The sequence below is a fragment of the Ambystoma mexicanum genome, chromosome 11 (genome assembly GCF_040938575.1).
Source record: "Ambystoma mexicanum isolate Mex_15411 chromosome 11, UKY_AmexF1_1, whole genome shotgun sequence".
Taxonomy (NCBI): domain Eukaryota; kingdom Metazoa; phylum Chordata; class Amphibia; order Caudata; family Ambystomatidae; genus Ambystoma; species Ambystoma mexicanum.
The window spans coordinates 37,083,589-37,371,946 of record NC_090934.1 but is presented as its reverse complement, the minus strand read 5'-3'; the positions used below and the strand labels follow the sequence as shown (position 1 = coordinate 37,371,946).

At 47.3% G+C, this 288,358-nt stretch overlaps 2 protein-coding genes across 5 annotated transcripts; both read left to right on the top strand.

Moving 5' to 3' along the window:
- The first annotated feature begins 78,910 nt into the window (after positions 1-78,910).
- CCDC28B (coiled-coil domain containing 28B) lies at positions 78,911-158,990 on the top strand. Of its 2 annotated transcripts, XR_011279567.1 has the most exons (7): positions 78,911-78,987; positions 87,527-87,748; positions 114,605-114,768; positions 132,911-133,065; positions 133,375-133,397; positions 150,709-158,772; positions 158,824-158,990. XR_011279567.1 is itself a non-coding variant. In XM_069622488.1 (6 exons), the coding sequence occupies exons 2-6, from the start codon at positions 87,588-87,590 to the stop codon at positions 150,761-150,763; spliced, it is 558 nt and encodes a 185-aa protein (XP_069478589.1). In that variant the 5' UTR covers positions 78,911-78,987; positions 87,527-87,587; the 3' UTR covers positions 150,764-158,990. The 2 variants fall into 2 exon arrangements, 1 of the variants encoding a protein (XP_069478589.1); XM_069622488.1 differs by having other exon boundaries at positions 150,709-158,990.
- Positions 158,991-169,042: 10,052 nt separating this feature from the next.
- IQCC (IQ motif containing C) lies at positions 169,043-283,124 on the top strand. 3 transcript variants are annotated; one of them, XM_069622485.1, is made up of 5 exons: positions 169,043-169,186; positions 225,735-225,878; positions 235,643-235,982; positions 278,564-278,685; positions 280,374-283,124. In XM_069622485.1, the coding sequence occupies exons 1-5, from the start codon at positions 169,145-169,147 to the stop codon at positions 280,413-280,415; spliced, it is 690 nt and encodes a 229-aa protein (XP_069478586.1). In that variant the 5' UTR covers positions 169,043-169,144; the 3' UTR covers positions 280,416-283,124. The 3 variants fall into 3 exon arrangements, with proteins under 3 accessions (XP_069478586.1, XP_069478587.1, XP_069478588.1); XM_069622486.1 differs by lacking the exon at positions 278,564-278,685; XM_069622487.1 differs by lacking the exon at positions 225,735-225,878 and having other exon boundaries at positions 169,078-169,186.
- Positions 283,125-288,358: the final 5,234 nt, after the last annotated feature.

Here is a 288,358-nt window from a genome sequence, read left to right as displayed (position 1 = left end):
TAGGGGGTGAAAATGAGAAGGGTATGAAGTAGTTAGAACATCTTAAAAAGTGGGGACTCAGTAGTGGCACGTACAGACGTGAACACAGTAACCTTAGTAGGGAAACAGGGACAGCTGGCTAGGGAGGAAAGGGAGGAAAAAGACAAAAGTGTGAGTGGGAAGTATTGTGAAGGGTGCGCGCACCGTACGAGTGTTAGAGACGAACAGGTGGCCGTGAGGTGGTGCCAAAGAGTGTGGACATAACCAGTACTAGATCGATTGCCAGTGAGATCACATAAGTGTGCCTGAGAATGAGAAAGAGATGAGATATGGTGAGTGAGAAGAGATTTGTGCACTGAATTACAGTGGGTGACAATTTTGAGAGGTCCGCTCTTGTCTGTGCCATAAAGGTATACGTACGCATATTTACACCTATTTAAAAGTTACGAAGGCGAACGCGGTAGCGCTGACGATTTAGAGGATGGGGGCTGAAACTCCCTTGTCACACATTTGTAAGAGCTTGCCGGGATATGCTGAACGCATAAATAAATATCATGATCAATGGTTAACAGAATTGAAAGGGGAGGGGTTGCCCCAGATTTGGCCAGAAGGAGGGTCTTTTGACAAAAGCGTTCTCGATATGGTATGTACCTGTATTCGCCTCAAGTATAAGGGGAAAAAATGGCAGACTAGGAAGGAGATATTAGATCTCTGGAGATTGTTTGAGGAAGTACCCCCACCCAAAGCCCCAGCACCAAATATTGATTTACCCTCCACCACAGACAATCCACTAATGATTCCACGAGAGGAAAAGGAACAGGTAAGCATAGAACAACCTGCGGAGGTGGTTATGTTGTACCCAATGCTACCCAAACCAGCCCCTGCAACAGGATATAGCGACCCTATTTATGTGCCTCCCCCGTCGACCAGCACACCACAGAGGCCAACTGCACCCCCACCATACGAAAACACCAGAGAGCGCGCCCAGGGAGGCCCACAGAGAGTGGATATAGAGAAGTTAACGAGTGACTTAGAGTCGAGGCTTACAGTGGCAAGAGATGAACTCTCAAGAATAAAAGACATATGTGAACGCACAGCATGCGCCCCTACACAATCTGGACGCACGTCTAGAGCGTCAAGCGAAACTAGACAAATTGAGGAGGGATGGAAAAAGGGGGAAATACTGTTCAGAATTGAGGAAGAACCGACAAGAATAATAGAAGTGGGGACAGCAGAAGGAAGCATTGGAGATGTATCACGAGAAAGAGGGATCAGAGAGGAGTTGTTATGTGATGTCAGAGGAGGGGTGGATGAGAGCGATAGATTGAGCATGGCAATAGGAGGAGAAGGCGAGGAGCTAGATGGTGCCTGTTCACTGGAAACTATAGAAGATGAATGGATGGGACGACTAAGAAATAGAGTGGGGAAGATGGCGTCATTAGAGTCAGCAGTGACTAAGGAAAAGGAAGCTGCAACGGCAAAAGGGAAATTACAACTCCCATTACTGCACAGAGGAGGTGGGAGGCCAAACTATATACCGTGGGCTCAGATGGACAAGGCTAATTTAATGAAATTACTACCACAGCTGTCGGGAGGGGCAAGCAAGTGGATATATGCATTTGAGAAACATACCGCTGGTATACCGCTGGCAGTAGGTGATGTGAAAAGCCTACTAGTGTCCGCAGTAGGGGATCAGGCAGACAGAGTATGGGCTAAGGCGGGTTTTCCAGCTGTAACTTTAGAGTGTGATCGCCATGATGGGGCTTCTTTTAACACTGTGCGAGCAAGGGTGTGGGACGCACTACGGGAAACCTTCCCGGATACCCCTGATTTGCAGTCAGTAATGCAATGTACCATGAATGACGGGGAGGACGCTATGGATTACATTCTCCGGGTGCAGGAGATGTGGAGAGCGGAAACGGGTACGCCCTGGCACCAATCCACATCTCTATTCTATTTCATCATTAAGAGAGGGCTCCCAAAGGAAGTGCAAAAGGCACTAGATAAAATAGCAGGCGTTGAGGCAAAAGGCTGGCCAGAGATCCAAGGCATAATAGTACACCATTGTAAACGGATCAAAGAAAGAGAGAGGGAAGTAGCACAGAAAAGGTTGGCGGACGAGGCGAAGTTGGTGCAATCAAAATTGGTGAAGGTCGCAGCCGCGGTAGCGGGACTCCCACTCACACGGGAGGGAGAGGAAGGAGAGGAGGGGCAAATAGCAATACAAGGAAGAATAGCAGCGAATTGGGCAGGACAAGGGCAACGACAGTGGACAGAGCAGGAGCAGAACGGAGGTCCAACGTGGCAAGAGTGGGCCCCAAGAGGAGGAAGAGGTGGGTACAGGGGTCGAAGAGGAGGACAAGGGTATGGAGGTATGGGAGGAAATGGGTGGCAGGGTCCCAGAGGTCCACAGGGGAGCTGTTGGAATTGTGGGAGATGGGGGCATTACTCAAGAGAATGTAGGAGTAGACAAAACAACGGGTTCCAAGAGATAGAACAATACGGACACCCCCACCCGGGAAGCCCCTACGGCCTCCCCATGGGACAATACCAGCAACCAGAAAATGTAGCACAAAGGAGTAACGCACAACTGCATGGACATCAGTACCGAACACAAACCAGCCCACAGAATAATGACAATGTGCACTACACGCCTGGTAACACTTTCGCAACAGTAGCTAATGGAGCACCCGCCCCCGCACCTTACAGTGGAGTGTCAGTGGTTTCGGGGAACATTTTCGATCAAGGGGGGGCAATGAGACACCCCGCATAGGACAGCCCACAGAGAGCACTTGCGTGTCCAGTACTGTCTACGACCCACAATGCATCAGAGGAACCATTGATAGGAGCGCAGATAGGAGACAAGCAATTCATTTTCATGGTGGATTCGGGAGCGGAGAAATCATGCATTAGAGAGGGCCGGTTCCCGTTATCTAATAGAACGTTAGAGACGCAGGGGTTCTCTGGGGCTGTAATTGAAGTTCCTTACACAGAGGTATTGGATGTGACAGTGGGGGGTAAAACAGTGAAAGCACCCTTACTGTACTATGAAAACTCTCCCATCAACTTACTGGGGAGAGATCTCTTGAGCAAACTAAACATGACAATATCATTCACAGGGAGCGGTATCGTATGCTCAACGCCAGGCATATGCCCCCTCCGCATATTAGCAGTAATACACGGCCACACAATCATGAAAGAGATCAGAGGGGTACCAAGAAATGAGGAGATGTTTGTCGAAGGCATGAGAACATTGGCTCTCATAGTACCAGAACTAAAAAGGGTGGAGTGGAGGATCCCAGCAGAATTCCTTTTTCGCCCCATAGCAAGCCCCGACACTGCTCTCGGGTCAGTGATATCGTTGGATTTGCATGCAATACATGTATCAACAAACAGAATATGTGTGATTGGTATGGACATGGAAGGGTGTGAGTGGCGGACAGTATTGTGTACAAATGCAAATATCCCGCTGAGAGAGCTCTCTGACGAGGAGCTATTTTCTGACACTGAGGGAGATGGTGAAATAGTGATGGAACTGGCAATGCCCTGCGACATTGTAGTTACAGCCAGACAAACTAAGGTTGAACTAATGGCGGTAATAGGAGCACCGCACACATTTTTTGATGAGGACATGAGTTCAGTACCCACTGACTTATGGACTAATGGCCCCCACGATGTAGGGTTGCTGCATGAAGTTCAGCCTGTGGTGATAAAAGTAAAACAGGGAGCAATACTACCCCGGGTGAAACAATATCCACTGTCGCGAGAAGCAGAAGAAGGGATCAGAGAGACAATAGAAGCACTGCTAGCACAGGGTATAATCGTGCCCTCAAACTCCCCATGCAACACATGCATTTACCCAATCAAAAAAGCAAAGGGGGGTTCATGGAGGATGATACAAGATTTACGCCCACTGAACGATGTGGTAATGAAGGAGTTCCCTCTAGTCCCGAACCCGGCGACAATACTGTGCAACATTCCAAAAGTAGCATCACACTTCACAGTAATTGACTTAAAAAATGCATTTTTCTCGATTCCCTTAGCAGAAGAGAGCAGGTACTTGACAGCATTCACATTGGGAGGAAGGAGGTTCGAACATTGCAGATTACCACAAGGATATTGCGAGAGCCCAAGCATATTTAACAGGGTACTACATGAAGATCTGGGGAATTTGTCTGTAGAAAGCACAGTGATTCAGTACGTTGATGATTTATTGGTTTGTGCACAGGCTGAGGAAGAGTGCAGAAAGGACTCAATAACACTCCTGACATTATTGGCCAACAAGGGGTACAAGGTGGACAAAGGGAAGTTACAGTACTGTCTGACAGAGGTCCTATACTTGGGTCAGTTGATATCAAAGGATGGCAAGCGAATTATACCAGACAGGGCACAGGCGATTAGAACAATTGGAGAGCCCAAAACAGTAAAAGAGATGCAGAAATTTCTGGGTATGTGTAACTATTGCCGAGCATGGATCTTGGACTATGCGGCGTACACAAGGCCCTTGTTACAGGCACTGAAAGAAGCACAACAAGAACACAAACACATAGAATGGACAGAGGAGATGAACACAGCATTTAACTCACTAAAAGAGCTGATATCAAGCGCTCCAGTACTAGCAAATCCAGATTATGGGCGCGAATTTTTCTTATTTTCACATTGCAAAGGAACACTGATGACAGCAGTATTGACGCAGAAAACATCTTTAGGGCACAAACCACTCGCTTACTATAGCGGCACCCTAGATGCAGTAATGCAAGGTCACTTCGCGTGCGAGCAATCCCTAGCTGCAGCCGCGTTCGCAATTGAAAAAAGTGCCACGATAGTGATGGGCTGCCCGGTGACACTGTTTGTGGAACACTCACTTTTTGCAATATTAGAGCGAACAAAGAGCACATTGACAACACAACGCGCCACAGCATATGAGATAATACTGTCCAGCGCTAACATCCATATAGTGAGATGTAAAACAGTGAACCCAGCCACATTCATCACAGAGGCATGCACTGTAGAGGACATGCAAAACCATAACTGCGCCACGTACACAGGTGACGAAGGTAAGGATGCAGTGATTTTTGAAAATGCCCTGACCGAGGGTGAGGTGTATTTTGTGGACGGGTCAGCATCAATAGACATGGAGACAGGAGAAAAGCATGTGGGTATGGCAGTGGTACGATTAGAGGAAGATGAATATGAGATACTAGTACAACACCGCCTCCCATCACACTATTCAGCGCAAGCAGCAGAACTAATAGCGCTAATAGAAGCATTGCATGCCGCCAAGGGATGCGCAGTGACCATATACACAGACTCAGCATACATGACAACAACAGTTCACGGTGGGTTGGCCCGGTGGGGGCGGAGAGGGTTCCGACGAGCAGACGGAACACCAGTCCAGCATGCAGAACTATTGAAAGAACTGATTGAGGCCCTGCAAGACCCCACGGCAGTGGCCATCGTAAAATGTCAAGCTCATACCACCAATACAGATCTTGTATCTTTGGGGAACGCGGCAGCAGACGCCGCTGCCAAAGCAGCTTCATATCTACAAAAAGGTGAAATAGGAGAGTACATGTTGCACCACACAGCAAGCCAAGAGGTCCCCACAGGATACAACATGATGTCCACACAGGAGATAATAGAGCTGCAAGAGGGAGCTAGTGCAGAGGAAAAATTGCGGTGGACTAAGAGAGGTTGCAGCAAATCATCGACTGATTTATTGTGGCGACAAGAGAGTTCAGGAAAAGTGGTAATGCCAATTACGCTGTTAGAAATAGCATTTCAACAACTACACTTTCCCGCACACAACACGAAGAAACACATAATGGCAGAGATACAAGAAGATTGGTTTGCACCTTGCCTCCAGGAACACGTCACAAGGTTAGCCCTAGAATGCACGACCTGTCAAATTTACAACTCAGGTATGACCTTGCGTACACTAAGGGGTACGATACCAAAACCAAATGGCCCATTCAGAGAGCTCCACATTGATTATGTAGACATGGGGGAAAGGTGTAATGGGGCTCGGTACATGATTGTGGTTGTATGTCCATTTTCGAGGTGGGTGGAGGCAGGCCCATGTGCCCGCCCTGACGCGAAGGGCGCCGCGAAGTTCCTAGTGCGGGAAGTGTTTCCGCGCTGGGGAATTTGCGACATTATTCGCTCAGATAACGGGACGCATTTTGTTAATGAATTATTTAAAGAAGTGACTACATTATTGGGAATAAAGCACAAATTATGTTCGATTTATCATCCTCAAAGTAATGGCGTAGTGGAAAAGATAAATGGCCTGTTAAAAAGCAGATTATCAAAACTTTGTTTTTCCCTCAAAAAGACTTGGATGTACTGCCTGCCTTTGGCCTTGTTTGAACTGCGAAACCAGCCAAGTAAGGATCACCATTTGTCCCCGCACGAGATCGTCACGGGAAGAAGAATGCATACAGCGCATTCGCCTCTCCGTGAGCGTTCTGATGCACACAGAAGCGCAGCTATATTGGGGGAGGAGTTCACAGAATATCTGCGAAAATTGACACGGGCAGCGCGCGTAATTGCAAAACAACTAGCCCCCCCCTCGACAAGAGAGGAGGGGAACGCAACTGAACCAGACAAATTGCCTGAAAAACCGCTACAACTCATGCCTGGTGACCTTATATATGTCAGAAGCTTTGTGCGGAGGTGGAATGCACCACGTTTCCATGGCCCTTATGAGGTAGTGTTTTGCACACCTACAGCAGTAAAGGTGAAGGGCCTGCGATATTGGGTGCATTTGACAGACGTACGTAAAGCTTACAGCGCTGCGGAAAGTGAGGTGCAAGACGAGGCACAGGCAACAGCGGACGATGAAGTTGTGCGGAACGAATGATTGGAATTTTTGTGCTTTATGAGATGAACGGTGAGCACAATTAGCGCGCGACAAATGTCCTGGACTAAAACATGTACATATGTATGTGTAAAATTTCTTTTTATTACAGTTTTTGAAAATTTTGCGTGGGGTTCTTTTTTTTTTTTTCCCCCACGGTGCTCTCTAAGATGTTTTTATTATTTTTGTTCTTACAATGACATGTTTCTTATTATTTATATATATATATATAAAGGTACGAATAATGATGATTGAAAAGCTACCTTGTCTGTCAACACACCCCCTCCCTCACCCAACCCTATATTTTATCATCGAAACGTTACAACGTGGAAATGCTTACATGTTTGTATTTAATGAACCTTTGTGTCTCAAACAGGATTTATCATGGCATCGAATGGGCAGCCTGCAACTAATAGATATGTTAGATTTAGAGAAATGTTAGTGGCTAAATTAACGTATTCATTTGAATGTGGTTTGTCAATGTGTGCTATCGTGGTCTTCATCTCAATGTTTTGTCTGGTATTACACTGGATTATAGCGTTCATCTCTACCGAGATGAACGAGGGGGGAGGGGGGAGCAACACCACCCTTGCCCCTGGAACGAAAACAAGTCCGACTGTAGGTATCAAAGAAGGTGATTTCTTGATCTGGGATGGATCACACTTTGTGTGGGGATACTATACTACACCACCCACTGCTGTCCTCTCACAATTGAGAACCAAAAATGTAAATAATGACACAATGTCCCAACCTGGAACATACAACAACCACACAATCCCTCCCGCCCCAATTTCAAACAACGATCTCTTGTTTATCAAGGAGGATGGAAAAGTGATTATGATGACAGAACACAAGTCCCTATATGAAGAATTAGAAAAGGGGGGTGGGGGGGAGGAAGAGGGGCCTGGTTCTTCACCTACTATAACGAGAAGGTACAGAAGAAGGGAGAAAAGTAGGCGGAAAAGAGAGACTGGTGGAAAAGGGTATGATGAGTATTATGGACTAGGGCTAGACAAAATGGAAGACCCACGACACCCACACCAAGCAAATAAATGGTATGCAGATATGAGCACAACAGCCAAACAAACAACCAATGAGAGCTGTTATGTCTGCTCACTTATCCCCCATGCATCAGGCACACCTAAAGTATTGTTGCCACGAGAATTGCCCATTGTGGATGCCCAATGTCTCCTTCATCTCACGCTGTGTAGAATAAAGAACACTTTCCAAGCACACGATGTCTCTTTCAGAATGCTACAGAACAACAAAACGTGCTATTCGCAGGCGTCTGGAGTGATCTGTCTTAAAGAACCTTTCTTTGCAATACAAGGGACACTGTTTTCCGAAAACAAATGGAAAGACGAAGAAGTGCTGTGCAAGGCAGAAGCGCTGAAAGGTGTCCAACCGGACAAGTTGCGGTGGATGGAAAGAACGTGCTTGCCAATATGGAAAGAACACATCCCTAAACTAACATGGGTAACAGCGATGGAGAAACCCTTCAAGCTACAAAGTGAAATACAAAACGAACTATGTTTCAAGGGAGAAGGAAAAATGGCAATGGGAACGAACACGAACTGTAACAAAACTCTCACCATCCCAGATATGAAAAAAGGGACAGCAGCATTAATGGACACCTACTGGGTATGCGGAAACCAGGCGTACCTGCACCTTCCCCAATCATGGAGTGGTAGCTGCTCAATGGCCACCTTGCACTCGACACTAATGGTGATTCCAGAAAGCCATATTGACAGAAGTAACATGATGAAAGGAGGCTTGAACCAGAATGCAGCTTCTCCAACTACACAAGCGCACCTTTATGTCCTGTCCTCCGGGGGGAAGGAAGAAGAGCTCTCAAGAAACAAGCGAGTCTCGAACTACATATCACAAGCATCATCTGACTTATTGGCACAGATTCCAGACAAGTATCGCCTGTTCAGCTCCGTGGAAACATTCTTTGCTTCGCTAGTGTCCAGTGTCCAAGCAAGAGCAAATGCAAAATGGCTCCAGATCACACGGTGGGAACTGATCCAGTTGGCCAATGACACTGAAGAAGGGTTCAACATAATAAAGGTGGAACTACGAGCTCTGCGACTAATGACCATGCAGAACAGGTATGTTCTAGACCTGTTAACAGCTATCGATGGAGGTGTTTGCCGAAAAATAGGAAGTGCGTGCTGCACGTTCGTACCTTCTGAAGACGCAGAAAATGGGTCCCTGTCCCACGTTATTGAAGCAGTACATAACCTGGGCGAGAAGATGAAAATGGAAGGTGGAGCTGAAGATAGCTCGTGGTTCGACAATATCTTCTCGTGGGTTCCCTCATGGCTTGGAGTGACAATAAAGTTCCTGATACCAATAGTGGTGATCATCCTTGTGATATTTTGCCTGTGCCAGGTGGGCCTCCGATGTTGTGCTAATGCAGTTCCTAACGGTGCAATGATGATGGTGACAATGGGCAACTCTGGTGGTACAATTAAAACAACACAAGAAGTACATGTGCAGACAGGAGCAGACAACACCCCCAAGTACCAGTTAGTGCCTATGTGCCGTGATAAGTACATAGTAGATAAACTATGGCACACCACTATCAAAGAACCACGAGACGTAGAACTGGAATGGTATGAGGAGGTCTGGGTAGATCTGGAAGAAACTGGCGACTGTATATATTTAACATGTACACCAGATGAGTATGCTAGGAGAGGTGAGAGTTTAAGGGGGGTGTGCAGAGCATGGATGCCTATAAAAGGAACCCCTGCATGGGATGGTGCAGTGTTAGAGGAACAAGAATGTAGGAGATTGGAAGAGCTAAAGAAATTCGTTACTTTAAGTAACGAAAGGGGGGAAATGTAGGGGAGGACTGGCCGCGAGGCCCTCCTCACCTACAGCTTCCTCCCCAGGTGAGGACCATGACTCGGTGGACGCCCCCTCATGCCACCCGGGCCCAGGTGGAGGAGGATTCGCCCGCCGACGACATTGCCCACACGCACCTCGTCTTTGCATTTACCAAAAATCGAGTCAGGCCTAGATGCCATCTTGTCTAGCAAACACGGCGTGAGTTTAGCACACTGTAACGAGGCCCCCACCTTTGGAGGGCCTTTCATGCATCTCTGTCGCCTCAGCAGCACTGGCAGATCCGCTGCGAGCGCGTTCCCATGAGAAAGTCGGAGATGAGCTAAACCCGAGATGCCAACACGGCAACATTATATTAGTAACAATGTGATATTGCACCCCGTATGACCCGGACCGCAAGGCCGGGGTAGCGAGGAAAAAAACTGAAGCATCACTATCTGAAGAAGGTAGAAAACAATTCAAGTATTGGTACTAATGAACTACCTCTGTTTTAAAATGTGAATAAGCCATAAAAATGTAACGTTATATGATATCCCTCCAGGTCTGGACTAATGCTGCTATAACCACGGAGAAAGATGTTGACCAAACGTATAACCTCTATCTGTAAAAGTGTTTTTTCCATAGTATGTAGAAACTGGAACTCATATATGTTTACTGAACCACCCAAAGTGGCAAGCATCAATCTCTGTAGGCCATAACCTAGATATCCCTCGTATAACGTCTAAATGTACATACAATACGCACACAATGTAATGAATGTAATGTTAGGCAATGAAAAGGTACTGGAATCGACTGTCTTAAAGAAATGTGTAATGAAATTGAAATATATATGTGTGTCTAAATAACGTCAAAATAAGGCAGAACAGTATAAAACTTCTGCATTTACTGATCAGCAACGCACGAGGAAAATACCTTTGTGGATATGCAAGGCCATTCCCTCTCCCACCCTACCAAGCCTGCAAGATAAAAAAGCTAAGACTTGTGCCGCGCTCCCTCACCTCCCCCAACCAAGCTGGCGTTACTTCAGAGGCCCCGGCGCCGCAACCAAGGCCATAGCCTGCCACCTGTGTTATTTACAGCACGGTAATAAACCCACAGATGAACCCACTGATCTACCAGCACCCTTTCATAAATCCCACGAACCCCCCAAGAATCCTGACCCCGTGTAAGGACGACCCCCATCATTGAGACAAGACACAGAGACCCATCTATATAATAACTTCTAACGCAGCAGACAGACATGTATCATTCGGCCCAGGCCCCAGAGCCCCGTCCTACGACCTAAAGTACCGGTCAATAGGACACAGGTAAATCTCACCCCAACCGATAACCACCAGACCTCTCACGAGGTGCATTCCTCATGTGTTGCGTTTATTTTATAAGATAAGCTACGGAACAATTTATTAGTGAACGTAAATGTCATTTTCTGAATAACTGCAGTGTGCATGGCCTAGGGCAACTAAGACAGGAAAGGTATTCATCATTGTCACAGGCTGCCCCAGCGCACCAACACCGCACGGATGACCTCAAGCCGGCCTGCCAGGCCCAACCCAACCCACGAGGCTGACCAGTGACGTCGTCTTGCCAAGACCAACCATGCTGCAGCAACACCTATAGTTAGTCGACGATACCCAATCCCAATTAACTTGTGCCCCCTATAGTGTTTAGGTGTTGATGACGTTTTCTGTATTAGAAATACGCCTGTCTTTGCTATTGTCAGACAGAGCGCTCTCGTAGGTTGCAGAGTTCTTTGCATGCCTTATCCTTGGATAAACTCCCACTTACGCTCACCCGCACTCTGTATTGGTCTTATTCCCACTACGGGAGAGTCCCTTATTGTCTCTCATTGCGGGGAGGATCGTGCTGAATTGGGGGCGCTTCCCTTCAGTACCTGGGCCCAAAAGACAGAGAGTGGCCAGGTGCACGGTGCCAAGAGAGAACAGATCAGCAGGGGAGAGGGGGAGCGAAGGCAGAAGAAAAGAGGAAGGTCTTGAGGTGCTTCCGGAACAGGAGATGGTTCTCCTCAAGTTTTAGAGTGGCAGGGAGGCTGTTCCAGAGGGAGGCCCCAGCCGAAGACAGAGATCTACCCCCAGCTTGTTTCTTAGAAAAATGACTGACCCTGAGTGAGTTGGAGGTAGAGAAGCGAAGAGTTCGAGAGGGGAGGTATTTGCGGAGGGATAGCTGAAGGTATTTTGGACCCAGGCCCCAGAAAGCCTTGTGGACAATGCAGAGGGTTTTGAATTTATCCTTGCATCCACTGGGAGCCACTGGAGAGATTTCAGAGCTGGAGAGATACAATCCCAGGACTTGAGGCCAAGGACAAGTTGTGGAAATCGAAATAATATTGTACCTCCTATCGCATTGTTTGAATGTATGTTGGCCCACGCCAAGTTGTCTAAAAACATCATGTACATAGATTCCGCGGCAAGGTCTTGACCTTAATGTATTGTGTAAATCGCCATCTTGGATTTAGCCGCCATTTTAGGTTCTCTTGTAGTGTGGAAGTCACCCTGAACAACAAAATGGAGGCCGAATGACATTTCGAGTGGGATTCTGGCCATTGTGACCTCCGCACACATGAATAAATAATATGCCCGCAGGCCACTTGTTAGGGTCGCGAACTGAGACCTTGTCCTATCCCTGACCTATGTGTAAATGAACAACTGTATCAGCGGAACTGATCAAAATGCATACATTATGGGATTGACCTGGCAATGAACCCTAGGTTTGGTTCTGAGAATGGTTAACTTGCGAGGGGGTTGGCCAGAGCTGGATGAAAAGTATAAAAACCCGAGTATCCCAATGTTCGGTCTCTCACACTAACACGGCGAACTACCGTTGATGGTTCGTCCTGTTACTCTGAGGGCCGAATAGCTATCCGTATGTCAATTGCCTTTTGGTAATTGTTGTATCTTTGAATAAAGCGCTTTGTATGTCCTTTGTAACCTGTGTTGGTGTGTTTCCTTTGGGCTTCCCGGCCTCATATCAATTTTTCTGTTTCCACAGTTGGCGCCCGAACAGGGACCCTCAAGATTGATGCCGGATCATTGAAGGTTGACGCAGACTATCGAACCGGGATCGGACGGTGTGATTCTGCGGGCCAGACCGATCGAGACGCGATACCTCGGCAGCGCTGCACGATCCGATCCTTGGACGATAGTCGTGTGGTCTGACACGGCATCTTGGCGAGGGTCCAATTTTGAGGCGGGCAGATTTGTCGAAACCACCAAACACAAGGTAAAATTCATTAGGTGAGTTCTTTGGTAAACCGTACGGTCCTCCTTAGGTTTGGTCAGGTGCAGTCGTGACCCGGCTCTTAATTTAACCCTGACAATTTGAATTTGGCATATTGTATCTGCAGACACAATTATTGACCAGGTAACACCAATTTTTTGTGAAATGCCTGGGAAATTGTCTAGCTGCTTTAGGGCTCTGTTCCGCAGCGATCGACAATCTTTGGAATTTAGCCGCCCGGCACCACAAGAGGGGTCGCCGGCATGTACTATGTACTGTAAGTATGGCATTGGAAGTATAGTATTTAATGATATTTGGCACAGACAAACCAGACATGCCTCCGAATTTCAGTGGCCAATCAATGGTAGTTTTGAGATCCCCCGTATTGAATACCTAGAATCGGTCTTGCTAAAAAAGAAGGCCAGACCTGCAGCATTTGATGTTTTGCAGAATTGGAAAAAAGAAGCGTTGCAGCAGCTTAAAAGTAGGGATAAACATGCACGCCGTCATAAAACAAATGCCGAAAAGGCGTTGTTATATGATAAAGAAAGACATTCGGAGTCAGTTAGAAATATGGATAGGGCTTTCTCACTAGGTATCCAGAAAATGTATCCCTCTAAAGATTTCCATGTTTCTGAAGAATTTATTGAAAAATTATTAAACGAACGCAGGCCTGGTGCCTCTGCGCCAACTCCGTATGAACCTCTCCCGGGTGCTCTGCCCATTCCTGCTGTTATTCCTGTTCCCCCTGTGCAACCTATCGTTCCTATTCCTCTGGTTGTTGTTCCTCCAACTATCCCGCCACCCCTTCCTCTTGTGCCGATAGTTGCACCCTCATTGAATTTGCCCACACCTCCGCTCCCGAGTGGTTCTGTATTGACTGAAGTTGATCAGGGTGCGGGGTCAAAGATTGTCACTCGAAATACTGTTTCTGCAGACAAGAAACGGGAATTATTTGCATGGGCTAAGCACTGTATGGAGAAAGGTGATCAAGTTAACGTTTTTTCCACATTATCAAGTATGGGCAATTTTCCCGAGAAAAATGTTTTTATCGAAGGTTTGGGGACTCATTTATGTGTAATGTGGGGTAAATTACATAATACGGATCTCCCACAAGGAGTGAGGGATCTAAATACTTTAGCACTTTCGAGGGACACAGAGGAGAAAGTACATGGTCATGTTGAGAGATTGTTTGAGTATAGGAGGGACTTTGAAAAATTACGAGGTGAGGATGATGAAGACGACAGTATGTATGTACAGAAACGGTTCCTTCCGTGTCGTACATCGGCACCTGAGGAAGTACGAATTTGTACCAAATACGCGATTCGATGGATCTCGGATTCATCGATACCGCCAGATGAAGTATATGACACGTATAGTCAGTATACAGTAGAAATGCAAAGAAAGGTAATTCAGGTGATGGTACAGCACCTGCAAGAAGAATGTGTAAGGAAGAGGGTTAGTTGCCCCATAGAATTATTGGGGATTTGTAAAAGGGCTTTTTCGCCCGACACTTCTACAGCTGCCTTAGCGCTCGACCTGGCTCTATTGCTTAGTAAGCGGCCGGAGTTACCTATATCTCAGTTGCCTATGAGAGAGGTTCCTCCGACCTTTGTCCCAAAAGTTGAGATCCCCGCCAACGCTGGGGCTGGTGCCCCCGCTGTGGATATCCCTGCACATTATGTATCGCAATTTGTTCACGTCCCGTTTTCACGACAGGAAGTGAACACAATTAGACAATCAGTTCCCGATATTAGGAAAAACCCGACGGGGTTTTACAAAGAAATATAGTCCGTTTTACAGTCCTCTATGTTCACCTTGAGTGACATTTGGCCTCATTACGACCCAGGCGGTAAGTTACCGCCTGGGTCGTACCTTTACCACCATGGCGTAAACTACGTTTAAGCCATGGTGGTTGGCGGACTTACCGCCCCATTCCGAGGTTGGCGGGGCGGTAAGTCCCCATTAACCCATTTACCCTTCCCCATTCCCATTTTTGCCCCATAGGGCATAATGGGAGTGGGGAAGGCGTTAATTACGCCACCGTAAATTACGGTGGCGTAATTAACAACAAGGTCCCTTAGCGCCATGGATTTTAACACCTGCTAAAAGCAGGTGTTAAATCCTCCATGGCGCTAAGGGACCTCGGAATCAGGCGGTAAGGGTCGGCGCTGTTTACGCCGCCGTAAACCCCTTACCGCCTGGGTCCTAATGAGGCCCATTGACTTGTTATTCCCTGTACTCCTACCCATTGATGTATGGAAACAGGTTTGGACAATAGATGATGTGCCGGGGTTGGGAGATACGTGGGCAAATATGATTAGAATTGATGGAGAAAGACCAGCTGGTGAGAAACCGCCACAGGTAATACTTACTTTACCTGATAGGATTGTCGCTAAACTAAAAACTATAATTCCAGAGAAAAGGATTATTTGGGACAAGTTTACGGCCTGTGTCCAAGGGAAAACTGAAGGCGCCACCAAATTTTTTAATAGATTCGAGCAGGTATTTTCTGACTTCAGTGGACAGGATTTAGGTACAGAGTCGGGAAAGAGGTTGTTTGTGGACAAATTTGTACGTGGATTGTTACCTGACATCCAGTCACAAATTATGTCCTCAGAGAGCGCTTGGCAGGCAAAATCTCAATCTGAGGTTTTGCACATGGCTCAGTATTATGAGAACCGTGTTAATAATGAAAAGGAGAAAATGGAAAAGAGAAAGGGTGATTTGAAAATCAAAGTATTGTTGCAGCAAATTGTTAGAAACCCCAGAGGAGGTACGACACAGACTAGAGGTCAGTATGTTCCAAAAGGAAATGCTCCTCTGAGTACTGTGAATGTTAATCAATGTGCTTATTGCCGCCAGGAAGGTCATTGGCGAGCACAGTGCCATGTCCTTCGCCAGAGGTCAAACAGTGCGTTTGGAGGTATGGGTAGACGACCTAGGGGCCGCCCTGGAGCAGGGGGCCCCGACATAGGTCAACTTTTACAAGATTCTCAGCAACCTTTTTCACTGGAAAATCAGTCCTCGAGTATGGACTCGAGAAACATATTTGATCACCCTTCTGCTGCCTACCTTTCTGAAGAGCTTCCTTCTGACGAGGCTCCGTATTATTAGGATTGCCCGAAGCAGGGTTTGGAAAATTTGCCTATTCCCGTTAATCAAAAAGGCCCCTACGTTGAATTATTAGTGGGGAATAGGAAACACCAGTTTTTGATTGACACTGGAGCACAGAAATGCTCCATTGATCATTCTCGGGTTCCAAACATCCCACTGTCAGGGCAAACAAATGTTTCCGTAGGGTTATCTGGTGTACCAACTGTTTGTCCGGTTTCTGCGCCGGTACCTGTTTCTTTGGGACCCTTTACGGACCATTGTCCCTTTCTTCTCACTTCGAACTGTGGAGAGAATTTGCTGGGGTTGAATTTGTTAAAGAAATTGAACGCAGTAATTCATTGTTCTTCGGATGGAGTACGGCTAACGGTTTCACCACAGCAACTTCCTAATTCTCAGTTCTTGATTCGACCTTTACCTCCCGAGTTTAGCATTGTCCCGGAATGTTTGTGGGCGGTGGACGACAATGATGTCGGAGTGTTGCATATTGAGCCTGTTAAAATAGTCCTGAAACATGGGGTGAAACTGCCACGCATCCCGCAGTATAAAATATCAGCTGAAGGCGAACGTGCTTTGAAATGCATTGTCTCCGATTTTGTACATCGTGGGGTGATCGAAGAAATTACAGGTAGTTTGTGTAACAGTCCGATCTTACCCGTATATAAGAAAGGCGACAATGCAATTCCATACCGGTTTATAATTGATCTCCGTGCTATTAACCGAGTGGTCGCCCCACAATTTCCAATTGTGCCTGATGTGACAACGATATTAACAATGATCCCGCTACGGCTACGCACTTTAGTGTTGTGGATTTGAAAAACGCCTTCTTTAGTATCCCTATACATAAAGAAAGCAGATATCTGTTTGCGTTCACCTTGGGGGGACGCTCATTTACATTTACAAGGGCACCTCAAGGGTATACTGAAAGTCCTAGTACTTATAGTAGAGCCTTGAAAGAGCAGCTCGACACCCTTGAATTGCCACCTACTTGCACGCTGCTTCAATATGTTGACGATTTGCTTTTGGCTGCAGATTCTGAGAATGCCTGTAAAGAAGGCACTATACTGTTGCTTGTTCATCTAGCTAAAAATGGTCATAAAGCTTCGCTTAAAAAAATTCAATATTGTTGTCAGGAGGTTATCTAGGCTACCTCCTGTCAAAGGAGGGGAGAAGATTGACACCTGAAAGAATAAAACACATTTCTGGCATGTCTGTTCCAAATACACAGAAGGAAGTCAGAGCCCTGATAGGGATGGCGTCCTACTGTAGGTTGTGGATCCCGAATTTCGCACTAGTGGTAAAACCGATGTTGGCTTTGACGAAGAAGGGCATTTCTCTGCCACTGCCATGGGAATCGGAACATCAACGATCATTTGAGCTTCTCAAAACCGCGCTATGGGTACTCCAAATTATGACAAGGCCTTTGTGTTGTTTGTGCATGAATGTGTTGGATGTGCTTTGGCTGTGTTAACGCAGGAACACGGAGGGAAGAATAAGCCGTGCGGCTACTACTCCTCCGCCCTTGATCCTGTCGCATGCGCTTTGCCAAGATGTTGGCGCGCTGTTGCTGCTGCTGCCGCGTCTGTAAAACAGAGTGAGGGAATGGTCCTAGGCCATGATTTGATTTTGAGGGTACCTCACTCTGTTGATATTTTATTGAACAAAACCCAAACGCAACACCTCACCTCACCACGGTTAACAAGGTATGAACTAATTCTGTTTGCCCCTCATATTCAAATTAAGAGGTGTTGTGTTCTCAATCCGGCTGAACTTTTACCTTTCCCGCAAAACACTGTTTGCGGTGACGAAGAATCACATGACTGCCTGTATACCACCGAACAAGAAACGAAGGGCAGGATAGATCTCATAGATACTCCTTTGGATAATGCAGAAGGGGAGCTGTTTTGCGATAGCTCCTGCTTCAAACTTTCAAATGGTACATCTACAGCTGCTTACGCAGTTACTACATTGAGCAAAGTTGTCGAAACTAAGAGAATTTCGCATAACTCCGTGCAGGCCGCAGAGATTATAGCGTTGACCCGAGCTTGTGAACTTTCCCAAGGGAGAAGAGTAAATATAGCCAGTACGCATTTGGGGTGGCTCACAACTTCGGAAAGCTTTGGTCAGAAAGAGGGTTCCTGACCTCACATGGGACCAAGATTCAGCATGGCCCCTTGATAGTGCAATTACTTTCGGCACTCTCACTCCCTAAACGGTTAGCGATCATGAAATGTGCAGCACATCGCAAGGTCATAGATGATGTAGGCAAAGGGAACACTTTTGCGGATTTGATAGCCAGACAAACGGTCACAGACCTTAGCACGGATATGTATGCTTCGAGGGAAATGAGAGATGCTTGTATAATGGATGAAGGTATTGGGTCTGTGCGAGATATTCAGACTGATGCCACGATGGAAGAATCTAGAAAGTGGGCTGAAGGAATGGGGAAACTGGATGACGAAGGGTGTTGGGTGGATACATCCGAAGGGAAATGGTTGCTTCCTGATTCTTATGTATTGGCAATGGTTACGATGGCACACGGTCCTACGCATGTGTGTGCCCAGCAGATCACGAAAATGTTAGAACAGGTTTGGGTAAATGACAAGATTCTGGAAACTGCAAAGAGGCACGTCCAGAACTGTATATCTGCCTACAGCACAATGTGGGTAAGGGGACAGTGACTCCAAGAGGAAGTTTTGGGCCCCCTTCTGTCCCCTTTGAGGTTATACATTTTGATTTTATTGAAATGGAGCGATGTAATAATTTAAAATATGCTCTTGTAATCATTTGTGCCTTCAGTAAATGGGTCGAGGCTTTCCCCGTCAAAGATGCTACCGCCATGACCACTGCAAAGATTATGGTAGAAGAATTCTTTCCTCGATTTGGGCTCCCGAGGATAATCTGGTCGGACAATGGTCCTCACTTTATCGCAGCAGTAATTTTGCAAATATGTGCAGCCCTAGGTATTGAGAAACGATTTCATTCAGCTAGGCATCCTCAAAGTGCTGGGTTGGTAGAAAGACACAACGGTATTTTAAAGAATAAACTTGCAAAAACATGCGCTGATACCAAACTAAAATGGCCAGATGCTTTGCCTATTGTGTTATTAGCTATGCGTACCACACCTCAGACTAGAACTGGGCTTTCTCCATTTGAAGTAGTAATGGGGAGACCTGCTAACATTTGGGGTCTCCCGAAACCTAAAGCTCTGAGGGAGGTGGAGAATGTATTGCTTGTAGACTACTGTAACCAGTTAACTAAAAATCTGTATTTCATTTACCACCAGGTGAATTCTGCTTTACCTGCACGGTTCACGGGCCCAGGACACGATATACAGCCTGGAAGTTGGGTCCTCGTGAAGGCCTACGAGAGGTCTTCCTGTCTCGCGCCTCGCTAGCAGGGACCCCATCAGGTATTATTGGTCACCAGGACAGCAGTGCGGGTGGCTGGAAAGAAGAACTGGATCCACGCGACGCACGTCAAGAAACTTCCTCACCCGGCGCCACACGTTACAGAAGAAGCAGAACCCCTCGCTGATGCTACAGTCTCTGATCTTGGAGTAGCAAACAGCACCGTGAGTGCGTCGGAGAAGTTCTCTGAGCCTGAGGAACTTGGGGAACAGTCCATTTCGTCTCCGCACTCTCTTGAAAAATCACTTCCGGAAAACACTGTTTCGAGCTCTGCGACTTCCGTCGCCACCGACACGTCGCTTCCCTCAGGAAGTGACGATACTTTGCTTCTGGACCAGACAATTTCGGGTACCATCAGGTACAACCTTCGACCACGGAAATAGAACTATGGCACGAGTGTCGTGCATCTGGAAGTGATTGGAAAATTGTCTTGTTATGAGAACATTTTGTTGAACAAAAAGGGATTCTGCTGGCTAGGGTTGGGAAGGACTAAGAAATCACGCGACCGTAGTGTCGCCAGCAACGAACATTGGGGCCGTCGATTGAGAAACTACGATGCCTGCCACCTTCACCACTGCTCCCCGTACCGAACTTGTAAATAAGGGGGTGACCAAATCAAACAATGAACAATGTGCCTGGGCCCCGAAAACGTACTGTTGTGTTTTGATTTTGATTATTGTTATTTTTGCAACTGCTGCTGTAGGACTTTGGTATTTCGAAGAAGTCTATCCTTTGAAACCTTTATTACCGACCAAGATCGTACCAACTGTTTTGACTCCCTCTGTACACCTTCACACTCTGTCCCCTAGAGACTCCCAACATAGACAGAAGTATCATAATAACACTCTGATGATAGTAATGAATGCTACTCATGCCATTTTTAATAAGAGTAATTGTTGGATTTGTACTCATTTACCGCAACATGGGAACAAGGCACTGGGATGGTATATACATCCTCTACCTTTAACGACTTCTTGTTATGCCTCTCTTAGAGCACTATTCTTTGGCCGATGGAATGATAGCATCTCAGGGAACTTTGATGGAACTAATTTAAATGATTTTGAGAAACGTGAATTGACTCCCCTGGGACGCTCGCTTTTCGCAAATAGAAGTAAACCTAACGTCGCTTCTATTAGGCCGTCTGACAAACTATCTCTTCCTTTTCAAACTCTGATTTCCTTTAAAATGGCTCCGATAGGCAATAAGGACGCTGTACCTCCTTCTTATTCTGTAAATCATAGTCCTGACTCGGTTCCCTTCTGTGTACAGAGAAATGGCATTAGGCCAATGGGAGATTTTGAAGCTTGTAAAAATATTGTAAATTTGACTGGGGAAAACAGGCCTCTGTATGTAGGGGGGCCTGTTTATTTTGTTTGTGGTAGTTTAGCATTTCCCTGGTTGCCCAAGGATTGGCAGGGAACCTGCTATTTAGGAATATTGTTACCCAGGGTATTTGTAGCAAGTACGTTAGAGATTTCTAAGGCTCGCCCGCGGCGAGACGACAACGGAGATACCCCTGGGCAAGTATTGGGGGACATAGCGAAATCAGTTGTGCCCTTTTGGTGACAAATAGCAAACTCGGAGAACATTAGGGGACTAGCAAGGGTACTGGAGAGAACGATCAACCGGACCACGGACATACTCTACAATATGACCTTAGAGCAAAAGGCAATAAGATTGGTAGCACTTCAAAATCTAATGGCATTAGATGTCATTTTGGCAGAACGAGGTGGAGTATGCAAATTAGTGGGGTCCGCTTGTTGTGTTTTCGTACCAGACTCCTCGCCAACAATTTTTAAAGCAATTCAGAACTTACATACTCTCAGTTCTGAAGTCCATATCCCTGTAGGAGACTGGAACCTTAGTACTTGGTTTTGGGATTCTTTGCGATCTTGGGGTTGAAAGGTGCTTTCCGTTATTCTGGTTATTTTAGGGATTCTGTTATTTCTTTGTTGTTGTTTTCAATGCCTCCCAAGTATATGTGGAATGTTAGGGGGGTGTTGTGTTCAAGCAGTGAGCGCAATAGGGCATAAAATATATACCCCGGGTACAGCATCTAAAGAATTCATGGTACAAGAGGCTTTTATGAACGACCTTATGGCTATAGACATTACAGACAATGATGCAGAATCTATGGATGATAATACATGGAGTTATTTTCGAAAGTATTAGGGATGATGTTTAGCACTTGGCATAGGCCAAAAGGAGGGTCTGTGGAAATCGAAATAATATTGTACCTCCTATCGCATTGTTTGAATGTATGTTGGCCTACGCCAAGTTGTCTAAAAACATCGTGTACATAGATTCCGCGGCAAGGTCTTGACCTTAATGTATTGTGCAAATCGCCATCTTGGATTTAGCCGCCATTTTAGGTTCTCTTGTAGTGTGGAAGTCACCCTGAACAACAAAATGGAGGCCGAATGACATTTCGAGTGGGATTCTGGCCATTGTGACCTCCGCACACATGAATAAATAATATGCCCGCAGGCCACTTGTTAGGGTCGCGAACTGAGACCTTGTCCTATCCCTGACCTATGTGTAAATGAACAACTGTATCAGCGGAACTGATCAAAGTGCCTACATTATGGGATTGACCTGGCAACGAACCGTAGGTTTGGTTCTGAGAATGGTTAACTTGCGAGGGGGTTGGCCAGAGCTGGATGAAAAGTATAAAAACCTGAGTATCCCAATGTTCGGTCTCTCACACTAACACGGCGAACTACTGTTGATGGTTCGTCCTGTTACTCTGAGGGCCAAATAGCTATTCGTATGTCAATTGACTATTGGTAATTGTTGTATCTTTGAATAAAGCGCTTTGTATGTCCTTTGTAACCTGTGTTGGTGTGTTTCCTTTGGGCTTCCCGGCCTCATATCAATTTTTCTGTTTCCACAAAGTCTCACAGTCCTGTTCTGGGTTAGTTCAGAGGGCGGAGAGTGGCAGGTAGATTTAGAAAGAGGCTGTTACAATAGTCCAAGCTAGAGAGAACCAGAGCTTGAGATACCATGAGCTTCTGGGGGAAGGAGAGGAAAGGCAGAGTACCTCTGAGGAGGTGCAGTTGGAAATTTGACTTTTTAGAGACCTCAGAGATGTGGGCGGAGAAGAAAAGGGTGGAGTCAAAGATGACCCCGAGGTTCTTAGCCTCGCAGGTGGGGGTAGGAGGAGGGCCAAGGGAGGCCGGCCAGAGAGTGAGGGGAAAGGGTGGTGAAGGTCGGCCGATGAGGAGGATCTCCGTCTTGCTGGCATTCAGACAAAGATCATTGGCGGCACACCAATCTTGAATGGCAGTTAGGCAATCAGAGATGAGAGAGGGAGAAGAGGTGGCAGAGGGCAGCCTGAAAATGAGTTGAGTATCGTCAGCGTAGCACTGGAAATTTGAGCAGAAAATGGCAATGCAGTGGGCGAGAGTTGCCAGGTATTGGTTGAAAAGTCAGGGCGAGAGGTTAGACCCCTGGGGAACACCACAGGTAGAGAGGAAGATAGATGAAAGGAAGGACCCAAGTTGGACCTGGGAGGGTCGATCTGAGAGGAAAGAGTTCGGCCAGGCCAGAGCCTGATCAGTGATACCCAGGTTTTCACAGAGACGGTTGAGCAGGATGGTATGGTTGACCGTGTTGAAGGCAGAAGAGAGATCGAGGAGGATGAGGACAGAGGGAATGTTAGAGTCAAGGTTGGTGAGCAGATCTTCACGAATTTTTAGGAGAGCAGTTTCCATGTTTCTGGCAGCTCTGAAGCTAGACTGGTGGTCATGGAGACAGCCAACAGAATTGGAATGAAAGTTAAGCTGAGAGATGGCCAACTTTTCCAGGAGTTTGCCAAGAAAGGGAATAATGGAAATTGGGCGATAGTTAGCTGGACAAGAAGGATCGGCTGTGGGTTTCTTGAGAAGAGGATGCAAAAAGGAGTGCTTCAGAGGGGAGGGGAAGGATCCAGAGGCAAAGGAGCAAGGGCCGGAGCGAGGGTGTCAATGTGGTCCTTGATGGTTTTAGAGGAACAGGGATGAACCTGTTTTGAAGAGGCTTTCATAGATCGGACTTGTCTAGCAACCTCGTTAGGGGTGAAAAGAGGAAAGGACGAGAAGGATGGTGGGAGGGTGGCTAAAGGAGGGTCAGCAAGCACAGATGGAGAGGAAAGAGGAGGAGTGTGGGTGGAGAGGGTGGACAGGATGTCCTGGGTTTTTGAAATGAAGTGAGAGGCAAGGGTATTGCAAAGAGCCTGGGAGGCAACAGGAGGGGTAGAGACTGCAGCAGGGTTAGCCAGCTCCTTGCAGATTTTAAAGAGTTCAGCCGAGTTGTTAGATGCCGCAGAGACACAAGCTTGAATGTGGACTCTCTTCTTGGTGAGGACAGAGAGTCAGTATTGCCTTTGTAGCAGGCGACAGGCCAGTTTGTCAGAGGATGAACAGGAAGTCCTCCATTTCCTCTCAGCTGCCCTACACTTACGTTTAAGTGTAGCTAGGTCAGAGTCATACCAGGAATTGCACTTGGCTTTGGACTTCAAACGGATCCTCATGACAGGGGCAAGAACATCAAGCTTATCAGAAATTGAAGAGTAGAGCAGAGACAGGGCTGTATCAGAATGAGAGACAGCCAAAGGTGGAGGGGGGGAGAGAAAGTGGCGGCAAAAGCCTCAACTGACACACGCTTCATGGGCCGGATGTCCGAGAAGGTAGGTGGCAGTGTTGGGGTAGGCTTGGCATGGGGGGAAGAGAGGGAGAGATGAGATGAGAGGAGGGAGTGATCGCTCCAGGAGAGAGGAGTGGTCAGAGGGATGGAGAGGGGGAGGTCAGAGGAGATCAAGACATCGAGTGTGTGCCCTGCAGAGAGAGTCGGGCCAGAGGGGAGGATGGACAGGGAGAGGGAGTCGCAGAGGTCACGGAAGAGTACAGAGGAGGAGCAAGGAGAGTCTAAATGTATATTTAGGTCACCAAGGAGGAGGAGTTGAGTGGTAGAGGCCAGGAGGGAGGAGGAGAGGTCTGCCCACTCAGAGAGAAATGAGGTGATTTGACCAGGAGGCCGGTAGATGGTAGCCACAGTAAGAGAATGGGTAGGCGAGAGAGAAAGCCTACAGACAAGGCATAAGAGAAGTAGGTCTGAGTTGGAATGATAGAGGCAGGAATCCACTCAGGAAAGATCAGGGCTAAAACCCCACCGGACCGGGAGGATCTGGGTGCTGAGAGGATCTTGTAGCCATCAGGGTGGAGAGTGTCATGGGGGCAAGAACCGAGAGAGGCGCTAAGGAATACAGTTTTTCTCTTGGCTTTGTCAAAGAACTGGGCCGGGAGTGGTGAGAAGTTCAGATTTGAAGATCTTACGTCGGCTTGAGATTGAGGACTGGTGTACTCAGGAAAATAGAGGTTTGGTAGGATGTGGGGCCAGCAACCTGCCACTTTTTCTTAGTATTTGTAAAAACTTGCCTAAGGGTTCCTCGAACTAAAGCCTTATAGTGCACTAGGTTAAGGCCTTAAATCTCTGTTCCGAATGATTAGTATCATGACTAATTGGAACTCTGCTGTTATTCCTTTTTGTTGTGTTGTGCTTATGATTTACTTCATGTTGTAAGTTGTAAGTTGTTATTTTGTTATAGTGCTTCAATGCCTGGGGCTTTCCATGCTCTGTAAATAAATACATAAATAAATAAATATCAGTTTAAGGTCATGCCCTTTGGATTGAAAAATGCACCTGCCACATTCCAGAGAATGGTTTATCATGTTCTGAATGGTATACTTGGATGACATAGCAATGTTCAGCCGTACCTGGGAAGACCATCTTGACCACCTGGGACATGTGTTGCAGGCCCTTCAACAGGCTAATCTGACCATGAAACACAGTAAGTGCCAAGTTGGTCAGAGTAAAGTGGTCTACCTTGGACATGAGGTAGGAGGATGGGAGATCAAGCCCTTACCCAACAAAGTACAGACTGTACAAGACTGGGCCACTCCAACTACTCACACTCAAGTAAGAGCCTTCTTAGGATTTACTGGTTACTGTAGGAACTTCATTGAGAACTATGGGACCATAGCTTCCCCTCTGAATACTGTATCCTCTCCCAAGTACCCTAAAAAGGTCAGGTGGAATGAGGACTGTGACAGAGCCTTCCAGGGGCTGAAGGATGCCCTCTGCAAAGCTCCAGTGCTGAGTGCTCCAGATTATACCCTAGCCTTCTAGGTCAAGACTGATGCTTCCAACACAGGGATAGGAGCAGTCTTGGGTCAATTTGATAGCAAATGCCGGGAGCACCCCATCTACTTTATTAGTAGAACCATTAAAAGATAGGGAAACCAGGTGGGCAACTATTGAATGTGAATGTTTTTCTATTGTATGGGCCTTAAAGAAGTTTAGGCCATACCTGTATGGAACTATGTTCAGGTTTCAAACTGGCCACCAACCCTTGAGGTGGTTGAGGCAGATGAAAGGAGAAACCCCAAAGCTGTTCAGGTGGTCCAGAAGCCTCCAAGCCTTTGACTTCATTAGTGACTACAGGTCAGGTACCCAACATAAGAATGCTGATGGTCTCTCCAGAAAGTATGATAGACTGGAACGAGAGATTCATCCAGGAGCGCATGACATCCTCCTGTCCCTTAGTCTGGGAGGGACGGGTGTTAGGGAGATGTATTATTGTTATGCTTCAGCCCTCCTCCTAGTGAGACCCCCCCAGCACTTTTTGAAAGACTTCTGGGTGTTTTCCGTTCTATCTGGAATAAGGGGAGCCTTTATTCCCCCTCATTCATTCTTATCTGCTCTGACTTTTGGAACTTTGCGCTCTGTGTTTTATCTTTACTATGGAGTCTACTTTCCTCCATATCTCTTTAAAGGCATCTGTGTTTAGCGTGTGCAGCACACAGCACCTTATGGGCAGTGTTGCTGGAAACACTTTGGGTTCTACTTTGAGATTCTTATCTTGTCCTTACTAACTACAGTGCTTAAGGATAAAAGGATACTTTGTATCCTTCCTAAAACGTTATATTATTAGAGATTAGCACACACTGCCTAATGTGGATTGCTAATGGGATTCCTAGAATTGCCCTGTCTCTTTGCTCCTGTGACTTTTTAGTCACAGTGACAACCCTACAGTTATGGCTGGTGGCAGTGGACGTGTTCTACCAACTATTCTGCTATTTTCAACCGCAGACTGTATTCACAGTCCCGGTTATGCAGAATAGGATCACCTACGTTCTGACAGGGTGTCTCCTTTCTTTTTTTTTGTAATTTCTATCATGGTTGGTCTTTGTTAGCCCTTCTTCTGCCATTCTGGGAAGGGGAGGTCTGTGTGTGTGTTTTGCCTTTGGCGGGAACATTTGGGTGTCCCTGCCTAGGCTCCAGTGTGTCTGGGCAGGTAGGAAGTGGGGGAGGAGTTGTTCACTGCCCTGCCCGTTGTCTGCCTAAGGGCCTGAATGGAATACTTTCCCACTGGGGGGCTGGCTGTCTTGATTGGACAGCCACCCACCACTTTCTCTAAAATGCTGAGAGAGTTTGCAGAGGAATGTGTGGGAAAACTGAATAAATGGTGAGGTTCCTGAAGTGAAAGGCAAATCGACCACCGGAACAGAAGAATCAAAGCTGAAGACGACCAGAGACGCCTGCAGACCCTTCCAATCACTGTGAAGCGACCACTGCTGTTTTCTAATCGGTAGAGGAGCTCCGAAGAGGACGACTCCTTCCCTTTGGCTGGTGGGACCAACCAGCCCTGAGACGAACTACAAACCGAGCCATCTCCCGAAGTACTGTGCCTTTCCAGGGCTGCAGACCACAAATACCAGGAGACCTCTGACCAATTTGCAGTGCAACTTCTTTCCAAGGCTGAACCTGCCCAGAACTTTGGTGAGCTCCAGTTGGACCTTCACAGACACGATCTAACTCTTCTAAGTGCCCTTACCATAGTGCAGGACTTGCAGAGTGACGTTCTGTGATGTTAAGCACAGCAGTTTAATCCCAGGCTGTGCTTTAATGCACTATATTGCATTGTAAAGTGATGTGCTGTAATTTTAAGCACTGCTGTTTACTTACATGCTGAACCTTAAAGCTCTATATTGCATTGTAAAGTGACGTTCTGTAATGTTAAGCACAGCTGTTTAATTCCAGGCTGTGCTTTAATGCACTATATTGCATTGTAAAGTGACATTCTGTAATGTTAAGCACTACTGTTTACTTCCATGCTGTGCTTTAAGCACTATATTGCACTGTAAAATGACGTTCTTTAATGTTACGCACTGCTGTTACATCCGCAGGTACCCAGAAACACATTTCTCTGTGTCGACAGAGTCAAGGACAAATAATAACAACTATTGAGGATTTATGAATTGTCAATATCACACTTGTACTAACCCCACAACACTGTTTAAAAATGATGTTTGCAGTTGTTGTCTTCCCGGTTAGAAAAAACGCTGATTCTCAAAATATGTTTTTATGTTTTGTGTAAACGAAATGCATTGTTGTTTTTTTAACATGTCGAGTTTTCTTATGTACTAATTAAAATATGTTTATCTCTATCCCTTTTTCCTGTTTGGATCTATAGACCAACATGATTTGTTAACACTTGGTGCAACTAGTCACACCTAGCATGTGTGTAGGCGGGTAGCTGTATTTAGTGGCATTCCTGTTTATACACGCACTGCTGTTACATCCATGCTGTGCTTTCATGCATTATATTACATTGTAAAGTGCCACTCTGTAATGTTAAGCACTGCTGTTTACTTCCATGCTGTACTTTAAAGCACTATATTGCATTGTAAAATTACTTTTTTTATGTTAAGCACTGCTGTTTGCATCCATGCTGTGCTTTAATGCACTATATTGCATTGAAAGCGACATTCAGTAATGCTAAGCACTGCTGTTTACCTCCATGCTGTGCTTTAAAGCCCTATAGTGCATTGTAAAATCACGTTCTTTAATGTAAAGCACTGCTTTTTATTTCCATGCTGTGCTCTAATGCACTATATTGCACTGTACAATTGTGCAATCTAACATTAACCACTTATGTTTGGCTCCAGGCTGTGTTTTAATTCACTGTAGTGCACTGTAAAGTGACATTCAATAGTGCTAAGCAATGCAGTTTACTTCCATGCTGGGCTTTAATGCACTATATTACATTGTAAAGCGGCATTCTGTAATGCTAAGCACTGCTTTTTAATTCCATGCTGTGCTTTAATGCACTATATTGCATTGTAAAGTGGCGTTCTGTAACGTTAAGCACTGCTGTGCACTTCCATGCTTTGCTTCAAAGCACTATATTGCATTGTAAAGTGACATTTAGTAATGCTAAGCATGGCCGGTTCATTCCATTCTGTGCTTTAACACACTATATTGCATTGTAAAGTGATATTCTGTAACGTTAAACACCCCTGTTTACTTACATTCTGTGCTTTAATGCACTATATTGCATTTTAAAGTGGCACTCTTTAATGTTAAGCACTGCTGTTTACTTCCATGTTGTGCTTTAATGCACTATTTTGCTTTGTAAAGTGACATTCAGTAATGCTAAGCATTGCTGTTTGGGTCCATGCATTGCTTTAATGCACTATATTGCATTGTAAAGTGACATTCAGTAATGCTGAGCACTGCTGTTTGGTTCTATACTGTGCTTTAAGTGATATTCTGTAACATTAAGCTCTGCTGTTTACTTCCATGCTGTGCTAATGCACTATATTGCATTGTAAAGTGGCGTTCTGTAACACTAAGCACTGTTGTTTGGTTCTATGCTGTGCTTTAATGCACTATATTGCATTGGAAAGTGATGTTCAGTAATGCTAAGCACTGCTGTTTATTTCCATTATGTGCTTTAAAGCCCTAAATCACATTGTAAAATGATGTTATTTAATGTTAAGCACTACTGTTTAATTCCATGCTGTGCTTTAATGCATTATATTGCATTGTAAAATGGTGTTCTGTAATGTTAAGCACTGCTGTTGACTTCCATACTGTGCTTTAAAGCACTATATTGCACTGTAAAATGATGTTCTTTAATGTTAAGCACTGCTGTTTACTTCCATGCTGTGCTTTAATGCACTATATTGCATTGTAAGGCCGTGTTCTGTAATGCTAAGCACTGCTGTTTACTTCCATGTTGTGCTTTAAAGCACTATATTGCATTGTAAAATGACGTTCTTTAATGTTAAGCACTACTGTTTACTTCCATGATGTGCTTTAATGCACTATATTGCATTGTAAAGTGGCATTCTGTAATGTTAAGCACTGCTGTTTACTTCCATGCTGTGCTTTAAAGCACTATACTGCACTGCAAAATGACGTTCTTTAAAGGAATGGTTCGTCCCAAAAATGTTATTGCAAAAAAAGATGGGCAATAATAAAAAAAATCGATTGCCACTTTTTCTTTTAAGTCCCTATGTAAAATTTTGAGAAAATGAAGCTCAAAGGGAAGCACATGGGGGCATCCTTTTTGTGAAATGGATGCCCGCCGCTGTGTTTGCTTTGGCTTTTGCAGCACTAATGAAGGAAAAGCCAGCCAGCTGTAGTAAACAAAAGCTACCACTGGGTGGCTTTTCCTTCATTGGTGCCGGGACTCGGAGGACGGAGACCGGAGACTACAGGCAGAAAAGCTGCAGCTGCATCTTGGTAAGTGCTATTTTTTAAATAAAAATAAACACTAGCTGCGTTTTTTTTTTCTAGGTTTTCCAGCTGGAGGAGCCCGGAAACCTTAGAAATAAAACCGCCGCTTTAAAATTATGTTTGCGGTAGCTTTTTTAAGCTACCGCAAACATAAATACAACGTTATTGGGTTTGAAAACGCTGCGTTTTTTCTTTCCAAGTTTCTCAGGCTCCTCCGGCTCAGATGAGCCTGAGAAACTTGGAAAGAAAAACCGCAGCGTTTTTGAAACACAACCGCGTTGTGTTTCTGCTGCCGTGGCTATCACTTTGGGTGTCCGGTGCGAGCACCGGAGACCCAAAGTGAAAGCCAAGGCAGCAGAAACACAGCGCGGTTGTGTTTCCATGCCGCAGTGTTTCTGCCTAAAGCTGTTTTCCCATTTGGGGCTCTCGGGCTCCCCACGGGGAGCCCGAAAGCACCAAATGGGAAAGCAGCCTTAGGCAGAAACACAACGTGGTTGTGTTTGAAAACGCTGCGGTTTTTCTTTCCAGGTTTCTCAGGTTCCTCCGAGCGACATTCAGTAATTCTAAGCATTGCTGTTTGGGTCCATGAGTTGCTTTAATGCACTATATTGCATTGTAAAGTGACATTCAGTAATGCTGAGCACTGCTGTTTGGTTCCATGCTATGCTTTAATGCACTATATTGCATTGTGAAGTGATATTCTGTAACGTTTAGTTCTGCTGTTTACTTCCATGCTTTGCTTTAATGCACTATATTGCATTGTAAAGTGGTGTTTGGTAATGCGAAGCACTGCTGTTTGGTTCTATGCTGTGCTTTAATGCACTATATTGCATTGTAAAGTGATGTTTAGTAATGCAAAGTACTGCTGTTTACTTCCATGATGTGCTTTAAAGCCCTAAATCGCATTTTAAAGTGACGTTCTTTAATGTTAAGCACTACTGTTTACTTCCATGATGCGCTTTAATGCACTATATTGCATTGTAAAGTGGCATTTTGTAATGTTAAGTACTACTGTTTACTTTCATGATGTGCTTTAAAGCACTATATTGCACTGTAAAATGACATTCTTTAATGTTAAGCAGTGCTGTTTACTTCCGTGGTGTGCTTTAATGCACTATATTGCATTGTAAGGCCGCCTTCTGTAATGTTAAGCACTGCTGTTTACTTCCATGCTGTGCTTTAAAGCAATATATTGCATTGTAAAATGACATTCATTAATGTTAAGCACTGCTGTTTACTTCCATGTTGTGCTATAATGCACTATATTTGTCAAATTCGTTAAAGGGATGAAAGGGCATTGACCCCCCTCTCCCGAACCACAGAAGCCGAATAGATCGACCCTCCCACTGTGGTTGGCACAGGTGCCTGAATACTGATACACAGTTAACCATGTGGCAGCCAATGGGGAAAAGACGGAGTTAGCGAAAGGGGGTTGAATGACAAAGGAAAGATGGGGAAGAGAAACATGCACAGATATCTATACCTGTCTACAAACCATATACCATACCCTCACCTCCTGTCTGCAACCTGTAACTTATAAACCTGACCTCCTAAACCATGTAAGACTAGTTACCCAGTATACCAGGCATTACTTCTGTCCTGGGAACTAAACCTGTCCCCGGCATAGCACAAAGCCTACACATAAATGCACACACAACAGATGGGTTTGCTACTATCACATAGATGAAGCAGGCACAACCCCAAACTTATGGAGTCATGTACATGAACGGGTCCAGCATAAGCAGTATGGCACAAACAAAGGGGAATACCCTTTATTGACAGAACACAAGACACATGGCCCTCTGGGCAAGCATATGCAACAAACAAACACTTTGCACAATTACAAATCCGGTGTGTTCCCAATAATAGGTCTAAAGAAATGAATGGTTGAAACAAATCATGTCTAAAGCATAAAGTTTTCTAATGTCTCTTAGTTTCATGACTGTTATGTTTTGAATTTTCAAGTCTTATGCGTGATAGCATGCTTTATGACCCTTCACACGCTTCCATTGTTTTATGCCACGTTCAAAAAAGCATACCATAAGTGCGCGAACAAAACTTCTCAAGGTAATTAAATCAGAACACTTAACTGTGTGTCCAGATGCCTCGCAAGGACGCCCGGACCCTGAAGGATGACGCAAAAGTCTGCCCCGCTGCCTGTATTCACTGCTGCAGCCCGGGCTCCAGGAAATCATGGACATGGCAGTCGCTCGTCGTCAGCGGCTTCTCTTGCCCTTTTCTACCACGTATTTTTGCTGTGCAGCATGCGGCGAGCTCCGCCTGGGCACTGCAGCCGCTTGTGAAAGGATTCGGCTGCCTTCCTTCAGCATGCGTCCCACGCACAATCAGGAACCACCACCGCCACCCCTGCCGTTCTTCATTAATTATCCGCACCAGAGCACAGGCGGTTATGTAGACACCTGATTGACTCAGCTGGTCTACCACGCGAACATGCTGAACTACCAAATGTCCCACAGCCTGCCAGGAATGGTAGTTCAGAGAAGAATCTATCTGTGCACACCTCGCCTTTTGCCCAAACCCCTATTTCTGACAGTACCTCCTCTCCTAGGGCTCTTCCCAGGACCTACTTTCGCTGGATAGCGTAAATGAAATTGTCTTATCAAACGAGGTGCATTAACCGAACTGGCTGGTTCCCAAGAACAATCTTCCAGATCATACCCAGCCTTTTGGATCAGATACCCTAATCCTTGCTGTCTTCACCTTGAATCCAGTATTCTCTTCACCTTATATTCCGTCTGATCTTTCTTGCAAATTGCTGGTGGTCTCTGCACACACGTACCAGGACCTGCGGATTTAAGCAAATGATGGAATACTGGATGTATCTTTAGCTTTTGAGGCAATCGTAATTTGACAGCCACCTCAGACACACATTTCACAATTTCATATGGTCCAATAAACTTAGGGGCAAATTAAGAGGGCCTACCAAAGGCAAATTGTGTGTGGACAACCATACTTTGTCTCCCACCTTATACTGAGGGGCCTCCCGTCTCTTTTTGTCAGCATTTAGCCCGTACTAAATTGGTTCAAGCCTTCTGTCTGATGGTTAGAAGCAATTGTTTCCGTTCTTGCAGCACCGGAATGTCCTCCACCTCAGGTAAATGCTCTGCCAACCTATTTTGCACCTGTCCATATAAGCATTCATTAGGCGCCATACCCAGTGAGGCATGCTCTTTATTATTGTACGTGAATTCTGATAACCATAAGGCTTGAACCCATGAATCCATGCCATCACTCAAATAACAGCGCAAGTATTGTTCCAGAGTCTGATTGACCCTTTCTGTTTGGCCATCTGTCTGAGGATGGTAACTTGTGGACAAGACACAATTGATTCCCAACATCTGACATAAGGTACGCCAAAATTTAGAAGTAAACTGAGGACCTCTATAGGACACAATACTTTGAGGCAATCTGTGTAACCTAACAACAAGTTGCAAAAATAATTCTGCCAAATTCCCAGCTCCCGGAATGCCTCTACAGGGCACAACATGAGCTTGTTTAGACAAATATTTCACCACCACCCAGAAGGTATCATACTACTCATCCGGAGGGAAATCCGTAATAAAGTCCATAGATATGTGGGTCCAGACTTTCTCAGGAGTGGGTAATGGTTTCAGCAACACTGCTTTCTTAGTATGGTCTGCTTTACTGCGTACACATGTCTCACATCTCTGAACATACTTGATAACATCTTGTCTCAGAGCTGGCCACCAAAAATATCTCTTTAACATGTCTTGTGTCTTTTTACAACCCGAATGACCCGCCAAGGGTGAATTATGGCACTAATGCATCGGTTTCTTTTGTAACTCCTGAGTAGGCAAATATAATCTTCCCGCATAATAAGGAAGACCATCACGAAAAGTTTCTAAGGGATCTGTAACCCCTCAGTGCAACCTCTTCTGTTTTCTCATTTCCTGCTTTACTTGTTTTAACAACTTAGTCACGACAGCTCCGACCACCTTTTCTGCAGGAATAATTGTCTTTACCTCGGTCACAATATTCTCTAAATTTTGCTGTCTAGACAAAGCCTCTGCTTTCCCATTGCTTTTCCCCAGTCTGAATGTCACCAGGAAGTCGAACTAATTAAAGTACTGTGACCAACGCAATTGCCTGGGACTCAAAGGGTGCGCTGTTTTAAAGTACTGCAGATTCTTATGATCAGTAACTACCAGCACCTGATGTTTGGCCCCCAATAGATAATGGGGGTCATTACGAGATTGGAGGTAATGGAAAAACGATGCCGGTAAGGGATTACCGGCACCACATACCGCTCCGGGCTATTCCGACTCAACAAGCCGGTATTAGTGCCACCGCTGATAGCGTGCTCCCCCGTACCGGTATGCGTGCAGGCACGCGGCCCTTGGGCACGGCAGTAGCGGGATGGCGCTAACAGGAAGACATCACAAGTCAGGCGGACATGCAAATACCAGCATCATGAAGGCAGTAATGAGCCGTACCAGGATGCCGGCAATACCGGCATTGCGAACCACCCGCAAACAGCAATGTGCAGTGTTCCCAACTGCCACAGGTGCACACAATCAGCACAGGTGGTGGCATTGGAGTCTGGGCCAGCACAAAAGGAGCACACCGACACACCACACCCCTCATCACACCAACATGATGCCACTTGTAGTAGCAATATTGGGGCTGAAGATCATGCTTGCATTGCTACACCAGAAACAACATCAGGCACCACAGAGGAGACGCAAGAGGAGAAGGAGGGTGAGACAGGCCCAGCAAGCCCCACCCGTGAAGCCACTGGTACCATGCAGGAAGCCCCCATTGGGTTTTACTCCCGAAGAGGCCAATGCTATTCTTAGTTCTATAAAAGATACTGGAGGAAGTTCTAGTACAATAGATCCTAATACAAGAATCAAAACACTAGAATGCCTTATACGTAAAGAAATAAATAGGAAACAGACTGAGGATAAAAGCAAAGCAAATCCTGAACCTAACTGCGGTTTTTCAATCACAAACCAAAGACAATCAGGAAACACCAAACTACACTGCTTTATTGCCGTATACTAACACAACAAAAAAAAGGCAACACCATCAAGAACATGATCATCTACACATCTGGAGTAATACTGTGAAAAAGGAAAAGATGAAATTAAGAAAAGACCTACGAGAGCTGAGGTCTGGAAGCAATACAAATACAGTTACCATGATAAAACATAGGAAACAAGTTTATCGCAATTGGTCAAAGACCTTCAACATGCAGCGCGATCAAGAACGAGGGGAGGCAATGCTAGCTCTGATTAAAACAAACAACACCAGAGACATATGGAACATCTTGAACCAAGGCAGTATAAAACACGCAAGTACTATGGCCAATGGTGTATCGGAAGCCAACTGGGTGAGGCATTTTAAACAACTACTTGCGTCACAACCAACCGAGCTGGAAGAAAAAAACAAGATATGTTCCACTCCCTGGGACATAATCGAATCCGAAGAGGACATAGCAAGTGTAATATCCAAACTGAAAAACTCAAGAGCAGCCGGTCCTGATTGCATCACCAATGTGATGCTAAACGAACATAAACACGAATGGTCAGCGTTCATCTCGGAGCTGTTCAAGGAGATTGCCAAAACAAGGAAAATCCCAGCATCATGGTTGGAAGCTATAATTGTCCCAATATAAAAGAAAGGCAACAGAGAAGATCCTGTCAATTGCTGCCCAATCGCTTTATTAGATACTATTGGGAAGGTATTTGCAATGTTCTTACAAAAAAAAATAACAGCATGGGCACGGAGATCTAAAATAGATGACAACAGACAAACAGGCTTCACGAAAGGAGTGGGCACAGAAAACAACCTCGTTATAGTGAACATCCTGAAGCTTGAAGCCATTCGGAAGAGGGAAAACCTGTACTTCGCCTTTATTGATATGCAACAAGCATTCGACACCGTAAACAGAGAGATGCTTTGGGCAAAATTAAAGAAATGGAAATGCCCGCTCTCTCTGTTAAACCCAATACAAGCCTTACATGAATCCACCACAATAAGAATAAGGCTTAATGAAAATGGGGATCTCTCAGAAGCGATCGCAACAAATAAAGGAGTGAAACAAGGCTGCCCCTTAGCTGCGGTCTTATTTAAGTTATACATTGCTGATGTCTCGGAAATCTTAGCCAGCACACATTCATTTCCGCCTAAAATAAATGGTCATCAAATACGTTGCTTGATCTATGCGGATGACTTGGTGCTAGCCGATAGAACACAAATCGGCCTACAGCGTCTATTAAGTGCCCTGGAAGGATACATGGAAGCAAATGACCTTAAGATCAACGTGGGAAAAACGAAGATCATGAAATTTAGTCACACAGAGGGAGCAAGAAACAAGAACTTCAAGTGGCATATTAATAAGGTTCCAATAGACGAAGTCAATGTGATCCGTTACTTGGGAATCTCAATAAGCACCTCAATCAGAGAACAAAGCTGGGTTAATGAACTTGACAAGCGAACGCGAACCCTGGCACTACAAGGAGCAAGAATCCACATGCTATATGGAAAATTTACGCTTGCCCCAGTCCGCACTTTCTATCTCCAAAAAGTCATTCCAGCTATCACATTTGGCGCAGAGGCAGGCTGGAACATTGACCTAAAAATCTGGACAAAACTTGAAGGTATTTTTTGGTGACGTGTGTTACATCTACCAAAATACCTATCAATGACAATAATTCGGCATGAACTTGCTATGGAGCCTTTGTACGGCACAGTTATTTGGAAATCGATGGCGATGCTAAGAAAGATGGAGCTCAACAATGTAGAACCTGCATACAAAATCTTTGCTCCGCATGGGGAAACAAATCAAGCAAACTTACTGAAAGAATGGTCTCAAAGAACAAAAATCTATATGCAATCTTCAAACATCACAATGGAGATGCTATTGAAGTGGCCACAAACTGCAAAGAAAAAACTGAGGCAGTGGCTATGGATACAAAATTTAGACAAACACTACGAGCTGGCAACTGCAATGGACTTGGGACCGACAATTAACAAATTAGACAACCCACCAAAATATCTTTGTCAATTTCCATCTCGACTCCATAGAGACCGCTTTTTCCGTCTACGAACTAATATCTACAAGACACGTAACATGCTGCTTGTAAGACATATGGAAAACATCAAAGACGATGCATGTAGGCTCTGAAACAGTAAAGCACTTATTAACAGAATGTCAATCTCTAAAAGAAAGTAGATCCCTACTTATGGGCCAATTTGCACCATTGACCGGAAACCCAGAAGACCTATGGATGCGAATCCTAAGTGGGAACTCAGTTCATTTAATTTGTGCGACTATAAACCTGTTGGACAGTGTTATATCTACAACAGAGAAGCCGATTAGTGAATAGAATGGAGGCTGCTCTGTTATGCTTTTCTTCTTTTAAATCTTCTTGTTTTCCACTCTTCTTGCATGTTTAATCATGTAAATTCCTTTGTCATCTCTTTTTGATGTGATGCTGTTGGACCTCTGATGACAAAGATGAACTCAACAAGGAGACGTGATTCTTTTGAGGATTTTGTAATAAAGGTTTGTAAAACAAAACTGTAAATTACAAATAAAAAAAATAAAAAAAAATTACATGCGGTCACACTTACCAAGTACTACAGAGCACAAAGAATCCCGAGAGGCTTGAGGATTCCTCTGAGACCTACCCTATGTAAGGAGAGTCATGAATTTGTAAATAAATGGGAACAAATTTTGAACAGATGCTCTTTGGATCTAATATTATTAACTGTGCAAGAGCTTTCTAAGGAACCTGACAAACTGGCATCAGAAATTCAAGAAATACAAACAGAATTCATTGAAGCATTAAGTGCCACTGATCTAGACAAGATTTTAGAAGATATTAACAACAATCTTGCTGAATATCGAACAGAACTAGAAACTAAGAAATTGCGAAAATATCGTAGAGATACGTACGACTATTTGAATGATGAGGTTTATACTTGGAGGAATACATTTAATCAGAGATCAACTCCAAGAAATTCCACAAGTTCCTCAGATCCAGACATAAGTGGACCAGAGTCGTCGAGTGCTGAGCGACAAGACGCAGGTGAAGGTACAAGTACGGGCGACAAACGCCCAACAGGAAGAGGCATTAACTCTAGAGGTACTTTTTTAGACAGAGGCCAACGCGGAAGAGGACAAGGAGGGGACGCAGACAGAAATCAACAGCGCCCACATACACGATTGAACCCCAGGAAAACCTAGTAGTTAATCTGTCTAAATATCATTTGTCTAAAGAAGAAAACGCTCTGCTACAGAAAGGACTTAATTTTGTCCCAACATACCATTCCACTCTTTTTGAAAAGAACGTAGAACTCTTTCAATTTTCAAGAAAGCTTAGATTAAAAGCATTTTTTGCAACAATCGAAGCAGACAATACGGAGCAGACAATACCAGAAATTGAGTACAAAGAGTTTAAACCTAAGAGTACTTTCATACCTCCTATTAATTATCCCATAATCGATCTGTTCCAAAGAATGGTTACCACTGATTTGAAGAAGCTTCCATATAAGCCACCACGACATGGTAACTTCAGTAAACAAGATCTGAGTACTATTCGCAGATTTTTCTCAAACAAAAACATAACATTTAAACCTGCTGATAAAGGTGGAGCGATGGTAATCCAAGATACGGAAGATTATCATCAAGAATGCATGCAACAACTTATGGATAGGTCAGTATATCAACCTATAGATAAAGATCCCATTGATGAGATTCAACAGAATTTGGAATACATATTAGATCTAGCGGAGAGTAACAAATGGATTACAGAAAAGACTAGACGTTTCTTAACCATCACGAGTCCAAGAACACCAGTGTTTTACACTATTCCGAAGATTCATAAAACATTAATAAAACCACCAGGTAGACCCATCGTATCAGCTACCAACAGTATTTTACAACCTCTAGGAACATACTTAGATTATTTCTTGTAACCAATAATACAAAATACCAATACTTACATCAAGGACACCACTCATTTTTTGAATATTCTTACCAACATATCCACGAACGATAATATCATCCTATTTACTGCAGATGTACGCAGTTTATATACCTCAATTCCACATAACCAAGGACAGGAAGCAGTGGAATGGCTCTTATTAAACACCAGAGGGGTAGAAGCATCAAAAGAATTTTTAATGATTCTTCTGGATTTCATCTCACAAAATTCATACTTCAGATACCGTGATCAATATTATCTGCAGACAAGTGGCACCTCCATGGGAGCCACAATGGCGCCAAGTTATGCTAACAGCTTCATGCATAAATTCGAAACAGAACATATATTAAATCATGATACCTGGAAACAACATCTTCAATACTGGGGAAGATACATCGACGATGTATTCGGAAATTGGCAGGGAAGTGAAGAACAGTTCATACAATTTACAGGCTTTCTTAACACCATTGACACACATATACAATTTACGATAACTCATAGTACAAAAGAAGTGAGTTTTTTGGACGTTACTGTGTCAAATCAAGATTCTAAGCTTGTCACGACTTTGTATCGTAAATCCAGTGATCGCAACAACTTGCTACATCGTTTAAGTTTTCACCCTCAGAACACTCTTACCAGTCTCCCTTACAGTCAAATGTTAAGGGTTAAGAAGATAGTGCAAAATGAAGTGGAATGTGGAAAACAAATTAAAGAGATGGCAATGAGGTTTTCACAAAGAGGGTATTCAACACAAGAGATCAACAAATCCATTTCTAAAGTGACCACAATGAACAGACAAGAGATCCTTGCAAAAACACCAGTAACTAAAGTAACTCCGCTTATCTATGTTACTAAATACTCTTTAGAAAGTAACAAAGTCAAGAAAACTGTTTTGAAACATTGGCATTTCTTATCAGAAGACAGGACATTGGGATATCTTTATACTACTCCACCAATGTTTGCTAATTTCAGAAGTAAGAATATTAAGGATATGCTTATACGCAGTGAAGCTCAAGAACAAAGACAAAGAACAAAAAAGAAGGGAACTTATCCATGTTTAAACTGTTCAAATTGCAACATGGTTCAGAAGGGGGATGTTGTGTTTCATCCAAAAACAGGTCGCAAAATCTACTTAAAAAAATTTGCAATATGTGATACTATGAACGTCATATACAGTATTAAGTGCCCATGCGGCACATTTTACGTGGGACAGACTGCTCGCAAAGCGAAAATCAGATGGAATGAACATCGTTCAAACATTTGCACGGGCAACATTAAATCTCCAGTAGTGAGACATTTCAAAGAAGCTCAGCACCAGATAGCGCAATTGAAATTCCAAATTTTGGATGTACTTGAAGTTTCCCAAGAACAGAGAGTGGACATTAATAGACTTTTAAACGAAACCTTCTGGATTGAAAAACTTAACTCCATGCAGCCGGATGGTCTCAATGAGGAATGTAATTTTGCATGTTTTCTCTAAAGTAAATTTAAAATTATTAAGTTGAAATTATACTTTGCATTCTAGAACTTAAGTATGCTGTTAACTATTAAATGTCCAACAATATGTGTAGAAGGCTGAATCATATGGCAATAGAGTTTAGATAAGTATGCAATTTATTTGTATTACTAGCAGTTTATATTGAAGAACACTAAATGTACATTGTTGTGCTTTAATGACTTAGAAAATACGTGTATCACTTTAAGTGGAGTAACAACAGTCTACACAATCACTAGACCATATCTTTAATTTGCGTTTATTTTCATATTGATCTGTTAAACATGTTAATTTTTAGGTGGTTTCCTTGGAGTTTAGCAATGAGAAGTTTTTTATTTGAAGAGTTTAACACACGTGTAGACAATACATGAGCATAAGTACTTACAATGATCCAACAACGATTTTTGACCAATCCAAAATGGCCGCCTGCGCGCGATGACGTCATCACGTTGATGACGTCACCGCGTTGCGTGCCGGCGCCATTTTTTCAATATAAAAGCAAGCGGGACAACCAGCAACGCGTTTTCACGCGAGCAAGGTGCCCAGATGCCACTACTTTGACTTACAGAACAGGTAAGACTCCCCCTGTGGGGAGGTTGAACTTTAGCCGATAGAACAATTTGCACATAATATTTGTTAGAATTTGAACATACATTGGTTATTGTTTATATCACCAGGAAGTTAAAGAAGTGATATTAAGGACATGCAACAGCTAACACAAACAAGCATGCTTGAGTGAAGAGAAATTGGATAAATTACCAATAAGGAAGCACAGTAAATCAGGCCAAAGATTTAAAGCAATGTTTTACACAGGTACCCTTTTTGTAATATGTATAGTAGAACTGACTTTAAGCATAATTCAAAATATATGATTATTTCTTTTGTTAATGTAAAGTTACACAAATACCTTAGTTAATTTTTCTTTTTTCTTTTTTTCTTTATTATTAACAGTTCCTGATGAAGGTCTATCATTGACCGAAATGCATTGAACAGTGTAATGTTTGCCAAAGGCCTCAGAAAAATGTAAATGGTTGAATAAAAATATTTTTACCATAAATTCATCGGAATTATCAACACTTTCTCAAGAATTATTGAAGAAATTAAATACTCTTTAAAAAGAAATTTAGTGGGATACCCACACGAGTCCTTCCAGCAGACTGGTGGTAATTAACGAGTCAACATTACATTAGCACATGCATGGCATATCACAACCCTTATTTTCTCGCATGCTGAACCAAGTGCTGGATGCCCTTCTGAAGCACACAAGGGACTACATATCCCTACCACGGACTGCCAGGAGATCTTTGACACGAAAGCTGGCTTCCATGCACTGGCAGGCATGCCACATTGTATTGGTGCACTTGACAGCACCTATGTGGAATTGGTGGTCCCGCATGTAACAGAGGTGGTGTACCGCAATCGTAAGCTATATCACTCAATCAATGTACAGATGGTATGTGACTCCAGCATGATCATCACACATTGTTGTGCCCGATTACTCGGCTCAACTCATGACTCAATGGTCCTGCGGAACTCCACGCTTCCACGCTACATGGAGCGACATGCAGGATGACATGCCTGGCTGCTTGGTAAGTTGCATGACAGGCACATGGCAGTGAAATGGGGGGAGAGATGCACACACCACCATGGTGTCATTGTTGTGGTGACTGCACGATATCCACATCCCAAAACACTGTGCCCCAAAGCATCCCAAACTGAACATGACAACCAATTCCCATAGGAACGAAGTAAGCTGCACACCTATCACAACATGCGAAACTTCAAACCACCCCACAACCCACAACACGTACACCACCCATCATCGGACCTCACCCTCCATAACACAATCCAGCAACATGCTGTGAGTATTCACAATGTAAATGCCTGCAGCAAATCAGTACACAGGACAAGCATCCATGAGAGTGCACAAAACAATACCATCAAGGGAATCCACTGCTTGTCACAGGGCCACCACCACAGAAGTGCAGCACGTCACCATGGGAATAATCAGCCTGAATGCAAAATATTGCAGAGACTACTGCCCACGCTGCCAGTAAGAAAATCATACAGAACACTACACATCACATATATATCACAAACACAGCGGTATGCCTCCACAATGCATGAGCAACATCAAGGCAGTGTACACCGTGTATCATCACCGTGTATCATCTTGAAGATGCAATCCGCACCATAAGACATAAGGCACACATTGAGGCAAGGAAAATGTGTGCATACAACCAGGGACATGTGCATGTGACCAACAAATATCTGCAGGCATGTGTGATAAGTACAGCTGTCCATCATGAATACACTAACACATACCTTATTTTGCTCCCATGCAGGTGATAGTGGCTATCCCTTGAAGCCGTAGCTCCTCACCCCTGTCCGAAACCCACAGAACAGGCACGAGGAGGACTACAATTGTTCCCATACCCGTACCCGTGTGGTCATCGAACAGACCTTTGGCCTGTTGAAGGCACGTTTTCGCTGCCTTAGCCGGTCGGGTGGGGCACTCCTCTACAGGCATGAGAAGGTGGTCAAGATCACCATGGCATGTGTCATGCTGCACAACATGTGTATCCGACAGAATGTGCCTCTGCCCCCTGACATTGAACTGCAACCACCTGGTGATGATGAAGGGGATGAAGAAGATGTGGGCGCACATCATTGCGGTGCCGATGCACAGGAGGGATGTGCTGTGTGCCAGTCTGTGATTGGACAATATTTTTAATACACATGGGTGCAGAGGGTGCCATGAAAGTGGCAGTCTATGATTACACAATATTTCTAATACACATGGGTGCAGAGGGTGCCATGAAAGTGTACACTATGCTCTGTAGACCAATAAATGACACATATGCAATAAGGAATGTCCACTCAAGTATTTTTTCTGCTACACAACTGGTGTATTAAACTGTTAAATAGTACAAAGTGCACATAGCCTCTCCCCTCTCCCCCCACAACTCCCCCACACATCCTCTTCCCCATCCCCCACAACTCCCCCACACACCCTTTCTCCCTCCACCTCCCCCCGCAACTCCCCCACACACCCTCTCCTCCTTCCCCCTTCCGCCACAACTCCCCCACGCATGGTGTCCAACCGAATGCTGCAGGTTTCTGTGCCAATCGCCTTTATCAGGCTGCCCCATCTACTTTTGTCCACTTCCCGCATCTGGTGGCGGCATGTCCAATCGCCGCAAAGTGCACGCAGACCTGCGAAGGGGGCTGGTCTGAGTGGAGCTCGATGATGATGCCGTGTCCGCTTGCTCCAGTCTCAGGGCAGGACGCTCTGCCTCCATGCCATCCGCTATGTGGCAAAGAACCTGCCTCAGAGCAGACACCTCCTCGCAGATACGTGTAGTGCTGGCCTCAATGTCCTGTCTCAGGGACACAGTGTTCTCCCACCCCTCCTGCCTTGCCTGGGCACCGTCAGAAACTAACTGCCTGACTAGGGCTGTCAGCTCCTCCTGGCGCTGCAGCGTATGTTCCATTTGCTGCACCCCATCCTGGACACCAGTGGAGGTGGATGCTGGATGTGTTAAATTTCCTAATTCGTGCGGCTCCTCTGTGGGGCTCATACTCCCTTGACCTGGCTCCCCTCCAGAGTGCTCCTGTGTGCTGTCATTGGTGGAGTACAATGGTGTGACCTGGGGTGATGGTGGGGGACTGGGTGTGGCAGGTAAGTCCGATGGGTCATCCTCCAAAGGGACACACACCTGGCCTTGGCTCTGCACATCATCGTCCATCTGGGGTGCCGTGGCTGCCGCCTCCCCAACAGAGCTGTTTGCAGCTGAAAGGGCCCCATCAGCCACTTTCTCCTGTGCAGGGGACACAGATGTTGTGGGAACTGTAGCTGTAGCAGTGGCCCTTAGTGTCACCAGTGACGTGGCATACTGTGTTGCCTTCCCCTTCTGTGCCAGTCGTGGCTTGCCTGGCCCTTTTGATGTTGAAGGCCTGTTGCCTTCTTCCCTGCCCCTGGCCCTCTTTCGGGGAGTTGTTGCCTGTGCCGCTGAGTCCCGGGCCTCGCTGTCAGGATCTGAGCCTGTGGGGGACCGAGAGAGGGACAGCATCAGTGATGGTTCTACAAGCATCATGCATACATTGGTATTAATGCTGTTCTACACATTAGAGGGCATTAGGTATTGGAGTTTTGACAATCAGGTTGCTTGCTATATGGGTGGAGCATGCAGGCATCTGTCAGGGTCACACATGTTTGAGGTGGTGTATGCTGTGTGACATGCATTTCTGTTGTGGACTGCCTGTAGTGTGACTAATGCCGTTTCCATGTTTGTGTGGTGTGTCTCATGTATGGCATTGGCATGCTGCATGCATGTGGATGTGTCAGTGCTGAGGACGGCATCTAGGGCCATGGGCCATGCATTGTCTAATGGCACGGTCAAAATGTTTTCTTACGACAGTCACCGCCATCTGCAGATGAGATGGCGCCACGCTCCATCTCGTCCACACCTTCAATTGCCTCAATACCAATAGTGCTGGCGCAGATTTCCTTCCAGCAGCTTAGTTTGATTGGGGAGCAAGTGCCACCACCAGTAGCCAGGCCCTGGCTCCGGTTGGCCGACACAATGTTTCGGACTCTCAGGCGCAGGTCGTCCCATCGTTTGCACACGTCCTTGACTGTCCGGGGGGTGTTCCCAACTGCACTGACTTTTGGGGCAACAAGTTGCCAGATCTCCTTTTTCTTGATCTGAACTTATCTCTTGAGGTTATTGGCAAAGGCAACCTCAGCATTTTCTGCCAGCGTCTCTGCGAGCATTGTGAGTTCGTCCTCCGTGAAGCACTCTTTGCGCTGCCAGGATGCGCCTTTTTTAACTGCCTTTGGCATGATGCTGGTGTGATGATTTCTTTCTGCTATCGGAATGAGGCTCCAGGTCCTGTGTACTGAGGATAGCAATGGATAGTGCTTATCAAGATGGCCGCCGTGCCCTTTCCCATTCCGGCGCAATGACGCTACTTCTGGTTCCACTTATTAGCGGCCACCGCTAGTAGCGGTGGCCGCTAATGCCGTATCTATTGATGCCGGCCACGTTATTTAGGGGTGGACGGCGGCGGTAGTGCCCTCTCCGTTTTCCATGATGCTGCTAAGGGGCTTTTTTGGGACTTTAGCGGCATGCCAGTACTGTCGATACCAGCATGCCGCTACGCTTGTGCATGCGTACTCGTAATAGCCCACTGTTAGGGCCCTCTTTCCTACACGGACACGGTATTTGCTCCATGCCGGTAAACACTGTTTTTTACCTCCAACCTCGTAATGACCCCCAATGTCTCCATTCCAAAAACGCTCTTTATCTGTAATAGAATAATTTTATTCACAACTAGTGAGTTTCTGAGAGTAGAAAGCCACAGAGTGCCAAACCCCCTCCTCATCCTTTTGAGACAACACTGCCCCCACTGCCACATTTGACGCATCTGCTTGCACTTGAAACACTTTCTCAGGGTCTGGGTGTCTCAATATTGGGGCTGAAGTGAATGCCTTCTTCAATTCTTGAAAAACCCTTTCCACTTCCTGATTCCAACTGAAGCTAGTTGCTTTCCTCAACAATTTAGTTATGGGTGTCACACTTTGTGAAAAATTGGAAATAAATCTCCTATAAAAGTTAGCAAAACCCACAAAAGACTGGATATCCTTGACACATTGGCGTACTGGCCAATCAGTGACTGCCTGTACCTTCTTTTTGTCCGTTACTATTCCTGTAGGGGTCAAAATGAATCCAAGAAATTCCACCTGACTAGTATGAAAGGCACATTTTTCCATCTTTACATACAAAGATCCAAAGTCCTGTAATTTCTGCAGCACTGCCATAACATGTCCTACATGTTGATCTTCTGAAGCTGAGTAAATCAAAATGTCGTCAATATATACAATAACAAAAAGGTCAAAAAATTCACTCAACACTTCCTGCATAAAATACTGAAATGCTGCAGGTGCATTACACAAACCAAAAGGCATAACCAAATACTCAAACAATCCGAACTTAGTCCTAAATGCTGTCTTCCACTCATCCCCCTCTTTTACTGGAATCAAATGGTATGCTCCTCTTAAATCTAATTTGGTATATATCACGTCTGTCTTTACCTGATCCAACAAAACTGAAATTAAAGGCAAAATATACCTATTTTTCACTTTCACCTTATTTAAGGTGCGATAGTCAATACAAGTTCAGAGCATTCCTTCCTTCTTTGGAACAAAGAATAAAGGGGATGAGACTGGAGAAGTAGAATATCTAATAAAGCCTTTTTTCAACATGTCATCTAGATACTCGCGTAAATGTTGATTTTCTGTTTCCGTCAAAGCATATATCCTGCTACAAGGCAATTTGGCCCATATTGTAACTCAATCACACAATCATACGATCTGTGAGTAGGCAACCTCTCTGGACCTCCTTTATCAAAAACACTAGCAAAATCTTGATACTGGTCTGGAACCCTTAATCCCGTAGCTCCCACCACTTGGGTGTCTTGTGTCCGATCTGCCAAAAACAATGCAGGGCCCAGCTCCTCCTCCATATGGCCCACACACTCCTGCCCTTCAAACAAGACCTCCTGATTCACCCAATCAATTCTAGGGTTATGCTGTGTTAACCAAGGCATACCTAAAATGAGTCCAAACTGAGGCGCTGCTATGAGATCCAGCACAATTTCTTCCACATGCCCTGACCCACACCTCATCCTTATGGGTTGAATCTGTTGACAAATGGGCCCTGAAATTAAGGGTGACCCATCTACCGACTGCACCCCTTCCACCTGAGTTTTCTCCCTCAATGGTAAACACAATCGTTTGGCCAAACTAATATCAATGACATTTCCTGTGGCCCCTGAGTCAACCTTAGCCGACACTATCTGCTTGGTACAAGCAAAGAACAATGTCACCAAAATGTACAAATGGGAATTTCCCTTTATAGCCGTATTTGCCACCCAATTGGGGAACCTACCTTCCACTGGGTCCGACACCTGAGTTCCCCCTAAGGCCGGCCCTTTCCCTTTCCCACCTCCCCCTTGCTTCTGTCCCCAACTGCTACCTTCTTCGGAGTGTTTGGGCAGGTCTGAATATAATTTCCTGGTTGCCCACAGTACAAGCATAGGTTATTAGCCTTACGTTGCTCCTTCTCCCCTGCGGATAAAGGACCTCTCACACCTCCAATCTGCATAGGCTCTCCTTCCACTCCTGCCTCCTTTGCCCCTATCCATTTGTGCAAATGGCACCAACTCTGGTCTCCTCTTGTTTCCCTTGCGTTCATTCATGCAATGGTCCAGTCTTAAAGCTAAATCAATCATGGCCGTACAAGTATTAGGTTGTGGTTCTACTTGGGCCATGGCATCTTTTAATTCTTCTCTTAACCCTTGATAAAACAATACTGTCTGTTTATTTTCCGGCCAATCTGTTTCAATGACCAGTCTATTAAAGTGGGTCACATATGAAACCAAATCTCGTGTACCTTGCTTTAATGCCAGCAATTCTTTATCTTGAGCTAAAGAGATTTCCATGCGATCAAACAATCTTCCAAATTCCGCCAGAAAGTTATCCCAATCATATGACACAGGGTCATCCTTCTGTACCAAAGGCATTGCCCAAGCCGCAGCATCCCCTGTTTAGTATGAAATTACAAATGCGGTCCTAGCCTGTACAGTCCCAAACACTGTGGATTTGCACAAAAAATGTAGTCTACACTGAGTCAAAAACATCATATATTTCTTAGGATCACCTGAAAATCTTTCCAGTGTCGCCAACGACACATTACTTGGGGGCTGAAAAATCACAGTGGAAGGCCTACCTGCTGCATCCCTGTGGATGACCCTGCACCCTCCAAAGATGTACCCTGTGCTACCAAGCCCTGTACCTGAGCCTTAAGAGTACCCGATTCCTGTCTGGCATGTACCAATTCCACTTGAATCTCCTGTAAAGCCTTTAGCACATCTGCTAAAGAGGGAGGATTCACGTCCATTTGGCCTGGGTGGTCCAATTACCCCGCAATCAGAGGAGGATAATTCTGTCAAATTTGTTAAAGCAATGAAAGGGTATCAATCCCCTCTCCTGAGCCACAGAAGCCAAATAGATCGACCCGCCCACCGTGGTTGGCACGGACACCTGAATATCGATACACAGGTAACCATGTGGCAGCCAATGGGGGGAAGACGGAGTTAGGGAAAGGGGGTGGAATGACAAAGGAAAGATGGGGAAGAGAAACATGCACAGATATCTATACCTGTCTACAAACCATATACCATACCCTGACCTCCTGTCTGCAACCTGTAACCTATAAACCTGACCTCCTAAATCATGTAAGACTAGTTACCCAGTATACCTGGCACTACTTCTATCCTGGGAACTTAACCTGTCCCCAGCATAGCACAAAGCCTACACATATTTATGTGTAGGCTTTGTGCTATGCATTTGCACACACACAACAGATGGGTTAGCTACTATCACATAGATGAAGCAGGCACAACCCCAAACTTATGGAGTCATGTACATGAACGGGTTCAGCATAAGCAGTATAGCACAAACAAAGGGGAATACCCTTTCATGACAGAACACAAGACACATGGCCCTCTGGGCAAGCATATGCAACAAACAAACACTTTGCACAATTCTAAATATGCTTTGCTCCCATTAATAGGTATAAAGAAATGAATGGTTGAAACAAATCATGTCTAAAGCATAAAGTTTCCTAATGTCTCTTAGTTGCATGACTTTTATGCTTTGAATTTATAAGTCATATGCGTGATAGCGTGCTTTATGACCCTTCACACGCTTCCTTTGTTTTATGCAACGTTCAAAAAAGCGTAGCCTAAGGTACACAAACAAAACGTCTCAAGGAAATGAAATCAGAACACTTAACTGTGTGTCCAGATGCCTCGCAAGGACGCCCGGACCCTGAAGGATGACGCGTAAGTCTGCCGGGGCCGCCTGTATTCACCGCCGCAGCCTGAGCTCCAGGAAATCATGGACACGGCAGCCGCTCGTCGTCAGCAGCGTCTCCTGCCCTTTTCTGCCACGTATTTTCACTGTGCAGCATGCTGCGAGCTCCGCCTGGGCACTGCAGCCGCCTGTAAAAGGATTGGGCTGCCTTCCTTCAACATGCATCCCACGCGCAATCAGGAACCACTGCTGCCGCCCGTGCCGTTCTTCATTAATTATCTGCACCAGTGCATGGGCAGTTGGCGGTTATGTAGACACCTGATTGACTCAGCTGGTCTACCGCGCAAACATGCTGAACTACCAAATGTCCCATAGTCTGCCAGGAATGATAGTTCAGAGCAGAATCTACATGTGCACCCCTCACCTTTTGCCAAACCCCTATTTCTGACAATATTGCATTGTAAAGTGGCGTTCTGTAATGTTAAGCACTGCTGTTTACTTCCATGTTATGCTTTAAAGAACTATATTGTATTGTAAAGTGTTGTTCTGTAATGTTAAGTACTGCTGTTTACTTCCATGCTGTGCTTTAAAGCACTATATTTCATTGTAAAATGGTGTTCTTTAATGTGCTTTAATAAAGTAAACTACTGTTTACTTCTATGCTGTGCTTTAATGCACTATGTTGCTTTGTAAAGTGATATTCAGTAATGCTAAGCATTGCTGTTTGGGTCCATACATTGCTTTAATGCACTATATTGCATTGTAAAGTGACATCCAGTAATGCTGAGCACTGCTTTCTGGTTCCATACTGTGCTTTAATGCACTATATTGCATTGTCTAGTGATAATCTGTAACGTTAAACTGTGATGTTTACTTCCATGCTGTGCTTTAATGCACTATATTGCATTGTAAAGTGGCGTTCTGTAACACTAAGCACTGCTGTTTACTTCCATGTTGCGCTTTAAAGCACTATATTACATTGTAAAATGACGTTCTTTAATGTTAAGCACTACTGTTTACTTCCATGCTGTGCTTTAAACCACTAGATTGCATTGTAAAGTGGTGTTTAGTAATGTTAAGCACTGCTGTTACTTCCATGTTGTGCTTTAAAACACTATATTGCACTGTAATATGACGTTATTTAATGTTAAGCACTGCTGTTTACTTCCATGCTGTGCTTTAATGCACTATATTGCACTGTAAGGTCATGTTCTGTAATGTTAAGCACTGTTGTTTACTCCCATGATGTGCTTTAAAGCACTATATTACAATGTAAGGTTGTGTTCTGTAATGTTAAGCACTGCTGTTTACTCCCATGATGTGCTTTAAATCACTATATTACAATGTAAAGTGTTGTTCTGTAATGTTAAGCACTGCTGTTTACTTCCATGCTGTGCTTTAATGCACTATATTGCACTGTAAGGTTGTGTTCTGTAATGTTAAGCACTGCTGTTTACTCCCATGATGTGCTTTAAAGCACTATATTACAATGTAAAGTGTTGTTCTGTAATGTTAAGCACTGCTGTTTACTTCCATGCTATGCTTTAATGCACTATATTGCACTGTAAGGTCGTGTTCTGTAATGTTAAGCACTGCTGTTTACTTCCATGCTGTGCTTTAAAGCACTATATTGCACTGTAAAATGATGTTCTTTATTGTTAAGCACTGCTGATTACTTCCATGCTGTGCTTTAAAGCACTATATTGCACTGTAAAATGCCGTTCTTTAATGTTAAGGACTGCTGTTTACGTCCATGCTGTGCTTTAAAGCACAATTTTACTGTGTAAAATTGTGTGATCTAATGTTAACCAGGCTGTGGTTGTAAAGTGACATTAAGTAATGCTAAGCACTACTGTTTACTTCAGTGCTGTAGTTCTATGCAGTGCTTTAATTAAATATATTTCAAGGTAAAGTGATATTCTATAATTTTAAGCACTGCTGTTTATTTCCATGCTGTACTTTAAAGCACTATATTGCATTGTAAACTTATGTTCTGTAATGTTAAGCACTGCTGTTTACTTCCATGATGTGCTTTAATGCTCTATATTGCATTGTAAAGTGTTATTGTGTGACGTTCAGCACTGCTGTTTATTTTCATGCTGTACTTTAATTAAGTATATTGCATTGTAAAGTGACCTTATGTAATGCTAAGCACTGCTGTTTACTTCCATGCTATGCTTTAATGCTCTATATTGCATTGTACAGTGACGTTCTGTAACGTTAAGCGCTGCTGTTTAATTCCATGTTGTGCTTTAATGTGCTAAATTGCAATGTAAAGTGGCATTCTGTAACGTTAGGCACTGCTGTTTGGTTCCATGCTGTGCTTTAATGCACTATATTGTATTGTAAAGTGATATTCTGTAACGTTAAGCACTGTTGTTTACTTCCATGTTGTGCTTTAAAGCACTATATTGCACTGTAAAGTGGTGTTCTGTAATGTTAAGCAATGCTGTTTACTTCTATGCTGTGCTTTAAAGCACTATATTGCATTGTAAAGTGACGTTCTGTAATTTTAAGCACTGCTCTTTACTTCCATGATGTGCTTTAAAGCACTATATTACAATGTAAAGTGTTGTTCTGTAATGTTAAGCACTGCTGTTTACTTCCATGCTGTGCTTTAATGCACTATATTGCACTGTAAGGGCGTGTTCTGTAATGTTAAGGACTGCTGTTTACTCCCATGATGTGCTTTAAAGCACCATATTACAATGTAAAGTGTTGTTCTGTAATGTTAAGCACTGCTGTTTACTTCCATGCTGTGCTTTAATACACTACATTGCACTGTAAGGTCGTGTTCTGTAATGTTAAGCACTGCTGTTTACTTCCATGCTGTGCTTTAAAGCACTATATTGCACTGTAAAATTATGTTCTTTATTGTTATGCACTGCTGATTACTTCCATGCTGTGCTTTAAAGCACTATATTGCACTGTAAAATACCGTTCTTTAATGTTAAGGACTGCTGTTTACGTCCATGCTGTGCTTTAATGCACGATTTTGCTGTGTAAAATTGTGTGATCTAATGTTAACCAGGCTGTGGTTTAATGCACTGTAGTACATTGTAAAGTGACATTAAGTAATGCTAAGCACTACTGTTTATTTCCGTGCTGTAGTTCTATGCAGTGCTTTAATTAAATATATTTCAAGGTAAAGTGATATTCTGTAATGTTAAGCACTGCTGTTTACTTCCATGATGTGCTTTACAGCACTATATTGCATTGTAAATCGGTGCTCTGTAACGTTAAGCACTGCTGTTTACCTCTTTGCTGTGCTTTTAAGCACACTATTGCATTGTAAAGTAATGTTCTGTAATGTTAAGCACAGCTGTTTATTTCCATGCTGTAGTTCCATGTTTTGCTTTAATTAAGTAGATTGCATTGTAAAGTGTTATTCTGTAACGTTCAGCACTGCTGTTTATTTCCATGCTGTGCTTTAAGTATATTGCATTGTAAAGTGATCTTCTGTGTTGCTAAGCACTGCTGTTTACATCATTGCTGTGCTTGAATGCACTATATTGCATTGTCAAGTGGCATTCTGTAATGTTATAACACTGCTGTTTACTTCCATGCTGTGCTTTAATGCACTGTATTGGACTGTAAAATTGAGCGATGTAACCTTAACCACTGCTGTTTAGTTCCAGGATGTGTTTTAATGCACTGGAGTGCATTGTAAAGTAACATTTAGTAATGCTAAGCACTGCGGTTTACTCCCATGCTGTGCTTTAATGCTCTATATTGCATTGTAAAGTGACGTTGTGTAACGTTAAGCGCTGCTTATTAATTCCATGCTGTGCTTTAAAGTGCTATATTGCATTGTAAAGTGTTATTGTGTGACGTTCAGCACTGCTGTTTATTTTCATGCTGTGCTTTAATTAAGTATATTGCATTGTAAAGTGACCTTATGTATTGCTAAGCACTGCTGTTTACATTCTTGCTGTGCTTGAATGCACTATGTTGCATTGTAAAGTGACATTCTGTAATGTTTAAGCACTGCTGTTTACTTCCATGCTGTGCTTTAATGCTCTATATTGCATTGTAAATTGACGTTCTGTAACGTTAAGCGCTGCTGTTTAATTCCATGTTGTGCTTTAATGTGCTAAATTGCAATGTAAAGTGGCATTCTGTAACGTTAGGCACTGCTGTTTGGTTCCATGCTGTGCTTTAATGCACTATATTGTATTGTAAAGTGATATTCTGTAACGTTAAGCGCTGTTGTTTACTTCCATGTTGTGCTTTAAAGCACTATATTGCATTGTAAAGTGGTGTTCTGTAATGTTAAGCAATGCTGTTTACTTCTATGCTGTGCTTTAAAGCACTATATTGCATTGTAAAGTGATGTTCTGTAACTTTAAGCACTGCTGTTTACTTCCATATTGTAGTCCCATGCTGTGCTTTAAATAGGTATATTGCATTGCAAAGTGGTGTTCTGTAATGTTAAGCAATACTGTTTGATTCTATGCTCTGCTTTAATGCACTATATTGCATTGTAACGTGACATTCTGTACTGCTAGGTACTGCTGTTTACATCCATGCTGTCCTTTGATGCATTATATTGCATTGTAAAGTGAGGTTCTGTAATGTTTAGGAACTGCTGTTTATTTCCATGCTGTGCTTTAATGCACTATATTGCACTGTACAATTGTGTGACATAACCTTAACCACTGATGTTTAGTTCCTGGCTGTGCTTTAATGCACTGTAGTGCACTGTAAAGTGACGTTCTGTAACGTTAAGTGCTGTTGTTTACTTCCATGTTGTGCTTTAAAGCACTCTATTGCATTGTAAAGTGGTGTTATGTAATGTTAAGCAATGCTGGTTACTTCTATGCTGTGCTTTAAAGCACTATATTGCATTGCAAAGTGACGTTCTGTAATTTTAAGCACTGCAGTTTACGTCCATCCTGTGTTTTAATGCACTATATTGAATTGTAAAGTGGCGCTCTGTGACATTAAGCACTGCTGTTTACTTCCATGCTGTGCTTTAAAGCACTATATATTGCATTGTAGAGTAGTGTTCTGTAACGTTAGGCACTGCTGTTAACTTCCATGCTGTAGTCCCATGCTGTGCTTTAAATAAGTATATTGCATTGTAAAGTGATGTTCTGTAATGTTTAAGCACTGCTGTTTACATCCATGCTGTGCTTTAATGCACTATATTGCATTTATACAATTGTGTGATGTAACCTTAACCACTAATGTTTATTTCCATACTGTGCTTTAATGCACTATATTGCATTGCAAAGTCACATTCTGTAATGTTAAGCACTGCTGTTTGGTTCCATGCTGTGCTTTAATGCCCTGTTCTTTAAGATTGTTGTTTTGTTCTCCCCTGTTCCCCTTCCCTTGCCTTGTCACACTCTGAAACACTTGTGTATGAGCTCAATAGAAATAAAATATCATATCATATATCACTATATTGCATTGTAAAGTGTGTTCTTTAATGTTAAGCACTGGTGTTTACTTACATGCTGTACTTTAATGCACTATATTGCATTGTAAAGTGACATTCAGCAATGTTAATCACTTCTCTTTGGTTCCATGCTTTTCTTCAATGCACTATATTGCATTGTAAAGTGTTATTCTGTAAAGTTAAGCACTGCTGTTTAGTTCCAGTCTGTGTTTTACTGCACTGTAGTGCATTGTAAAGTGACATTTAGTAATGCTAAGCACTGCTGTTTGGTTCCATCATGTGCTTTAATGCACCATATTGCATTGCAAAGTGGAGTACTGTAATGTTAAGCACTGCTGTTTAATTCCATGATCTGATTTAATGCACTATATTGCATTGTAAAGTGACATTCAGTAATACTAAGCACTTCTGTTTGGTTCCATGATGTGCTTTAATGTACTATATTGCATTGTAAAGTGATATTCTGTAATGTTAAGCACTGCTGTTTACGTCCATCCTGTGCTTTAATGCACTATATTGAATTGTAAAGTGGCGTTCTGTGACATTAAGCACTGCTGTTTACTTCCATGCTGTGCTTTAATGCACTATATTGAATTTTAAAGTGGCGTTCTGTGACATTAAGCACTGCTGTTTACTTCCATGCTGTGCTTTAAAGCACTATATATTGCATTGTAGAGTAGTGTTCTGTAACGTTAAGCACTGCTGTTTACTTCCATGCTGTAGTCCCATGCTGTGCTTTAAATAAGTATATTGCATTGTAAAGTGATGTTCTGTAATGTTTAAGTACTGCTGTTTACTTCCATTTTGTGCTTTAATGCACTGTATTGCACTGTACAATTGCGTGACGTAACGTTAACCACTGCTGTTTACTTCCATGCTGTGCTTTAACACACTATATTACATTGTAAAGTGGCGTTCTGCAATGTTAAGCACTGCTGTTTACTTCCATGCTGTGCTTCAAAGCGCTATTTTGCATTGTAAAGTGGCATTCTGTAACGTTAAGCACTGTTGTTTTAAAGTTAAGCACTGCTGTTTACGTCCATGCTGTGCTTTAACACACTATATTACATTGTAAAGTGGCGTTCTGCAATGTTAAGCACTGCTGTTTACTTCCATGCTGTGCTTCAAAGCGCTATTTTGCATTGTAAAGTGGCATTCTGTAACGTTAAGCACTGTTGTTTTAAAGTTAAGCACTGCTGTTTACGTCCATGCTGTGCTTTAATGCTGTGTGTCCAATGGTTCTTAATAGTATTGAGCAACAGGCGAGCTGGAAAAGAAAGACCAATAGGTCTATAATTATCTCTTCCTTCATTGTTATGAGACTTCACGTGTCTTCTTAATCATTTCTCTATTTACCTTTCATTTTCTCCATAAGGCGTAGTGTAGGTACTAGTTTCGTTTTGCTTCTATTCGGTAGAATAGGAATTCAATCTCGTCTGGCTGTTATGCTACAGTCTCTTCCAGCTCGGGTGTCGATCTGGCTGATAGAAAGAGTAAGTATATCGGGTTGTAATTCGTTATCATTTTGTGATAAGTTCAGAAGGTAGTATTTTTCATGTTGCGCTTGAGCTCGTCTCGATATTTATTTAGGGCTAACAGGGCGCTCCAAGGCTTGGAGAGAGAGAGGTCTTACCTTGTAAATTGCGATGAATGCTTGTCTTAGTACGTCCGTGCTCCTCTCATGAAGCTAGTGGTAACAAAGGCCGTTTTTACTTCCAGTCTCGCGGTCTGGGCACCATATTAGGCGTCTAGATATCTTCTCTGAGTCCTTTCTCTATTATTAGTGCCATCTCAAAGTGATTATAAACAGATACACAGAGGTTGTATGAAAGTATGTAGTAAGTGTCTATGTAACCTCTCTGAGTTATTTCTTTATTATTAATGTTGTCTAGCAATGATTACCGCAAAGATACGTGGAAGCAGTGCTAGCTCAGACAAATCTTGTCTATTAATAGATTTAGTATTTCTATTACTAATAGATTATAGGAGCAGGATCTGACTCTGCATATTTATTAGAGAAGATACTAAGAGTTTGAACGCTCCTGGAGTGGGAAAATGTGTATATGTTAAATGAATTTACCATGGAACGTAAGGACTTCTAGTGTCTACCCATTTGTTTAGCTACGTCTAGCTCATCAATGCTGTATATATTATAGTCAAGCTGTCTATTTGAGCACTATCTGACTCTACATATTTATTAGAGAAGATGCAAACAGTTAGGACACTCTTGGAGTGGGTTAAATGGATCTACCACGGGAAATAGGGACTTCTAGTATCTACCTGTTAGATTAACTAGGTCTAGCTCATCAGTGTTGTATATATTATAGTCAACATGATCAGAGAATGGTTACGCCTACTATTCATCATTCTTTTCAATCTCGATGTATTCGAATATATTCATATTTACATCTATCTGTAATTAGAGGAAGAGCCACTATTTAAGGGGTCGCTGTTATATTTTATTCCATTTCATCGCTTCGTTGAGCCCTTCTCTGTTGCTCTTTGTTAGGAAGATGAGTATTTGTTTCTTTTTCTAATAGGGCTTTCTTCTTTTTGTAAATATCTTGTCCGTCTATGGTTAATAATACAGTCCATTGTATGTCTTTGCCTGTGTGGTTTGCTTCCATGTACTGCTTCACCATTGGTGCTTTCACTACCTTGTGCTTCAGGCAACTTCGATGCTCGATTATACAAGTTTTAATTTTCCTGTTGGTTTTTCCTATATATCTTAGTCCGCATGGACATGTGATCATGTAGATCACAAACTCTGTATTACAATTTGAAAAATGTATTTGTTGCTATTTAGTACTCAGGCCAATCTCAATTTCTTTTGATTTAGTAGTGTATTTACATACTCTGCAATGACCGCAAGGATAGTGTCCTGTCACAGGGCTTCGACCCCAGCTTTGAGTGACTGTCTCTACTTGGGGTTGTCTACTTTTCAATTTACTGCTGCTAACGTGGTTCCCAATCGTGTTAGATTTACTGTAGGCAAATAGTGGGCATTCAAGTTTGGTGGCAGAGTTCTCAAAGATTTTCCACTGTTTACGAACAATGTCAGTGATGGTTAAGCTTAAATTAGTAAATGTATTCACACTAACTATACGGTCATCTTTTGGTTTTTGAACTTTGTCTTCCAGGAGCCTTTGTCTTCTAGATGCCTTTTGTATCAGTTTTTTCGGGTATTGTCTTTCTTTGAGTTTATTAGATAATGCCTTAGCTTTATGTTCGTATGCTTCTGTCTTGCTACCATTCCTTTTGAGCCGTAAGAATTGACCATACGGCAAATAAACTTTAAGATGTTGTCATGGCTTGTTGGCGCCGCCGCTCTCTTTGGCAACGATGGAGGTTGCGAGCATTGTCTATTTTTCCTTCTTCCAACATGGCTCCTCTTACTCGGGGTAGCAGTGCAGCGTTTCCGCGTTTGGAAGTCAGACGTCCTCTGACGTCATCATGTTGTTCCGGGGATTCCGGATATGGCCCAGCGGATCCAAAGCTCAGCGCGTCGCTTCTCTCCCCAGACGCTAAGTGAGTTCGCAGCTAGGGTGCATATTACGTACATCCTTGCTTCTACTTACCTTTTCCTTCTATTCCTTTCCACAGCCTTGTGTCTTTATCCTGCCATTTACTCCCGTCATCCAAGACCCTTCAAGAACCTTCGTTAGGCTCTTCCTCCCGACACATTGGGTACTTCTCCACCCCTTTTTCATCTGATTTAACTACGTGTCTGTCCCTCAGCTCATATCCTGTTTGTTTGTTTAGAGTCCAGACGTTTTCGGGATCCCGCGGCTAGAACCTGTGAGTTCCTTCCCGTCTTGAAGAGCGGCATACAAGGGACGAATTGATCCATTCAGCTACACATCTGTTCCAGCAGGGTTTTATTCCCCAGGAGGGTTTCCCTGGGATCCCTCGCACCACCCCTTCTTTCCCTTTTAAGGGGAAGGGAGGTGTCAGGGTCCTCAGGGGACTCCCCAAGTGCCTTGTTGATTGCTGCACAAAACAGGTTAGTTTTGAAATATTACAGCAAGCGACGCCCATAAGTGTATTACAACATGACAACGCTGCAAGCAGCGTTAGATCAGGTGCAGCAATTAACGACAGCAGTACAAGGATTGTCCCATGAAGTACAAGCATTGAAGCATGAAAATGCATATCTAAAACAGCAAATGTTAATCAAGCCCCTAACAAGTTCAGAGATTCCTCCAGGACCGTTACCAGGTGGGAAATAGGATGGAAATCCTCAATCGTTAAGGGAATTCCTGGATGCATGCACAGTGCAATTTGCATTTAAAATGTCCTTTTTTCCCTCAGATAGGGGCAGAGTGGGTTACATGATTACCCATCTAACAGGACCTGCACTTGCTTGGGCCACGCCTCTAGTCACTTCTAATAATGCCGTACTCGATTCTGTGCCTGCTTTTATGGCAAGCCTGAAAGCAATGTTTTCAAGAAAGGAGTACAATGTTTCCACCCAAGAGAAACTCTTAGATTTCAAGCAAGGGTCTCTAGGTATTTTAGAGTTTATCACTCGATTCAAACAAATGGTCTTAGGTACATCATGGGCCGATGATGCTCTTATAACTTTGTTTAGAAGAGGGCTTCATGATGATTTGAAAGATGAACTCGCACGGGTTCCTAGGCCCACCACACTTGCAGATTTAATCTCCCTAACCATGCAACTGGACTATCGGCTACAAGAGAGACAAGCTGAAAGGAAAAAAGGGAGAAGTCATCGCTCTGGGCCTGAATTCGTATCCTCTCCCAAAACTTCTACTCCGGATGAACCCATGCAGGTGGAAATCATTTGGGGTCCTCTTACTCCAGAGGAACGAGCCCGCAGGAAAAATCAGGGGCTATGCATGTATTGCGGCTCTTCCGCTCATGCGGTACACGAATGCCCGATAGCTCCTCTCAGAAGGCCATTTCGTTCGGGAAATGCCAGACTTCAGCCGTAAAGGGAACTACGGTCGGGGCAACAGGTACTGGTTCCCACTCTCCTACATTATTACCTCTATCACTGGACATGGTAGTCCTGCGGGTTACCCTTTCTCTGCCAGACAAGACTATTGTAACAGTACCCGCATTGGTAGACTGTGGGGCAGCGGGTCTGTTCATAGACGATCTATGGGGGAAATCACAGAATTTACCTCGCTCTTCCAAAGCAATAGCGATACCTCTAGAAGGTGTGGATGGAACACCTCTAGTTTCGGGACCCATTCGAGAACAGACGTTCATCTTAAAAATGTCCATCGGTTCTGACAGGGAAGAAATTGTATTCGATATTATAAAAGCCGCTCACTATCCCGTCATCTTAGGCCTTCCATGGTTAAGGCTACATAACCCTTTCATAAATTGGGCAGCCGGTTCTATCTTTTTAGGATCGGAACATTGTGTTCTTGCCGACAGTTCAGTAGGATTCTGTACTCCTCCTTTGAATCCTGATAACTCCCGAAAGATAGTGGACCAGATCAGCCTTCTGCCTCCAGAGTATGAAGAATTCCAGGACATTTTCTTCTCTTCTCAGTTCTCTGAGCTGCCGCCTCATCGAAGAGACGATTGTTCCATTTGTCTCGAGTCTTCACAGCCAATTCCCTTTGGGAAGATGTACATCCTTTCAGAGAAAGAAAAATTAGCCTTACGACAGTATCTAGATACCAACCTTAGAAATGGGCTGATAACTGAATCAACCTCTCCTGCAGGAGCTTCGTTATTCTTCATAGCAAAGAAGGACTCAGATGAATTAAGGCCCTGCATCGATTATCGGGGTCTTAATAAAATCACCATTCCCGATCGTTATCCGATGCCACTAATCCGTGATATCCTGGAGGCAGTTAAGGGGGCAACAGTCTACACGAAACTGGATCTCAGAGGAGCTTATCACCTCATCAGGATTAAAGAGGGGGATGAGTGGGAAACTGCATTTCGTACCCACTTTGGGCATTTCGAATACCGGGTATGCCCTTCGGTCTCTCGAATGCTCCTGCAGTTTTCCAGAGATTTATTGACCACATTTTTTCAGATCTCCTTCTCCATACTATAGTGGTCTATCTTGATGACATCTTAGTGTATTCTAAAGATCCTGAAGAACATCACCAACATGTATGTCAGGTATTACACCGATTACGGAGCAACCACCTGTACTGTAATCCAGAGAAATGCAAATTCTATCAGACAACTGTTACTTACTTGGGGTTCGTCCTGTCCCCTACCGGAATCACCATGGATCCATACAAAGTCACTGCGATCCTGGAATGGTCTCCTCCTCGTACCATCAGAGAACTCCAAAGCTTTCTGGGGTTTTCAAACTTTTACAGGAAGTTTATAGCAGGGTTTTCCTCCATTGTTCTGCCACTAACAGGATTACTCAGAAAGGGAAAGACCTTTGAATGGACAGCAGAAGCCCAATCAGCCTTTGAAACTTTTAAAGCCCTTTTTACTTCGGCTCCACTCTTGCGGACCCCAGACCAGAGTCTGCCCTTTATAGTAGAGACGGATGCCTCTCACTTTGCTTTGGGAGCCGTGCTGAAACAAGCTCTTGCACAGGGACCAAAGCAGCCGGTGGCTTATCTTTCTAAGACCTTTTCTCCCTCCGAAATCAACTACACAGTCCTAGAAAAAGAACTATTGGCTATAAAACCAGCATTTCAAGAGTGGAGGCATCTCCTTTTGGGTTCCCAACACCCCATCGAGGCCCACACACATCATCAAAACCTCAAGAGTCTGCAATACGCCGAAACACGCAACAGCCGGCAAGCTAGACGGCACATTTTTTCTCTCCCTACAGCATCACTTTCACCATTATTCCTGGTAAAACTAATCTACAAGCTGACGCTTTATCACGAAGAGATCCGACTTGCAAGCCTGGTTTTCTGACCGAAAGACTGTTTCCTCATGCTACTTTTATAGCAGTGGTTCAGGACTTCCTTCACTCAATTGCAGTCCAAACGTGTGTCTTAAAGGACTCTATCAGACTTCAAGCGGATAAGTTGGGTCTATCTTTCGAAGATGGATGCTTCTACCAAGATCATCGGGTATACATCCCTACTCTCCGGCTCCGTACAGAAGTGATGCATATGTGTCATGATTCCGTCACGGCCAGACATCACGGGATAGCTAGCACTCAGGAGCTCATATTGAGACACTTCTGGTGGGAAACCCTAAAAAAAGACGTGACTGATTATGTCTCATCATGCATGGTATGTCTCCAAACCAAGACTCTTCGCAGCAAACCATTGGGGAAGTTGGCTCTAGTTCAAATACCTACCCGTCCTTGGCAACTGATTTCCACAGATTTCATTGTCGACTTACCAGTGTCTAAAGAACATACCACCATCATGGTAACTGTCGATTATTTCACCAAATTGGCCCATTTCCTGGCACTACCCTCGATACCGACAGCTCCACAGATGGCAAGACATTTTATAAATTCCATTTTCTCCCAGCACTGCCTTCCGGACAGCATAGTGTCAGATCGGGGTTCTCAATACGTTTCCCGATATTGGAAGCAGGTCTGCTCCGCTTTAGGCATTAAAAGGGCCTTAAGTTCGGGATATCATCCTCAGACGAACGGGCAGACCGAACGCTTAAATCAAACTTTGGAAACATATCTGCGTTGCTTTGTGTCTGCTGCACAGGATAACTGGAAGAAGCTGTTACCCTTGGCAGAGTTTGCATATAACAATGCTCCTCATATATCTATTAAGACTAGTCCATTTCATTGTACTTATGGGCATGATCCCTCCTGTTGTCCTTCTTCACTTCTCAAGTCTTCAGCATTTCCAGATGCCGACGCCCTTATGGGCAACATTCGACAGGGACATCTTTTGGCCAGGACTGCATTGCTGGAAGCTCAAGAACGTTCTAAACGCTTTGCAGATCAGCATTGCTCCCCTTCTCCCGTGATTGCTCTGGGGGATTTGGTATGGCTCTCTGCAAGATTTCTTCCCAGACTCTTGGTTCCATCTAAATTGTCTCCAAAGTTTTTTGGGCCTTTCACAGTATTGGGAACAAAGGGTCCTTTGGCCTTTGAGTTGCAGCTTTCGCGTCATGGTCCAGAATTCACCCGGTATTCCATGTATCCCAACTCAAACTTCATGTTCCAGATCGGTTTGGTCGTTCTAAAGCCTGCCCTCCGCCAGTGTCTACGATTGATGGTCCGAATTCAAAGTCTCTGGTATTTGTGATTCCCGATATAATCACGGTCGGCTTCAGTACTTGATCCATTGGAAGGGATACACGGTGGCTGATCGTTCGTGGGAACCGGCCTCCAACGTCCACACACCTTTGCTTGTTCGCCTTTTTCACAGGTGTCACCTGAACAAGCCAGGTGGTGTTGCCCTCAGGGGGGGGGCATACTGTCATGGCTCGTTGGCGCCGCCGCTCTCTTTGGCAACGCTGGAGGTTGCGAGCATTGTCTATTTTTCCTTCTTCCAACATGGCTCCTCTTACTCGGGTAGCGGTGCAGCGTTTCCGCGTTTGGACGTCAGACGTCCTCTGACGTCATCACGTTGTTCCGAGGATTCCGGATATGGCCCAGCGGATCCAAAGCTCAGCGCGTCACTTCTCTCCCCAGATGCTACGTGAGTTCGCAGCTAGGGTGCATGTTACGTACATCCTTGCTTCTACTTACCTTTTCCTTCTATTCCTTCCCACAGCCTTGTGTCTTTATCCTGCCATTTACTCCCGTCATCCAACACCCTTCAAGAACCTTCGTTAGGCTCTTCCTCCCGACACATTGGGTACTTCTCCACCCCTTTTTCATCTGATTTAACTACGTGTCTGTCCCTCGGCTCATATCCTGTTTGTTTGTTTAGAGTCCAGACGTTTTCAGGATCCCGCGGCTAGAACCTGTGAGTTCCTTCCCGTCTTGAAGAGCGGCATACAAGGGACGAATTGATCCATTCAGCTACACATCCGTTCCAGCAGGGTTTTATTCCCCAGGAGGGTTTCCCTGGGATCCCTCGCACCACCCCTTCTTTCCCTTTTAAGGGGAAGGGAGGTGTCAGGGTCCTCAGGGGACTCCCCAAGTGCCTCGTTGATTGCTGCACAAAACAGGTTAGTTTTGAAATATTACAGATGTTTCACATGGTGACTTTGGTAATGTAGCAATGAGTTTTTATCAGTACTTTTGTGATAGGGTTTTACTAGTAGCTGTCCACCCTGGTGGAAGATAGTAAGAGCTAAAAAGTTAATACTATCTTTTTGGATGGTCATGGTAAACTATAGATGTCGATTACATTGATTAAGCCACCGGAGGAATTCTTGTGCTTCCAGTTTAGTCCCTTTCCAGATCACAATGATGTTATCTATATATCGGGCCCTCGGGGATAGATTCAATAAATAGGGATGAGTGGTATAGATAAATCTTTTTTCAAAGTATTCCACATAAAGATTGGCCACCCGTGGGCCATAGTGGCACCCATCGCGGTACCCTCTATTTGTTGATAAAAACGTCCTTGAAATTCAAAGAAATGTTTTGCCTGTTTGCTCAATACTATTAAGAACCATTGGACACACAGTTGTTCGAGCCAGCAAAACTAGCGATTCAAAAGCTTGTATACAGATCTACTACTAAGCCTGGCAGACTCTTAAACATCAGTTGATACAGGTATTTCAATTACCTTTTCTAAATGGTTTAAAGTGTCCTCATAACGGTATTCTAGCACTACGGATTCGAGGGAGTTGAACAAATGTAAATATTTTTACAGGTCGAGAATTATGTATGTACGCGTAACCCAGACCTGTGATGCAATCTCCTGCTTGATTCAGGACTAAGTCATACTCTAGGTCCTTCCATGCACCAGACCAGGTAATATTAACACCTTGGCCTGATTCAAGATTTAAATAAATCCTAGAGATCAAATGAACCAATAATAGCTTACTTTTCTCTTTCTGTTTGTATTTATCATCAGTTACATCGCAAAAAGTGAAGCCTTTTTTCACTGTCAACAAGAGTTGGAAGCTTTTTCAACTGATACGATTTATGTATGCCTTGTATTATTGTAAACATCAAAAATTGACAATACTCCTGAACAAAGTTCCTCAAAACTAGATGAGAACTGAAACATGTTGAGTTTACTAATGTGGTCAAATAAAAAAAACATATAAAGTAATCCTAACTGAAGGACCGAAACTACACTGAAACGTTTAAGAAATTCTCGGTAGTAGATCACATTTCGAGTCACTTGGACAACTACCTATGTCACCCTAGAATAGTATTTTTATACAGTGCTTTTTAACAAATGTCAATTGATTTACTCACATTTTATGCTTTGTAAAATAAATATTTTTGTATATTGAGTAACAGTACTGATTTATTGTTTGTAACTGTTGATAAGAGCTATCTACCTCTAGTTTAGATAACTTATTTATACCCATTAAAGGGTAGAGCTACCACTACGGTGGACCATATGGGATTCCCCTTCCTAAGTTTAGTGTGCTAAAGTGGCGGATAGTCACTGGAAATTCACTACTGGAGCCCTAGAATTTGCGAGTGCTGGGTACTTGTTTGTTGAACGACACTGACCATAAATATAACTACTAAAGGAGCATACTACTAAAGGTGATGTAAGTGATACTAAATAGCCACTTCCAAGATGGCTGAAGACAAATCATTGGGCTATAGTGATGATTATGCCACAGCCTTAATGAACACGATTTCTATTATTAACAACAATGAGTTACAACTAGATCAAGACCAAAATAATGATTGGGGCAAAATTTTACAATTTAGGAAAAGACTAATAAGAACGGAACTTCATTGAGCAATCATGCTCGATGTACCTAAAAAATAAGGCACTCCCTCAACGTCTTACAGTCCCCAACGAACCACGTCTTTTACTGGATAATGCAGAATTCAAGCTCCAATGGAGCTACATAGCCAATCGATGTGGCCGAGACTGGCTTATCCTGATTATAGACACTGCAAAGGAAGTAGCCCAGAAAATTGAAATAGATTTTAAAAACTAGAGGAAGATATTAAGAAACTGATCTCACTAGACAATGTGAAAAAAAGACTAGAGGAAATAGAAAAAGAGATGAATGATTTCAAATTGAACAACACTGCAGAATGCATTCAACACCTGAAAAAGGATTTGGCAAAATATAATCATGAGAAAGCATATCCATATATCCAAAGATGGATATAAAACAAGAGGTAATCAATTAAACAGTGGCGAGAATCAAAACCGCAGGGTTCACTTTCGGCCAACTTCATTTAGTTCTAGCAACAGCAGCTGTGACCCAGATAACACAGCAACAGGGAACAGCCAACCACCTAGAGGACGAGGCAACCTGAGAAGAGGAGCAAACAATCGAGGCATAGATGGAGGAATTTTTTACATCGAGGCTGGAATCGGGGTCAATGGAACAGCGACAACGCCAATTGAGGAGCGGGAATCGTGAACATATCTCAATACAAACCCACACCTCTAGAAGAACAAGCCCTGAACAAAGGGTTGGGATATGTCATCTCTAAAAAAACACGACCCGTTCCTTTATCAAAATGATTTTCATAAACTCACGTGGAAAATTCACTTGAAACCATTTTTCTCAGATCAACCTCAGGAAGGAGAGTCAGTATAAAATACTAACCATACTGGCCTAAAATATCCCTCTCAATTCTGTCCAACTAGCTATACATTTTCTCCAGATTCTTTGATTTTTGAAAAAAACAGTATTAGCAGAAATAGAAAAACTGGAAAAGAAGAACAATCAATGTTTCCACATTCTCAGTCTTAAGGAAGTGTAAGCACTAACTTTGTTATCTAAAAATGACAAGATTATAATAAAAAGAGCAGATAAAGGAGGAGGCATAGTTATACAAGATAAAAATAATTATGTTAAAGAACGTTTAAACCAACTTAACAACACCATGTACTATAAAAAACTACCAGAAAACCCTAGTAAAGAACTGCTCCACAATATTGAATCGAAGGTGACAAAAGCAAGAGAACGAGACTGGATAAGCAAACAAGAGAGCGAATTTCTGGTGAATAAAGACGCAACTACCCCTACCTTTTACTGCCTCCCTAACATTCATAAAAACTTGGTGAACCCCCCAGTTAGACCAATAGTAGCGGGTATTAACTCTATACCTGAGCCATTGTCAAAATTTGTGGATCATTATTTAAAAGACTATGGGGGTCATTCATAGAATTCGGCGCACAAGTGGCGCACGCCGCTGGTGCACACAGTGCGTGTGCGGCAGTCTGCACCAGACGTGTGCGCCAAAATCCATTCAGGCGCACAGCGTATTCATGGATTAATACATCCATAAGCAGCCGTTGGGCAGAGTGGCGCAGCGACCCTGCAGCAGCGCCAGTTACGCCGCCCAATCCCGCCCTGTGCGCCAAAAACATTGCACAAATTCAGTACATGGCGCAAAGGCCAGTGGACCAGCATACAGCCCCCCAACCACGAAAATGCGTGTAAAATCCCAGCTCACGCCCCAGAATACACGTACCCCGCTCGTGCCAGGCCCATTGCGTGCAAAACTCCTGTGCACCCCTCGGAATACACGTACCCCGCTCGCGCCATGTAAATTGCATGGGAAAAGTCCCCCCTGTGGTGTGGGCTGCCTGTGGGCCTGTGGGGCATGGCCAGGGTGGATGGGCTGCCTGTGGGGCATGGGAAGGGTGGATGGGCAGCCTGTGTGAATTTCAGGGGTGTGCAGGAAGTTTCACACACGATAGGCACTGTGTGAGCGGGGTACGTGTATTCCGAGGGGTGCATGGGGAGTTTTACACGCGATGGGCCTGGCGCGAGCGGGGTACGTGTACTCTGGGGTGTGCGTGGGGAGTTTTACACACAATAGGCCCTTTGCGAGTGGGGTACGTGTATTTGGGGAGTAAGCGGGGAGTTTCACATGCGATAGGCCCTGTGCGATCGGGGTACGTGTATTCCGAGGGGTGCGCAGGGAGTTTTACACGCGATGGGCCTGGTGCAAGCGGGGTACATGTATTTGGGGGATACGCAGGGAGTTTTACACGTGATAGGACTGGTGCGAGCGGGGTATATGTATTCCGAGGGGTGCGCGGGGAATTGTACACGCAATGGGCCTGGCGCAAGTGGGGTATGTGTATTTGGGTGGTACGCAGGGAGTTTCACACGCGATAGGCCCTGTGCGAGCGGGGTACATGTATTTGGGGGGTACACAGGGAGTTTCACACGCGATAGGCCCTGTGCGAGCGGGTACGTGTATGTATTTGGGGGTACGCTGGGAGTTTCACATGCGATAGTCCCTGTGCGAGCGGGGTACGTGTATTTGGGGTGTACGCGGGGAGTTTCACATGCTATTTGGCATTGTGGGCCCTCCCGGGTGTGCAGTTTCCATATCCCCATGCCCTGCAGGCAGCCCACACCACAGGGGACTACCCTACAACCCCCACCATGCTCTGCAGGCAGCCCACATGGCACCATGCACTTGTGAGCACACTTGTGATCCCCGACTCATGTCCCCCACCCATCCACCCACCCACCATTGATGGGCACCTGCCAGCAGGCCCGACTCATGTCCCCCCACCCACTCACCCACCCACCATTGACTGGCACCTGCCAGCAGGCCCTGACTCATGTCTCCCTGCACCCCCACCCACCCAGCAGTGACGGGCACCTGCCAGCAGGCCCCGACTCATGTCCCCCATTGACGGGCACCTGCCAGCAGGCCCCGACTCATGTCCCCCCACCCGACACGTCAGCACACTCCAGACCCATAGGCCTTATGGCCACCCAAATCCCACCCCAGGCCACCCCAGTCCAAACACCCAACATTGAATTCCCAAAGTCATGATAGAAAATACATAACCAACATGCCCATGAATACATGTCCCTCAGACCCACACAATGGTGACGCATGACTGTGAAAAACAACATTGTGACATGCACAAAACAAATGATAAAGACCACACAAGGAAAGTAAAGAAAAAAAGTGTATTGAAGAATCAACGAAATGAACAAAACGAAATCACACAATAATGAAAAGAAATAATCCAAGTCCGGAACTCCAAATTGATCCAAAAAAATAAATGCTGCAACCAATAAAATCCAAAGTAAAATGGCTCCTATGGGTCTGTCCATAAAAAAATCACAGTTCAAAAAAAGCAAAGTATTCCACCATAGGTCCAAGAAAATGAAATCCACATCGAAAACTATTTACAAAAGAACATCCAAGGGTCTATGAGCCCAACAATCCAAAGGAAAACTACAAAAAACCCTACCTAATAAATAACTATATACAAAAAGGTGGGGCATAGTCCATGCGCCCCAAATGAAAGAAAAATAGAAAGGACACCTAACACTAATGAACTATATACAATGGCGGCGGGCAAGTCCTATGGCTCACTTGTTGATTTCCCGGTCCAGGGCATCATCGAACTCCTGTTCAACGTCCTGGAGGCGGGCCTGTTCCCTGGCCCCGAGGTCTCGCGGGGATAAAGCCATGTCCACCTCCAGCTCTCTGCAAATTTCCTTGAGGCACTCAGCCTGCCTCAACGCCCTGCGCATGGAGTTCTCCGCCCTGACCATAGTGAGCTGTGCCTCATCCGCACGCCGCCACTCTGCATCTATTTTCTGGCCCAACCTCTGCCACACGGAAGACACTCCCAATCCAGGGTCCTCCTGCCCTCCGGCCGATTCCTGCCCCTCTGATGTTGATGGCCCCGAGCCATCATCGCTCCCACCTTGAGCCTGCTGCTGCCGTGCATGTGCCCTGCCTGTTGATGCCTGTACGTCCTCCTCCTGCTGGGGTCCAGTTGTTGGGGTGGCCACCCCTGCTGGACCTCCGACTCCTGACTGTGGCAAGGATGTGTCCTCCACCAGCCTGGCCGCTGGGTCAGGGGCAGCTCCACAGGGTGGCCAGGTGATGCATGGCCAGGAAGATGGCACGCAGAACGACTGACACATAGGGGGTTCAGTTGAGCAGGGGGTCAGTAGAAGGTCCAGCACACGGGGGAACCCAGCACTAGTGACACATCCTAGTAGGTCGACGTGGTCAATGAGGCATCCGAAATAACATGCAGAGTCCTCACGAGAGCCCTGCACGTCATCCCGGATGCCACGTTGACGCAACGCCACCCCAGCCAGGACAGGCTCAACACGGTCCCGGTTTGCCACGTCCGCAGGGAGAGGAAGGCCAGTTGTTGTTAGCAGATCCCCTCCCTGAAAACGGGTCTGGACAAAGGCATCCCTGCTGGTGCGGGATGATGCAGTCACAGGATCGGGGACAGGATTACACACAGGCACCCCCTCGGCCGTCTGTGCTGCCTCATGTCCCTGCCCCTGGACTGCACCACTAGCACCAGTGGAATCCCCTCCTCCAGACCCCGTGTGTGGCCCTTCCACGGCCTCCTCCTCAACCAAACCCCCCACCGACCTGGATGACTCTGCCATCTTCCTCCATAGGCATCTGTGGGGTCTCAGCTGTCCCTTCTGCTGCCGAGGAGTCCACCCCCGGCCTCTGCCTTTTGGACCTACCCTCGGCAGCTGCAGCCACGGACATGGCACCAGACTCCTCACTTGCCAAAGAGATGACAACCCGGGAGGGGAGCTGGGCCTTGCGTCGCCAGCTGGCGGTGGGATCCCTGCCGCTGTGCCCCAAAGCACCGTCTCCGCCCTCTTCATCAGTTGACGCTGCAGACAGGGAGAGACAGAACACAGGCATCAGGGCACTGTACAATGGTCTAATACACACATGACAGTTGTGCATGAGTGGCAGTGTCAAACTTCACACATGGCATCACACTCCCCAACACACATATCATTTGAACCCACACACATGCGCAAATTAACAGGAATGTTGCAGCAGGCAGCACCATCCATACACATACAACAGCATGAGCATCCGAAGGTTAGCCTGACGTCACATGCAACATGGGGAGTGTCAAACACATGCACACACGCCACCAGACATACATGCATCTGTACATCTCCACCACCTGTCGCAGTTAAATCATCGGCATCCATGTCACATCTACCCATCAGCCTCCTACATGTCGGTGTCACATGCATCCATGGTGTATCACAGTGGCACGCATGTCAAATACACACACACACACACATGTACATTGTGCATATACATGAAGGTGGAACCAGCATCCATGTGTCACACCACAACCATGCCACAGTACATACACAGAAATTTAGACATGTGTGCACCGACACATGCATTTGGGCACCATGCATTTGAACACATACACCATTGATGTGTCTCACACATGCCTGGACTCACATGCGGCAGGCTCATGTCCCTGTACATACACATCCATACATGGGCCTTCCAAGACATATGTGCAACCTGCACACTGCTGCCACACCTCAACATGCACAGGGTCCAATCAGTACGCATGGACACTTACCGCTCGACTCTGGACGGGTCTGCCTCTGAAGGATCTGGAGGTGGAGCGCTGGGTGTATGCATTCCAGGACCATCATCTGGATGTTGGTAAGGCAGACCCGGCACCCCTCTGCATGCTTTGCCTTCAAGAGACGCCGGGCCTTGCTGAGGGACCTGGACCTGGACCTGAGGTCCTCCCAGTGCTTCCTGTTGTGTTGCATGTCACGGGCTGCCACCCCCTACACATTGATGGCAGCCACAATGTCCTTCCAGATCCTCTTCCATCCTTCATTGTCAGCGTGTGAACTTCCAAAGAGGACATCATAATGCCCCAGGGCTTGCTCCACCAGGATGCCAACTTCATTGGCACTGAAGCTGGCAGCCCTCTGTCTCTCTGCTGGGGGATTGCCACTGGTGCCAGATGGTGTTGTGTCGGACATGGCAACCCCCGAGGAAGGTGTGGGTGGGCAACTAGGTCCTGGGGCTGGGCTGTGGAGCGATGGAATACCAGTCAGGAGTCTTCTGTTTTAGCAGGGGTGGTCACAGCAACTGGACCCCTGCAGATGGCTGACGTGCAGACACCAAATAGCAGCGCACGTGGCCAGCAGGCAGGCAGGCAGCAGCAGATGGCAGGTGGGAGCGTGCTGGGGCCTCTGGGGGGCAGGAAAATGGCCTTTGGCCAGCTTGATACGGAGTGATTCGGCACGTGAAAAAACAGCATGTCAGCGTGTAATTCGAGTGAAGGCCCTTAGCGCATAAGCGTGTATGTGACGTGACACGTGCAGGCGTTCCCCTGGCACCGGTTGAAGGTCCCACGTGGGTTTCCATCGCTATGTACGTGCTTTTCGTGAGAAGCGGTGCGTGTGTTTTCCAGGTGTTGGGGTTCCCATGCGATTACTTCACAGCGGGTGGGTGTTGGCTCCGCATTCTTCTTCTACACGCAAGGCAGACCGTGAGTTGCACATGCTATGTTTCCAACTGCGGGTGTCCATGTTTGTCGTGTACCCCTTTTTTTACGGGCATACTAGCCTGCGTGTTGATAGCATACGTATTTTTTGGGCTCCTGGCTGCCACAGCGTACTGCGTGTGTTTTTTTACATGCACATGGGCAACAGAGGTTGCTTATCTCTTTTTCTTGCTTTTCTGGGATACCTGTGCGTTGCGTGACACGTCATTTCTCCTAGGGGACCACAGAATGGGACATTCATCGTAGCTATATATATATGTGTTTTTTGTTTGCACTACCGCCTGCCTTCGTGTGGCGGACGTGTTTAGGCCTGTGCGTGTGCATTTTGGCAGTGTGCGGGTTTCCCCTATTCAATTCCAATACGTGTGGTTCGCGTGGATGTGGGCATTCCGTGTACTTCCCTGCAGTACATCCCCAGTTATGCCCTTATTTTCACACGTTGTTCCCCATTCTGCGTGTTACACCCCGTGTTCCGCCCCCTTTTTGGTGTGTGCGCTGACGTTGTGCGCTTTCGCTGTGCACCTCGCGCACCGTGTTTTGGATGTTGCAATGACGTGTGTGCCCGTGTGCGCCACGCACGGATTTGGCACACTTCCCGGGGGAAACACGCGCAGGGCCTTCCATGAATCGCATGCGTGCGCTTGCTTTTTCACGCTTGCGCCGGCTTGCGCCATGATTTTCGGCGCCCATTTGTTCCATGTATCGGCCCCATAGTATCACAAATGAAATCCTACCTAAAAGACACTAAAGATGTGATCAAAAAGGTTTGAATACTTACCTTACGATGTCACCACTCAGTTCCTAATAACTTTTGATATAGTTTCACTCTACACTAACATACCCCAAAGGGCAACCCTAGACACAATTGAAGAAATTCTCTTAACTCGCTTCAACAAAGATCCGGTGCCAACTTCATTTATACTATGGAGCCTAGAACTGGCATTGACAAAAAATTTCTTTGACTTTCAAGGTAGTTTTTATCGACAAATAGAGGGTACCGCGATGGGTGCCACTATGGCCCCAAGCGTGGCCAATCTTTATGTGGATTACTTTGAAAAAAGATATCTATACCACTCCTCCCTATGTATTGAATATATCCTCGTGGGCCCAATACATAGATGACATCATTGTGATCTGGAAACGGACTAAACTGGAAGCAGAAGAATTCCTCCGGTGGCTTAATCAATGTAATCGACATCTACAGTTTACCATGACCATCCAAAAAGATAGTATTAACTTTTTAGATCTTACTATCTTCCACCAGGATGGACAGCTACTAGTAAAACCCTATCACAAAAGTACTGATAAAAACTCATTGCTACATTACCAAAGTCACCATGTGAAACATCTTAAAGATAATTTGCCATATGGTCAATTCTTATGGCTCAAAAGGAATGGTAGCAAGACAGAAGCATACGAACATAAAGCTAAGGCATTATCTAATAAACTCAAAGAAAGACAATACCCGAAAAATCTGAAACGAAAGGCCTCGAAAAGAGTGTGTAATAAAAACCGACAATCATTCCTCGAAGACGAAGTTCAAAAACCAAAAGATTACCATATAGTTAGTGTGAATACATTTACTAATTTAAGCCTAACCATCACTGACATTGTTCGTAAACAGTGGAAAATCTTTGAGAACTCTGCCACCAAACTTGAATGCCCGCTATTTGCCTACAGAAAATCTACCACAATTGGGAACCACGTTAGCAGCATTAAATTGAAAAGTAGACAACCCCATGTAGAGACAGTCACTCAAAGCTGGGGTCTAAGCCCTGTGACAGGACACTATCCTTGCGGTCATTGCACAGTTTGTAAATACACTACTAAATCAAATGAAATTGAGATTGGCCTGAGTACTAAATGGCAACAAATACATTTTTCAAATTGTAATACAGAGTTTGTGATCTTGTCGGAATTGAAACAATATTATGCCTCCTATCGCAGCAATTGTATGTATATTGGCCTACGCCAAGTTGTCTAAAACATCATATGCGAACAAACTCCGCGGCAAGGTTTTGACCTTAGAGAAAGTAATGTAAGTCGCCATCTTGGATTAAGCCGCCATTTTAGGTTCTCTTGTAATATGGAAAGTCACCCTGAACATCAAAATGGAGGCCGAATGACATTCTGAGTAAGATTCTGGCCATTGTGACCTCCGTACACACGAATAATTAATATGCCTGCAGGCCACTTGTCGGGGTCGCAAACTGAGACCTTGTCCTATTGTTGACCTATGTGTAAATGTACAACTATATCAGCGAAACTAATCAAAATGCATATATTATAGGATTGACCTGGCTAGGAACCCATAGGCCCGATCCCTAGAATGGTTAACCCGCGAGTCGGTTGGCCAAGGGCTGGATAAAGAGTATAAAAAGCCCAAGTATTCCAATGTACGGTCTCTCTCACTAATGCATCGAACCTTCGTTGAAGTTTGTTGCGTTACTCTGAGAGCCGAATAGCTATCCGTTTGTCAATTGACTTTGGTAACTGTTGTAGCTTTTAAATAAAGCACTTGTATGTTCTTTGTAACCTGTGTTGGTGTGTTTCTTTTGGGATTCCCGGCCTCATATTATTTTTCTGTTTCCACAATCTATATGATCACATGTCCATGCGGACTAAGATATATAGGAAAAACCAACAGGAAAATTAAAGCTTGTATAATAGAGCATCGAAGTTGCCAGAAGCACAAGGTAGTGACAGCACCAATGGTGAAGCACTACATGGAAGCAAACCACACAGGCAAAGACATACAATGGACTGTATTGTTAACCATAGACGGACAAGATATTTACAAAAAGAAGAAAGCCTTATTAGAAAAAGAACAAACACTCATCTTCCTAACAAAGAGCGACAGAGAAGGGCTCAACGAAGTGATTGAATGCAATAAAATATAACAGTGACCCCGTAAATAGTGGCTCTTCCTCTAATTACAGATAGATGTAAATATGAATATATTTGAATACATCTGGATTGAAAATAATGATGAATAGTAGGCGTCACCGTTCTCTGATCATGTTGACTATAATATATACAACACTGATGAGCTAGACCTAGTTAATCTAACAGGTAGATTCTAGAAGTCCCTATTTCCCGTGGTAGATCCATTTAACATCTAAGGGTTTGCCCACTCCAGGAGTGTCCTAACTCTTTGCATCTTCTCTAATAAAAATGTAGAGTCAGATCCTGCTCCTATAGACAGCTTTGATGAGGTAGACCTAGCTAATCAAACGGGTAGACATTAGAAGTCCATATGTTCCGTGTTACATTCATTTAACATCTACACGTTTTCCCACTCCAGGAGCGTTCAAACTCCTTGTATCTTCTCTAATAAATATGCAGAGACAAATCCTGCTCCTGTAGTCTATTAGTAATAGAAATACTAAATCTAATAATAGACAAGATTTGTCTGACCTAGCACTGCTTCCGCGTATCTTTGCGGTATTCGCTACTAGACAACACTAATAATAAAGAAATAAATCAGAGAGGTTACATAGACACTTACTACATACTTTGTACAACCTCTGTGTATCTCTGTTTATAATCACTTTGAGATGGCACTAATAATAGAGAAAGGACTCAGTGAAGATATCTAGACGCCTAATATGGTGACCAGACAGCGAGACCGGAAGTAAAAACGGCGTTTGTTACCACTAGCTTCATGAGAGGAGCACGGACGTACTAAGACAAGCATTCATTGCAATTTTCAAGGTAAGACCTCTCTCTCCAAGCCTTGGAGCGCCCTGTTAGCCCTAAATAAATATCGAGACGAGCTCAAGCGCAACATGAAAAATACTACCTTCTGAACTTATCACAAAATTATAGCGAATTACAACCCGATATACTTACTCTTTCTATCAGCCAGATCGAGCTGGAAGAGACTATAGCATAACAGCCAGACGAGATTGAATTCCTATTCTACCGAATAGAAGCAAAACGAAACTAGTACCTACACTACGCCTTATGGAGAAAAAGAAAGGTAAATAGAGAAATGATTAAGAAGGCATGTGAAGTCTCATAACAATGAAGGAAGAGATAATTATAGACCTGTTGGTCTTTCTTTTCCAGCTCGCCTGTTTGCTCAATACTATTAAGAACCATTGGACACACAGCTGTTCGAGCCACCAAAACTAGCGATTCAAATGCTCGTAAACAGATCTACTACTAAGCCTGGCAGACTCTTAAATATCAGTCGATACAGGCATTTCAATTTCCTTTTCTAAATGGTTTAAAGTGTCCTCATAACGGTATTCTAGCACTACGAATTCGAGGGAGTTGAACAAATGTAAATATTTTTACAGGTCGAAAATTATGTATGTACATGTAACCCAGGCCTGAGATGCAATCTCCTGCTTGATTCAGGGCTACATCATACTCTAGTTCCTTCCACGAACCAGACCAGGTAATATTAACACCTTGGCCTGATTCAAGATTTAAATAAATCATAGAGATCAAATGAAGCAATAATAGCTCACTTTTCTCTTTCTGTTTGTTTTTGTCAAGTTACATTGCAAAAAGCAAAGGCTTTTTTCACTATCAACAAGAGTTGGAAGATTTTTCAAGTGATACGATTTATGTATGTCTTGCATTATTGTAAACAGCAAAAAGTGACAATACTCCTGAAGAAAGTTCCTAAAAACTAGATGAGAACTGAAACATGTCCGGTTTACTAATGTGGTCAAATAAGAAAACCATATAAAGTAATCCTAACTGAAGGACCGAAACTACACTGAAACGTTTAAGAAATTCCTGATAGTAGATGACAATTCGAGTCACTTAGACAACTACCTATGTAATAAGGTCTCCTCATTGTCACCCCAGAATTGTATTTTTATATATATAGTGATTTTTAACAAATGTCACATGATTTACTTAAATGTTATGCTTTGTAAAATAAATATTTTTGTATAATAATAATAAATAATAATTAGGCTTTTATATAGCGCTACAAACCCTCAGGTATCTGAGCGCTGCTTATTATTACCCACGGTGTGTGGTGCTCATTTATCGACCTCGGAAGGATGAAAGGCTGAGTTTGGCCCCGCCGGGATTCGAACCTGCGTTAACAGGCTCTGCACGGGTGTCAAAGCGGGCGCTCTACTCGCTGTGCCACTTGACCGGCATACATATTGAGTAACAGTACTGATTTATTGTTTGTAACTGTTGATAAGAGCTACCTACCTCTAGTTTAGATAACTTATTAATACCCATTAAAAGGTAGAGCTACCACTACGGTGGACCATATGGGATTCCCCTTCCTAAGTTTAGTGTTCTTTAATGTTAAGCACTGCTGTTTACTTCCATGCTGTGCTTTAATGCAATCTATTGCATTGTAAAGTGGTGTTCTGTAATGTTAAGCACTGCTGTGGCATTCTGTAACACCAAGCACTGCTGTTTAGTTCCAGGCTGTGCTTTAATTGCACTATAATGCATTGTAGTTCTGTAAAGATAAGCACTGCTGCTTACTTAGATGTTGTGATTTAATTTAAACTATTGAATTAGGGCATTAGGTGTCACAAGAGGGTACCCTCGAAATAGGGACAGTCTCTTTTTTGCATTTGGAGTGTTTTATCACAACACTGTTTTTTTATGTAAGGCAGAAGTAATTGGTTTCTGTATTATATGTGGTTGCAGTATAGGATTTTATACATGTTTTTTAGAAGTGAAAAATTAATTAGTATTGATTGATTGCACAATTTGTTAAAATGGAAAACAAAATAAATTGTGTGTTTTTACTAGATCAATGCTATGCACCGAGTTTTATGAAATGATGATTTAATAAAGTATTAAAAATGTATGAATTCAATGTTTGCGTATTAGTTTGGCTTGTAGAGTGGTGACCATTATCCCTAGGGAGGAACAACATAGTAGTTACGAGATTCTGGAGTTTTGAAACTGTCGTGAGCCGTGCTAAGGGGGTGAATCTCGGGGCTAGTTAAATGTTCCCCAGTGTCTTTTCTATGTTAATTGTTGTGATTTAATGCACCATATTGAATGGCTCCATTGTGTACCCCATATCACCCCAGTGCCCTGTATCTTCCCATGCTGTGCTTTAATGCACCCCATTGCATAGCTCCATTGTGTACCCTATATAACCCCAGTGCCCTTTATCGTTCCATGCTGTGCTTTAATGCACCACATTGCATAGCCCCATTGTGTACCCCATATCACCAGTGCCCTGTATCTTCCCATGCTGTGCTTGAATGCACCATATTGCATAGTTTCAATGTGTACCCTATATCACCCCAGTGCCCTGTATCGTCCCATGCTGTGCTTTAATGTACCACATTGCATAGCCCCATTGTGCACCCCATATCACCAGTGCCCTGTATCTTTCCATGCTGTGCTTGAATGCACCATATTGCATAGTTTCAATGTGTACCCTGTATCACCCCAGTGCCCTGTATCGTCCCATGCTGTGCTTTAATGCACCACATTGCATAGCCCCATTGTGTAGCCTATATCACCAGTGCCCTGTATCTTTCCATGCTGTGCTTGAATGCACCACATTGCATAGCCCCATTGTGCACCCCATATCACCAGTGCCCTGTATCTTTCCATGCTGTGCTTGAATGCACCATATTGCATAGTTTCAATGTGTACCCTGTATCACCCCAGTGCCCTGTATCGTCCCATGCTGTGCTTTAATGCACCGCATTGCATAGCCTCATTGTGTAGCCTATATCACCATGGTGCACTGTTTCCTTCCATGCACCATATTGCAAAGTACTGGGCCGTTCTTTGCTGTCTAGCTCTGCGTGACAGGGAGGGGCGGGGATAGGTTGCGGGGGAGGAGACTGGGGGAGGGAGGGATGAGAGGGGGTGGGGTGGGGTGGGGTGGGGTGAGGAGGGAGAGGGAGGGCGCCGCCTTCTCATAATATTGCAAGGATCGCTTTCATCGCAGAGGTCCTGTCTCGGCCCCGGTCAGTATTTGCAGGGGGGCGGAGGAGGACGTCTGGGGGTCTGGGAGGGGGAGATATTGCTCTTGGGCCTGGGATGAGCGGTGTTGGGAATCGCCCCCCCCCCCCCCAAAACCACCTTCAGAGGTTCAGCTGCTGTTTGCGGGGGGGGGGGGGGGGCTATAACAGCCGACGACTAACTGGGGGCAACAAAAGAAGGGGGCGGTAATGAGTGGGGGTAATATCGGAAATGCGGGGAGAACAAGGGGGTAGAAAGAGGTGGGATAACGGGGCCACCAGGAGGATTGGGGGAGGGGAGAGAGAGTCTGGAGAAGGCGAGGTGGCTGCGGATGATGGAGAGATGCCAGACTGAGTGCCGGGGTGGAAGGGGGGCGGGGGTCTGGAGAGGGCCAGACCAGAGGTGTGGGGGAGCAGAGAGCTCGGGGGAGAGAGTGCTATGCTGCGGGGCATGAGGGCGAGTAGCGGGAGTCACTGGGACAGACACTGCTGCGGAGAGTGCGAGGGGTGGGGGAGGATGATGGGGTGCACGAGGGGGCCTAGAGAGAGCCAGAGGTGTGGGGGAGCAGAGAGCTCGGGGAAGAGTGCTATGCTGCGGGTCATGAGGGCGAGTAGCGGGAGTGATTGGGACAGACACTTCTGGGGAGAGTGCGAGGGGTGGGGGTGAGTGATGGGGTCCTCCTGGCAGACATGAGAGGGCAGAGCAACCGGTGGGGTCAGGTGTAGCGAGAGATAGGATGTTGCAAGAATGTGAGTGGGGTGGGGGGTACTGTGAAGTGTTAGGGGTAATGACAGGCATGAACTGGGCCACAAGGATCAGAGAGGCTCGGACCACTTAGCTGGAAGGGCTGAGGCACCCCCCAGATCCCTAGAAAGGGCCACGTTGTGTCTTGAACCCCGATATCCTTTCCTGTCTCCTCACTGTCCCCCTCCCCCAGGCCCTGCCTCTTCTCCACCTGTGGCAATCATTTGGTGCAGGTCGATAATTAATACTCACCGCTTCAATTTCCACGTCTCCTGAGAAGCACCACACTCATTTCAGAGGTTGGGAAGAGGAGTTGTGCTGTGGTTTCTAGGGGGAATCTCGCCCTACTTAAGGTGACTTTCCTGTGTGCATGAGCGGTCGCCTCTAGGAGGGTCTCCATCTCCCTGAGACCGACCTCCCTGACTGTGAACCGAGTGGCTGTGAGGAAGGTTCCCTGCTTCCCTCAGAGTGATCTCCCTGTGTGCTCTGAGCCGTGGGGTCTCTAGGAGGTTCCTCGCCACCTTAGAGTCATCTCCCTGTGTGCTCTGAACCGCGTTCTCTAGGAGGCTCCTCGTCCCCTCAGAGTGATCTCCCTATGTGCTCTGAGCTGCGGTTTCTAGGAGGTTCCTCGCCACCTTAGAGTCATCTCCCTGTGTGCTCTGAGCCGTGCGTTCTCTAGGAGGTTCCTCGTCCCCTCAGAGGGATCTCCCTGTGTGCTCTGAGCTGCGGTCTCTAGGAGGTTCCTCGCCCCCTCAGAGTCATCTCCCTGTGTGCTCTGAGCTGCGGTTTCTAGGAGGTTCCTCGCCACCTTAGGGTCATCTCCCTGTGTGCTCTGAGCTGCGGTCTCTAGGAGGTTCCTCGCCACATTAGAGTCATCTCCCTGTGTGATCTGAGCTGCGGTATCTAGGAGGTTCCTCACCACCTTAGAGTCACCTCCCTGTGTGCTCTGAGCCGTGCGTTCTCTAGGAGGTTCCTAGTCCCTTCAGAGTGATCTCCCTGTGTGCTCTGAGCCGTGCGGTCTCTAGGAGGTTCCTCGCCCCCTCAGAGTCATCTCCGTATGTGCTCTGAGCCGTGCGGTCTCTAGGATGTTCCTTGCCACCTTAGCGTCATCTCCCTGTGCGCTCTGAGCCGTGCGGTCTCTAGGAGGTTCCTAGCCACCTTAGAGTCATATCCCTGTGTGCTCTGAGCCGTGCGGTCTCTAGGAGGTTCCTCGCCACCTTAGCGTCATCTCCCTGTGTGCTCTGAGCCGTGCGGTCTCTAGGAGGTTCCTCGCCACCTTAGCGTCATCTCCCTGTGTGCTCTGAGTCATGCAGTCTCTAGGAGGTTCCTCGCCACCTTAAAGTCATCTCCCTGTGTGCTCTGAGCTACGGTCTCTAGGAGGTTCCTCACCACCTTAGAGTCATCTCCCTGTGTGCTCTCAGCCGCGTTCTCTAGGAGGTTCCTCACCACCTTAGAGTTATCTCCCTGTGTGCTCTGAGCCGTGTTCTCTAGGAGGTTCCTCGTCACCTTGATCTCCCTGTGTGCTCTGAGCCGTGCGGTCTGTAGGAGGTTCCTCGCCACCTTAGAGTCATCTCCCTGTGTGCTCTGAGCTGCGGTCTCTAGGAGGTTCCTCGCCACCTTAGTCATCTCCCTGTGTGCTCTGAGCCGTGCATTCTCTAGGAGGTTCCTCACCACCTAGTCATCTCCCTGTGTGCTCTGAGCTGCTGTTTCTAGGAGGTTCCTCGCCACCTTAGTCATCTCCCTGTGTGCTCTGAGCTGCGGTTTCTAGGAGGTTCCTCGCCACCTTAGGGTCATCTCCCTGTGTGCTCTGAGCTGCGGTCTCTAGGAGGTTCCTCGCCACCTTAGAGTCATCTCCCTGGGTGCTCTGAGCTGCGGTTTCTAGGATGTTCCTCGCCACCTTAGAGTCCTCTTCCTCTGTGCTCTGAGCCGCGTTCTCTAGGAGGTTCCTATACACCTTAGAGTCATCTCCCTGTGTGCTCTGAGCTACGGTCTCTAGGAGGTTCCTTGCCACATTAGAGTCATCCCCCTGTGTGTTCTGAGCTGCGGTCTCTAGGAGGTTCCTCGCCACCTTAGGGTCATCTCCCTGTGTGCTCTGAGCCAGGCGTTCTTTAGGAGGTTCCTCATCACCTTAGGGTCATCTCCCTGTGTGCTCTGAGCCGTGCGGTCTCTAGGAGGTTCCTCGCCACATTAGAGTGACCTCCGTGTGTGCTCTGACCTGCAGTCTCTAGGAGGTTCTTTGTCCCCCTTAGGGTGACCTCTTTCATGTGCTCTGACCTGCGGTCTCTAGGAGGTTCATCACCCCCTTAGAGTGACCTCCCTGTGTGCTCTGACCTGCGGTCTCTAGGAGGTTCTGCGTCCCCCTTAGGGTGACCTCTTTCATGTGCTCTGACCTGCAGTCTCTAGGAGGTTCCTTGCCCCACTCACAGTGACACCCACCCTGTGTGCCCTGAGCAGCTGTGAGGGAGGTTCCTTTCCCCTTTAGAGTTACCTCCTCCATAAACTCGGAGCTGTGGTTTCTAGTAGGTTCCTCATTCCCCCTTAAAGGGACCGTCCTGTGTGCTCTGAGCTGCTGTGGGTGTGGAGGTTACTCGCCGCCGGGCTCTAGGAGGTTTAATGACCTCCTTTTGGTGTGACCTCCCTGCATGTTCTGAGCTGCCGTCTTTAGGAAGTTCCTGGTCCGCTTTGAGCGACCTTCTCCATGTATTCTGCGTCACTGAATAACATATCTCCTGAGACTACACAAAAGGCACGAATTTGAAACTGAGTCCAAGATTTTCATGAGAAGGCCCTCATTGCACCAGGCCATTGATGCCACTGTCCTTTTCTGATAACATCCCCCTTGGCAGGTATCATTAACCTTCGAGCAGGCCATAAACACCAGTTGTGATGCCATCTGTAGGTGCCAGGCCTCTGACCAAAGCTTGGAGGCTGGGCCTCAAAGCAACGCCTAGCCTTAAAACCTTGAAGCAAATCCTTGGCATCTATTCTTGAAGTCAAGCTTTGGATCTAGGCCTTGGAACCAGCCCTTGATGAGAAAGCTTGCCTCCAAACCTTGTATCCGACTCTTCAAGCCAGGCATTGTACAATGGCCCATCACCAGGCTTTAAATCCAGTCCTTGAACAAAGGTCTTGTAACCAGCCCATGACACCAGGTCTTGGTACTGGGCCTTGAAGTGGAACCTTAATGCCAGCCCTGAAACACGTTTTTTGTAACCAGGCCTTTGCACCAGGCCCTGAAGTTAAACCTTAAAGCCAGGACTTTGAGAAGAGCATAGGAGTCAGGCCTTGACAGCACACCTTTGCACTGGGCCTTGTAGTCAAGCCTAAAGTCAGGCTCTGGCAGCAGGTCTTGAAAGAGCCAGTCCTTGGACACAGGCACTGGTGCCAGGCTATGGTGCCAGGCCTTAGCACTGTACCCAGAATGCAAACCTTAAAGCTAGGCTTTGAACAAGGACATCCGAGTCAGGCCTTCACACCAGACCTTTGCATCGTGACTTGAAGTTGATCCTTAAAGCCAGTCCTTGGAAAAGGGAACCAGGATATGATGCCAGGCTTTGGCACCGTGCCTAGAAGGTGATCCTTAAAGCCAGTCCTTGGAAAAGGGAACCAGGATATGATGCCAGGCTTTTGGCACCGTGCCTAGAAGTTGATCCTTAAAGCCAGTCTTTGGAAAAGGGAGCCAGGATATGATGCCAGGCTTTGGCACCGTGCCTAGAAGTTGATCCTTAAAGCCAGTCCTTGGAAAAGGGAGCCAGGATATGATGCCAGGCTTTGGCACCGTGCCTAGAAGTTGATCCTTAAAGCCAGTCCTTGGAAAAGGGAGCCAGGATATGATGCCAGGCTTTGGCACCGTGCCTAGAAGTTGATCCTTAAAGCCAGTCCTTGGCAAAGGGAGCCAGGATATGATGCCAGGCTTTGGCACCGTGCTTAGAAGTTGGTCCTGAAAGCCAGTCCTTGGAAAAGGGAGCCAGGATATGATGCCAGGCTTTGGCACCGTGCCTAGAAGTTGATCTTTAAAGCCAGTCCTTGGAAATGGGAACCAGGGTATGATGCCAGGCTTTGGCACCGTGCCTAGAAGTTGATCCTTAAAGCCAGTCCTTGGAAAAGGGAACCAGGGTATGATGCCAGGCTTTGACACCGTGCCTAGAAGTTGATCCTTAAAGCCAGTCCTTGGAAAAGGGAACCAGGATACGATGCCAGGCTCTGGCACCGTGCCTAGAAGTTGATCCTTAAAGCCAGTCCTTGGAAAAGGGAACCAGGATACGATGCCAGGCTTTGACACCGTGCCTAGAAGTTGATCCTTAAAGCCAGTCATTGGAAAAGGGAACCAGGATATGATGCCAGGCTTTGGCACCGTGCCTAGAAGTTGATCCTTAAAGCCAGTCCTTGGAAAGGGGAGCCAGGATATGATGCCAGGCTTTGGCACCGTGCCTAGAAGTTGGGTTTTAAAGTCATGCCTTAAGCAATTGTACATTGGACGCATTGACTATTTCCAGTGATGGGCTTGATTTGTTGGTTTGCCTCTGCGGCACGTTCTGTCCCGGGCCTGCCGACGGCAGGATTATATTAATGACGCCCCCCCTGATCCACACGGGGTGCACAGGAGATTATTTATTTTTCTGTGCTCATGGACTTTGAGTCAGTTGCACCGCCTGGGCTTACTGTCCCTTTTCAATCGCTTATCGTAGGCACCACCGGACTTGCTTGACCCGCCTACATCAAGCATACTGACTGAGAGCTGCTTCTCATATTCGAGAACGGGTAAGCTCCAGACTTATGCTTTTGCCATCTAGTGATTTTCTTGCTATGCGGCCATAACATTTACAGTCATGCATTTTTTTCCATCTGGACTCAGCTCTTCTGCGAGTCCCCCCCACACATGGGATTACGCCGGAACACTGGGAACAAATAACCTCCGGACTGGGCCAGTTCCTCTTAAGGTAGGACGTGGCGCCATTATCAGGGTTTTTACTTTCTTTACCTTTTAGTTACATCACAAGTACATCACAAGTACACAGGCTTGAGATTGCATTTCTCTTGTATGCAGCCCGCCTGCAAGAACATCCATACATGGGACTACGTTTAAACACGAGGACGAATTCCTCCCGGTGATTTTTGTTGGGCGCCGCTCCATATGCTGGCTTACTAATATTCCAGACGCATACAGTCATTCTTTTTGAATTCACATGTCACCCCCTCCCCCCTTTTTTAAAAAAAAGTTTTATATATTTTCTCTTTTAGACACAATACACTTTACTTGTGTACTCTAGCAAATGTATTCCGTCCTGATGAAGGCCGCATAATTGTGACACCGCAGTTGGTTGAAGAGGTGGCCGAAACACACTGTGTCGACTTTAGATACAGCAACCACCAAGACTGCAATAGATAGGTCACATTAAATACAAAGAAAAAAAGAACTTTAGAAATGATCTCGGAGAGCACCAGGGTATCGAAACAGTGATAAGAGGGATCTATGGTCATAGATCTTAATTGTAAACATTGGTTCTATTTGTGTCTGTAAAAGATTTCATGGTGTAAACACTGTATTGAAGCACCCTTGTTGGCTGATGAGTACAAATGAGTTGTTTTTAAAGAAAAATATTTTATCCTAGTACGAAATAAAAAACAGATGTTTTTTATAAGAAATAGGAAACTCTACAGTACTGATTTGAAAAATTACATGTGTGGGTTGTGACATAACGGCCTTGGCGAGTATTGTTTTTGTTCACGCCTTAAACAATGGCATTGGAGTCAGGCTACGATCACAGGCCTTGCTTCAAATCAGAAAACCAGGCATGGAACAGGGGATTTGGATCCAAGCCATGATGCCAGTTCTTGGCCCTGTGCCTTGAAGTTGGACCTTAGAGTGAGGTTTTGAAAAGGGCCGTGGGGCTAGGTCTTGAAGCTAAGCTTTGTTTTCAGTCTTAAACTTGTGCAGAGTCTTAAAGCTTTGCTTTGATGCCCAAACCTTCAAATCCTATAATGACCAGGGCATTGAAAACGGGAATTCTCTGAAGTTTAGGATTTTATTTTATTTTAATGCTTATAGCACAAACAGGGGCTTGTCATTTTATACAGTAATGCAGTACTGTTGGTGAAAAGAGATGGGGTTTTGTATTGTTGGAAGAGCCACATTTTTGTATTCTGTGGAATAGTGGGGGCATTTTGAGCCTCTACCCAAATTGAGTTCCAGATGGTCGGGCATAGCAGGAGAAGGACTGCTTGCTAGCCTTCACTTTACAGGATAGCTTACACTCCAACCTTCCATGATTGAGTTCCAGATGGTCGGACGTGGTAGGAGAGGGACTGCTTGCTAGCCTTCTCTTTATGAGAAAGTATAGACTCCAACCTTCCATGAATGAGTTCCAGATGGTCGGGCCATGGCAGGAGAAGGACTGCTTGCTAGCCTTCTCTTTACAGGATAGCTTAGACTCCAACCTTCCATGATTGAGTTCCAGATGGTCGGGGCATGGCAGGAGAAGGACGTCTTGCTAGCCTTCTCTTTACAGGCTAGCTTGGACTCCAACCTTCCATGATTGAGTTCCAGATGGTCGGGGCATGGCAGGAGAAGGACGTCTTGCTAGCCTTCTCTTTACAGGCTAGCTTGGACTCCAACCTTCCATGATTGAGCTCCAGATGGCCGGGGCATGGCAGGAGAAGGACGTCTTGCTAGCCTTCTCTTTATAGGCTAGCTTAGACTCCAACCTTCCATGAATGAGTTCCAGATGGTCGGGCCATGGCAGGAGAAGGACTGCTTGCTAGCCTTCTCTTTACAGGATAGCTTAGACTCCAACCTTCCATGATTGAGTTCCAGATGGTCGGGGCATGGCAGGAGAAGGACGTCTTGCTAGCCTTCTCTTTACAGGCTAGCTTGGACTCCAACCTTCCATGATTGAGCTCAAGATGGCCGGGGCATGGCAGGAGAAGGACTGTTTGCTAGCCTTCTCTTTGTGAGCAAGTTTAGATTCCAACATTTTGATAGTTTTGCTACACGAGGCGGGATATCATCCAGAGGTGTGAGTTTAGCTGACAAGCATGTTGGCGTTCAGTTTGTGACTGCTTTGTAGGTGATACATGCAGTTTTCACATAATCCTCGTGGGGTAGTGAGTGACTTTTGTATAAAGCTCTGGGGAAGGTACCCCACACTGGAATTCTTTTGAAGGGGTTCAGTGGGGTAACTAAGATGGGTGATATGGGCACTTTAGGCACAGGGGCATAAACGTACATAGGCATGTAGGAACAGCAGGTAAAGGGTGCAGAACGGATGAGTGTAGCTGCGGACCTGTCGGCAATATCATCAGTGGTGGCCGCACGGTGGGGTGCATTTGGGGGAATGTGTGATGGGTGCTGGGCAAGCTTTTTTCCCATGGTAGCTGGATTCATGAGTATAGAAGGGATGGCCTACAAGGAAATTCTCTGGAATACCCGACACACTGGTACCTTTAAAATACGGTGGGACTGCCCTTATTGGGGGTCATCTAGTGTATAGCCGGGAATATGCCCCCCACATGCCACTGGGACCTTCTCTGATGTCTTCTTTCTGCAACCCCCAGGCCTGAGGATGGGGGAGGTTGTGCATGACTCTCCTGATGGCTTGGGGTTCCAGTCCCAGCCCTGCTGTCATCTTCTCTCTGGATGTTTTTGAGGAATTCATTCTAACCACTCTCTCTGCTCTCACTGTTTGACCTTTCCCTCGTTCATTCCCTTTACCACCGCACTGTCTCACCACCTCACTCCTAGTGTCCTATTCTGTCCTTCCTGTCCCTCTCTTTTCTTGACATTCTTATCCTTGTCTACAGGGGGCACCACCCACAGCAAAACCCTTGTCACGGTTTGGGTGGGTGAATCAGGGGTGCCTGCATGGAGGACAAACGAAAGAAGAGGAGCCCCAAGGTGTGCCTGGCCCAACCTGGACCAGCAGGCGTCTTACGCAAGCTGCCTGTCCCTGTCAGCAAAAGCGCTACTTTCACCCTTGGTCTGCCGCACCCCCCGTCGCCAAAGCAAAGGAGCAAGCTGAAGAGGTCAGTTCCCGGCAATGGGTGGGTGGGGAAAGGATTAGAAAGGGCCTTTGTGAATATTACGTCTTCGCTGTACCCAAGATGGCTGCCGTCGGGGTGGCCACCTTGTGCACAGCCATGAATATGTTCCTAGGTGCTGTACGTTGGGTGGATGCTCTAGCGGGGTGTCATAGTCAGCCGTAAGGAGAAAGCAGGAGGCAAATATACAGGACTGACTTAATGGAACACAACACAAAGACATCCTCATTAGAAATGACCATTTGTAGTGTAGCCCGGAGTCTCACACTTACAGGCCCCTTGATCTTGATATTCCCTGAGCCTACAGTCCTCTCTCGAGTCCACACCATTGGCCCTTTTCAGACTGGCCAGCTTGGGCTCCTTCCTATCACCTGGGCTATCGCCATAGATTGTGCCACATCCCTGTAGCATGGCTGTGTTGTATCCTAGAAGGGCACTAGTAGGAACGAGAGAAGTGTCCCTGGCTGGAACCTATAGGGGAGCCATAGGAAGGGGCCTCGAGGCACTCGTCGAAGCTGTGAGAAGAGAGAGTATAAGAAGGGATGTGGGGACAGCAGACAGTACACGGGATGAGCAGAAATGGGGAAGATAGACACATGCCGCCCATGGTGCAACATTGAATATGGACTAAAAGTCACAAGCAGTGGTTTCATCCTGAACGTGTATCCCATTCATCTACGATGCAACAGTTGGCACCAGGGGAACATAGAGCCCATGCAATTACTCTAAAGTCCATTACGCCTTATGCAGGATGACATGATCCTCCACAGCTAGAGTCATGAACACCCACGGGAGGCACCCCTCAAGTCGTTCAAGAACATCGGATCAGCTACCCCGCGTCAGTGGTGGCAGCAGCATCTGCAAGATTCGGAGCAGTGTGGACAAGCGATAGCAACACATGCTACCTAAGTGCTCAGCCCACCTTTGCCCCGCTCTTACCCTGGACAGCATTTTCAAAATAAGAACTGTTCAAATCTTTACACAAACACTACGTCCACGCAGTCTCTGTAAACGGGACAGAATACCATGGAGAGAGGGGACGCCTTCATCCTGCGCTAACGCGGGGCCACAACTTGTTGCACTTCCCGATGGAAAGAGGGGACTAGCAATGCCCCTGACAACGCAACAGACCAAAGACCACAACACTGCAGGAGAAGGCCCCCTCCTTTAACTCGGCTCCCAATACACCACTTGGCCACAGCCCGACATTTCTAAGGAATAAAATGGAATGAATCAAGAAGAAAGCTAATCCATGGTATTGCAATGTGCCACATTCTTAAGAAGTCCAAACTCATTCAAGCTGTCCCCAGCTCATGGCAGAAGTTTCAGGTGGGCCGAGTGCAGAAGGAATTGCCAACCTGAAATCCTGATACCCTAAATTGTTTCAGAGACTTGGTAAACTAAAGAACATACAAGTGAAACTTCACATAAAAGACACATTCAGACCAGTCCCCCAACACCCAATCAGGGTAGGAATACACCTCCAGCAGAAGATACAAGACAATCTCCAAAGCCTGTTAAGAGAAGATATTGAATAATGCCTCTGATGTGTCTTAGGTTCCTGTTCAACTACTTTATCATCTGCGCCCAGATGCAGATCCTGCATGGTTCCAGTTGATATGTGCTATATAAGTTTAAAAATCAATCAAATCATATAATAGATGTGGTGGTGGGGCTGACACCTTGTGTATCTTCAGTGGTTGTAGTCCCCAAACAGAAAGAACAGATCAGCCTGTGTGTCGATATGAGACTTCCCATCACAGCGATTGAGAGTGAGAGACACCCAGGTGGATTGAGTATATAATTGTGAAGCTCAACAAGGACATTTGTTTTTCCAAACTTGACCTTAATAAAGGGTACTTCAGAGCTCCCAGTGCATACCGTTCTTCATTCATTCTTTACAGGATACACAAGACAGAACTTTAAGATCTCTTTTGCGGTTGACATTTTTCAGGTGATAATCTGCAGAGTCCTACTCTTGCATAGCAATGCAGTAAATTACAGTAATGGCAGTCTCACGTTGGGTACACTCAGGAAGAACATGACAAAGCTCTCAACCAAGTTTAATCAGCACTCTATGAAACGGGGCTCACACTAAACTCAGAGAAATGTGTGGTCGATGAAAGGCACCTCATGTTTTATGGACGCATGTGTTTGGAGGAGGCCATAAAACCAGATCCAGACAAAGTTGATAAAGTCAATAAACTGAAACGGCCCTCGACTGCAGGTGACATAAAGCTGCTCCTGGGAATGGTAGGTTATTGTGCGTGATACATTGAGAACTATACTTCCATAACCATTCCCTTAAGGACACTAACGACAAAGGATGTCATCTTCACCTTAATGTCAAAGGGTGTTGGACACTATCAAAGGAGAGTTCTCTGAAGCCTCACATCTGGAAAATGTTGACCCTCATCCTGAGACAGAGGTTACGGACGATGCTAGCCTGGCCAGGTTATCAGCAATACTGACCCAGAGATTGAATAGACATGCCAATGCACTTGCAGTTCTAGCGTACGCCAGAAGAGCCCTGTCCCACATAAACGCTGCTTGCAGCCAGAGAAAAAGCCCTGCAACTGTATGGGTTTGTGAGTATTTCTTAATTTACTGTTCTGGAAAAACATTTACCCCGATAACTGATCACCGAGCCCTATTGTCCATCTTCGGCAACCCAACATCGAAGATGCCACTAAGAATTGAGCCCTGGGGAATCCGGTTGCAGGAATATAACTATGAGATCATGCACAAACTGGGAAAGGAACCATGGTGTAATACCAAATATGAAATACAAGTCACAAACCTGTAACTAAATTGGACTCCTTATATTGACATCAGAGGTTAACAAGACTGAGTTGGGTCCTTCTGGTTGGCGATGAAACCTGTAACCTCTATGCTTATAGGCAGGTTCTACACTCACCAGAATATCACCTGTCCATGTGTGAGGGATCTGCCATTTTAGACTTTCTTCTTTTTTGGGGGAGTGCAAAGGTGGTAGGGTTCAACATGTTATTTAGGTTTATTGATTCAGCATAATCAAGTCTACAGATATACACGTAAAACAGGTTAAACAAGATAAATGGGGAACAAAGGAGATAGGAGCATTTGCTACTTAGAATGAAGTCTAGGGGAAGATTAGAGTTGCTCATCATAATATCTATGTTTGTAGAAACTCACACTCAAAGTAACACTTTCTCCTACCCTTGACAGAGGACTATAAACTGAGGTTCTGTCACTGGGGTCAGTAATATCCTCGTTTTCAAAAGAAGAGTCAGATTCACCACCCTCCCCAAGCTCCTCACCTTCGTCCTTCTTCTTGGTACCCCTCTTACCTTTTCTTATGGGTCTCTCCTTTTTTGTGGAGATAGGGACGTCCATGGAAGGATGCCACCATGCCACCTACAAGGGGGACAAAGGGCAATCCTCTGGGAACGTCGAGAAGGGGAAAAAGCCAACGGCACAAAAAACCCCTGAGAGATCTCTATAGTTGTCTGGAGTAGGCCGGTAGACGAGATGGTATGCGAAGCAGATAGCAGAGTCAAGGCGGCGAGGCAATCCAAAAGGTGAGCTGAGGTCTGGTACACAGGCGGACAGGAGAGTACAGAGGAGTACAAGGGAAGAGAGTACAGCGGGGGAGGGAGAGAAATCCACAGGAAACAGAGAAGATAATAAGGAAGAAAGCGGGAGAGGGAGCAGGAGGAAAACAAATAAACAAGAGAGCAAGAGTAGCTGGAGGGAGAAGGGAGGAACAGCCTCTATTCCGCAAACAACAGGAAAGGAACGCAGGAAGAGCGTTTGGCAACAAACAGGTGGGTAACCAGGAAGCGTTGCAACGCGTCCATAAACCGGAAGTGGTTGTAGAAATACCTCTGGCCACGTACGCGCACAACAACTAGACCAGTTATACAACCCAAAGAACAAACGTGACGGAACTGACTATGGCGGACCATAGCGCCAGCGGTTCCAAATCCGCCACCGTCGCCGAGGCATGACAGTATGCCCCCTCCTAAGGAGTCCTCCCCCAGGCTTACCCGGATGAAAGTAATGAAACTTGCGTACCAGAAAAGGGGCTGTAATATGAGAGGTAGGTTCCCATGAATTTTCAGACCAGGGATAACCTTTCCACCGTACAAGATACTCCAATCTACCTCTGCGATATCTAGAATCGCAGATTTGGGCAACTTCATACTCGCCCTGGGTAGAATCTGGGGGTAAAGTAGTTCTCTTGGGTTGGCAAGACCAGGTATCCTCCTGGAAAGGTTTCAATTGCGAAGCATGAAAGACAGGGTGTACCCTACGAAGGCCTAGGGGAAGCTTTAACCGAAAGGCCACAGGATTGATTTTCTGTATGATCTTGTATGGTCCTAAGAACTTAGGGGACAGCTTGGAGGGATGAGTCCATCAAGGTAAATATCTTGTGGACAGCATAACCCGAGATCCTACTTCCCACCCAGGGACAGGCTGGTGGTGCTTGTCGGCTTGTGTCTTGTAACACTTCTGTGCTTCACTGAGGCTTTCCCTACTTTTCTTGTGGCTTTCTCTGAGAAGGGAAAGTGAAGAATCAACAGCGGGAAAGTTGGTAGGTAGGTCAGAAAGTGGTATAATAGAACGGGGGTGATAGCCATAAGTGCAGAAAAAAGGACTGATACCAAGAGCAGAGTGTACAGAGTTATTATAAGAAAGCTCAGCTAGGGGTAATAGTGAGTACCAATTGTCCTGTTGGAGATTTATGAAACATCGCAGGTATTGTTCGAGTGTACCATTTAGGCGTTCAGTCTGTCCGATAGATTGTGGGTGGAATCCAGGTGTCAATGCTCTCTCCACTCCTAGCCTATCACAGAAGACTCTCCAAAACCGGGAAGTATATTCCCCGATCTGAGATTATTTTAGTGGGTATACCATGGAGACGGAAGATGTCTTTAAGGAACACCTCTGCCATTTCGGCTGCAGATGGAACACCAGGCAAGGGGGAAAAATTAGCTAGTTTGGTAAAAGAATCTACCACCACCATTATACACGTACATCCTTGAGACTGGGGCAACTCAACGATGAAATTGGGCTTTTGATGTGAGGCTTTGTTACGAAGACAGACTGCACAGGATCGTACATAGTGATCAACATCTTTCTCATCCCTTGCCAGTATAAATGTCTTTGTAGGTACTCTAAGGTGCCTCTGCAGCCTCTATGACCAGCTATCTTGGAATCATGACACCAAGTCAATGCCATCTTCCGAAAAGTTGGTGTGGGTAAATAAAGTTTACCTCTTACAAGATAGAGACCGTCTCTGATGTCATATACAATGTTCTTAGAGTGTTTGTCCACTTTGAATTGTCCTCCAGAAGTATCTTTCACTTGCCTCAAGAATGTGGAAAGCACTCCGATCCGCTTGGCTAGAGGAAACATCCGTTCTCAAGAGGTTTCTGCTTCTGGCAGGTAGTCACTTCGGCAAGAAAGGGAATCTGCCACCACATTCTGATTTCCTGGTATGTACGTAATGACAAAATCAAATTGGGCGAAGAAGTGAGCCCATAGGGCTAAATGTGTATTGTAGCATTCAAATTGCCTCAGGACCTGAAGGTTCTTGTGATCGGTCTGAATGGTAAACAGGTGCTCGCCTCCCTGAAGGAAATGGCGCCTCTCCAGACAAGCTGATTTCATGGCCAACAATTTGCGTTCTATTACAGAATAATTCCTCTGGCTGGCATTGAGGATCTTAGAAAAATATGAAATGGGGTGCTCCATGCTCTGATGTTCCTGTAATAAGACTGCTCCAATGGCGGCAGCCGACGCATCTGTCTCTAAGATAAAGGGTCAACTTTGATCTGGCTGAAGAAGAATGGGAGCCAAACAAAAGGCTTCTTTGAGACTGCAATAACTGTCTTCTGCTTCAGTAGTCCATCTGAACGGGACCCAAGACTTCATAAGTAGGGTCGTAATGGGTACGATCATCTGGGAAAAATTTGATATGAACGTTCGATAAAAGTTCACCAGACCCAGAAATCTTTGGCTCTCCTTGATGGAATTTGACGAGGGCCACTCCAGGATAGAGGCCACCTTGCGGGGATCCATGGCAATACCTTGACTAGAAAGGATAAATCCTAAATACGAAATTGATGTGGCTGAGAATACGCATTTGTTGAGTTTGACTGAGAGGTGGTTGTCTCTTAGTCTTTGGAAGACTTCCTTGACGTGACTTTCGTGTTCTTCTAAGTTGTTGGACAATACCAGAATGTCATCAAGATATACTACGGTAGTATGGCACAGTAGATCTGAAAATAGTCAGTCCATAAAGCGTTGGTAGATGGATGGGGCATTAACTAACCCAAAGGGCATCACTTGATACTCGAAGAGCCCAAACGCAGTCCTGAAGGCCGTTTTCCACCCGTCTCCTGTCTGTACTCGGAGCAGATGGTAACCATTCCTTAGATCGAGTTTGGTGAATACGGTGGCTCCATGGACTGCTTGAATAATCTCCGTTATCAAGGGCATCGGGTATCAGTCCTTTATGGTCACTTTGTTCAAGCCCCGATAATCGATGCATGGTCTCAATTCCTGCGACTCTTTTTTTGGGATAAAGAACAAGGAGGCCCCGGTTGGAGACTTCGAAGGCCTGATGAGTCCATTAGCTAGGTTATTGTCCAGATACTCTCTGAGAAAGCGTTTTTCCTCCAGAGATAGAGGGAACATCCTACAGAAGGGCACCAGGGCACCAGGAGTGAGGTCTATACAACAATCTTCCGGTCGGTGTGGAGGTAGTTCGATGGGAATCTTCTCGGTGACAACCTCAGTAAATTCCTTTAGATGGTGTGGCAGGCAATGAACGGCTCTGGTCTTGCAGCTGTTTGCAGTCTTAACCGTTTCAAATTTGGGTTCCTGCAAGCATTCCGTCTTACAGAACGTTGAATGAAAGCTCAGTAAATTCTTAGTCCAATCAATGTTGTGGTTGTGCTTTCGTAACCAGCATATCCCCAAGATTTGGGGAAAGTGGGCCACACGGATTATGTCTAAGACAATCTTTTCCGAATGCTGTTGTATGGACAGGGTGAGTTCTTCAGTGGTGTGGGTAATCATGCCAGAACTCAACGGTTCGCCATCAACACCTTCCACCTTCTGGTCTTCTTGTTTGGCAACCCGGTTGATACCCTTCTGTTCGGCCCAATGGGTATCAATAAAGTTACCAGCTGCCCCACAATTGAGTAAATCCAGGGAAGATACCTCGGTGTCCCCTAGTTTGAGGGTTACTGTGAGAACCATGAGGCGAAAGTCTTCGGGTGTCTCTGATGAGGATACCGAAAGGGTTGCCTAATGACTTGGAATGGCCCCTCGGAAGTGAGTCCTAACATTCACTGAGGGCGATCGTTTACCGATCGTCTGGGAGGAACTTCAGGACAATCCCTCAACAGATGTGAGGATGCCCCACACTACATACACAAATAGCCATCCCTACGTCTCTTACGTTCCTTCGGGGTGAGCGGAGCTCGAGTTGTGCCGATTTGCATAGGTTCTTCTTTGCTATGGCGTGAGGAAGGCACCGATGTAGACGAGTGAGCTTCCAAGGGAGGGGGCCCATAGAATCTGAAGTCTATTCGGAAGGTAGCATTGAGGAGATCGGCAAAAGATGTAGGCCGAGCAATATGGGCCAGCTCATCCTTGAGGTCTTCTCTTAGCCCATGCCGGAAGATGGCATACTGTGCCTGCTCCTGCCAACCTGATTCTGCTGATACTTGTTTAAAGGCAGTTATGTACGTTAGTAGGTCGGAGTTCCCTTGACAGATGTCCAGAAGATCTTCAGATGCCAGAAATGTACTTTCTGTACGCAAAAAAGTCTGCTACATGAGGGTTTTAAATGCGCTATAATCTTGCAGAACAGGATCAGGCTGATTTACTAGAGGGGTGGCCGATGCCAGGGTGTTACCCATCATATGGGTAATCATAAACCCCATTTTGGCATGATCTGAGGCAAAGGTTTGGGGACGGAAAGAGAAGTGAAGGTTACAGGCATCCAAAAATTCTTTGACTTTCTTTGGAGAGCCATCAAACTTGCCCGACACTAAAGGGAGCGAAGGTAGATCTGCAGAAGGCTGTTCACTCTCCGCCATACGTTGCTGCAAAGCGGTATTAGCTGCCTTGAGATTTTGTACTTCTAAGTTCAAGTTATGAACTGCAGCTACAAGTTTCTGAACCTGTTGTGGTGTTGCCATCTTGATTTCTTTGTGGCATTGCAAACTGTCACTGGGGTCAGTAATATCCTCGTTTTCAAAAGAAGAGTCTGATTCACCACCCTCCCCAAGCTCCTCACCTTCGTCCTTCTTCTTGGTACCCCTCTTATCTTTTCTTCTGGGTCTCTCCTTTTTTTGTGGAGATAGGGACGTCCACGGAAGGATGCCACCGTGCCACCTACAAGGGTGACAAAGGGCAATCCTCCGGGAACATCGAGAAGGGGAAAAAGCCAACGGCACAAAAAACCCCTGAGAGACCTCTATAGTTGTCTGGAGTAGGCCGGTAGATGAGATGGTATGTGAAGCAGATAGCGGAGTCAAGGCAGCGAGGCAATCCAAAAGGTGAGCTAAGGTCTGGTACACAGGCGGGCTGGAGAGTGCACAACGTGAGGAAGAGGCAATCCAAAGGCGGGCTGAGGTCTGGTACACAGGCGGACTGGAGAGTGCAAAAACGTGAGGCAGAGGCAATCCAAAGGCAGGCTGAGGTCTGGTACACAGGCAGACAGGAGAGTACAGAGGAGTACAAGGGAAGAGAGTACAGCGGAGGAGGGAGAGAAATACACAGGAAACAGAGAAGATAATAAGGAAGAAAGCGGGAGAGGGAGCAGGAGGAAAACAAATAAACAAGAGAGCAAGAGTAGCTGGAGGGAGAAGAGAGGAACGCACTCTAGTCCACAAACAACGGGAAAGGAACGCAGGAGGAGCGTTTGGCACCAAACAGGTGGTTAACCAGGAAGCGTTGCAACGCGTCCGTAAACCGGAAGTGGTTGTAGAAATACCTCCGGCCACATACGCGCGCAACAACTAGACCAGTAATACAACCAGTAATGCAACCCAAAGAACAAACGCCGAGGCATGACAGGTTCTGAGCTAGTCTTTCTGTGTTGCTGCCCACAGAACTCCATGGTTTCTCTCTCTAGTTCTTCTTAGTTGTTTTGGTCATTCTATTTTCCACCTTTGGTTCACTTTCTTTTTCATTTTCTCTTTCCCTCCTTTATCATTGCATTCATTTTCCTTTTTGCACTTTCTTTCCTTTAGTTAAATGTTCTCTCAATGTATTTTCTTTTGCTTTCCTTTCCTCCTTTTTGCCCTTCTTTGTTCTTTGCTGCTTTTGTTCTTTCGTTCCTTTCTCATTTTCAGCACTTTTCTTTCTTTCCATTTCTCTTCCTTCTCTTTTACTTCGGTTTGGTAACTTGCTTTGCTCTTTTCCTTTTTCCTATGGTTTTGTAAACCCTGAGTGTTTATTGGTAATATTTCATATGACATATTCCTTTCAAATGGTTTCATTCATCAAAATAGTAGTTTGTCAGAAATGTATTGGTCATGTTAATATTTTTCATATTAAGGAAATTCCAATAGGAAATGAGTGACCTTTTTTCAAGAAATCTCTGTGTAGTGTCCCATGATGGGTGGTAATCTTTGTGTAGTGGCCCATTGTGTAGTGGGCCATGGTGGGTGGTAAGCTTTGTGTAGTGGCCCATTGTATAGTGGGCCATGGTGGGTGGACATCTTTGTGTAGTGCCCCCCTGGTGGGTGTAAATCTTTGTGTAGTGACTAATGGTGGGTGGAAATCTTTGTGTAGTGGCCCATGGAGGGGGGAAATCTCTGTGTAGGGGCCCATGGTGGGGGGAAATCTCTGTGTAGTGGCCCATGGTGGGTGGAAATCTGCGTAGTGGCCCATGGTGGAGGGAAGTCTTTGTGTAGTGGCCCATGGTGGGGGGAAATCTTTGTGTAGTGGCCCATTGTGTAGTGGGCCATGGTGGGTGGTAATCTTTGTGTAGTGGCCCATTGTGTAGTGGGCCATGGTGGGTGGTAAGCTTTGTGTAGTGGCCCATGATGGGTGGTAATCTTTGTGTAGTGGCCCATTGTGTAGTGGGCCATGGTGGGTGGTAAACTGTGTGTAGTGGCCCATTGTGTAGTGGGCCATGGTGGGTGGTAAGCTTTGTGTAGTGGCCCATGATGGGTGGTAATCTTTGTGTAGTGGCCCATTGTGTAGTGGGCCATGGTGGGTGGTAATCTTTGTGTAGTGGCCCATTGTGTAGTGGGCCATGGTGGGTGGTAAGCTTTGTGTAGTGGCCCATTGTATAGTGGGCCATGGTGGGTGGAAATCTTTGTGTAGTGGCCCCCTGGTGGGTGTAAATCTTTGTGTAGTGACTAATGGTGGGTGGAAATCTTTGTGTAGTGGTCCATGGTGGGGGGAAATCTCTGTGTAGTGGCCCATGGTGGGGGGAAATCTCTGTGTAGTGGCCCATGGTGGGTGGAAATCTGCGTAGTGGCCCATGGTGGAGGGAAGTCTTTGTGTAGTGGCCCATGGTGGGTGGAAATCTTTCTGTAGTGGCCCATGGTGGGTGGAAATCTTTCTGTAGTGGCCCATGGTGGGTGGAAATCTTTCTGTAGTGGCCCATGGCGGGTGGAAATCTCTGTGTAGTGGCCCATTGTGGATGGGAATCTCTGTGTAGTGGGCCATTTTGTAGTGGGCAATGGTGGGTGGAAATCTTTGTGTAGTGGCCCATGGCGGGTGGAAATCTCTGTGTAGTGGCCCATTTTGTAGTGGGCCATGGTGGGTGGTAATCTTTGTGTAGTGGGCCATGGTGGGTTGAAATTTCTGTGTAGTGGCCGATGGTGGGTGGAAATCTCTGTGTAGTGGCCCATGGCGGGTGGAAATCTGTGTAGTGGCCCATGGTGGGTGGAAATCTCTGTGTAGTGGCCCATGGTGGGTGGACATCTTTGTAGTGGCCCATGGTGCGTGGAAATGTTTGTGTAGTGGCCCATGGTGGGTGGAAATGTTTGTGTAGTGGCCCATGGTGGGTGGACATATTTGTAGTGGCCCATGGTGGGTGGAAATGTTTGTGTAGTGGCCCATGGTGGGTGCAAATGTTTGTGTGGTGGCCCATGGTGGGTGGAAATGTTTGTGTAGTAGCCCATGGTGGGTGGACATCTTTGTAGTGGCCCATGGTGGGTGGAAATCTTTGTGTACTGGCCCATGGTGGGTGTAAATCTTTCTGTAGTGGCCCCCTGGTGGGTGGAAATCTTTGTGTAGTGGCCCTCTGGTGGGTGGAAATCTTTGTGTTGTGGCGGCCCATGGTGGGTGGAAATCTCTGTGTAGTGGCCCATTGTGTAGTGGGCCATGGTGGGTGGAAATCTTTGTGTAGGGCCCCATGGTGGGTGGAAATGTTTGTGTAGGGGCCCATTGTGAGTGGAAATCTCTGTGTAGTGGCCCATGGTGGGTGGAAATCTTTGTCTAGTGGCCCATGGTGGGTAGAAATCTCTGTGTAGTGGCCCATGGTGGGTGGAAATCTTTGTCTAGTGGCCCGTGGTGGGTGGAAATCTTTGTCTAGTGGCCCATGGTGGGAGGAAATCTTTGAGTAGTGGCCCATGGTGGGTGGAAATCTCTGTGTAGTGGCCCATTGTGTAGTGGGCAATGGTGGGTGGTAATCTCTGTGTAGTGGCCCATGGTGGGATGGAAATCTTTGTGTAGTGGCCCATGGTGGGTGGAAATCTTTGTGTAGTGGCCCATGGTGGGTGGAAATATTTGTGTAGTTGCCCATGATGGGTGGAAATCTTTGTGTAGGGGCCCATGGCGGGTGGAAATCTCTTTGTAGTGGCCTATGGTGGGTGGAAATGTTTGTCTAGTGGCCCATGGTGGGTGGAAATCTCTGTGTAGTGGCCCATGGTGGGTGGAAATCTTTGTCTAGTGGCCCATGGTGGGTGGAAATCTCTTTGTAGTGGCCTATGGTGGGTGGAAATGTTTGTCTAGTGGCCCATGGGGGGTGGAAATCTCTGTGTTGTGGCCCATGGTGGGTGGAAATCTGTGTTGTGGCCCGTGGTGGGTGGAAATGTTTGTGTAGTGGCCATGGTGGGTGGAAATCTTTGTGTAGTGGCCATGGTGGGTGGAAATCTTTTTGTAGTGGCCCATGGTGGGTGGAAATCTTTCTGTAGTGGCCCATGGTGGGTGGAAATCTTTCTGTAGTGGCCCATGGTGGGTGGAAATGTTTGTGTAGTGGCCCATGGTGGGTGGAAATATTTGTGTAGCGGCCCATGGTGGGTGGGAATCTCTGTGTAGTGGGCCATTTTATAGTGGGCCATGGTGGGTGGTAATCTTTGTGTAGTGGGCCATTGTGTAGTGGGCCATGGTGGGTGGAAATCTCTGTGTAGTGGCCCATGGTGGGCGGAAATCTTTGTGTAGTGGACCATGGTGGGGGGAAATCTCTGTGTAGTGGCCCATGGTGGGTGGAAATCTCTGTGTAGTGGCCCATTGTGTAGTGGGCCATGGTGGGTGGAAATCTTTGTGTAGTGGCCCATGGTGGGTGGAAATCTCTGTGTAGTGGCCCATTGTGTAGTGGGCCATGGTGAGTAGAAATCTCTGTGTAGTGGCCCATGGTGAGTGGAAATCTTTGTCTAGTGGCCCATGGTGGGTGGAAATCTCCATGTATAGTGGGCCATTTTATAGTGGGACATGGTGGGTAGTAATCCTTGTGTAGTGGGCCATTGTGTAGTGGGCCATGGTGGGTGGAAATGTCTGTGTAGTGGCCCATGGTGGGTGGAAATCTTTCTGTAGTGGCCCATGGTGGGTGGAAATCTTTGTGTAGCGGCCCATGGTGGGTGGGAATCTCTGTGTAGTGGGCCATTTTATAGTGGGCCATGGTGGGTGGTAATCTTTGTGTAGTGGCCCATGGTGGGTGGAAATCTTTGTGTAGTGGCCCATGGTGGGTGGAAATCTCTGTGTAGCTGCCCATTGTGTAGTGGGCCATGGTGAGTTGAACTCTCTGTGTAGTGGCCCATGGTGGGTGGAAATCTTTGTCTAGTGGCCCATGGTGGGTGGAAATCTTTATCTAGAGGCCCATGGTGGGTGGAACTCTTAGTGGCCCATGGTGGGTGGAAATCTCTGTGTAGTGGTCATGGTGGGTGGAAATCTTTGTGTAGTGGCCCATGGCGGGTGGAAATCTCTATCTAGTGGCCCATGGTAGGTGGAAATCTTTCTGTAGTGGCCCACGGTGGGTGGAAATCTTTGTGTAGTGGCCCATGGCGGGTGGAAATATCTGTGTAGTGGCCCATGGTGGGTGTAAATCTCTGTGTAGTGGCCCATTTTGTAGTGGGCCATGGTGGGTGGTAATCTTTGTGTAGTGGGCCATTGTCTAGTGGGCCATGGTGGGTGAAAATCTCTGTGTAGTAGCCCATGGTGGGTGGAAATCTCTGTGTAGTGGCCCATGGTGGGTGGAAATCTCTGTGTAGTGGCCCATGGTGGGTGGAAATATCTGTGTAGTGGCCCATGGTGGGTGGACATCTTTGTAGTGGCCCATGGTGGGTGGAAGTCTTTGTGTAGTGGCCCATTGTGGGTGGAAATCTCTGTGTAGTGGCCCATGGTGGGTGGAACTCTTTGTGTAGTGGCCCATGGTGGGTGGAAATCTCTGTGTAGTGGCCCATTGTGTAGTGGGCCATGGTGAGTGGAAATCTCTGTGTAGTGGCCCATGGTGAGTGGAAATCTTTGTCTAGTGGCCCATGGTGGGTGGAAATCTCTGTGTAGTGGCCCATGGTGGGTGGAAATCTTTGTCTAGTGGCCCATGGTGGGTGGAAATCTTTGTCTAGAGGCCCATGGTGGGTGGAACTCTTAGTGGCCCATGGTGGGTGGAAATCTCTGTGTAGTGGCCATGGTGGGTGGAAATCTCTGTCTAGTGGCCCATGGCGGGTGGAAATCTCTGTCTAGTGGCCCATGGTAGGTGGAAATCTTTCTGTAGTGGCCCATGGTGGGTGGAAATCTTTGTGTAGTGGCCCATGGCAGGTGGAAATATCTGTGTAGTGGCCCATGGTGGGTGGAAATCTCTGTGTAGTGGCCCATTTTGTAGTGGCCCATGGTGGGTGGAAATCTCTGTGTAGTGGGCCATTGTCTAGTGGGCCATGGTGGGTGAAAATCTCTGTGTAGTGGCCCATGGTGGGTGGAATTCTCTGTGTAGTGGCCCATGGCGGGTGGAAATCTGTGTAGTGGCCCATGGCGGGTGGAAATCTCTGTGTAGTGGCCCATGGTGGGTGGAAATCTCTGTGTAGTGGCCCATGGTGGGTGGACATCTTTGTAGTGGCCCATGGCGGGTGGAAATGTTTGTGTAGTGGCCACAGTGGGTGGACATCTTTGTAGTGGCCCATGGTGGGTGGAAATCTTTGTGTACTGGGCCATGGTGGGTGGAAATCTGCGTAGTGGCCCATGGTGGAGGGAAGTCTTTGTGTAGTGGCCCATGGTGGGGGGAAATCTTTGTGTAGTGTCCCATGGTGGGTGGAAATCTTTCTGTAGTGGCCCATGGTGGGTGGAAATCTTTCTGTAGTGGCCCATGGTGGGTGGAAATCTTTGTGTAGTGGCCCATGGCGGGTGGAAATCTCTGTGTAGTGGCCCATTGTGGGTGGGAATCTCTGTGTAGTGGGCCATTTTGTAGTGGGCCATGGTGGGTGGAAATCTTTGTGTAGTGGCCCCCTGGTGGGTGGAAATCTTTGTGTAGTGGCCTATGGTGGATGGAAATCTTTGTGTAGTGGCCCATGGTGGGTGGACATCTCTGTGTAGTGGCCCATTGTGCAGTGGGCCATGGTGGGAGGAAATCTTTGTGTAGTGGCCCATGGTGGGTGGAAATCTCTGTGTAGTGGCCCATGGTGGGTGGAAATCTTTGTGTAGTGGCCCATGGTGGGTGGAAATCTCTGTGTAGTGGCCCATTGTGCAGTGGGCCATGGTGGGTGGAAATCTTTGTGTAGTGGCCCATGGTGGGTGGAAATCTGTGTGTAGTGGCCCATTGTGTAGTGGGCCATGGTGAGTGGAAATCTCTGTGTAGTGGCCCATGGTGAGTGGAAATCTTTGTCTAGTGGCCCATGGTGGGTGGAAATCTTTGTCTAGTGGCCCATGGTGGGTGGAAATCTTTGTCTAGTGGCCCATGGTGGGTGGAAATCTTTGTCTAGTGGCCCATGGTGGGTGGAAATGTGTGTGTAGTGGCCCATTGTGTAGTGGCCCATGGTGAGTGGAAATCTTTGTCTAGTGGCCCATGGTGGGTGGAAATCTTTGTCTAGAGGCCCATGGTGGGTGGAACTCTTAGTGGCCCATGGTGGGTGGAAATCTCTGTGTAGTGGCCCATGGCGGGTGGAAATCTCTGTCTAGTGGCCCATGGCGGGTGGAAATCTCTGTCTAGTGGCCCATGGTAGGTGGAAATCTTTGTGTAGTGGCCCATGGTGGGTGGAAATCTTTGTGTAGTGGCCCATGGCAGGTGGAAATATCTGTGTAGTGGCCCATGGTAGGTGGAAATCTCTGTGTAGTGGCCCATTTTGTAGTGGGCCATGGTGGGTGGTTATCTTTGTGTAGTGGGCCATTGTCTAGTGGGCCATGGTGGGTGAAAATCTCTGTGTAGTAGCCCATGGTGGGTGGAAATCTGTGTAGTGGCCCATGGTGGGTGGAAATCTGTGTAGTGGCCCATGGTGGGTGGACATCTTTGTAGTGGCCCATGACGGGTGGAAATCTTTCTGTACTGGCCCATGATGGGTGGAAATCTGTGTAGTGGCCACAGTGGGTGGACATCTTTGTAGTGGCCCATGGTGGGTGGAAATCTTTCTGTACTGGCCCATGATGGGTGGAAATCTGCATAGTGGCCCATGGTGGAGGGAAGTCTTTGTGTAGTGGCCTATGGTGGGGGGAAATCTTTGTGTAGTGTCCCATGGTGGGTGGAAATCTTTCTGTAGTGGCCCATGGTGGGTGGAAATCTCTGTGTAGTGGCCCATGGTGGGTGGAAATCTCTGTGTAGTGGCCCATGGTGGGTGGAAATCTCTGTGTAGTGGCCCATTGTGTAGTGGCCCATGGTGATTGGAAATCTTTGTCGAGTGGCCCATGGTGGGTGGAAATCTCTGTGTAGTGGCCCATGGTGGGTGGAAATCTTTGTCTAGAGGCCCATGGTGGGTGGAACTCTTAGTGGCCCATGGTGGGTGGAAATCTCTGTGAAGTGGCGGTGGAAATCTTTGTGTAGTGGCCCATGGCGGGTGGAAATCTCTGTCTAGTGGCCCATGGTAGGTGGAAATCTTTCTGTAGTGGCCCATGGTGGGTGGAAATCTCTGTGTAGTGGCCCATTTTGTAGTGGGCCATGGTGGGTGGTAATCTTTGTGTAGTGGGCCATTGTCTAGTGGGCCATGGTGGGTGAAAATCTCTGTGTAGTGGCCCATGGCGGGTGGAAATCTCTGTGTAGTGGCCCATGGCGGGTGGAAATCTGTGTAGTGGCCCATGGCGGGTGGAAATCTCTGTGTAGTGGCCCATGGTGGGTGGAAATATCTGTGAAGTGGCCATGGTGGGTGGAAATCTTTGTGTAGTGGCCCATGGCGGGTGGAAATCTCTGTCTAGTGGCCCATGGTAGGTGGAAATCTTTCTGTAGTGGCCCATGGTGGGTGGAAATCTCTGTGTAGTGGCCCATTTTGTAGTGGGCCATGGTGGGTGGTAATCTTTGTGTAGTGGGCCATTGTCTAGTGGGCCATGGTGGGTGAAAATCTCTGTGTAGTGGCCCATGGCGGGTGGAAATCTCTGTGTAGTGGCCCATGGCGGGTGGAAATCTCTGTGTAGTGGCCCATGGCGGGTGGAAATCTCTGTGTAGTGGCCCATGGTGGGTGGAAATATCTGTGTAGTGGCCCATGGTGGGTGGACATCTTTGTAGTGGCCCATGGTGGGTGGAAATGTTTGTGTAGTGGCCACAGTGGGTGGACATCTTTGTAGTGGCCCATGGTGGGTGGAAATCTTTGTGTAGTGGCCCATGGTGGGGGGAAATCTTTGTGTAGTGTCCCATGGTGGGTGGAAATCTTTCTGTAGTGGCCCATGGTGGGTGGAAATCTTTCTGTAGTGGCCCACGGCGGGTGGAAATCTCTGTGTAGTGGCCCATTGTGGGTGGGAATCTCTGTGTAGTGGGCCATTTTGTAGTGGGCCATGGTGGGTGGAAATCTTTGTGTAGTGGCCCCCTGGTGGGTGGAAATCTTTGTGTAGTGGCCCATGGTGGGTGGAAATCTCTGTGTAGTGGCCCATGGTGGGTGGAAATCTGTGTAGTGGCCCATGGTGGGTGGAAATCTGTGTAGTGGCCCATGGTGGGTGTAAATCTGTGTAGTGGCCCATGGTGGGTGGACATCTTTATAGTGGCCCATGGTGCATGGAAATGTTTGTAGTGGCCCCCTGGTGGGTGGAAATCTTTGTGTAGTGGACCATGGTGGGTGGAAATCTTTGTGTAGTGGCCCATGGTGGGTGGACATCTCTGTGTAGTGGCCCATTGTGTAGTGGGCCCATGGTGGGTGGAAATCTTTGTGTAGTGGCCCATGGCGGGTGGAAATCTCTGTGTAGTGGCCCATTGTGGGTGGGAATCTCTGTGTAGTGGGCCATTTTGTAGTAGGCCATGGTGGGTGGAAATCTTTGTGTAGGGGCCCATGGTGGGTGGAAATATTTGTGTAGGGGCCCATGGCGGGTGGAAATCTCTGTGTAGTGGCCCATTGTGGGTGGGAATCTCTGTGTAGTGGGCCATTTTGTAGTAGGCCATGGTGGGTGGAAATCTTTGTGTAGGGGCCCATGGTGGGTGGAAATATTTGTGTAGGGGCCCATAGTGAGTGGAAATCTCTGTGTAGTAGCCCATGGTGGGTGGAAATCTTTGTCTAGTGGCCCATGGTGGGTGGAAATCTCTGTCTAGTGGCCCATGGTGGGTGGAAATCTTTGTCTAGTGGCCCATGGTGGGTAGAAATATTTGTGTAGTGGCCTATGGTGGGTGAAAATCTTTGTGTAGTGGCGCATGGTGGGTGGAAATCTCTGTGTAGTGGCCCATTGTGTAGTCGGCAATGGTGGGTGGTATTCTCTGTGTCGTGGCCCATTGTGGGTGGTAATCTCTGTGTAGTGGCCCATTGTGGGTGGAAATGTTTGTGTAGTGGCCCATGGTGGGTGGAAATCTTTGTGTAGTTGCCCATGGTCGGTGGATCTTTGTGTAGGGGCCCATGGTGGGTGGACCTCTCTGTGTAGTGGCCCATGGTGGGTGGAAATCTTTGTCTAGTGGCCCATGGTGGGTGGAAATCTCTGTGTAGTGGCCCATGGTGGGTGGAAATCTCTGTGTAGTGGCCCATGGTGGGTGGAAATGTTTGTGTAGTGGCCCATGGTGGGTGGAAATCTCTGTGTAGTGGCGCATGGTGGGTGGAAATCTCTGTGTAGTGGCCCATTGTGTAGTGGGCAATGGTGGGTGGTAATCTCTGTGTAGTGGCCCATGGCGGGTGGAAATCTGTGTAGTGGCCCATGGTGGGTGGAAATCTCTGTGTAGTGGCCCATGGTGGGTGGAAATATCTGTGTAGTGGCCCATGGTGGGTGGACATCTTTGTAGTGGCCCATGGCGGGTGGAAATGTTTGTGTAGTGGCCACAGTGGGTGGACATCTTTGTAGTGGCCCATGGTGGGTGGAAGTCTTTGTGTAGTGGCCCATGGTGGGGGGAAATCTTTGTGTAGTGTCCCATGGTGGGTGGAAATCTTTGTGTAGTGGCCCAAGGCGGGTGGAAATCTCTGTGTAGTGGCCCATTGTGGGTGGAAATCTCTGTGTAGTGGCCCATGGTGGGTGGAACTCTTTGTGTAGTGGCCCATGGTGGGTGGAAATCTCTGTGTAGTGGCCCATTGTGTAGTGGGCCATGGTGAGTGGAAATCTCTGTGTAGTGGCCCATGGTGAGTGGAAATCTTTGTCTAGTGGCCCATGGTGGGTGGAAATCTCTGTGTAGTGGCCCATGGTGGGTGGAAATCTTTGTCTAGTGGCCCATGGTGGGTGGAAATCTTTGTCTAGAGGCCCATGGTGGGTGGAACTCTTAGTGGCCCATGGTGGGTGGAAATCTCTGTGTAGTGGCCATGGTGGGTGGAAATCTCTGTGTAGTGGCCCATGGCGGGTGGAAATCTCTGTCTAGTGGCCCATGGTAGGTGGAAATCTTTCTGTAGTGGCCCATGGTGGGTGGAAATCTTTGTGTAGTGGCCCATGGCAGGTGGAAATATCTGTGTAGTGGCCCATGGTGGGTGGAAATCTCTGTGTAGTGGCCCATTTTGTAGTGGCCCATGGTGGGTGGAAATCTCTGTGTAGTGGGCCATTGTCTAGTGGGCCATGGTGGGTGAAAATCTCTGTGTAGTGGCCCATGGTGGGTGGAATTCTCTGTGTAGTGGCCCATGGCGGGTGGAAATCTGTGTAGTGGCCCATGGGGGTTGAAAACTCTGTGTAGTGGCCCATGGTGGGTGGAAATCTCTGTGTAGTGGCCCATGGTGGGTGGACATCTTTGTAGTGGCCCATGGCGGGTGGAAATGTTTGTGTAGTGGCCACAGTGGGTGGACATCTTTGTAGTGGCCCATGGCGGTTGGAAATGTGTGTGTAGTGGCCACAGTGGGTGGACATCTTTGTAGTGGCCCATGGTGGGTGGAAATCTTTGTGTACTGGGCCATGGTGGGTGGAAATCTGCGTAGTGGCCCATGGTGGAGGGAAGTCTTTGTGTAGTGGCCCATGGTGGGGGGAAATCTTTGTGTAGTGTCCCATGGTGGGTGGAAATCTTTCTGTAGTGGCCCATGGTGGGTGGAAATCTTTCTGTAGTGGCCCATGGTGGGTGGAAATCTTTGTGTAGTGGCCCATGGCGGGTGGAAATCTCTGTGTAGTGGCCCATTGTGGGTGGGAATCTCTGTGTAGTGGGCCATTTTGTAGTGGGCCATGGTGGGTGGAAATCTTTGTGTAGTGGCCCCCTGGTGGGTGGAAATCTTTGTGTAGTGGCCTATGGTGGGTGGAAATCTTTGTGTAGTGGCCCATGGTGGGTGGACATCTCTGTGTAGTGGCCCATTGTGTAGTGGGCCATGGTGGGAGGAAATCTTTGTGTAGTGGCCCATGGTGGGTGGAAATCTCTGTGTAGTGGCCCATGGTGGGTGGAAATCTTTGTGTAGTGGCCCATGGTGGGTGGAAATCTCTGTGTAGTGGCCCATTGTGCAGTGGGCCATGGTGGGTGGAAATCTTTGTGTAGTGGCCCATGGTGGGTGGAAATCTGTGTGTAGTGGCCCATTGTGTAGTGGGCCATGGTGAGTGGAAATCTCTGTGTAGTGGCCCATGGTGGGTGGAAATCTTTGTCTAGTGGCCCATGGTGGGTGGAAATCTTTGTCTAGTGGCCCATGGTGGGTGGAAATCTTTGTGTAGTGGCCCATGGTGGGTGGAAATGTGTGTGTAGTGGCCCATTGTGCAGTGGCCCATGGTGAGTGGAAATCTTTGTCTAGTGGCCCATGGTGGGTGGAAATCTTTGTCTAGTGGCCCATGGTGGGTGGAAATCTTTGTCTAGTGGCCCATGGTGGGTGGAAATCTTTGTGTAGTGGCCCATGGTGGGTGGAAATGTGTGTGTAGTGGCCCATTGTGTAGTGGCCCATGGTGGGTGGAAATCTCTGTGTAGTGGCCCATTTTGTAGTGGCCCATGGTGGGTGGAAATCTCTGTGTAGTGGGCCATTGTGTAGTGGGCCATGGTGGGTGAAAATCTCTGTGTAGTGGCCCATGGTGGGTGGAATTCTCTGTGTAGTGGCCCATGGCGGGTGGAAATCTGTATAGTGGCCCATGGGGGTTGAAAACTCTGTGTAGTGGCCCATGGTGGGTGGAAATCTCTGTGTAGTGGCCCATGGTGGGTGGACATCTTTGTAGTGGCCCATGGCGGGTGGAAATGTTTGTGTAGTGGCCACAGTGGGTGGACATCTTTGTAGTGGCCCATGGTGGGTGGAAATCTTTGTGTACTGGGCCATGGTGGGTGGAAATCTGCGTAGTGGCCCATGGTGGAGGGAAGTCTTTGTGTAGTGGCCCATGGTGGGGGGAAATCTTTGTGTAGTGTCCCATGGTGGGTGGAAATCTTTCTGTAGTGGCCCATGGTGGGTGGAAATCTTTCTGTAGTGGCCCATGGTGGGTGGAAATCTTTGTGTAGTGGCCCATGGCGGGTGGAAATCTCTGTGTAGTGGCCCATTGTGGGTGGGAATCTCTGTGTAGTGGGCCATTTTGTAGTGGGCCATGGTGGGTGGAAATCTTTGTGTAGTGGCCCCCTGGTGGGTGGAAATCTTTGTGTAGTGGCCTATGGTGGGTGGAAATCTTTGTGTAGTGGCCCATGGTGGGTGGACATCTCTGTGTAGTGGCCCATTGTGCAGTGGGCCATGGTGGGAGGAAATCTTTGTGTAGTGGCCCATGGTGGGTGGAAATCTCTGTGTAGTGGCCCATGGTGGGTGGAAATCTTTGTGTAGTGGCCCATGGTGGGTGGAAATCTCTGTGTAGTGGCCCATTGTGCAGTGGGCCATGGGGGGTGGAAATCTTTGTGTAGTGGCCCATGGTGGGTGGAAATCTGTGTGTAGTGGCCCATTGTGTAGTGGGCCATGGTGAGTGGAAATCTCTGTGTAGTCGCCCATGGTGAGTGGAAATCTTTGTCTAGTGGCCCATGGTGGGTGGAAATCTTTGTCTAGTGGCCCATGGTGGGTGGAAATCTTTGTCTAGTGGCCCATGGTGGGTGGAAATGTGTGTGTAGTGGCCCATTGTGTAGTGGCCCATGGTGAGTGGAAATCTTTGTCTAGTGGCCCATGGTGGGTGGAAATCTTTGTCTAGAGGCCCATGGTGGGTGGAACTCTTAGTGGCCCATGGTGGGTGGAAATCTCTGTGTAGTGGCCCATGGCGGGTGGAAATCTCTGTCTAGTGGCCCATGGCGGGTGGAAATCTTTGTCTAGTGGCCCATGGTGGGTGGAAATCTTTGTCTAGTGGCCCATGGTGGGTGGAAATCTTTGTGTAGTGGCCCATGGTGGGTGGAAATGTGTGTGTAGTGGCCCATTGTGCAGTGGCCCATGGTGGGTGGAAATCTCTGTGTAGTGGCCCATTTTGTAGTGGCCCATGGTGGGTGGAAATCTCTGTGTAGTGGGCCATTGTCTAGTGGGCCATGGTGGGTGAAAATCTCTGTGTAGTGGCCCATGGTGGGTGGAATTCTCTGTGTAGTGGCCCATGGCGGGTGGAAATCTGTGTAGTGGCCCATGGGGGTTGAAAACTCTGTGTAGTGGCCCATGGTGGGTGGAAATCTCTGTGTAGTGGCCCATGGTGGGTGGACATCTTTGTAGTGGCCCATGGCGGGTGGAAATGTTTGTGTAGTGGCCACAGTGGGTGGACATCTTTGTAGTGGCCCATGGCGGTTGGAAATGTGTGTGTAGTGGCCACAGTGGGTGGACATCTTTGTAGTGGCCCATGGTGGGTGGAAATCTTTGTGTACTGGGCCATGGTGGGTGGAAATCTGCGTAGTGGCCCATGGTGGAGGGAAGTCTTTGTGTAGTGGCCCATGGTGGGGGGAAATCTTTGTGTAGTGTCCCATGGTGGGTGGAAATCTTTCTGTAGTGGCCCATGGTGGGTGGAAATCTTTGTGTAGTGGCCCATGGTGGGTGGAAATCTTTGTGTAGTGGCCCATGGCGGGTGGAAATCTCTGTGTAGTGGCCCATTGTGGGTGGGAATCTCTGTGTAGTGGGCCATTTTGTAGTGGGCCATGGTGGGTGGAAATCTTTGTGTAGTGGCCCCCTGGTGGGTGGAAATCTTTGTGTAGTGGCCTATGGTGGGTGGAAATCTTTGTGTAGTGGCCCATGGTGGGTGGACATCTCTGTGTAGTGGCCCATTGTGCAGTGGGCCATGGTGGGAGGAAATCTTTGTGTAGTGGCCCATGGTGGGTGGAAATCTCTGTGTAGTGGCCCATGGTGGGTGGAAATCTTTGTGTAGTGGCCCATGGTGGGTGGAAATCTCTGTGTAGTGGCCCATTGTGCAGTGGGCCATGGTGGGAGGAAATCTTTGTGTAGTGGCCCATGGTGGGTGGAAATCTCTGTGTAGTGGCCCATGGTGGGTGGAAATCTTTGTGTAGTGGCCCATGGTGGGTGGAAATCTCTGTGTAGTGGCCCATTGTGCAGTGGGCCATGGTGGGTGGAAATCTTTGTGTAGTGGCCCATGGTGGGTGGAAATCTGTGTGTAGTGGCCCATTGTGTAGTGGGCCATGGTGAGTGGAAATCTCTGTGTAGTGGCCCATGGTGAGTGGAAATCTTTGTCTAGTGGCCCATGGTGGGTGGAAATCTTTGTCTAGTGGCCCATGGTGGGTGGAAATCTTTGTCTAGTGGCCCATGGTGGGTGGAAATCTTTGTCTAGTGGCCCATGGTGGGTGGAAATGTGTGTGTAGTGGCCCATTGTGTAGTGGCCCATGGTGAGTGGAAATCTTTGTCTAGTGGCCCATGGTGGGTGGAAATCTTTGTCTAGAGGCCCATGGTGGGTGGAACTCTTAGTGGCCCATGGTGGGTGGAAATCTCTGTGTAGTGGCCCATGGCGGGTGGAAATCTCTGTCTAGTGGCCCATGCCGGGTGGAAATCTCTGTCTAGTGGCCCATGGTAGGTGGAAATCTTTGTGTAGTGGCCCATGGTGGGTGGAAATCTTTGTGTAGTGGCCCATGGCAGGTGGAAATATCTGTGTAGTGGCCCATGGTAGGTGGAAATCTCTGTGTAGTGGCCCATTTTGTAGTGGGCCATGGTGGGTGGTAATCTTTGTGTAGTGGGCCATTGTCTAGTGGGCCATGGTGGGTGAAAATCTCTGTGTAGTAGCCCATGGTGGGTGGAAATCTGTGTAGTGGCCCATGGCGGGTGGAAATCTGTGTAGTGGCCCATGGTGGGTGGACATCTTTGTAGTGGCCCATGACGGGTGGAAATGTTTGTGTAGTGGCCACAGTGGGTGGACATCTTTGTAGTGGCCCATGGTGGGTGGAAATCTTTCTGTACTGGCCCATGATGGGTGGAAATCTGCATAGTGGCCCATCGTGGAGGGAAGTCTTTGTGTAGTGGCCTATGGTGGGGGGAAATCTTTGTGTAGTGTCCCATGGTGGGTGGAAATCTTTCTGTAGTGGCCCATGGTGGGTGGAAATCTCTGTGTAGTGGCCCATGGTGGGTGGAAATCTCTGTGTAGTGGCCCATTGTGTAGTGGCCCATGGTGATTGGAAATCTTTGTCGAGTGGCCCATGGTGGGTGGAAATCTCTGTGTAGTGGCCCATGGTGGGTGGAAATCTTTGTCTAGAGGCCCATGGTGGGTGGAACTCTTAGTGGCCCATGGTGGGTGGAAATCTCTGTGAAGTGGCGGTGGAAATCTTTGTGTAGTGGCCCATGGCGGGTGGAAATCTCTGTCTAGTGGCCCATGGTAGGTGGAAATCTTTCTGTAGTGGCCCATGGTGGGTGGAAATCTCTGTGTAGTGGCCCATTTTGTAGTGGGCCATGGTGGGTGGTAATCTTTGTGTAGTGGGCCATTGTCTAGTGGGCCATGGTGGGTGAAAATCTCTGTGTAGTGGCCCATGGCGGGTGGAAATCTCTGTGTAGTGGCCCATGGCGGGTGGAAATCTGTGTAGTGGCCCATGGCGGGTGGAAATCTCTGTGTAGTGGCCCATGGTGGGTGGAAATATCTGTGAAGCGGCCATGGTGGGTGGAAATCTTTGTGTAGTGGCCCATGGCGGGTGGAAATCTCTGTCTAGTGGCCCATGGTAGGTGGAAATCTTTCTGTAGTGGCCCATGGTGGGTGGAAATCTCTGTGTAGTGGCCCATTTTGTAGTGGGCCATGGTGGGTGGTAATCTTTGTGTAGTGGGCCATTGTCTAGTGGGCCATGGTGGGTGAAAATCTCTGTGTAGTGGCCCATGGCGGGTGGAAATCTCTGTGTAGTGGCCCATGGCGGGTGGAAATCTGTGTAGTGGCCCATGGCGGGTGGAAATCTCTGTGTAGTGGCCCATGGTGGGTGGAAATATCTGTGTAGTGGCCCATGGTGGGTGGACATCTTTGTAGTGGCCCATGGTGGGTGGAAATGTTTGTGTAGTGGCCACAGTGGGTGGACATCTTTGTAGTGGCCCATGGTGGGTGGAAATCTTTGTGTACTGGCCCATGGTGGGTGGAAATCCGCACAGTGGCCCATGGTGGAGGGAAGTCTTTGTGTAGTGGCCCATGGTGGGGGGAAATCTTTGTGTAGTGTCCCATGGTTGGTGGAAATCTTTCTGTAGTGGCCCATGGTGGGTGGAAATCTTTCTGTAGTGGCCCATGGCGGGTGGAAATCTCTGTGTAGTGGCCCATTGTGGGTGGGAATCTCTGTGTAGTGGGCCATTTTGTAGTGGGCCATGGTGGGTGGAAATCTTTGTGTAGTGGCCCCCTGGTGGGTGGAAATCTTTGTGTAGTGGCCCATGGTGGGTGGAAATCTCTGTGTAGTGGCCCATGGTGGGTGGAAATCTGTGTAGTGGCCCATGGTGGGTGGAAATCTGTGTAGTGGCCCATGGTGGGTGTAAATCTCTGTGTAGTGGCCCATGGTGGGTGGACATCTTTATAGTGGCCCATGGTGCATGGAAATGTTTGTAGTGGCCCATGCTGGGTGGAAATCTGTGTAGTGGCCCATGGTGGGTGGAAATCTGTGTAGTGGACCATGGTGGGTGGAAATCTTTGTGTAGTGGCCCATGGTGGGTGGACATCTCTGTGTAGTGGCCCATTGTGTAGTGGGCCATGGTGGGTGGAAATCTTTCTGTAGTGGCCCATGGTGGGTGGAAATCTTTGTGTAGTGGCCCATGGCGGGTGGAAATCTCTGTGTAGTGGCCCATTGTGGGTGGGAATCTCTGTGTAGTGGGCCATTTTGTAGTAGGCCATGGTGGGTGGAAATCTTTGTGTAGGGGCCCATGGTGGGTGGAAATATTTGTGTAGGGGCCCATAGTGAGTGGAAATCTCTGTGTAGTAGCCCATGGTGGGTGGAAATCTTTGTCTAGTGGCCCATGGTGGGTGGAAATCTCTGTCTAGTGGCCCATGGTGGGTGGAAATCTTTGTCTAGTGGCCCATGGTGGGTAGAAATATTTGTGTAGTGGCCTATGGTGGGTGAAAATCTTTGTGTAGTGGCGCATGGTGGGTGGAAATCTCTGTGTAGTGGCCCATTGTGTAGTCGGCAATGGTGGGTGGTATTCTCTGTGTCGTGGCCCATTGTGGGTGGTAGTCTCTGTGTAGTGGCCCATTGTGGGTGGAAATGTTTGTGTAGTGGCCCATGGTGGGTGGAAATCTTTGTGTAGTTGCCCATGGTCGGTGGATCTTTGTGTAGGGGCCCATGGTCGGTGGACCTCTCTGTGTAGTGGCCCATGGTGGGTGGAAATCTTTGTCTAGTGGCCCATGGTGGGTGGAAATCTCTGTGTAGTGGCCCATTGTGTAGTGGGCAATGGTGGGTGGTAATCTCTGTGTAGTGGCCCATTGTGGGTGGTAATCTCTGTGTAGTGGCCCATTGTAGGTGGAAATGTTTGTGTAGTGGCCCATGGTGGGATGGAAAACTTTGTGTAGTTGTCCATGGTGGGTGGATCTTTGTGTAGGGGCCCATGGTGGGTGGATATCTCTGTGTAGTGGCCCATGGTGGGTGGTAATCTCTGTGTAGTGGCCCATGGTGGGTGGAAATGTTTGTGTTTTGGCCCATGGTGGGTGGAAATGTTTGTGTAGTGGCCCATGGTGGGTGGAAATCTTTGTGTTGTGGCCCGTGGTGGGTGATGGGTTTTTTGTGGTAGTTATGGAATGACGTAGTGGCTTCTTGGGTGTCACCTCTTTTCTTACCCCAACTCCTTTCCCTGTCTCCCACAGGCCAACCAAGGACAAGGGTCGCGCTCCGCAGCCAGCAGGCAGCTCGGTGGGTGGGGCGCCTCTGCAGCACTCCTTCCTGACGGACGTGTCGGACGTGTGCGACATGGAGAGCGGCCTCCTCAACCTCCTCAACGACTTCCACTCGGGGAAACTTCAAGCCTTTGGTGAGCAGGCAAGCGCACGAGGGTCTCAAAGGGACTGCTTTTCTCAGTGTGAAGGCCCCCCTGCTATTAACATGGGTGGAACTTTCAGCTCTTTGGAAAGGACTGGCTTTTGGAAGTACTCGCCTATTGTGGGGCACTGGGCAGCCCTTATGGCTATCGGTGCGGTGCATTCTGTCCCCAGTCAGGGACGTCATTTCACCAAAATGCCAGGGGTAGCGGAAGTGACATCACACAGCCCTTGACCTCTGATGACCTCACAGGAAGTGATGTAATTTCACCCCACCCCAAATTTACATCACGGGAAGCGATGGAACACAACCTTTCACCCCTTGACAAAACAGGAAGTGGCATCACCTAGCATTGTTACCAAATGTCTGTGAATACAGGCAGACATCCAACGCCAAATGATGATGTGTTATTATATAGCACTTCCGCTTCAGCGCTTTATAAAGAATAAATATACATACAATATCACCCAACCTCTGTTGGTACTCATTTATAGACCTCAGATGGATGAAAGGCTGAGTTGGGCTTGTTGGGATTCAAACCTGCAACCTGCAGATCACAAACACATCACAGCAAGGGCTCAACCCACTGAGCTATCTTACCAGGTATAGCTATCTTACCGGCTATAGTAAAATGACCAGTTACATGTCTGAATGTTCTCAGAGTCAGAAAGCAAATTACACTCTGTAGTGAAAACCATTAAACTGGTAACTGAGATTTAACAGCAGGCCAGTTAATCTGCAGGTCTGGGGCAAAGTTGGCCACATGTCAAGCCTGCATGGATCTACTTTTCAGGCTTCAGAAGTTGGCAAAATACATACCATTGGGAGGGTTCATAACTGTGTATTAAATAATTTAGAGTAGCGCAGGGAAAGCAGCGCACTCGCACGGCATCCTGTACTCTTGGCACTCGTTACCTGACAAATGCAAACAAACATTCTGAACAGCATGCCAGGGAGATAGGAAAGATAGGCACATTACAACAAAGCATTAATTGTGGCACCATGAAATCAAGGGCCACTTTATGTGCTATGTCAACCATTGCTACACTGTACACAAGCTTTTAGGCACAAGGATTTTGTCAAGTGACCGAGGCCACCGAGATGGAACGTCTTGTGATGATCATAACAGAGACCATGCCATAAAAAAACATGCTATAACTGCAACCTGCGAAAAGCAAAATACATATAGTTTTTGTACGGTGAATTTGAAATGTTTAAGAACACACTAAATCAGTAACTGAACCCCTTGAGCGTGCCTAAAATAAACCTTTAATAAGTCTAGCAATTATTGTATAGAATTCCAGAAAGACTATTTGTTATTCTTATTCTTTCTTATTTAGGGTCACTGCTCAAAGTGTTACACTTGTGGAACCCCCGGTTTTGTTAAGAGGCCTGAACAAGAAAGCCAGCCTCCCCAGAAACAAAGACCCACATGGTGCTGGCCACAGCCTAGAAGCTTCCATTTAAAAAAGAAAAAAAAGAAGAAAAGAAACGTGTTTTTTGTGTTAGAAAGGGGGACCTCAGGGGTCCCAGTTGTGACCCCTGGCGACCCCCAATGACGTTGTGGTCCCTAGTTTGGGATTCCTGTATCATTTTACTGTAGCACACATCACCTTACAGTTCGGTGCTGCCGGAGTACTCTGTGTCCCTTTTTCTTTTCCCTTAGTAACATTTTTGTTGCCTTTTTGATGTGTTCAGGTTCTACACATTTATTTTGATTGTACTCGTGTGCACATTACATTTTTTACCACATAAATGCTGTTTTAAGTACCATATACTCAGAGTGGCCGTGTCAGGCATTTTTCACCGTGCTCCTTGGCCACCTTGTCTTTTTGACCTTCTTCCGGCCTTCCCGGGTCAGGAAATGTCAGATAACTCCGGCCCTTTGGTAGGGTTGCCTTGTCCAAATCCACACGCCAGCCACTGGATGTCTGCTGAAGGGGCAGACGGTGAGAAGGTTGTGAGGAAGCCCTGCTAATGTCTCCAGAGGTCTGCGGCAAGTTCTGCCTATGCCAGCAGACACCGCGCTTCTCAAGAGACCAGAGAGGGCTGGCAGACCGGTGCTTGCTTCCCTTAGTCTCACAGGCACAGCTGGGTTGCAAGCGTTGCTGCTCGACCCTGTGCAGTCAGAGACAGAGGAGCAAACACTGGAGGCCCTGTGGAACAGTACTGCCCTTTTCTTATTCTTGTGAGTACTGCATCAACAGGACCATATCCCACTCAGCCAATCAAAAGCCAGCCCACCTCTTCCATTCATTCCTGTGAGAGTCCAACTCCTGGTTCAGCAGATCCGGACCGCAGGAACCCCAGGAGACCGAGAGCCCGACTCGATATCTCATGTACCGGCATGACTTTGGACATTGTGATTGTCACGACCTCAGAACACTAAAAGGTCACTTATCTGTAGCCTGCACAACCTCACAGATTCAGAAATGACAGATGGCTGTGTGGACATTCTCTAATTGAATCCTGCATGTGTGATTACACTGCATCTTAACCATCTTGCTCCCCTCCTAAGAGTTGTCCTTGACTTCCAAGCCACTCCTAACCCAAGGAGAGCCTGGGGAGAGCTGGTGGCAGACTCTGTTGTCAAGCTGTGGCTCGCTTCTCGCATCCCTTGAACTCGGGGAGGAGAGATCCCATCCTAACTGGATCTTTGAGGAAGTACATAATCTCCTTTTGAGCATGGGAGCTTGTGAGGTATCTGGGCCTGTTCCTCCAGCACAGGGGCCTGTAATGATTTGCTCCGGACCCTTCACGACAGGCATTCCTACACTCGCAGGTAAACATTTTCTCAGGCACACCAACATTCTCTCATGCATCATTCCCAACCATGATACAACACATCTCCCTACAGGGAACACTCATATCTTTTTTTTGTGAGAGATGCAACTCAGAATAAAGGCGGAGGGCGTCCCCCTCAACATACTTGCTGTGCCTCCAACAGCGGCCACTCATTCGTACGGAAGGCGTCCCCCCACCCCCCTATCTATCCATACTCTGCTTCTCTTAGTCGCGTGAATGGGAAGGCGTCACCTCTTTATTCACAAACACGTCTGATCCATTCCTCACCTCACCTGAACTCTGCGTGCGTACACAATATCCATTGACCAAACCTCATGCCGGAGCAGAGATCCCACTCCATTTCGGTGCATACAATTGTGTTGGCGGTGTGTCGCCACAAATCATACCTCATTCAAATACCCTTACCATACTCTACTATGCTAGCACACTGACAATTTAATATTTTGACATTGCCCTAACAGTCCCCAGCGGAAACATCTGTTGACCTCAACCTCCTTAAACGGGTCACACTAGCCATACTTCCCACAGACACCTTTTTACTAAAAGGTCTAAATACCCTTCTTTTAACGAGATAAGAAATGCATCCTAAATTTCTATAGCTGTGATCAGCTCTAACCGGCAAATTCTCAAAACACGTTAGTCACATGCATTTTCACATAACATCTAGCATTTTCCACTGTATCTGCTTGCATTGGCATTGCCATAGCAGACACTGTGGGACTTGAAACCTGAAAGTCCATGTAGCGGGCAGCAACCATAAAGCTAACATTTCCTCAAAATTATTAAACTAACGCACTCGCACTAACCACTCTCACTTCAGTCCCACTCACCTCTTGCCTTATCAGTGCAGCTATTAAGTCTACAGTATTCCTAACAGCTATACATCAATGCACCTTAAACCAGACATGCGCTTAAAGCACACGTGCCACTCTAACCCAACACATAGTTTACATTTTTTCATTACTACTTCACATAAAAGGATATAGATTGTTTGTTGGCAGTGTATGTAATACACACTGTGTGCCTGTCCTCCTTCCACCACCAGGTCACCAGGTTTGCCGTGCCAAGGCGACGAAACAAAAACCACTCCAATTGGTTCTTTTACTGGCCTTGAAGAAAGATGGACTTCAACACATTCTGCATAGCCGGTTGAAGCCAGAATGTCATCCGCAGACGGTACATTCACTGCATGCCAGACCTTACGCTTAATAACCCGGTCACAATAACCAATCCTCTGATTGTTTTAGTGGATTGCGCCTCCAAGCGCCAGAACCGCAGCACCCTTGCATTCTCACACGACGAGGCTCTTCCTTGCGCAGCTCCTACTTGACATAGGATGTGCCATGACATCACTGTTCCGATGCACTAAACCCAATGCTCCTAGTCTCACAGCTCTGTAACCCCAGAAAAATAATCAAAGCTCTTTAGTCATCTTGTGTAGGTTCCATAAGTCGGCTTTATTCCATATTAGACAATGGACCTGATTCACAGAGCGGTTTCCAGTGGGATTGCGCCATTATAAAACGCTTCTGTGAATCAGGCCCCATGTCTCTTTAAGATGGTAAATGTGAACCACTAGCTCCCATCACCCAGGCTGGGCCTCTCCAACTGACATGCAGTGGAACCTTGAGAACAGGCATTCCTACACTCACAACCAAACATTCCCTCAGGCACTCCAACATTCTGTCAGGCACACCAGCATTCTGTCAGGCACACCAGCATTCTGTCAGGCACACCAGCATTCTCTCAGGCACACCAGCATTCTGTCAGGCACACCAACATTCGCTCATGCAGTCCAACATTCGCTCATGCACTCCAACATTCTCTCATGCATTCCAACACCAACATTCTCTCAGGCACGCCAACATTCTCTCAGCCACGCCAACATTCTCTCAGGCACGCCAACATTCTCTCAGGCACGCCAACATTCTCTCAGGCACGCCAACATTCTCTCAGGCACGCCAACATTCTCTCAGGCACGCCAACATTCTCTCAAGGCACACCAACATTCTGTCAGGCACACCAACATTCTGTCAGGCACACCAACATTCTCTCATGCAGTCCAACATTCTCTCATGCAGTCCAACATTCTCTCATGCATTCCAACACCAACATTCTCTCAGGCACACCGACATTCTCTCAGGCACACCGACATTCTCTCAGGCACACCGACATTCTCTCAGGCACACCGACATTCTTTCAGGCACACCGACATTCTCTCAGGCACACCGACATTCTCTCAGGCACTCCAACATTCTCTCAGGCACACCAACATTCTCTCAGGCACACCAACATTCTCTCAGGCACTCCAACATTCTCTCAGGCACTCCAACATTCTGTCGGGCACACCAACATTCTGTCGGGCACACCAACATTCTGTCGGGCACACCACATTCTCTCATGCACTCCAACATTCTGTCAGGCACACCAACATTCTGTCAGGCACACCAACATTCTGTCATGCATTCCCACATTCTGTCGGGCACACCAACATTCTGTCATGCATTCCCACATTCTGTCGGGCACACCAACATTCTCTCATGCACACCAACATTCTGTCGGGCACACCAACATTCTGTCGGGCACACCAACATTCTGTCGGGCACACCAACATTCGCTCATGCACACCAACATTCTCTCAGGCCCACCAACATTCGCTCATGCATTCCAACACCAACATTCTGTCAGGCACACCAACATTCTGTCAGGCACACCAACATTTTGTCAGGCACTGCAATATTCTCTCAGAGACACCAACATTCTCTCATGCATTCCAACACCAACATTCTGTCAGGCACACCAACCTTCTGTCAGGCACACCAACCTTCTGTCAGGCGCACCAACATTCTGTCAGGCGCACCAACATTCTGTCAGGCACACCAACATTCTGTCAGGCACACCAACATTCTGTCAGGCACACCAGCATTCTGTCAGGCACACCAGCATTCTGTCAGGCACTCCAACATTCTCTCATGTATTCCAACATTCTCTCAGGCACACCAACATTCTCTCAGGCACACCAACATTCTCTCATGCACTCCAACATTCTGTCGGGCACACCAACATTCTGTCGGGCACACCAACATTCTGTCGGGCACACCAACATTCTCTCAGGCACACCAACATTCTCTCAGGCACTCCAACATTCTCTCATGCATTCCAACATTCTCTCAGGCACACCGACATTCTCTCAGGCATTCCAACATTCTCTCAGGCACACCGACATTCTCTCAAGGCACACCGACATTCTCTCATGCACTCCAACATTCTCTCAGGCACACCAACATTCTGTCAGGCACACCCACATTCTGTCATGCATTCCCACATTCTGTCGGGCACACCAACATTCTGTCGGGCACACCAACATTCTGTCGGGCACACCAACATTCCGTCATGCACACCAACATTCTCTCGGGCACACCAACATTCTGTCGGGCACACCAACATTCTGTCGGGCACACCAACATTCGCTCAGGCACTCCAACATTCTCTCAGGCACACCAACATTCGCTCAGGCACACCAACATTCGCTCATGCATTCCAACACCAACATTCTGTCAGGCACACCAACATTTTGTCAGGCACTGCAATATTCTCTCAGAGACACCAACATTCTCTCATGCATTCCAACACCAACATTCTGTCAGGCACACCAACATTCTGTCAGGCACACCAACATTCTGTCAGGCACACCAACATTCTGTCAGGCACACCAACATTCTGTCAGGCACACCAACATTCTGTCAGGCACACCAGCATTCTGTCAGGCAAACCAACATTCTCTCATGTATTCCAACATTCTGTCGGGCACACCAACATTCTGTCAGGCACACCAACATTCTGTCAGGCACACCAACATTCTGTCAGGCACACCAACATTCTGTCAGGCACTCCAACATTCTCTCAGAGACACCAACATTCTCTCAGAGACACCAACATTCTCTCGGAGACACCAACATTCTCTCGGAGACACCAACATTCTCTCGGAGACACCAACATTCTCTCGGAGACACCAACATTCTGTCAGGCACACCAACATTCTGTCAGGCACTCCAACATTCTCTCAGGCACACCAACATTCTCTCATGTATTCCAACATTCTGTCGGGCACACCAACATTCTGTCAGGCACACCAACATTCTGTCAGGCACACCAACATTCTGTCAGGCACTCCAACATTCTCTCAGAGACACCAACATTCTCTCAGAGACACCAACATTCTCTCAGAGACACCAACATTCTCTCGGAGACACCAACATTCTGTCAGGCACACCAACATTCTGTCAGGCACTCCAACATTCTCTCAGGCACACCAACATTCTCTCATGTATTCCAACATTCTGTCAGGCACACCAACATTCTCTCAGGCACACCGACATTCTCTCATGCATTCCAACACCAACATTCTCTCAGGCATACCGACATTCTCTCAGGCACACCGACATTCTCTCAGGCACACCGACATTCTCTCAGGCACACCGACATTCTCTCAGGCACACCGACATTCTCTCAGGCACACCGACATTCTCTCATGCATTCCAACACCAACATTCTCTCAGGCACACCAACATTCTCTCAGGCACACCAACATTCTCTCAGGCACACCAACATTCTCTCAGGCACACCAACATTCTCTCAGGCACGCCAACATTCTTTCAGGCACGCCAACATTCTTTCAGGCACGCCAACATTCTCTCATGTATTCCAACATTCTCTCAGGCACACCAACATTCTCTCAGGCACACCAACATTCTCTCAGGCACACCAACATTCTCTCAGGCACACCAACATTCTCTCAGGCACACCAACATTCTATCATGCACTCCAACATTCTGTCGGGCACACCAACATTCTGTCGGGCACACCAACATTCTGTCGGGCACACCACATTCTCTCATGCACTCCAACATTCTGTCAGGCACACCAACATTCTGTCAGGCACACCAACATTCTGTCATGCATTCCCACATTCTGTCGGGCACACCAACATTCCGTCGGGCACACCAACATTCCGTCGGGCACACCAACATTCCGTCGGGCACACCAACATTCTCTCATGCACACCAACATTCTGTCGGGCGCACCAACATTCTGTCGGGCACACCAACATTCTGTCGGGCACACCAACATTCGCTCATGCACACCAACATTCTCTCAGGCACACCAACATTCGCTCATGCATTCCAACACCAACATTCTGTCAGGCACACCAACATTCTGTCAGGCACACCAACATTTTGTCAGGCACTGCAATATTCTCTCAGAGACACCAACATTCTCTCATGCATTCCAACACCAACATTCTGTCAGGCACACCAACCTTCTGTCAGGCACACCAACCTTCTGTCAGGCACACCAACATTCTGTCAGGCGCACCAACATTCTGTCAGGCACACCAACATTCTGTCAGGCACACCAGCATTCTGTCAGGCACACCAGCATTCTGTCAGGCACTCCAACATTCTCTCATGTATTCCAACATTCTCTCAGGCACACCAACATTCTCTCAGGCACACCAACATTCTCTCAGGCACTCCAACATTCTGTCGGGCACACCAACATTCTGTCGGGCACACCAACATTCTGTCGGGCACACCAACATTCTGTCGGGCACACCAACATTCTCTCAGGCACACCAACATTCTCTCAGGCACTCCAACATTCTCTCATGCATTCCAACATTCTCTCAGGCACACCGACATTCTCTCAGGCATTCCAACATTCTCTCAGGCACACCGACATTCTCTCAAGGCACACCGACATTCTCTCATGCACTCCAACATTCTCTCAGGCACACCAACATTCTGTCAGGCACACCCACATTCTGTCATGCATTCCCACATTCTGTCGGGCACACCAACATTCTGTCGGGCACACCAACATTCTGTCGGGCACACCAACATTCCGTCATGCACACCAACATTCCGTCATGCACACCAACATTCTCTCGGGCACACCAACATTCTGTCGGGCACACCAACATTCTGTCGGGCACACCAACATTCGCTCAGGCACTCCAACATTCTCTCAGGCACACCAACATTCGCTCAGGCACACCAACATTCGCTCATGCATTCCAACACCAACATTCTGTCAGGCACACCAACATTTTGTCAGGCACTGCAATATTCTCTCAGAGACACCAACATTCTCTCATGCATTCCAACACCAACATTCTGTCAGGCACACCAACATTCTGTCAGGCACACCAACATTCTGTCAGGCACACCAACATTCTGTCAGGCACACCAACATTCTGTCAGGCACACCAGCATTCTGTCAGGCAAACCAACATTCTCTCATGTATTCCAACATTCTGTCGGGCACACCAACATTCTGTCAGGCACACCAACATTCTGTCAGGCACACCAACATTCTGTCAGGCACACCAACATTCTGTCAGGCACTCCAACATTCTCTCAGAGACACCAACATTCTCTCAGAGACACCAACATTCTCTCGGAGACACCAACATTCTCTCGGAGACACCAACATTCTCTCGGAGACACCAACATTCTGTCAGGCACACCAACATTCTGTCAGGCACTCCAACATTCTCTCAGGCACACCAACATTCTCTCATGTATTCCAACATTCTGTCGGGCACACCAACATTCTGTCAGGCACACCAACATTCTGTCAGGCACACCAACATTCTGTCAGGCACTCCAACATTCTCTCAGAGACACCAACATTCTCTCAGAGACACCAACATTCTCTCAGAGACACCAACATTCTCTCGGAGACACCAACATTCTGTCAGGCACACCAACATTCTGTCAGGCACTCCAACATTCTCTCAGGCACACCAACATTCTCTCATGTATTCCAACATTCTGTCAGGCACACCAACATTCTCTCAGGCACACCGACATTCTCTCATGCATTCCAACACCAACATTCTCTCAGGCATACCGACATTCTCTCAGGCACACCGACATTCTCTCAGGCACACCGACATTCTCTCAGGCACACCGACATTCTCTCAGGCACACCGACATTCTCTCAGGCACACCGACATTCTCTCATGCATTCCAACACCAACATTCTCTCAGGCACACCAACATTCTCTCAGGCACACCAACATTCTCTCAGGCACACCAACATTCTCTCAGGCACACCAACATTCTCTCAGGCACGCCAACATTCTTTCAGGCACGCCAACATTCTTTCAGGCACGCCAACATTCTCTCATGTATTCCAACATTCTCTCAGGCACACCAACATTCTCTCAGGCACACCAACATTCTCTCAGGCACACCAACATTCTCTCAGGCACACCAACATTCTCTCAGGCACACCAACATTCTCTCAGGCACACCAACATTCTCTCAGGCACACCGACATTCTCTCATGCACACCGACATTCTCTCATGCACACCGACATTCTCTCATGCACACCGACATTCTGTCAGGCACTCCAGCATTCTGTCAGGCACACCGACATTCTGTCAGGCACTCCAGCATTCTGTCAGGCACTCCAGCATTCTGTCAGGCACTCCAGCATTCTGTCAGGCACTCCAACATTCTGTCAGGCACTCCAACATTCTCTCAGGCACACCAACATTCTCTCAGGCACACCAACATTCTCTCAGGCACACCAACATTCTCTCAGGCACACCAACATTCTCTCATGTATTCCAACATTCTGTCAGGCACACCAACATTCTCTCATGCATTCCAACATTCTCTCAGGCACACCAACATTCTCTCATGCACACCAACATTCTCTCATGCACACCAACATTCTCTCAGGCACACCGACATTCTCTCATGCATTCCAACACCAACATTCTCTCAGGCACACCAACATTCTCTCAGGCACACCAACATTCTCTCAGGCACACCAACATTCTCTCAGGCACGCCAACATTCTCTCAGGCACGCCAGCATTCTCTCAGGCACGCCAACATTCTTTCAGGCACGCCAACATTCTTTCAGGCACGCCAACATTCTCTCATGTATTCCAACATTCTCTCAGGCACACCAACATTCTCTCAGGCACACCAACATTCTCTCAGGCACACCAACATTCTCTCAGGCACACCAACATTCTCTCAGGCACACCAACATTCTCTCAGGCACACCAACATTCTCTCAGGCACACCAACATTCTCTCAGGCACACCAACATTCTCTCAGGCACACCAACATTCTCTCAGGTACACCAACATTCTCTCATGCACACCAACATTCTCTCAGGCACACCAACATTCTCTCAGGCACACCAACATTCTCTCAGGCACACCAACATTCTCTCATGCACACTAACATTCTCTCATGCACACTAACATTCTCTCATGCACACTAACATTCTCTCATGCACACCGACATTCTCTCATGCACACCGACATTCTGTCAGGCACTCCAGCATTCTGTCAGGCACTCCAGCATTCTGTCAGGCACTCCAGCATTCTGTCAGGCACTCCAGCATTCTCTCAGGCACACCAACATTCTCTCAGGCACACCAACATTCTCTCAGGCACACCAACATTCTCTCAGGCACACCAACATTCTCTCATGTATTCCAACATTCTGTCAGGCACACCAACATTCTGTCAGGCACACCAACATTCTCTCAGGCACTCCAACATTCTGTCAGGCACACCAACATTCTCTCATGCATACCAACATTCTCTCAGGCACACCAACATTCTCTCAGGCACACCAACATTCTCTCAGGCACACCAACATTCTCTCAGGCACTCCAACATTCTCTCAGGCATTCCAACATTCTCTCAGGCACACCGACATTCTCTCAGGCATTCCAACATTCTCTCGGGCACACCGACATTCTCTCAAGGCACACCGACATTCTCTCAAGGCACACCGACATTCTCTCAAGGCACACCAACATTCTCTCAAGGCACACCAACATTCTGTCATGTATTCCAACATTCTGTCGGGCACACCAACATTCTCTCATGCATTCCAACATTCTGTCGGGCACACCAACATTCTGTCGGGCACACCAACATTCTGTCGGGCACACCAACATTCTGTCGGGCACACCAACATTCTCTCGGGCACACCAACATTCTCTCGGGCACACCAACATTCGCTCATGCATTCCAACACCAACATTCTCGTAGGCACACCAACATTCTCTCAGGCACACCAACATTCTCTCAGGCACACCAACATTCTCTCAGGCACACCAACATTCTGTCAGGCACTGCAATATTCTCTCAGAGACACCAACATTCTCTCATGCATTCCAACACCAACATTCTCTCAGGCACACCAACATTCTCTCAGGCACACCAACATTCTCTCAGGCACACCAACATTCTCTCAGGCACACCAACATTCTCTCAGGCACACCAACATTCTCTCAGGCACACCAACATTCTCTCAGGCACACCAACATTCTGTCAGGGACACCAACATTCTGTCAGGCACTGCAATATTCTCTCAGAGACACCAACATTCTCTCATGCATTCCAACACCAACATTCTCTCAGGCACACCAACATTCTCTCAGGCACACCAACATTCTCTCAGGCACACCAACATTCTCTCAGGCACACCAACATTCTCTCAGGCACACCAACATTCTCTCAGGCACACCAACATTCTCTCAGGCACACCAACATTCTCTCATGCATTCCAACATTCTCTCATGCATTCCAACATTCTCTGAGGCACACCAACATTCTCTCAGGCACACCAACATTCTCTCAGGCACACCAACATTCTCTCAGGCACACCAACATTCTCTCAAGGCACACCAACATTCTGTCATGTATTCCAACATTCTGTCATGTATTCCAACATTACATTCTCTCAGGCACACCAACATTCTCTCAGGCACACCAACATTCTCTCAGGCACACCAACATTCTCTCAGGCACACCAACATTCTCTCAGGCACACCAACATTCTCTCAAGGCACACCAACATTCTGTCATGTATTCCAACATTCTCTCAGGCACACCAACATTCTCTCAGGCACACCAACATTCTCTCATGCACTCCAACATTCTCTCAGGCACACCAACATTCTCTCATGCATTCCAACACCAACATTCTCAGGTACACCAACATTCTCTCATGCATTCCAACATTCTTTCAGGCACACCAACATTTTCTCGGATGCATTCCAATGGTCTCTCAGGCACTCCAACATTCGCTCATGCACTCCAACATTCGCTCATGCACTCCAACATTCTCTCATGCATTCCAACATTCTCTCAGGCACACCAACATTCTCTCAGGCACACCAACATTCTCTCAGGCACACCAACATTCTCTCATGCATTCCAACATTCTCTCATGCATTCCAACATTCTTTCAGGCACACCAACATTCCCTCAGATGCATTCCAATGGTCTCTCAGGCACACCAACATTCTCTCATGCACTCCAACATTCTCTCAGGCACACATACATTCTCTCAGGCACACATGCATTCTCTCAGGCACACATGCATTCTGTCAGGCACACATGCATTCTGTCAGGCACACATGCATTCTGTCAGGCACACATGCATTCTGTCAGGCACACATGCATTCTGTCAGGCACACCAGCATTCTGTCAGGCACACCAGCATTCTGTCAGGCACACCAGCATTCTCTCGGGCACACCAGCATTCTCTCAGGCACACCAACATTCTCTCAGGCACTCCAACATTCGCTCATGCACTCCAACATTCTCTCATGCATTCCAACACCAACATTCTGTCAGGCACACCAACATTCTCTCATGCATTCCCACACCAACATTCTGTCAGGCACACCAACATTCTGTCAGGCACACCAACATTCTGTCAGGCACACCAACATTCTGTCAGGCACACCAACATTCTCTCATGCATTCCAACATTCTCTCATGCATTCCAACATTCTGTCAGGCACTCCAATATTCTCTCAGAGACACCAACATTCTCTCATGCATTCCAACATTCTCTCAGGCACACCAACATTCTCTCAGGCACACCAACATTCTCTCAGGCACACCAACATTCTCTCATGTATTCCAGCATTCTGTCAGGCACACCAACATTCTCTCATGCAGTCCAACATTCGCTCATGCATTCCAACGCCAACATTCTCTCATGCATTCCAACATTCTCTAATGCATTCCAACACCAACATTCTCTCATGCATTCCAACATTCTCTCATGCATTCCAACACCAACATTCTGTCAGGCACACCAACATTCTCTCATGCATTCCAACACCAACATTCTGTCAGGCACACCAACATTCTCTCATGCATTCCAACACCAACATTCTGTCAGGCACACCAACATTCTGTCAGGCACACCAACATTCTGTCAGGCAAACCAACATTCGCTCGGGCACACCAACATTCTCTCATGTATTCCAACATTCTCTCATGCATTCCAACATTCTTTCAGGTACACCAACATTCTCTCAGATGCATTCCAATGGTCTCTCATGCATTCCAACATTCTCTCATGCATTCCAACATTCTCTCATGCATTCCAACATTCTCTCATGCACTCCAACATTCGCTCATGCACTCCAACATTCGCTCATGCACTCCAACATTCTCTCATGCATTCCAACACCAACATTCTCTCAGGCACACCAACATTCTCTTAGGCACACCAACATTCTCTCAGATGCATTCCAATGGTCTCTCATGCACTCCAACATTCGCTCATGCACTCCAACATTCGCTCATGCACTCCAACATTCTCTCAGGCACACCAACATTCTCTCAGGCACTCCAACATTCTCTCATGCATTCCAACACCAACATTCTCTTAGGCACACCAACATTCTCTCATGCACTCCAACATTCTCTCATGCACTCCAACATTCTCTCAGGCACACCAACATTCGCTCAGGCACTCCAACATTCTCTCATGCATTCCAACACCAACATTCTCTCATGCATTCCAACACCAACATTCTCTCATGCATTCCAACACCAACATTCTCTCATGCATTCCAACACCAACATTCTCTCGGGCACACCAACATTCTCTCGGGCACACCAACATTCTCTCGGGCACACCAACATTCTCTCGGGCACACCAACATTCTCTCGGGCACACCAACATTCTCTGGGGCACACCAACATTCTCTGGGGCACACCAACATTCTCTGGGGCACACCAACATTCTCTGGGGCACACCAACATTCTCTCGGGCACACCAACATTCTCTCGGGCACACCAACATTCTCTCGGGCACACCAACATTCTCTCGGGCACACCAACATTCTCTCGGGCACACCAACATTCTCTCGGGCACACCAACATTCTCTCGGGCACACCAACATTCTCTCGGGCACACCAACATTCTCTCAGATGCATTCCAATGGTCTCTCAGGCACACCAACATTCTCTCATGCACTCCAACATTCTCTCATGCACACCACCATTCTCTTAGGCACACCACCATTCTCTTAGGCACACCAACATTCTCTCATGCATTCCAACATTCTCTCATGCATTCCAACATTCTTTCAGGCACACCAACATTCTCTCAGATGCATTCCAATGGTCTCTCATGCATTCCAACATTCTCTCATGCATTCCAACATTCTTTCAGGCACACCAACGTTCTCTCAGATGCATTCCAATGGTCTCTCAGGCACACCAACATTCTTTCATGCACTCCAACATTCTTTCATGCACTCCAACATTCTTTCATGCACTCCAACATTCTTTCATGCACTCCAACATTCGCTCATGCATTCCAACACCAACATTCTCTCAGGCACACCAACATTCTCTCAGATGTATTCCAATGGTCTCTCATTCACTCCAACATTCTCTCGGGCACACCAACATTCTCTCATGCATTCCAACATTCTTTCAGGCACACCAACATTCTCTCAGATGCATTCCAATGGTCTCTCAGGCACTCCAACATTCGCTCATGCACTCCAACATTCGCTCATGCACTCCAACATTCGCTCAGGCACTCCAACATTCGCTCAGGCACACCAACATTCGCTCAGGCACTCCAACATTCTCTCATGCATTCCAACACCAACATTCTCTCATGCATTCCAACACCAACATTCTCTCATGCATTCCAACACCAACATTCTCTCGGGCACACCAACATTCTCTCGGGCACACCAACATTCTCTCGGGCACACCAACATTCTCTCGGGTACACCAACATTCTCTCGGGCACACCAACATTCTCTCGGGCACACCAACATTCTCTCGGGCACACCAACATTCTCTCGGGCACACCAACATTCTCTCGGGCACACCAACATTCTCTCGGGCACACCAACATTCTCTCGGGCACACCAACATTCTCTCGGGCACACCAACATTCTCTCGGGCACACCAACATTCTCTCGGGCACACCAACATTCTCTCATGCATTCCAACATTCTTTCAGGCACACCAACATTCTCTCAGATGCATTCCAATGGTCTCTCAGGCACTCCAACATTCGCTCATGCACTCCAACATTCGCTCATGCACTCCAACAATCTTTCAGGCACACCAACATTCTCTCAGATGTATTCCAATGGTCTCTCATTCACTCCAACATTCTCTCGGGCACACCAACATTCTCTCATGCATTCCAACATTCTTTCAGGCACACCAACATTCTCTCAGATGTATTCCAATGGTCTCTCATTCACTCCAACATTCTCTCGGGCACACCAACATTCTCTCATGCATTCCAACATTCTTTCAGGCACACCAACATTCTCTCAGATGCATTCCAATGGTCTCTCAGGCACTCCAACATTCGCTCATGCACTCCAACATTCGCTCATGCACTCCAACATTCGCTCATGCACTCCAACATTCGCTCATGCACTCCAACATTCGCTCATGCACTCCAACAATCTTTCAGGCACACCAACATTCTCTCAGATGCATTCCAACATTCGCTCATGCACTCCAACATTCGCTCATGCACTCCAACATTCGCTCATGCACTCCAACATTTGCTCATGCACTCCAACATTCGCTCATGCACTCCAACATTCGCTCATGCACTCCAACAATCTTTCAGGCACACCAACATGCTCTCAGATGCATTCCAATGGTCTCTCAGGCACTCCAACATTCTCTCATGCACTCCAACATTCTCTCATGCACTCCAACATTCGCTCATGCACTCCAACATTCGCTCATGCACTCCAACATTCTCTCATGCATTCCAACACCAACATTCTCTCGGGCACACCAGCATTCTCTCATGCATTCCAACATTCTTTCAGGCACACCAACATTCTCTCAGATGTATTCCAATGGTCTCTCATTCACTCCAACATTCTCTTGGGCACACCAGCATTCCCTCGGGCACACCAGCATTCCCTCGGGCACACCAGCATTCCCTCGGGCACACCAGCATTCCCTCGGGCATTCCTTAGCAACTGCATTCACACCAAGCACGATACAACAGGGCCCTTGGAGGAGCTCAGCAACCTCATGCATGTGTGGAGACGCTTGAGGGGGTGGCACATGCCCGTATGAGCACAAAGGCGCCCACGGTAGCAGGGCATTTCTGCCTCTACTGGAGAAGAGTGCGTCAGTGGAATTGTTGGGTCACAATAAATTACGTTGTCTGGTAAAGGTTACTTCACACATTTATTGGGTCACAGTGTAATATAATGATTAAGGCGCGTGCAGGTGCAAAAACTGCTGGGCTAACTACATAGTGCATAAGTGCACAGTTTGCCAGAGCATGATGGGGTTTAGTAGCTAATAGAGGCGTGTATTGAATGCTTGCAACCTGCAGTATAACAGCATTATAGCGCCTAGATGCCCAGTCTTACAGTGATGTAATAATAATCTGCAGAGCACATGAAGCCGGCACGAAATGCTCACTAGGGGTGAATTGCGTTATTCTAGCGGGCCTGCCTGAAAGGTCTTCGGCGCTCGCTTGTGCAGTGTTCTGCATTCTCTGGTGAGCAGACACAGGATGGGACACCCCAGTGCAACACTACCTTGTCGGCTGATAGGGCAGCATTCCAGCGCGGCTCCCAGGGCCCGAGTGCCTGAGCTCGATGGCGAGGAGGGAAGGGCTTTGGACAGGTGCAAAACTGAATGTCTAGAAGGGCTTACACCGCGTTGAGTGACAGGCACACCTGATAAAAGTGGGAACTCACACGGGCAAGGGGAGGACGCTCCAGTGGAGTTCCACCGAGCACTGTGCAAGTGCCCTGGGTTGATGGCTCCTAACGGCGGCTCCTGTTACCACGTCTCACTTGTGGGTTGACTAGAGAGAAAGGGAGAGAGGCCAGTCCAGTGCCTGAGCGGGAGGGAGGCCAGTCCATGAGCTGAACGGCTCCTTGGCCTTTGGCAGTGTGTACATCCAAGGAACGTAAGACGGTGCTCTATGGATCTGTAACCTATAGCTTTCATGCCTGTCTAGGGAAGGTCTGCTCCTTCGAGCAGCTGGAGCACGTGAGGGAGATGCAGGAGAAGCTGGCCCGGCTTCACTTCAGTCTGGACACCTGCGTGGAAGAGGTCAGCGAGGAGCAGAAGAAGCCCGTGGCCGACCAGAACCTGGAGCAGCTGCTGACCAACGTGAGTACATCTCCAGGTGCTTGCAGCTAATGCTAGAAAGATGAAGTAACAGGGTGTGTAAGTGGGGGAGCCGGGAGTGGGCACAGAGGACAGCTTGGCCTCTAGACCAGCACTCGTTCCAGCCAGAAACGAGATCTCTCATACTCCTGCTTTCACCGCCACGCGGCCGGATAGTGTTCCTGCTCACAAAGAACTCTTAAGGGCGAGTGTTTGGGGTATTTGGGGCCCGGGCATATGGTCAGGGAGTGAGGGAGGGGTTCGTTGTTTATTTCATTCGCCAATCCTTGCTGTTTTTTTTCTCTTTTTCAGTTGGAAGAGCTGAGCACATCTATGTATCCTTGCAAACTGTGTGGTGGGCCATGTTCTTGGTGAGTGGTAATACCTTGAGCCCTGTTCTCATCCATGAACAATACATGAGGGCCATCCCCTCTTACCTCACAGTGGTGCTACAGCAGGCTATCTTCCAGCTTTGCAGGGACAAGGGGGTGGTCCTAGTCTCTTCCAGCCTAGCGGAGACCCAGAGGGGTCTTAGTCCCTTCCAGCCTTCCAGCCTAGTGGAGACATAGAGGGGGTCCTAGTCTCTTTCAGCTTTCCAGCCTAGTGGAGACATAGAGGGGGGTCCTAGTCTCTTCCAGCCTTCCAGCCTAGCGGAGACATAGAGGGAGTCCTAGTCTCTTCCAGCCTTCCAGCCTAGCGGAGACATAGAGGGGGTACTGGTCTCTTCCAGCCTAGAGGAGACATAGAGGGGGTCCTGGTCTCTTCCAGCCTTCCAGCTTAGCGGAGACATAGAGGGGGTCCTGGTCTCTTCCAGCCTTGCCGCCTAGCGGAGACATAGAGGGGGTTCAAGTCTCTTCCAGCCTTGCAGAGACAGAGGGAGTGCTAGTCTCTTACAGCCTTGCAACCCAGCGGAGACATAGAGGGGGTTCAAGTCTCTTCCAGCCTTTCAGCCTAGCAGAGATATAGAGGGGGTCCTGGTCTCTTCCAGTCTAGCGGAGACATAGAGGGGGTCCTAGTCTCTTCCAGCCTAGCGGAGACATAGAGGGGTCCTAGTCTCTTCCAGCCTTGCAGCCTAGTGGAGACATAGAGGGGGTCCTAGTCTCTTCCAGCCTAGCAGAGTCATAGAGGGGGTCCTAGTCTCTTCCAGCCTAGTGAAGACATAGAGGGGGTCCTAGTCTCTTCCAGCCTTGCAGCCTAGCGGAGACATAGAGGGGTCCTAGTCTCTTCCAGCCTAGTGGAGACATAGAGGGGGTCCTAGTCTCTTCCAGCCTTCCAGCCTAGCAGAGACATAGAGGGGGTCCTGGTCTCTTCCAGTCTTGCAGCCTAGCAGAGACATAGAGGGGGTCCTGGTCTCTTCCAGCCTAGTGGAGACATAGAGGGGGTCCTAGTCTCTTCCAGCCTAGCGGGGACATAGAGGGGGTCCTAGTCTCTTCCAGCCTTCCAGCCTAGTGGAGACATAGAGGGGGTCCTAGTCTCTTCCAGCCTAGCAGAGACATAGAGGGGTCCTAGTCTCTTCTAGCCTAGCGAAGACATAGAGGGGGTCTGAGTCTCTTCGAGCCTTTCAGCCTTGCAGAGACATAGAGGGGCTCCTTGTTTCTTTGTTTCTTCCAGCCTGCCAGCCTAGCGGAGACATAGAGGGGGTCCTAGTCTCTTCCAGCCTTGCAGCTTAGTGGAGACATAGAGGGGGTTCTTGTCTCTTCCATCCTAGTGGAGACATAGAGGGGTCCTAGTCTCTTCCAGCCTTGCAGAGACATAGAGGGGGGTCCTAGTCTTTTCCAGCCTTGCAGCCTAGTGGAGACATAGAGGGGTCCTAGTCTCTTCCAGCCTAGTGGAGACATAGAGGGGTCCTAGTCTCTTCCAGCCTTCCAGCCTAGTGGAGACATAGAGGGGGTCCTAGTCTCTTCCAGCCTTCCAGCCTAGTGGAGACATAGATGGTGTCCTAGTCTCTTCCAGCCTAGCAGAGACATAGAGGGGTCCTAGTCTCTTCTAGCCTAGCAGAGACATAGAGGGGCCCTAGTCTCTTCCAGCCTTCCAGCCTAGCAGAGACATAGAGGGGGTCCTGGTCTCTTCCAGTCTTGCAGCCTAGCAGAGACATAGAGGGGGTCCTGGTCTCTTCCAGCCTAGTGGAGACATAGAGGGGGTCCTAGTCTCTTCCAGCCTTCCAGCCTACTGGAGACATAGAGGGGGTCCTAGACTCTTCCAGCCTTCCAGCCTAGTGGAGACATAGAGGGGGTCCTAGTCTCTTCCAGCCTAGCAGAGACATAGAGGGGTCCTAGTCTCTTCTAGCCTAGCGAAGACATAGAGGGGGTCCGAGTCTCTTCGAGCCTTTCAGCCTTGCAGAGACATAGAGGGGCTCCTTGTTTCTTTGTTTCTTCCAGCCTGCCAGCCTAGCGGAGACATAGAGGGGGTCCTAGTCTCTTCCAGCCTTGCAGCCTAGTGGAGACATAGAGGGGGTTCTTGTCTCTTCCATCCTAGTGGAGACATAGAGGGGTCCTAGTCTCTTACAGCCTTGGGGAGACATAGAGGGGGTCCTAGTCTCTTACAGCCTTGCGGAGACATAGAGGGGGTCCTAGTCTCTTCCAGCCTAGTGGAGACATAGAGGGGTCCTAGTCTCTTCCAGCCTAGTGGAGACATAGAGGGGGTCCTAGTCTCTTCCAGCCTTCCAGCCTAGTGGAGACATAGATGGGGTCCTAGTCTCTTCCAGCCTAGCAGAGACATAGAGGGGTCCTAGTCTCTTCTAGCCTAGCAGAGACATAGAGGGGCCCTAGTCTCTTCCAGCCTTCCAGCCTAGCAGAGACATAGAGGGGGTCCTGGTCTCTTCCAGCCTAGTGGAGACATAGAGGGGGTCCTAGTCTCTTCCAGCCTTCCAGCCTACTGGAGACATAGAGGGGGTCCTAGACTCTTCCAGCCTTCCAGCCTAGTGGAGACATAGAGGGGGTCCTAGTCTCTTCCAGCCTAGCAGAGACATAGAGGGGTCCTAGTCTCTTCTATCCTAGCGAAGACATAGAGGGGGTCCGAGTCTCTTCGAGCCTTTGAGCCTTTCAGCCTTGCAGAGACATAGAGGGGCTCCTTGTTTCTTTGTTTCTTCCAGCCTGCCAGCCTAGCGGAGACATAGAGGGGGTCCTAGTCTCTTCCAGCCTTGCAGCCTAGTGGAGACATAGAGGGGGTTCTTGTCTCTTCCATCCTAGTGGAGACATAGAGGGGTCCTAGTCTCTTCCAGCCTAGCAGAGACATAGAGGGGTCCTAGTCTCTTCTAGCCTAGCGAAGACATAGAGGGGGTCCGAGTCTCTTCGAGCCTTTCAGCCTTGCAGAGACATAGAGGGGCTCCTTGTTTCTTTGTTTCTTCCAGCCTGCCAGCCTAGCGGAGACATAGAGGGGGTCCTAGTCTCTTCCAGCCTTGCAGCCTAGTGGAGACATAGAGGGGGTTCTTGTCTCTTCCATCCTAGTGGAGACATAGAGGGGTCCTAGTCTCTTCCAGCCTTGCGGAGACATAGAGGGGGTCCTAGTCTCTTCCAGCCTTGCAGAGACATAGAGGGGGGTCCTAGTCTTTTCCAGCCTTGCAGCCTAGTGGAGACATAGAGGGGTCCTAGTCTCTTCCAGCCTAGTGGAGACATAGAGGGGCTCCTAGTCTCTTCCAGCCTAGTGGAGACATAGAGGGGTCCTAGTCTCTTCCAGCTTTCCAGCCTAGTGGAGACATAGAGGGGGTCTTAGTCTCTTCCAGCCTTCCAGCCTAGTGGAGACATAGATGGGGTCCTAGTCTCTTCCAGCCTAGCAGAGACATAGAGGGGTCCTAGTCTCTTCTAGCCTAGCAGAGACATAGAGGGGCCCTAGTCTCTACCAACTTAGCGGAGACATGGAAGGGGTCCTAGTCTCTTCCAGCCTTGCAGCCTAGTGGAGACATAGAGGGGGTCCTAGTCTCTTCCAGCCTAGCGGAGACATAGAGGGGGTCCTAGTCTCTTCCAGCCTTGCAGAGACATAGAGGGGGGTCCTAGTCTCCTCCAGCCTTGCAGCCTAGCGGAGACATAGAGGGGTCCTAGTCTCTCCCAGCCTAGTGGAGACATAGAGGGGTTCCTGGTCTCTTCCAGCCTAGTGGAGACGTAGAGTGGGTCCTGGTCTCTTTTAGCCTTGCAGCCTAGCAGAGACGTAGAGGGGGTCCTGGTCTCTTTTAGCCTTGCAGCCTAGCAGAGACATAGAGGGGGTCCTAGTCTCTTCCAGCCTTCCAGCCTAGCGGAGACATAGAGGGGGTCCTAGTCTCTTCCAGCCTAGTGGAGACATAGAGGTGTCCTAGTCTCTTCCAGCCTTCCAGCCTAGTGGAGACATGGAGGGGGTCCTAGTCTCTTCCAGCCTTCCAGCCTAGTGGAGACATAGAGGGGGTCCTAGTCTCTTCCAGCCTAGCAGAGACATAGAGGGGTCCTAGTCTCTTCCAGCCTAGTGGAGATATAGAGGGGCCCTAGTCTTTTCCAGTTGAGCGGAGACATAGAGGGGGTCCTAGTCTCTTCCAGCGTAGTGGAGACATAGAGGGGTCCTACTCTCTTCCAGCCTAGCGGAGACGTAGAGGGGGTCCTGGTCTCTTCCAGCCTTGCAGCTAACAGAGACATAGAGGGGGTCCTGGTCTCTTCCAGCCTAGCGGAGACGTAGAGGGGGTCCTGGTCTCTTCCAGCCTTGCAGCTAGCAGAGACATAGAGGGGGTCCTGGTCTCTTCCAGCCTTGCAGCTAGCAGAGACATAGAGGGGGTCCTGGTCTCTTCCAGCTTTCAAGCCTAGCAGAGACATAGAGGGGGTCCTATTCTGTTCCAGCCTAGTGGATACATAGAGGGGGGTCCTAGTCTCATCCAGCCTAGCGGAGACATAGAGGGGTCCTAGTCTCTTCCAGCCTTCCAGCCTAGTGGAGACAAAGAGGGGGTCCTAGTCTCTTCCAGCCTAGTGGAGACAAAGAGGGGGTCCTAGTCTCTTCCAGCCTAGCGGGGACAAAGAGGGGGTCCTAGTCTCTTCCAGCCTAGCGGGGACAAAGAGGGGGTCCTAGTCTCTTCCAGCCTAGCGGAGACATAGAGGGGCCCTAGTCTCTTCCAGCCTAGTGGAGTAATAGAGGGGGTCCTAGTCTCTTCCAGCCTAGCGGAGAAATAGACGGGTCCTAGTCTCTTCCAGCTTAGCAGAGATATAGAGGGGATCCTAGTCTCTTCCAGCCTAGCGGAGACATAGAGGGGTCCTAGTCTCTTCCAGCTTAGCGGAGACATAGAGGGGGTCCTGGTCTCTTCCAGCCTAGCAGAGACGTAGAGGGGGTCCTGGTCTCTTCCTGCCTTGCAGCCTAGCAGAGACAATAGAGGGGGTCCTGGTCTCTTCCAGCCTAGTGGAGACATAGAGGGGGTCCTAGTCTCTTCCAGACTTCCAGCCTAGCGGAGACATAGAGGGGGTCCTGGTCTCTTCCAGCCTAGCGGAGACATAGAGGGTGTCCTAGTCTCTTCCAGCTTAGCCGAGACATAGAGGGGGTCCTAGTCTCTTCCAGCCTAGTGGAGCCATAGAGGGGGTCCTAGTCTATCCAGCCTTGCAGCCTAGTGGAGACATAGAGGGGTCCAAGTCTCTTCCAGCTTAGCGGAGACATAGAGGGGGTCCTAGTCTCTTCCAGCCTTGCAGCCTAGCGGAGACATAGAGGGGGTCCTGGTTTCTTCCAGCCTTGCAGAGACATAGAGGGGGGGTCCTAGTCTCTTTCAGCCTAGCAGAGACATGGAGGGGGGTCCTAGTCTCTTCCAGCCTTGCAGAGCCATAGAGGGGGTGCTAGCCTCTTCCAGCCTAGAGGAGACATAGAGGGGGTCCTAGTCTCTTCCAGGCATCTCCCCACCAATCATGCAGGCCTGTCACAATGGGCTTCTTTCTTATCCAATCGGGCAGGAGTGCGGGCATCTCCCCACCACTCATGCACGCCTGTCACAGTGGGCTTCTCCCCACCACTCATGCACGCCTGTCACAGTGGGCTTCTTTCTTCTCCAATGGGGCAGGAGCGCGAGCATCTCCCCACCACTCATGCACGCCTGTCACAGTGGGCTTCTCCCCACCACTCATGCACGCCTGTCACAGTGGGCTTCTTTCTTATCCAATTGGGCAGGAGCGCGGGCATCTCCCCACCACTAATGAACGCCTGTCACAGTGGGCTTCTTTCTTATCCAATGGGGCAGGAGCACAGGCATCTCTCCACCACTCATGCACGCCTGTCACAGTGGGCTTCTTTCTTATGCAATGGGGCAAGAGCACGGACATCTCTCCACCACTCATGCACGCCTGTCACAGTGGGCTTCTCCCCACCACTCATGCACGCCTGTCACAGTGGGCTTCTTTATTATCCAATGGGGCAGGAGCACAGGCATCTCTCCACCACTCATGCACGCCTGTCACAGTGGGCTTCTTTCTTATGCAATGGGGCAGGAGCACGGACATCTCTCCACCACTCATGCATGCCTGCCACAGTGGGCATCTCCCCACCACTCATGCACGCCTGTCACAGTGGGCTTCTTTCTCAGTTGTCAGGCCTAGTATGATAGTCACTTGTTTGGTTCCTCCCCTCCCTTTCTGCACCCCTCTCCCTCACCTTTTGTTCGCCTCTGGCTCTACCAGCAATGTCATCAGGCCTAGAACGGTAGTCGCCTGTCTGTTTTCATTTCCTTCCCACTCTCCCCCTCCCTTCCTTATCTATGTCTTAGCTCTTGCACTATCTGAAATGTCGTCAGGCAGAGTACGATAGTTAATTTCACGACCTTACTGTTCATGGCCTGTAAGAATGTCGTTGTATTTTCCCTTGTTCCCTTCCTTGCCTTGAAGCACTTTGAAGCACATTGTGTATAGGCGCTATATAAATAAACTATCATATCATATCCAATGGGGCAGGAGCACGGGCATCTCCCCACCACTCATGCACGCCTGTCACAGTGGGCTTCTTCCCACCACTCATTCACGCCTGTCACAGTGGGCTTTTCCTCCCACCACTCAGGCACGCCTGTCACAGTGGGATTCTTTCTTATCCAATGGGGCAGGAGTGCGGGCATCTCCCCACCACTCATGCACGCCTGTCGCAGTGGGCTTCGTTCTTATCCAATTGGGCAGGAGCGCGGGCATCTCCCCACCAATCATGCACGCCTGTCACAATGGACTTCTTTCTTATCCAATGAGACAGGATCACGGACATCTCTCCACCACTCATGCACGCCTTTCACAGTGGGCTTCTTCCCACCACTCATGCACGCCTGTCACAGTGGGCTTCTTTCTTATCCAATGGGGCAAGAGTGCGGGCATCTCCCCACCACTCATGCACGCCTGTCACAGTAGGCTTCTTTCTTATCCAATTGGGCAGGAGCGCGGGCATCTCCCCACCAATCATGCACGCCTGTCACAATGGACTTCTTTCTTATCCAATGAGACAGGATCACGGACATCTCTCCACCACTCATGCACGCCTTTCACAGTGGGCTTCTTCCAACCACTCATGCACGCCTGTCACAGTGGGCTTCTTTCTTATCCAATGGGGCAGGAGCACGGGCATCTCTCCACCACTCATGCACGCCTTTCACAGTGGGCTTCTTCCCACCACTCATGCACGCCTGTCACAGTGGGCTTCTTTCTTATCCAATGGGGCAGGAGCACAGGCATCTCTCCACCACTCATGCACGCCTGTCACAGTGGGCTTCTTCCAACCACTCATGCACGCCTGTCACAGTGGGCTTCTTCCAACCACTCATGCACGCCTGTCACAGTGGGCTTCTTCCCACCACTCATGCACGCCTGTCACAGTGGGCTTCTTTCTTATCCAATGGGGCAGGAGCGCGGGCATCTCCCCAGCTCTCATGCACGCCTGTCACAGTGGGATTCTTTCTTATCCAATGGAGCAGGAGCACGGGCATCTCTCCACCACTCATGCACGCCTGTCACAGCGGGCTTCTTCCTACCACTCATGCACGCCTGTCACAGTGGGCTTCTTTCTTATCCAATGGAGCAGGAGCGCGGGCAACTCCCCACCACTCATGCACGCCTGTCACAGTGGGCTTCTTTCTTATCCAATGGGGCAGGAGCACAGACATCTCTCCGCCACTCATGCACGCCTGTCACAGTGGGCTTCTTCCCACCACTCATGCACGCCTGTGACAGTGGGCTTCTTTCTTATCCAATTGGGCAGGAGCGCGGGCATCTCCCCACCACTAATGAACGCCTGTCACAATGGGATTGTTTATTATCCAATGGGGCAGGAGCACAGGCATCTCTCCACCACTCATGCACGCCTGTCACAGTGGGCTTCTTTCTTATGCAATGGGGCAGGAGCACGGACATCTCTCCACCACTGATGCATGCCTGTCACAGTGGGCTTCTCCCCACCACTCGTGCATGCCTGTCACAGTGGGCTTCTTTCTTATCCAATGGGGCAGGAGCACAGGCATCTCTCCACCACTCATGCACGCCTGTCACAGTGGGCTTCTTTCTTATGCAATGGGGCAAGAGCACGGACATCTCTCCACCACTCATGCACGCCTGTCACAGTGGGCTTCTCCCCACCACTCATGCACGCCTGTCACAGTGGGCTTCTTTATTATCCAATGGGGCAGGAGCACAGGCATCTCTCCACCACTCATGCACGCCTGTCACAGTGGGCTTCTTTCTTATGCAATGGGGCAGGAGCACGGACATCTCTCCACCACTCATGCATGCCTGCCACAGTGGGCATCGCCCCACCACTCATGCACGCCTGTCACAGTGGGCTTCTTTCTCAGTTGTCAGGCCTAGTATGATAATCACTTGTTTTGTTCCTCCCCTCCCTTTCTGCACCCCTCTCCCTCACCTTTTCTTTGCCTCCGGCTCTACCAGAAATGTCATCTGGCCTAGAACGGTAGTCGCCTGTCTGTTTCCATTTCCTTCCCACTCTCCCCCTCCCTTCCTTATCTATGTCTTAGCTCTTGCACTATCTGAAATGTCGTCAGGCAGAGTACGATAGTTAATTTCACGTCCTTACTGTTCATGGCCTGTAAGAATGTCGTTGTATTTTCCCTTGTTCCCTTCCTTGCCTTGAAGCACTTTGAAGCACATTGTGTATAGGCGCTATATAAATAAACTATCATATCATATCCAATGGGGCAGGAGCACGGGCATCTCCCCACCACTCATGCACACCTGTCACAGTGGGCTTCTTCCCACCACTCATGCACGCCTGTCACAATGGGCTTCTTTCTTATCCAATGGGGCAGGAGCACAGACATCTCTCCACCACTCATTCACGCCTGTCACAGTGGGCTTTTCCTCCCACCACTCCGGCACGCCGGTCACAGTGGGATTCTTTCTTATCCAATGGGGCAGGAGTGCGGGCATCTCCCCACCACTCATGCACGCCTGTCGCAGTGGGCTTCGTTCTTATCCAATGGGGCAGGAGTGCGGGCATCTCCCCACCACTCATGCACGCCTGTCACAGTGGGCTTCTTTCTTATCCAATGGGGCAGGAGTGCGGGCATCTCCCCACCACTCATGCACGCCTGTCGCAGTGGGCTTCGTTCTTATCCAATTGGGCAAGAGTGCGGGCATCTCCCCACCACTCATGCACGCCTGTCACAGTAGGCTTCTTTCTTATCCAATTGGGCAGGAGCGCGGGCATCTCCCCACCAATCATGCACGCCTGTCACAATGGACTTCTTTCTTATCCAATGAGACAGGATCACGGACATCTCTCCACCACTCATGCACGCCTTTCACAGTGGGCTTCTTCCCACCACTCATGCACGCCTGTCACAGTGGGCTTCTTTCTTATCCAATGGGGCAGGAGCACGGGCATCTCTCCACCACTCATGCACGCCTGTCACAGTGGGCTTCTTCCAACCACTCATGCACGCCTGTCACAGTGGGCTTCTTTCTTATCCAATGGGGCAGGAGCACGGGCATCTCTCCACCACTCATGCACGCCTGTCACAGTGGGCTTCTTTCTTATCCAATGGGGCAGGAGCAAGGGCATCTCTCCACCACTCATGCATGCCTGTCACAGTGGGCTTCTTTCTTATCCAATGGGGCAGGAGCACAGGCATCTCTCCACCACTCGTGCACGCCTGTCACAGTGGGCTTCTTCCAACCACTCATGCACGCCTGTCACAGTGGGCTTCTTCCAACCACTCATGCACGCCTGTCACAGTGGGCTTCTTCCAACCACTCATGCACGCCTGTCACAGTGGGCTTCTTTCTTATCCGATGGGGCAGGAGCACGGGCATCTCTCCACCACTCATGCACGCCTGTCACAGTGAGCTTCTTCCAACCACTCATGCACGCCTGTCACAGTGGGCTTCTTTCTTATCCAATGGATCAGGAGCACGGGCATCTCTCCACCACTCATGCACGCCTGTCACAGTGGGCTTCTTTCTTATCCAATGGGGCAGGAGCACGGGCATCTCTCCACCACTCATGCACGCCTGTCACAGTGGGCTTCTTTCTTATCCAATGGGGCAGGAGCACGGGCATCTCTCCACCACTCATGCACGCCTGTCACAGTGGGCTTCTTCCAACCACTCATGCACGCCTGTCACAGTGGGCTTCTTCCAACCACTCATGCACGCCTGTCACAGTGGGCTTCTTTCTTATCCAATGGGGCAGGAGCGCGGGCATCTCCCCACCACTCATGCACGCCTGTCACAGTGGGATTCTTTCTTATCCAATGGAGCAGGAGCGCGGGCATCTCCCCAGCTCTCATGCACGCCTGTCACAGTGGGATTCTTTCTTATCCAATGGAGCAGGAGCACGGGCATCTCTCCACCACTCATGCACGCCTGTCACAGCGGGCTTCTTCCTACCACTCATGCACGCCTGTCACAGTGGGCTTCTTTCTTATCCTATGGAGCAGGAGCGCGGGCAACTCCCCACCACTCATGCACGCCTGCCACAGTAGGCTTCTTTCTTATCCAATGGGGCAGGAGCACGGACATCTCTCCGCGACTCATGCACGCCTGTCACAGTGGGCTTCTTCCCACCACTCAGGCACGCCTGTCACAGTGGGCTTCTTCCCACCACTCGGGCACGCCTGTCACAGTGGGCTTCTTTCTTATCCAATAGGGGCAGGAGCGCGGGCATCTCCCCACTACTCATGCACGCCTGTCACAGTGGGCTTCTTTCTTATTCAATGGGGCAGGAGCGCTGGCATCTCCCCACCACTCATGCACGCCTGTCACAATGGACTTCTTTCTTATCCAATGAGGCAGGAGCACGGACATCTCTCCACCACTCAGGCACGCCTCTCACAGTGGCATTCTTTCTTATCCAATGGGGCAGGAGCACAGGCATCTCCCCACCACTCATGCACGCCTGTCACAGTGGGCTTCTTTCTTATCCAATTGGGCAGGAGCGCGGGCATCTCCCCACCACTCATGCAGGCCTTTCACAATGGGCTTCTTTCTTATCCAATGGGGCAGGAGCACGGACATCTCTCCACCACTCATGCACGCCTGTCACAATGGGCTTCTTTCTTATCCAACGGAGCAGGAGCGCGGGCAACTCCCCACCACTCATGCACGCCTGTCACAGTGGGCTTCTTTCTTATCCAATGGGGCAGGAGCACGGACATCTCTCCGCCACTCATGCACGCCTGTCACAGTGGGCTTCTTTCTTATCCAATGGAGCAGGAGTGTGGGCATCTCCCCACCACTCATGCACGCCTGTCACATTGGGCTTCTTTCTTATCCAATGGGGCAGGAGTGTGGGCATCTCCCCACCACTCATGCACGCCTGTCACATTGGGCTTCTTTCTTATCCAATGGATCAGGAGCACGGGCATCTCTCCACCACTCATGCACGCCTGTCACAATGGGCTTCTTTCTTATCCAACGGAGCAGGAGCGCGGGCAACTCCCCACCACTCATGCACGCCTGTCACAGTGGGCTTCTTTCTTATCCAATGGGGCAGGAGCACGGACATCTCTCCGCCACTCATGCACGCCTGTCACAGTGGGCTTCTTTCTTATCCAATGGAGCAGGAGTGTGGGCATCTCCCCACCACTCATGCACGCCTGTCACATTGGGCTTCTTTCTTATCCAATGGGGCAGGAGTGTGGGCATCTCCCCACCACTCATGCACGCCTGTCACATTGGGCTTCTTTCTTATCCAATGGATCAGGAGCACGGGCATCTCTCCACCACTCATGCACGCCTGTCACATTGGGCTTCTTTCTTATCCAATGGATCAGGAGCACGGGCATCTCTCCACCACTCATGCACGCCTGTCACAGTGGGCTTCTTTCTTATCCAATGGGGCAGGAGCACGGGCATCTCTCCACCACTCATGCACGCCTGTCACAGTGGGCTTCTTTCTTATCCAATGGGGCAGGAGCACGGGCATCTCTCCACCACTCATGCACGCCTGTCACAGTGGGCTTCTTCCAACCACTCATGCACGCCTGTCACAGTGGGCTTCTTCCAACCACTCATGCACGCCTGTCACAGTGGGCTTCTTTCTTATCCAATGGGGCAGGAGCGCGGGCATCTCCCCACCACTCATGCACGCCTGTCACAGTGGGATTCTTTCTTATCCAATGGAGCAGGAGCGCGGGCATCTCCCCAGCTCTCATGCACGCCTGTCACAGTGGGATTCTTTCTTATCCAATGGAGCAGGAGCACGGGCATCTCTCCACCACTCATGCACGCCTGTCACAGCGGGCTTCTTCCTACCACTCATGCACGCCTGTCACAGTGGGCTTCTTTCTTATCCAATGGAGCAGGAGCGCGGGCAACTCCCCACCACTCATGCACGCCTGCCACAGTAGGCTTCTTTCTTATCCAATGGGGCAGGAGCACGGACATCTCTCCGCGACTCATGCACGCCTGTCACAGTGGGCTTCTTCCCACCACTCAGGCACGCCTGTCACAGTGGGCTTCTTCCCACCACTCGGGCACGCCTGTCACAGTGGGCTTCTTTCTTATCCAATAGGGGAAGGAGCGCGGGCATCTCCCCACTACTCATGCACGCCTGTCACAGTGGGCTTCTTTCTTATTCAATGGGGCAGGAGCGCTGGCATCTCCCCACCACTCATGCACGCCTGTCACAATGGACTTCTTTCTTATCCAATGAGGCAGGAGCACGGACATCTCTCCACCACTCAGGCACGCCTCTCACAGTGGCATTCTTTCTTATCCAATGGGGCAGGAGCACAGGCATCTCCCCACCACTCATGCACGCCTGTCACAGTGGGCTTCTTTCTTATCCAATTGGGCAGGAGCGCGGGCATCTCCCCACCACTCATGCAGGCCTTTCACAATGGGCTTCTTTCTTATCCAATGGGGCAGGAGCACGGACATCTCTCCACCACTCATGCACGCCTGTCACAATGGGCTTCTTTCTTATCCAACGGAGCAGGAGCGCGGGCAACTCCCCACCACTCATGCACGCCTGTCACAGTGGGCTTCTTTCTTATCCAATGGGGCAGGAGCACGGACATCTCTCCGCCACTCATGCACGCCTGTCACAGTGGGCTTCTTTCTTATCCAATGGAGCAGGAGTGTGGGCATCTCCCCACCACTCATGCACGCCTGTCACATTGGGCTTCTTTCTTATCCAATGGGGCAGGAGTGTGGGCATCTCCCCACCACTCATGCACGCCTGTCACATTGGGCTTCTTTCTTATCCAATGGGGCAGGAGCGCTGGCATCTCTCCACCACTTATGCACGCCTTTCACAGTGGGCTTCTTCCCACCACTCATGCACGCCTGTCACAGTGGGCTTCTTCCAACCACTCATGCACGCCTGTCACAGTGGGCTTCTTTCTTATCCAATGGGGCAGGAGCACGGGCATCTCTCCACCACTCATGCACGCCTGTCACAGTGAGCTTCTTCCAACCACTCATGCACGCCTGTCACAGTGGGCTTCTTTCTTATCCAATGGGGCAGGAGCACGGGCATCTCTCCACCACTCATGCACGCCTGTCACAGTGGGCTTCTTTCTTATCCAATGGGGCAGGAGCACGGGCATCTCTCCACCACTCATGCACGCCTGTCACAGTGGGCTTCTTCCAACCACTCATGCACGCCTGTCACAGTGGGCTTCTTCCAACCACTCATGCACGCCTGTCACAGTGGGCTTCTTTCTTATCCAATGGGGCAGGAGCGCGGGCATCTCCCCACCACTCATGCACGCCTGTCACAATGGGCTTCTTTCTTATCCAATGGGGCAGGAGCACGGACATCTCTCCACCACTCATGCACGCCTGTCACAATGGGCTTCTTTCTTATCCAACGGAGCAGGAGCGCGGGCAACTCCCCACCACTCATGCACGCCTGTCACAGTGGGCTTCTTTCTTATCCAATGGGGCAGGAGCACGGACATCTCTCCACCACTCATGCACGCCTGTCACAGTGGGCTTCTTCCAACCACTCATGCACGCCTGTCACAGTGGGCTTCTTCCAACCACTCATGCACGCCTGTCACAGTGGGCTTCTTCCAACCACTCATGCACGCCTGTCACAGTGGGCTTCTTCCTTATCCAATGGGGCAGGAGCACGGGCATCTCTCCACCACTCATGCACGCCTGTCACAGTGAGCTTCTTCCAACCACTCATGCACGCCTGTCACAGTGGGCTTCTTTCTTATCCAATGGGACAGGAGCACGGGCATCTCTCCACCACTCATGCACGCCTGTCACAGTGGGCTTCTTTCTTATCCAATGGGGCAGGAGCACGGGCATCTCTCCACCACTCATGCACGCCTGTCACAGTGGGCTTCTTCCAACCACTCATGCACGCCTGTCACAGTGGGATTCTTCCAACCACTCATGCACGCCTGTCACAGTGGGCTTCTTTCTTATCCAATGGGGCAGGAGCGCGGGCATCTCCCCACCACTCATGCACGCCTGTCACAGTGGGATTCTTTCTTATCCAATGGAGCAGGAGCGCGGGCATCTCCCCAGCTCTCATGCACGCCTGTCACAGTGGGATTCTTTCTTATCCGAAGGAGCAGGAGCACGGGCATCTCTCCACCACTCATGCACGCCTGTCACAGCGGGCTTCTTCCTACCACTCATGCACGCCTGTCACAGTGGGCTTCTTTCTTATCCAATGGAGCAGGAGTGCGGGCAACTCCCCACCACTCATGCACGCCTGTCACAGTGGGCTTCTTTCTTATCCAATGGGGCAGGAGCACGGACATCTCTCCGCCACTCATGCACGCCTGTCACAGTGGGCTTCTTCCCACCACTCAGGCACGCCTGTCACAGTGGGCTTCTTCCCACCACTCGGGCACGCCTGTCACAGTGGGCTTCTTTCTTATCCAATAGGGGCAGGAGCGCGGGCATCTCCCCACCACTCATGCACGCCTGTCACAGTGGGCTTCTTTCTTATCCAATGGGGCAGGAGCACGGGCATCTCCCCACCACTCATGCACGCCTGTCACAGTGGGCTTCTTTCTTATCCAATGGGGCAGGAGCGCGGGCATCTCCCCACCACTCATGCACGCCTGTCACAGTGGACTTCTTTCTTATCCAATGAGGCAGGAGCACGGACATCTCTCCACCACTCAGGCACGCCTCTCACAGTGGCATTCTTTCTTATCCAATGGCGCAGGAGCACGGGCATCTCCCCACCACTCATGCACGCCTGTCACAGTGGGCTTCTTTCTTATCCAATTGGGCAGGAGCGCGGGCATCTCCCCACCACTCATGCACGCCTTTCACAATGGGCTTCTTTCTTATCCAATGGGGCAGGAGCACGGACATCTCTCCACCACTCATGCACGCCTGTCACAGTGGGCTTCTTCCTACCACTCATGCACGCCTGTCACAGTGGGCTTCTTTCTTATCCAGTGGGGCAGGAGCACGGGCATCTCTCCACCACTCATGCATGCCTGTCACAGTGGGCTTCTTCCCACCACTCAGGCACGACTGTCACAGTGGGCTTCTTTCTTATCCAATGGGGCAGGAGTACGGACATCTCTCCACCACTCATGCACGCCTGTCACAGTGGGCTTCTTTCTTATCCAATGGGCCATGAGGCGCAGGCATCTCCACACCACTCATGCACGCCTGTCACAGTAGGCTTCTTTCTTATCCAATTGGGCAGGAGCGCGGGCATCTCCCCACCACTCATGCACGCCTGTCACAGTGGGCTTCTTTCTTATCCAATGGGGCAGGAGCGCGGGCATCTCCCCACCACTCATGCACGCCTTTCACAGTGGGCTTCTCCCCACCACTCATGCACGCCTGTCACAGTGGGCTTCTTTCTTATCCAATGGAGCAGGAGCGCGGGCATCTCCCCAACACTCATGCACGCCTGTCACAGTGGGCTTCTTCCCACCACTCATGCACGCCTGTCACAGTGGGCTTCTTTCTTATCCAATGGAGCAGGAGCGCGGGCATCTCCCCAGCACTCATGCACGCCTGTCACAGTGGGCTTCTTTCTTATCCAATTGGGCAGGAGCGCGGGCATCTCCCCACCACTCATGCACGCCTGTCACAGTGGGCTTCTTTCTTATCCAATTGGGCAGGAGTGCGGGCATCTCCCCACCACTCATGCACGCCTGTCACAGTGGGCTTCTTTCTTATCCAATGGGGCAGGAGCGCGGGCATCTCCCCACCACTCATGCACGCCTTTCACAATGGGCTTCTTTCTTATCCAATAGGGCAGGAGCACGAGCATCTCTCCACCACTCATGCACGCCTGTCACAGTGGGCTTCTTCCTACCACTCATGCACGCCTGTCACAGTGGGCTTCTTTCTTATCGCATGGAGCAGGAGTGTGGGCATCTCCCCACCACTCATGCACGCCTGTCACAGTGGGCTTCTTTCTTATCCAATGGGGCAGGAGCGCAGGCATCTCCCCACCACTCGGGCATGCCTGTCACAGTGGGCTTATCCCCACCACTCATGCATGCCTGTCACAGTGGGCCTCTTTCTTCTCCAATGGGGCAGGAGCGCGGATATCTCTCCACCACTCAGACACGCCTGTCACAATGGGCTTCTTTCTTATCCAACGGAGCAGGAGCGCGGGCAACTCCCCACCACTCATGCACGCCTGTCACAGTGGGCTTCTTTCTTATCCAATGGGGCAGGAGCACGGACATCTCTCCACCACTCATGCACGCCTGTCACAGTGGGCTTCTTCCAACCACTCATGCACGCCTGTCACAGTTGGCTTCTTCCAACCACTCATGCACGCCTGTCACAGTGGGCTTCTTCCAACCACTCATGCACGCCTGTCACAGTGGGCTTCTTCCTTATCCAATGGGGCAGGAGCACGGGCATCTCTCCACCACTCATGCACGCCTGTCACAGTGAGCTTCTTCCAACCACTCATGCACGCCTGTCACAGTGGGCTTCTTTCTTATCCAATGGGGCAGGAGCACGGGCATCTCTCCACCACTCATGCACGCCTGTCACAGTGGGCTTCTTTCTTATCCAATGGGGCAGGAGCGCAGGCATTCCCCCCCACCACTCATGCACGCCTGTCACAGTGGGCTTCTTCCTACCACTCATGCACGCCTGTCACAGTGGGCTTCTTTCTTATCCCATGGAGCAGGAGTGTGGGCATCTCCCCACCACTCATGCACGCCTGTCACAGTGGGCTTCTTTCTTATCCAATGGGGCAGGAGCGCAGGCATTCCCCCCACCACTCATGCACGCCTGTCACTGTGGGGTTTAAGCTCTTTTTCCTTAACAGGCTCAGACAGAAACTGCATCTTTCCGAAAATTCGGACCCTCAGAAGTCTCCTCCGGCCTAGCTCTCGTGACCAGTGGACCACCTGGACACAGGCGGCATTTGCCATATATCGATAGTGACCGTCCAGTGGAGAAGAATCGGGGTGCAGTGTCCCCTGGAAGGGGCATGGGCGGTGTTTGAAATCCCAGCCTAAGGACATTCTAGTCTGTCCTGCTTCGCCAACCATTGAGAAGGCCCAGCTGGGCGTACAATGAAGATGCTCTTTTTAACGTGTATGTGAAGTGGGCAGGATTTTAACCAATAGCAACATGTGTGTTTTGCACTAGAAATAGGAACAGAATTGAGACTGTGCTGGGTTAGAACCAGGCCAGGGATCCAGGGTAGCAGCAAAGGTGGAAACTAAATGTGGAGGAGGCAGGTGCTGCAAGAGTAGGGTGGGGGGCTGGAGGAGCCTGAAAATATCTAGGCAACCCCCCCCCCCTGCAGAGCCTGGAGCTGTGAAACATGCATGCGTGGTGGGCGGGGCATAGCCATAATTGTCTTACAAAGGGGGCACGAAGCTAATCCAGTTGGGCCCACCGCAATGACATTAACATCTGTTAATGCCCACACAGCGCTGCTGAGTGGGCATTTACAGATTTTGGGTTGGCCTTGCCCGTTCAGGCCCTACTTTGCCTACGCCTCACGTGGGCGTACCAGAAATGTGTATACATGTGAATGAGAAAAATTTAACGCGGATTGGCTTATGCCGCCAAATGGAGGAGTCCATGTCATTTCCGGCATCAGCCTGCACGTGACTGACTCTGAGATCATTCTGATGGCCTTACAGAGACGAGTCTGGCAGGGCTACCCGGCCGCTCAACCAGAGACATCAGCCTGCACGTGACTGACTCTGAGATCATTCTGATGGCCTTACAGAGACGAGTCTGGCAGGGCTACCCGGCCGCTCAACCAGAGACATCAGCTTGCCATGTGACTGACTCTGATATCATTCTGATGGCCTTACAGAGACGAGTCTGGCAGGGCTACCCGGCCGCTCAACCAGAGACATCAGCCTGCACGTGACTGACTCTGAGATCATTCTGATGGCCTTACAGAGACGAGTCTGGCAGGGCTACCCGGCCGCTCAACCAGAGACATCAGCCTGCACGTGACTGACTCTGAGATCATTCTGATGGCCTTACAGAGACGAGTCTGGCAGGGCTACCCGGCCGCTCAACCAGAGACATCAGCTTGCCATGTGACTGACTCTGATATCATTCTGATGGCCTTACAGAGACGAGTCTGGCAGGGCTACCCGGCCGCTCAACCAGAGACATCAGCCTGCACGTGACTGACTCTGAGATCATTCTGATGGCCTTACAGAGACGAGTCTGGCAGGGCTACCCGGCCGCTCAACCAGAGACATCAGCTTGCCATGTGACTGACTCTGATATCATTCTGATGGCCTTACAGAGACGAGTCTGGCAGGGCTACCCGGCCGCTCAACCAGAGACATCAGCCTGCACGTGACTGACTCTGAGATCATTCTGATGGCCTTACAGAGACGAGTCTGGCAGGGCTACCCGGCCGCTCAACCAGAGACATCAGCCTGCACGTGACTGACTCTGAGATCATTCTGATGGCCTTACAGAGACGAATCTGGCAGGGCTACCCGGCCGCTCAACCAGAGACATCAGCTTGCCATGTGACTGACTCTGATATCATTCTGATGGCCTTACAGAGACGAGTCTGGCAGGGCTACCCGGCCGCTCAACCAGAGACATCAGCTTGCCATGTGACTGACTCTGATATCATTCTGATGGCCTTACAGAGACAAGTCTGGCAGGGCTACCTGACCGCCTAGGCAGAGGCATCTGCTTCACATGTGACTGACTCTATCCCACCCATTGACCATAGTACTTGCTGTAGCCTGACGAGGGACTGACTGTACAGTCTTAACCTCCTTACCTACTATACAACCTATATGACTGCCACAGCGCTCTCGGTGCAGCGCCGGACGGAGATACCATGTGAATAAATCCAAGTCCTACAGGCTCAGATGTGAGCCTGACCTCTGACTTTGACCCAGCCCTGCCAACCTTTCAACGCTCTGCCTAACCAATGTGTTTGATAATGCCGTTTCAGAGAACTCGTTGCTTAGTCTGGTCCTTCCAAAAGCGCGCAGCTCTTCTGCAGGGCCTTCCTCACAGTGGAGGTTCCGCAAAGGTCCTCGCTTGGGCGATGCTCATTAGTCAGTGACGCCTCCACCTGGGGTCGTTTTACTTGGACACACAAGTTGCACTGAGCCTCAGTGCAAACGGTCCCCTGTGTGCAGGTCACACGTCACACTTCCAGCCGATTCCTATTTCACCGTCTGCTTTTACCAGATGGTCATCTTAGGCAGATTCCATATACATGCATTGCGTTGCTGCCATCATGAACATTCATGCTGGTGTCAATGCATGGGCCAGGCAGAGCCAGAACTGATGGTGGGCTTCTGAAGTCTGTCCCCACCTCCACCTGACCGAGTGTAGAGAAACACTGATCGGTAACCATGGCAGTAAAAGTGTACTACTCCATAGGATCCGCAGAACGACCCACAACGAGGTTAAAGGTCTGGTAGATAATGATGTGCTCGGCCCCCTCAGGATCAAGGTGACGAAGTACAGCATCAAGGCCGTGCCCGAGCATCGTTTATGCTATGTAAGGCTGGCGAATGGAACGCATCGACTGTATAGGTGCTGCGCACTGGCCCGCCTTCAAATACTTGGCTGCACTTTCAGAGCGCAATGTTCTTGAGGAACTTGGTTGAGGAAAGCTTTAACGTAGGTCTGGGTCTTAAAAGTTGGTCAGTGTAGGCTTAGAGGGACCTCAATTTGCCTGTGTCCAAGAGCAGTCTTTGACCTCTCGTACACCGTCACAGTTAGGCCAGCGCCAAGGATCCACTGGAACACTTCACATGAGTACTGGGCCTGCACTGGCCACCCAGACAGAGAGTTGTGATGTCAGTCCCCTCCAGCACCTGCTTCAGCAGCCGCTGCCAGGCTGCTGCCAGGCTAGTACTGGGCATTCTTCACGATGAAAGACATACCAGGGAAACCAAACCAAGCTGATTGTGTCCAGTGTCCTGGTTGTCGGAGGGACTTCCCAAAAATAACAGATCAGGTTCGCAGGTGTGATGCAAGGCACAGGAATACTAGGAGCAGGATGCTACATTCCAAGGAAAGCCACATTCCCTGTTTCACTTCCCAATCAGTAGCCTTCTGCACAACATGTGCCCTCAAGTTCTCCAACCTGCCTTCTCATCAACCACAGACTAGGTGAGATCATTTTGATTGGAAGTCAGAAGAACAATGAATCAGATTTTATGAACGGATATGGATGTTGACTTTCAGATTATAATATTGAGGGAAGATTGAAGATTGGAAGATCTGAGCTATCCACAGAGGTGCTGTTTTTTTTTTTGTTTTTTTTAAGAGCGGCACTCTCTGCAAAAAAAGAATATTTTGAGAGATTGGAAAAACGTTGCAGTGCCTAGCAGGTCTGCTTGGATTGATGATTTATGCGAAATGTCTCAAATGGAGAGGGTAATATTGAGCAAAAGGAAAAAAATTGAATTTGTATGATGTAATATGGGGGAGGTTCTTGGAGCTAATGTAAAAACTGGACAGACCAGGCCCATGTTTTTGTAAACTTGTATGTATTGTTGTACTATAGTAAATCCAATAAACATGTGAATATAATAGAAAACCCTAACTAGGGTGACAGGCCTGTATAATGGGTAACCCACATGTTCTTGGGTACAAAAATGATTCTTTTTTTTAGATTTGTTTTTATTTAAGAAAACGTGTTTTCCATTTTACATAGGAACTTTTCACACTAATTTCCTTATACACAATACAGTTAAAAAAAAAACAGAATAAACTCAATAACACGCCCAAAAGGAAGGAAAATCAGGGAACGCTTTGCCAAACACTCCTGTCACCTTAGTCCCCGATTGCAGTCCACTCATCCTCCACTGCTGTACAATTAGGTTCAATTTTGCAAAGATGATTTCCAGTAATTTTCTCAGTGTGAGTATCAAAGCCTGATCATTGGCCATCATAAGCCAATCCCATAAGAACTCGGTCAGGACCAATTCCATGGAGTGAACAAAGGAGCCTAATAATCTAATCCTTTCTTCCAGAAAGGCTGGACACTTTAGCACTAAGTGAAATAATGATTCCTTCTCTGAGTCGCAACATGCCCGAACCACGCAAAGTTCTTGACAATTCCAGCTTTGGGCCAATGACTTCCATTGTAGGCAAAGCGTTTAACCAGAAGTTTAAATACCAGCTCCTGTATATTTGAGAAGGGAATTTAAGTATGTATAGTCTTAGAATGGACTTAGGCATATAATGAATGGGTTTGCCTCTAGGCAGCTTCAGTCTGTACTGGACTTAAATACCAGCTCCTGTATATTTGAGAAGGGAATTTAAGTATGTATAGTCTTAGAATGGGCTTAGGCATATAATGAATGGGTTTGCCTCTAGGCAGCTTCAGTCTGTACTGGACTTAAATACCAGCTCCTGTATATTTGAGAAGGGAATTTAAGTATGTATAGTCTTAGAATGGACTTAGGCATATAATGAATGGGTTTGCCTCTAAGCAGCTTCAGTCTGTACTGGACTTAAATACCAGCTCCTGTATATTTGAGAAGGGAATTTAAGTATGTATAGTCTTAGAATGGACTTAGGCATATAATGAATGGGTTTGCCTCTAAGCAGCTTCAGTCTGTACTGGACTTAAATACCAGCTCCTGTATATTTGAGAAGGGAATTTAAGTATGTATAGTCTTAGAATGGGCTGAGGCAGATAATGAATGGGTTTGCCTCTAGGCAGCTTCAGTCTGTACTGGACTTAAATACCAGCTCCTGTATATTTGAGAAGGGGATTTAAGTATGTATAGTCTTAGAATGGGCTGAGGCAGATAATGAATGGGTTTGCCTCTAGGCAGCTTCAGTCTGTACTGGACTTAAATACCAGCTCCTGTATATTTGAGAAGGGAATTTAAGTATGTAAAGTCTTAGAATGGGCTGAGGCAGATAATGAATGGGTTTGCCTCTAGGCAGCTTCAGTCTGTACTGGACTTAAATACCAGCTCCTGTATATTTGAGAAGGGAATTTAAGTATGTATAGTCCTAGAATGGGCTGAGGCAGATAATGAATGGGTTTGCCTCTAGGCAGCTTCAGTCTGTACTCGTATCACATCGTCTGACCTTATTCTTCTTAACAGTCAGATTCTGACATTTCAAGCAATGTTAACTCCTCAAAAAGATACAGCGTTGATGCCGCTTTTTCAAGAGAGGACACGACTTCTGCCTGTTTGTTAAATCCTCGCTCAGGTAAAACCCCAACTGGTCTCCTCTGCCAATAACAGCTTATAGAACAGAGTCAGACTTGGTTTCATATACTGTGCCCACCATGACGGTAAGCCAAACTCCAGATGAAATACACTAATCAGGGTTGATTTAGAGAGTCCCAGGACTGCCCTCCAAATCTTACCTTCCAGGGAGTCTAGAAATATTCAATTTTTAAAAGAAATCAATTCACATCCATTCAATCCGGTCGCTGTAACTTTAAGTTTCTACAGTTCAATGAGTGGTGCTAGAGAGAGCAAACACAATTTCCTCTTCAAAAAGTTCATGAGAGAGATATAGGCCAGCACCTTCTCCTTCGTTTTCTCCGTTTGATTATTGACTAGGCATTTAGAAGAGATCGGCAGACCTAAGTAGCTTATAGTAGTTACCCTGGTAACTGGTTGGTCATTCAGTCTCCAAACAAAAGGTTTTATCTTACGCGTTTTAGTAAAGGTCATTATAAAAGATTTCGAGGGATTTATTTTTCGCTGGTTTTCTCATGGGTATCTTTCCACCCCCTCCAGTGTTCTCTGTAACCCTGCCTGCATGTAATCTATCAAAGCAAGCTCGTCTGCGTTGTGCACATCTCTTCCAGCATTGACTTTCCTCCCAGAGATCTATCTTCCAGGCAGAGATTAAAGAGTGTAGGCACTAAGGTGCACCCTTGTTGCACACCTTTATTATCACCAATAGCACTGGACTCTTCCCCCTGGTTGTTCAGTCTAATCTTCTTGACTGAATTTCCTGTGCACAGTAACTGAATCATTTCGAGAAGGCCCTTGTCAATCTTCCACATTGTTAATTTTTTAAAGTCTATTAATATCAATATTGTCAAAAGCTGCCTCTAGATCGATGACTGCAATATAGAGTGATTTGCCAAGTTTCCTGCCTGTGTCTGAAACGCAGGCACAGAGTGTAAGCATCTGAAATGCAGGTACAGATTGTAAGCATCTGAAATGCAGGCACAGATTGTAAGCGCACTCATGATAGTCCCAACCCCTTATCGAAAGGCTGTTTGCAAAGGGCTAAGTATCCTATTAGACTCCACCCAGGCAGTCAGATCTTTCGATATTAATTTAGAGAAATGTTTTGCAGAGGAGTCTATTAGGGCGATTGGACGATAATTAGCTGGCATAGCTTTATCACCTCTCTTAAAAATTGGAACCGTCAATGCTCTCTGGCCTTCGAATTGGAAACCCTTCCATATAGGAAGAACATCTGGGGTGTGGGTGATAATCCTGCGACTACTCTTGTGGGTTAAGTGTAGGAGATCCATTTACAGCTGTTGCAGCCCTACCAGATGTTGGCGCACATTATCCCTTTGAAGAGAGCATGTGTGCCAGTAATCAGGAACCCAGAGCTCCCTAAAACTTTGGATCTGGGAAAGTCTTTCAAGAACTGTTCCTACAAAGCGGAATTACTCAAGTGATCGTCCTTGATGTTTGCACTGATACTGGTTTCTGAGTAGTTGGGCTTGTTGCTTTCTGTAGGTTCTTACTGGGATTGGCACCAACCCTCTGTATCTACTGTAGGCTCTTCTGGGCAACTACCCCCTGTGTTCTCTGGATGACTCTCCTTGGCATTGAGCACCCATCCTCTTTACATACCATACGTCCTCCTGGACACCCCTCAAGGGCTGCTTCTGATCGTAAGCCGCCTCTGTATGGAGCCTGTTAGCTTCCCGCACGGTGACATCATTCACAGCCTGTAAACCAGAACCACCGTCCAAGTCCTTTCCATGAGGCAATTCCAGAGCCAATCAGCAAACCTCGCATTTCAAACCCTGTTTTTTTCTTGCTGTTCCAAAAAGAATCTTTGTTGTTGTGGAATTCAGACTTTGAAGAGGGAGACGTTCCACTGCTTCTCCTACTGAGTGACAATCTGTCTTCGTGGTCACTCGTACCTATGACTGAACTAAGTGCCACTGAGAGGCTGTAGAGTGGGTGGAGGGGTGCCCCTTTCCACAATGCCTTGCCAGGACACCCTATTCTTTGGACTCAATAACTCCAGATCTCGTGTTGAAACATGCCTGCAGAAGCCAAGTAGGAGTACAAGGGAAGATTAAGGGAAACAGGCAGTCCCACAGTCGCGCACTGAGGGCACAGGGCAGCTACCTGACTGTTCCCCACAAACACACCACACATGGTGGAACCCTGGGCACTGGGAAACACTCATAGTCGTGGGAGGCTGCCACAACACCTAAGCGCGCTTGGTGAGTCCAGTACCTGCACCTGAGGCCTCACCATAGGCCTGTGCTGGCATAGGCAGTGAAAAGTGCCTACCATCAAAGCAGGCGTGGGCAGGAGAGCATGGGGTGATTAGGTAATGGAGCAGGGACAGGCAGAGTGTACAAGGGTAGCCCGTGATTAATAAGGACCAGGGCAAGCAAGGCACATGTGTACACAGAGAGGCTGGAATCATACACCACCAGAGCAGGCACAGTACAGGTCTACGAGGATAGTCTGGGAATACTGTACTGGTGCAGGCACTGAAATTGTAAATAAGGTGAGCCTGAGCAAGTGCTGTACCAGAGGCTGCACAGGCAGTGTGTACAAGGAGAGACTGAGATAATACAGCACCGGTGCAGGCACTGAAAGTGTATATAAGGAGAGCCTGAGAAAATACGATACCAGAGGAGGCACAGGCAGTGGGTACAAGGAGAGACCGAGATAATACAGCACCAGAGCAGGCACTGAAAGTGTATATACAGAGAACCTGAGCAAATACGGTACCAGAGGAGGCACAGCCATGACAATGCGGAACAGCACTGCGATGCTATGTTACCATGTAAGGTGCACTGGGCTTGCACAGGGAGGGCCCTCTGTTGAGCCTTTTACTTTTGTGTGAGTAGAAAACGATTTCTAGAGTTTAATGAAATTGAGAAATAAACTTGTTTTGAAATTCTCACAGCTGTTGTATTTATTTTTACTGGGCCATGGTGGTTTTAAGTTGCTGGGGGCCTACAGCGTTGTTGCGGGGAGAGGTGAACGTTGGAAATGACAGATATAGGAACACTTTTTTGGGACGACTCTAGTGTTGGACTCTGCAGACGGCAGAACTGGGAAAACCTCAGACCTCTCAATGAATATTTAGAAGGCCATTCAGCTCAGATTTCATGAAAGCAAGCTGCATACCGTGACAAAGTCACAGTGCCAACATTGCATCCAGCCCACTGTCCACCTGAGAGTAGGACTGACAGGACCAGCCCTGAACTATTACCAAAGCCCTGAGAGCAACTAGTTAGGGACTACCATGTCCCAAAGAAACCAGGTATTCAGGACTCCATCTGCCAAGAATCATCAGGTTTTGAAATCCAAAACCTGTAGTGGATTCTGGAATGTCTTCCAGAGATTCAGGAAAAGATATGAGGTGTCATGACAAGTTTGCTGGTCCATAAACAAAGGTAACGGTAAGCTCACCGGCACCCTTGTTTCCGGACCAGCAAACTACGTGTTTCCCTGCCGTAGCCGCTGTGCCCGACAGGTCTGACCCTGCAGGGCGCAGCAGTCATGGTAGTCAAAGCTGTCACGTAAACACTGGCACCATTATCAACGGTGCCGGTGTTTCCGTGTCCCCACTCCCATAGAGTCCTATGGGACTGTATGGGAATGGGGATTTACAAATTTACCGGCACCTGACTTCCTGGCCGCCGGTCTCGTAATGAGCCGATGGCACTGGGAAGTCCGGCACTGGTACATGTTTACGGGTCCGGCGACAACCCGCCGGTAGCACCGGCAGGGTTACCACCGGACCCGTAATGAGGCCCATGCTGTGGGGAAACACTAGCACATCCAGAGTGACCCTCTTAGTTAATAGGTGCTGATCCTGGAAGGGAAACATCAAACTTATCCCAACTCCCCTTACCCCTCCCAGCAGCAGTGGTTGTAAAGGAGAACAATTTTCTCCCTCCCCTGAAGCCGTTAAGGAAAGAAATAATCACTTCGCACTCCCCAAAGGAAAAATTATTTTGCACAGATAGGAACTTACTAGAGGTTTTGCTCTCCCTTGTGATGGCCTTTGAAATGCCAGAAACCACACAACCATCTTCTGTGCAGGAGGGAAGCCAGGAGGAAAGGCAGAAGCATAGCAGCAGCCAATCCCCAGCTCTTGGGCAGCAAACAAAATAAAATCTAAAATGGCTACAAGCCTTTTTAACGACTTCCCTCCCCTGGCTTGGAATAGGAAGCCAATTAACCAATCAATTTGAATTTTTGCCTCAGCTATTGGGACGCTTCGAGGCTGAGAATCACTGACAGTGTCTTTGGGTTGGGAGCTGAGGAGAGGTGAGAAAGTTCGAGGGCACCATAGAAGGGAAGCCATTCAGCCCAGATGAGGGATGGGCTCCGGTGAGGTTGAGGTAAGCCCCTTAAGCCCCAGAGTGTTTTCAAGTGAGGGGGAGAAGAGCCCCCTGAACCCCAGAAGAGGGGTGTGCTCGTCTGAGGAGGAGAGGAGCCCTGTGAGCCCAAATGGGGCAGGGGGAGCTCCTGTGAGGGGGGAGAGCCCCTGGAGACCAGAAGAAAGAGACCACTGACCTAAAAGAAGGGGTGGATGAAATGTAATAAGAGAGAGTGACTTTGATCCCTTGCAAAGGGAATGTGTAACATAAGTGGCAAACCCCTTGAACTGCAGAGGAGGGGTGTGCTCCAGTGAGGGGGAGGAGAGCCCACAGACCAGAAGACTTTGATCCGTAGGAGAGAGGATATGTAATAGAGCGAAAGAGCCCCTTGGCATGGATGAGGGGAGTAACAGGGAGAAAGAGAGCCCCAAGAAGATATGATGTAATATGATTGGTTATTTGTAACAGGCTTAATACCCAGTGGTTTCTAAGTGCGGACCCAGGGATCGAACCTGCGGTGCCCCGTGTCGTCTTGCTTCCAAGGTGAGCACGTTGTCCATGAGCTATCCTCCCGAGACAGAAGGGGAAGGGTTTTGGGACAATTGGCAAAGGGAGAAAGCCATAAAATCCCAAGAGAGGTGGAGGAGCCTTTTGGTTACTAGAAAAAAGGATAAGAACTGAGCGCTAGAAATCGCTGAGCAGAGACCACCATATCTGGAACTGTGTGTGCCTTTTTATTTGCCGTCCTTCATATATACTCCTGCTTTCAAGAACTACGTTTCCCAGGAACCTTTATGTTACAGCCATCCTGAAACAATTTCCTTGCAAGTCTTTTTTTATTTTTGCTTAATAAAACCCCTTAATGTTATTCCGGTGTAAGTAGTTGTGTGTTCTGCGGTAGGTCAGAAGAAGGAGACAGACAAAGAGGAGGCATTTCTACGTGTGATTCTGTTCAAATAATAAACATAAGGCCTATGTTTCCATACCAAAACAGGTTTTCCCTACTCAACTGAAATCTCACTAGGGTGAGCATTGTCAGTGATGTAGTCCAAATCAAACTAGTCCGTCCTCCGTCCAAAAACCACCCTACGCTGACCCTACCACTAAAGATTGTATCAACAAAACAAAAAAAAGGGGTTCTAGGAGAATGACTCCCTTCTCCTGGAAAGGCCTTCTCAGACTCAACAGTCTATCTGCAGTTAATCAGTTTCCTTTAATTCCTCTTCCACCTTCTCTCAGGAATCCCCTGTCTTGTTTATTTAAAGTTCCTTATTTCCCCACTCGAGGATCTTGGCTTTTATTCCTCAGACTTTTTTTTTGCCTCAATATCTCTCTCACTTGTACTTGTCTCACAGTCTCTCATTCCACGGAGACCAGTGTCTCTGGTTTCTTTCACCACTTTATCTTCCAAGTACTTTCTTTTATGGGTACCACCATGTAGGTTCTTCTGTTAGTCTTTGCGATTGTCTTGGTCTGCCCAACCCCAAAGACAAGTATTATTAGTTTTTTGACTTTCTTCAGTATCTTTTCTGCTTTGTAATCACTGGGACAAGTGTGAGCAGTCTGACCGGCCTGCAGCTCCTTGTTGCTGGATGGATGTCACCCTGGAAGGCAGCGCTTCTCATCAGCTGCCCCTTCCCAGCAGCACAGTAACCATCCTCGTCACCAGTGATATAAACTAAGCCTCCTTCACCAATCAGGAACACCAGAAGGTAAGTAGTTTACATGTAGGTTTATTTCTCTTAGTTCTTAAGTAGAGAAAGCACTGGGACATCCATCTAGCCCAGCACCTTAGCTCCAACTGACACCAGTAGAACCCTGTACACCAAACATACATCAACATTCCACCTGGAGTCCCAGTGACATCACCACACCAACACTCCACCTAGAATGTCAGTGACATCGCCACCATCACAACACTCATAGCCATAATCAATCCCAGCACAGATTATGACATATGCTCCTCTCTTCAACCATCACAACACTCATAGCCATAATCAATCCCAGCACAGATTATGACATATGCTCCTCTCTTCAACCAACACAACACTCATAGCCATAATCAGGCCCAGCACAGATTATGACAGAGTCCTTCTGAATTCAATACATACTCTGCTGCCTTCGCACCCATTGGGATCAGTATGATAAGTCCCTTGGTATTTGGTAGTATAAAGCTGAAGTGTTATAAAAAGGGACACTGCACTCCCCTAATAGAAAGTCAGTCGACCCCTACAGAAATGTATTTCCTGAATACATCCCATGCAGCAGCAATGTTCTGGAGGTTGGAACCGTACAACCAACTATTGCATGTAACCATATGACACTTAAAGTCCAGACACTTTGCGCTTGGTGATCAACATTTGTAGTTTTTGATTAAACAATATTTAAATTGAACCACAGACAGTCCAAAATAATTAGTATTTAATATATTGGTATATCAGCTTTCAAAAACGAAGTTATACAATACTCAATCATAGCCTATTTTGATAAGCAACATTCAAATACCTTTGGTATATCAGTAGTCAAAGTCTAATAATACAATATATCTCATAGGTAAATCAATAATCAAAATCTGAATTATACAGTAAATGTCATAGCCTATTTGAATAAGAAACAATCATAAACCTGGCATTTAAGCTTCCAAAAGATGCTAACACATTTAAAATCACAATTAACAGAAACAAAGCACACATTTTTCAGGATTGCAATAATGAGAAAGCAGATTTTAATGGAAGTTCTGACAATCATGTTTGGAACTGGCTGCCACAGGCCTTGCAGTCGCATAAACAGAGGTAAAGCCAGGATGGGGAATCAACGGAATCCGACGATCGGTTCTTGGAATACATGAGGTTCCCAACATCTCAAACAGGGCCTCCCTCACTCACTGACTCCAGTTAACATCTTATGTCTCCAAGAATCATAGTTGGTGGAGGCTCCATTTTTGGATGGCTTCACTACATACCATAATAAAGCCCTGAAATGGACTGCAGGAAGACCATCTGTGTAATGCACACAAAATTTAAAGGTAGTGAAAGTAATTCATTGGAACCGTTTTATACAAATCTTAATCATATGACTAGGATCTTGCGGCAAGAAAGATCTCTGCAAACACCTTACTCTATTTAATTTATATTGGATCCCTGGTAACGTTGCCTGTATTGATTTCTTGTAGATTGCGTAAATGTCGTCAATATGATTCGTGACAATCTACAAAGAACCGATCCTTATCCTTTACGGAGATCTAAACATAGATTGCCTGGCACATAGGGAAGAAACAAAATATACAGCTTCATCGAGAACAGCTAAGAAATATGTCCGTCTTAAACACTGGATAAAAGCAATGGACATGTGACACCTTCACATGCTAAATGGCCATATGCAAGGCGACATTACGGGTGCAAAAATCTGGAAACATGGCACCTTCGAAGCCACACTGGATGATTTCTTTGTTTCTTCTAAACTATTGGGATTCGTAACACCCATGAAGGTGGTTCCAACTATGGCCAGTGATGAGCCCCTATATTATCATGCTCGATGCGTGACAACAAAGCAGCAAAATTCTGGCCTTACCCGATGGAAGCTGATTACACCACCAAGCAAGTTCGTTTGAACCTGCGTGACCCAAACAAACTCCCAGAGAAACTGAGTATCTGGCTAGAAAGTGAAAAAGCTAATACTGATTACACCCAAGCACTTAAATGGAATAAGAACAAAACTCAGCTCCTGAGGTGAGAGCTCTTCGACACTCTCCTTTAGTGGTAAGATGAAACCTTATAAGAAAAAGGAGACAGAAGTATCGAAACTGGGTATGTGCTCACAATGCGGTATTGCTTCAGAATTACGCAGAAAATTGATGAAAGCGATGGGAGAGAAGAATAACAGAAATGTGTGGCTATTGCTGAAAAGCAAAAGCCTAGCTACTTGCAGACTTTTACCAAATGCTATTCCATAACATACATAATTATCATACTCATGCACTTATATAACAACAATGCTGAAAAAATAGCCCTGCAACATGCAATAACTATCCGACCATGGAACCTCACTTTTGATGTAGAAGAAATTCTATTAATTATAAAGAACGTGAGCAAATCTACGGCTCCTGGCCCAGACAGCCTGACCAATGTAATAGGGCAGCCCCTGAGGCATGGGCCCAACTCAGTTGCATGCTATTAGAAAGGATTCCTATACAAGGCTGTGTGCCAGATTCCTGGAAAAAGAGTGTCATTTTTCAAATATTGAAGAAGGGAGACTGTATGAAACCTGCGAAATTACAGGCCGTTCGCCCTATTGGATGTCTTGGGGAAGGTCTTTGCGCCTGTACTGCTGAGACGGCTAAACGACTGGACCTTAAGAACTGGGGTCCTGGACAATAGACAAACTGACTTCAACAAGGGCATTGGTTGCAATCTTAACCTCTTCTTGTTGAGCTGATCGAAAATGAAAACCCTCTGAGGAGATCATAAAATGAATATGGCATGTATCAACCTCAAATGTGCTTTCGATAGCATCATGAGGGTACATCTCTGGGAAAAGATGGAAACGGTTGTATGCCCCCCGACCTTTTGAGTACAACAAAAGACTTACACACCGATACTTCAATGCACATCAGACTCAATCACGAAGGCCTTCTGACAGAACCTATAACAACTACGAAGGGTCTAAAGCATAGATCATAACCAAAGAACACAAAAGTAAAACACATTGAAAATGAAAAGTTCAAAGTCCCAAAATATAGCAAAGGATCTGGAGGGCTCTACCGTAGAGGGAATTTAGCACTTGTGTGAGAAATCTACCTAACACTCTGTCTATCTAAAACCCCCAAAAATCTATCTTCTGACTCGGCTGTGGCTGAGATTTCCCCCAGTTGATCACATACCCCAGGCACTGCAACAAGGATACCTTCAACTGCAACTCACGCAGTGCTGTCTTCTTGGACTGTGACATCAAAAGAATGTCGTCTAAATAAATGATGAGGTGAATCCCTCAAGCCCTGAGGGCCGCCACCATTACCTTTGTGAAGCACCACAGGGCCAATGACAGACCAAACAGCAATGACAAATGGCCATTTCTTGCCGCCGCACAGAAATTGTAGGAACTTCAGGTGAAGCCTGTGAATATATATGGTCAAGTTAGCAACGTTGAGATCCAATCTCATCATCCAATCCCCCAGAAGGACAGTGTTTCTCATAAGATCAATACCCTCCATCTTGAAATGGTTGTACTCCAGGAACTTGTTGAACTCCTGGAGATTGATCACTGGGCACACCCCCTCCATTTTTTTCTTTACCAAAATGATATTGCTGATGAACCTAGGGGATGACCCAGCCACCTGCTGAATTGTCCATTTCTTAAACAGGCTTTGCACCTCCTTATCAATCACCTGCATATTCTTTTTCGAGAAAACGATTGGCCTTGGAGGCGTTACCTGATAGCGCTCCTCGTAAAACTGTATGTGAAACCCCTTAACAGTCTTCAGCACCCATGGATCGTGTGTGATGGCGCACCAAGAATGGGAAAATCCAGCCAACCTGCTCCCTATTTTTCCCTGGAAAGATTTGTGCGTCGGGAATAAAAAAAAGCTCAACTCTGGCCACCTCTGGAAAAGTTCTGCCTCGCTCAACATCCTCTAGTGCGCTGCGGGTAGAAGGTGTGGGCCTGGGCAGTGGGCAGCATCCGTTGACTGCTGCACAAACCACAACTGATGGTTAAAGCCTTGACTGAGACGGCCGGGCAAGCGACCCTATCTTTTACCGGCCCGTCCAAACCCCTTCACCTCCCCAAAAACCCTCTTCAGAGAGGCCTGAGCCTTATCCAGCAAAGTAAAGAGATCCACATACTTAGATATATCCTTAATGAACTTGTCTCCATACAACTGAGTGACCGCATCAACCCTGGGCTCTTTCAGTGCTAAATCAGCCAATATGGGATCTAGGGCCTGCAACACGCTCATCCTGCGCACTGTTGCAATAGCCGCATTGGCATTATCCCAAAAAACAAATGGCCCTTTACTTCCACTGCCGAAGAACACTGGGGTCCACCAAACCACCTTGCTCCATTGCCGCCTCCGAGAGATTTTTGTGAAAGGACACGTAACATCAAGCACCTTGTCCTGACATAACTTCAGGGCCCTATCCAACCCCTTTTTAGGATCCTTGCCTGACTTGGCCAAAAAAAACACTAACTGTGGATCCAACTCTGGGATAACAGTGACCTTCTGAAAATGGCCTGTTATTTTCCTCCTTCTCCAATGGCTTCCAGATCCGAACATCCAAATACCTTGCTACATGGGAAAAAGGCACCCACTCCCGGGACCTAGGATGGGCAACAGCAGAGGGACCAAACAAAGGCAACCCCTGCGCATCCAAAATATCCTGTGCGGCCTCTGGTGCTTCAACAGAAGGGCGAGAGCTACCCTCACACATAAGGGACGCAGAGCCATATCTATGCCAGCTTTGACCCCCTGCAGTCAAGCCCAGGTCAGAGGAATTAGATTTGCCATCGTCATCGCTCCCCGAAGAGGAGGCTGCAGCATCCCGCTTTCTTTTTTGTGCCACACTCACCCCTGCAATCTTGGACACAGGGGCTTTTCCCCTTACCACGGGCCACTTTGTTTGACTGAGACACACACCCACCACCTTGACTCTCTTTCCGGAGGACTTATGCACATACTCCACCCTCGACCGTTTCTTCAAAAGTGCCTGCATAACTGATTCCTCTGGTCCTGACAAGTCAGACTAAAACGGACTCTATGCACAGCATTAAAATGTAAATATGTAAATATGCCACCTCTACCGAACTGCTCTGTACAGCATCAAATATGTAAGCAAGTTATTAACTATATGCATATATGTCATAGCTCTCAACCATTTATGTCGCAAAAGCGGGTGAAAACACCCGATTTTACTTTTGGCGGGTGAGAGGCCCATTGAAATGAATGGACGTGCATGAGGTTTGGCGGGTGAGTCCGCTGTTTACAAGGCGGGTGACACCCGCCAAAAGCGTGTGAGTTGGGAGCTATGATATGTACCTCTCGTTTCTGACACGTGTGCCTTTCCAGTAACTAAGTTTTTATGTAATCATACCTTCCTGCTCTCTGTTGTGCCCTGTTACCTCTGGGTTCTGCGTGCTATACTAAATAAATAAACAAACAAAACTACCCCTCCTCAGCAGGAGCCATCACAACAGTGACCATCCCCTTATTGTCTCTGAGCTGCTGCTCCGGCAGCTTTGCCAAGATGGTAACCATAGAAAAGCAAAGATACTGCACAACCCCCAACTCAGAGGAATGCAACTGTGCCAAGTCTTGAAACTGCTGGAGGCACTGTGGAAGGCCCCTCACCAGGCCCAGACTCATTGCCACTCTGCAACATGCTGTTCTCAAGCAACCTACTAGATGACACTCCAACCACAGGACAGACAACAAGGCTGAAGAAACGAAAGGCACTCTGAAACAAAGTAACGCTGCCTCCTCTAGGGACAAACATGCCCTAGCCGCTGGCGTACCTCGTCTTCATTGGGCAGAAAAAGCAGATTGAAGGAATCTCTTGTTCGCACACCGCTGCTGTCACGTTGTGCCAGGCCACGCGTGTGCCCTTGATCCACGGACACCTGCAGCTACTACCCTGCAGCCACCCTACACAGCAACGTGTCACCGCAAGCAGGATGCTTCCCCCACCTGAGGACCAGACTCTGCCGTATGGCCACCATAGTACCGTGCGGCGGCCAAGTGAGTAGGGACACCGTGCAGTGCGAACCACAAATGTCTGCCGGCAGCAAGCCACTCAGGCTGGAATATGAAGGACGGACCAGTAGCACTCTTCAAACATTACATACGTTTCTTTTAAAATAAGTATTTTGTCTGTGTTCAAAGTTAACCCCATCCTGTTTTTGCTGCTGGCATTTCAGTAAAGAGGCATAGCTCTCAACCATTTGTGTCCACAAGGCGGGTGAATTCACCCGATTTTGTTTCTGGCGGGTGAGACGCCCATTGGAATGAATGGGCGTGCAGGAGGCTTGTCGTGTGACTCAGCCTTTTACAAGGCGGGTGACACCCGCCAAAAGCGTGTGAGTTGAGAGCTATGAAAGAGGTGGTTGTGCAAAATTGCAGCCTTTTTGTCTTGACATAATAATCCTCGTCATCCCATCTGGATCCCTGTCTGAGCAATCACAGTGCTGCAACTGAGCCCGGCCTAAGGAGCTCCAGTACATCATCTTTACTGCACTGAGTGGCCCAACAGAGGCCCGCCTTCTGGCACCTGGCATTTAAAAAGGGAGTACACGTCTGAAGAAATTATTCTAAAAATGTGTTAGAGTGACATGTACTGGGCAATAGCAGCTGCGTCACTCATCATATGCACAGTTAATACCTCCGTTTTGAGATCAAAACGTTTAGTTCCCCCTGAATGAGGGGATATGGCGCTCATTTTGGCGCTCTTTCTGCTAATGTCCGTTTGAGCAAGGGCCTATCCTCGCCTGCAATCGGCTGACGCAGGCTCGCGCTATTCTCGCGAGACTTCTGGCTCCCTGCTAGACGTCTGTAGTACGTGATGGCGTCTATCACGTGACACCTGTGTGACATGCCGCCCGCCAGTCCGTCTTCAGTGTCACTGCGAACGCTCTCGGCACGCTCCAACCCCGCCCACCCACTATTCCATAACACCGGAAGTGGCCGTTGCTAGGGAAGCTGTGGGTACAGGCGAGGGCGGGAAGTAGTAGGGCGAGGATGGAGGCGGAGGAGATCAGGAGGAGGGTAACTGCCCTGCAGGTGAGGGGGCTCTGACACGGGAGTGGTACTGGTACCCCTCTAGGAACGGGCCGTGTGTTACCTCTGAGCACTTGGAGGCTGCATTTCAGCCCCCCGCACCTGGGGACACGCCTGCAGGTGAATGGGGCACAAGGAGGGGCAGCCTCCTCAGGCAGAGGTGGGAGGAGCAGCAGCAGCTGTCCTGCTCACAGGAGGCGAAGGCTGAGGGGGGCAGGGTGCACAAGGAATGAGCATGGTAGCCCTGCAGGCAAAGGGGCAGCAGGTTAAGACCTCCCTGCAGGTGATGGGGAGCGACCTCGCTGCAGAGGGGAGCACAGATAGGGAGTGGCAGCCTCCTCAGGCAGAGGTGGGAGGAGCAGCAGCTGTCCTGCTCACAGGAGGCGAAGCCTGCCATGTGCCCGAGGGTGGCAGGGTGCATAAGGAGTGAGCATGGCAGCCCTGCAGGCAAAGGGGCATCGGGTTAAAGGGAGGCCAGGGTGGCCGCCCTGCTGGTGAGGGGGAGAGACCTTGCTGCAGAGGGGAGCACAGATAGGGAGTGGCAATCATGCACAAAGGAGAGCCAGTATCAATGCAATACAAAGTAGAGAAACATTGCCAACCTAAATACATGCTATTATCCATTCTATTCGGGAGACACTAGTCCAGTCCTGGTTTTTACTCTGCATTCTGGGACTGGTAGTCTTGAGTTTATTGTGGGACAATGTAGGACTACAAGTCCCAGAATGCAAAGCCAACACCAGGGACTAGTACCCCCGAATGGAATGAATAATGCTGGCATGCGTGACATTGGGAAACAGATGCAACCTTTCTTGGGTCCCCTAAGGCCATTCAACTATGAAACACAATGTCAAGACACTGAAATCTAGGGGATAAGAGTTGCATGCTCACCTCCCTAGTTCCAAAAGGGGTGGCTCTCACTTCGGGAGAAGGGACTGATTTGTCCAACTTTCATTGTTCAAATTAAGTAAACTGGGATGGTACAGACGGGAACATCTACTGGGACTTCTCAAACTGATGATCTGCAGGGCTCAAGTTGTGTCTTGTCAGGCAGGAGCATTTCAGCCAAATCTGTAATGCTTTGCGTTTTAGGGCATTTTTCATAATGAAAAATACAGTGTGTCATATCCCAGAATCTAAAGAATAAAACTCGGGCAGGACAGGCTACTAGCTCCTGATGTGGAAACACTTGAATGTTCCACATCTACCCTAGTTGGGTTTTGTAAACAGGGAGTGATTGAACCATGGGTAGCACCCAGGCATATTAAATAGCATCTTGATATAATCACCCTGTCACTTTGACCACCACATTTGTTACTGGAATCACTCTGGCTTATTTTTCAGCACGTTCAATTTATTGGATTAACAAAGCATAGTAACTATTTTATAATCACATGATTAACACCCTGGAAAAGTAGAGCTACATCCGGGTATATTGATAGCACCATTCCATAGTATGGTAATAATTCTGAGTTTTGGGTGATACTTTGTGTGCCAGCGTCCCAGAATGCGATCTGTGAACTGTGCTCTGGAGTTCTTGGATAGTTTAGTAATTCTGTAACTATAATGTAAGTGTTATGCGGGCAAAGTGTGCTAAAACCGGCTTTTCAGATATCCTCTGTATCTTCAATGTTGTGGCTGCAGTCCAACTGAAGGTGCGGTTGTATAACTGCATCTCTGACATTCACGTAGTGGACATGTCTGTGGGGTAACTCATTTGGGAGCTTGTAGGGATGTTGTTTTAATGTTTGGGCTCGCGCTTGCCTCTTTGCCCTGCCTCGCGCCTGTCTTTACTTTCCTCTTGGAGCGGGCGCGAGGCAGGGCAGAGAGACGGTTGAGGTTCTCCATGCGGGCCTGCTGGAAATAAAGCTTCAGCTTTAACTTCACCCACCTGTGTCAGCCTCATCTCTTTAATGGCGACGAGGTGAAACGCAGGCCCGCGGGAGACGAAAGCACCGAGGGATCCAGTTCGCAGAGCTTAGTTTAAGCTCCGTGGCCGTCTCACGGCCCCGCCTCCCCCTGCGAAGGATTGCGGGCAGGTCTCCCTCTGCTGTGGTGCTAGAGTGTTTACGGGGAGGGTTGCTGCCGAGAGACTGCACACTGCCCCCCCCCCTGCAAAGGATCGCGGGGAGGTATTGCTGGTTCGGTTTCTTTTTTTTTTCATTTCGTGAAGCAGACGTCACTGCGACTGTCCCCACCCCCTTTACTGAAGAGTGCTACACAGAGGTGAGGAGAAAAGGGAGGGGGGGCTAGACCCTAAGAGGCCAAGAAAAAAAAAGGAAGTAGACTAGCCCACACTGAAGCAAAAGGAGCTTGATTTGAAGAAGGACTATAAAGGCTTGTTTACCTTTACTGTTACAATCTGGTCACAGTTCCTTTCTGTTGTTCACCAAACAATTAGAGGGCAGCTCCTGGATTTTGGACACATAAATACATTGGAAGGCTAGTACACAGAAGTTCGACAAGGATCATATATCTTAGCAAGAGAAACATTTTAAAGTTTGGTGAACTGCTGTGTTTAGTTATTCAAGCTTGATTGCGGGCACAAGTGTACATCATGGCAGCAGCAAGTATGGCAGCACCTCCACTGTTTCTACCAGAGGCTGGCACACCCATTATCAGATGGGACAGGAGGAAGAAACTTTTTGATATTTATCTCATTGCTATAGGTGGAGATAAGTTTTCATCTGCAAGATAAGAAGCCATTCTTTTGCACAATTTGGGTGCGGAAGGACGCAGCATGCACGATGGGTTACCTTAACCACCACAAGAGTGTCGGGGAAAGTCTGACTTCTATAGCATAGCTGAGAAGAAACTGGCGATCCGTTTTGAACCCAAGAAAAACATTACATTTGAGAGACATACATTCTTCAGAAGGGTGCAAGAACCCTAAGAACCAGTTGAGCATTTCATAGCTGCATTAAGAACACTCAGTCATTCATGTGACTTTGGTCCTCTTACTGACACATTGATGAGGGATCAATTGGTACGTTTTACAAATGGTGCAAAAATACAGGAAAGGTTGTTGTCAAGAGATCTTCCACTGGAGGCGGCAGTGGAAATGGCACGAAGTATGGAACAAACAAGCAAGTATATGATAAATATGAAAGCGGAGAAGTCAGGAAGTGAAGTTGCTGCGATCAAAAAATTATAGCTCGAGAAGAACAAATGCCTCCAAGGAGATCAAGTGTTTCAAGTGTGGCAGCAACTGTCACGTAGCCTCGAGTGTGTTCTGTCCGGCAAGGAATATAAACTGTTTAAAGTGCAAGAAAAGAGGACCTTTTGCTAGAGTTTGTAAACAATCAGGGCAAGTCAACAGTGTTGATGTAGGTCTTCCTGAACAGGAAAAAAGACATGCAATTCTGTTCCAGGGCAAATGTGTATTGGAGGTTGCCGAACTATATCCCAAAGGGAAAGGACCAACTGATGTGTTCTTGATCCAAGGCAGAGTTGTGACAATGAAAGTCGATAGCTGCTCACCATGGACTCTTATATCTAAGAAGACGTATGGAGGATGTGTACAGGGCAATGAACATCTGAATGAACACATGATTGAACCATATGCGTACGGAAATGTGAAAATTCCAGTCGTCTATAAAATACAAAGGTCGCAGATGTATATGTCACGCAAGAGGGGTCTTCCCTATTAGGGTGGGCAGAACAGAGAAAACTGGGTATAAGAATCCAGGCTAGTGCTGAATGTCTGGTGTCAGTGGCTGAGGTGAAAGACAAATGGGAAAAGGAGTATCCCAGGGTGTTTTCAGAGGATTTAGGGGTACTGAAAGATTTTGAACATGGTATTGTTCTTAGAAAAGGTACGGTACCCAAAGTGCATAAGGTTAGACCTATTCCTCATAATCTGTATGAAAAGGTAAAACACGAAATACAAAATTGTTACAAGGAGGAATTATTCCCAACATCGAGAGAAACTGACCATGCTTGAGGGTGCCAGTGTGTTTTCAGTGATAGATTTGTCCCAGGCGTATCATCAGGTGCCTTTGCTAGAAGAAAGTCAAATGTTGACGGCATTTGTGACCCCGCTAGGAACATTTAAATATTGCAGAATGCCGTTTGGATTAGCGTCAGCGGCCTCTGTGTTTCAGAGAGTAATGGAAACTGTGTTGGAAGGGTTACAAAATGTAGTAATTTTTCAAGACGATATTCTTGTTCATGCCAATTCTGAAAATGAACATGACGTAATCCTTGCGAGAGTGTTGAAGAGATTGGACGAAGCTGGGTTGACTGTAAGAAGGAGTAAATGCAGAATTAAAGTGGAGAGTGTAGAATTTTTGGTTCACGTTATAGACAAAAGTGGAGTGAAACCTAAGAAAAGTTTGGTAGAATCAATCAAAAATGCACCCAAACCTGAAGGTAGGGAACAAGTGAGGTTGTTCCTTGGACTTGCAGAATATTATCACAAGTTTGTTGAAAATTTTGCATGTTTGTCTGCACCCTTGAGGGAACTGCTTGGAAAGGGGGTGATATTTACATGGAGTGGTGACTGTGAAGAAGCATTTGAGAAGATTAAGGAGGCAATAATTAGTGCGCCATCAATTGGAAGATTTAACCCATACGACAAATGTGCATTGGTTGTGGATGCCAGCGGCATAGGGTTGGCAGCAACTCTAGTACAGTATAACAAAGATAATGAGGAAAGAGTAATTGCGTTTGCTTCGCGCTCGCTTAGAGGAGCTGAAGCCAACTATTCTGTTATTGAAAGAGAAACACTTGCTATGTTCTGGGCTATCCACCACTTTCAAGTAGTGGGGTAGAACATTTGTGGTAAGATCTGACCACAAACCCATGGTTCAGTTGTTTGAGGGTGCCAGGTGGGCGAGGGGATCGCCTAGTATCAACAGATGGGGGGGTTAGGATTGCAATTGTACAACTTCGAAGTGAGTTTCTTACCTGGAAAGAAGAACGTAGTGGCATATTATTTGTCTAGACTACCGGTGGAAGAGGAAAGAGTGTTTGGAAATGAAGGAAGAGATGTTGGATGAAGCTGTTGTAGCTGAGGTGGAGCATGCAGTAACGCAGCAAGTGTGGTTACAAGAAGGGCAGAAAGATGAAAATATGAAAATGTTGAAGACATGGACTATGGAGGGGTGGCCAGAAAAGAAAGTCTTAGATAAAAACCTCCAGATATGGTAGGAAGTTAAAGATGAATTGTATTGGTTGAATGATAAGTTATGGAGAGGAAAAGTTTGTGTACCACTGGAAGGAATTAGAAACATGTTGATGGACTTGGCTCACCAGGGTCATCCGTGTGAAGGAGCCATGAAGAGGAAGTTGAGACAGAGCTATTGGTGGCCGGGTTTAGACAAAATGGCAGAAATGAAAGTCAAAAATTGTGTGACGTGCCAGTCTAGTGATAAGAGTAAGGTAGTTTGGGAAACCCCAATGATTCCAAATACCATTCCGCGTCAGCCTTGGGTGAAATTGGCTGTTGATATCATGGGCCCCATTGCAGGGTTGGGAGAAAGTGGTAAATACTTGTTGGTATTAGTAGATTTCCATTCTAAATGGTTAGAATGGGAATCAGTGAGAGAAGTGACTGCTAATGAATTGATTACATTCTTGGGAGGAGTTTTTATGAGAGAAGGTGTTCCATCTGAGCTAGTAACGGACAATGGAGTGCAGTTTGTCTCAGCGAGAATCAAAACATTTTTGTCAAGTTATGGTATAAAATACACAAAAACAGCACTATATCATCCTGGAGCAAATGGGCTGGTAGAGAGAGTGAATAGATATCTGAAAGGAGGAATCCAGGTGGCATTGAACAAGGGGCATGTTAAGAAGTGCTCTGTGCCTACTCAGTCCTCACTATTCATCTATTACTGACATTCTTCCTGCATTATGTTTCCTAGTTACAAAGGAACCCTCCTTGTTATTTCCCAGCAAGGGTTCTAGATTCTAGGAGAAGGAGTTGAAGGGGGAAGGACAGAGGTGGACATTGTGGTCCATTGCTGGGGGCTGTTTCTCCTGATTGAACCTGTTTACAAGAATAAACCTTCAACTCAAGAAATGTCTGTGGAGTGATCATTGCTGTTTAACAGGGCAACCATGGAAGGAAGTTTTGAAACATGACGTGGAGCTATGTAACAACTCCACACTCTATTAATGGTGTTGCTCCGTTTGTGTCCCTTAAAGGGAGAGAACCAGGCACCAAGTTGTGTCCAGGTTGGCTTGGTTTAGAAAAGTCAGTTGTGGTGGATAGGGAAGAGATAATGAAGTTGATAAAAGAAGGACAAGTGAGGAACCAAGAACATTTTGATGTCGGGAAGAAAGTGAAAGCACGTGAGTGGAGTGTAGGCGAGGAAGTAAGAATCCTAGGTATGTGGAAAAGTGCACTGAGAGCAAATTCCTTGGACCTAAGAGGATTTCTGCCATTAGGTATTGTTGTTGTAGCGGGAGGTGAGGTGTGGTCGAAAGGAAGGCTCGCAAAAGCTAATGAGGTACATCAACCTGATGATGATGGAAATTGTCAGAACAGAGTGAATGATCAATCCAGGGAAGGAAATGGCGATAGTCAGGTGGTGACTCGTGTTGAAACGAATGGAGAGAGTAGTGTGGATAATGTGAGTGAGAGTGTTACTTCAAAATGAAGAATGATTAAGAAATCAGGTTGGCTGAGGGAATATGTTAATTGAATTCTACACAAATTGTTGAATTCTTGAATTTTATTATTACTGGTTAGTTTTAAATTGGAAATCTGAAAACTTCACACTTTTTTTTGTTAATAAGTGAAAATGTAATCTTCACAAATGTTTCTTTGTGGTTAAATTAAAGGTGGGGGCGAGATATGTAGGGATTTTGTTTTGATGTATGGGCTGGCGCTTGCCTCTCTGCCCTGCCTCGCGCCTTTGCTTACTTTCCTCTTGGAGCGGGCGCGAGGCAGGACAGAGAGACGGTTGACGGAGTTGTAGTTTGACAGGTTCTCCACGCGGGCCTGCTGGAAATAAAGCTTATGCTTTAACTTCACCCTCCTGTGTCAGCCTCATCTCTTCAGAGCTCGCTGCAAGGCATTCTGAGGAACCCTCCCGAAGCTCCTCAACAAATCATGGTATGTGCCACACTCTGGGCAGGCGTAGACCACCATGCATTTGCAATTCCCACAATGATAATAGCGCTGCCGGGGCACGCTCATACCACTCTATGCTAAAGATGAAGGTATATTTTTTTAATTGAAGTTTAAATCTTTCACCTAATGTAGAAGGGATGACTGGACCCTGGCACTCAAGTGTACCAGCCACCAGTGGTGGGAATGTTTGAATTGGAGGGACGAATATTTATGCCCCAATTATACAAGAGTAACCTAGTGTAGCGAGGGACCCCGAACCAATGAAACAGGTTTCAGGAGGGGGAGGGTGGGAGTTCATTCCCGCAAGACATTTTTTGGAATAATGGGTTGGAATGGTACTTACTTTACTTTATTTCATTTGTACTGCTCCTCCATAAGCCTGTGGCTGTGAGGGTTCAAACAGACATAAATAACAAATGCAGTCCTGGTTAGAAGGGGGAGCAGTCAAACATCAGAGAGGGGAAGAGGGCCTATTACGTTATACAGCATTAATTGCCAGGCAGTTCGCAGTAGGTTTTGTAGAGTAACTCATGAAGTCCACAACAGGAGCATTTCCCTACACATTTTCATGCCTTTTCCCACAATATATGCCTGTATAAAAAAAACATTTTTTACGCTGGATGTTGCTATATATTTCCGTGCAGGCTGCACCAAAAAATGCCACTGTTTTCATATACGCACCTAATCATGCTTGCTATTCACATACACTTTTTATAAATTAAAAATTCATTTTAGTTTAACATGTAACCTTTAGCATTACATCAAGCAGAATGTTTCCCCGTTTGCTAACCCTCGAGTTGACCAACTTCATTTATGTTCATCCTTCTCATAAACGAGGTTTCAAACCTGCCCTAAAATACTTAACTACTGCTATAATCCGAGAGGTTTTCTCCCATCTCAACAGCGTACGCCACCAGTTTTCTTTTGACATTACTTTGTATTCCTCCAAGAAACGTCTAAAATGAAGTGTCCTCTCCTGGGTTAAACTAGTGCAGTTCACATATAGATGTGCAAGGTTTTCCACCGAGCCTTCCATTTTACAGAATCTAAAGGTACTGTTGTCTAGTCCCTGTCCAGTTCTGAGTGATGTCACCTCCTTTTTGTTTTGCACAAATTCAGTCTAAAAGTGTGATCTAATGCCAGGATCTGGACAATTGATTTTCAGGTATTCTGGGGGCTTTCCATGGCTTCTTAGTATAGCTTGTATGTACCTGCTTCCTCAATCGTGGTTATCCAGTTATGTGTCCATCATTTATTCTTATCTTTATTTGGGTTCAATAGTAATTCAGCAACTGTCAAGCACATCTCCATTAGCAGAGACCTGCAGTCAGCAGCCCATTTTGCCACAACGTTGTTGGGCCCCTCTTCCGGTTCTGTTTTTTTGAGGTTTAACATCGGGGGTGCATTTCCACTCATGTATTTCCTCCACAGGGTCAGCGATTTCCACTCTGCAAAAGCTTTTAGTGATGGTAAACCCAGTTCCTTTCTGATGATCTGGATCGGAACTGATTTTGGTAGGCCCAGAGTCTTTTTCCAAAATAGGCCTTCCAGGCTGGCCCAGTTCTTTTGGGGGTAACGCCAATAGAGTTTCAGCTCCATAAGTCAAGGTGGGGACCGCCTTGACTTTGTAGAATTCGATAGTAGGTAGAATCGAGTAGCGGCAGAACTTTCAGTACTTGATTGACAAGGGCCATAGCTTTCCCTTTTAGGAGTCGACAGTGCTTGTCTCCACTGTACTGTTTGCAATTTGAATCCCCCGGTATCTAAAGGAGTCAACTGAAGTAATTTCTGTGCTCCCCGATCTCCACTTAAATATGTTTTCCTTATATTTGGGCCCTTTTTTATGGTCAAGATCTTGGTTTTCTCTATATTGATTTTTTTTTTCCTTAGCATATTTAGCCAATCTGTTAGGTCTGCAAAGGCAGCTTATCGCAGTATCTTCAAGAAGAACTAGATCGTCTGTGTAAAGTATGTGATTGATTTTCACTCCACCTATCTTTGGTGGAAAGCATCTGACTGCTGCTCCCCCAGGTCTGCAATCTATAGATTGAAAAGTGCAGGAGCTAGGGTGCATCCTTGTTTGACACCCCTGCCCGTTGGTATTAAGGCATGCTCTTATAGAGGTGCTCATGTTTAGGCCTCTAAATTGTTCCACGAGGTCTGTATGGCAGTTCCAATGTACTAATTCTTTCCATTAATCATGCTGTAAGAAAACATGTCCAAGCTGGCTCTGCCATTATATACCAGTAACCTACGTAAGAACACATGCCTGTTATTAAAAATGCCATGCGCAATAAGAAAACATGTCCAAACTGACTCCAATGCAGACCAGTCTAGACACGTAACAACACTTGTTTGATTTATCATAGATGCTTAGTAAAAAATGTCATGCCACGGTAAGAAAAGCTAGGCTGGCTGCACCAAAATGCTTGTATAGCCACTTATCCTGCTTTCTTTATCATAAATGCCCAGTAAACAATGTCATTCCACAGTATACGAAAAGAGGAGTTTGGAGCATAATGATTAAATGGGTGATCTAGATTTGTCACTGTTTGATGCTCATAGTTGGCTGTGTGTTGAGTCCAAAAGACTGTGGATGGTGTTGAACGTGCCTGATTTGGGATTTTTGTGGCGTTAAATGCTATTCCCATTTCGATCCTCGCTTTGTTCATGTAAAACTATCCTGACACCTTTTTCAATTCCTGAAAATCCTCCTTGATCAAAGCCTCTGACATCTATAAGTTTAAGACCGAGTGGAAACTTCTTGAATATAAATCCAAAACTGAGGGTGGGCGTGGCCAACTGCCATGTAGAGTGGTCGTGTCTCCTGAGAGCTCTGTGCTGATGTGCCATTATAAGCTGTTTTAAGTGTCTTTAATGTGCTCCCGTACCCTAGAAGTTGCACCATTCGTTGCAGAACCTCTTCAGCAACCTTTCGAACTGTCTCCCAGGCGGAGAAGTGACGGCTAACGCCTTTAGCGGCGTGCGATAAGTATCGGTGAGCGGATTCAAAATGGCGGCTCCTGCGCCCTGATCACCGAGGACGCTGCCCGCCGGCGGGGGAAGAGGATCCTGGGCTGCCGACCTGTGCCAGGCCTAAAGGAGGGAGCGGAACAGCTGCGCTCATCGATCGAGAGGACCGACCCTGACGCCCCTGCCGGACAGTGCCCTGCCTGCGGCGCGCGACTGGGCTGTGGTGTGCCCTGGATAGTCGCGAGGGGCCCCGGCGTGAGCGGTGGCCGGTCGGCGCTGCGGAGGTAGGCGGGCGCGGGGGAGGACCAGCCTGGACATACACATTGGCGGCTTGGTCGGTGGGGCCTGCGCATTACTCTGCCTGACTTTGCCACTGGCGGCAACGCAAGAACTCGGGCGCTGAGACCCCGGCTGCTTCTTTCCCCCCGCCTGCACGAACCTTCATTGAGGGGAGGTGTGGGCGAAAACGCCTGGCCCCTGCCTGCAGCCTGACGTTCCGGCAGACCGTGAGGCCCACTCCTTGGGGAGGCCCCGCGCTCCCCCACCACCCAGGCTCGTCTCCTGCTCCACAGCCGATAACTGGGAGGGCCGTCCGGCGCACAGTGCACCCGCTGGAACTGAGGTACCCTTTGCTTTCTGAAATTGCCCTGCAGCTTCATATCATTGCCTCGTGGGTCCTGCGGCGGTAACAAGAGACACCCCTCCGCGGCTGCTGCCGGCGGCCTCCCGCCTACGCTCCTGGCACTGTTGGTGTGGTGAGGCCCTGCGCTAACGATATGTCTGGGAGAAACGGCAGGCCCAAGCAGCGCCAGACCACGATGGACACCTTTGCAGCCAGAGAATCCCCAAATTCCGAGGGCACAAACAAGGCGGCCTCGGACGCTCAACCTAACCTCACGTCAGCTGCAGATACGGAGCCTAGTAACACCCAGATTATTGAAGCCATCAAGCTTTTCCAGGCAACAATGGAAAACAAAATTGGTGCCGTTGCCACAGACCTGGGCCTCCTGCGTCAGGACGTCCGTTCCCTGGCCGGCAGAACCGAGGCGCTTGAAATACAAGTCTGGGATCCAAAACTCACCTTCTTCGAGACGTCTGAGCTTCAACAAAGCGTCAAAAACTTGGAGGACAGAGCCGAGGAGGCGGAAGGGAGGATTCGCCGGAACAATATACGTCTCCTCGGGCTGCCAGAGGGTTCCGAAGGCTCCGACCCCACTAACTACATAGAGAACCTCTTGCTACACGAGGTGGGAGCTGGAAAACTCTCCCAAGGCTTCACCATCGAGAGGGCCCACAGATCCCTGGCTAAGAAACCACCACCGGGGGCCCCACCCAGGCCAGTGATAGCGAAAGTTCTCAACTACAGGGATCGAGAAGTTATTCGGGCCTTTTCCCGAGCAGGTGGCCAAATCCAACGAAACTCTGCTAAAATGGCCATTTACCCCGATTACACTTTTCAGGTCCAAATGAACAGAGTGCAGTTCATGCACACGAAAGCCAGATTGAAAGCCGCCGGGCTGCGTTATATGCTCCTGTATCCTTCTAGGCTTAAAGTGCTGCATAACAATAAGGCTCACCTGTTCGACACTCCGGCCCAGGCCAGGGACTGGATGGACGGTCTACAGATCCCTGATATTGAGGAAAAGAAGCGGAGACCGAGAACGCTCCTCCTGTCATCCTGGTGGGAACTACACTTTTTTGAACCTCCACACAGCTGAATGGATCCTCCATGCGGAGACTCGGAATCCAAGTTCACTCCACCCCCTGGAACGTTTCTTCCTTTTGGGTATATATACCCACCCGTAGGGCACCTGGAGACTGATGCACAGTCCGACGGAGCAGAAACGGGACAGTCATAACGAGGGTAACCTCGCTGAGCCAGTTCTATGTTTGGGGATTTCACAGTTAAGGGGGGGGAGGTGGGAATAGGGGAGTTTCTGCACAAGTTGCGGACATACACTGGGAAATACCGAGACCACTGGAACCATTCACACACAATGCAGCACCATCAAGACCTTGACCTCCACCTGTTACATACAATAAACCACACAACGCCTATGGCTGACACAATAAGGGTCGTTACTTGGAACGTCAGAGGCCTGAACAGCTTCGTTAAACAAAGGCGTGTCCAAACCTACCTGAAAAGATGCAAGGTCGGAATTGCCATGCTGCAAGAGACTCACACTTAACTGCCAAGAAACTGGAAGCCCTGGCCAAAACTTGCCGTGGTACCCTAATAGGTTCGGCCTACTCCTATGCCAGAGGGGTTCTGATCTGGATTTCCCCCGCTGTTCCTTTCAGACTAACTAGCACTAAAACAGACAATGAGGGCAGATGGTGGTGGTGTGCGGCTCCATCGAGGGCAAAGAGGTATGCCTGGTCAGCACTTGGGCACCCAATCATGACGCGACTGCCTTCTTCCATTCCCTTTTATACGCGACTCAGCCCATATATGGACGAATTATGGTATGGGGGGGTGACCACAACTGTACCCTTGACCCTCTACTGGACAGATCAGATAATAAACACAATCGCCCCTCTCCTACGGCCAAAATACTTTCCAAACGAATCCAACAGTTGCAACTCGGTGATCTATGGAGGGTCCAGCACCCGGAGCAACGCGAGTATTCCTTCTACTCCCCACCTCACGCCGTACACACCAGGCTGGACTATATTTTCTCAGCCTAACACAACAGTCCATATTTGTTGATGCGCGCTACCTGCCTAGGCTGCTGTCTGATCACTCTCCCTATTGGTGACCTGGGAGGTGTTCCTTCCTAAACCCCCCTGTACCCACATGGAGGCTGAGGCCCTTGTTGACACTGCATTCCAGGAACGCATAAAAGATAGTACTGAGGAATATTGGCAAAATAACTTGCATAGCGTTAAATACTTGAGCACAACTTGGGAAGCATACAAGGTGGTCATGAGGGGCGAGATAATCGCAGCAGTTGGGGGTTCTCAAAGATCCATTACATCCTTGCTAGAGCGCGCAGAGAGGGACCTGAGTATGCTTGAAAGCAGGGCTGACCCATCCCCTGACCAATTACAAAAAATGACCGAACTCGGACAAACATTCCTAACTCATTGGGAAACCCTCGGTAAACTGAGCTACGCCAAGCACACAGAGAGAATCCATGCTCTGGGAGACAAGCCAGGGAACCTCTTAGCTTGGCTCTATAAAAGGGAGACCCCCAGGCCACCCATTTGCCACATACTCACACTCGACGGCACCGCCGTGCATACCCAACAAGAAATTAATTTGTTTTTTTAGCGACTTCTACCGTAGCCTGTACTCCGAAGACTCGCCCCCCTCTGACACCAGGATCGAGGACGCCCTTGACGTCATTGACCAACCTAAATTAGACTCGCAAATGGCTGAGACCCTGGATGAGCCCGTCACCCCTGACGAGGTCAGGGGTAATTAGATTGCTACCAGCTGGGCAAACCCCAGGTTTGGATGGTCGCCCGGAGTATTTTACAAGACCTATGAGGAAACACTCACCCCAATATTGGCCCAGGTCTTTAATGAGGCCTTCGAGCGTGGTACCCTCCCGGACTCCATGAGTGAGGCCGTGATTATACCCTTATTTAAACCAGGGAGGGACGGGGCAGTATGTGGTTCATACAGGCCCCTCTCTATGCTAAACGTAGACTGCAAGATCCTTACTGCCCTGCTTGCGAATAGACTGCGCAGAGTAATCCCACTGTTGATCCATCAAGACCAAACTGGATACGTCCCGGGGCGTTCCATCACTGATAACCTGCGCAGATTACATCATGTCATTTATAGTACTGAGGGAAGGCCACAGAAACTTGCAGTAGCGTCATTAGATGCCACCAAAGCATTTGATTCCGTGAGATGGGACTGGTTATATGCCACCATGGCCAAAATGGGTATAGGCCCTTTATTTCTAAAGTGGAGCCAGCTGGTTTATGCTAACCCCACCGCGAGAGTACGCACCAACAAAACCTATTCCGCTAAATGGTGAAAGGAAGCGCCCCCAATTCAGCACGATCCTCCCCGCAATGAGAGACAATAAGGGACTCTCCCGTAGTGGGAATAAGGCCAAGACAGAGTGCGGGTGAGCGTAAGTGGGAGTTTATCCAAAAATAAGGCATGCAAAGAACTCTGCAACCTACGAGAGCGCTCTGTCCGACAATAGCAAAGACAGGCGTATTTCTAATACAAAAAACGTCATCAACACCTAAACACTATAGGGGGCACAAGTTAATTGGGATTGGGTGGCGTCGACTAACTATAGGTGTTGCTGCAGCGGGGTTGGTCTTGGCGTGACAGCGTCACTGGTCAGCCTCGTGGGTTGGGTTGGGCCTGGCAGGCCGGCTTGAGGTCATCCGCGCGGTGTTGGTATGCTGGGGCAGCCTGTGACAATGACGAATACCTTTCCTGTCTCATTTGCCCTAGGCCATGCACACTGCAGTTATTCAGAAAACGACATTTAAGTTCATTAATAAATCGCTTCAGCAGCTTATCTTATAAAATAAACGCAACACATGAGGAATGCACCCTGTGAAAAGTCTGGTGGTTGTCGGTTGGGGTGAGATTTACCTGTGTCCTATTGACCGGTATTTTAGGTCGCGGGACGGGGCTCTGGGGCCTGGGCCGAATGATACATGTCTGTCTGCTGCGTTAGAAGTTATTATATAGATGGGTCTCTGTGTCTTGTCCCAATGATGGGGATCGTCCTTGCGCGGGGTCAGGATTCTTGGGGGGTTCGTGGGATTTATGAGAGGGTGCTGGTAGATCAGTGGGTTCAACCGTGGGTTTATTACCGTGCTGTAAATAACACAGGTGGCGGGCTGTGGCCTTGGTTGCGGCGCCGGGGCCTCTGACTCTCTGAAGTAACGCCAGCTTGGTTGGGGGAGGTGAGGGAGCGCGGCATACGTCTTAGCTTTTCTATCTGGCAGGCTTGGTGGGGTGGGAGAGGGAATGGCCTTGCATATATCCACAAAGGTATTTTCCTCGTGCGTTGCTGATCAGTGAGTGCAGAAGTTTTATACTGTTCTGCCTTATTTTGACGTTATTTAGACACACATATATATTTCAATTTCATTCCAGTACCTTTTCATTACCTAACATTATATTCACTACATTGTGTGCGTATTGTATGTACATTGGATGTTATACGAGGGATATCTAGGTTATGGCCTACAGAGATTGATGCTCGCCGTTTTGGGTGATTCAGAAAACATGTATGAGTTCAAGTTTCTACATACTATTGAAAAACACTTTTACAGATAGAGGTTACACGTTTGGTCAACATCTTTCTCCGTGGTTATAGCAGCACTAGTCCAGACCTGGAGGGATATCATATAACGTTACATTTTTATAGTTTATTCACATTTTAAACAGAGGTAGTTCATTAATACCAATACTTGAATCGTTTTCTACCTTCTTCAGATAGTGATGCTTCAGCTTTTTCCCCATCACCCCGGCCTTGCGGTCTGGGTCATACGGGGTGCAATATTACATTGTGACTGATAGAATGTTGCCGTGTTGGCATCTCGGGTTTAGCTCATCTCCGACTTTCTCATGGGAACGCGCTCGCAGCGGATCTGCCAGGGCTGCTGAGGCGGCAGAGATGCATGAAAGGCCCTCCAAAGGTGGGGGCCTCGTTACAGTGTGCTGAACTCACGCCATGTTTGCTAGACAAGATGGCGTCTAGGCCTAACTAAATTTTGGTAAATGCAAGGAAAGGATACGTGTGGGCAATGTCGTCGGCGGGTGAATCCTCCTCCACTTGGGCCCGGGTGGCATGAGGGGGCGCCCACCGAGTCATGGTCCTCACCTGGGGAGAAAGCTGTAGGTGAGGAGGGCCTCGCGGCCATTCCTCCCCTACATTTCCCCCCTTTCGTTACTAAAGTAACGAATTCTTTAGCTCTTCCAATCTTCTACATTCTTGTTCCTCTATTACTGCGTCATCCCATGCAGGGGTTCCTTTTATAGGCATCCATGCTCTGCACACCCCCCTTAAACTCTCACCTCTCCTAGCATACTCGTCTGGTGTACATGTTAAATATATACAGTCGCCAGTTTCTTCCAGATCTACCCAGACCTCCTCATACCATTCCAGTTCTACGTCTCGCGGTTCTTTGATAGTGGTGTGCCATAGTTTATCTACTATGATCACGGCACATAGGCACTAACTGGTACCTGGGGGTGTTATCTGTTCCTGTCTGCACATGTACTTCTTGTGTTGCCTTAATTGTACCACCAGAGTTGCCCATTGTCACCATCATCATTGCACCGTTAGGAACTGCGTTAGCACAACACCGGAGGCCCACCTGGCACAGGCAGAACATCACAAGGACGATCACCATTATTGGTATCAGGAACTTCATTGTCACTCCAAGCCATGAGGGAACCCAAGAGAAGATATTGTCGAACCACGAGCTATCCTCAGCTCCACCTTCCATTTTCATCTTCTCGCCCAGGTTATGTACTGCTTCAATAACGTGGGACAGGGACCCATTTTCTGCGTCTTCGGAAGGTACGAACGTGCAGCACGCACTTCCTATTTTTCGGCAAACACCTCCATCGATCGCTGTTAACAGGTCTAGAACATACCTGTTCTGCATGGTCATTAGTCGCAGAGCTCGTAGTTCCACCTTTATTATGTTGAACCCTTCTTCAGTGTCATTGGCCAACTGGATCAGTTCCCACCGTGTGATCTGGAGCCATTTTGCATTTGCTCTTGCTTGGACACTTGATACTAACGAGGCAAAGAATGTTTCCACGGAGCTGAACAGGCGATACCTGTCTGGGATCTGTGCCAATAAATCAGATGATGCTTGCGATATGTAGTTCGAGGCTCGCTTGTTCCGTGAGAGCTCTTCTCCTTTCCCTCCGGAGGACAGGACATAAAGGTGCGCTTGTGTAGTTGGAGAAGCTACATCCTGGTTCAAGCCTCCTTTCATCATGTTACTTCTGTCAATGTGGCTTTCTGGAATCACCATTAGTGTTGAATGCAAAGTGGCCATTGAGCAGCTACCACTCCATGATTGGGGAAGGTGCAAGTACGCCTTGTTTCCGCATACCCAGTATGTGTCCATTAGTGCTGCTGTTCCTTTTTTCATATCTGGGATGGTGAGAGTTTTGTTACAGTTCTTATTCGTTCCCATTGCCATTTTTCCTTCTCCCTTGAAACATAGTTCGTTTTGTATTTCACTTTGTAGCTTGAAGGGTTTCTCCATCGCTGTTACCCATGTTAGTTTAGGGATGTGTTCTTTCCATATTGGCAAGCACGTTCTTTCCATCCACCGCAACTTGTCCGGTTGGACACCTTTCAGTGCTTCTGCCTTACACAGTACTTCTTCGTCTTTCCATTTGTTTTCGGAAAACAGTGTCCCTTGTATTGCAAAGAAAGGTTCTTTAAGACAGATCACTCCAGATGCTTGTGAATAGCACGTTTTGTTGTTCTGTAGCATTCTGAAAGAGACATCGTGTGCTTGAAAAGTGTTCTTTATTCTGCACAGCGTGAGATGAAGGAGACATTGGGCATCCACAATGGGCAATTCTCGTGGCAGCAACACTTTAGGTGTGCCTGATGCATGGGGGATAAGCGAGCAGACATAGCAGCTCTCATTGGTTGTCTGTTTGGCTGTTGTGCTCATATCTGCATACCATTTATTTGCTTGGTGAGGGTGTCGTGGGTCTTCCATTTTGTCTAACCCTAGCCCATAATACTCATCATACCCCTGTCCACCAGTCTCTCTTCTCCGCCTACTTTTCACCCTTCTTCTGTACTTTTTCGTTATAGTAGGTGAAGAACCAGGCCCCCCTTCCTCCTTCCCACCCCCCTTTTCTAATTCTTCATATAGGGACTTGTGTTCTGTCATCATAATCACTTTTCCATCCTCCTTAATAAACAAGAGATCGTCGTTTGAAATTGGGGCGGGAGGGATCGTGCGGTTGTTGTATGTTCCAGGTTGGGACATTGTGTCATTATTTACATTTTTGGTTCTCGATTGTGACAGGACAGCAGTGGGTGGTGTAGTATAGTATCCCCACACAAAGTGTGATCCATCCCAGATCAAGAAATCACCTTCTTTGATACCTACAGTCGGAATTGTTTTCGTTCCAGGGGCAAGGGTGGTGTTGTTCCCCCCTCCCCCCTCGTTCATCTCGGTAGAGATGAACGCTATAACCCAGTGTAATACTAGACAAAACATTGAGATGAAGAACACAATAGCACACATTGATAAACCACATTCAAATGAATATGTCAATCTAGCCACTAACATTTCTCTAAATCTAACATATCTATTAGTTGCAGGCTGCCCATTCGATGCCATGATAAATCCTGTTTGAGACACAAGAGTTCATTAAGTACAAGCATGTAAACATGTCCACGTTGTAACGTTTCGGTGATAAAATATAGGATTGGGTGAGGGAGGGGGTGTGTTGACAGACAAGGTAGCCTTTCAATCATCATTATTCGTACCTTACTTAATATATATATATAAATAATAAGAAAAAATGACAGTTTGAAAACAACAACAATAAAAAAAACATCTTAAAGAGCACAGGAGAAAAAAAAAAACCCCACGCAAAACTTTCAAAAATTGTAATAAAAAAGAAAATTTGCATATACATATGTACATGTTTAGTCCAGGATATTTGTTGCGCGCCAATTGCGTTCACTGTTCATCTCATAATGCACACAAAATTCCACTCATTCATTCCGCACAACTTCATCGTCCGCTGTTGCCTGTGCCTCGTCCTGCACCTCACTCTCCGCAGCGCTGTAAGCTTTACGTACGTCTGTCAAATGCACCCAATATCGCAGGCCCTTCACCTTTACTGCTGTGGGCGTGCAAAACGCTACCTCATAGGGGCCATGGAAACGTGGTGCATTCCACCTCCGCACAAAACTTCTGACATATATAAGGTCACCAGGCATTAGCTGTAGTGGTTTTTCAGGTAACCTGTCTGCTTCAGTCGCGTTCCCCACCTCTCTTGTAGAGGGGGGGGCTAGTTGCTTTGCAATTACGCGCGCTGCCCGTGTCAGTTTTCGCAGGTATTCTGTGAACTCCTCCCCCAATATAGCTGCGCTTCTGTGTGCATCAGAACGCTCACGGAGAGGCGAATGCGCTGTGTGCATTCTTCTTCCCGTGACGATCTCGTGCGGGGACAAATGGTGGTCCTTACTTGGCTGGTTTCGCAGTTCAAACAAGGCCAAAGGCAGGCAGTACATCCAAGTCTTTTTAAGGGAAAAACAAAGTTTTGATAATCTGCTTTTTAACAGCCCATTTATCTTTTCCACGACGCCATTACTTTGAGGATGATAAATCGAGCATAATTTGTGCTTTATTCCCAATAATGTAGTCACTTCTTTAAATAGTTCATTAACAAAATGCGTCCCGTTATCTGAGCGAATAACGTCGCAAATTCCCCAGCGCGGAAACACTTCCCGCACTAGGAACTTCGCGGCGCCCTTCGCGTCAGGGCGGGCACATGGGCCTGCCTCCACCCACCTTGAAAATGGACATACAACCACAATCATGTATCGAGCCCCGTTACACCTTTCTCCCATGTCTACATAATCAATGTGGAGCTCTCTGAATGGGCCACTTGGTTTTGGTATCGTACCCCTTAGTGTGCGCAATGTCATACCTGAGTTGTAAATTTGACATGTCGTGCATTCTAGAGCTAACCTTGTGACGTGTTCCTGGAGGCAAGGTGCAAACCAATCTTCTTGTATCTCTGCCATTATGTGTTTCTTTGTGTTGTGTGCGGGAAAGTGTAGTTGTTGAAATGCTATTTCTAACAGCGTAATTGGCATTACCACTTTTCCTGAACTCTCTTGTCGCCACAATAAATCAGTCGGTGATTTGCTGCATCCTCTTTTAGTCCATAGCAATTTTTCCTCTGCACTAGCTCCCTCTTGCAGCTCTATTATCTCCTGTGTGGACATCATGTTGTATCCTGTGGGGACCTCTTGGCTTGCTGTGTGGTGCAACATGTACTCTCCTATTTCACCTTTTTGTAAATATGAAGCTGCTTTGGCAGCGGCGTCTGCTGCCGCGTTCCCCAAAGATATAAAATCTGTATTTGTGGTATGAGCTTGACATTTTACGATGGCCACTGCCGTGGGGTCCTGCAGGGCCTCAATCAGTTCTTTCAATAATTCTGCATGCTGGACTGGCGTTCCGTCTGCTCGCCGAAACCCTCTCCGCCCCCACCGGGCCAACCCACCGTGAACTGTTGTTGTCATGTATGCTGAGTCTGTATATATGGTCACTGCGCACCCCTTGGCGGCATGCAATGCTTCTATTAGCGCTATTAGTTCTGCTGCTTGCGCTGAATAGTGTGATGGGAGGCGGTGTTGTACTAGTATCTCATATTCATCTTCCTCTAATCGTACCACTGCCATACCCACATGCTTTTCTCCTGTCTCCATGTCTATTGATGCTGACCCGTCCACAAAATACACCTCACCCTCGGTCAGGGCATTTTCAAAAATCACTTGATCCTTACTTTCGTCACCTGTGTACGTGGCGCAGTTGTGGTTTTGCATGTCCTCTACGGTGCATGCCTCTGTGATGAATGTGGCTGGGTTCACTGTTTTACATCTTACTATATGGATGTTAGCGCTGGACAATATTATCTCATATGCTGTGGCGCGTTGTGTTGTCAATGTGCTCTTTGTTCGCTCTAATATTGCAAAAAGTGAGTGTTCCACAAACAGTGTCACCGGGCAGCCCATCACTATCGTGGCACTTTTTTCAATTGCGAACGCGGCAGCAGCTAGGGATTGCTCGCACGCGAAATGACCTTGCATTACTGCGTCCAGGGTGCCGCTATAGTAAGCAAGTGGTTTGTGCCCTAAAGATGTTTTCTGTGTCAGTACTGCTGTCATCAGTGTTCCTTTGCAGTGTGAAAATAAGAAGAATTCGCGCCCATAATCTGGATTTGCTAGTACTGGAGCGCTTGATATCAGCTCTTTTAGTGAGTTAAATGCTGTGTTCATCTCCTCTGTCCATTCTATGTGTTTGTGTTCTTGTTGTGCTTCTTTCAGTGCCTGTAACAAGGGCCTTGTGTACGCCGCATAGTCCAATATCCATGCTCGGCAATAGTTACACATACCCAGAAATTTCTGCATCTCTTTTACTGTTTTGGGCTCTCCAATTGTTCTAATCGCCTGTGCCCTGTCTGGTATAATTCGCTTGCCATCCTTTGATATCAGCTGACCCAAGTATAGGACCTCTGTCAGACAGTATTGTAACTTCCCCTTGTCCACCTTGTACCCTTTATTGGCCAATAATGTCAGGAGTGTTATCGAGTCCTTTCTGCACTCTTCCTCAGCCTGTGCACAAACCAATAAATCATCAACGTACTGAATCACTGTGCTTTCTACAGACAAATTCCCCAGATCTTCATGTAGTACCCTGTTAAATATGCTTGGGCTCTCGCAATATCCTTGTGGTAGTCTGCAGTGTTCGAACCTCCTTCCTCCCAATGTAAATGCTGTCAAGTACCTGCTCTCTTCTGCTAAGGGAATCGAGAAAAATGCATTTTTTAAGTCAATTACTGTGAAATGTGATGCTACTTTTGGAATGTTGCACAGTATTGTCGCCGGGTTCGGGACTAAAGGGAACTCCTTCATTACCACATCGTTCAGTGGGCGTAAATCTTGTATCATCCTCCATGAACCCCCCTTCGCCTTTTTGATTGGGTAAATGCATGTGTTGCATGGGGAGTTTGAGGGCACTATTATACCCTGTGCTAGCAGTGCATCTATTGTCTCTCTGATCCCTTCTTCTGCTTCTCGCGACAGTGGATATTGTTTCACCCGGGGTAGTATTGCTCCCTGTTTTAATTTTATCACCACAGGCTGAACTTCATGCAGCAACCCTACATCGTGGGGGCCATTAGTCCATAAGTTAGTGGGTACTGAACTCATGTCTTCATCAAAAAATGTGTGCGGTGCTCCTACTACCGCCATTAATTCAACTTTAGTTTTTCTGGCTGTAACTACAATGTCGCAGGGCATTGCTAGTTCCATCACTATTTCACCATCTCCCTCAGTGTCAGAAAATAGCTCCTCGTCCGAGAGCTCTCTCAGCGGGATATTTGCATTTGTACACAATACTGTCCGCCACTCACATCCTTCCATGTCAATACCAATTACACATATTCTGTTTGTTGATACATGTACTGCATGCAAATCCAACGATAGTACTGACCCAAGAGCAGTGTCAGGGCTTGCTATGGGACGAAAAAGGAATTCTGCTGGGATCCTCCACTCCACCCTTTTTAGTTCTGGTACTATGAGAGCCAATGTTCTCATACCTTCAACAAACATCTCCTCATTTCTTGGTACCCCTCTGATCTCTTTCATGATTGTGTGGCCGTGTATTACTGCTAATATGCGGAGGGGGCATATGCCTGGCGTCGAACATACGATGCCGCTCCCTGTGAACGATATTGTCATATTTAGTTTGCTTAGGAGATCTCTCCCCAGTAAGTTGATGGGAGAGTTTTCATAGTACAGTAAGGGTGCTTTCACTGTTTTACCCCCTACTGTCACATCCAATACCTCTGTGTAAGGAACTTCAATTACAGCCCCAGAGAACCCCTGCGTCTCTAACGTTCTATTAGATAACGGGAACCGGCCCTCTCTAATGCATGATTTCTCCGCTCCCGAATCCACCATGAATATGAATTGCTTGTCTCCTATCTGCGCTCCTATCAATGGTTCCTCTGATGCATTGTGGGTCGTAGATAGTACTGGACACGCAAGTGCTCTCTGTGGGCTGTCCTATGCGGGGTGTCTCATTGCCCCCCCCTGATCGAAAATGTTCCCCGAAACTACTGACACTCCACTGTAAGGTGCGGGGGCGGGTGCCCCATTAGCTACTGTGGCGAAAGTGTTACCAGGCGTGTAGTGCACATTGTCACTATTCTGTGGGCTGTTTTGTGTTCGGTACTGATGTCCGTGTAGTTGTGCGTTACTCCTTTGTACTACATTGTCTGGTTGCTGGTATTGTCCCATGGGGAGGCCGTAGGGGCTTCCTGGATGGGGGTGTCCGTACTGTTCTGTCTCTTGGAAACCGTTGTTTTGTCTGCTCCTGCATTCTCTTGAGTAGTGCCCCCATCTCCCACAATTCCAACAGCTCCCCTGTGGACCTCTGGGACCCTGCCACCCATTTCCTCCCATTCCTCCATACCCTTGTCCTCCCCTTCGACCCCTGTACCCACCTCTTCCCCCTCTTGGGGCCCACTCTTGCCACGTTGGACCTCCGTTCTGCTCCTGCTCTGTCCACTGTTGTTGCCCTTGTCCGGTCCAATTCGCTGCTATTCTTCCTTGTATTGCTATTTGCCCCTCCTCTCCTTCCTCTCCCTCCCTCATGAGTGGGAGTCCCGCTACCGCTGCTGCGACCTTCACCAATTTTGATTGCACCAGCTTTGCCTCGTCTGCCAACCTTTTCTGTGCTACTTCCCTCTCTCTTTCTTTGATCCGTTTACAATGGTGTACTATTATGCTTTGGATCTCTGGCCAGCCTTTTGCCTCAACGCCTGCTATTTTATCTAGTGCCTTTTGCACTTCCTTTGGGAGCCCTCTCTTAATGATGAAATAAAATAGAGATGTGGATTGGTGCCAGGGCGTACCCGTTTCCGCTCTCCACATCTCCTGCACCCGGAGAATGTAATCCATAGCGTCCTCCCCGTCATTCATGGTACATTGCATTACTGACTGCAAATCAGGGGTATCTGGGAAGGTTTCCCGCAGTGCGTCCCACACCCTTGCTCGCACGGTGTTAAAAGAAGCCCCATCATGGCGATCACACTCTAAAGTTACAGCTGGAAAACCCGCTTTAGCCCATACTCTGTCTGCCTGATCCCCTACTGCGGACACTAGTAGGCTCTTCACATCGCCTACTGCCAGCGGTATACCAGCGGTATGTTTCTCAAATGCATATATCCACTTGCTTGCCCCTCCTGACAGCTGAGGTAGTAATTTCATTAAATTAGCCTTATCCATCTGGGCCCACGGTATATAGTTTGGCCTCCCGCCCCCTCTGTGGAGTAATGGGAGTTGTAATTTCCCTTTTGCCGTTGCAACTTCCTTTTCCTTAGTCACTGCTGACTCCAATGACGCCATCTTCCCCACCCCATTTCTTAGTCGTCCCATCCATTCATCTTCTATAGTCCCCAGTGAACATGCACCATCTAGCTCCTCGCCTTCTCCTCCTACTGCCATGCTCAATCTGTCACTCTCATCCACCCCTCCTCTGACATCACATAACAAATCCTCTCTGATCCCTCTCTCTCGTGAGACATCACCAATGCTTCCTTCTGCTGTCCCCACTTCTATTATTCTTGTCGGTTCTTCCTCAATTCTGAACAGTATCTCCCCCTTTTTCCATCCCTCCTCAATTTGTCTATTTTCGCTCGACGCTCTAGACGTGCGTCCAGATTGTGTAGGGGCGCATGCTGTGCGTTCACATATGTCTTTTATTCTTGAGAGTTCATCCCTTGCCACTGTAAGCCTCGACTCTAAGTCACTCGTCAACTTCTCTATATCCACCCTCTGTGTGCCTCCCTGGGCGCGCTCTCTGGTGTTTTCGTATGGTGGGGGTGCAGTTGGTCTTTGTGGTGTGCTGGTCGAAGGGGGAGGCACATAAATCGGGTCGCTATATCCTGCTGCAGGGGCTGGTTTAGGTAATATGGGGTACAACATAATCACCTCCGCAGGTTGTTCTGTACTTAGCTGTTCCTTTTCCTCTCGCGGGATCATTAGTGGATTATCTGTGGTGGAAGGTAAATCAATATTTGGTGCTGGAGCTTTGGGTGGGGGTACTTCCTCAAACAATCTCCAGAGATCTAATATCTCCTTCCTATTCTGCCATTGTTTCCCCTTATACTTGAGGCGAATACATGTACATACCATATCAAGAACGCTTTTGTCAAAAGACCCTCCTTCTGGCCAAATCTGGGGCAACCCCTCCCCTTTCAATTCTGTTAACCATTGATCATGATATTTATTTATGCGTTCAGCATATCCCGGCAAGCTCTTACAAATGTGTGACAAGGGAGTTTCAGCCCCCATCCTCTAAATCGCTAGCGCTACCGCGTTCGCCTTCGTTACTTTTGATTAGGTGTAGATATGCGTATGTATACCTTTATGGCACAGACAAGAGCGGACCTCTCAAAATTATCACCCACTGTTATTCACTGTGCAAATCCCTTCTCACTCACCATATCTCGTCTCCTTCCCATTCCCAGGCACTCTTATGTGATCTCACTTGCAATTGATCAAGTACTGGTTATGGCCACACTCTCTGGCACCGCCTCGCGGCCACCCGTTCGTCTCCAACACTCGCACGGTGCGCGCACCCTTCACAATGCTTTCCACTCACACTTTTGTCTTTTTCCTCCCTTTCCTCCCTAGCCAGCTGTCCCTGTTTTCCTGCTAAGGTTACTGTGTTCACGTCTGTACGTGCCACTACGGAGTCCCCACTTTTTAAGATGTTCTTTTTTTTTTTTTTTTTTTTCCTACAAGTCTAGCTACTTTATACCCTTTTCATTTTCACCCCCTACCCCGTGGAAATGGAAAAAAAGAAATAGAGAGAGAGCACAATCACTAAAAAATATTCCCGGTGTCTCCTTTTGCTAGACACCAATAACTTATTTCTCACTTCTTCATATATTCCCAGTACTAGTTTAGATAGCACTATGCGGCGCCGCCTTCCACCCCCTTTCGGAGCTAGGTTTCCGTCACTTCTACCACGTCACTTATTTCTTACTCCTAATGGCCATATGCAAAGAAAGAATAAAGAAAGTTTCAAGACCCGTCTTTAGTAGACCTCCGCAATTCTCCTCCTCTACCTTTCCCCGTTCTTTTATTCCCAATTCCCCTTCTTTTTCCCTTGACGATCACTCGCACTCGGTACTCACGTGCCCGTCTTGAACCGATACTCTCCGAAACTGGGTCCGTCCAGGCGGCGTCACCGGTAACTCAACGGTCAGCCCCTGGCTCTGGCGAGCGGCACTCAAAGGGGATTTTTTTCCAATCGGGATCCCGTACCCTTTCTCATTGAGTGCGCACTTCTTATTGTGCCGGTCGCCGTTGGCGGGCGGCCTCCCGGAGACGGCTCACCGTGCGTATCCCTTCTCGACCGGAGATTCTCGTGCCACAAGGGGGTCGTTAAGAGGGAGTTAGAAAAAATAGTTTGGAGATATCACGCTATCGGGGTCACCACTGAAAGGAAGCGCCCCCAATTCAGCACGATCCTCCCCGCAATGAGAGACAATAAGGGACTCTCCCGTAGTGGGAATAAGGCTATGACAGAGTGCGGGTGAGCGTAAGTGGGAGTTTATCCAAAAATAAGGCATGCAAAGAACTCTGCAACCTACGAGAGCGCTCTGTCCGACAATAGCAAAGACAGGCGTATTTCTAATACAAAAAACGTCATCAACACCTAAACACTATAGGGGGCACAAGTTAATTGGGATTGGGTGGCGTCGACTAACTATAGGTGTTGCTGCAGCGGGGTTGGTCTTGGCGTGACAGCGTCACTGGTCAGCCTCGTGGGTTGGGTTGGGCCTGGCAGGCCGGCTTGAGGTCATCCGCGCGGTGTTGGTATGCTGGGGCAGCCTGTGACAATGACGAATACCTTTCCTGTCTCATTTGCCCTAGGCCATGCACACTGCAGTTATTCAGAAAACGACATTTAAGTTCATTAATAAATCGCTTCAGCAGCTTATCTTATAAAATAAACGCAACACATGAGGAATGCACCCTGTGAAAAGTCTGGTGGTTGTCGGTTGGGGTGAGATTTACCTGTGTCCTATTGACCGGTATTTTAGGTCGCGGGACGGGGCTCTGGGGCCTGGGCCGAATGATACATGTCTGTCTGCTGCGTTAGAAGTTATTATATAGATGGGTCTCTGTGTCTTGTCCCAATGATGGGGATCGTCCTTGCGCGGGGTCAGGATTCTTGGGGGGTTCGTGGGATTTATGAGAGGGTGCTGGTAGATCAGTGGGTTCAACCGTGGGTTTATTACCGTGCTGTAAATAACACAGGTGGCGGGCTGTGGCCTTGGTTGCGGCGCCGGGGCCTCTGACTCTCTGAAGTAACGCCAGCTTGGTTGGGGGAGGTGAGGGAGCGCGGCACACGTCTTAGCTTTTCTATCTGGCAGGCTTGGTGGGGTGGGAGAGGGAATGGCCTTGCATATATCCACAAAGGTATTTTCCTCGTGCGTTGCTGATCAGTGAGTGCAGAAGTTTTATACTGTTCTGCCTTATTTTGACGTTATTTAGACACACATATATATTTCAATTTCATTCCAGTACCTTTTCATTACCTAACATTATATTCACTACATTGTGTGCGTATTGTATGTACATTGGACGTTATACGAGGGATATCTAGGTTATGGCCTACAGAGATTGATGCTCGCCGTTTTGGGTGATTCAGAAAACATGTATGAGTTCAAGTTTCTACATACTATTGAAAAACACTTTTACAGATAGAGGTTACACGTTTGGTCAACATCTTTCTCCGTGGTTATAGCAGCACTAGTCCAGACCTGGAGGGATATCATATAACGTTACATTTTTATAGTTTATTCACATTTTAAACAGAGGTAGTTCATTAATACCAATACTTGAATCGTTTTCTACCTTCTTCAGATAGTGATGCTTCAGCTTTTTCCCCGTCACCCCGGCCTTGCGGTCTGGGTCATACGGGGTGCAATATTACATTGTGACTGATAGAATGTTGCCGTGTTGGCATCTCGGGTTTAGCTCATCTCCGACTTTCTCATGGGAACGCGCTCGCAGCGGATCTGCCAGGGCTGCTGAGGCGGCAGAGATGCATGAAAGGCCCTCCAAAGGTGGGGGCCTCGTTACAGTGTGCTGAACTCACGCCATGTTTGCTAGACAAGATGGCGTCTAGGCCTAACTAAATTTTGGTAAATGCAAGGAAAGGATACGTGTGGGCAATGTCGTCGGCGGGTGAATCCTCCTCCACCTGGGCCCGGGTGGCATGAGGGGGCGCCCACCGAGTCATGGTCCTCACCTGGGGAGAAAGCTGTAGGTGAGGAGGGCCTCGCGGCCATTCCTCCCCTACAATGGTCCCTACACAGGGGCACCCGCCAGGGGTGCCCTCTGTCTCCCATGTTATACATTCTTGCCACTGAACCAGTGGCGGCCTACCTGAGACAGGAATACGGGGAGGGAGGCATTAAGATAGACGGGGTGACCCACCTCATCTCCATGTACGCTGACGACACCCTTTTGTATTTAAGACCCCAAGCACCTCTTACCCTACATCTTGGAAACCCTGGACTGCTTCCACAAGCTCATCGGGATCCAGATCAATAGGAGCAAATCTTGCCTTTACCCCCCTTGCAGCACTTTACAGTAGTGAATACAGATCCCTCCCCCCTCTTCATCTCGAATGGCAGGCAACATCTTTCAAATACTTGGGGATAACCATACACCGTAACCCCGGTACAGAACATATCCTTAATACCGTAAGGGCCAAAGGCTCTCTCACGAAATCCATGGAATTCTGGGGTCGGCTCCCACTTTCGATGGCCGGGAGGTCTCCTTAAAATGGTCGCCCTTCCCCGCCTACTACATAATTTCACTAACGTCCCCTTCAATATCCCCCCCCCCTTATTCTTCAAAGATCTCCACAAACTCTGTAGGGGCTTCCTCTGGTAGGAGGTAGGCACAGGGTGGTGTTGGAGACTCTCCAAAGACCATACGAAAGGGGCGGACTGAAGATCCCCAATTTTGAGCTTTATTTCCTTGCTAGCCAGCTGAGACATGTCACGCAATGGATGGCCGATGAGAGCACGACGGACACTCGCCTCCTCCAACCGGCCCTTCCCCGGTTGTTACTAAGCACCATCCCCGGCCCACAGTATGTCTCTATGAGACACTGCCCTTACCTCGCTGAGCTCGGGATCCGGCTTTGGAAAAGGGCCTGCAAGCTGGTTGGGTCAGATGACCCGTTCTCCCCACAGATCCCCATTGCTGCACTTATGACTAATCACTCTTGGGGGCAACTTGAAACATGCACACAATGGGAGCACCTCGGGGTGGCTACACTTGGGGACTTGATTCAAGAACAGGACATCTTAACTTTCTCAGAACTCTGTGAGGCCACGGGCCTTCCGGCAGGACAGTTCCTGTTGTACAGGGTGGTCGTACAGGCTTTGAACAAGAGATGTCCGGTCGTTGACGACCTGACTGAGGAAAATGAATGCATTGAAACGATACTGAACTCCGCTGAGGGGGGGGGGGTCATGAAACCTCACGAATCTATGAGGCCCTGTTGTGGGGTACGACCAGGGGAGACCTTAAGTGCAGGAGTAAGTGGGGAAACTGAACTGGGCCTTGTTTTTGAAGACAAAGATTGGGGTGATATAACCCTCTACCATAAGAAAGTTTCCAGAAATGCCCGCTTGCAGCTTATCCAGCTGTACATCACCAATAGAGCGTACCTCACACCTGAAGCCATATCAAGATTCACAGGTGCTGGAACCCAATTATGCCCCAAATGCAGTGAACCCACGGCAGGAATGACTCGCATGTTCTGGGACTGCCCAGTGATTAGGGAGTTCTGGTCACAAGTGAAGGACAGAGTGGCCGGTGCAGACATCGAAGTTGAGGTGGACGAGCCTACGACCTGTATCCTGGTCAGATATAGGCGAAACAGGAAGAACAAACCCCTAACCAAGCTCACAGATCTTATATACATAACGGCCAAAAGATGTATTTCCGTGGGGTGGAAAAGCCCCAGAGGTCCACATATGTCCCTATGGTGGGGAGACTGTACGAAGTGGATTACAGCTGAAACCGCGGTGTGGGAAACGGCTATCCATGTGCAAAGACTAGATTCCAGCAAGGAACTACACTGCTGGGTGGCCCTGACGGTGCCCTGGCTCCACCCCGAGGTGGAGGATATTGAGCGGAGTGGAGAGGGTTGCCCGGACACGAGCACGGACTAGAGAGAAACATTGAACTAACCGTGGTCTCGGGGGTGGGAGGAGGGTGGGGTAGGGTTGTTATTCTTACCTTGATATGCTTGAACAGTCTCTAATTATATGGCTTTTTGTTACCTCATGTTATTAAACCAATAAACAAATTTAAATAAATAAATCCAAAACTGAATTGGCATGGGAAGCAGATGGTAAATGTAACATATCTCTAGATATGTGGTAAACAGTATGGAGTGGAATCTGCTGAATAAGTGTGGCTGCTAGTACACCTCAATCCATGTTCTATATGATGCATAGAACCCTGTTTACTCCTCAAAGAATTTCTAGATTTTGTCCTCACTCATTGGATACTTGCCCCGTAGCATCCTTCAAACACATGATCTTTGAATGCAAATGTGTTCAGTAATTTTGGAAGTACATGTGGATGATTTGGCTTTAGAGCTTTACATTTCATGCCCCTCTATCATTAGAAAACACTTATCAATCCTTTGGTTGCATCTGATATTACACATGCCGAGTCCCGAAACGCATTTCATTTATTTATTACCAATGATTACTAGGTATTGGAAAATACGCATATGGATTACATATTAAAGAATGGTGGAATTGACTTTGTTCTCACTGAATTGAGTCTTGTATTTCGAAAGGCAACAATCTACTACTCAAATTTCAACGTAGCGGGATACCCTTTATTGATTCTTAATCATAATGCGCCAATAACTGGTGTGCAATATTTTGGTGCTAATTCCAATGTCCCCAAGACACCATGAGTTATCTATAATATTTGTCTCTCCCCTCTTATTTTATCTGTCCGGTCTATCGTTTTGTCATTCCTTCCTTTTGTAGCATACGCTTTATAATGTGATTTCTACAATAAAATGAATGTTTCAAATGAAATGTTGCATCCTTTTTTACTTCCTTGTTATGAAACTTTTTTCATTTTAATGGTGAATTGTAACCATGTATGCCAAACAGTTGGACTTCTAAAATACTTCAAAAAAGAGACAGATCAGACATTTCGGTTATTTAAAAAAGGGGGTGGGGGGGATGACATGCCGCAGTAAGCAGTGGCTAGACTGGCTGCACAAAAATGCCAGTCTAGCCATGTAGTAACACTCGTTAAGTTGGCTTTGCCTATAAACGCCAGTAAAGCATGCCATGCCATGTCACTTTAACCAAATGCCAACAATGCTTCCAACCCCTCAGCGCCACACATAATTATACCCATACACCTTCTCTCACACCCAGAACATTGACCCTGCATTCTCCACATGGGCACCCACCCAGAACATTCGCCCACACAATTGCTTTCATACCCATTCGTCCACCAGTAACTCGCCCACACACCTTCTATCGCATTCTCCCATAACATTCAGACTGCATTCTCCCACCCAGAACATTCATTCACACACAAAGTCCTGTTCATAAGCATTCACTCGCATACATCTCTTGCATTTGCCAAGGATAATCGCACCCACTATTGATTATTATTTCTATCGCGCTCGTACACAAGTGTTTCAGAGCGCGACAAGGCAAGGGAGGGGAACAGGGGAGAACAAAACAGCGATCTTACTAGGCCCAGTGGCATTGAGAACGCGCAAGTGCATGGGAGAGGGGGAGGGGAAAAGTGCATGGAAGGAGGGAGAAGTTGAAAGTGTGAAGCAGAGGAGAAACAGATAAATAACAATACATAAATAATAAAGGCAACAAACAGTGGTAATGCAGCCAGCAATTTGCAAGTGCTAGCTTTAAGGCAGCAGACAGGGTAGGTCCGATAAGTGCAGGAAGAAAACGGGGTGGGGGCTGTATGGGTACAGATACAGACCCCAGTGCAAGGGGTGGCCCGGAGGCAGTGCGGGAGGGTGGCAGGGTGAGCAGGTACCTGGGCCCAAAGGACAGAGGGTGGCCAGGTGCACAGTGCTAAGAGAGAACAGATCAGCAAGGGAGAGGGGGAGCGAAGGCAGAAGAAAAGAGAAAGGTCTTGAGGTGCTTCCGGAACCAGAGATGGTTCTCCTCAGGTTTTAGAGTGGCAGGGAGGCTTTTCCAGAGGGAGGCCCCAGCCGAAGACAAGAGATCTACCCCCAGCACATTTCTTTGAAAAACGACTGACCCTGAGAGAGTTGGAGGTAGAGGAGCAAAGAGCTCGAGAGGGGAGGTATTTGCGGAGGGATAGCTGAATTTATTTTGGACCCAGGCCCCAGAAAGCCTTGTGGAGAATGCAGAGGGTTTTGAATTTAATCCTTGCATCCACTGGGAGCCAGTAGAGAGATTTTAGAGCTGGAGAGATACAATCCCAGGGCTTGAGGCCAAGGACAAGTCTCGCAGTCCTTTTCCGGATTAGTTGCAGAGGGCGGAGAGTAGAGGCAGGTAGATTTAGAAAGAGGCTGTTACAATAGTCCAAGCTAGAGAGAACCAGAACTTGGGATTCCACGAGCTTCTGGGGGAAGGAGAGGAAAGGCACAGTACCTCTGAGGAGGTGCAGTCGGAAATTTGACTTTTTAGATACCTCAGAAATGTGGGCGGCGAAGGAAAGTGTGGAGTCAAAGATGACCCCGAGGTTCTTAGCCTCGCAGGTGGGGGTAGGAGGAGGGCCAAGGTACGCCGGCCAGAGAGTGGCGGGAAAGGATGGTGAAGTTGTGCCGATGAGGAGGATCTCCGTCTTGCTGGCATTCAGACAAAGATCATTGGCGGAACACCAATCTTGAATGGCAGTTAGGCAATCAGAGATGAGAGAGGGAGAGGAGGGGACAGAGGGCAGCCTGAAAATGAGTTGAGTGTTGTCAGCGTAGCATTGGAAATTTGAGCAGAAAGTGGCAATGCAGTGGGCAAGAGTTGCCAGGTATTGGTTGAAAAGACGGGGTGAGAGGTTAGACCCCTGGGGGACACCACAGGTAGAGAGGAAGATAGGTGAAAGGAAGGACCCAAGTTGGACCTAGGAGGGTCGATCTGAGAGGAAAGAGGTCAGCCAGGCCAGACCCTGATCAGTGATATCCAGGTTTTCACAGAGACGGTTGCGCAGGATGGTATGGTTGACCGTGTCGAAGGCAGAAGAGAGATCGAGGAGGATGAGGACAGAGAGAATGTTAGTCATGGTTGGAGAGCAGATCTTCATGGATGTTCAGGAGAGCAGTTTCTGTGCTTCTGGCAGCTCTGAAGCCAGACTGGTGGTCATGGAGACAGCCAACAGAATTGGAATGAAGGTTAAGCTGAGAGATGGCCAACTTTTCCAGGAGTTTGCCAAGAAAGGGAGTAATGGAAATTGGGCGATAGTTAGCTGGACAAGAAGGATCAGCTGTGGGTTTCTTGAGAAGAGGATGCACAAAGGAGTGATTCAGAGGGGAGGGGAAGGATCCCGAGGCAACAGGAGTGGTTGCAAAAATCAGCAAGGGCCGGAGCAAGGGTGTCAATGTGGTCCTTGATGGTTTTAGAGGAACAGGGATGGACCTGTTTTGACGAGGCTTTCGTAGATTGGACTTGTCTGGCGACCTCGTCAGGGGTGAAAAGAGGAAAGGACGAGAAGGATGGTGGGAGGGTGGCTAAAGGAGGGTCAGCAAGCACAGATGGAGAGGGGAGCGGAGGGGTGTGGGTGGACAGGATGGCCTGGGTTTTTGAAATTAAGTGAGAGGAAAGGGCATTGCAAAGAGCCTGGGAGGCAACAGGAGGGGTAGAGACTGATTCTCATTGATGTGATGACACTCGCTCTCACACTCATACACACCACTCGCATAGATTAATACATTCACCCCCGAGATGCCTGCTAAATACATGCAAGCATATAAACATTGCGCACACAAACACATTGCTGATCTTGTTTCCCGTGTTTGGGCCGCTCCGATGCTGCTTCTCCAGGCCTCTGCCCTCCACACAGAGAGAAACGGGAAGCTCTCAGGGCTTCTGGTCACTTCAGTGTAGATGGCGGGAATAGGAGGCCTGTAGGCTGGGCCCCTTAGGTCCCTGTAAATATAAAACATACTGGTGACGAAATGGGCTATGGTACGTAAAGGGAGAAGTTTATGGCAATGCTAGTTGTAATTCAACCTATTGAACTGAAGTTGCCGTGTGCGGAGTTTTTGGGCTCAGGAAATGGAGCCCTCTCTCGTAACTAAGCCCAAGGCAGGAAGGCCATTTGTCAGACCAGCTGATACATTTACACCCCATCTAGGTGTGCAGGGGCATTCTAAAGAGTGGGGTGAGCCAGTGGCCGCATAGACCATATAGCAGGGGAGATCAAGACACCGGATTCATGAGTCTAACCAGGGCCCCTTTGTTCTTGATCGGCCAGGCCTTCTGCAGAGGCAGGGCAGACTGGTAGCTCAGGGACAGTAAGATTCACCCCCACCGTCTCCATTACCTTCCGCCCACGTGTCTTCTTGACCCACTGACTTCCTTTGCCACTTAAGTCGAAAACCTCGGCTGTATCTGGCAGTCTAATCTGGGGGGTAGAGCAGCAGGTGGGAGAAATCGTGAGGCGGGGGTGACAGGTGGTTCGGTTAGTTCCTAGACCCCAATGTGAGGCGGGGGCGTGACGGGTGGTGCGGTTAGTTCCTAGACACCACTGTGAGGCGGGGGGTGACAGGTGATTCAGTTAGTTTCTAGACCCCACTGTGATGCGGGGGGTGGCAGGTGGTTTGGTTAGTCCCTAGACCCCACTATGAGGCGGGGGGGTGACAGGTGGTTTAACTGTGCCTGTGCCCTGTCTGCAGAATTTCCCTTCCCAGATCCCTCTTGGCCCCTCTTTCAGGAAACACTTAAAACATATCTTTTTATTTAGACTTTCTGTTTCTGCTAATTTCAGCCCATCCTTATCACATCTGCCCCGAGATGCAGTTTATTCTGCCATGTGTGCCTGGCGCTTTTAAATTAATCCATTGTAACCATTTTGGATGGCCAACCATGTTCAGCGCCTCCTGCGCAGCAACACCCCACTCACTAGCACTACTCCATAAGAGGAAGGGCACCCCACGTGGGGAATGTGAGGCAAGAATTGATGTAACCCTGTGGGAGACTACACAACACTTGTCCTCTTGGTATTGGGTAACCCAACCTTTGGTATAAGCATGTACTACACAAGTTGGTAATGTGACTGAGCAGCTAGGCTTATCTCAAGAGGGGTCAATTTGAGCAGTAACAATCAAATACACCAATACAAGTAGCCAAGTAACGCCTAAACTCAAGGTTTTTGTTTTAAATAAAACTATTCTTAAATAAATATTTATAAGGGGCAGTTAAATATACTTTTCTAGAATCAACACAAAGCTTGTAGTTACTCTTTAGAGATGCTTCTTGCACACCCTGAGGTGACTTCACTAACTAAGACAGTAATGGCATTTATATATCACTAGTACGTTTTGTAGATTCTGAGGTTTGCAGAAAGGAAAGGTTAAGGGAAGGAAAAAGGTTAAACAGGTTCTCAGAGCATGTGAGCACTTAAATCTTCCAAAGAAGTCTAGATAAAAAACCTTTCCCTACAATAATGGTTAAAAACCAGGTTAACACCTATGAGGGACAGTAAGTATCTAAGTCAAATGAACGTGAATAGTCTGCAGGGAGCCAGGACAGCCAATGTCAATTGGAGAACAGTCTATGGGGCTCAGGCGCTTCTTAGATAACGTCTTGCACAAAGTTAGTTTGTTGAAGAAAAATTACTGTAGGGTCACAAGCTGTTACACTTGTGAAAGGTAGAGCTGCAATAAACTCTAGCAAGGTAGCTACTGCAAGTCTCAAATGAGAAGAGCAAAGCTAAAGACACTGATGTAAGTACCCTAAGTCAGAACAGTACCGTTTTGGTTAGAAAAATAGTGGTCCAGATGGCTTCTGTCTGGTTGCAGTGATGCAGGTCCTGGATTCCTGGGCCTCTGTCGCTGGGGCAAGAGGGGCGATGTATGGGGACTCCTGCGGGAGCAATTCAGAGGTTGGCGGCAGCTTCGGGCTCTTTTCGGATTGGCAGCACTTTGCGGTTTCGGCGCTCATTAAACGGCACCACCGGTGATCTTGGATACCGGTTGGGCTTCCTTCACTCCTTGAGCCCTGCACTCAAGTGAGGGGACTCGAGCTCTGGTTGTCCTGCTTCTGGAGGGTCCTTGGCAGAATCCTGGAGCTTCTGGCAGATCAGACGTTGCACTCGAATTCAGATTTTGACCCATGGCCCTCGGTTCCTGCAGCAGCAAAGACGTACAGCCAGTCGGGGAAGATGGTGCAGTGGAGTGTGTCTTGGGGTTAGTTGGTTCCACTAACCCAAGGGAAGAAGACGTCCTTTCAGGAGCTTTTCATGTCAGTTAGAAAAAGGAGATTCAGCACAGCAACAGGCCTTCGCTGGGCAATTCTAAGGTCCAGGAAGACGCAGCAAGCTTTGTTCACGTTTTCTTCGTTGGGTTGTTCTTCCCAGTGGTCGACTCTGTCTTCAGTCCCAAAACCCTTGCCTTTTTAAGTAGCTTTCTCCCATTCATTCACAGCCTAGCTGTCAATCAAACAGCAGGTTTGCTGTCTTGAAAGGACAGCCAGCCAACCAATCAGGATGGGTGCGTTCAGGCATTCCTATAGACAAAGGACAGGGGAGGTTCGGGAACCTGCCTCACTTCCTGCCCTTCCAGACAATCTGGAGCCAGAGGTGGGTGTCAGTACTGAAGCCCGCCAAAAGCGAAACGAACAAAGGGCTTGGCTTGGCGTGCAGAGTAAAACCCAAGAAGGACCTCGCAAACAGAAAATGGCGAAAAAAGAAGACCAGGGCCGTTTTGACAAAGTTGTCACCCATGGGTGCTATACTGCAGCTGAGTATTCAGCGTGCGGTAGAAAAGCACAGCAGAAACTCTAGTCAATCGGCAGCTTACTTTACTTTCTTGGAACTCTAGGGGTTTTAATTCTCTCTCTCTTCTGACCCCATGAGATTTCGGACCATCCAAAGTGCAGATCTGATATTTCTCCATGAAACCTGTTTTATGTATAATGTGGGAATTGATGGTTTTTCAACTTTTCAACAGCTGGCCCAGCAACTGGGTCATGGGGGGGGGGGTGTAGGCCAGTGGGGGGTCTGCTTGTCGCATGTAGAAATTATGTTTCTGTGTCTTCCGAACTGTTATGAAATGAGAGACAGGGTATTCAGATTGTGAGAGTGACCATGTCGGGTGTTAAGGTAGATGAGCACTGGTTGGTGGTTAATTTGTACTGGAACCCTTTGGGCTGCAATCTTTGGGAGTTTTTACAGGATGTATCGGATCATCTTGTACAGTATGTCTCCTTATTCCCAGCAGACCAACTCATAATAGCAGGTGATCTAAATTCCCAATGTGTTGATACCTTGGATAGAGCATCGGCCCTTAGTAAATCCAGTGCAAGGAATGGGAAAATCTGGATACAATTTATGAGGGAAAGGGATCTCTGGTTTTTAAATGGAAATGTGTTGGGTGATCTCTCCTGTGAACCCATGTGGCATAGAGGTGCCTCCTTTTCTACATTCAATTACTTTTTTGTATCTAGAAAGATATTTGATAGATGCTCAGATTGTTTTGTGACAAGAGGAAATACAGATGATCATGATATATTGATTGCCACAATTTCTCGAGAAAGGGCGTTGGTCCAATTAGTTTACCATCCAGAGGTTGTAGTAAACTCCGCAGGTAACCGCCTAAGAAAATTTGATAGAGGGGGTGTCACTCTCATAAATAACTTGCCTGGACAAGTTTAACAGTTATCTGACGGAGAGCTCTACTCTTGTTGCACCCCAGTCAATTTTCAAGCATTCTTTTGGGAATTGAGTCCTCAATCTGCCCAGGGCAGTAAAAAACCTGTGACCCATAAGCATGTTTTTGATTCACAGTTTCATGAGCGCAAGAGGCTGAAACGGAAACGGATTGTCCGATTGAAAAGAATAGGCCTTGATAAAGACCTTTTGGATAAATACATAAGGGATGTGAGTAACTACCACAGGAATTGGGTATGCTAGCACAGACACCTAATTACCAACAAGATGGGGGGGGGAGATGTTGAGGGCGGTATTCTGCAGTAATTCTAGGAATTTTTGGTCATTGGTAGGCTTGTGGGATGGCCAAAAATCTGATAACCAAGAGTGTATCTTGCACGAGGAGGTGTGGGTCTGGCACTTTACAGAGGTTTATGGTGATTCCGTTACATCAATCCAAAAAACGGATCTGGGAGATGCATCGGCTTTATCCTTCTCATGTGAGTCTATTGAAAAAAAGATTAATAAATCGTCCAGTTCTAGAGCGGTTGGCCCTAATGGCCTTGGTAATAGTATTGTAAAAAGGAATCCCTCCCTATGGGCACGACTTTTGAAACATCTGTTCGATAATATTCTATTGACCAAAGAATTTCCGGAATCCTGGAGATCTTCGGTGGTGATCCCCCCCCCCCCCCCATCTTTAAAAGGGGGGACCGTTTGGCTGCCTCGAATTACCATCCGTTATCTTTTTTTAGATGCGGACAGAAAAATCTTTGTGGGCTTCATCTTGGCAGAAATGGAGATCTGGGCCAAGTCAAAGGGCATCATCCCTAAACAACAAACAGGGTTTAAAAGGGGGCTGTCAACCTCCCTCAATGGACTGGTATTGAGTTGTCTCTGTGCTCAGTCGAGAGGGAAAGGTGGGTTGCCCCTTTATGGAGGCTGGATTGACCTATCCCAGGCGTTCGACACCATTAATAGAAATTTGCTTTGGAAAAAAATTAACGCCTGGGGGGGCCCCTCCTCACCTCTTGTCCATACTCCTCGAACTCTATGAGAACACTTCTATGCAAGTTAGATTATCAAGAGCTGGCGCCCTTTCAGACACAATCAAGATAAAACGAGGTGTCCGCCAGGGATGCCTGATTGCCCCCTTTCTATTCATTCTTTTTATCTCAGACTTGACCCTATGGTTGCATGATAGGGGTCTGGCCTCCCCAAAAGCTGGTGATCTGAAAATTAGTTGGCTTGCTTATGCCGATGACGTGGTAGTCTTGGACCACACTCAAGTGGGTCTCCAGCTTCTATTGTCGGCCCTAGCAGACTATGCCAAGTGTAATGACTTAAAGATTAACCCAGAAAAATCTAAAATTCTTGTATTTAAACATCCTAAAAATGTACTAAAGTCATTCACTTGGGTGTTGGAGAACCGGGTTGCAGAGGTTGTACCCGAGATCACATACTTGGGTGCTAGCATTCATTCCTTCCCGACTATGGGTCATGTTGTCACAACATTAGAATTTAAGGAACTTAATCTGGGAGCACAGAGGAAAAAAATTCTTAATCAATTCTGTAAGTTCTCTATCCTGCCTGTGATTAAGTTTTAGATAGGGAGGGTAGGTCCGATTATTGTTTGGTTTGGAATTTAATCCCCTATCTTTCAATATAGAGAGGTAAAATTGGAGGCCAAACTGTTGAAGAAGCCACTGAGTTTGCCCAACTGTGTTCCTATTTGTTGTCTGAGGTATGAACTGGGCTTGACCTCATTAACGGGGAATCATGGAGTGGGAATGGGTCTCATTGTTGAGGTTAATCTTAGACCCGCCCAAATGCTCATTATATGAAGATGTTGCACTGGCCAGGCAGAGAGGAGCTAATATCTTCCTTACTAACTTGGAGACAAAATGTCAAGAAATACTGGCTGAGTCAGATTGCTCTGTAGAACTTCTTGTCGAGAATCCTATGAAAATACAAGTGCGCATGCAGCAAGCTGACTGGAGTAGGAGAATTGAGAAAATGAGGTTATCAAAACTCTCGGCCTCTCATAATCAAACTGCTAAAAGAAGAGCATATATGCCATATTACTTAAATTGGTCCTCGGATTCAGCCATCCGAACTTTTTTTTTTTTTTTTTGGTTTGTTTTTTTTTGTGTTTTTTTTTTTGTTGAGATTTAGATAGATTTTTCCGCGTGGGAAGATTCAATCAATAAGAAATGGTGAGGACTACCTGATTTGTGTAACAATTGTGAGGATAAGGATGGTCCGTCCCTTTTACCATTTACTCTCAAAGTGCCAAGGTACGTGGGCTTTGAGAGTATCTAGGTTTCGGGTTTTGTTCATGATGTGAGGTGGTATTTTGGGAGCGATTGTGTTACGGAGAGGAGGTTTTTTTGACATTTGAGGTAGTTGCAGTTCTTAAAGAATTAGGTTTGGGGTGGAGGGGAAGATTTGTAAGCCAAACACGATTCTAGTATTGCTGAATATATGATTGTTCTGAGGATATGTTGGTTTACATTGATGCATTGTGTTTTAACCGGTTTTCCCTGTTTTTAATTTTTTTTGTAGGTCTGTACTGAGGTTTCTTTTTTATAGTTCTTTTTGTTTTATTAATTTTTCTGCATTGTCTTGGTTTCACTGAGTTTTCTTGTTTTTAAAAAAAAAAAAAAATATTCCTTGCTGTTAATAGTGTTAAAAGCCATTATATCGTTTTTATTAATTATGTATGATAAATGTATGGCTAATTCACTACAAATAAAATAAAAAAAAGCACAATGGTTGGAAAATAATTTGTGTACTGAGGGTAACATACATTTGTTTACATGCGTAGGTAGGATAAGGGGCTACTAAGCAATCCACCTAAGATGGTGTGTGCTGAACCTACAAAGAGAAAAGGTAAGTAAAGTCAATTTCACTTTACTATTCTTGGGAACTGTAGTTCACCCAAGAAAAGGTATTGAAACCTTATGTGAAATCTAAAGGATTTCTCTGTGACGCTGCACTGAAGATGCTGTGTGGCACCATACATAAAGTAGATGTCTATTGAGTTTGTCAGACTCCTAAAAATAAGGAAACGCATAATCCAAATCGGGTCAAAACACACGAGAGAGTGAGAAAAAGGGCTCACTCACTTCAGGGTTCAAATTTAAAAGTCCAGCATAAGAGCTGGGGGTTGGGGGCAGGTCTCTAAGGTGGAAGGAATTTAGCATTAAAATAAAAAGGGAATCGTCTCCATTGCACCAACCAGAGGGGCATGAAACTCAGCAATTCAAGAATTTGTGTACATGGAATGGGAATGCCACCCTGCTGGTTTAGTCGCTGGCCATTTGAAGAAGCAAAGGCCCCTCCCGGCAGTGAAGAGGCGAACCCGGAAAGGGGAAAGACTGTTTCCTTAACCTCCCTGGGTAAATGAAAGGGCACTTGCTGGAAGAACTAAAAAGCGTGCCTGCTGCGATGGGCCAGGGATGCCAGAGCCCTAGAGTCTTGCAGGGAGACTATATGCCTGAGGGTGCCTTCGGCCTAGTGGTGATGAGCAGAAGAGAGCTACAGTTCGTAAGGATCGCTGAAGAACAACCCCCGGGGGTGGACTGGCCTATAGAGAACTCTAGAAATTTACTGGTAAGCCTCTGCACCCTTGGCATCTTTTGTGTGGCATTTCCAAATGTTCCAGTAGGAAAAGCATTGGGCTTGCTGAAAATGTGTAATATGGGGCCACTTTGCCAATTATTTCCAGTGCCTCTTTTGCATCCGAGTCCACCCCTGCCAACCCCATCACCTGACGGGCCACTCTGGCTGCCCAACAGACCCAAGAACACAGGCAATGGAACAATGGAGTCCGCGTCAAGCTGCCAGTCTTGCACACCCCCCTGATCCATCACACCTGGCTTTACGCCATCGAGCCAGCCTCTTTCCGCATCATCTCGGCTGCGACGAGGATATTGCATTAACCAGTTTGGTCTGATGCAAGGCGCCCAAAAAATCCGGTTGATGCTGTTGAACCACAAACTAAGGTTCTTGAGGTAGTGAAAGAGGAGTGGTCCCAGGCTCTATAGCTACCCTTCTCTTGGGCCCAGCGATTGGTGACTTAACCAATTGTTACCTGGACCCCAATAAAGACTATTGGTATGTTTCCGTACCAGTTTAGTTCCCAATCATACAGAGCTGGGGGGTTTCAGTGTTTTGAGTTCACTATCTTTGCATGAACTTGTTTGGACGTCTTTTTAGAAATGTTTTTCATTGAATAATTCCTGTAATGTTGCTGTTTTGAAGTTTCCCCTCTGGCGAGTATAACTTGCACTTGGCCTGCATTGCTTCTGGTGAAGGAAGAATGCCACCTGCTCTCGTCTGTGTAACTGTTATAAATGAAAAAACTAGGTGAAGTTATTCCAACTGTTTGGCATAGCGCACAGAAGCCTTTGCTCCCACTTGTCCTGGCTAGCAAGGATTTTGTCCGAGCATGTAAAATATGCAGACTTTCATTGTAGTCTCCAGTCTACTCACATTTCTCTTGAACATGTAAATGGTTCTGCCGCTGCACCTTCAATAATGATTCAGAGCTGGGGCATTACGCATTTAGTATTTGGATGGTTGAAAGAAGCTGACACTCCCCCCGCCCCCCCCGAACTCTATAAACTAGGCAGAGCGGCTTAAAATGCACCAACTGCTGCCACTGAAACAGCATTGTTCAGGGGGAAACCCTCCCCCCCCCCCCCGAACCCCTCCCCTTTACTCGATGACAATTTTAACACGATGCAAGGGGTAAAGCAGGACAACAGGGGCGACAGCCCTGCAGGTGTGGGGCGCTGGATGTGGGCGACCGCCCTGCAGGTGTGGGACGCTGGATGTGGGCGACCACCCTGCAGGTCTGGGGCGGTGGACGTGGGCGACAGCCCTGGAGGTGTGAGGAGGTGGACGTGGATGACAGCTCTGCATCTGAGTGGATCCATGGTTGATGGGAGCAGAGAAGGGGAGGTGGCAGGTGTGGTAGGAGCAAAGTTCCCTGCATGTGATGGGCATCTGGATAAAGGAGCGCATGGTAGTGACCACTCCACAGATGAGTTTTAGGGAGAATTCTCAAGAATGTGCTAATTTTCCTTACCTTTTGAGACCCCCAGCAACTTTGCTGGATTTCTAGGATTTGATTATTTTTATTTTAATTTTATTTTTACCTGGGAAGAGTGAGCTTTTTTTCGCCACTCTTCCATGCATTTTGATGTGTGTTTTACATTTGTGTTTTTTGGATATGGAGTTTTAAAACAGTTCCATGGGCATCATCATTTTCTGTGTCACACAGCACCTTCAGTGCAGTGGCACAGGGATGTCTTTCAGACTTCCCAAGGTTTAAATACCTTCTCTGGGAATGACTACTGTATCCCAGAGCATGTAAAGTTAAATTGACTTTTTTTTAAAAAAATTTTTTTTATTAAGGTTATTTGGTTTATTACAAACCTTTCACAATCAGTAAAACATTTCATTTTGCAAAGATCTGTCACAACAAATCAACATCGAGCAAATACAAGGCAGCGGTCAAAGTAGAAAAAACTAGAAAGTCCAGAGTAGGCTAAACTAAATCTAAGAGACCGTTCACATTCAAATTGGCTACTTAAAATACATTTTGTGTCTCAGAAAAGCAATAAAGATAAAATTGAATTAATAATTCACAATAAAATGTACATCTACACTACACAACGCGTCCTTTTGACCATTCAATTCACGATTTACGATGCGTTTCCTTCATCGATATGGTCTAGCCTTTTAAGGGTGTTTTCTAGAAATTTGACCGTTGCAAAATTTATTTTTGGAGATTGGCAATCGTAAATTTTACTCCACCATTTCTCTGCATCTAGGCCACATAAGTCAGTGATATTACTAGTTAGGTACAAATTTCGCAGGTCTCTCAGTTCTGTGCAAAATAACACTAAGTGATTTAATGATTCTTCACTTCTTTTGCACAATCTGCACTTTGTGCATATTTTTTCTTTAGTATATCTTGCCTTTGTTGTTTTGCAAAGTATTCAATCTGAAGCATAATAACAGATCTCTTTGTTTGGGATTTGGGAACTTTCTCAGATAGTCTGGTATGATAGTCATCACCCCACAATTGGATTTCAGGAGTGTGTGGGTTTTTGACCGAGCTCTTTCCATTTCAGTGTTCGACCAGTCCTCAGCCCAAAGCGCTCTTTTTACAGCTGTTGGATTTTCTGCTAATGTTTGGGTTTTGAGGGCAAATTCTGTCAGAGTTTGTTCATTTTCTCGTTTCCAGTCTTCTACCACTTTTTCGTCATAGTTGTTGGATTTCCCAAGTAATTCAAATTGGGGAGGCATCAGGTTACTCATTGTTTTTCTATACAACATCAGTTTATTGAAGCGGATGTGTATATATAACGATGTTAGGCCCAGTTCGTGTCGAATTACCGTCATTGGAGTTGCTTTCGGTATCGGTAAGATGTTTTTCCAAAACAGACCTTCTAACGTGGTCCAAAACTTCTCTGGGATATTCATACAGGTTTCTGCTCCGTATATCAACGTTGGAATTACTTTGAGCCTGTAAAATGTTATCACTGGTCGAAGGGAAAATTTACCATATCTTTTATTGATGATGATAGCTTGGGCTGTTAGCTGTTTTGTTTTTACCTTTAACATCCTCTTCCAGGGCTCTTCATTTTTTATTCCACTTACTTGTATTCCCAGATATCTCATTTCATCACATGGTTTTATCCAGGTTTCGTTAACTTTCCATTCTTCATTTTTAGTCTTTTTCCATCTTTTATCACCGAATATTAATATTTCGGTTTTATCTGCATTTATTTCTCGATCATTGTTTTCTATATATTTTTAAACCTGATTTAAAGCTCTTTGTAGACCAATTTGTGTGTGATCTAAAATTATGAGGTCGTCTGCATAGAGCAGATGATTGACCGGTCTGCAGTTTAATCTAGGTGGAAAAGTCCTACTGTTTCCGAGGCAGTATTGTAAGTCTTCGATGTAAAAGCAGAACAAAGTAGCTGCTAACGGGCATCCTTGTTTAAGGCCTTTTGTTGTTTTTATATCCTTGGATAGGTTACCGCCTTGATCTAATTTAACTCTTATTGAGGTTTTGGCGTACAGTTCTTTGATGGCTTTCAAGAGATCTGTAGGACAACCTTTAGAGGCCAGTTTTTCCCAAAGACGGCTTCTTTCCACGCTATCAAATGCTTGCCATAAATCAATGCTGGCTATATACAGTTTTTGTTTATTTGTATAGGCTCTTCTTTTCATCAATCCAAGAATCAGGAGATTTAAGTTACACCCCACATTTTCAACAAAGCCTGATTGTCTTTTGTCATATATATTTGAATCCTTGATCCACATTTTCAATTGTTTTAACAAGAGAGTGGCGAAGATTTTCCCAACACAATCTAGTAAGGCAATTGGCCGATAGTTTTTAGGGTCCATCCTGTTACCTTTTTTGGAGATTGGGACGATAATGGCCGACTTCCATGATTTTGGTATTTGACCCTGTTTCACAATTCTCTTAAAGAGTCTTTTGCAGAAAATTGTCCATTTTTCTGGGTCTTCTTTTAACACTGCATTCGATAAACCATCAGGCCCTGGGGCTCTTGAAGAGCTTGCTCTCAAAATTAGGGACTTTATCTCCTTATCGAAATGAATTTCCCAGGGACATGATTTTTCTTCTTTAGTGTTATTTTCCATATCCGATGTTTCTGTCTCATTGAACAATTTTGCAAAGTGCTCTATCCAAACATTTTCTGATATTGGATTCATGAGCGCTGCTGATGATTGTTTGTCATTTAGCAGGTCCCATAATGTCCTGCTATTTGCATTAGATATTGCTTTCTGCATGACTTCTGCATCTTGTTGTAACAATTGTGATTTATGGGCTTTCTGCCAGTTTTTGTATTTTTGTTTTCTTTTTTGAAACATTTCTTTCGTACCTTTGTTCTTTCCATTTTTCAATGCACGTAGATCTTTTCTTAGTCTCTTTTCTATCACTACTACTGGATCATATACATGTAATTTTTTGGTTCTTGATTTTGTGTATTTTCCAGAGCTTTGTCTAAATATCTGTAGTGATGTGTCATATTCTACAGACATTTTTTCTTTAGATTGCCACTTTTCTAATACAGTATCAAAGTCACTTTTTTTCAACCTTAAACGATTTAGGCCATGTTCTAGCTCTATTTTTACATCCCATATTTGCTTTATTCGGGTTTCCCAATGTAGAAATTCAGCGATAATTGGTTCATGATCGCTGTAGTTTGAAGGTGATATCCTGAAACTTTGAGTTTTCGCTAATAATCGTTCACACACAAACATGTAATCAAGTGTATTGCTCACATTGCCATTTGACCAGGTCTTTGCTGGCGGTATATCTCCCTTCGTATTACCATTTAATCTATGCAATCTCCTTGCTTCCATTTCTTCATTCCATACTTTCCCACGTTTGCATTTTTGATCATTTTTTTGATTTGTGTCGCTTTGAGTCACTTTATTTTCTTCGAAACAATCTGCGTTGAGGTCGCCACAGATGATGATGTTTAGTTCTTTGTATGCTTCTATTTTTTCATCCAAACATTCCGTTATTTGGTCTATGAAGCATTCACTTTCGATGTTTAAGGGATTCCAGTAGACATTCAATATTAACATTGTTTGCTTGACTTTTGGAGCTTCCAGCTGGAATTGTATGACTGTTGCCTGTATGTACGGGTTAATGTTCATAGATTCGATCACTTTTATTCCTGACCCGTTTTTAATTAGTGTTAAAAGACCTGCAGATGGTCTTCCAAGCACGCTTCCTTTAGCGGGATTACATAGCACGATGAATCCTTCCTTAAATGGGGCAATTTTTAGGCAGGATACTTGTATGCATATTATGTCTAGCTCATTTAAGGATGGATTAAAATCATTAAAGAGATGGCGGAAACCTCTGGTGTTCCAGCTTCCTATTTTCCATCGGTCAGTGTGGACTTTTTTGGGTGGCTACAATTTTGGTTTAGTAGCAAGAGAGCCAGCTAACCAATTCCAATATTTCGGGTCATCTTTTGTTATTTGTTGCGGGTTCGTTGGTTCACCCATTCTTTGGTTTCTTCTTATGGTTATTTTTATTTTATCTAAATGCTCTTTTTCGTGCCTTTGGATTTGTTCCTCATTTCCATTTCCCTTCGGTATTCTGTTTAGTGGTTCTGTGGTCAATTCAGTTGTGTTTTTACTTCCACCTAAATCACTCTGATCATACTGGTAGTTCTCTCTCTGATTTGGCTTTCTATTTTCAATTTTCGATTTAAATATGATGTATTCCATCGTCTTCGGAGAATTTTCTCTCAAAGCCCAGTTTTGTTTTTTTCACTGGTTCCTGGTTTTTCATTGGTGTTTTGGCACTCTACTGGTTCTGAGATCTTAAAGCCCAGTACTCTAAAGTTCTCATGTGCCTCTAACATAATGGAGGCAAGTATCACCGAGTTCATCACAATTCCTACCAGATCGACACGCGCTTTGTCAGGGAAGCTTACTGTCAGTATTTCTTCTGATTTTATTGTTTTCAATTGTGGAATGTATTGTAGAAGTTTCATTACTGCTATTTAGTATTAGTCCATCCGAATTTCTTGCTATTTTTTCGAATATTACAACCGTGTTTTTTGGTGGTTTTGGTTTTTGCTTCATCCATTTATGATTGGGCCGGTAGTTTCCTTGTTTGTCACTCAAAGGCCATTTCTCCTTTCTTGTTTCGTTTTGTTGTACGTTATTCAGGTTGTGAAATTGCACTTTTTTCTGTAAAGAGCATTCCTTCATTTCTTTTGATTCAGAGTATTTTGCTGTGCATTTTTTTAATTTTTCACTTAGGGTTAAAAAATCTTCTTTACCCACCACCCTAGGATCAATGCATACTTCTTTGGCTTCATATATATTAAAATCCATTATCACTCTTTCCTGTGTTTCATTTGTTTATACATTTCCGTCGTCGTATACCGAGCAATCCAGAAGTTCTTGTATACTTCCATCCTGTGAACTGTCGTCTTCTGAAGATACAGAGACCGTTTGGATCTTTTCTGAGATCAGCTGGGAGTGGGTCTCTACGAGTTTGATACAGGATATGGTGCTGAGCGGCTCATCTTCCACTGTGTCTTTTACATTTCGCAAGAAACTCCTTGACCCGCATATCTTCTTCTTTTCTTTGCTGATCACATTTTTTGTTTTACATGTACTTTTTTGGCCTTTCTTTTGTGTTGTTTGTCTTTACTACTTCTGACTTCTTGTTTGCATTAGGATCAAATATTGGAAAAGCACTTGTTGCCACTTTATCTGCATTTTCCGATAATTTTTCGGCAATCTCAGATGTAGTATTTTGGCTCATTTCATTTTCGGTCTGTGTTGGTTTCGGGGTTAGTCTTACGCTCAGGGGCATAGTGTTGTGTACTCCTTGGTCTCCATGTTCATCGGGCTGTGTTGGTTCAGGTCCGATCACAGATGGAGCACGGTGGACTTCTCTTTGCTCTTCATATGTACATGGTCGCAAGGAGCCCAGTCTTGAGTCGATCCTTTTTGGTTGGGGGGCTAAAGTTGTAATAATTTCTCGAATCCCTTCTAAAAAATAATGTTTATCGGTTTTAGCATCTTGCAATAAATCAATCAATGTTTTTAGGACCACTCCATCCATTTCTTTCTCTCGGCTTCGCTTTTCTTTAATATGGTCCATGACTGATTCCACAGTTTACTGTTCATTAGGGCAATCATTGTCGATTGATCTCGTTGATTTTCATTTAAAGTTTCATAAGGTTTTAGAAAAGGAGCCATAGTTATCAATACAGATGCTATGATTGCTTCCTGTGCCTCTTTTAGCCACCTAGTCTCATTTGTTGTTCCATAAGTGGTGCCATTTTTGCGTCTTTGTAAGGTTATTTCTTTCTTTCTGTTACTCTCATTTGGACTGTACTCTGATGAGGATGAAGAGTTTTCCTCTGATGACGTGGTTTCTTTTGGGCCTTTTTTTTGTGTGTGGTAAAAATGTTTTAATTTGATCTTGTAGTGCTTTTATTTCTGAAGCACGTTGTTTATTTATCTCTCTCTCTTCAAAAGGCTTTTGTCTGTGATTTTCTGGTTCAGACGAGACTTTGGTTGTAATGTTGCTAGTCAAAGATACTTTACTAGCTGTATTTGAGAGATCGCTCAGTATATTTTTGGGAGAATTTTTGGGAGGATTTTTCTCCGGTGAGTGAATTCGGGGGCGTTTGGAGGCCCAGGACTCATTTTGTACTTTTTCTCCACTTTGTTTTGCTGTACTTTCTTTCTGACTTATTTCATATAGACTTTCCTCTGTGTTAATGATCATAGCATTAGATTTCCCTGAAGGTGAATTTACTTTTTGTGTCTATGATCTCCGCTGTGTTTGTTAATAAGTCATCTGTTATTTCAGAAGTCACGTTTCCTACAAGTGGAGTGTCTTTTTCCTTTAGCACAGTTTTTGAAATGGAGCCTTCATGAGCATTTTTAATCAGTTGGGTTTTGCCACTATTTGAGGTTTTGCTCGTTTCCAGAGGGGCAGGTTTCCCATTGAAATGCCATCTTAGAGTACCGATCTCAGATGTAGAGTAACACCTTTTTTTTTAGTCTGTTTCTTCAGTTTTTGTAAACCATAGGTTTCCAAACCTTTCTCTTGATCATCATCTGCGCCAGTATTCATCCTTTTTATACTGGTGTTTTTTTTTTTTTTGAAACTTCAACATGTGTGTTTTCATTTAGTGTTTTGGGCACTTTATTTTTGATCGTTTCATTTGCGAGTGGTGGGGCGAAAGTAACTACCTGATTTCTCTCAGGGTCCAATTGTTGAGCCATGACATGCTTACCACAGAGGCCCGACTGCGTTGGCCTTTCCGTGGATGCATGCTCTTTGATTTGGCTTTCCGCATCTCCAGGCAACAGGGGGTTAACTCTGCTCCCTGTGCGTGCTGCACGCGGAGTCGGCTCAGACTCCTGACAGTCTCCGCCCACATCAGGAAGCGAATCTCTCAGCCCTTCGCCTCCGTGGAGCCCGGCGCTCACTCCCTCCGAGCCGCCCGCCAAGAGGTCGCGGCGGAATACGGAGGCTCAACACCCGCACCCGCTCCACAACTCGATTCCTCTCGCCCGCGGCACGCCGCATGGAGGCTGCCCTCGCCAGCGCTCGCCATCAACTTGGCGTGCGCAGGTGGCTCCTGCACCTCCCCCGTCCCGCCTCCCCCACACACCCATCTCGCTGGTCGCTCCGGTCACCAGCTACAGCCACAACGACTGCGCGCACCTCGTCGCGGAGGGTGCTAGAGTCACGGCGGCAACCACACGCCTCCCCAAGACCCAGCGGCGACCCTCCAGACGCCACACAAGCACCCAACAGCGGTGAGGAGCAGTCACTTGGCGAGATCGGTGAGAACATTTCATTTGTGATCGTCTTACATATTTTATTGGAACATAAGTTTGTTGGCAGTTTCTTACATTGCTTTCCAATGTTTTTTACAGCTGTCTTTGTATTAGCTGGAATGGATGTAGTGACTAATGATGAAATAAAGGGCTGCTTTTCAGCCAGGTCGTCTAATACACGTACCTTGCTCCGTGTTCTTGGATGCAATTCTCCTGATGTTTCGAGGTCCATTTGTTCACACATCGGCGAACACTCGGCAAACACTCCACTACGCTCCGCGTCTGTGGGTGGTTCTTATGGGTTCCAATTGTAGAAACAAAGAACAGACTCCAGAACAGACTCCAGCAGAGAGTATGGGTAACAGGGTTTCTCCTTCTCCTTCTTCACTGCCAAACACTCGGCAAACACTCCGCAGACCACTTTACTAGTCTCTTTAAATTTGCAGACCCAGCACACACTATTTTTCTATAGAGTGTTGGCTGGGTTGCCTAGCTTCCCCCGAGTCAATACACTCATGTAACAGTCCAATGTTACCCTTTCCTACTTTACATGGCTGGTGGCAGTGGTTTAGATCAAGCTAGCATGATTTTTCTCGACCGCTAACAACGGTAGCTAAAGATCGGGTCAGCTATGTTTTTCAATATGGCGCCCCAGACCTATCAGTAAAAACACACTCCGCTCAACATTTTTCGCCATTTTCTTTTAGGAAAGTTCCTTCTTGTGTTTGTCTCTGCGCGCCAAACCAGGTTTGGTCCCTTTGTTCGTTGGCCTTTGGTGGGCTTTAATGCTGAAGCCATCCTCTGGCGCCTGAGTGTCTGGGATGGACAGGTTGTGAGGGAGGTGCGTGGAACTCCCTGTGCTTAGTCTCCTAGGATATCTGAATGTACTCGGGCGTGATTGGCCGGCTGGCTGTCCGGCAAGGACAGCCACCCTGCTGTGTGAGTGACAGCCAGGCTGGAATGAATGGGGGTGGGGGACAACTGTTTGAAAGCAGGTCTATGGACTTGGAAAGCAGAGTCGACCACTGGAACGAAAGAACGGTAGACGAGCTGACGGAAGAGGACTGCTGCAATCCCTGGACGACCTGTGAAGTCCTGCTGCAGGTCCGAATTGCCTGAAACTCCATCGACAAAGAAGCCCTTCAAGTTTAACTTCTTCCCTTGAGTTTGGTGGGAACAACCAACTCGCAAGCCACCTGGACTCTGTACCCTTCCTGGTCGCATTTTCTTCAGAGTGCTGTTGAAAACTGGATAGCCGGGGGGAAGGAAACCAGCTTGTGGACTTGAAGGCACTCACACCTTAAACCAACATTTTGCTAAGCTTTTGGTCTCATCGCTGGGCAGTGCAGGAAACTCCCGACGTCCTCCTTCTTGTCCCCACAACTGAAGCTCAGGAACAGCGAAATCTGCTCAAACTGCCAGGAACAACTGCCTCAGCTACAGCTCTTCTTCATTTTAAAGTTACTGTGCAAACACGGTCCAGAAATCTTTTCGGCCGCAGTGAAAGTTTGTGAAACTTTCCCGATTTCGAAGGCTTGCCCTTCCCTAAACATTCGTCTAACTTTTCGCCTAGCCAAGCCTAAACCATTGACTTTGGCCCAGGCCTATGAACTGAATTGCTGGTTGTAGTTTACTGAAACCATTTGCCCTGCCTATGCAAGTATTGCTGCTGATTCTTATAACCTTGTCTTTTTACCCCTTTGGAAAGTATCTGAAGTGCCATTTTGCTCCCACTTCAGGGGAGCTGAACTTGTTCATTTACTTACTGGTTGTTGTGTATTTGTGATTTATTAGAGTGAGATATTGAGCTGCTTGTGCTAGTGTAATGTTTTCAAACTGACTGTGTAAATAAATATTCTTTTAGCAAGAAACCTTGAGTAAGTGTTTATTTGAATCACTGTATTTGTTGGCCCCTTTTGTGTAACTTGTTCTACTGCTCACTCAACTCTTGAGAGAATTCTGGCTGCTCAGCCATCGCTACCACTTTACTGTGTAGTACAAGCTTGTACCAAAGGTGCAATTGTACTTACACTTGTAGTCTTAATTGTGTGTAGTGTTCCCAAAGGGTACTGCACATGATTCTGCCCAACAATCAGTGGTTCTCAAGGATGATAGGTGTGGGTTAAGGGGAGGCTGCAAGTGTAGTAGGAGCGGAGGTCCCTGCATGTGATGGGCATCAGGATAAAGGAGCACATGGTAGTGACCGCTCCACAGATGAGTGGTTCTCAGTGATGATGGTGTTGGATAAGGGGAGGCTGCAAGTGTAGTAGGAGCAGAGGTCCCTGCATGTGATGGGCATCAGGATAAAGGAGCACATGGTAGTGACCGCTCCACAGATGAGTGGTTCTCAGTGATGATGGTGTTGGATAAGGGGAGGCTGCAAGTGTGTAGTAGGAAACGGCCCTGCATCTGATGGGGATCAGGGATAAAGCGGGACCATTTGGGAGAAACCTCTGCAGGTGAGTGGCTCGCCAGAATGATGGTGGCAGGGTAAGGGGGCCGGGGCTTTGGGACATGGGGCGACAGTGTGGCAGGAGGAAACGGCACTGCATGTGATGGGGATCAGGGATAAAGCAGTACCATTTGGGAGAAACCTCTGCAGGTGAGTGGCTCGCCAGGATGATGGTGGCAGGGTAAGGGGGCCGGGGTTTTGGGACATGCGGTGACCGTGTGGGAGGAGGAAACGGCCCTGCATGTGATGGGGATCGGGGAGGAAGCAGGACCTGGGGAGAAACCTCTGCAGGTGAGTGGCTCGCCAGGATGATGGTGGCAGGGCAAGGGGGCCAGGGCTTTGGGACGTGGGGCAACAGTGTGGCAGGAGGAAACAGCACTGCATGTGATGGGGATCAGGGAGGAAGCAGGACCTGGGGAGAAACCTCTGCAGGTGAGTGGCTCGCCAGGATGATTGTGGCAGGGTAAGGGGGCCGGGGCTTTGGGACATGGGGTGACAGTGTGGCAGGAGGAAGCGGCACTGCATGTGATGGGGATCAGGGATAAAGCAGGACCATTTGGGAGAAACCTCTGCAGGTGAGTGGCTCGCCAGGATGATGGTGTTGGATAAGGGGAGGCTGCAAGTGTATAGTAGGAGACAGCCCTGCATCTGATGGAGATCAGGGATAAAGCAGGACCTGGGGAGAAACCTCTGCAGGTGAGTGGCTCGCCAGGATGATGGTGGCAGGGTAAGGGGGCCGGGGCTTTGGGACATGGGGCGACAGTGTGGCAGGAGGAAACAGCCCTGCATCTGATGGGGATCAGGGATGAAGCAGGACCTGGGGAGAAACCTCTGCAGGCGAGTGGCTCGCCAGGATGATGGTGGCAGGGCAAGGGGGCCGGGGCTTTGGGACATGGGGCGACAGTGTGGCAGGAGGAAACGGCCCTGCATGTGATGGGGATCAGGGATGAAGCGGGACCTGGGGAGAAACCTCTGCAGGCGAGTGGCTCGCCAGGATGATGGTGGCAGGGCAAGGGGGCCGGGGCTTTGGGACATGGGGCGACAGTGTGGCAGAAGGAAACGGCACTGCATCTGATGCGGCACGTGCATACATTTGGGTAAAGACGGTGACACCCTGCAGACTTCTGCGCGGGACTGTGGTGGAAGTAAGAGCCCTGTAAGTGGATCGGTGAGTGATGTTTGGGAGCAATGGGGGGCTATGAGCGCGGGACCCCTGCAGTTGAGGCTTCAGTAGGCGGGCACAGCCCTGCAGTGCAGTCCGAGATCACTTCTTGGCATGACGACAACGATTGCGAAAGTGGATAAGTGATCTCATACATTACTCTGTACTCTGAATTATTAACGCTGTTCACTGCTCTTTGGCCGTGCATTCCGTTCCCCATGTTCTATGCATGGGCCTCCCTCTGCCGCTGGTTTTCCCTTTTCGCCTCCTCTCCCAATGTGGACAGATCCAGGTCTCGCAGCCTTTTGGATGCAAGGAGAGCGGCTCAGCCCAGCAAGCCCCTCGGCCTGCACACCTCCGGCTGATGCTCTCGCCTCTCTGCTGTGATCTGCGCTGGACGCTGCTTCTCGCCATAGCCAACTAGTCTGTATTTGGGGAGAGTGTGTGGCTCTGACCCGGATTAGGAGTCTTGAGTCTTGGGCAGGTTTTCTGTCTTTTCGTGTATTGTGTTGCCCGCACTCTAGCTTCTATTTGGTTGCTTAATGACTTTCTTGGATCTTTTTTTTTATGTTTGTAAGGGATGTATTGGTTTGTACATGGGTTCCCATTTTGTGATGTGCCCCAGAAATGCCAGCTGATGATTCTAGTTGATCTTTGGTGGGAATGATTATTTTTCATTGTATTGCAGATTTTTGGTGTACATTTTAATCTGGCACCAGAGTTTAAACCATGTGTGTTCTGTACATTGGATTGCAGATTGAACGTCCTAGTTCTTCTCTGCCCCCGTGCTTTGGGCAGTGTGTCTGTCTAGAGCAGTGGTCTTCAAACTTTTTTTGGCCAGGGACCCCCTGAGCAAAATTTGGGCAGGTCGGGACCCCCCAGAAATGCCAAATGGACAGTATATATTGCGCGCCGTCACCTGCTCCCATCACAGTCGCTGGGCTCCCTCATCCCACTCCTACCCAGTCCCTGGTCTCTCCCCACCTCATCACACACCCTGGGCTCACCCCAATCTGCTCCCACCACTATCCCATGGTTCCTGCCCTTTGTGCTCCCACCATAGTCCCTGGGTTCCCCCCACCCCGTTCCCAACACAGTCTGATGGCCAGTGGCGGCTGGTGAGTTTTACTATTTCCCCCAAAAATGCCATAGTGACCGAGCATAGTGAGGGAGCCGAACCAATAAAGGGGGGGTCAAGGGGTTTCCCCCTGTGAATTTTTTTAAATAATGGGTTAAAATGTTGCATTGAAGAGCATACTGTTAACAAAAAAATGGGTAAATAGCCAAACAGTTTGCAATTGGTGCTGGGGGGCCCAGGGGGCAGGCATTGCATTTTTTACTGGACATCTATGATAGATGTCCAGTAAAAAGATACCATCCCTGTCCCCTGGGCCTAACACAATCAACATGATTATGTGTGTATGCAAGGCGCTGCACATTCATACAGCAATCACTATCATTCACACGAGCATCCATCACCATTCACTCACCCATAACATAAGCATACACGCATCCATACACAAGTTTAAATAAAAACAATGAACATAAATGTACCTTCTGCATTGCCCTGAGTGTGGGTGCTGAAACGCCCTACTCCAGGCTGCTCTGTCCATATGTGCGAGGAGGCGCAGGAGCTCCCCCTCGGACATACAGACATACAGTGCCCCAACCAGCATTTCCAATGAGCTATGCAATGCTGGTGAAGCAAAACGCCCCAGCACTTGCATGGCTCGGTGAGCATATGCGGCTGGGGAACTAAACTGAACTGTCAAAGGGAAACAGTGTTTCCCTTTGACAGTTCAGCCAGCCCAGGAGCACTCCATCAGCTGGAAAAAGCAGCTGAGGGAGTGCTCACTGTTTCACTGGGCTGGCTCCTTAGCTCCTCCATAATGGGTGAGGGGCTCACTGGGTGGGCGCCCCCTTGCCATTATGGATGAGCCGCCATTTGTCACAATTTACTTACATTTTAACACAAAGCACCCCCTTGGGTACTATTGAAACAGTGGGCCTCATTACAACCCTGGCGGTAGCTGTGCCGGTAAAACCGGCACGGCTGCCTCCTGAGTTGCATCTGGCACCCGCGAATGGGCAACTACCGGGTCATGCCGAGTTAGGCAGACCTGATAATTCCCCTTTCGCGGGTGCCGGCACCGGTAGATCCCCATTCCCATTGAGCCCCAAATGGGCTCAATGGGAATGGGGAGATCCGATGCACCAGCACCATTAATAATGGTGCCGGCGCATCCGACGAGCTGTGCTCGCGGGTGCCGCACGGCCTGCCTGGTCAGACCTGGCGGGTTGTCAGGCACCCGCAAGCACAACTCTTACTATGGCAGTACGGTAGCAACGGTGCCGGTAACTTACCGGCACCGTTGTTACCGTACCGCCATAGTTGTAATGAGGCCCAGTCTGTGACTAAAGGAGTGAATATCCATTTACAACTGCGGGCCACAGTTTCATGCTTCAGCCCGCCCGACCATGTGAGCCACCCCTGCCCATTTCTTCCAATCTAAAAAAAAAAAAAAGAATGTTTTAAAAAAATAATATTTCTTGTTGAGCTCAGGGCCCCCCAGGGATGCACCCGCGGACCCCTGGGGGGTCACGACCCACAGTTTGAATACCGCTGGTCTAGAGAACCGCAGGGGCAGCGTTTCTGCCAGGCCCAATGTCTTGGGTGATGTGCAAAGCCTGTTCCAGGGCCAAGGTTGATGCGCAGGCTGTGTTTTTGGGCAGAGCAAGGGGCTGGGTACAGGTGTAAGGTTCCCTGTGCCGGCTAGGCCACTTTCAGAAGAATTTGGCCGCTCTCCTAACGGTGTCTCGTCTCGTTCTACCCACAGGCCCATGTCCGAGGCTTCCTGGTGAGACGCCGGTTCCTACGCCTGCGCAAGGACTACGAGTGTGTTGTGCAGGACATCGAGGGCAGCCTGGATGGTCTGCGATGGAGTGGTCACTTTATTCCCAGACCTGGCTTCTGCAGAGCAGTAAGTTGGCACCTTCACCTTGGCATGTTTGGGTTCAGGCCCTGTTTTCACAGCATAGGTACGCACTGAACTAAGCTACAGTCTGGCCTCAGGCCTCCATAGGGGGGGTTGCGTCAGGCAGCGTACTTTACTATTCCGCCAATATCGGCTGAGGCCCAATAACAGTCATTCTAAATGAAATTCCAAGTTTAATAGGTACCTTTAAAAATAAATGAACGCTTATTAAAAGCCACAAACACTCAGTACTAATGTGTGTATTATTCCAGCTATAAGTGTCAGCACAGCTTTTTATAATGAATGTTAGACGATAACACGTTTGGCAACAGTTTGGCTGTAATTTGTAAAATTGCATACTCTGGACTAATGTTGTTTTTCTATATAGATAGATAGTATCACCTGGTGATTTGGACTGTGCTAACTGACGCAGCTTTATGTGACTTGAACTTGACCATATGGAAGTATTTGGCCAAAGGAGAGGACCTGTCTTCTGGCCTGAATGTTTGCTGAATAACCCTCACTCTTAAAATCATGTGTCGCTTGGCAGTAAAATCTACTTTGCATGTAAACAACATAGAGTTGATTGAAACTGCCAATCCCGCTCTCCACTGAGGGCTGTTCTTCGTTCATCTGGTCATCCGGATTCTATGCGTATCTTCTTAAAATATAAAGATGCCCGCCTGTGCCGGTGGCATCTCCCCCGAAAAGTGTTTGTATTTATTGAAGAACAGGGAGTCATTTCAAACCGAAATTACTTCTAAAAAAAAAAACGGGGTGTCATTTCAAACGGAAATGACTTCTAACGGAGAGTGGAGCAGTCCTAGAGTAGGGTGCCTTCACATAAGCTTAAAGGTATGGCTTTTTTGTAGTCCAACTAGTGTTATGGGCGACTCCTTAATTGTCCTCTTACATTGAGCAACTGCAAAATCAAGGTTTGCTTACTTTGATTACCATAAGAATTGTCGCAATTCAACGGGGTCAACGGTATAAAAGCCCTAAACCGTTAAACATTGAATCACAAAATAAGAATGACTCCGTAATTATTGCGCCAACATTTTCACAGTTGATTTGGTTTTATTATGGAACAAATATTAATGTTATTCAGTTTGATCCAACTTGGTTCATTATAATTATATTGCAAGCCCCAATGAGACACGTGTTTCGGCTTAAAAAAAAAAGCCTTTTTCAAATCTGGGCTAATTTAAAGTGCCCACCAATTCATGGTTCCCCCAAACACATTAATAAGTAGAACATTATACATCAATTAAGAAAATTCATAAAAATGAGACAGAGAATAAGGATGGGTACAAGGGAGGAAAACATGGGTGGTAGAACAAAATAAATTTAAATGCAATTATTCATGCACAAGTATGGACCGGAAGGTAGAAAAAGAGGAAAGAAGGAACAACAATCCAAATCCAAAATGCATAGTGGACAAGAAAAAATTAGGTAAATCCAAAAACATAAAACATTGAAACAAAAATAAAACAAAATGAAGTAAAGTGAGAGAAAAAACATTCTATTAGTAATCTATGCCAAATAATGCCTTCTTAAATTAAGGTTGAGTATTATTATAAGTAACGGGTGACTTACCCCGGTTGTATACGAAGTATGTATATTCGCTCAATGCGGTTGTTATGAATTCTTTATTGGGTTAAATCCCAAACTTTCTTCCTGCCAAATTGTATTAAAAGAAATGATCACTGACCCTTGGTCTAGGCCGAATATGATTATCAATTGAATATATTAAATGATTAGCCTGCCGTGGATTCCATGGTCATTAGTTGTATCATCATAAGTCTGCGATCTTGCACTCGTGATCCGCTCGATCGTGTACACATTATACAAGGTCAATTGAAAGAACACACAACTTAGTAATAATTTCAGCCTCATAATAGGTTTATGGTATTACTACGAGCAAAAAGGCAGTACAATTTGCTTACCTCGAACAGATCCTAGTCTCCCGCGTTGGCTCCGAAATCGTTGTATTGGACGCCGTCGCCATCTTGGAAACCATAGTTAAAGCGGTTTCCATGGCGACCCGGTGTCCCTCTGCCATTTTGGTTACTAAGTTACTCACGCGTTGCCATATCAACCCCGTGTTGATGGCCAATGTACTTTATGACTGCTCGATTGCGTGCAATTATTACAAATCGGTATCACTAGTAAATGTAATAGCTGGTTTAATAATCTTGACTCGTGCAGGTCCATTGTATTCAATCGGGTCAAACGAACAGGGACGCCTTGATCATCGTTTAGGACGCCGTCGCCATCTTGGAAACCGCTATAGTTGTAGCGGTTTCTATGGCGACCCGGCGTCCCTCCGCCATTTTGGTTACTTAGTTACTCACGCGTTGCCATATCCACCCTGTGTTCATGGCCAATGTACTTAATGACTGCTCGATTACGTGCAATTATTCAGAATTGGTATCATTAGTAAAAGTGATAGCTGGTTTACTAATAATGACTCGTGCAAGTCCACTATATTTAACCGTGTCAAACGAATAGGGACGCCTAGATCATTGTTGCAAATATTGTTTTTATAAAACTTACTTTAGCTGTGCTGCGATTTATTTCAATTTTAAGTCGCTCAATTGTATCTCATATTATGATAATCATTCAGTAAGTGTTGGTCTCTATTTATCCTTTTTATTATGTGAAAAAATGTGCATATTCTTCTGATTCTGAATATTCCAGGCAGCACACTATGACGTGTTGCCAGCTGATGATAATCTCTATTCCACACAATATTATATAGCTTAAGCTTGCTCACAAAACTCTGGTCCACTCCCAGAGTTCCATAAATTACTCCTAATGACAACATGATTATACAGGCAGGTTTAGTAATTACTTGCACTATTTTATGAAAATGTGCATATTTTAAATGTGTCTAAATAAAAAAGACACAACAGAAAATACTTGCAGTTGGTATAAACACAAACCCACATTAACATAGTCTAGTAACAATTAATTAAATACAGCTTATTAACTAATATAATTCCATATTAGTATCCCACACTTAGAGAAACGATGCCATCTCATTATCTGTGTTTAGCCCTGTTACTGTAACATTGAAGTAACAGATAAGTCCGTCTTGCTTCCGCTTGTCTTAATGCTTTTGTTCTGTCACCACCTGTTACGTACAAAATGATCAAGTACCACGAGGTCTTTGCATTCTCATATTTCCTAAACACGTGTCTCATTGGGGCTTGCAATATAATTATAACGAACCAAGTTGGATCAAATTGAAAAACATTAATATTTGTTCCATAATAAAACCAAATCAACTGTGAAACTTTTGGCGCAATAATTAGAGTCATTCTTATTTTGTGACCCAATGCCTTCACATAAGGGCTCTTTCATTTAGTAACATATAACAGGTAGTGAAGGGGGAAGAGCGGGTACATGTAGCAGTGACAGGGATTTAAAGACTTAATATTGATAGCTTGTGATCAGTCTTTACACATTTACGAATAACCTTTGGCACAACCAAACTTCTTATTTCTTATCTCCTTTTTTATTGTTCCACTATTCTCTTTGGTCTTCCAGTTCCTCGTTTGGCTCCACTTGAGTCTGTTTCTAATGCTTCGGTTCGTCTCTTGTCTTCATTATCCCCTCGCGATTCTATTTCTCAATCTCTGTCCTCGCTTGGTTGGCTCTCCTTCTACTCTCGTCTCCAATTTAACTTTCTTTGCATTGTGTTTATATCCCTCCATGGTCTTGCTCCTAGTTATTGGTCATCTTTGATATCTTTCTATTCTCCTGCTCGTTCACTTCGTTCTCAATTTCTATTATCATCCCTCGTCCTCCATGTGTCCAATCATGATTTCGTTCCTTTTCCCTTCTTGCCCCATTACACTGGAATTCTCTTCCTCACTCTCTTTTTCTGTTACCTCTTAGTCTTTATTCTGCACTCCCTTGAAAAACCATCTTCTTCAGTCCTAAATCTCAGCTTCTACGTTTGGTATAGTTCTGCATTGTGTTGTACTGTAACTTCTTTTTTGTACAGCACTTGGTAACGCGCATTATAAATGTCAAATACATATTCTACTCCTGGGGGCAGAATGCAGGGCAGTTGTTTAGATGGTAGGATTTGAGGGGACTCCTTCCATCCCTAGCAGGTGGAGTTTGAGCTGCGTTTTGAAGATTTCCACTGAAGAGATGGCTTTGATGGCCACAGTGAGGGTGGCATTCTGATGCAGTGGGGCAAGTGGGCAAAAGCGGGAGGCGGCACAGTGGGGCGTGCAGTTTGTGAAGAGTAGAGTGTTTGAGAGAGCGGGTGGAGTGAGATGCAGTCAGCTAGGGAGTACAGGGGAAGACGCATGGATTTGTTGATGGGGATTGTGGCATGGAGAGCCCTCCAGCGTGGCAATGGTAAGTTGAAAGCGGTGTGTGCCATAAAGTTGAGGACTTTGACGGGAGCAAGGCAAGAAGTAGGCTCACACGGTAGTTCAGTTTCTTGAGCACAAGACTAGTGTGGTGCTTCAGTTTAGTGGTGCATGAGATGTGGGTATATTTTTTTTAATGCTTAGTGGGTTGGCCCTGGCCTTAATGATCACTGTCGCAGCCTCCCCAGGTTCTGAGCCATGGTTGAGGGAGGGGGGGGGGAGGAGTATTTCAGTTGGGAGGAAGATGGGACAGGCTAGAATGGGGATGGCTTTGGAGTCCTGGAGACAAGACTTCCATCGTTGAGCCTGCGAGCGCATAGTGCCATCAAGTGCAGAGGGTGATTGGGCAGTTGGTTAAGGGTTCAGTGATTACAGTTGTGAAGGAGAAGAATATCCGAGTATTGTCAGCAAAGAGGTGATTCCAAAGTAGCAATTGAGTGTACTGATGCACGAAGTGTATAGGGTGAAGAGAAGTGGGCCCAGGACTGATTCTTGAGGGATACCCACAGGAAGGGGTGTTTGGTGGAGCTGCTTGAGCCCGAAAGATGTGAAGGAGCAGGCCGAGAGCTAGGAGGACAACGGTCAAATTACAGCGTCCTTAAATATAAGGAAGGAAATAGTTTAATGGGGGGAGGGATTGCCCACAGTGTCAAAGCAGCTGAAGGCTCTAGAAGAATTGGAATTGAGGAGCGATGCCCGTTGAGCACAGTGTTGGCAATGTGGGTGAGAGAAGTCTCTGTAGACTGTTTGCCCCAGAATCCAGATTGGAGGGGGTGTGCAAGTGATTTTACCTCAAGATAGTTCATTACGCTTTTGAAGACGACCCTCTTGACAGGTCTGTAGAATGAGAGATTGTTGGGACGGAACTTGGTTTCTTTAGGAGAGGTCTGACTGTAGTTGTGTTGTGACAGGCGGTGCAACAGAAGTTGAAAAGGGTGGAGAGGGGACCAGAGGAAGTTCCTTAACAATTGATGCTTCAAAGTAGTTAACTGAACCGCACAATCGGTTGTAAGAGTAAAGGACGAGTTTAAGTTCTGTGATAGAGAGGATAGTGTTGGGATGAGGTGAGACCGAGGGGGGGGGATAGGAGAGATGGAGGGGTGGACATTGTGTCCTATATTTTGGTGATTATAGTGGAGAATAGGAGGCAAAGTTATCACTAGTCAGATTGTAGGGGGGAAGAGGTGAACCAAGGAGTTCTTTAGGGAGAGGCCATGGTCTGGAGGGTGTGAGCGAGGAGACCACTAAAATTAGTGCAAAAGGACGATTTGATTGTGGTGCGGTCCATATCGCGTCCTTATAGGCAGCAAGAAAAATTAGATTCGTCTTCATGCCAGTGGCATGAGCAATGACAAATGGTTGTCCACAGCAGCTGGAGGGATGGGAAGATGCGTGGTTGTGGGAGCATTAAAGGAGCATGCGGGGTAGTGATCATTGAAGGGGGTGGACAACGTAAACTTGAAATCCGTAAAGGTGAGAACAATTGAATGAGGAAGTAGAGGACAGGGAGCATGTGTGAGATGTTGCCATGGTGGAAGTAGGGGGACATGGAGTCTAACTTGAATTTACATTTGGAGAGAAATGGAGATGGCCACGGGAATGTGTGGTCGGAGTGGGAGGGGCCAATTTTGGGACCAGTGAAGACCAGGGTGAAAGATGGGAATGTGAGATCGCAAGAGTTTCCTTAGACGTGGGTTGTAAGGTTATGATTATTGACTATAGAGTTGTCGGAGTAAGTGGAGTCAAGTTGGAGCTGTTGGGCATTGGTCATATTGGAGAAGTTTAGGTCGCCCATTATGGCAGCAGGTACATCATCTAGGAGCATTTCAAGTAAGAGGCCAAGATCGGAGAAGATGGTAGATGAGGAGGTTAGAAAGAAGAGTGGGAGCAAGTAATTAAATCGAGCAATGCTCAAATGAGGAAGGGGGGAAGGCAGTGAGAGGAAGGGATGCCAATGGGGTGTCTCTGCTAATCATGAGACCAACACCCTTTTCACGAGACGGGAGCGTCGGCGAGTGAAAGGCAAAGTTGTGTGAAGGGCTGCTAGGGTGGTGGTGTCATGGCCATCGTCGAGAGTTTGGAGTGTTTGGAATTGAAATCATTAGGATTTTTTGCAGATGGACTCTTCATGCCAGAGTCCCAGGTGCGGTCGGCTGCAGCCATGGGAGATATAGTAAAAGAACTCGGGAGGATAGCTCAGCGGAAAGTGCTCGCCTTAGAAGCAAGGTAGCCATTGGAAAGGTTGTAACTGGGGCCACAGGGTCCCCAGTGACTCAAATACAATTCAAAAGGTGCAGGTGATTTATGCATTTGTCAGTTCAAAAGTGATCTCACAGATGTAGGAAGTTTGACCTGCGGGATATGTGTAGATGTACAACTGTATGGAGGACAAATGGGTGCCCCTAGCACCTAACTAAGCCAAACTGAACGGGCTCTGGGCTTTCATGCCACAGGTTGTGAAGCCCAGGGCTTGCCTAATGTTGGCCCTCTTGGTTATGCCCTTCCCATCAAGGATTCAGCTGATGCAGGTGAGGAGGGAGGGAGGGTGGGATCTCTGTGCTCCACCCAGGGCAGATTTTACCTTCTCCCAGATTGGCCACCATCTCTGTTATTCAATGAGCTGTTATAGTGAATTGGATTTCCCCGGTAGTAGGCGGGGAGCGGGCCGGTGCTCAACCCCTCTGTTTATCCTCCTCGGCTCCTCTGCAGCTCCTAACTAGGCCCTGGGTGATGATGCTGGTGAGGAGGGAGGGCGGGATCTGTAGAAGCTGGTGGGTCTAGCAACCGCTGAGACGAGCTTGGCTTGGAGAGATTAAAACTGCTCCCAGCCTTAGGCCCAAAAACGGATGAAGAAATCCATCTAAAGAAGCAATAATGGAGTGCACGATTTGCAAAAAGAACAGTTTTAATACATGCAAATTACGGCCAGGAAGGTCATTCAGCTCTGTGGAGTTGAAACTCTACCGTTCCGCCCACTTTAAGTGACACTATTTAAGGGAAAACAAACCCAAAATTAGAATAAGTTACAAATATCAAGTACATGTTAATCCCACTTTCCCCATTGGCACGCGCCTATTGACAAATATAAACACAATATACATTTAGATCCTAACGGTTAGTCCATTACCCGTGACCATCCTAAGTATAGCCCCCTACGAATGACCTAATTGTGCAGTCAGCAGAAAATGCTTCATCCTGATTGGACAAAGTTATACATGTAACATTTACTAAAATATCATTCCCTCATTGGACAAGACCAGTTCATATCACTTCTGATGTGCAGTCCCACCGAAACGGCCGAATCATGTAGTAGGTGTGTACCGTGAAGTCAACCCACTAGACACAACAATATCCTCTCCCAGGAGCTCAGTCAGTTTGACAATCCCAGCAGTTCTCAGGCTTGTAGTGGTATACTTCTGCAACACTTGTTGTTATCCCTAGCACAAATTCTTCCGTCTATCTCTTGGGAACCCGGTGGCTTAATAACAAACATAACTGAGGCTCCACTCCTTGGAAATTAATTTCTCATATGGATTCGTGCTACCAAGCCATCCAATTGCAGACCCAGTTTTATCATCACTCCCTAGGGAGCAGTATGACCACAATCTAGTTCTGACATTTTGGCAATGCCTTCATCCAAGGCTCCATTCCCACCAAATATAGCTTTTGCAACGATTGTATTTTATGAATGGTTAACACAAACCGTTATTCTACATTTTACTTAAAGCTTCCTGTGATCAGCTAAGCCTTGCAACAATAGTTAATGTGTGCTGCACCTCACCCTTCCTCGCGGTCCTTTGCATGCTGAAATCTTGTTGGGGGACGCAGGAATAAAGTTTAAGTGGAAAGACAGAGGCTCCGAACTGCGGCCTCGTCCTTTAATAACAGAAATCTACACACTTTGAGGCCTAGTTCAAAATGCAGGACCCTGGCTATTGTGTCAAGAGGCCCTTATGGTAATAGAAACCAGTAACAACTTCTTTGCTGCCTATTATTCCACCATCATTTGCTTGGTAGCCTAGTGGTCTCTCGGATGTGGCAAACTTTCTATTTGACCTAAATCACTGCGACAAATGACCGAAGCACTAACACTAAAAATGACGAACTTTCCATGCTAATAGAACTTCTGACGGTTGTACGTTCCTACACGTTTTGTGCGCTGCACCTGCATTCCAACATTTGACAATGGTGCTCCTTCATCACGGGGCACAAGGCACAAGAAAAAAGGAATAGACAACCAAAACTAGACAACCAGAACTAGTGCAGCCTTCAGAAACCTGCCAAACTCAAGGTCAACTACCAGACCTCTGGGTGGGAATGTCTGAGCTACAGACCAACCTGATTTCATTCTGCTGGTGGATATTTACTGTGGGTCAAGGCCACCTAGTTACACCCCTCGGGTGGAGGGTCTGCGGGGCACAGTCCATCCTGATTGTTGCCTGCTGAGTATGGTGTGGGTGTGGGGGGTGGTTCAAACCCATTTGATTGTAAGCCTCTGGCTGGAGTGTTCAAACCCATTCCTACTTCAGTCTGAAGATGAAAGTTGCTGTCGGACAAGATAATCTTGTTTCAGACTTCAGAGCCTGTAGCCCAGTCCCCCCGCCCCCTTGACTTCCCTTTGGGGGAATTGATTCTGGCAAGTCCTCCTGGTTACAAATCTTTGGGCAAAGTGCCTGTGGACCAGAGGCCACCCTATGTTCAGCCTGCAGAGCTAAGTATTTAGCCCACCTTCAGCCTTCTCAGTGGAGTGTTTGGGGCAGACCCATCCTGTCATCAGCCTGCAGAAAGAATGGACTGTTGACCATGGTGGAGTGCCTGTGGCCCAGATGCCATCCTGTAGAGGTAAGTGTTTAGCCCATCTTGCTATTGTCCTCTGGGTGAAGTGTGTGGGTCAGAACCCCTCTAGTCTCAACCCCGCAGAGAGAAGTGACTCTTGAACAAGCTCACCTGGTTATAGACCTTTGGCTCGAGTGCTTGTGGGCAGGATGCCATTCTGACTTCAGCCTGTAGATTGAAGTGACTGGGCCAAACTCGCCTGTTGGCAGACCTTGGGGCAGAGTGCCTGTGAGTAAGAAGCCACCCCGTCTTCATCCTACAGAGGGAAGTGACTTGACTATGGGTCATCCTAGCATTCGAGTATCGGCGGAAGATGCAGGTCTTGGATCTGCCTGTTCAGTCTTTTCCTTCTGCCTTCCATAAACCTCTTCATTATGGGTGAACCACCCTTGTAGGATTTAGTAATAAGTGTTCGCAGGATTCCTCTTGACTCTCTCTCAATGGGTTGAATTCATGGGTGGGTGGACGGGGCGGTAGCCCAAAACTTTTCTTGTCTCACCCGCATCTTTGCTTTTCCTTAAACAAGATTTTGTTTTTCTCTAGCGCAAAGGATGGCCTTTAAATGAGCAGGAACTGTTCTTGGAGGTTTGTGACCGCCCCGACGGTGTGCAAGACCAACTCTTGGCTCAGAAGGAGGAACCAGAAAAAGATGTGCCAAGGGACAGAGACATGTTGTGTCAGCATGGGACCAAAGAGAGGTCCGTGCTGGAAAAGGACGGTGGTGCAGCCAGATTAGATGATCGGGGAGAAGCCGGATCCTGTGGGCAGCGGCTTAGCCATGCCAGTGCAGCTGGAGAGCAAGTAGACTGGATTCACTGCAGCACTGGAAGCTCCGTCTGGACCAGCAGCTTTTCAGAGCCTGGACAAAGTGCAGCCCTCAAAGGTAAGGCCCGGTTTCTTTTCTACAGAGCCTGCCTGAGCAGGTTATTGCCAAACCAAAGACTCGCATGTAAACGCAGGGGCAGAGCCGGCCTCACAAGTCGGGGGTTGGCTGCAGGACAGGTTTGAAAGCTGGTCTTGAGTAGGGCCCTTAACCCATTGCGCGGTCATCTAAAAGCTGAGTCCGGTTCATCATCGGGGGAGGGTATATTGATATCACCTGATAACGAAGCTAAAGGCTTAAAATCTGAGCTCAACTTTTAGATGCCACGCCTCCAATGATTAGCATTTCCCTTTGGAGCAGAATATCCTCTGAATAGGGATAAAAGATGCAGGGCTTTATTGATATTGCCTGGGCGCAGTGTTGTCCTCTGCTACTGTTCCTTTGCTGCTGCCGCCACGTGAATGAATTTTTCAATGTAAACTCTGCTCTCCCGGGTGGTCATTGATGTGATCATCCCTTGGTAGCACCCCTTGGAAGCCCGGGCTGCGCATCTTGCCAGAGTGCTGCCTTCCACCTGAAACCTTATCGAAGTGGGCGGTAGTAAGCCCTCCCTAGACGGGGGTTGGTGCTGCCCCTGTTTCTTGCCCGAGCGCGGTCGACCCCATGACCTGGGCAGTTCCAAACCGCCCTGAACTCCGGTTTCTGTTGCTATGGGCATCGCGTTCAGTCCGGTGCATTCCTGCCTCCAGATATGTGTTCCACAGCTGAGATCTTTGATTTGCTTGAAAGCCCTGCTGGGGAACTCTGGTGTGTGCTTTTGCAGACTGTTTTGCTGGGTGTGATAGGCCAGACGCGGGTGCCCTGTGCATGTTCCCAGGAGAACTCTGCGCCTAATCCAGACTGTACATAAGTCAGCTGGCCGCTGCATCTTGAGTTTGTCACTGTGGGCATGTCCCGCAAGGTCTCCGGCTCTTTCTTACTTCCAGTGGATAGTCTGTACATGAGGTAGAGCTCGAAATAAAGAAATGACAAAAATGAGCTAAAAGTAGCTCCTGGGTGTAGAGCAGGAGCTACTTCTCGAGAAAAAGGAGCTGCAAGTCGGTTATAATGTAACTGATTCCATCAAGTACAGTTAGCACATTGGTGACGGCTAGAAACAACGTGTCAAATGGAGTAATGCAAAAAAGAAAGGAAAACGTTTTAATCCAGGGAATGAATGGCCATCTGTGCGTGATCAGAATTTATAGTAATCTTGTTGCTTCTAAAGAGCACTCAAGGTGACTTGTAACTCATAGTGCCCAGTGTTACATGGTTTAAAAATTTAATTATTTGGTATTTATATAGCGCTCTATATATCATTGGTATGACCTCAAAGCGCTGGTGGGTTGAACGCCTTCTGGGACCGTGGTCCAGGTCAGTTGCGAGAGTAAGGTGGCATAGGGTGCATGGGTGCACCGATTATGTGTGCAGCTGAAGCGATAGCCTGATGGTAGCTGCATCCTAGCATTCAGTGTGGTGGTATCAGTAAAATGGATGCAGTCTGGGCGAAGGTCACCAGGATTGGGATTTGGTTTAGGCCGAATTCAAGGGGTATAGCTGCGTTCTAATTGTATGTTGGTGTAGAGAGGAGTGAGCGTGCGATATGTGAGGTCAGTGTATGGGAGAAGGGCTTGAGCTCGCTGTTCTGAATTAATGGTTTGCGATTGCAGCGTTTAGAGTAAACTTATTTGTGATTTAGTAGCAGCATTATGTGACGTTATTGCCCAGGACTTTCAGAACGTTTGTCATCAGGTAGCACGGTCTCTCAGTCTTAGATGGTTAGATTCGGCATTATGGAAAGAGTCCGGTTTTTAGAACTTTGCGGAAGGCCATGTAGTTATGGGTGGGGAGCGAGTTCCACAGAGTAGGGGCTAAGGTTGAAAAGGCGGATCCACCGATCCCGGCAAAATTAGAGGATGGAATCGCTAGAAAGAGGGCAATGCTTGATCTTAGAGTGCGAGATGGGAGGTAGGGGTTTATCTTATTTTGTAGGTACGTTGGGCCGGTCTTGTGCACTGCTCGGTGGGTAATGCATAGGGTTTTGAAGGTGGCCTTTCGTCCGACTGGGAGCCAGTGGAGGGTTCGAAGAGTGGGAGAGAGATCTGGTCTGTGTCCCAGGGCGAGGTGGAGTTTGGGGAAAGCGTTTTGGGCTCTTTGTAGCTTGTTGAATTACTATGCATGTGCTCTCGGGTATAAGGAGTTGGCATAGTCCAGTCTCGACATAACAATAGACATAGCAGCGGTGAGCCTATTTGGGTAGGAGAGGTAGGGAAAAATGCGTCTTAGAAGTTTGAAGTGATAGTGACAGCATTTTGCAACATTATTGATCTGACGGGAGAGGGTTACGCCTATGTCCATAGTGCAGCCTAGGTTTTTGACTATAGAGAGAGGGGGCGGGGTGGGCCAAGGGAGCAGTTGTGGGAGAAGGGCGGTATTGCTGCACACTATGATTTCGGTTTTATCTGGGTTCAAAAGGAGGTGGTTACAAGTCATCCATAGCTTAATATCACAGAGACAAGCCTGACCATCATTATGTGGGTTGGTGCTAGTCTTGAGGATTCTTAGGATAATTTGGGTATCGTCTGCGTAGTTGTAACAAGGGAGGTTGCGCGCGCGGATGATTCCTGGTAGAGTGGTCAGATAGAGGTTGAAGAGGAGAGAGAGAGAGGCATACACCTTGGGGTAATCCAGTGTTGACAGGGCGAGCAGATGAGACAAAAGGGGGAAGGAAGACGGTTTGTTTCCTGTTGCTGAGGAATGAGGCAATCAATTTGAGTGCCGAGCCACGGATTTCTAGGGAGTGGAGGTGATCAAGGAGGATTGAATGGTTAACGGTGTCGAAGGCAGCAGAGAGATCAGTGTATTAGTGCTGCGCAACCCTCAGTCTCCCGTGACCTTCAGATCATCCCAGATCAAGATCAGAGTGGTTTCTGTTCCATGTCAAGGTCTGAAGCCTGATTGTGTGGGGTCAAGGAGATTGTTTCATTCTACAAAACAGTTTATCTGGGATTATGCGGTCCGGTCAATTAGTTTCGCTAGAAATCTGGTGTTGGAAATCGGTCAGTAGTTCTTTGGTTCAAGTGGGTCGAGGGATGCCTTTTTTAGAAGTGGTTTGATGTGCGCTGTTTTAAAGGCTTCTGGGAAGAGGCCAGAGGTGAGGGAGTAGTTTAGTTTGCCGTTTACATGTTCTCCTGTGCAGGTAGAGGAGAATATTTCTTTCAGAACAGAGGTGGGGCAAGGGTTGGGGGGGAGGGTGATCCGGAGGGTCTGCTGGCTGTTAGTAAGTCAAGGAACTCGTCTCTGGAGATGGGGTTTGAAAGAATCGAAGGTTGGTCGAGTGGGCGTCGGGTCATTGGGATCAGGATGGGTCAGTTTACGGTAGGGTAGGGTTTCGGCATGGACAATTTGGAGTGAAGGGTTTCAGTCCTGTCAAGTGCGACGTTGCAGAGATGTAGTGAGAGGGAGTCGCAGAGTGATTGTGTGGGAGTGGATTGGGCGGAGGTGCAAGCAGGTTTTACTAATTTGGAGATGTTCTTGTGGAGTTCTTTGCTGCTGCTGCTGCCACAGTTCCGAATTTGTTTATTGTAATGGGCTTTCTTGGCCTTACGGATCTCAGATTTGTAATTACGGTGGTGATGGGTGAACAAGGATCGGCTGGGGTTGGTTTTAGATGCTCGCCATTTGCGTTCGTTCAAGTTATTTTGTTTCTTGAGTGTCCTCAGGTGGGGAGAGACGGTCCTTCGCAGGTGCGAGGAGGGGGGGGGTGAGCTGAATTAGTGATTCTTTAAGCCAGGAGTCGAAAGATTTGGTGGTTAAGGGTCTACCACCGGACAGCGTTGCAGGGGTTATCAATGGATGCAAGAGGGATGATGGGTGGTGCTGTGTTTGGGTGAGTTGAGAGGCGCTCGTGAAGTTTGGAGCGACGGAGAGCTCCTCTGGCTAGTGAGTTTGATATTGCGCGGGGTGTGTGGACAAGGGGAGAGCGGAGGTTCTCAATAGATGCTATAGGGAGGGTGGAGGTTGAAGTGTTCTGATGAGCTGAGGAGTAGAGGATGAGCGTGAGGGGATGGTGGATTGGCGTGCCAGAGGGTTGCAGCCTGATATGGGGAGAAGGGGTGGTTCTTGAATTTGGGTGCAAGAGTGTGGGATATGCGCAGGGAGGGATGAATTGCAGGGAGAGTGTATGGTGCTGAGAAGCCGTGAGTGAGGAGGGTTTGGCGAGCACGGTTTTGTTGATGTGGGGTTTCCATCCTGGGTGAGGTGGGGGCAGCACCTAGAGTTTGAAGTACCTGTGACAGTGAAAGCAATGACCCTGGATGTGATACCAGCCTCTAGATTTGCCCACAATACGATCACAGTGGGCAGTTTCCCGGTTTGAGTCAGTGCAATACTAACAATTTTCAAAATGAGCGACGCAAGTTTAGTAAATCACAAACTATCGGAGTGGGCACCTTCTAGGTTTCAGTCAATGCAATACTAACATTCTTTTAAGTGTCGGAGGCAGGCTAGTAAATTCACAGTGGGCACTTTCAAGGATTGAGTCAACGCAATACTAACAATTTTTTCTAAGTTTGGGACGCAGGGCTGTTCAGAGGGTAGGTGAAGTGGCAGGGATTCGGAGTAGAGCGATGGCTCTACTCTGCACCCAGGCCACACTAGTAGTGGCAGCTGGTTGACGGCTGGCTACTGGCTTCCCCTGCTGACACCTGCAGACACAACCTGCAGCCGCCTTAGTTGGAGCCGCCCTTTGCCTTGAGGCCCTTAGCTGCAGGGGCTGCACGGGTAGGGGCCGATTCCACCAATCAGGAAAGGTGGGAGGCGGGGGGATCGGGGACAGGGAAGTGGATGCAGCAAGAGAGTCGGGCGGGGAAAGGTCGCAGAACTGGGCACTGAGAGCATGCAAAATTTAAAAACCACAACAAGAAAAGGCCCAGGAGGGTCTTCCAACTGGTTGACTCACCTGCTTCACAGGAGAAAAGAAGCGAGCAGCGAGTTGTGTGGTTTGTAGGCCCAGGTAGCTCAAGATGGGTACACCAATCAGGGAAGGTGGGCGGGGAGGCGGGAGGTTCGGGGACGGGTAAGTGGATGCGGAGAGAGGGTTTGGTAGGGAGAGGTCGCAGAACTGGGCATGGAGAGCATACAAAGTTAAAAACCACAACAAGAAAAGACCCAGGAGGGTCTTCCAACTGGTTGACTCGCCTGCTTCACAGGAGAAAAGAAGCGAGCAGCGAGTTGTGCGGGGCTGTAGCCCCAGGCAGCTCGAGGTGGATACACCAATCGGGGGAGGTGGGCGGGCTGCTTCACAGGAGAAAAAACTTTACTTTCATCTTGTTGCTTCTAAAGAGCACTCAAGGGGACTTCTAACTCAGAGTGCCAGTGTTACACGGTTTACAAACAAAATAATGCTGCATCGGGCTTGTGACCACGATCTATATGGAGGGGAATTCCAAATGGCCAGTAGAATATTGTAATGCCTTATGCATATATATATTTGCACAGAACCAGCTGCCTTGGAGTAATCAGTTCATCCTTATAGTAGTCTTTGTTCAACTGAGCTGCCTCTTCTAATCTGCAGACAGGCGTCAAACGTGTCGCTGTTAAACTGAATTCAGCGATATAACCCGTCTCCTGTAGGAAGTGCTCGGCCATGGTCATTTGTAGGAATGCTTTCTTCATCAAATTCTGGGTGTGGACAAGCACGCTTCTAATTATTGATTCATATCACGCGATCAGAACGTTTACTGATAATCGGGTTGTGTGAGGCATCCAAGAGTGCACCCCACTGTGAGGGTGTATCCCCGACCCTCACCTCATCTGGCGGTCTTCATTTTGTCGCGTTTTCCCTTGAAATTACTTGGCTAGCTAGGAAATGCTGTTTCCTATGGAGAGATTCCCCTCCTGTGATTGAGCACCTTACAAATGCGACAAGTAGCACAGGGCTGTGACTTAGAAGCTGGTTAGACGTCTCCACCGTGTCTAAATGCACACCCCTTTCTGTGCCTGCAACAAAGCTACGTATGATTAAGAAATGCAGAGGAACGTGAGTTTGTGGATTTTGTTTTACCTCTTGGAACTCGTAGTAAGTATTCCTCCTTCCTTCACCCACCATTTGATTGATTCAACCCTAAACAGGGTCTGTTAGTGTGTGACAGGAACCGGAAAGTGATACCTCATAACTAAGTGCATGTGCATGTTTAAGAGCAGAGTAAATGAATGGCAGAGCAACATCCCATTTCCACAAAAGGAATATGGAGTCAAATGAATGCAGTGACTACTAATATATATGATTATATATTTGATTTATAAAACACTATCTCTCAGCTGACGCACATCTTGATCATTTCCTTCACAGCCTATAATTCACATGTCTATTAAGTCACTCATGAGCAGGTGCTGCAAACAAAAACCTCTTTCCAAATCATCGGCCCCAATGGGCACGGCACAATCTCGAAATGCCAAATTCAGTCAACAGAATATGTGCAAAATGCTGTTTGCTACCTATCCAAAGGTGAACTAAACCAACACAATGTCCCTTTCTCTCAACGCTAGAGAAATGCAATAATTAAGAGTCATTCTTTCTTTGCAAAACCCCAAAGGTATGAACAGTGATAACCATTGGTAAGTATTACAGAAATCTACTAATCAAAAATGCAATCGTGCAGGCCATTATGCAAGAATGAAGTATAAGCATGAAATGCCAAGTGTTGAAATTCTTCTTCTCAATTATCGGAGGCATGGCATTCCAGCATCACAAGTGTTGAAATTCAAACATGTGATGCTGGAATGCCATTCGAGAATGGAATACAACCGCACTAGTAATCCTAGTAGCTAAACGTATTGCATGTCTGCTTCTGAACTTGGTACGACATTCCCCGTCAATAGATGGGGCCTGTCCAGCATGACCGGATCTTCAGATACGCATTCTCTGCTACACCATGCCAGGACAGCCGGCATGCCAGCTTCTCAATCGGTCTGCTTGCCAGTCTACCTGAAGAAGCCTGGCATACCGTCTGCATGGCTTTTGGATAGAACCCTCCATCACCCCCTACCCCCAGGAATCTACTTGCATGTCATTTGATGGACATCCCTCCCCAGTGTCTGGTATTCCTAATGCAATCCTACAAAGCAGGAACTTTGCAAACCCTGCCCCTTATGGTTTGATGCATAACAACATTTAATTGTTACGCCCCCAATCTTACAAGTTTGTCACCAACTTCAGCTTTCTTAAACGATGCCCAATTTTAGATGACGCAAATGTGACTGCTTTCTCTGTCTGGAGTTAGGCGGCAGAGCCTTTTGTATCTGAAGGCCATGCAGTTATCGTGCATCTAGAAAGAAAGATGCTGTTGCTGAGTAAGTGTCATTCTGCTATCACCGACATCTGGTTTCTTCCCTGTATAAAGGACACGGCCACATTGCCTTTTGGAAGGAATAAAAACGAAATGGGCTCTTTCTAGTTGCTGGTTCCTTCTACCCGTATGCAAAGCCACATTCAGAAACGAAGCTCAAAGACCCATACCCCACTGGAGGGTGACGTTGCACAGGTCTAGTAAACTCATTCAGGGTAGTTACCTTTCCACATTTAGCGCTTTTTAGTGTTTTGTGCTTCTGCAAAGCTGCACTTATTTGCACATAGTTCTGGGCACCTTCAATCCACCTTCTTAGGCATTATATTCTATCAGGAGGATCTGTTCATGCCTTGGCCCCTTATGCTTACTTGCTTACTTGCTTTCAGGCTTAGGGCAATGCTGACGTGAAATGGCATCTCATGTGCTATTTTACCCCCCTGCAGGGCAGAATGGATCCTACCACATGACCATTTGCCATCCATAACCTCCACGCGAGTCCAAGCCCAGTTGAAGAGATCTGTTTTCCAGGGATTTCTGAATCGCAGGAGATTACGTTCTCCTCTCGGTTAACATTTGAGTGCATTTATTTATTTATTCGTATTTGTATAGCGCGCAGCAGCCCTGTGGCATCGTGGCACTTGTTACATAGATAGGACTTACTTAGTTACAGAGTTATGCAGTTATCATTTACAATTAATGACATTTATGTACTAATAATACAATTCGAGTTTTTAAACATAATTACATTACAAAAATAAAAAGTGATAGGGAAGTATGAGATTGGTAGGGTTAGAGGAGAGTTAGTTTAGGTAGGTGATTTTGAGATTCTTACGGAAGGACTGGATGGAGGTTTGAGCTCTAAGGGTGGCAGGGTGTGAGTTCCACAGTTTAGGTGCTATGTTTGAGAAACCTATCCCTCCTGCTTTGACTCTGCTCATGCAAGGTATATGTAGTTGGTTGGTGTACTGTGATCTGGTAGGGCGTGCAGAAGTTGTTCTGGATATAGCTTCAGTTGGGTATGTGGGCGCAGTGTGATTGAGGCATCTGTGTGTGATAGTGAGGAGTTCAATGCGGTCTTTAACTTGGAGCCATTTAGCTAAATTTCTAGTCTGTGAAATATGGTCTCTTCTAGGGATGCTCAAGGCTGCTCTAAGGGCATTGTGTTGTGTAATTTTGAATGAGGTGCCTGCTAGAGCATTGCAGTAGTCTAGTTTGGCACCTATGGTTGCCCTGGCTATTGCGATGCAGTTGGGTTTAGAGAGGTAGGGTTTTATGGCATTGATGAGTGTGGTGCTGTATGCTGATGCGGAGGCATTGGCGCTAACTTGTTTGTTCATTAATAGGTTGGCGTCAGTATACATACCTTTGTCTTAACTCTGTTATCAAGGTCTCTTCTTCTGTTATCTATAGAGTATTGTGGGTTTAGCTTGGCTACTGTGGCTTTCTGACCAAGGATAAGAATTTCAGTCTTATCCCCGTTGAGGCATAGACCATTGGCAGCCATCTAAGCTTGGATTGTAGCGTAGATTTTGTGTAGTGCCGTGGCGTCTTGGTGATAGGATCCAGATAGTAGTAGGAGTACTTGGGTGTTGTCAGCAAAATTTGTATATGCTGTACCCAGAGAGTCGAGTAGGTCGAAGAGAGGTTTTGTGAAGAGGTTGTACAGGGTAGGGGCTGTACTGGACCCTTAGGGTACCACACAGTGTATGGTAGTAGGGTCGGCGTTTGCTATGTTGGAGAATACTTTCATAGCTCTGCCTTCCAGAAAGGAGGTAATCCAAGAGGCTGCTTGTTTGGAGAAATGGGCTGCCTGGCATAATATGGCCCGCCTATATACATTCTAACAATTGTGTATATTACCCAGGCCCATCGGCCACATCCTGATCAGCTCCCCAGCACCTCCCCCCCATCCCCCCACAATCTGCCACGCGGTCATCAATTCCATCACCTTGGATTGCTATTAAATGATTGGCAGGTTTTTCAGATAGTTGCCCCATCCCCATCACGTCATGTGCACCTGGTAGGCAACATGAGCTCAGTTGATACCTTCAAGTACATACTAATCCTCTAGTATAAAGCAATGCTTTTCTTAGTACCAGATACGCAGGCTGCCCCACCATACCTCCCTGTCGCAATCTTCGATTTGTTGACATCGCCTCTTGCTCTCTCATGGTGCAAATCACTGGCTGGCTCATTTCGTGCTACCCCCTTATCAGTTGACCCCCCCCCCCCAAAGCTTCCCTGGGCCTTTGGAGACCACACCAATCGGTGGAATTGCAAAGGGTGTAGGCATTCTGCTTGTGGGCATCTGGCAGTTCAAATAGGATGAACATTATTCTGGGGGACACTAATGTCCTAAATCTTATGTCTTGACTTTTGGCAGGTGGAGACTGCTGCCCTGGCTCTCACAGGTCTGTCCTTCAGGGTCGGCCGCAGCCCTACTCGGACTCGGGGCCATTTGCGTTCCTTTCTGGTTTCGTAAGACTCCAACATGAAACAATTGTATGCATCTTACCAGGCTTGAAGGTCCTCGTGCTCCATTTTCCTACTGTAGCGTGGGGTGGGAATGAAGTTTTGAGCTTGATACTGCAATGTTTTACTGCTGGTGTTGCGGCCTGTAACAGGCCAGGACTTACTATAAATAGTCATGTCACTGTGTTTCTCACAGCGAGGATTGGGACCTATGTTTGTTACTATATACTTGTGCTATAGTGTCACCTCTACCATGTATATGGGTCTACCTAGATTATTTTGATCGCTGTACCTACAACCCACATTATCAGCTGTCCCCATATTGCTTACCCCACCCCCCTTTTTACCATGCACATTCACCTTCCATGTGCTCTAATATATTTTCCTTAACCTAAATCGTTTGGGTGGAGCAGAAAGCTGAACATGCATCCCAACATTCCCCCTTTTAGTTAATCCCTCATTAACTAACCCTGCTACTTACCTTCTACCCACACCATATTTGGGGGCCCATAGCCTACACACATGGCGTTCATTTCCCCCATCCCAGGCATGCTTCTCAGGAGTACATGTGAGATAGATGCTGTCCCCATCACCGTCCAGATCAACCAAGTGCTTGGTATACTTTTCTGGGTCTGGTGGTGGCCAAGTCAACGTCCCAGGGGGGGTGTGTGGGTCTTTCTATCCATACCACCCGTGGCTTTTTTGGATCATCTGTCGGAGCATGCCTGTCTTTTGTACCAGAGTGAGCCGCACCTGCCCCTATCAAGACCATCATAATAGCGGCACTGTTCGGAACTGTCTTGGCGCAGCACCGAAGTGTCATTTGGCATGTACAGAACATCTCCAACAGAAGCACCATGATCAGGACCAATATCTTCACCACTGCTCCAAACTATGTTGGTGCCCACGAGAACATGGTGTCAAACCAATGTTCAGCTTCTACTCCTGCTTCAGTTTCCATGCCTGTTTTAAGCTTGTGCAGGGCCACTATAATGTGCGAAATGGACCCCTTTTCTGTATCGTTTGGGGGGGGTGTATGTGCAACAGGATAGTCCAATTTTTCTGCACACCCTCTTCCCCCTCCATCGCCGTGAGTAAGTCCAGGATGTACCGATTCTGGAGTGTCATCAATCGAATGGCACGTAGTTCACTCTTGATCGCATTCATCCCTTGTTCAGTATAGTTTGCCAATTCGTATAATTTCCCATCTCACGATCTGCAGCCATTTGGTGTTGGCTGCGGCTTGGATTCCCTGGTAACAGAAGAGAGGAGAAGAACACCAGTCTTATTTATTTTTACATTTGTAAAGCGCAGAAAACCTTTAGGCATCTAGGCGCTGTTGCAAACATGTTACTTTCAACTTTAGGTTATGATTACAGTTGTAGAGCACACCATGGCTTAAGGTTATGGTTGCAGTAATTCATATAGCTTAGGAAATGGTTGAATTACTTCACAAAGCTTAAAGCTTACGGTTACAGTAGATTACAAACTGTATTTGTCTCGGATGGCTTTCAGCAGCTTGGAGGAATCTTCAGACTAATAGTTTAATCGCCTCTGCCATCTTCTTAGTGAGCATTTCTTTCTTCCTCTTGCTTGCGGGGATCGGGTTTGGGGCTGTTTCGATTGTTCAGTGACAGACTTGGGTGCTATTGTTAGATGGGCTTCAGGAACCATGAGAATAGCTGGGTGCAGTGTTGCTAATGCACATCTGCCTCTCCATGATGGTGGGAGATGCAAATAAGCCCACTGGCCGCACACCCAGTATGCTATGGCATTTATAACGCGCCTATACACAAATGTTTCAAGGCGCGAAGAGGCAAGGGAGTGGGGACCAGAGGGAAGACTGAGACAACGATCTTACTAGACCAAGTGACATTGAGATTGCACAAGTGTAGGGAAATATATGTATATGTCCATAAGGGCCACTGTGCCTTTGACGAGGTCTGGGATAAATGTTTTGTTGCATTTGTTGTTTATCCCTACTAGAACCGTTGAGTACCCTCTGAAGCAGAAATTCTATTCTTCAGATGCTTGTACTTTCACTGGAACTTCCTTATAGTGATTTATTGACGTTCATGTTTCACTTCTTCCCCAAAGCCCACCAATCCACCTGCTGCATAGCTCACTACTGCCTCTTCCCTTTGATTTGAACACAGCACCATTCATTTTCAGCAGTGGGCGTGGCTTGCACCTAGAGTCATCATTGTCCTTTGCACATTTTTCTTCACCTTTGTCCATCAATACAACTTGTACGTTGTGCCCCTGGAACAAGGTGCGGGCCCGACACAGTGCCAGATTAAAAAAACTCTGGGTTCTAGATGTGATATTTCCATGGGCACTGGCATCTTAGGTGCCCTGATGCGTGGTGAATAAGAGAGCAGACATAATGGCTCCCATTGGACCGCTGCTGCCCCACTGAGCGCATGTGGCTGTACCACAAATCACTAAACTCTGGATGGTGCACATCAGACATAATATCAAAAACAATCCCATTTGGACTGATGATTTGTTTTCTTCTTCCACCCCCCTCACTCATAGCTTTCTCATAATTACATCACAATATGTATACGTTTCATGTCCATTAAAGCGTTTTGTAGAGAACTCATTGCGCACCGTACTATGTTAAAACATTTCTCCTCAAATGTATTTTCAACACACCCCTCTATACTACCCCCGACTCCCTTTATGTGCCTCAACCATATAAATTGGCTGAAGGAGTATCTACATGCACCAAGAATAAAGCCAAAACGCAGAAACGCCATCAACAAAATAAAGCGATGATTATGAAGAACCCGTACAAAGATAGGAAATTGTGGGAACCTTGGAATATCCATATTTTGTTTTTATGTGGGGTGATGTGCTGACGAATGATGAAGAGCAGCAAATGAATAGCACAACAAAACACTTTATCAATGAACGCGAAATTGAATAACTGCTATGTACTTCTTATAATCAGAAAAGACAGGTCTGCAAAGAACATTAATTTACGAAGGAACATTTGCAGAAGGGAGTGATGTATGGGGGGGCCTTCTTGACATCAGAGAGGTGAACCCAATACCTCATATCCTTCACCTTGACCGCAAATGGGGTGGCTTATGCTACAGTGTATGAAACATTAAATCTCTGCTCCTTCCACCTGCGATCAAAGACTATCTCTCCAGGTTTCAGTTGCAGAGGCGGTGAACTTGCAGTGTCTGTTGCAGTCCTGTTTTCCTTTTAAAGTCTGCGGCTATTTGTCGAGAAAACTATTTCATGGACTTGGTTAACTCAGACAAATATGCTTTCAGACAAATATGCTTTCATCTCATCACCCAAAATGGAGGCAGCCTTGAATGCAGGCGAGAGTGGCGTATGCCTATGCAGTCCAGTGACTATTTTTTGAGGGGACAAGTGATGGTCCTCACAGGGCTGTGTCCGCCAACTGAAAAGGGCAGACGGCAAACCGTAGATCCAATTCTTTTTTAGAGTAACTATAATTCTGAATGTTTTGCTTTGAGAAGGACATTAATGCGTTTGACAGTGCCGTTGGCCTGCGGATGATGAATTGAGCACATTTTATGCTTAATTCCCAAAAAGGGATGCTATTTCGTTAAATAGCTAATTAAAGACGTGTGTGCCGTTATCAGATTTAAGTGTATCGCACACTCCCCAATGGGGAAACACTTCTCGCATCAAACATGTGGCTTAGCGTCCGGCACAAGGTCCAGCCTCAACCCACCTGGAGAAGTGGCAAACAACCACTATCAAATGACAGTGTTGCACCGTTCTCCCATGTCGGCAAAGTCAACATGCAAATCTCGAAATGGTCTGCCGGGGCGGGGTAAAGTGCATTGTAGCGTCCTCCATGTTTGGCCTGTATTGTATACGTGACCCACCGTACAATTAGAAATGTACACATTCAAACACTCCTGTATGTTTGGCACTGTCATGACCAATCTTCAAATCCATGCAGGATCTGCTGAGCCCTACAGACCTACCAAGGTGTAGCGTCCTCAACTACCTTAACCTTCGGCTGAGTTTGTGACCCCCCAGGGGAAAGGGGAAGTGGAGAAAAAAAAAACTCAGACCCAGGATCTCCAAACTCCTTCCAGTATCTGCATGGGAGATAGATTGATTCACAGTTAACTAACTTGAAATCTCCCTCTAACAGCAAATACTACTTTTCCAGAATATATAAACAATTGAATTGTTACCTGAAAACTCCTCTGCTTCTGCTTAGAGGAAATGATCTTGATTACCTTCTCTCACTCACGACACCTTAGATTCCCTTTCTCATTCTTGAATGAGAGTGTGCAATCTGACATCAAGTTTGCCCAAATCTTAGATAAACGAGTGTGCCCCTCCTAGAAAGTTCCCCACTGGAAGTGACTGGTCATTTGAAGTGAATAAATTAACCGTCACCAACTTGGGCAAATCTAGTTTGGCGAATTTATGGATTAAGTCAGCACAGGGAAAATCATGTTCAATGAAGTTTGAGATGAACTCCTGACAACTCTACTGTTCCAGCTGAAATTAACTCTTCCATCATTGCACAGATTCAAAAGGCACAGATAGAATGTCTCATAAACCAGTTTCGGATAACTATTGTTCCACAAGACTGTCACTGCATACCACAGTTTTCTCTAAACAGAATATGCTGATTTTAGAATGTGAGCATTAAGATTGAAGGCTTGGTTTAGTGGAGACTCGGGGGAAGGGAGGAGGGCTTCCTTGTTATGTATTCAATGTTGAGATTCTTTCACTTTCAGTTTGTTTCCATACTGCGCATGTCACGCTACTCAAAAATGTTTGTAGTTTTTAACTAAGACTAAATGAACAGTTGCTCTCTACTGTTGCTGCGCTCACCACGCTAACATGGAGAAAAACTTTATTCCCCCTCTGTACCAGCGCAAGTCAGTATTTCCACTTGCAGTCACTGCGCGTGTTGACAACAGAAGAAAATCTTTCACGAAGCGCCAGTTAAAAAACGAAAAACCGCTTACCTTGTCAACGGTAGGACGGAAATTGAGAGGGAAATCCTCACCTCTGGAGACACGTCACAGGCAGAAGATCATGCATTCTGGATTGAGCTTTTGTGGAACTCTGTTGTACGCAACGCCGCTGCAGACATGTATTCTGCTGGATTAACCTTGACTTCTGACAAGGTAAGCAAATTTAACATTAGAGAGAGAGTTCCCTTAACCAGTGCAGACCTCTCTAACTCCTACAATTCGCGTGCACGCACGCACACAGGTTTTCAGAGTACTCCTTCATAACCAGAAAACATTTGCGCTCAGAAGTCCGAGCCCCCTTCTACTTCCTAGGCACCAGGAAGAGCCCAAATAGTTTTGCCAGGGTTGGGAAAAGTTTGTAAAGGTTTTAACTGATTGAGCTGACTTTGTACTAAGCTTTTGTCAGTTGCATTTCGCAGATGAACTATTGATCTTCTTTTCTTCTACTGGATCCTATCATTCCAGGATTAGCTTACCAAAATGTCTTGCCTTACAAGGTTTAGAAATTTCACTGGAGAAACTTGGCCTAAATTCAAGAGCACACAATAAACATGACCAGCACACAGAGATTATTTTCCTTTCCACCAATCAGGCTTCCTGTTCCTTCCCTCCATCTTGACTTGGCCTCCCACCAGCATTCTACAACCTAATGTTAAGGCACAAACCACTTATGAAGAGACATGGCGAGAAGCAACAATAATAAGCATATAAATTACCTTAAGAAATAAATTAAGCACCAAACAGGTAAATAATGTCTTATTTGTCAGGACCTAATAGTGTCTATTTTCCCAGGGACCTGACAGGCACCTACCAATCCTCCTGTATATCAGCAGCAAAATGATGCATGGACACATGCGAGGGGTAGTGCCATTCATCATGAAAAAGTATATTTTGGTAAATTAAAGCATACCATAAAAACGCAACATTAGCAATATTTCAAATAAAACAATTAAACTTATATTAGAAAATCCTTAAAAACGAGACCATAAAATTAAAAAACAGACAGATATTGGTAAAAGTTCCCCCAAGGTCAATGCACGCTTTAAAAACATCAAAACAGCCCACCCCACCTTCACAAACTCCACCCATAACAGATAGTACAATACCGGCTCGTAGCATCGAAAAAAGAAAAAAATTCAAGAATTGAACCACAGCCCTGCAAAGTGAGGTTCAGTGTGCGCTCTCTAATCACTGAAAAAGCGAGGCAAAACAAAATAAAGTGTGCCAGATCTTCCTCAGGCACCCCACAGAAAACACGTGACTGATCCACACCCCCAGTGGACCAGACCGTCAACACAGCTCTCGGATGTATACAATTAAAATGTGCACCTGAGACAAGAAAACGCTGGGACGGATGATGAGCCCTACTTAAATATTTCTGGAGTGTGGGAGACGTGATAATCAAGTGTTTCCTGTTAGCTGGCTCCAAAGAACCAGAAGAGATTGGAGTACACTCGCTTTTGCAGATTTTGTGACCTTGGGAGAGAATAAAGCGGGGGTTGACAAACAACAACCCACGCTGCATCAGCCAGCGAGGCTTTCACATAGCTGAGCCAGGGGACTTTTAAAGAGGGATCTCTAAACACCATTCCTGGTTCAGAGTAGCTTTGGTATTCCCCCAAATCCTGAGCAAATGACTGGCTGGAAAAGATTCCGTTCTTGAGCAATATTACAAATAAAACAATTAAAATACATTAGAAAATCCTTAAAAACGGGACCACAAAATACAAAAACTGACAGATCTTAGCATGCTTTGACCTTGGGAGAACTTTTACTAACAGCCCACCCCACCTTCAAAGTCCACCCATAACTACCTTACCCGTAGTACTGAACTGTCTCCATACCAGGTTGCTGGGGGATTGCTCACATCCACTTTTTCTGTCATAACAATTGTTCACTCTGTGGAGGTCTGTCACTTCATTTGTATTACCTGAGTGATCAGTAGAATAGTGTATGGAATTTCATGGTAACGAATGGTATGTACTCAGTATGTGCGGCACACTTGATGACTGCGACAAGGGTAGGCGGCAAGAGAGCATGAATCAGCCTGTCCACAAGAGCAGCACGCTGTACTGGGGAGCTCTCTGCCCTTCTGAAACCTCTCCTCTTCCACCTGGATAGTCCTGAATGTACTGTTGTCGTGACATAGGCAGAGTCCGAATAGATAGTCACCAGACAACCCTGTGATGCTTCTAATGCATATATTAGAGCAATTGGCTCTGCAGCTTGGTCCGACTAGTGTGAGTAAAATCTCTTTTGCAAAAGTGCTTCACACTCCCCATCAACCATCTGAACAACTACCGCCCCCCTGTGTCTCTGACCTGTCTCCTGGACAATGGTCCCTGAACCATCAACAAAGAATATTTCTCAGTCATCGAGTGCACAATCGCTTGCTTTGGGTATATCGTCATCAGGATCTTCATAAGAGCACAGTCGTGAACATTGTCATTGTCTGTAATGGGTTCTGTCAGGAAGGTAGCTGGATTCACTGTTTTACATCTGACAGTATAAATAGAGGGTCTGGATAAAATTACCTCATGTGCTGACACCAATTGAGTTGTCAATGTAGTTTTGGGCATCTCAAGAATGGTAAATACTGCGTGTTCCACATATAAAGTTACTGAGCAGCCCATTGTAATGGTTGCTGACTACCCCATCGTAAAAGCAGCTGCAGCCAAAGCTTGTTCATGTGGAAATTGTCCCTGCCTAACAGAATCTAGCTTACCACTGTAGTACGCTGGAGGTGTGTAGCCCATAGTAATTTTTTGTGTCTGTCTGTCTGAATGTGAAAAGAGAGAACTCTTGAATTTAGTCAGGCATCGCTAATTCAGGTGAAGAGGCAATGAGATCCTTCAGTTCCTGAAAGCTTGTGAGCATCTCATCTGTCCATAAAAGGGGTACTCTTAGTCTTTTGGTCCCTTTTAAAGTGCTTGCAATAGTGGCCAGGTATACACAATCCTAGACATTTTTGCATATCTTTAACTGTAACCGGTTGGAGTGTGCTACGCACTGCTGCTGCATGTTCAGGGGTCACTCTTTTACCATGAACTGAGATCAATTGGACCAAGTAGAACACTTCTTGGTGGCAGTACTGCAGTTTTGACCTGTCTACTTTGGAACCTTTATCAGCCAGTAACTGTAACAGGGGGGGGGTGATAGTTTTACCTACACTGCTACTCAGTAGTACTACACACCAACAAATCGTCCACATACTGGATAACAGTACTTGGTACATGTATGTTCCCTAGATACGGGGGACTAGCAATACCCCTGTGGGAGCCTACTGTGCTGGATTCTCCTCCTGCCAAACATAAACGCGGTGAGATATTGGGAATCAAGATGCAATGGGACCGAAAATAATGCGTTTATCAAATCACTGACGGTAAAGTGAGTCGCTTTTGTGCGTATGTTGCACAGTTTCGTGGCAGGATTGGCTACAACTGGGAATCCTGCCAGTACTATATCATTGAGGGGGCGCAAGTCCTGAATCATCCTCACAACTAGAACCCTTTGATTTCTTTTCTTTTTAACAGGATAGGTAGCCGTGATACAAGGAGAATTGGATGACACTATGATGCCTTGATGCAAAAGGGCCATGATGGTGTTGTATATTCCTTCCTCTGCAGCCTTAGACAGGGGGTACTGTTTGACTCTAGGTAACACCACCCTGGTGGGAGTGTGATGTGTATTGGTGCTACACTGTGCAAGAGCCCTACATCATGGGGGTTACTTGTCCACAGACTGTCAGGCACTTTAACTAAATCATCTTGGGCAAAGGGCGAGACACTTGCTACCAACAGCATGGGACGTGTCGATATTGTATTTCACTGCCAATATTATCTCCCCATCATCCTCAGTGTCTTTGAATAAGTCACTGTATGTTATGTCCTTTAGAGGTCGAATTGGTTCAGTGCATAGGATCGTATGCCACTCACCGCCCGAACCCTCCAGCCCCTGATCTCTGTCTGTTCCTATCAAAACAAACCTGTGTTTAGACACCACTACCCCTTTTATGTCCAGCATGATGATTAGTCCCTGCAATGTGCTCTTGGGCCTGGGCCGGTCTGAACAGAAATTCCCTGCAATTTAATAACACTGTAATCCCATAGATGAACAAGTGCGTGTGGAGCATACCACCCCATATTCGGTGAACCAGTTGGTCATGTTCAGTTTGCTCATTATATTCCTACCCAAAAGGTTTACTGGGGTGGCAGTGGAAAACAGTGGGTCCCGTACCACTTGATCCCCTACTTTGATAGGCAATTCTTTTGTGACTGGAACCAATTGTACTGCCCCAGCGAAGCCCTGCGTGTCCACAGCCTCCCCAGACAAAGGGAAATGCCCCTCACTAATGCAGGATTTTATTGGATCCGTGACCACCATAAAAATGTCTGTTTCCTTTTCCTTTTTTTTTGTCTCTGATCTCCACGCCGATCAAGGGTTCCTTTTCTGGGTTGGCGGCGACAGACCGGATTGGGCACACTAAGCCTCTCTGTGGGCTAGCCTAATCTGTATACGTATTTGTCCCTGGAAAGGCCAATGGATTTCCGCCAGGCACACTTGCCCCTTGGTAGTGTCACTTTGCCATTGGGTATTGCATTATTATTCTGCACGTGAGGGGCCTGTGACTGTACTGGATGTACTGCGTACGTGGGCTCGTCGCCATGTGTTGGTGCTTGCAACTGAGGAAACTGGTGGGGAGTAGGCAGGGCCGCGGGCAATGGGGCGCCATATGATACTGCTGGGGGCACTTGGGCATAGGGCTGCAGATATTTGGTGGGAGCTCCTTGCATGTGCGGGGGCACCTGTTGGGAATACTTTGCTCTATTCCTACATTCACGTGAAAAAATTACCCATCTTCCCACATCTCACGCCTCTCGGACTCGTTCCCTCACACTCGACCTGTCCTCCACGGATCCCTGCAAACCCGCCCTCTCCCTCGCTGATACCCACCTGGAGGACTTCCTTGCTACTGTGGCTGATATCCGATGTTCCCCTCATATTCGCCTCCCCACCCAGGTGCCATTTGTATGCCGGCTTGCACCACTCTGTGCTCCAGCTGCCCTTCTGTCTGTACTACTACTACCGTCCCTTCTAATGCTTTTTTAGATAGTTTCTTTTGCACTAGTTTTGCTTCCTCTGTTTGTACCCACTGTGCCGTTTCCTTCTCCTTTTATCTTAATCGTTTACAGTGGTGCCCAATAATAGACTGTATCTCCGGCCAGCCCTTTGCTTCAATCCCCACTATCTTATCAAGGGTTTTCTGTACTTCCTTAGGAAACCCTCTCTTGACCATGAAATAAAAGAACGGAATCGATCTGTCCCCTGTCCCCGCCCTCCACATCTCTTGAACCTGTAAAATGTACTGGGCAGGATCCTCTCCATCCTGCATTGTGTTCTGCATTATTGACTGAAGATCTGGCGTGTCATGATATGCGCAGGGCAGCGCCACACACACTCTGGCTCTGATAGCAATAAAGTGTGCTCCATCATTCCTGTTGTCTCCCAACCTTACCCCCGGATACCCTACCTTAGCCCAAATGTCATCTGCCTGGTCTCCAAGTATTGCAACAAAAAAACTTTTCAGATCACCCACTGCTAGATTAGTACCTGCCATCTGCTTCTCAAAGGCATATATCCACTTCCCCGTCCCAGCTGTGAGGGTCTGGAGTGTCTTTATCAAATTGTTTCTATCCATTAGTGGTGTACGGTCGGCATGGTATCAAACAGTAAGACGGATACAAGTGACAACGGTTCAAGTGTGTTTATCGAACTTCAATTGGGTTTGAAAAACACCTATCTAATCCTAAATCTAAAGATGGGAGCAAGCAACGACCATCCAATAATGACACAATCCTAGTTGAGTCTGTCAAAATAAAAGGGCCTGTACTAATAAACCTATTGCCAATCCTTCTAAATGCAAATAGTGTGCGAAACAATGTTGTGCAAAAGAAGAGTTCAAGAAATGATATGTCAGGATATTCAAGCCTGTGACTTCCCTTCCCCACGTTTTCAGCACGGGACAAGGCAGCACACTCGAGCTTAGCACACTCGTTGGCTTCTCTAGCACGGGGATGCAGGTCAAAACCTTAACATCAGGGCCTTCTGTGCCAAAGTCTCTGTCATCCAAAGTCTTTTATTTCAGAAGGCCTGATGCAACACAACAAACATTAAAGTTCCTTTCTTCTCAGGATTTCACTTGTACAACTTCTTGGGTGATTTTCGATCCACCTCTGGTCCCCCTCCGCCGGGGTCAGACTTCAACACAAAGCCTTCAATTGATCTCCCTCTGCTGGACTCTGACCAATTTTATCTACTTTAGAAATCGAAGGCTTTTGACTGTGCGCAGGATTTTGCTCAACTCGTCGCAGGACCACTTCGATTCACAATTACTCGCTCTCTTCTTGATATGCTTTCTTTCTCACTTTCACTTTGCCTATTCTCAGCTGGATACCCTACAGAGACTTTCAACTGAGCACCCACACGGTGCCGGACCACTCTGTCAGGGGTATGGTAGCTTGCTTTAAAAGTTCAATCACTCATCAGTAGTTTAACTTTACTTGCATCCTTTATCACACGCGTTTAAACAATGTTCGTTCCTGCGCTCGCCATACAGTGTTGCTGCTTGCAACCTTGGCTTCAACCCAGACTGGTCTTGTATCGGTCTCCCCAACTCACCGGCTGTGTTGATTTGACAGACGCTGCTTTGTTCTTGGAGCCAAGGACAGTACCACGGCAGCTGGCGCTTCTTTCTGCCTTGAATATTAACGCGGGAGGGCCCCGGGTACCTCTGACACACAATGCAGGATTCTTCAGCCTGGTTTCCTGGTCTTGCGCTTTCTATTCTCGAGGTTTCAAGAAACTAACGGTACCTTGTCGAAAAGGTCAAGGGAACTTCCCTCCTTTCCCCTTCTGTCGTCTTCTCTCGTTTGTAATGTCCTCTTTGACCATTCGACTCCTCTTTACACCTCATGTCCCATTCAAACATCACACCTTTTTTGGACAGCCTCCTCATGCTCACCGTTTTGCTGACAAGATTTTTAACACATTTGGCATAATATTCAATCATCCCTAAGAAAGATGACCCTTCTGCTTTGTGCCTGGGTGAGTACATTTCCAGTATGGCTCTCATAGTGCTCACTTTGGGTCCAACACCATCCCTGGATAAGCTGTACCCCAAATAATCTACCTTTTAGAGCCCCAAATTTACATTTCTCGAGGGTCGGAGTCATCCCAGCTTCTTCCAATTTCTTCAGCACTCCTTGTAACCTATTGTCATGTTCACACCTATCCTTTCCCCAGACTAAAATATCATCTTGGTAACATTTCCACCATCCATACCTCCTAGGATATTGTGCATTACTTGTTGGAAGACATTAGCTGCTGAAATTGCACATATTTAAATAGTCCAACATGTGTAATGAAGGTAAGGATGTCATGAGAGGCAGAATGCATCCTAATCTGATGATATGCAGATTTTAGATCTAATAAAGAGAAAACTTTGTCCCCACTCAAATCTGCAAACATTTTGTCGATCTTGGGCAAAGGGAATCCCTCGTCACAGCGCCCTTATTGATTTGTCTGAGATCAAGCATAACCTTATGGATCCATCAGGCGTATTTACAACCATTATGATGCCTCTGCCCTTTCAATGACTCTATCCTTCAACATTCTCTCACTCTCCCACCTCGAACTCCCTCTTGCATGCTATGGGAACTGGCCTAAGCTCGGCAACAAATAGAACAGCATCCTTTCTGAGCCTGATTTTGTGAATAAACCCTTTTAGACACCCAACATCTGGTCTGAAAACATTAGGAGACCACCAAGCAACCTCATCCTCGCACAACTCGCCATAAACCTTTTTTTTTTTAACCCACTCTAATGACGTCAAAGTGACTGTGTTACACCCATTATGGACCTGCTCCTGGCTATTGGGATTTAGCTTCATTTTTAGTGCGGCCTGGCAACTCCATGACAACAAATTTCCCCCCACACTGGTCACATATTTGCTGGTGGTGACCTCATTCTTAAACGATAATGTGGCATCCAACCCACCAATTATTGTGATAGGATTTTCCCCATATGCATTGGCTTTAACCCTGGCCTCCTTCAGTGTACATTTATTTAAACTCTCTCCCCAGGATTTCCTGCTAATCGAGGTGGTCAGCACCACTGTCGACCAGCATCTCAATGGGTGTGTCATTTACTCCAATTAACGTCTCGTTTTTATCTTCACATACTGCATTCACTACTTGTATAATACTCAACCCTTCATGCACATCATCGCAATCGGTCATCTTCAATCATTCCTACAGTCCCACTCCAAAAGCTGCAACATTTGGATAAGTGCCCCTTTTTTCCACATCACCTACTGTAAGGAAGGCATGGTATCAAACAGACAGACACAAGTGATCACAGTTCAAGGCTGTTTATTGAACTTGAATCGGGTTTGAAAAACGCCTTTCTAATCCTAAATCTAAAGATGAGAGCAAGCTACGAGCATCAAGTAATAATAACATAGTCCTAGTCGAGTTGTCAAAATAAAAGGGCCTATACTAATAAACCTATATCCAATCCTTCTTAACACAAATGGTGTGGGAAACAATGTTATGCAAAAGAAAAGTGTTCAAGAAATGTCAGGATATGCAAGCTGTTGGCTTCCCTTCCCCACGTTTTCAGCACAGGACGAGGCGGTGCACCCAAGCTTATCACAGACTCTGACTTCTCTAGCATGAGGATGCAATTCAAATCTCAGTATCGGGGCCTTCTGTGTCAGTCTTTGCCATTCACAGTCTCTCGCTTCAGAGGGCCTGACGCGACAACCAAACATTCAAAAGTTCCTTTCTCCTCAGGGTTCTCATGTACATCTTCAGTGATTTTCGATTAATTCCGGGCCTCCCTCTGCCCGGTTAAGATCCACTTTAACACAAATCTTTCAATTGATCTCCTTCTGTCGAGCTAGGATCAAATCCATGTACTTTTCCAAACTTTCTCTACTTCATCGAAATGAAAGACATTCGACTGTGTGCAGGATTTGACTTGGCCCATCGCAGGACCACTTCCATTCACATGTATTCATTCTCTTTCAATTGATCTCCCTCCGCCGGGTTGGTGAGTGGTCCTTATTGCCGGGAATGGCACTGTATTCCTTATAGGATGGAGAGGGTGGGTGGTCCATATTGCTGGGAATGGCACTCTATTCTTTATAGAGGGAGGTCAGAGATCCCTTTTTAATGGGAAGGCATTGTAGTGCTTATATGATGAGGGTGTGAGATTTCTCTCAGTGGATAGGGCACTGCAAGTCCTTATAGGAAGTAGAGCGCTCAGAGATCGATCGCTTATTACGGAAAAGAGGCACTGTATTCCTTCTAGGATAGAGCAAGGTGTGAAATCCCTTGTTGGTGGGAAGGGCACTATATTGCTTATAGGATAGAGCAAGGTGTGAAATCCCTTGTTGGTGGGAAGGGTACTCTATTCCTCGTAAATATAGGATAGACTGGGTGGTCAATCCCTTTTTGCTGGGAATTGCTCTGTATTCCTTATAGGACGGGTAGGGGTGAGTCTTTATAGGGTAGAGGGAATTGAGGGATCCCTTTTGAAGGCATTTTAGTCCTTATAGGATGAGGGTGTGAGATTTCCCTCAGTGGGAAGGGCGCTGCAAGTCCTTATAGGATGTAGAGCACTGAGAGATCCCTTATTACGGGAAAGCGGCACTGTATTCCTTATAGGATAGGGGTGAGAAATCCCTTATTGATGGGAAGGGCACTATATTCCATACAGGATAGAGAGAGGTGAGGGATCCCTTAGTGGTATGAAGAGCACTCTATTCCTTGTTCATATAGGATAGACGGGGTGATCAATCCTTTATTGGCGGGAAGGGCACTGTATTCCTCATAGGATAGAGGGAGGTAAGAAATCCCTTATTGAGGATTGGGGGGGGAGGGCACTGTATTCCTTATTGGATAGATAGAGGTGAGAAATCCCTTATCGGTGGGAAGGGCACTGTATTCCTTTATAGGGTAGGGGGGAGAAATCCCTTATTGATGGGAAGTGAAGGGGCCCCTGAGGGACCTCGAATGTGGAAACAAGGCAGAAGTCACCACACACGAATAGATATGCCAAACACAAGGTTCCATTCCCAGAATCTAGGGTTTATTGCAATACAAAATAGTCCCAATTGGCCAAGTGGTCTCACGCCCCGCGACGTGTGTCTAAACAGACATCAGGGGACGCAAGCAAACAAACGACGTACATCAGTTACATATATACCAAAGGAGCACCTTACAATCAGCAATGACACGGTATGACACATTCGATACCGCCCCCCCAATTCATTTCCCTTTGAATAAGAGGCGATGATTGAGCAGTGTGACAAATATGACACCTTAGATCACCATATTTAGTAACAGGTTGCAATCTTCAGTTTTACAGACATCATTCTTTGTTTGCGAGAACACAGCGTTTCTGTTTCTCATAGGCAAACTGTGCATAGGAGACTGGCGCATACCAGGCCTCCCAATCTCTAAGTTTCGATTCTCACTCTGGAGGTCAGCCCGCTCTCCAGGGCCTCACTGGGCTTAGGAAGGGGGGCCGTAAAGAAGAACATAATTCAACTCTTTAACTGCTAGTTTCGTACATTGCTATTCTTTCAAGAGACTTGCTGGCATTTATGTACTGATTAAATGCCTTGCTCCCTGTCTTCAAGGATATATGAGGAAGGGAATTGGGCATTTCTGTCTGGCTCTCCAGTGTAATGTTTCAACATGTTTTCGTAGCCTTGGACCATTGAAGCGAAATAATATCTACAGCAAAGCAGTTTTACATGAGGCAAAGAGGCAACGTTAAGGAGAACAGAGAGAAAACAAAATGGCGATTCTAGTCATCTTAAAATGGCCGCACTCTGGCTGGGCCAATAGCTACGTAATAACTAATGAGCATGTATTCTTAACACTTTAAATGAGGCGATTGGTCTTCGGCCTACCAATTATCCTACATCTCCTTCCACTCAAGGGGTGTCCAGTTTTCCTGGACTGACGAACCCTCCTCTTGGCAGTATGCCAAACGCCTCATCCATAGATTGCATCCTCCTCCGACCAAGTACCTAGATCAGATTTGGAATCTGATTCCAATTCTGACTCTCATATGCTGGTTGTCTCTTGCCATGAACTCTTTGATCGTTCTAGATTCATCACCTGTGTGGGTGGCAGGCCTGATTATACTCTTGTGTGTTACGTGGTGCCAGCAAAACGTTTACATGCATGCACTTAATGCACTTTTATATCTCAAACAGGAGCTTCCATGGCATCTAACGGGCAGCCTGCAACGGATAGAATTAGTAGAATGAGAGAATTAGTATATGAGAGATGTAGATATTGGTATGAGTGTGGATTATCAATATGCATTACATTGTTTTTTATGATAATGTTCGGCTTGGTTACATATTGGTTTATAGCGTTCATCTCTATCGAGATGTACGAGGGGGGAGGGAGTAACAACACTACTGGACCAATTAACAGTACCACCGGGCCCAATGCAACTGCAGGTGTCAATACCAGGGAAGGTGATTTTTTGATATGGGACGGAACTAAACTTGTGTGGGGGTATCATACCACACCATCCAGTGTTGTGACCTCACAAAGAGAAAAGCCACAAGGTGAAATACAGAGCAACACAGTGTCTCCACCAGGGGTATCCACTTACAATGCCCACAGTCTCAATGACCGAAACCCGTCTGCCATATCATGGTTATATAACACCCCCACCAGCCAGCTTGCCCCCACCCCAGAAAACAATCTGCCAGATAACGTCAGGAAAGAAAACGATAAGCTACTAGCAATGCACGAAATATTATATGATGAATGGGCCAAGGGGGGCGGGGAATGAGAGAGGGGGGTCTAGTTTATCCACTGCACAGGGGGGTGGGAAGTACATGAGTAACAAGAACAACAGACGAAAGAGAGAAGCAGGGAGGAGGAAGTACGATGAGTACTATGGGCTAGGTCTAAATGAGATGGAAGACCCACGACACCCCCATCAAACAAATAAGTGGTATGCAGACATGAGTGCCACAGCTAAACAGACAACAAACGAGAGCTGTTATGTCTGTTCCCTCATCCCCCATGCATCAGGTACACCCAAAGTGTTGTTACCCAAAGAGTTGCCTATTGTGGATGCCCAATGTCTCCTTCATTTTACACTGTGCAGGATTAAGAACACCTTCCAGGCACACGAAGTGACTTTTCAAATGCTGCAGAACGAGAAAACGTGTTACCCAAAAACGGCAGGAGTGGTATGTTTGAAAGAACCATTTTTTGTAATAAAAGGGACACTTTTTTCCGACAACAAGCAGAAGGAAGAAGAAGTACTGTGCAAAGCGGAAGCACTAAGAGGTGTGGCGCCGGATAAATTGCAGTGGATAGAGGAAACATGTACACCAGTATGGAGAGAACACATTTCAAAACTAACTTGGGTAACTGCCATTGAAAAACCGTTCAAACTGCAAAGCGAAATGGACTACAAACTGTGCTTTAAAGGAGAAGGGAGAACCCCCATGGGAACAAACAAGAACTGCAACAGGACCCTCACCATCCCAGACCTAAGGAAAGGGACAGCGGCCCTGATGGACACGTACTGGGTGTGCGGCAAACAGGCATATCTACACCTCCCCCAGTCATGGAGTGGCAGCTGCTCAATGGCCACTCTACACTCAGCCCTAATGGTGATACCAGAAAGCCACGTCGATGGGACACAGGAACGTATGCAGAGTGTGGCTCAACCAACTGCAGAGACACAAATATATGTCCTGTCTTCTGGAAGCAAGGGAGAAGTGCTGACCCGTAACAAACGAACATCAAATTACATATCAAAGGCATCATCAGAACTATTGGCTCAGATCCCAGACAAATATCGATTATTCAGCTCAGCAGAAACATTTTTTGCCTCACTCGTCTCAAGTGTCCAAGCAAGGGCAAACGCAAAATGGCTCCAGATAACACGCTGGGAACTAATTCAGCTGGCAAACGACACTGAAGAAGGATTCAACATAATAAAAGTGGAACTAAGAGCTTTACGACTAATGACCATGCAAAACAGGTATGTTCTGGACCTGTTGACGGCGATGGACGGTGGTGTTTGCCGAAAAATAGGAAGTGCCTGCTGCACTTTCGTACCTTCTGAAGACGCAGAGAATGGCTCCCTGTCCCATGTGATCGAAGCAGTCCACAACCTAGGAGAAAAAATGAAAATGGAAGGCGGAGCAGAAGCGAGTACATGGTTCGACAACCTCTTCTCCTGGGTTCCCTCATGGCTTGGAACAACTGTGAAATTTTTAATACCAGCTGTTGTGTTCCTCCTCCTACTTTTTTGCCTGTGCCAGGTGGGTCTTCGAGTTTGTGCTAACGCAGTACCAAATGGTGCAATGATGATGGTGACAATGGGCAACTCACACGGTACAATAAAAACGATGCAAGAAGCACAAGTACAAACAGGGATAGATAACTCGCCCAGATACCAACTGGTGCCTATATACCACGATAAAGATATTGTAGATAAGTTGTGGCACACCACCATCAAAGAGCCCCGTATACTAGAATGGTATGAGGAAGTTTGGGTAGATTTGGAAGGAGATGGTGGGTGCATATATCTAACGTGTACCCCAGATGAATATGCCCGGAGAGGTGAGAGTTTAAGGGGGGTGTGCAGAGCATGGATGCCCATCAAAGGAACTCCCGCATGGGATGAGGCGGTGATGGACGAGGCAGAATGTAGGAGAATAGAAGATTTAAAGAATTTGTTACTTTAGTAACGAAAGGGGGGAAATGTAGGGGAGGACTGGTCCAAGAGACCCCCCTCGCCTACGCTTTCTCCCCAGGTGAGGACTATGGGTCCTTTGGGCGTCCCCTCATGCCACCCGGGCCCAGGTGGTGGAGGGTTCACCCACTGGAGACATTGCCCGCACGTATTAATTGCCCACACGTATTAAAATTTAGCTAGGCCTAGAAACCATTTTGTCTGGTAAAGATGGTGTGAGCTCAGCGCACTGTAGCGCGGCCCCCACCCTTGGAGGGTTTCAGTCATCCTTGTTGCCGCAGCACCCTGGCAGATCTGCTGCGAGCACGTTCCCACGAACAAGACGGACATGAGCTAGTATAATACATTAACATTGTAACAGTTCACCTCCCGCAGTGTATCATCGCTCCCAGCATGACCCGGCCAGCAGGCCTAGGCAAATGAAAAGAACAGTAAAATGGTCGTTAGATGACAGACAATCTTTGTATATTAATGTTGAGACTACTTGCAAAGGATGCTTTTCTTCCATAAAATCCCTTATATTACAAAAGCCTGTAAGATGTAGAATTACAAGAGATCATGCCCCCATGATATAAGCAATGATGAGCATATACCATTGCAGTTGGGTACTAATAATAACGGCACGCACCAGGAATCTGTTTGTTACGTGTATGACTGGAAAACGTACACCCCATGGGCTCGTGCCATAACTGAACTAATGCTGCTAGAGGACACAAGAAAACGAATGTAAACCATACAAAGGGCCCATGTGAAGAATGCATGAGAAGGTGCATGTCTAGGCCCCACATGCGCCACCACCATCACGAACAAGTGGCGGGTTACTTTCTATGTTCTCCACCAACCCTAACTCTACCTCACTTACTGCAAATATATATATGCATATAACTAAATACTGCACGTGTTAAAACATAATGTATGAATAAGGTACTCAGACTGGGTATAATCAAGACACATCCAGCAAAGTTTAAATACATGTTTTGTAATGTTTTAAATAAGTATTATAGAGTGTTCAAATGTTTGTGATGTCTTTACCTAAATCGGCAACACACGAGGGAGATACCTTTGTGAAATACGCGCAAGGCCATTCCCCCTCCCACCCTGCGAGGGCTGCCAAGGCATGAGAGCAGAGACCGCGCCGCGCTGCTTTACCTCCCCCAACCAGACTGGAGCCGCTTCAAAGACTTGTAACCCCCTCTGTAGCACCCAAGGCCGCCACCCGCCACCTGCATTATTTACAGAAACCTCTGCCTGAACACACGCGCCCCCTCGTAAACCTCGCAACCCACCGGACCATCCTAGACTTATAGCCCTGTGCAATCAGGACACCCAACACTTTGACAACACACAGCGAAACATACATTACAACTTCTAACAAGGCAGTAAGACATGTACCGCCCGTCCCAGGCCCTGAAGCTTAGCCCCTCGACCTATGGCCCAGGTCAACAGGACACTGGTAACCATGTCCTGACGTATTACCTCCAGACCCCTTACAAGGTACATTCCTCCTGTGTTGCATTAACCTGTAGTATAACCTATTGGAAGATTTACTAAAGAAGATAATACTGAAACGAGTGAATGACTGCGGTGTGCATGGCCTAGGGCAAATAAGTCAGGAAAGGACATTCATCTCTGACATTGGCCGCGATGGCACGACAACACCAGCCGGATGAACTCCGCCACCCTGCCAGGCCCAGCCCAACCCACGAGGCTGACCAGTGACGTCTTCCAGCCAAAGCCAACCACATCACAGCAGCACCTATAGTTAGTCGTCACCACCCAATCCCCTTGAACTTGTGCCCCCTATAGTATGTAGGTTCTTATGACGTTTTTTGTAAATATATACGCCTGTCTTTGCTATTGTCAGACAGAGCGCTCTCGGAGTTTGCAGAGTTCTTTGCATGCCCTATTCTGATTGATAAACTCCCATTTACGCTCACCCGCACTCTGTCTTGGCCTTATTCCCATCTTGGGAGAGTCCTTCATTGTCTCTCATTGCGGGGAGGATCGTGCTGTGTGGGGACGCTTGCCTTCACCATCTGCACACATTCTTCACTGATTGCAGCGCACACTATGGGAAGACAGTGTATGCAACAACAGCATGTCACGAATATTCCCAATATTGCTACTAAGATTGCAAAACATCCCCAGGACCGCAACACTCCCCTGAACCAGGAGCTTATGTTCAATTCCCAGCCTCCTTCAGGGGGGTGGAGATCCGAGCTTACCACATGCAATTTTCTTATCGCCTCGAAAATCGTGGGGGAGGAATCACTTACGAATACGCAACACGCTGATCCCACAATTTTGCAAACACCGCCGCGATCAACTAAGATTATATCAAGGGCCATTCTATTCTGTAGTGTCATTAATCTAATTCCTTTTTCTTCAAGAGTCATATTATACAATATATCAGTAGTTCCATTTATTGTTTCTTCTAATATCCTTGACAGTCGTCTTATGTTATAAGAGTTTATCGCCTGGCCCCAAAACGGTATGAATGATTTTGCTATGTCCTCTACAATCAACCCGTCTTCAATATTACAGCAAGGTCGTGACCTAGTCAATTTGGTATATCTGATGTTTTTAAAAGAAACACCCCAGGGAACAGAAATCCCAAATAACACGTACCTCCCCAGTTCCTAGGTAACCAAGGATATGCTTTTTCTCCACATATGAAATACACAGGATCTCCCACAAGTATTGGTTCCACTTTTTTATCGAGGAATGCTATATTCCTGCATCTGGTAAATGTTCCTACCTGGAAAGAACCCTTTTTCTTTAGACAGAACGGGACAGAATGAGGGTTTTAATTCACTGTATATGAAGGGGGTTCCGCATCCTTATTCCCATGTGGGTTCATGTGGAACGTGATCACAGAAGTTTTATAAGGTACAGACAATCTATCCTGTGGCATTATTGCTGGTGTGATTAATCGTCTTTTTTGGAACATGGAGCAACCCACCGGTTTCATAATTACTTCCTCGAATTCATTCATATTTGTTTTATCTAGTTGACCAGTTTCACTTTCGTTCCATTTCCCGTAATATAGGGCACTCAGAGAAGCATAACATGCAGAAGTTAAGGGCAGGGGCTGTACATACCATCCTATTCCCTGACCACCATGCTGCGGCAGGTGGGCACAAACCAAACAATTATTTTTCCTTAGGATTGAGTGTGTCATATTCATTATTAACAGCAATGTGTTGTCCCCATATCCTTCCCTATGGTTCTCTTCCATTGTGGACAAGGTATAGGAAATTGCATGGACTGGGCTTTCCGTTGTGGAAATGTTCATCATGGGCAAAAGTACTTCAAGAGGGTGCATTTCCTCTAGATACCATAACACAGATATGGTCAACACTGGGGCTAATATACTCATTATGCACATTACTATAGTTAGACCCAGCATACAATTTGTTTTACCATGTCCTTTTTTCGCTTTCTTTTACACTACGTTTAACTCTCCATCTGTATCGGTGCAGGAGGGGGCATTCGCTGATTTCGACATTCTTCTCTCGTCCTTCTTCCGCTGTGCTCGTCGTGAATATTGTTTGCTCTTGTGCTTCTCCGGATGTTGAAATAGTTCAATCAATGTCTACAATCTTTTTATGCCAGTTTTCTGTCTGCCTGGATTGCCTTACAAGATACTGAGTGAGAGATCCCTTAGTGGTTTGAAGAGCACTCTATTCCTCGTTCTTATAGGATAGACTGGACTGAGCAATTCCTTATTGGTGAGAAGGGCACTGTATTCCTTATAGGACATAGAGGGGTGTGATCCCTTAGATCTGGGAACGGCATTGCATTCCTTATAGGATATAGTGGGGTGAGAGATCCCTTACTGGTAGGAATAGCGGGGTGAGAGATCCCTTACTGGTGGGAAGGGCACTGTATTAATTATAGGAGAAAGAAAGGTGAGATGCCTTATTGGCGAGAAGGGCTCTGTTGTCCTTATAGGATAGTGAGGGGGGGGGGATGCCTCAGTGGCACTTAGGGCCATATCCCTGTGGGAGGACCGTTGGGATATTTTAGTTGATCAGCATTTTAGATATGTCTGTTTTTAAATCGGGATTCTTTTTTTGTAATGAATGCATTTTTATATTTGCTATGCAAAGTTTTTGGGAAGTTTTTTCTGAAATAAAGTTGTCTGACTATCAAAGAAGCGGCGAGGCAATATATCCCTGAGACTGTAACCTGAGCCGAAATGAGGCCAGGCTATATATCCCTGTGAATGTAAGCTGAATACAGAAGCAGCTAGGCTGCATATATCCCTGTGACTGTAACCTGAGCCAAATATCCCTGTGATTGTACCTGAGCCAGGAAACAGCTAGGCTGCATATATCCCTGTGACTGTAACCTGAGCCAAAACGCGGCTGGACTGTATATCCCTGTGACTGTAACCTGGGCCAAGATACGGCTGGGTCGTATATCACAGTGACTGTAACCTGAGCCAGGAAGCGGCTGGGCCGTATATTCCTGTGTGACTGTAATCCGAGCCAGGAAACAGCTGGGACGTATATCCCTGTGACTGTAACCTGCGCCAGGAAGCAGCTGAGCGGTATATCCCTGCGACTGTAACCTGGCCCAAGAAGTGGCTGAGCCGTATATCTCTGTGACTGTAACCGGAGCAAAATATCACTGTGATTGTAACCCGTGCCAGGAAGAGGCTGGATTGTATATTGCTGTGTCTTTAACCTGAGCCAAGATGCGGTTGGGCCATATATCCCTGTGACTGTAAGCTGAGCCGAGAAGCAGCTGAGCCTTGTATCCTTGTGACTGTAACCTGAGCCGAGAAGCAGCTGAGCCTTGTATCCCTGTGACTGTAACCTGAACCAAGAATCGGCTGGGCTTTATATCCCTGTGGCTGTAACCTGAACCAAGAATCGACTGGGCCTTCTATTCCTGTGACTCTTTTGTATGTTGAGAACTTGGGGGAGACCAGTGTCCCCATTAGAAGAGGGACACTGACACTGCTGATTTTTAACTCCCTTAAAGTGGGGAGGAGGAATTCTTATTTTGTTTTGGATCTAACCCTAGTCCTCTATAGGAGTTATCCCAGGCCAAGGGTGGCGGTGAGTCTTGGCAGAGAAGTGGAGCAGAGTAAAAAAGGCACCCCCATGAAAAGGCTAGAGTAGTGCAGCCTACTTAGGCCAAGTGTGGAGGGGAGTCTTGGCAGAGTGGAAGGCCAGAAAGAGGCAGATAATGCCGATCTTGAGGTGGCTAATTAAGCATGTCCGTGAGATAGAAGTTGTTCATTTTTGTAGCTTCATTTTGCTTTCTGAGAACCCCAACGTGTGGGAAATGGGGTGACGGGGGCAGGGAATGTAGGGGCGAGGCATTAGAAATTGGGTGATAGATTGGCACACATTGTGGAAAAGCGACTTCGGGACTGTGCACGTGCCTTCAGGATCCTGCACGTGCCTTCAGGGCCATGCACATGCTTAGTGACGCTCCATCCGAGCCTTCTGCTATGTCGGGCGTTTGCGTGACCTAGATTGTGCAAAATGGATCCATTTTACCATTCTGAAAACATCCTGGTACTATGGTTTTCTTCTTTGCTGTGTAAAGGCCACCGCTTGATAACACACCGGTCCTACTTATGGGTGCCGCAGCTAGCACCAGAACCCATCTCTTTCCAGGCTCTCCATCAGTTCCTCCTCCGACTCTCCTGTGAAGTCCATTTAGGGAAAATGGCCCCTCTGCTCAGCGTACCATTAGCAGGAACTGTTTGCAGACCTGGCCTTGTCAGGTGGGATGTCGGGGACTCAGTTGGTGCGGAGGCCCTGATGGGTGCGCAGACCCGCTTAGGCCTGAGTGTCGCAGCGCAGGGGAAATGAACACCCAACCACTGTCTGCTGTCATGATGTCGACCCTTCTGGTCTGCCTGTTCCTTCAGACAATAACCACGTACTCCGTTCACCTTCAACATGGCGGACACCTGGATTCGGCGCGGTCTAGTCTTCCGTATTGACTCGCGTGTTTCCTTGAAAACAGACACGCCCCCGTGCTTCCACACGTCTCAACGCTTCGCTTGCCTGCACTTCACCCGGCAAGTTGTGTTCTAAGTTTTCTGCCCTTTTCCTTCCCTTATGAATCCTGATGCCCAGCCTCCTTCCTTCCCGGTCTCCTATCTTCCCATTTTCGGAGCCTCGTTTACATTGTTCCTCCCAGTCCTGGTTCCATCCCGGACTCTTCCAGGAACTTTGATTGTCTTCCTTGCCCCAGAGACGCCGCGACCGGGAGTCAGTGACCAGCGCGCTCATCGAATGCCCAGAAGACTGGATTCGGAGGATTTGAGACCTTACCTCTACAAGGCACGCTTGTCCAGGAAAAAGAAACCCGCGAACTCCAAGAAGAGATCCTCAAGAAACAAACTGGTGAGTCATGAATCCGAGGACTCAGCTTCTGACATCTGGTGCATAAACCCAGACTGGCACCAAACCGCCAGTTCCGGTGATGCCTTTATTTCCAGCTCCCCTCACAGCCCCTGGCACGTGACCTGGTCTCACGTGACACTTGACATCACATTCCTCCCAAACTTAAAATGCTTTTCTCCCAATCATCAACAGTAACATAAGACATTTGTGTAGTCCATTCTAGTGCTGAGCGCGGCCTGGCCGTGCTCGATCGGTGTTAGACACTTTGTATAACGTACCCTTAGAGGCGGGATGGCGGTTGCGGCTTCTCTCTCAGATGGTAGCGAGAATGAGTGCTCTTTGCCTCTTCCTCTGGAGGGATCTCAGATCGGGAATCGCCTATGCATGCTGTCAGTTCTCAATATTCTTGGGGTGTGTTGTGTCCTTCTGATAGTCCTGGGGCTTCTGGTCGATCAGGTGATCTGGGTTCTTCTCTCGGGCTCCCTGGTCCTTCTTCCCACATTGCCATAGGGACTTTCCGGAAGTGGGATATGTTCCTGGTCACTGTTTCACTCCCTCTGGTGGCTGTGATCATGCTGTGGTTTGTGGTGCTGACTGTCCATGGTCTGAACTCGAAGTTTAGTGACATCTTCTTGGGCGGAGCCCGGTTCCTGACCAGCACTGTGTCTCCCGGCTGCAACTCTCGGTGGTTGGTGCGGTAAGTGCAGCTCTCTTGTTCATTCCGCTTGACTCGTCTTGCCTCTGACGGGGATGTCTGGATCTGGTGCTACCCAGTTCGGGTGGACGGGGAGTTTAGCTTGGATCGGCACTCTACACATGAGGGCTGCAGGGCTGATCCCGGACAATGAGTGCAGGGTCTGGCGGTGAGCCCTCCAGTAATCGGTACATGGCAGTTAGCCAGGAATGATTTTGTTTCTTTGCAATGCGGATTACTTTGTTGAGCGATCCCATGAATCGTTTGGTGCACCGTTGGCTTGTGGCCAGCATGGGGTGATCCTTTTGTGCTGTATGTTGAGGTCTTGGAAGAACTGCTGATGTTCTTACTGGTGAATGGAGGGCCATTGTCGCTTTTGATTTTGGTCGGGATGCCGTGTATCGCAAATATTGAAGTGCTAGGATCATTGTCTCTGCGTTGGTGGATGCCACATGTTGGACCTCCGGGTATCGACTGAATTCGTCCACCAGAACTAGCAAGTATCCCTCTCCCGCGATGGTGCAGTAGCCTATGCTGACGAACTCCCACCTTTTGCCGCTCCTTGGGGTCTGATGGGCTCTGGGGTTTCAGCTCTCCTGGTGGCCTGGCATGCCGCACAGGATTCTGCAAGGTCCATAACTCGCTGTTGCATGTGGGGCATCCACATACAGGACTTCAGGTATGAAGTTGTCTTTACAATTCCTTGGTGCCCACTGTGGGCTAGCTTGAGCGCTCTCTCCTCTAGTGCTGTTGGTAGCACAATTCGGTGTCACTTAGGTATCAGCCCTTCGGGAGCTACGGTGAGTTCATGGCAGATTCCTAAGATGGCTTGCAGCTTCTCCTGGGCCAATTATGTGCACTGGGCAGTTGTGGCTAGAAAGTTCTTCCAGTTCCCTGATTGGATGGCTTGCGTGATTTGGGTTAAGATGGTGTCCGCCTTGGTCTCTTCAGCCACTTCTTGCAAGGTGAGGGCCCGCGGTCGGGTGCATGCGAGCATGTGACATACGTGTTCATCTGTCTCTGTGGCGTGTTGCCTTTCTTGGTCTGTAGTGGGCCGCGGGTGGCAGGGTTATCTGCTCCAGCCCGATAGTCTACCTCGATATTGTAGGGCTGAAGTTGTAGGATCCACTGTTCGATGCGTGCCGGGGAGTGTGGTGCCGAGCCCTTGAAGATGGGGATGAGGTGTTTGTGGTTGGAGAATACCCTTGCTTGCATTCCTAGTAGATATACTTTGAAATGTCTGCACCCCCAGAGGATTGCTAAGGCCTCTTTTTCAATATGCGCATAGTTTTGTTCAGTTTTGGTCAATGCGCGGCTGGCAAATGCGATGGGGTGCACGTTGCCTTCTTTGTCGATTTGGGTAAGCATGGCTCCTAGGCCCACCGGGCTTGCGTCGACAAGGAGTTCTGTGTTCCTTTCGATGTCAAAGAACACCATTGTCGTGAATGCAGATGGCGAGTCTTTGATCTGTTGGAAGGCCTGCTGCTGGATGGGCAACCATTCCCACTTCTGATCTTTCTTCGTGAGTTCGCGGAGTGGGCACGCTAGAGTAGCAAGGTCCGGGATAAAACTTGCGTAGTACGTCGCCATGCCCATAAAACTCCTTACTTCGGTGGCGGATTGTGGGGCTCTAACGCTTTTGATGTCATTCACCTTTGCTGGATCAGGTGATACTCTCTTAGAGTTGAAAATGTAGCCAAAGAAACAGTTTTTCTTTGCCGAATTCACACTTCTCTGCGTTCAATGTTAGTCCTGCGTCTTCGAGTCGTTGCAATACTGCCGCCAGGCGTTTGTGGTGTTCTTTGTTGTTTGTTCCATACAGAATGATATCGTCACTGATGTTTGTCGTCCCTTCTAGGCCGTTTGGAACCTTTCGGATTTCATGCTGAAACACTTCAGCGGCCGAAGTTCAGGAGTTTGTATCTCCTCAGGCCGAGGTGGGAGGAGAAGGTTTTGATATACCTCGACTCTTTTGCTAGCTTGAGTTGGTGATATCCTGACCTGAGGTCCAGTTTACGGAATATTGTCGCACCTGTCGGGTCGACGATGAGTTCATCGATGGTTGGTGTGATGTCACTCACTCCCAATGGTTGCATTCAGGAGCCTCATGTCCATGCAGATTCGCACTGCATTTGTTTGTTTGGGCTTCTGTGCCACTACCATGGGAGACACCCACAGGGTGGCCCCGTGCTTTTCTCTACGATGCCTGCCTTTTCCAGTTTCTCGAGTTCCTTCTCCACGGCCTCCCTCGTTTGGAAAGGTACCCTGTGATGTCGCACTGCCTTGGGTTCAATGGTGTGGTCGATGTGTAACTTGATGGACCTGCCTTTCAGGCAGCCGATGCCTTGGAACACTTGGTGTTTCTCGAGTAGGTCGTTGATCTCTACGTGTTGGATGCTGAACGCAAAATGGATCAGCGGCAGTTTTTTTTGCTGTTCTACAGTTTAGGAGAGTCCCACAGCCGGCATAAACTGTGTAGATCCTCGCTCGGCAGGCCGTGTTGTTGTGTGATAGGTCAGATCTGAAGGATCCTTGCACCGGTAGTGGTTTCTTGCAACCAAATGCAAACAGTCATACCTTTCTGTCCTGGAGCACCAGCCTTGGGTTGAGCTTGTCAAACACGGTTGCTGGCATGACGTTGATGGTTGCTCCTTTGTCGGTGAGCACTTTTATTGGTTTGCCATCTGAGAAGACTGTGCAGGAGGGGCACTTCCGTTGTTTGGACCTCTGAGGTTCTACCGCTGAGATGAGATGTACATGGTGTACTCTCTTGCTGGATTTCTTTTGCCTTTCCTTGTCCCGTCTGTTGGGGGAGGTGTTATCTTCGCTTTCACTACTGTCTGATGATCTTTGCGCGTGATCTACTACTCTTGCTCCTCCTTTTCTGCTCGGTTGGCAGGTGGTTTCCCATGGGGCGAACTTTCTTCGGTGTTATGTGGTTGTTGTGGCGTTTGTTCACGGTCTCCTCCGCCTGGCGGATGCAGGCAGACTGCTGCATAGTGGTTGAGACGGTTGCACTTTCGGCAGGTCGAACCCCACGCAGGGCATGTATGTTTCTCCCCGGTGCCATGGGCCACCACACCATTTGCAGGAGTTCTCTCGCCCTTGAGGTAGGTGGGATCTGGAAGGGTTTGAGCCTCTACCTCCTTGTTTTTGGCTGTTCTGGCGTCTCTTGATGGCCGTGACTTCCTCGCATTTCTTCGGGTTATCCAGCGGTAGAGGTTGAATCGCGGCCTCAATTACTGCCACCTCGTCGTCTGTGCGTTCACGGATACGCCCCCATCTCAAGTATTCGAGATAGTGTTATGTTCTTTTCTGACAGGATGGCTCTCCTCAGTTTTTCCGACGAGATCCCATTGATATTATTTGGAGCCGGATGGCGAACTACCTCGTTAGGAAATTCGCAACCTACTGCCATCTCCCGTAGGTAGGCATGGAAATTGTCCACCATCTCATTCTCGCGTTGCTTAGCTGTGAAAAAGTGGAATCGCTGGTAGTCGTGATTGAGGTCAGGTTTAAACTTGTTTGTGAGCGCAGTTTTGCGGTGTCGTAGTCATTTGCATCACCATTGTTAGGGAGAGTGTTGAAAAGGCGTAGTGCCGCCGCTCCAATGTTGAGCTGAAGGAATGTGCATTTTTTTCCTCTCTGCGGGGATCTCTCTGGCATCAAGATGCATATCAAATTGTTGTAACCAGATTCCCCAACATATGACTGCCTCTGTGGCAAATGGATCGAAAGGCGCCATGAGGGTGGGTAAGTGCTGGGTCTGGGCGGTCTGGGTTGATGTTCCTCCTATCTGAAGGGCTTGCACTTGCCCTTGAAGGGCTCGCATTTGTGCTGGATGGACATGGTTGAGGAGTGGTGCTACTTGGTTGGTGTATGACTGTGCGTGGGAAATGAAAGTTCTCGCCATCCGGCGCACGTGTGGGCACGTGCTGTATGTCCCCCTTTTTTCTTTTGGTCGATGAGAGAATTTGGAGTGCCCCCTTGGTGGCACGTGGGGGCTGTGGAGAGCAGGCTCCTCTCACCTGGTTTTCCAACAGTTGTAGCTAATTGCTTACTGGTGCTCTTGACGTTGGAATAGCGAGATGAAGCGTTCACAGAGCGTGCGGAACGTTGTTGTTTTAGGGCGGTGCATGCACGCAATGAAAATCAGCCTGTCAAATGGAACGTTGTGGGCTTGAGACTGAGGCTTGCGTGCTTCCTTGTATGTGCGATGAAGCCAGGCTGTTGATTGTGCCGTAGAATGTTGGGGGGCCTGAAAGCAAGGCTTGCGCGCTTCCCCTTGTTAATGGAACGTTCGTGGAAGCAAGATGTTCTGCGTAGCGTATGATGGTGAGTTGACGGGCTCTTCGCGGAACACTTCACGCCCGCATTCACTTGCAGCCCCGTTCTGTGCTGGCCACCCCTATCGGAATGCACTGCTGTGGCATCGGTCTCCGGTACATCAGTGTCGTCGAGCAGCTGTTCGTTAAGTCGATGAATGTTTGAGACGAAAGGTGCGTGTGGGGAAAGCACTGTCCTCGTCGCCAGTGTGATGTTGGGGGCTCCGTTGGTGCGGAGGCCCTGATGGGTGCGCAGACCCACTTAGACCGGAGGGTCGCAGGGCAGGGGAAATAAACACACAACCACTGTGTCTGGTGCATAAACCCAGACTGGTGCCAAACCGCCTCGCTTGTTCTTCTTCTTGCTGATAGATTTTTATCCATCAGCGGTGATTTTTTTGGATACCGAGGCTTGAGCCTCATTACTCCATCTTCTCGGGTTGAGTGTGTAGTCGTGGGTTTGTATTCTTCTTGGTCTGTGTGGTCTTGTCACAGTAGGGCTGGTTTCACAGGGTCTTCGCAGTGATGGGCCGCGGGTAGCGGTCGAAGGGGTTTGCAGTGGTGGCAGTGAGTCTTCTGATCAGAGGGTTTGGGTTCTGATCCAGTTCTTGGCAGAAGTTCTTACTCAGCTTCGCTAGATGTTCATCCAACATCTCGATGTCCAGGTCTCTGTGAAGGTCTGCTATCCTTGTGAAGATTGGTGCTCCGGACGATATCCGCAGGGCCTTGTTCTGGACTATCTGAAGACTCTTCCGGTGTCGCTCATGGCAGGTCATCCATGCTGGGGAGGCATAAGTCAGGGTTGGTCTGATGATCGCCTTGTAGACGTTGATCTTTGTCCAGAGTGGCATGGACTTGCTCTTCAGGAGTGGGTACAGTGCTGCCATCTTTCCTGTTGCCTTCTGCTGAGTATTCTCAATGTGGCTTTCCCAGTTGAGTTTGCTGTCCAGGTTCACACCGAGGTAGCGGCTGCTGCTCTCCCATTTGATGGTCTCCCCGTTGAGGCTGATGTGTGGGTGCTCCTTGATCTTCTTTCTGGTGAACAGCGTTGCAGTTGTCTTGCTGGTGTTGAGTTCTATCCGCCAGTCGCTGTACCACTTTGCGATGGTATCCAATGAAGCTTGCAGGTTCTTCGCCACTTCCTTTTCGCTGAAAGACTGGGAGATTACTGCAACATCATCTGCATATAGCGCCAGGTTCGTCTTGTGGAGATCTGTCGGGATGTCGTTGGTGAAGAGGTTGAACAGGAAGGGTCCGAGGTTCGATCCCTGTGGCACGCCTGCTCGGATGGGATGTGAAGAGGACATCTCAGACCGCATGGCGACATGGAAGGTGCGGCCTCCCAGGTATCTTGCAATCGTCTTCACCAGGTAGTTCGGAAATCCCAGGCCAATCATCTTGTGCAGCAGTCCCTTGTGCCAGACTCGGTCGAATGCTTTGGCGACATCCAGGAAGACAATTCCTGTGGACTTCTTGATGTTGAATCCGTGGCTGATGGTGTCCACCACTCTCTGTAGCTAATGAGTCGTTGCATGCTCCTTTCGAAATCCAAACTGTTCCTTTGCTAGTAGATTTCTTTCGGAGGTGAAGTTGCTGAGTCGAGCGAGGACCACCTTCTCCAGGAGATTCGATAATCCAGAAAGCAGGCTGATGCCAAACCGCCACTTCCGGTGATTCCTTTATTTCCGGCTCCAGCCCCCTGGCACGTGACCCGGTCTCCCATCACACGTGACAACACATCAGGGTCTGCTACAGTGGTTTACAGTACGGCCTTTGCATCGGGGTAATCTGCTATGATACATGTCTTGCATAACATTAAGCAATGTTTGTAAAGGGGTGTGTGTGGCTGTCTTTATTTTCTGCCTAGAATGTTGCCAGTGCTGGAATTGGGCAGGATTTCCATGGATTCAGAGTGTTTCTCCCCGGCCCATGGTGGACCCACCGCTGCATCAGCAGCTGACCCCCCCCCCCCACACACCCCCCCTCTTCTTCCCCAGAGACAAACATCCAAGCTCACAGGAGCTCTTCTAGGGTTCCTGTGCTTTACGTGGGCTCTGGGCGCTAGGTGGCTGCAGACGCAGCAAGCCGTGAGTGAGTGAGTGAGTGAATGAACATTGAGGCCTGTCCATGATGGGTATAAGAGCTTCAGACTGTGCCATTCAGATGGTTGTAATGCATTTCCTCTCACTGTGTTTGTTTCATTCTTTAAACCGAGATTCGATTTTATTTAAAGCAAATGTACTTTGCATGCTCGTAATCGTAGGCTTGCGATCAGGCCATGGGAAATAAAGCAACTCTCGTCATCCTTTTGCTCAACATGTTAAATGTAACAGTTTATATATTGCCAGGTTGGTTTAATATGGGATCTGTACACTTTTCAAGACATCTACATGTGTTGTTTAATGTTACCACTGTTTTTTTTTTTACACATGTTGTGACTCCACACTAGCCATTCCCTCATTGCTCCACCCCTTGCCCCGTGGAGTCCAGGATATGTGTCCCCCGCTTTCCCAGCCCCAAGTAGCAAAGTTAAGCCAGGTATATCTTTCGCCTCTTGGCAGTAACTGCGTATGATACTTCCTTCCCAGATATCCAGCTCGGAGAGACGAGTGGACCCCTGCCCCGGAGTCTGCCGGAGCTTCGCCAGCACCGGACCCACCTGGCCATGGAGATGCTCTGGCTGCAGCAGGCCATCGCCAGCCGCAAGAACGTAAGGCTCAGTACTGTGCATCCAGCTGGCCGAAAGGAGACCATGTATGGGGAATGGCAAGGCCCCCCAGCCTTAGAGCAGTAGGGGGAGGTTGATGGCTGGGACGAGGGTGCAGCATTAACATTCCTCTGTGCACCAACACCTTACTCCATGCTAGATATATACCACATGGTCATTATCATCCGCTGGACATTTGCCGTTTTGCTTTTCGCAGCATGATGTGCCCCAGGCACTCCAGTCAGTGCTGCCTTAAGTCTGCTTGTAACGCCTGGTTGTATTGCATCTTTAATTTGCTACTTGGCCAATGAACTTTCTTTGTTACTGGGGAACTAGTCCTTTTCCAATAATCATGTGTACGTTTTATTTTCACGCTTTCTGCATTGCTCTTTCGATCGGCGGGGTTCAGGTATTGTCTGCGGACAGAGCTCTAACAGGGCCTAGGATAGGGGAGAGAGAGGGCGCCTTGAAGTAAACCTCTGAGCTCTGTGTCTAGAATGCAAGCTGTCTTCTTCAGCCATAGCACGGCTAGATTTATAAAGTGATGGCAGCGTGGGAATCCTGGCACGCTCGGTTTATAAAGTGATGTAAGCCTGGGATTCATGGCACAGCCTGATTTATAAAGTGGTGGCAGTGTGTGAGTCCTGGCATGGCTAAATTTATAAAGTGATGGCAGCTTGGGAGTCATACCACGGCTAGATTTATAAAGTGATGGCAGCTTGGGAGTCATACCACGGCTAGGTTTATAAAGTGATGGCAGCTTGGGAGTCATGGCTAGATTTATAAAGTGATGGCAAATGGGGAGTATTGGCACGGCTAGATTTATAAAGTGGTGGCAGCGTGGGAGTCATGGCTAGATTTATAAATTGATAGCAGCTTGGGAGTCATGGCACGGCTAGATTTATAAAGTGATGGCAGCGTGGGAGTCATGGCATGGCTAGATTTATAAAGTGGGGCAGCCTGGGAGTCATGGCTAGATTTATAAAGTGGTGGCAGCTTGGGAGTAAACGGCTAGATTTATAAAGTGATGGCAGCTTGGGAGTTGCTGCTAGATTCATAAAGTGATGGCAGCCTGAGAGTCATGGCAAAGCTAGATTTATAAAGTGATGGCAGCGTGGGAGTCATGGCACGCTCAGTTTATAAAGTGATGTTAGCCTGGAAGTCATGGCACGGCTACATTTATGAAGTAGTGGCAGCGTGGGCGTCATGGCACAGCTAGATTTATAAAGTGTGCCAGCTTGAGAGTCGAGCCACGGTTAGATTTATAAACTGATGGCAGCTTGGGAGTCATGGCACGGCTAGATTTATAAAGTGATCGACAGCCCGGCATGGCTACATTTATAAAGTGATGTTAGCCTGGGATTCATGGCACGGCTAGATTTATAAAGTTGTGGTAGCGTGGGAGTCATGGGACGGCTAGATTTATAAAGTGGTGGCAGCCTGGGAGTCATGGCTAGATTTATAAAGTGATGGCAGCGTGGGAGTCATGGCAGGGCTAGATTTATAAAGTGGTGGCAGCCTGGGAGTGGTGGCACGGCTAGATTTTATAAAGTGGTGGCAGCCTGGGAGAGGTGGCACGGCTAGATTTTATAAAGTGGTGGCAGCCTGGGAGAGGTGGCACGGCTAGATTTTATAAAGTGGTGGCAGTTTGGGAATCGTTTTAATGTGTTTTTATTCTCTTTTCTTTGCAGTATTTGATTTTGAAGCAGAGGCTGGGTAGCCCAGAACGATAGAGGCGGTATTCTGGTGAATCTTTGTGAATGGAATTGATAAAACCGACATCATATGGACGAAAGGCAGTGTGGACGTAGATGCTACACTTCATCTGTTCCTAGGCAAGAACCTCCCATGGCACCAGCATAACGTACACATCGGACACGCATGTACTGCACCACCGGACTTATTCATGAGATCAAAAACTACTGCACCAGCCAAAGCAACACATGGGATCAGCAACGACTGCACCATCCTGACCCACATGTGTGATACCAGCATCCTGTGCACCAGCCTGACATCATATGAAGCCAGTATGTACAGCACCAGCATGACGCACACATGCAAGTAGTGCGCCTGTCTGATCTGAGATGGAAGTAATATGTAGTGCAGCATCCTGGCCCACACATGGGACTAGCATGTACTGCATTATCCCCTGATGCACACATGACCAATGGGCACTGCCTCATCAGCTGAGTACCCACTTGACCATGACTAACATGCGTTTGCTATGATGTTCAGACATAATCAATGTTTCCACCCGCAGTCTTTACAATGGCAGATCCAAGCTACTGAGGATCTCTTACCTGACATGAGTGAACGGTGCTCTAGCCCACCTAGATACTTGCTACATGGACTGCTGAGGGTGATCAGTGCCCCTCTTGCATTCTCCAAGGAGCCCCATTTCCTGCTGTGGCTGATCGGTGCCCCTCTTGCATTTTCCAGGGAGCCTCTTGCCTCATGTCCTGCTGTGGGTGGTCAGTGCCCCTCTTGCATTCTCCAGGGAGCCTCTTGCCTCATTTCCTGCTGTGGGTGGTCAGTGCCCCTCTTGCATTCTCCAGGGAGCCTCTTGCCTCACATCATGCTGTGGGTGGTCGGTGCCCATCTTGCATTCTCTAGGTAGCCTCTTGCCTCATGTCCTGTTGTGGGTCTCCAGGGAGCCTCCTGTCCTGCTGTGGGTGATCAGTGTCCCTCTTGCATTCCTCTGGCAGCCTCTTGCCTCATGTCCTGCTGTGGGTGGTCAGTGCCCCTCTTGCATTCTCCAGGGAGCCTCTTGCCTCATTTCCTGCTGTGGGTGGTCACTGCCCCTCTTGCATTCTCCAGGGAGCCTCTTGTCTCATGTCCTGCTGTGGGTGGTCAGTGCCCCTCTTGCATTCTCCTGGGATCCTCTTGCCTCATGTCCTGCTGTGGGTGGTCAGTGCCCCTCTTGCATTCTCCAGGGAGCCTCTTGTCTCATGTCCTGCTGTGGGTGGTCAGTGCCCCTCTTGCATTCTCCTGGGAGCCTCTTGCCTCATTTCCTGCTTTGGGTGGTCAGTGCCCCTCTTGCATTCTCCAGGGAGCCTCTTGCCTCATTTCCTGCTGTGGGTGGTCGGTGCCCATCTTGCATTCTTTAGGTAGCCTCTTGCCTCGTGTCCTGTTGGGGGTCTCCAGGGGGTCTCCTGTCCTGCTGTGGGTGATTGTCCCACTTGCATTCCTCTGGCAGCCTCTTGCCTCATGTCCTGCTGTGGGTGATCAATATCCCTCTTGCATTCTCCAGGGAGCCTCTTGCCTCATGTCCTGCTATGGGTGGTCGGTGCCCATCTTGCATTCTTTAGGTAGCCTCTTGCCTCGTGTCCTGTTGGGGGTCTCCAGGGGGTCTCCTGTCCTGCTGTGGGTGATTGTCCCACTTGCATTCCTCTGGCAGCCTCTTGCCTCATGTCCTGCTGTGGGTGATCAATATCCCTCTTGCATTCCCTAGGGTAACCTCTTGCCTTGTCCTGCTGCAGGTGATCAGTGTCCCTCTTGCATTCCTCACAGAGCCTCTTGTCCTGCTGGAGGTGGTCAGTGCCCCTTATGTATTCCAAAGGGATGCTCTTGCCTCATGTCCTGCTGGAGGTGATCAGTTCCTGTTGCCTCATGTCCTGCAGTAGGCAAGCGGTTTACCTTGAGCTCCCCCGAGTGCTTCTTGCCAAATATATTGAAGTGGGCTAACAGTCGCCCACTGACAAGCCGGAGCCCCTTGCCTCCTTTTCAGTTGTAGGCAGGATTTACTTCAAAACTCCTGCTCCCCACCTAATACTCCTATTTTGCTTTTCCCAAGAGAGTGCCTTCCCTCCTGTCTTGCACTGAGTCATGCGAGTGCTTCACCTGGTCCCCGAGGGCAGTAGCTTACTGCCCCATGCCCTACAGTGTCTTATTTTTCCTCAGATTCTTTCCCCTTTTCCCGAAGTGGTCTGTGTTCCCTGGAGGCTTCCTGTCTTCTGTCCTTGAGCAGGTAGCTCTGTATTTTGTTTTTACTATGCTATGAACTCAAATGCTGCAGGAAGAATATTGGAGCCCCCTCTATCAGTGTTTTCATCTTTGTTTTCCGTGATATTTTTTTAGTCCCTGCATATTTGTGTTTCACTATTTCTTTGCTAAAACACTTTCCTCTCCATAAGTCAAACGTTTGCATCATTTGTATGTCACAATTAGAGTTTGAAACCATCTCTTGTTTGCTGTTGTTTTATATATGTATAGCTAACTCGTTCAGGGGTGTACCTGCCCTCCATCCTGTCGTGCGCTTTTGAGTTGCGGTTTCGGCGCTTCTGTCTGACGTGGCGGAAGGGAGGGGCACGTGGAGTATCAGGAAATACTTGCAAAGTCTTTCTTTTCCTTTGTGCGTGCTCTAGCAGTGATCAGATAGTCTTTCTACCATGAGTAATAAAACATGATCTTTTTTGGGAATTCATTTCTCCCTCTATATCGGGCAGGAATGTGATGTGTGTTTTTGGGAAACGCTGCGTGCACCAGCAGCAGTGATCTACTTGCACCAGATGTTTTATAAACGCGTGTAATTGATGTCTGCAACAAAGGCATTTGGGTAATTTAGTTTTTAGGGCAACACGTGTTTTTGTGGTTTTACAGCAAACAAGGGGGGAGGGGGGGAGAGATGCATTTTATTTTGCAATAAAGGATAATCAGTGTACCCTCCCTCAACTGTCCTTAATGGATTTTACCCTGATCCAAATCACAAGCTGTTGTAATGCTGTTTCACGCATAAACACACTGTTTTAGTTCTAAAAGGCAGTCCCGCTCTAAACAACTTCCATCAATCAAAGACTGAAATCTCTGAGATAGTCAACATCACGTTCTCATCCAGTCTACCCAATCCTTCATCAAGGCCTGTCCGAAGCCACAACCTTACCTAATCTGTATCTGCAACCAATCAATGCCCTCAATCCTCACTATTTGCACAAATGGCTGTAGACAATGTTAACCTATTAGCCTGTACAGAACAACAGCATGAAATTCAGCCGTTCCCAGCACACGACTGTTGCCCAGTGCCAAGACACAGCATTCATCTAATCGAGGCACAGCGCTCAACCAATCCCTGAATACCACCATTAGATAACTTCTTGGCACACTCATCCACAACTCCATGAACAACACTGTCCACCAACACTAGTGCAAACCACCCCCAAACCTTGAACACAAGTATCCACCTGTTGCACAACCTACAGCCAATCGTTGCACATGGCCATTAGTTTGCATACAATCGCCCCCTCTAGAAAATCCCCATACACGACCATCAATAATATTTCTCTGCAAAGGGCACAACGATCAGATGCACTCTACACATCAATCCACTAATCCATGGGCACAAACATCAACCAACGCCCTATACAAACCAGTCAACTAATCCCTGGGCACAGCCATCAAATGCATTCTACAAATCAAGCAACTACTCCCCAGGCACAGCCATCAAAGAATGCACTCTACACATCAATCAACTAATCCCTGGGCACAGCCATCAACCAACACACTATACAAACCATTCAACTAATCCCCAGGCACAGCCATCAAATGCATTCTACAAATCGATCAACTAATCCCTGGGCACAGCCATCAAATGCATTCTACAAATCGAGCAACTAATCCTTGGGCACAGCCATCAAATGCATTCTACAAATCAAGCAACTAATCCCTGGGCACAGCCATCAAATGCATTCTACAAATCGAGCAACTAATCCCTGGGCACAGCCATCAAATAATGCATTCTACAAATCAAGCAACTAATCCCTGGACACAGCAATCAAATAATGCACTCTACAAATCATTCAACTAATCCCTGGGCACAGCCATCAAATGCATTCTACAAATCGAGCAACTAATCCCTGGGCACAGCCATCAAATGCATTCTACAAATCAAGCAACTACTCCCCAGGCACAGCCATCAAAGAATGCACTCTACACATCAATCAACTAATCCCTGGGCACAGCCATCAACCAACACACTATACAAACCATTCAACTAATCCCCAGGCACAGCCATCAAATGCATTCTACAAATCGATCAACTAATCCCTGGGCACAGCCATCAAATGCATTCTACAAATCGAGCAACTAATCCTTGGGCACAGCCATCAAATGCATTCTACAAATCAAGCAACTAATCCCTGGGCACAGCCATCAAATGCATTCTACAAATCGAGCAACTAATCCCTGGGCACAGCCATCAAATAATGCATTCTACAAATCAAGCAACTAATCCCTGGACACAGCCATCAAATACATTCTACAAATCAATCAACTAATCCCTGGGCACAGCAATCAAATAATGCACTCTACAAATCATTCAACTAATTCCTGGGCACAGCCATCAAATGCATTCTACAAATCGAGCAACTAATCCCTGGGCACAGCCATCAAATGCATTCTACAAATCAAGCAACTAATCCCTGTGCACAGCCATCAAATAATGCATTCTACAAATCAAGCAACCAATCCCTGGACACAGCCATCAAATAATGCATTCTACAAATCTAGCAACTAATCCCTGGGCACAGCCATCAAATAATGCATTGTACAAATCGAGCAACTAATCCCTGGGCACAGCCATCAAATAATGCACTCTACAAATCAAGCAACTAATCCCTGGGCACAGCCATCAAATAATGCACTTTACAAATCAAGCAACTAATCCCTGGGCACAGCCATCAAATAATGCACCCTACAAATCAAGCAACTACTCCCCAGGCACAGCAATCAAATAATTCACTCTACAAATCAAGCAACTAATCCCTGTGCACAGCCATCAAATAATGCACTCTACAAATCAAGCAACTAATCCCTGGGCACAGCCATCAAATAATGCACTCTACAAATCAAGCAACTAATTGTCAGGATCCCATGGCACACTTACACATGTTCAAAGAGACACTATACTAGAAAATCCTCATTTAAGAGGTTACACTATCACACACATATGTAGAAGTATGGTAGCATGAGGTATGGATGTTGATTCTGAATTTTACATCAGATTATTTAAATAAATTTCCTTAATGTTAATCTAATCAGGAAGTGTCTAATTTCCCAAGCCAAGATGGTGGGTCTGTTCCACAACAGTGATTGGATGAGAAGTGCTGTGAGGTAACTTGGAACTTTCACCAAGATTCTAAACTGCCTTTCATTCCAGTTTCCTTAGAGAAAGGTTGCAGTTATATTAGTTCTGAAGAAAATTAAACTTTAGTGAATTATAGAAAACAATATTTTAAAGAAAAACCTACTGAGAAGATAAAGAAACTTCAAGAAGAGTTCATTCAATGTTCAAAGAACAATTTCGTTACAGATGAAGCAAGCTAAGTCTTTCTGAGAAATCGTTATCAAGATATTATCTACTATTTGTGCCAAGAAGTTATTTTTGAAAAGAACTTTGAAAAAACTGTAATTTTATTAAGCTATGAACTTTCATGCACTCATTTTTCTCGTGTTGTTTACCGGCTGTTAAAAGTAACGTTTGTTTTTTGCTGAAATTAGCGGTTACTTTAGTATTTTATCTTTATTAGACTTTGTGTTTATAATATACATAAATATTCTGTGTTTTCTAAACGTTTAACAAAACTAACCTTTCTAGATCCAGATTAACATAGTTTGCGGGCACGTGAATTCGTTATAGTTACTTTAGAGTAAAGGACCTGTTGGCGTGTATCGTGCGTCCTTCAGTGTATTCCTTCTTCCTGGTTGTGTCGTATTCGCGTCTCGATTGGTGTGAATTTACCAGGGAAGTAATATTAGAGTTGGAGTTTTGAGTTTTCCGTGGCGTCGTGTAAACTTAGTAGTGCGCGGTCTTTGTTTTGAGAGCGCGGTTCATCCGAAAGCAAGCGCTGTCCATCTATTGCGCGGTTCGTCTCTTGTGTGCGCGGTTCTTCGGAGAACGCGGTTCATCTAAAAGTAAGCACGCATTTCATCTGAAAGTAAGCGCGCAGTTCTTCTATTGCGCGGTTCATCTCCTGTGTGCGCGGATTTCTGAGAGCGCCGTTCTTCTAGCGCGCGGTTCTCCTTAAAGTGAGTGCTGATCATCTGTGAGCGCAGTTCTTTTTTGGTGCGCTGTTATTTCATTTAGTGCACGCATTTTTTCCTTCAGAGCTCTGATCTGTTGGTGTCAAGTTTTGCTTCAATTCTTTAAGTACATTTTCAACAATTAATCATAAAGAGTCATTCAAGAACTCATTTTTGAAGTATTTTTTGGACTAATAATTCTTTACCATAACACATTTTCGTGTGGCTATAAGTTAGTAATAGAATTCCAAAAGGCAACTTAAAGATTCAGTAAGAAAGAGACTGAACAATAATTATTTTTAGCCTATCAGCTATAAAGCATAGGCTGCAGGTATTTACCTTTCTACAATTGAAAACATATAAAGATTTAGAAGTTTAATATTGTATAAAGGTATAATTCTATATTATTTGTGTTTAGATTTTCACAGACAAGACACTGACGAAAACAATTCCAGTAATCCAGTTCCAGATGGAAAACCAGTAGTCGAGAGGTCAACATAAAAACCAGTGAAAATCTGCTTTTGTTTTGTTATCCATTCCACTTTCCCCTTGGGTTTGCCAATTTAGTAATTATATCTTTTGAGAGATTGTTGAGTTGGCACACTTGGGGGGGGGGGGGGTCTGGTGGGCCAGCATCACTCCTGCAGGAAGTTTTCAAGATTGGACCTTGACACTAATCCCTGGGCACAACCATCAAATGTATTCTACAAATCAATCAACTAATCCCTGGGCACAGCCATCAAATAATGCACTCTACAAATCAAGCAACTAATCCCTGGGCACAGCCATCAAATGCATTCTGCAAATCAAGCAACTACTCCCCAGGCACAGCCATCAAATAATGCACTCTACAAATCAAGCAACTAATCCCTGAGCACAGCCATCAAATGCATTCTACAAATCAATCAACTAATCCCCGGGCACAGCCATCAAATAATGCACTCTACAAATCAAGCAACTAATCCCTGGGTACAGCCATCAAATAATTCACTCTACAAATCAATCAACTAATCCCTGGGCACAGCCATCAAATAATGCACTCTACAAATCAAGCAACTAATCCCTGGGCACAGCCATCAAATGCATTCTACAAATCAATCAACTAATCCCTGGGCACAGCCATCAAATAATGCACTCTACAAATCAAGCAACTAATCCCTGAGCACAGCCATCAAATGCATTCTACAAATCAATCAACTAATCCCTGGGCACAGCCATCAAATAATGCACTCTACAAATCAAGCAACTAATCCCTGGGCACAGCCATCAAATAATGCACTCTACAAATCAAGCAACTAATCCCTGGGTACAGCCATCAAAGAATGCACTCTACAAATCAAGCAACTAATCCCTGTGCAGAGCCATCAAATAATGCACTCTACAAATCAAGCAACTAATCCCTGGGTACAGCCATCAAATAATGCACTCTACAAATCAAGCAACTAATCCCTGTGCACAGCCATCAAATAATGCACTCTACAAATCAAGCAACTAATCCCTGGGCACAGCCATCAAATAATGCACTCTACAAATCAAGCAACTAATCCCCGGGCACAGCCATCAAATGCATTCTACAAATCAATCAACTAATCTCGGCACAGCCATGAAAGAATGCACTCTAAAAATCAAGCAACTAATCCCTGGGCACAGCCATCAAATGCAT

Coding starts and splice junctions, on each gene's coding strand:
- CCDC28B (XM_069622488.1), top strand. CDS start 87,588: ATGGAGGACAAACGAAAGAAGAGGAGCCCCAAGGTGTGCCTGGCCCAA. Junction 133,066..133,374: donor TGGAGCAGCTGCTGACCAAC/GTGAGTACATCT, acceptor TCTCTTTTTCAG/TTGGAAGAGCTGAGCACATC. Junction 133,398..150,708: donor GAAGAGCTGAGCACATCTAT/GTATCCTTGCAA, acceptor TAACAGGCTCAG/ACAGAAACTGCATCTTTCCG.
- IQCC (XM_069622485.1), top strand. CDS start 169,145: ATGGAGGCGGAGGAGATCAGGAGGAGGGTAACTGCCCTGCAG. Junction 235,983..278,563: donor ACAAAGTGCAGCCCTCAAAG/GTAAGGCCCGGT, acceptor CTTCCTTCCCAG/ATATCCAGCTCGGAGAGACG. Junction 278,686..280,373: donor CCATCGCCAGCCGCAAGAAC/GTAAGGCTCAGT, acceptor TTTTCTTTGCAG/TATTTGATTTTGAAGCAGAG.